The following is a 227827-nucleotide window of genomic DNA, read 5'->3' on the forward strand; positions in this document are numbered from 1 at the left end:
GTCAGCTGCTGTTCATTTTCGGGATGCCGCAGTCCTTGGCCAGCCCGCTGGCTTGTGGGAACCGGAGCCAAAGCAAACGCCCGAAATGCCGCAACATGTGGATGGGCGTGCAGTAACAATCGTAAGCGCTTAGGCAGCAGTTTTCATGCCTAGATCTCGGAGTGTTTTTGCAGTCTCTGTTTCGCTGATGTGAAAAGCGGGTCACAGAGCCTTAAAGGGATTTGCCCAAGGTGTCACAGGAGGCACAGCCAGGAATAGAAGCCAGCTCTCTTAATTCCCACTGGACCATGCTGTCTTTTAAATCGAGACTGATATAATGCATTGGCTTTATGTCTTTTCTTGCCCCTTTTGGCCCAAGCAGTTAGCCAATATTCTGAGTCTTGCAGGTTGTCTCCATTAGGGGAAGAAATTGATGGTGGAAACAGACGTTTCTTTGGTGCAATCCTGTCTATTTTCTGTACAAAGGCCTGTTTCCCTGAACGCAGTAAGAACAAACAGCAACAGATAGTTTCCAGCCCCACGGTTCCATGCATCTTTCCAACCCGCACTCTGCCCAAAAGAAGCTCTGTCTCTTGGCTTCCTCTCAAGGCCATGTTACCAGTGCTTCTCTGGATGTCTCCTGGCTTTCTGGCCACTTTTCTGCTTCTCTCAGGGATGGTCTGCACTACAAAGTTCTGCTGACATTGCCAGGTCATCTAGGGGTGGGGAAAAGCCCTCAGCGTAGCTATACCCACAGGGGAGTGCTTTTGGCAGCATATCTAATGTCGTTTGGGGAGGGGGTGTAGCTGGGCCCGCAGAACTCCTTTCACTGGCCTAAACTGCATCTCCAATAGGGGGCTTTGCTGGCCGAGCTGTACCGGCAAAGGCTCTGTAGACAGGCCCCACGCACAGCTGCCGTGTTTGCCCTGAACACCCAGGGAAACACCTCTGCCCACATAGCTCAGCTTCTGACTGGCCTTGCACGTAGCCTCGCCCCTTGGGCAGTGTTTTCTATTGTGTTAGCTATGTTGCTCCACCAAGGCGCTTAATTGCTTCTTACTGTCCCGGGGTGCACCACTCGTGGCTTGTCTGGCACCTCCTCCTGGTCACTCTGGGGATTAGCTCTCAAGGTCGACGACCCTTCCGTGGTCACATGCCATCACACCACGTCTCCAGCTCTTCTCTTGTTCCAGGCACCGCAGTGTCCTCTTTGTGACTCAGCCCTCCGGCCGGGGCACTCAGTCTCCCCCTTGTGGGGTACAGTCCTTCAATTCTCTGCCCCTCCCACAGCGACCCAGGCAGTCTTCCCATTCACTGCCCCCTGCCTGGTCTATGCCGGTGGCTGGTAGGGGAACCCGGGCTCACCCACTGCTCTGGATTCCAGTCCAGGGGCCCTACACCCAGTAGTCCCGGGCTTTCCTCTCCCAGCCCTCACTGCTCCTTTCCTGGCCTGCGTCCAACAACTCCTGGTTCCCCTCCTTGCTCAAACACTCTTCCCTCTTCCCAGGGAGTGACTGACCCTTTCCCAGCAGCAGCCCATCTATTGCCAGCTTCCTGGCTTGATTGGCCCCGCGTGTTCCTGCCCAGCTGAACCTGCATGCAATCAACTCCCTGCTCCCTGGCTCTGCCTGGGCACCTTAACCCCTTCCGGGCCTGTGTGGGGTGGACACCCCCTCACACTTACATTGATCCTGAGTGAAGGGTGGTTAGATGTGGATCGGCCACAGCAAGGTCTGTGATTGCCAATAATCAAAGACACGGGAGCTGGGAGGCACCAACGCTCTCCAGCATAACCGTAATGGAGACTGCATTGGCTCTCTCCTGCTCTGGTCACTTAATCACAGACACATAATTCCCCTGTTGCTTTAATCTGACAAAGCCTGAGTTACCGGCCTTCAGGTCCTGGGGCTAGGCCCATTTGTTCTGGCTTTTGCCCATCCAAGGTGATGAAGAGCTGCTGAGTTGGCACTGGCCAGTACATGACCGTATTTTAGCTGTTATATTTGTACCCATCAGGTATGTTTTATAAGTTACAAAACAAACATGACAACCTGCCCCCCTTTTTATTTATCATTAAGGGAAAGTCCTATAGAACTTGTAGGGAATGCCAACTCTTCTGTTGGGTTTTCAACTAACCTATATTTTCAGGGCTAAGTAGGAATGCAATGGTAAAGAGGCCTTGCACTTATAAAGGGTGAATGAGGAAATTCCTTCTCATGGGGGTTTCAGGAAGCATTACAGATATTAACACGACCTGTGTTCTTATTCCAGGCTTGGAGCTGGCAAAGAAATTTGAAGAACTTGAACAGGTGAGAGGCGCATGCATTGATGCAGAGCAAATGGGACAAAAGCCATTAGAGTGTCAATAATACCCAGACTGGACTCGTGGGTACGTTGCGATCCCCGGCCTGTTTTCCTCGATTTCAGTGCCCCAGCATGAGAATGGGCCGTCTCCTCAGGAAGAGGAAGAGGAAAGCACAGCAGGGGTTTAAAATACTCACCTGATGGAAGAAATTCATTCATAAATTGCCAGGCCAGAAGGGACCATTATGATCCGCTTGCATAGTACAGGCCCTAGGACTTCCCCAAAGTAACTCCCAGAGCAGATATTTTAGAAAAACATCCAATCGTGATTGAAAAGAGGCCAGTGATGGAGAGTCCACCATCAGCTTTGCATTGGGAGCAAGCTAGCAGAGAACATTGTTTAGGCTGCAACAGTGACCCATCTCGGCCATATTTAAAGGGCCAGCATCTGGAAAGGCACGCTTGGGAAAAAAGTTCCCAGAAGAGGGAAACCCTTCCCAGGGGAGAGGTAGAAGGGACTAGCTACAGAGGCAGGAGCTGCTGCTTTGTCATGTTTAATCCCATCACTGGGTCACACCAAGGAGCTATGGGTGGGGGGACTGGTTCAGATTAGAGACAGGACCACAGCACAAAGTCCTTCTCCTAATCTGAATTTTCCCAGGTCCTTTATGATGATTGTGTCGCAGTAGCACTTCGAGGCCTACGCCAGGAGCATGTCTCCATTTTGCTGGGTGATCCACCCCACTGTGAGCGACAGTCCCTGCACCAGAGAGCGGAGGGTCTAAGCAGACAAGGCTGGTGTAAGCAGGCGCCCTCACCTCTAGGGACATGGCAGTGCAGGGAGCTTGGTCTCTTACCCCTCAGTGGCCAGTTCGGTGGCTGTGGTGGCTAGTCCCAGCCGGTGTCTTCTCCCCTCTCCCTCTCTGTTTTCTGGGCCTCAGCCCTCCGGCCACGTCACATGACAGTTCACTCTCCTTCCAGGGTAACAAAAGAGCCATCCAACTTAAAGTCCAAATCAAATGCCCAGACTAGCAGCTCTTCTGGCCCCCTCGGGCGCCACGGAAATTCTCTGCATCTCCTGACCCTGCAGAACTTCTCTTCTCTTCCTTCTTCCCCAGCAGGACTGCCCCGCTGCTTCCCTTCACCAGGCATGCCAGCAGCTTACCTCTGAGGATCTCCCTGCTCCTTTTAGGCCACATCTCAGGGATCCCCCCCACAGGAACCTACTCTGCTCAATGGGGAAACTCAGCCTGACTTCCTCAGGCTCTCCTGCTTCTTCCTTCCTCCTGGGTCTTCCTCCCTCTGCTGAGTTCCCAGCTTTAACTAGCAATCTCCTGGCTTCACCTCCCCAGCTAATTAAGTCAATTGCAACCAGCTGCCATCACAGATCCACCCTTATGTTTCAAGTTCATTGGTTAGGCTTAGCTGCTAAATCATGGGCACGACTGAGCTCAGCTTGCCTCAAAGGGCCAGCCAGCCTGTGACAGGAGAGAAAGCATGTGAGGGGAAACTGAGGCACAGGGAGTGGAAGTGACTCACCCATGATCACATGGCAGGTCATGGGAGATCTGGGAATAGAACCCAGGTCTCCTGACTCTCAGTCCAACCTGCCTCTGCAATGTGTCACTATATCACACCTAGCTGCGACTGGGATAGAGACAGGCCCCAGCACAGTGCCCTGATTCAGATGGGACCTTTCCCAGAGATCTGGAATATTAGGATCTGGCTTCCTGAGAGCTATGTTGCCAGAGCAGAAGCAGAGTCTCCTTGCCGCGGACGGCCCTCGCCTCTAGAAGAGGGAAAGAATGGCCCTTAACATGGAATCCCTGCCCCAGAGAAACCAGTGCGACAGGGTCACTGCTGCCCGAAGGCAAAGTGAACGGGAGACGAGCATGGAAAATGAGGGGAGGATATCAAAGCCACAGCGGCAAGAGGAATAAGGTGGTAGCACTCTATGCAGTGATAGGTGGGTGGGTGGCTCGCGGGAGAAGGGCTGGGGGTGGGTCAGGAGAGGTTAATCTAACCTTGTGCTTGTTCCAAACAGCTGGAGAAGTTAAAGGAGGAGCTTTTGGCTGGGGAAGGCTCTGAGGAGGCCTACGCCGAGGCAGGCCTGCTGCCATCACACCCTGACAAACGTGGTGGGTTTTGGTTTTAGAGCCGCCTCTGTGAGCCCCTGGGATCTATCTGCCTGTAGCCCTCCTGCCCGCCTGCTCCCTTTAGGGCGTTCTCTCTGCACCCCCGGGGGCGATAGCAGATATGCTGAGAACCCCAAGGCAAACAGAGCTCAGCCATCCATTGTCACCAGCTGGGCATCTACGGGCTTTGCCATTGCTTGCTAATTAATCAGCCTTGTTGACTAGCAGCAGGATCTCCTTCTAGCCTGAGCTGACTGGCACTGCCTGTCCACATTTCCATTTGCTTTTGATAGTTTAAGGGGCTTTGGCAGCATCCTAAAATGGTCCTATTTTGGTCCCTTTTGGTGGAAAATCAGAAGCTTTTAAGAGCTTGTTGGTTCATAAAGGAACTGTGGAGTCCAGGCTGTAAGGAATAGCTCTGTTGAAGGTCCTCAGGTATAAAGGAATTTTAGCAACTGGAACCATTCCAGGGATCTTTTAAGTGCTTCTAAAATCCATTTGGAAACTTCAAGCAGCCTTGCAGCAGACCTCTCTTTTCAGTCAGGAGAGGATTTGGAGTTGTTTGGTACATCCCGGCTCTCAATTCTGCAGAAACCCCTTTTTTTGCAGAGTGAGTCAGCCCACATTACACAAGCTGATAGTGAAAACGTGTCCCCTTTGCCAAGGTCACTGCTCTCCCGTGTCTCCGTGTGGGCAACACAAGGAGCAATTGTTTGTGTGGCTGAGAGACAGTGAGGAAGGACATGGAAATTAACCAAGAATACAATGAATTAGAGGAGGCCAAGATCTAAGATGTCATTCAGTCCATTCCCCCTGCCAAGAATGCAGGACGGCTGCCTACCTCCAGTCGAGTTTTACATAAGCTTGCACCTGCAAGACTGTTTCCTAACATCTCTCTTTCTCTCCTGGCCTCCCTAGCCTGCTTTTGGAAATACTGCGTGTGAAGCCCCGATGGGATAGGAAGAGAGAGAGCAGGCCGGCCCTGAATTGCCTCGCTGTGGTGTCACTGTGTTAACATATCTTCTGTACCTTCATCGTGCTGCTACCTTGGGTGCTTTTCCCAGCGAGGAGCTAGGCAGGGCCGCAGCCAGGATTGACAGGAATTCGGACAAGACCGGGAAGTTCCCACGTTTCACCCCTTCTTCCCTCATATTCCTCTCCCGTTCCATTTTTATAGCATCTGCCTACCCTGTCTCCTTTCAGCGTATCACCGATTTGCTCTTATCCCTCCACTTTTCCTCCACTCCTCTTTTCTCCAGGTCCTCCTAGTGCCTCACCCTCACCTAGCCCCCCTGAGTGTGAGAGGGGAAAGCCCTTTGCGGCTGCTATTCACTGTGGTGTCGGTGGTCCCATTCCCCTTCTAAACCTGGGCCCAGGACAACGGCACCCCCCATCTCCTGTGGCGGTGGCAGGCCTGGAGCTGGGAGGGGAGGTGTTTGCCGTTTAACTGACAAGGCGAATGATAGCAGGCTGAGTGCACTGTACGGATTTGGTTGGCTTGTTGCCACAGCTTTGTAGTGTTGTCTCTATTTGTGTCCTGTCGGCGTGCAGTGTGTGTATCCTCCAGTCTTTACTTTAGGGGAGAAAAGGGCCAGAATTCCGGCTCCTTTAGGATATAAGTCAAATAAAGGTAAAATGCCAATTTATATTTCACAGAGTCCCCTGATGTTTTCTTTCTCCTGCATTAGCATGGCCCAGGTGTCCAGGTCTGTTCTTCCCTCCATACTCGCGCTTGCATACTCGATGCATGTGTTCAATTTCGCACAGAAATGGCCACAGTGGAATAGACCAAGGGTTTATCTAGCCGGGTATTCAACAGTGACAAAAGTAGTAGCTGCTTCCTTTGACCAGTTTTGGGAATCAGTGCACTTCCGTGTCAGAGATGAAGCCGCAGTGCTAAGCCACTGGTCCAACCTCTTTGAGTGCCAACCTACCGAGGGTTGTGACTCACATGGGTGGACTTCACCCAGGCTCTACCCATTCCTGGCTTCACCCTCTGCCCCATAACTATACCCACACGCATAGAATTCACAAAAACATCATACTGCTGCTGCAGGCATTCATCTGAAAGTGGCACTTGTTCAACTAACCAAGGAGGAGAATATTTTTTTAAATTATTTGCAAATGAAATACATCCAGCTCCTGGGCCATATTCCCAAGTGTAAATCCAGGATCACTCTGCTGAAGCCAATAGAGTTAACACTGGATTCCCAATAAGATAAATAAGAACAGAATTTGGCTTTGCAGTATGGATGAGTGAAATGATTTGGGCTATAATTGGACATGTGTCTCCAGGCCTGTCTAGCCATAGTATTTAACTGCAGGTTTCTTGGTACACATTCTTCATAAACACCACTTCCCCACAAAGCATCAGTTATTATCCTACACCAGCTGCCTGGGCTCTGGCAAAAGGTGCATGTTTACACCAACAGCTTGGAGGCTCTTCAAGAACAGGGGAACTACATGTCTTGTTATGATGCCGAACCTGGCACACATCAAATGTCAATGTACTTGGCATATATTAGCAGTTTGCATACATTAGTTCAGTTTGATCACACCCAAAGTACATTATGCTGCGAAAGTTAACTCTTTGGGACTTGAGCCCTGAATCTTACCCCTCTCCTTCTGGTTATGGATACATATTCAGTATCTCTATGTAAACGTGCCTTCATTTGTTGTTCTCTATTATCACAAAAGCCAGGGAGACAGGAATAACCAAAGCCCATTCTTGAGAGCCATAGCTCTCTTAAAACAGTAGTGTAGTCACAATACTTTGGGGACCTGTTCAGGGTTCTAGATTTCTGCCTCTCACTGGCTTTCAGCTCAACTGAGTGCAGGTTCTCCAGTGACGAGCCAGGTTTTCTAACGGCCAGAATAGCAAATGCCAGATGGGTTCTGCAGCCTGGCCGTGTCCACAGCAGCATGAGGAATAGAGAGTCTGCAAAGGGAATCAAATGGTTGTAACTATTACATGGTTGGCGTTTACCCACATGGCAGCATCTGAGGTACCGTGTATTTCCCTGTACTTAGGTAGCGGCAGTGATCAATATGAGATACCGTGGTGTGGTAAATGTTACTAAATTTATAGATTTTTAAGGCCAGAAGGACCCGTTAGGATCATCTACTCTGATTTCCTGCATCATACATGCCGGAGAACCTCTCCCAGTGATTCTTGCATCGAGTTCATTGCTGAACTTTTAATGGCAACCTCTCAAGTTCCCATGGGGCAGGCTATGGGGCTTGGGCGCCAGCTTTCATGGCAGCTGACTAGGGAGGCTGAGGGGCTTGACACGTGTCTTAGCCATCAGATTGAGGCTGTGGTATATAGGAGGCAGCTTGTCCCCCTTCCTATCTCTCTCGAATGAGCAGCTCCATGCCCTGCTGCGTGCAGGCTGCCAGGACAGCATCTTACCACAAGGAACAGTGAGACTGAGTAGGAAAGTATAAACCAACCACCAAGAGCCTTGGGTTAAGTAGAAACAGCCTCCTTGGGCAAGTTAGTCCCTAAGTAAAGTTTCTTGCCCTTTCCTCTGCAACATGGAGAAAAGAAAACTTTATCTCCCTCAGGCGCCACTTGGACAGCCATTTTTTCTCACCATAACCACACTTTGTCCGTGGCAATAATATGAGCTGATTTGTTGCTCTGAGAATCCTGATACTCAGGGACCCCACATAAGAATTTCTAAACATATTTCCACAAGATGTTCTGTTCAGTTGTGTTGATTTATTAGCAGACATCCCACAAAGGCATCTGAATGGTTTTGTGAACAGAGGAAAACGGGTAAAGTTGCTACACAGTACATGTCACAGTATCATCACCTCGTGTTTGCTAACTTCCATGCTATGGACAAAGACCTTGGCCAGCGTGATTTGTCTGTGAGAACAGCAATGGTGCCCAGTCTTACTCTTTCCTCTTCAGTTTTAACACAGATGTTTCATGGGCCTCCTAAGGCTTACTATTTAAGTAGGACTTTTCATCAATGGATTTAAAAAGTGCTTTGCAAACAAATTTAAGCCTCAGAGCACCCTTTCAAGTTAGGCCTTGGTGGATGAACTGAGACAAAGAGAGGCTATGTAATTTGGCCACGGTAAAACATGCAATCCAGTGGCAGTTGGGAATAGAACCCAGGAGTCCTGACTCCCAGTTCCATGCTATTACCAACAAAGAACACTCCTTCCCCATGTTCAATGTTCTCCTCCAAAGTGGAGATATTTCTGTACATGCCTGTAGACCGCACCATTTATCTGTGGTTAGAACAGAGAAAAGGGCTAACGCTGGCCAATAGTTACACAGTACATTTTATTGTAACATAGTTTTAGCATCCCAACATAATGCATTAACTCTGGATCTCTCCAGTCTGAGCCTCCCCAGGTGTGTAACCGGGAGAGAGTCCCCCTCAGACTGCACGTTTAAAGAAATAAGCAGAATTCAACACAAACTTCAGCAGACCCAAGAAAAACGGGAGTAAATGAATGAGGCGACTCATCACGTCTCAGGCATAGCCCTGCTTTCTTTCTGTAACATTGCAGATTTCAGTCTGAGGATGTGATCGTTTGTGACTATGCTACAACATTAGTGGTTAAAAGCTAATAGCTACATTTATATTTAAAAAAAGGCAGAGAACTAACAGCCAAACCCATCGTTTCCTATCTGACAGAGAAAATTGGTGCATGCCATCCCACAATCCATGCAAAGGCAGATACAACAGACAGCAGAGCGCTGGAGCTGTGAAGGTCAAAGTGCCTTGGAGTACAGATTTGTGACAGGCTACAGTTGTGAAATCCTATTAGGCCACAGCTTTGTAACATCGAGAAGTTTTCTAAATGAGAAATGTTGACAAAAATAAAGATTTTTGTGAAAATTCCTTGTTTTCAACCAGCTCCAGTTCCAGTCATGGGGGGCGGGGAGGGGGGGAGGTAGGGTAGGAACTGTCATTAAACATTAGTTTCTTACATCATTGCCCCTCTTGGGGAGCTGGTCGGATTCCTCCCTACTCAGCCAACTTTCTACTAGTGGCCAGTCTCCCTCCTCTGCGTAGTACATGAGATCAGAAGGTGGATGCTTAATTCACTACTCCACATAGGCCACAGCCCACCTGCCTAAAACTGGGTTTTGTGGCACATTGCTGCTTGCTGCCTTGCTTCAGTCACACCTAAGAGAAAGACCCAGGTATGGCCCAGCCTCCTGTGGTCCCCTCCTGACATAGTTCCTTTCCTGGATGACTCTATATGATTATTCCTGACGACAGATTGGTACAAATCACCCTTGGAGTTTGGACCTGATCTGAGCTATCCAGCTGACTCCCCTTTCTTTGTGCTAGACCCAAATTCCAGCACTGAACACCTCCAGCTTCGGGAAAAATTAGATCAGGATGCAAATCCAAACACTGAGACTGAGCCGCATCTCTGCTCCGGTAATGTTTTGCAGGGTGAGAGAAGGAAGAGGGGGTGAAATCTCCTTGTCCTAAACATTTCAGGGAGCTAAAGCCAGGTGCTCTATGAAGACGGCTCAGGGGCTGTATCATCTTCTACATGGAGGGCACCGCCAGTTCATCACATGTTATGCACAAGAAGGAGTGAAAGGAACTAATCAGCTCAGAGGTGTAAAGGAAGTAACAGCCTCACCAAGTTTCAGAGTCTGTCAGATGAAAAGATTCATGACATAGGTACAACAGAGGTAAGGGAAAGATTGCTACAAGTATCAGGCTAAATCCTAAGGTATTTATGTGGGTTTTATTCAGGTAAACTCCTGCTGACATCAGTAAAAGTTTTGCCTGAATAAGGACTGAATAAAAGCTGGATTTGTCCCCTTAAGCAGTAAAACGAATAACCAACCCTCTTGAGTGAAATTTACAAAGCAATTCTGCCTTCCATAGAGTGCTGTTGGTATCTCTAAAAGTTTTATTTTTCTTCAAAAATTCTAATAGTCCTTACGAGGATAAGAAACTTTTATGAGTTAAAAAAAAATGGTTATGCAGTGAAATTATATACACTCATTTTCTGTTCCCTTTTATTGTCAGACCAAAACGTCGCTGTGAGAATGTTCTGATCTGATGGATTGAATCTGTTATTGTTTGTAAAATGCAATGTGAAATAGATTTTGCAGTAGGTCAATTCCTTAAATGTTGAATCATTACTCAATGACAAGACACTCTCTGAAGCGTCTTCCATATTTCTGTGACATTCCCAATACAGCATCAATCATCCAGCGCAGATGCACCTGCAGGAAAAAAAAAAAAGCAGTGAAAGTTACATTGTCCTAGTCAGAAACTCAAAGCCTCAGACAAAGATACTCTAAAAAGGTCTATGAAAGACAAGCAAAGTTAACAAAAAGAAAAGGAGGACTTGTGGCACCTTAGAGACTAACCAATTCATTTGAGCAGAAGCTTTCGTGAGCTCCAGCTCACTTCATCGGATGCATTCAGTGGAAAATACAGTGAGGAGATTTATATACACACAGAACATGAAAAAATGGGTGTTTATCATGCACACTGTAAGGAGAGTGATCACTTAAGATGAGCTATTACCAGCGGGCGGGGGGGGGGGGGGGGAGAAAACCTTTTGTAGTGATAATCAAGGCCATTTCCAGCAGTTAACAAGAACGTCTGAGGAATGGGGGGGGGGGGGGGTGTTGAATAAACAAGGGGAAATAGTTTTACTTTGTGTAATAACTCAACCACTCCCAGTCTCTATTCAAGCCTAAGTTAATTGTATCCAATTTGCAAATTAATTCCAATTCAGCAGTCTCTCGTTGGAGTCTGTTTTTGAAGTCTTTTTGTTGTAATATTGCGACTTTTAGGTCTGTAATCGAGTGACCAGAGAGATTGAAGTGTTCTCCGACTGGTTTATCAATGTTAAAATTCTTGACATCTGATTTGTGTCCATTGATTCTTTTATGTAAAGACTGTAAAGAGGCTCGTTCATCTGCACATCTATCAATGTGATAGATGCCATCATGTGCCAGCAATGCCCCTCTGCCATGTACATTGGCCAAACTGGACAGTATCTATGTAAAAGAATCAATGGACACAAATCAGATGTCAAGAATTTTAACATTCATAAAGCAGTTGGAGAACAATTCAATCTCTCTGGTCACTCGATTTCTGACCTAAATGTGGCTATTCTTCAACAAAAAAACTTCAAAAACAGACTCCAACGAGAGACTGCTGAATTGGAATTAATTTGCAAATTGGATACAATTAACTTAGGCTTGAATAGAGACTGGGAGTGGATGGGTCATTACACAAAGTAAAACTATTCCCCCCCCACACTGTTCCTCAGACGTTCTTGTTAACTGCTGGAAATGGTCCACCTTGATTATCACTACAAAAGGTTTTCTCCCCCACCCCCCACTCTCCTGCTGGTAAGAGCTCATCTTAAGTGATCACTCTCCTTACAGTGTGCATGATAAACACCCATTTTTTCATGTTCTGTGTGTATATAAATCTCCTCACTGTATTTTCCACTGAATGCATCCGATGAAGTGAGCTGTAGCTCACGAAAGCTCATGCTCAAATAAATTCGTTAGTCTCTAAGGTGCCACAAGTACTCCTTTTCTTTTTGCGAAGACAGACTAACACGGCTGCTACTCTGAAACCAAGCAAAGTTAGGTGTATTGGATTTATTGTGGGGGTTGCAAATTCCTAACTTCTTAAGGCATCAAAGCTAAATACACAGAGATAAAGCAATGTTATACAGAATTATAGAAATGTCAGGCTGGAAGGGACCTCAAGAAGTGATCTAGTCCAGCCCCCTGCACTGAGGCATGACCAAGTAAACCTAGACCACCCGTGACAGGTGTTTATTCAACCTATTCTTAAAAACTTCCAATGAGGGGATTCCACAACCTCCTTTTGAAACCTAGTCCAGAGCTTAACTACCCTTAGCGTTAGAAAGTTTTTCCTAATATCCAACCTACATCTCCCTTGCTACCGATTACTTCTTGTCCTATCTCCAGTGGACATGGATAACAATTCATCACAGTTCCCTTTATAACAGACCTTAACGTATTTGAAGACTGTTACCAGGTCCCCTGTCATGATGACATGAAGTCACCTTTCCACAGATCTGACCTTCCAAATCCACTGACATCAACATGAGCTTGCAGGTCTGTAACCGAGAGCCTCATTGGATCCTGCGTGACGTCTGAACATTGCTTTGGTGAACCTGACTTACTTGCACCATCTGCTAACCCCTGGTGCTGGCAAGACGGTTCGTTCCGATTCGGTCCAGAGGAATTCCAAATCGTCGCTTGGGCAACTCCACCACCTTCCTGCACAAAAAAACAGGGCAAAAACTGGTATAGATACTTCACAGGAATAACCAAAAAGTGGTTGCATCTTTGCTTCCTCCATTTCACACCAGTCTTGGCAATGGGGTTTGGTCAGGGCAGCTCTGTTGTTAAAGCTGGAGGCTCTGGACAATTACTCAAAATAAGGTATTTTGCATTTCATAAGCTGCAGCCTCTATAAGAAAAGCTACCCCTGCAGGGAGCAGACAGTTGCAGCTGTTTACAGCAAGGCTGAATTTGGTCCATTATCCCCATTTGGAAGTTGTTCATCTACTATTCAAAGAAGAAGGAAAAGCTTTTTAAAACATGAACGGGAATAGTATTTATGCAAAGTTTAATTCACCCATGGAACTCATTGCTGCAGGATATTATTAAGGCAAATATAAAATATTAAGTTACAAGGGCTGGGAAACCTTATTTTTCCGGCCATAAAGTGGTCATCCTGCCCTCCTCCAAAGTACAATGGGCACAGTCAGGTATTTTGTGGGGGTTTATACCTTCCTTTGAAGCACTCAGCATTGTCCACTGTCAGAGACAAAAACACCAAAGACCATGAACCCTCAGTCTGAGTCACTGCAGCAAATCTGACCTTGCCAATGTGTCACAGCAAAACTGAACAGTTCCTCCAAATGTTGCAAACGGCAGGGAAATATTGAGACGGATAGACTCGTCCCCTAGTTCCAAAGAAGCAACAGGTGTTGTGTGGCAGGTTCCATCCTACACGATGAGGGGTAAGTACACTCCCATTATGCCTTCTTCTCCTCTTCCTCCTCCCACTCCTGATCTGCCCCCTCCCTCCTCTGCCCCAGTGTCCCTTGCATCAGTGGCTGCAGCAAAGGGGCTGGAGAGCTGTCTCTGCACCTGCTATAGTAGACGCACATGCTGGGGTTATTCTGTGGGGAAGGAGGCCCCCCATCTGGCCCCTTTGCACCAGCCTAGGTGGCGCAGAGGGCCTCATGGCAATGCTGAACTGATCCCCCTCTTTTTATGGCGCTCATGAAACAAGCTTGTAAAACGAAACAGATTTCGCTTCCTTGTCTCCAAGTTCCCAGCCCTGCCCCGGCTTCCTCCTGTCTGCTCTGAACTCACTTTCCCTTCCTTCCTTCTTCTTGCCTCTCCCACACCTCCAGCGAACAGTTGCAACTTGTTTCAGAGGAACAGCCGTGTTAGTCTGTATTCGCAAAAAGAAAAGGAGTACTTGTGGCACCTTAGAGACTAACCAATTTATTTGAGCATGAGCTTTCGAAAGCTCATGCTCAAATAAATTGGTTAGTCTCTAAGGTGCCACAAGTTGCAACTTGGTCAGCTTTTCCAGCTGACCCTGAGGGGCCTCTCCTCCCACTGGCAGGCAGCTGGCTGCACACCCACGCCAGCTCTGCTCGCCAGGAGCAGCACTTGCTGGCCTGCGGCGCATGTTGCTCCAACCATCTTTGGCAGCCCCGGGGAATCCACAGGAGCGTCCCCTTGGCTCAGTGGCGAGGCTGAGAATGTGACAGGGCCGGTGTTGCTAAAACATGAGGCCTTTCGAGGAAAGAGGGCTGGATCCGCGGTTACGTTTCAAACCCACAGAGTTCCAGGCCCTTTGAAATCTCCTCAGACTCGTTCTTCCGTCCTCAGCTCAAAGGGCAGCAGCTCAGCTCAGTAGCTTGGTAAGTTTAACTCCAGGGTGGCCTTAGCTCTGAGAGCACCTCCTCCCCGCCGCCAACTTACTTTGTTAGGAATGAAGGGCAGGATCTGAGCCTAAGTCCCCTGCCGTCTGGGGTGGCCAAGCCCAGAAAGGTTATGGGGCGGGACGGATTATGGGTTATGAGGAAAGGTAGCTGTAGGTAGAGCCAAGGCCCTAAAGGGTCTGAAAATCAAGGCCAGAGAGGAATTATTGGGGGAGGCCATAGGGAGGAGAGGGCGGGGGTGTGACTTAGAGGAGTGGGATGGGAAATAGAGGGTGAATCCCAGGAAATCAGCCTTACTGCAAGCCACGTCTATGTGCCAGGGTGAACAAAGGGTTAACTCAAACTCAGCTCCCCACTCCTCTAGAACCAGGGCTCAAGGAGGGCAGGATGCCTTAGGCAAGGGCCGACTCCAAGCTCCAGGGGCCCAGATCCGGGCTGAGCCCCTGCGTGGGCAGGGCTCTACGTGCTGAGTATTGCCAAGTACATTGTGTTTTACTTTCTTGTGATAAACACTAAGGGGCTGATCCTGTCCCCCCGGACAACACGCTGGCAGCACATGGGGCAGGACATGTGCCTCGACAGGCCACAGGTGAATTCCCCAGGTGCAGAAGAAGTTAAGAAGAAGTTGGGTTAATGTATAGGGGGCATGCCAGGGGCAGGAGGGGAGTAGCCATAGAGCTTGGCACAATGATAATTTGGGCTGCCCCGGGGGCTGCTCTAACTTATGCCAGAGGCCATTTCAGCAGCCCAGAAGCTGGGTGGTTCAGCAATGGTCTAAGGTCACTTCTCCCCTCGTCCAGGATGTCCTGGGGCAAAGACTTTCCTGGCTGTGACTTGGTTTTTTAAAATCATTCTGTGTAGTCATTTCACTAGCTTTCAAACGTTAGCTTGTGGGACGCTCTCTGAAATGAAGTGTGTGTGGCGAGGCTGGTCCATTGTTTTGGACATTTAGAACTAGAGTCTGTAAATCATAGAATCATAGAATCATAGAATATCAGGGTTGGAAAGGACCTCAGGAGGTCATCTAGTCCAACCCCCTGCTCAAAGCAGGACCAACCCCAACTAAATCATCCCAGCCAGGGCTTTGTCAAGCCTGACCTTAAGAAAGGAGATTCCACCACCTCCCTAAGTAACCCATTCCAGCACTTCACCACCCTCCTAGTGAAAAAGTTTTCCCTAATATCCAACCTAAACCTCCCCCACTGCAACTTGAGACCATTACTCCTCGTTCCGTCATTGTGGGGAAAGGTACACGGGGGAAGCATCCTGCAGAGGTAGAAAGGATGAAATAGAGGAGACCTAACAGGTGTTTTCCAGTCTCCTTTCTAAAACGGTTGTTTGCAGTGCGACGTTTAGACAACTCAATAGCCACAAACATGAGCATGAGGTTTCAATCATTGGTTTTAAACGAACAAAACCAAAATGCGAGATATTCCTAGCTAAACCTTCCCTTGCGTCTTTATTCATGACCAATACGGCCAGGGGTGCAGGAAAAACGAAACAAGGGAAGAAGGAATATTTCCATTCCTGCTTCCAATGTTTCATGAAAAACTGAGCATGGTTTTTGAGAGTGGAGGAACTTGCATTTCACCCATAAAAGCACGGCCACTTTGCAGTAAAAACCCTGGTGTTTCTGCAAACACCTAGTGAATTCCCACCTGGGGAATAATCCTAACTTTTGTCCTTGGAGAAACTTTACAAAGAGATGGAGGACTGGAAAATGAACTCTCTTCACTCTCTTAGGCCTTGTCTTCACTAGGAAACAAGGCATGTTCTTAACTCAAGTTAGCTAACAGTGTAAAATCCTAGTGAAGATCAAGCAGTCTGGAGTTTTCACAAGAGTTAGTGGATTCAGGTAAACCATAGGATCCCCCAAGGTCTTTAACTCATCCTGCTAAAATGTGTGAAATGTGCCAATTGCCCTGGTCTTCACCAGGGTTTTTACCTCATGTTACCTAACTTGTGTGAAGAAGATACCTTTTTTCCTAATGATGACGCACCACTGCGGGGGAATCAGAGGCATCAGGGCAGCGTGCAGTTCTGCTCTCTGTCTGTGTTTGGTTGGATATAAGGAGGACTTAATTTTTCAGAGCTGTCAGTCTGGTGCCTTTCAGCATTGTGCTTCCATGCCTAAATTCACTGTAAAACTAGAACTTAAAAAAAACCCTGTCACACGGGTCCCAGGCCTGGACTAACCAAGGTGCACTCAGAGCACTTGCAGAGGGACCCATCTCAGAGGAGTCCCCAGACACCAGAAAACCCCCCAAATCGAGCAGAGCTATGACGCTGTGTGCCAGATCACAATGGCACTCACTCAGACTTGGCCCAGCTGCCCCTTCATCATGATGGAGGAGCAGCCAGGCCAAGCCTGCCAGCTTAAGGCCGGGCGATGGGAGCACGCAGACCTGGGTGGCCGGGATAAGGAGGAGCCACTGTCACCTGGAGTGGAGTGCTGAGTTGTGGGGATGTGCCGGTGAGTGGCCAGGAAGGTCCTGGGGGCAGTGGGTGAGGGCTATGGGGCGAGTGCTGGCGGGGCAGTGGGGTTGGGGGATGTTGGCGGTGAGTGGGGGATGCTAGGGGCTGTGGCTGGTGGGGCAGCAGTGTTGGGGCCTGCAGTCAACGGGATGTAAGTCAGGGCTGCTGGGATGTATGTGGGGGATCAGTGGGGGCTGGTGGAGGGTTGTTGGGGTAGATATGAAGTGAGGGGGCATTTAGGGGTCTGTGTGGGGCTGGGTACATAAGGGGCAGTAACAATTTAAGAAATCTGGAGAGCCCCTCCATTTCCATAGCGGTCAGGGCCCCAGAATTCTTTAATTTGGGCCTGATGTTTCCCATCGAAAGCACTGGATCAAAGCTAAGAGGTTTTACAGCTGAGCTGATCCCTCCTGTGGCCATCTGCAGCAATGACAGGGACTTTCAGCCCACCCTGCAGAGCTTCTCTCTGCTGAGCTTCTGTGCATCTTCGCCTGCCGACCAAACAGGGCTTGGCCTTGGGCAGGAAAATCAAAAGGAATTTTGTTTAGAACATTATTTATGCCTCTGTGACGCTCACTGGGGTCTCCTTCGCTTCGAATCTCATCTGAAAGCTTGTCTTCTCTTGCTTTTGTCTATGCTTTCCAAAGCTTCTTAATGTTAAGAGTAGGTGAAATCCGGGATGAAGTGAACGGCCACTTTGCCATTGACTTCTGTGGGGCTAGGCTTTCCCCCAGTCTCTGCGGTAAGTTTCTTTTATGTGAGCGTATATCACAGCACTGTATTAATACAGGGTGTAAAGTCTTTTTCATCATCTGAGAGCTTTTCAAGCCATTATATTCAGGATCTCTAAACCTCCTGGAGCTAAAGGTGTAACAGTAGCAGGCTGTCATCTCATGTGGACCCTCCACTAGAGAAGGCAGAGACTCTGTCATTGGCTTACACTTGCCCTAGTATACAGGCTGAGAAACATTTCTGATTTGGTCCATATGACCGAACAGCATTCCCTTGGTCTATACGCTAGTGTGGTGATTGTATAGAGTGACCCCAGGATGCTGGTGAGAACAGTAGCAGTGTAAAATGTAGCGATCAGAGAACCTCAAATGGCTTCAACATTTGGTTCCTCCAGGAGCGAAAAGCTTGTCTGCTCCTCCAAGCAATAACACTCACGGGTGAACCCGGGGCTGGAAATCTCATGAAAGGCGATATTTGGTGACACTCTGGCACTTCTGAGTTCAGCTAGACCTGGATGAAATTGTTTTTGATTTGAGAAATGTCACGAGAAATATTGGCCCATTTCCCAAACTTCCTCCTCCCCTTCCTCAGGTGTTTTGCTCTCTCTGTAATTTCAATCAAATCTTAATTTTTACATCTAAAATATGAATTTCCACGGGTTTGTGGAAAGACTTTTCTTTTGAAAAAAGGGCTCATTTTTGCTCCCCAAAACAGCCAAATTTTGCTTAAAAACCCCACGCACTTACTGCAGTGATTGGTTTTCTCAGAAATGGGCCCATTTTGAGTTCATAGTGAGCTATAAGGGCAAAAACCCCTGCCTGAGGTTTTAATCATTTACCCCCTACTGGCCAGAGCCTGGAAGTGCAGAGCGAGTATTAAAGCTGGTTAATTGCAAAAATATCTTTGAAAAAAACAATTTTGGAAAACGTTGGCTGGCTCCAGTGAATATTTTTCACTTTCAAATTAAACACAGTCAGCCAAACTTCTACAGGCCTCAGTAAAAATTCTGGTTCCAGGTCTGTGGTGAGTTTTGGGTGAAGGCTTGGATCAGGTTTTATTTGATCAGAACTTTGTTTACCCATCCATACAAAGGCCCTTCTCCAGCAAATCACGTAAAGCGAGTGCCTAACTTTAAGCACGTCACTCAGTGCTTTGCTGGACTGGGGCTGAAAGGTGAGGGAAGATGGTCACCAGCAGCAAATAGCAGGGGAGGGGAAAGAGAGAGATCTCAGCGAATGCTTTCTGTTACAATGAGCAGCAGACACCCTGCAAGTCTTGCCCTGCAGCCACACGCATCTCCTTTGCCATCTTAATTTGCATCTCATTGGCTCTTTCCAACATAAAACCCCATCTCCTCTAAGGTGAACAGTCAAGGTATCAGGCCTGAATATTAACAGGTGCATTGTAGGATAGGCATATTTTGCTCAGGACCCAATCTCAGTGAAACCAATAGACCAGGATCCTGAAGGCCTTACTCAAGATGCCCTTCCTATCATGTACTGTCCATGACTTTTACGCACACTACAGTGTCGGTCAAGATTTGCTGTGTAAGATGCCCTCTCACCAGCCATCTGTTCTTGGAAATATTTAACCTCCCCCCCTTCACTTTTAAACCCCAGACAGTATATATTCCTTGAACAGTTTTACTGCCTAAATAGCCTTTTAAACTGAAGGGCCATGAACATGAATGGGAAAGGGTGCGCTGGAGGAATAAGTTTACCCAGATGTCTCTTGTAGGTTGATTCAGGTTGCAAGGATAAATCAGCTGCAGAGTGCATTACTTATCATAGCTGAAGAGCTATAAATCTTGCAGCAACATTGAGAAGATGAGTAGTCTGCAGTGACTTCAATATGCTGACAAATGAATTACCCACAGCCGACCACAGAACTAGTGAGCTAATGAAAATGAGTAGCTTGCATTTGGAAAGTGTATCTATCAACGTTCTTTATAGCGCGCATCACTGTACCATCCGATCTCTCAGCTTACCTCTGCTTGCCTTTCAGATCTACCGAACTCGCAGAAAGCCTGTCGAGGGGAGACCCAAACCCTGGGAAACTTCTTTTCTTCTTGGTCTCAATCACGTCATTTTCAAGAGATACTAGCTCATCAAGAAGCAGCAGCTTAGCTGCCAGGTCCGTGGCTGACTTCTCTTCGCTGGATGTGGAATGTGCTTCCATGCCTAATACTATGGAAGAGTCAAAGGGCTGCAAAGGAAGAGGGGATGGGTTTGCTTGATGTTTCTGTTTCAGGAAAAGAATTTCAATCAGTACAGTGAGCGGTACAGCCTGTAAATACATTAGAACTGACAAAGACTAAACCTGGAGCAAATTTCATAGAATCATAGAATATCAGGGTTGGAAGAGACCTCAGGAGGTCATCTAGTCCAAGCCCCTGCTCAAAGCAGGACCAATCCCCAATTTTTGCCCCAGATCCCTAAATGGCCCCCTCAAGGATTGAACTCACAACCCTGGGTTTAGCAGGCCAATGCTCAAACCACTGAGCTATCCCTCCTTTTTCAGTGAAAACTGCTCATTTTTGCAAGATGAATTTTTTTAATGTCTGGTTGTTGACATTGTTGAAATTCTTCATTTTTCACAAAAGCTTGCATGACTTTTTAATTGAAAATTTTATCTGAAATGTTATTCAAAATGGTTATCAACATTTTTTATTTACTGAAACCTGGGTTTTTGGTAAACAAAAACTTTCTGTAATCATTTCAATAACATTTTCAATAATGTATTCAATATTTTTTTGAATTTCAATTAAATAATTCTATGAATTTGGCGGGGGGATTAAATATTTATTTTCAAACTCTTTGAAATGAAAACAGCTTAAAAATGTGACATTTTCAGGATAGTGACTTTTGTTTTATGACCAGCTGTAATAAATACCTATATGGTATTTTCCATCCCAAATGACTTTACAAGTCTGGCAAACTGTTATGCAAACAATACATCAAAATCATTTCACCCAGCACTGAAGTGCTACCAATTCCGAGGTAGGACAAGGCATGGCAGCCTTATGCAAGTTTAGGACAGGAAATAAAGAACAGCATATGCTCTTGAAACTTACAGGGAAGTTGGATAGGCAAGATGTTTTTTGAACTTCATTTAGGACACTTGATGATTGCCCTGTTCTGTTCATTCCCTTTGAAACACCTGGCAGTGGGACTGTCGGAAGACAAGATTCTGGGCTGGATGGACCATTTGTCTGACCCAATATGGTTGTTCTTATGTTCTTACGACGTTGAGGTTAACACCCTTACTAGACTAGATTTATGCATATTGGGTAGGTGACAAATACTGACTGGCCTCTGTCAATACCAAAAACATAAAAACAGACAATGAAACAATTTGCTCTGCTTTGTAAGAGGCAAAAAATATGGCTCCATGGTTAGTCTTTTTAAAAGCAGATGTAAAGCTGATGCCCTGACCACTTTTGGTCAAAAAGAGTCCATGGCACGTTTCAGCAGATTAAGGATGTTAGCCTCAGTGGCCTTGCTCAGCGATAATATAGGTGATTATTCTCTGCCTACTTCAAATTCCCCAATCCCTTTCAGTTGGATACAGTCTTCTTCTTCAGTTTCTGATCTAGGCATTGGTTTTATTCAGTTGTGTGAATATGCTCAATTCCATGGGAGGCAGCATTTCAAAGGCAATATATGTCTCCTTCTCAGAGGACAGTACCTTGACACGGTGGGAAGGCTGACAGCTATGCTCGTGGGAACTTCAACTCCTGGTAGGGCCACCCAAGCCATACAGGTCAAAGGATAGGGACCAGAAGAAAAGCTGCCACTGGTCCCCTAGGTTGGGGATTGAGTGATAGGCCAACAACTTGTCCTCGTGAAAGAGTGCAGTCTTGTTCATGGTGCCTGGGATATCATGGTCTGATATCCCAGGAATGATTCAGATTCAGATATAAAGGTAAGATAGTACAAGAATTTCTTCTGGAGTTACTATAAGAATATCCACACCCAGGCCCTATATTTGAAAAAATGCAGATTTTAACCTCCTTCCTTTTGTGCTTCTGCTGTGTGCATTCAGGGAGCCAGTCAGAAATCATTAAAGAAATGGAGTTTATAAACATCTCATTCGGTTGGATGGTCATGGATGGAATGAGGAAATGGATCCCACTGCTAAGGATAGACAGGATGCTTCTGAATCGCTGCATTATACTGCAATATTTGTAAAGTGTGTAATCCGGAACAAATGGGCTTCCCTTGATCTTAACAAGCCATCAGGGAAGATCTACAAGTCCATCTACATGTAGAGCTACGTGAACCGTATGCACTCCACATAGATCACAGGTAGGATGTGTTTATTAGGTTGTTTGAGGGTTTAAGAGTAGTTCATTTCAGGTATTTCGGAAACTCTGTTGCACATGTGAACGCTAGTCTGATGAGACTTTAAGGAAGATTAAAAAACTTTCAAGGAAACTTGAAAGCTTTGACCATTTAAAACCCTTCATATACAACCCACGTTAACAGAAGATCTTGCCAGATATTAAGGCAAAATCCTTAGAAGCTGAGACCTGTTCAAAATTATAAACTCCTGATGGCTTTTAGGGCTGGTTGCAATTTTTCCATCAAAATTGGTTTTTTGAGTCAACAAATTTTGTTATCAAAGGGTCAGCTTTCTGCAGAGAAATTTGACTTTGTCAAAGAAAGGAAATACTCCAAAACAGAACATATTGATTCAGAAATGCTGTTTCAGAGCCTGATGGGAGTTGTTTGGGTGTCTCATGAGCGTATTCTCCTCTGTGCAGGTCTTCCGGCTGGACTGCACCTCCTATGATGCATTACAGTGGCACAGCAACAGGGCAGATCATGGTGCATCATGGGAAATGTAGTCCGGCCAGGGAGTCCAGCCCACAGAAGAGACTGAGAGCAAGAGGCACTCAAACTACAATTCCCCTGAGGCACTGTGGTGCCATGTCTGAATCAACATCTGTTGGGTTTTGGCTCTCATTTTTTCAGTTTTTGATTTCTGAACCAAAAAGTTGATGTTTTCTGTGGAAAATAAAAACATTTTCCTACCAGCCCTAGTGTATTTTAATTCCTCTACTAAAGAGTGCCCAAAGTGTGGCCTCTGGGTCATATGTGCCCCATTCATGTTTTACAGTTTGGCCCACAGAATCCCACAGCTTTAATGGGCAGGTGAAGCATGGCAAGACTATAGGTCTCCATCCGATGCTCCTTCTTGATCCCAGCTGAAGTCCACTCAAATAAATAAACAGGATGATATGTGGCTCTTTGGCCTGCACAGGTTGCACCTGCTAAAGAACAGTGTGATGCAATCCTTGGGCTCCAGGAAAGGTGTCAGGGAATCCATCATTTGAGCAAAGTATTTGCCTGTTTACTCTACTCAGTCTCCATGGAGCTTGGTAAATCATCACAACTTTTGTCTGATGAATTTCACCTGTTTGTCTCTTGACGAACAGATTACCATCTTCCTCCAATATCATACACTTTCATTAGCTGCGCATTGAGATACAACAGTAATCAAGGCCAGAGAGACAGGGCAAATGCATTCTGCTCACCTACATTTACACTGCTATTTCAGTCAGGCACTGTATGTTTTTGTCCTACTCCAAACGGTTCCATTACATTTGCATGCACTGTTAAATATCTAATGTACCCTGTACTGCAGCTGGCTATCATTCACTGGAGGGAAACATGATCCGTATAGATTGAGCGGGTGATCTTAGAAGGGAACTTGGGGCATTCTACAGTAGGAACACTTCCCCCTGGCATTACAGTTACTCACAGGACATAGCATGACAAGCTTCAGCACAGTCAACCCCTTGGTGAGGGCCACCTCATTGTACGTATTTCCTCTGACTGATTTTCTCTTCTCAGAGTCTCAAGTATTGTGGAAAGGGAATGCTGGGTTTCTGGCCTGGTAGGTGCTACATCCTTCACTCAGGTGTGGGTTGGGTAACGTCTCCCAAATGTTACCTTAACGGTGCGGAGGGAACATTGCGGCCTCCAGGGCCTCTGCTGTGTCTCTGGAAGCGCACGTTAGCCATGGTCTGTTGGAGGGGGGTGGGCGAGGAAAGGGAGCTAGTGGTCCAGGGACTGGTTCACACTATGTGCCTGTACTGGGCCTAACGCAATAGGGCTCTGGGGCCTCTAGACACTACTGTAATTCTAATAATAAAGGTGTCCCCCTGTTGATGTCAGTGGTTTTTATAGTCACCGGTTCCTGTTTTTTCACCGTGTTTTCCCTCCCCTGTTGTCGGGCGAAGGGCCCACACAGATAACACCTTTGGGGCAGGGACAGTTGTTTTGTTCCATGTTTGTACAACACCAAGAGGTCCCAGCAAACAACACGGGTCTCTTGACTCCCAGCCGCGTTGCCTCCCTTGACGTTTCAGAGCTGAGCCAACTCCCATTGGACTGGACGGGAATCTTTCCATCGATTTTCATGGGAGTGGGGTTGGAGCTAGGCTTTCATAGCCCTAACTCAGCTGCATGGGGGATTCAGGACCCACCCTTGTTCCCCAGCTCAGATTGGGAGTCAAGGAGGACAGCATCCGATCCTCCCCACGGCGAACAAGGGGTCACGGATGGGGCAGAGAGGGTGCCAGCTTTGCATCCTCCTCCCCAAATCCCTGGCCAGAATAGCTGGTGCACAGAGGGGAGGGGGGAAGTTACTCCATGGGGCGGGATGAAGTACCCGGAGCGAGCGAGTGGCAGGGGAGACATGGTGACTCCGGTTCACACGTCACCCTCTCCTCTGCTCCTGGGGCACCCCTTACACTCGGCACATGGCCCAGTCAGAGTCTAACACCTCCCGTAGAGCCCATCTCACCCCCGTCCCAAGGAGAAACCTGCCTCTCCAGCTGTCCCTGGCTCCGAGCTCCCTAGGAAAGGAAGGTGCCTGCGGAGTGTCAGGAATAGCCTCTTACCTGCGGAGCTGCCTCAGCCAGGACAGCAGTGCCGGCGGGCCCCTGCAGCAGAGTAAGCGCCAGGACAAAGTGCACCACCCCAAACCGAACCTGCAGCATCTGCAAAGCAGAACAACCTATTGAATCACTCCACCCCGACACACACCGAGGAGGAAGGGCACGCGACAAGGGCAGCAGGGACCGGTTACAAGTGGTGATGGAAGTCAAGGATGAGCCAGCCCCAAACAGACCAGACACACGGAGGGGAAATGACTTGCCCGGGGTCACTCAGCAAAGCCAGGAAGAGCCCCTGGCTCATACATAGCTTAGTCGCTTATCCTGCCTTCCTTGATGCTCAGGAGCCAACCCAGCTCACACCGACCTGGCTGGGAATCTTGCCCTTGATTTTCATGGGAGTTGGGTTGGGGCCTCCAGCCCCAGAAGACATCTGCTAATCTGTTTGTTAATCTGTTTCCATGCCCAGCCCCAGAAAGCATAATTCAACCCTCACTCTGCTGCTCTCTGTTGACTCTCCTGCTGGAGCCGGCAGAAATAGAAAGGCTGTGTAAATATATTCTGATGATGTACGAGAGTTGTTTTATCCTCATTTTCGCAGATCTCTCATGAGATCGGGCAGACTATACCCAGCAGAAATGTTTGACTTTGCTCTTGTTTCCCACACTACAAGAGAGATGAAGCAAAGTGCTTGGAATCTTATTTTGAAAGTCAAGCTATACCATGTGTCTTTGTTTCTCTGCTTCTCACATGGGCTTTTCCTTAAGTGATCAGAACAACAAGCCATCTTGCCTATTACCCTTGTACTGATATTTGCTAGTACTGGACTCTGTAGAGGAAGGTATAAAAATGGTGTTATTTTAATTAGTTTTACATGTGCTTCTGTTATCTGGTTTCATACCCTTTTCTTTTGTCCATAAGGTTTAGGAAATGGCTGATATAAACCGGACTAACTCCAGAGGAGTCAAAGGAGAGAGACAAAGGAATGAATAAGGTGAGACTGAAGTGTCCATCCATTTTGAGCAGTGATCCAGAAACTAACAGAGCTACACCAATTTACAGCAGTTGAGGATCTGGCCCGGGTTTCTTCCCCCCACCCCGTTGTGGTGCTTTATAATGTGTATTTTTGTACTTGGCTGTGCACTGAAATAAAAAGTCGCCATCTATCACCTTGCAGATAACCACATCCTGATTATTTGGATACAGGGAAGTAAAAATAAATGGTGAGGTTAAATACACCCGTTTCATATGGCTTAATGTCTGCACTGGTATTCATTCATCCCAAAGACCAAAGAGCTAAAAATGGCATCTGGCATACTAATAAAAATAAACACTATTGCACCTGCATCCCAAAAGACATTTGAATAACTAGCTGGAACTCAACTCCAGCAAAATTAGAAGGAAAGGAAATTGTAGGGACTAAGGTCCTGCTTCTGCTCCCATTGAAGTTAATGGCAAAAGTACGGTATCATTGACTTAAATGGGAGCAAAATCAGGGCCAGCTTGAGACCATATTAACCCCACCACTCCTCAGCCCTTGCTTCTGAACTCTCTATATGAGGACTATGAACCTGCTGCCCCCCTATACGCTGCCCTCTCCTGCAGCAGAGAAGCACATTGTTTCTCCTGAATGTTGGGCCTGCTGAGGTGGGAGATGGAAGCAGGATTTGCCCTTCTGCGAGTGATTTTGCCCTAAATCATTTTTGCCACTGAACGCGAAGGCAAAGCCATTGATGACGGCACCAACTGACCTCATCAAAGTCAGGGGAGTTACATTTGTGTGTGTCAGACATGAATTTGACCCACCACTTTTAACCATATTCGCAGAGTTTAGCTATTTACACTAGTTACTTCTCTTTCTTCTTTTGTTCATCTATTGTATATTCTGATGTTGCCTGAACAATTCTACTCAGTTCCTTTGTCACTTGGATTTTTTAGATGTCTGTTCCCCTTCTACTTGAATCATGACTCGAGCGTAATCTCGGGTAGGTGTTGAACCCCAGTGTTCTACCTCGGCACTCCAGACGAGAAATGTGAAGTTAGATCTGAACTGCTCTGAGTAAATTTATGACAACACAGCTCCTGGCAGGATTTGTCCTCCTTGTTGTGGGCTAGATTCCAATAGCTTTACTCATGCTGAGTAGCACTTACTCGACAAATACTCCCACTGAATTCACTGGGTCTACAAGAGGCGGTAAGGTGCTACTCCATGTGAATGCGCGTCTCAGAATCTGTGTTATCTGAAATAAATAAAATGCTGTCCAGCTTTCAACAGATAAAATCGCATGTCTGAAATTTAGACATATTTATGGGTTTCACCCATATTTTAGCTCAAAACGCAGCAAAGCTTAAATTCCTGGTATAATTCAGCATCTTTGTTGGTGTTCCAATTAAAACAGATAAAAGAAAGAACAGGATAAACAGCACCAACCTTTGTCAGAAATCTGCACGTACCATTCGAAGCGCCTTTCCAAGAAGGAAACAGAAGGCCAAAACAAAGTAGAACGCTTGACCATCTGCAACATGGTAACTCCCTAACATCAGACCCGCGGGATCTGCAGATATGTTTTTCTTTTTTCTTTTTTTCTTATAACAAAAGCGAAATGACATCCCCAAGCCAAGATGGCTGAACCAGACAGTGTAATTCATCACAGAGTTCAAAACCATTGCCTATCAAAAATGTGAACAGCCATCATTGTTCTTTCCAATTCAAATGATCATATTTCACACCACTGTGAAGATTACTCTGAGTATAAATCACAGTGCTTTATTTCTCCTGCTTGACAGTTAGCAACAGAACTGAGGCAAGACGTCATACACTGCACCGCAATCTTTCACTCTCCTGCCATTGTGCATTGATTACTCTCACACGCAAATTTTAATAGCAACATTGTAACATCTCCGCACTCCTCCAGAAATTTAGACCTTACTCTTGCAGTGAACAGGAGCGGGCAGGCCCCTGGAGTCAATGGGGCTTTGCAGGGATGTGCCTGGACGGTGTTCAGAGGCAGGATCAGGACTGCAGACTGTCACCGTGCTGCGCACCATAGACATGAGGTACTTCATGGCAACAACATGAAAACTCAGATCTTCCTGCTCTGGAAGCACAGGCCCCTACTATTAGAGGTAAAGGAGAATCTCCATTACCTGTGAGTCACGCAGGGCCTCTGACATCATTCTCAGCAATTGTAATTCCATCCAGTAGAGGGCAGTGGTGTGCACACTCAGCAAGCTGCTCATTGTACTATTTTGCAATTATTCAGGTGCCATCAAAAGTGGTCTGTTGCTCCCCGTGCTAGTTAAATGTATCGTTTTGTGAGTCTCTCCACTGAGGGTCTAACCCATTGTTCTTAAGATGCAGATGGCAGAGTATTTTATCTGAAACTAGGATATGAGCTACTAACAGATGCACTGGAGGCTCTGGGGAAAATCCTGCTCCCATTGAGGTCAATGGGCAAACTCACACGGATTTCTGTAGAAGCAGGACTGTGCCCTCAAGTGCATTCATTACCATAAAAGCCAAGGTATTCCCATATCAGAAATTTCAGTGATTTCAGAAACTTCTGGGGAGCGTTGCTTAAATGCAAATGGAATTATCAGTAATACTATGAAAATGTACGAGGAAGGGGAAAAATACCACTGCTGAATCCAGCACACAAATAGCTTAGCGTTGCTCTTTTGTTCTCATCCCACAGATGAGATATGACACACTCTGCAGAAAGCAGTCCATTTAAAAAAGACATTGAAGTATGGGACTTACTGGAAAATGCATTCCATAAATTATAAACAGTTAAAGCCAGATAGTCTCTGTTGTTAATAATGCATTTGCTGTTTTGGAAATCCACATCAATTTTTTAATTATATATATGATGCAGTCAGAATTAGCTTTTCTCTATGAGCACTTCAAACTGCCTTTTACTATTAATCTGGTTAGTGCAATGACTGAGACTGTAGGGAAATAGCTCGTGGCAGGCTTCATCTACTTAAATCTGCTAGGATCTTCCAAATCTCGTATTTAAAATTGATGAACTTTTGCCAAGAATCCAAAAGTGATGAGTGACGTTGGGAGTCCATCTGAGGGGCTTGATGTTCAGAGGGTGAGTACTCAGCAATTTCTGAAAATCAGACTCCTTTAAGGTGTCTCAAGGTGAGCACCCAAAGTCATTAATCACTTCTGAAAATCTTGACTTTGACGTATACCTTCACTCTAACAACACAGTTACCAATGCTGTATTCTTATCGCATGTGTTATCTTGCCATCTCGGCAATTCTTTTCCTGCTATTTTGGCCTATGTTAAATTGTGCTTAAATGTTTCCTTGCATTTAAACTTTGGAAAGAAGGAGATGTGGCGAGAACACGTGCATGTAGATGGTTGCTTTGGCTGTCTTTACTCAGGCAAAACTCTCATGGACTTCAGCTGGAAGTCTATCATCATGAGGACTGCAAGACTGGGCCCCTAGGGTACATCTACACTGCAGCTGACCTGAGCCTCTCAGCCCGTGGTAGACGGATGAGCTAGCTCCAGAGAAGCTAGAGCACCCAAAATAGCAACCTGGATTTTGTGCCACCAGCTATCCACCTGAATACAAGCCCTGTTATTTTTAGTGCACTAGTTTGAGTGGAGCTCGCCCGTGTCCGTCTCCCTGGGCTGGAAGGCTCACTTCCAGCTGCACTGCAGACATACCTATAATAGCAACAGGCATTCTCTTTGCTTCTCTTCGCGAGGGGACTTGCCTGTGTCAAAGGCCTGATCTTTCAGTTATACGCACAAGAGAAGCCGCTTTACTTCAGTAGGGCTACTCATGTGAGTAAGGGCTGAATCTCGGAATGTTGAATTCTCAACAGTGCTACAGGATATATACAAAAAATACCCCGGGGTTTTAAGAGGAGACTAGACACACACACACACACACACCCCCGTGAACATCTGAACTCGAACAAGCATAAATCGTGAGTAGCTCAGCTGCGGTCCATGGAGTTACACAGATGCAAAAGCAGTAGGGAGAGGATAATCAGGCATGGTCATTGTTTGCTCATTTGAATATTTTGTACAGTCCAAATAGTCCATGCAGCATATTCTAGGAACGTTTTCCTGGGAATTAGCAGGAGTTACACAATTTGGACAGCTTGCAAAACTAAGAACAATCTGTACCTATCACCCACCACAAACAAACATTTAATAACAGCAAATGAAAAAAACTTTGTCTGAAGGCAATCATGCTTGGACATCAAAATGTATCAATCACAAATGACTCTGACAAAATCCACCTAGAAGGCTAAGGGAAAAGTGCTAGATAAGCAGATTTTTTACAACATACAAGAAAAGAGCCATTAATGAGAAGCACCTATTTCCACCTTTGCTAGGCAAGATCATTGAAAGAACTACAGCATTCTTGGTATGCACTCTGGAAAACAAAACTTTATTAGACTGTTATCCATTGCCAACAAATGCTCAGCTCCTAAATCATTTATATATTTACCAAATAAGCAGGCCAACTTTTCTAAATGTTTCTAATCACTTTTACATTTCCTTTTTAAGACTTTTTTTTGCAAAAGTTTTCTTTGCTCTTCAGGCTAAGAACTAACAGCTCTTCAGTGTCACAGGCTTGTATGTCTTCAGCATTTCAAAATAAAGAAAACAAATCTTTAAAACAATCAGAAAGAGGAAATATACACAGACCTGAAATGTACAGAGATAGATACTAGGTTTTTATTCATACGTGCAGAGCAAATTTCTCTTTTCTTAACAGTGGAGGGACATAAGTGGAAGTTCTGCATACAGATAAGTACAGAATACGTTATTACAGCAGAGAATAGTGCCCATGACGACCAGCTAAAATATACTTCCATAATTATACAGATAAAGCTCTTGAGATCAGCTCTGAAAAAGAGAAGAATGTCATTACAATGGTAAGGTCAATGGCCCAAATATTAGCTGGGATGGATGATAGACACATGTAACCCTTTTGAACAAAGATCAAACCTGGTTATTGGTGAAGAAAAAATGTACAGCTGGGTGAAGATGTATTGTAGGTTGAAATTGTAGGTGATCTATTTCTTTGGGCTAACTCAGAAGCATATAAAGGTGAGTTACAATCATATTACAGGCAAGCTGTAGACAGTTGATGCATGTTGTAAACTGTAATGTTTTGAACCCGCTCAGTAAAATAACAGTCCTAGAACTCAGAGATACACTTAGCAGTTAGACGAAGTTCGAGTTATACAAACCCTGATCCATCTGAAATCAGCAGTGAGTACTGATAAGCACCATTGCTCCGAATAGTAATATTTTGCACTTATAGAATCTCGATAATTTCTTTCACAGTGTTTTTTTTTATCCATAGACTTCAAAGTGCTCTACAAAGAAAGGCCAGCAGGATTATCTCCATCCTATAGATGGGAAATTGAGGTCCAAAGAAGTTAAGTGACGCCCCCCAAGTTCATAATGAATCAGGGTCAGCGTCATGAATAATCCTCCTGATTCTCAACTCTTATGCTCTACCCATTAGAGAGGATGCAGCTTCTAAAGTGAGCAGCCGAGTAAGACTGTAGTGCACGCTCCTGTGTTTTAAGAACTGCAGAGATTTGAACCCCAGTGAACAAAGCCCATGTTGGCTCCCCGAGAAAACTCCCCCTGTTACCTCAGCAGTCTCCAGAGTGCAGACCTGAAAGTCCTTTACATTTACACACTAAGTGACCCCAGTTACGGCAGCTGAGAGAGAGTGAGATTTTGAGCCCTGTATGAAGAAAGCACAATTACAACCACTGGGCCAAACTATGCTTTCAGTTACACCAGTGCAAACCTGAGTTATTCCAAATCTGGCCCATCATTGATATTAGGATGTCCCTTTATCCTTAATGCTCTTCTGTAGACACAGGAGCTTTACAAAAAGAAATGGATAAAGAACTTGCTGGCTAAGAGCTTTCCTGGATCTAATTTCTTCATCTTGTGCCTTAAAACATGTTACAGGTAACAGCCATGTAAACATGTCACTAAAAATACGTTATTTATTAAAGCAAAGCAATCAATCTAGCTATTTAACTAGATTGGCTCTTTAATTCCTTTAGAGCCATAAAATGCATTTGATTTATTCTGAGTAGAACATAACACACAAAAGGGAAAAATCAAGGAAAAACAAGTAAAATACCACTATGATTTAGCATCTAGAGAGCACTTTACATCTTCTAAGCACTGCACAAGCATAAAAGAAAACAGCTTCTTCAATAGGGATGTGTTGTTTGACACTTGTTTAAATGCTAACTCGTTAGCTAACGGAAATATGTCTCTGTCTTCTATTATTAGTTCATTTCCAGTACCCAAATTACTAAGAGATGTGCTTCTTACTGTCAGACCCCAAAATGCAAAGAGGAATTGCACTTTTCCCATCAGACATGTGCCTGTGTGTATTTTGTGCTTGCTTGTTAATTTCAAAATGTTCAATGTTCATATACTTGACAAATAAAGCAAATATTTAAAGGGTTTCTGTAAACAAAGCAAGAGACACACACAAAAATCCCAGACCCCCCCCCACCCGCCCCGTTCGTCGCTTATCTTACCTTGCCTTGGATACAAGCAATCCCAACTTTGATGGATGTTGCTAGGATCTCCCACCCTAACTTATCCCTAACACTCAGCTTTCTTTCAGAGTTTTTATAGTCTCTGCTGTAGTCTCCAAACTCCAATCCCTGCCTTTGCTTTCACTTACATCATTTCTAAAGATTTTCCACTGATCCTTGCCCTAAACCTTTCTCTCCCTCTCACTCACACACACACTCTTGCCTCACATTTGTTATATTTATTGCTCGGATCAAGATGATTAGGTTGTAATTAAAGGTCTAGGGTTTTTTTAAAAAGAATCAGAGACATTCCTGGGAGAGGAATAATCTTTGGTAGCATTACCTTTCCTCTGAGCTCTTAGTATTGCAACCAATAATAGAGAAAACATGATGTCCTGGAATGTCTTTAAACAGCAGTAATTCGTGAGACTACAGGAATGACTGTAGAAGGGCAATATGTACTTTAGAGAGAAAAAATACAAATAGTGCATTTTTATTAGCTGGTTATTCCTGTTGTAAATTAAATGAGGTGTATATAGAAAGGCAGGCTGTTTTGTACATCTGTCCTAGGGACGTCGGTCTTTCAGTGGCATGTATGCTTATCTTAATTATGGACACTGCCACAGAGGGCCGGCTGTGAAAGCAGAGAGCCATTTTTTAATAGGCAAAGCCATGGTGCCCATTTAGTTGCCTGAAATACCAGGAAAATATGAGTCTGTCATCTTCTTTATTGCCTGTCCTTCTTCTTCCATTTGCAAAAGGGTTCGTACAATGCAAAGTACTCTTTGTCCCAATCTTAAAGAAGCATAAAATTCCTGCTTGTGGAAAATTCATGATATGAACATTTGCAGACCCCTTCTTTATTTGACAAAAGAAGGAAAGGGTATTTTTGTCACTGCTACTGCTTTGATTTTGCAATAACCCTCCCAAAACCCAGTAGGGAACGAGAAGAAATTTTATAAGTAGCTTCCTCTTATGTGTTTGGCTTGCAAAACTATTGTGGAAACTTGGTAGCCCCCAGAACTAAATCTACTGGCCCACCATCTACCCTTATGAGGATGGTTATAAAAGAAGAAATGGACAATATTTTAACCAGCTGTGAAAAAAAGTATAACTCCCTCTCCAGGCAAGGAGGACAGCAAAATGTGGCAGAACCGATATAAACCACAACAACAGTAAATGTCTGTTGCAAAATAACTTTCTTCCCATCCATGCCTGTTTCCAAAGCTGCAGCCCTTCCTTTTGGATGTGGAGTGTACCACTCTTATCCCTGCTTTTGTGACCTTACAATTAGGCAATGCAATGTGCTGGACATGGGGCTGCTGCATCTTAAAACCATTCAGAGAGTGAAGCTGGCACAGGACACAGCCACTTGCTTATGGAGAAGAGCATCTTGTTGGGAGCAAGTGACACCTGTGCTCTGGGGTCTGCATTGGTCTCCAGGTGGAATTTAAGGTTTATAAAGCCCTAACTGCTCTGGCACCAGCCTACCTGGGGATCACCTCTCTTGCCCAGGTCACACTACCATGGCCCCAGGCAGCCAGGCAGCTCAAGCTGGATCCCCCATGTTATAAAAGAGGGAGCGGCTGGCAGGGTGTTTTCTCTGTAGGCTTCAGAACTTGCCTCCCACCCCCACTGATCCAACATAGAATCATAGACTATCAGGGTTGGAAGGGACCTCAGGAGGTCATCTAGTCCAGCCCCCTGCTCAAAGCAGGACTAATCCCCAACTAAATCAACCAATCCCCAACTAAAGCCCAAATCTGGTGACTTTCTGGGCATGCTGCAAAAGACACCTATTTGACAGGGCTGCTGGAGAAGGCTGAGGGCATGCTTCCCAGATGATGAAGAGAGTAGGTGACTGGCTGACTGAGCTCCTGTGGAACTGCTGATTTTAATGCTGGTGACCTTTCATCTAATTGTATTACTGTATAATTATGTTAGTGCACCTAGAGCCTTAGACAGGCCTCTTTTATCTTAAATGCAAATAAATAAAATAAATAATTAAATTGAATGCAGCGTTTCTCAACTCAGGGATTGTCAAAGGCAATGGGGGAGAGGAGGTCATGAGATGTTGAAAACTTCATGGCAATCCAAGGAAAAGAAAACCTGGCTGCCCCACTCCCCTCAGGCCCTTACCCTTCAGGATCAAATATTTTCTGTCAAACTTTCCAAACCCACACAAAATAAGTTAGGCAGGCTTGCCATTATCATGGATGCATTTTTTTAACTCTTACTTTTATAGGAAATATAAAGGGGTTGCAGAGCTTTTTGTCTTTGAATAAGTGGCTGCCAACTTGAAATGGTTGAAAGACACTGGTTTGAGCCGTTCTATTTTCTTCTAAAACTTAATGGCAACCAAAAAATTAACCCCTGGAGGTGACTTTTCATCCAGGTGTGTCAAGAATTCATGTTAATGGGGGCCCAAGGGTCCAATCAAAGTTCATTGAAGTCAGAGGGGGTTGGACTGGGCTCTAAATACCACATACAACAACGCGTTGCAAAGTTACCCCATAGTATAAGCATTTATATTCAGCATTGTCCACCATGTGCTACCATTGGAGGTTTGGCCCAGTCTTAAGCCCTCGCTTAGTGCATGCTGCTCAGCATCCCACAAACCTGTTTTCATTTACTAAAAAAGCAGGCCCATCCTGGGTTTTTAAGCCTCCTCAGCTGAACTCAATGATTAAATCTGCTTAAAGATGACTGGCCTTCACCAGCCAGGGCTGTAGGAGAATTTTGTCCCGACGCACACTTGCTCTTATGAGCTATACGTAGGTCGTGTGACATGATCATCTTGGTAGCTGTCGCTTCATGCCTCAGGCACCGCCCCCCTTCCAACTGACCCACTGTCTTCTCCTTGTCCCCAGCACTGTTGGCTCACTGGGCTGTCTCAGCCATCCTGCTAAGACACAAGAGTTCGCCCCTTCCTGACTTAACAAATCAAACTAAAAGGAAACAATAGCTCCTATCCCTCCTTAGACTACATGGCTCTTCCTCTGCTGGCCCAAGCTGCACCCTCACAGGGTCACACAATATATTCTCCCTCGCTGGACTACAGTTTCTCTTCTAGCCCCATCCTGGGCTCAGCAGCCCATTTGCCCTGTTGGCGCAGGGCCACAGAAGGGAGACTCGGTTCTATCCTGGCTGCAAGTCCCCTCCAGGCTCCATAAATAAGTACAAGCATTATCTCCCTTCAACAGCCATCCATACAACTTCCTTCTGGTCCCTCCTTGGGGTCTTTCTCTGTCCAGTCCCTAGAGCCTTTCTCTTTCTTGCTCTGTTCCACCAGCTGTCTTCCCAAGCCTGCTACCATGGGCAGACCAACCTGAGATCACACCCCCACCCTCCCCACTGAACAGCGGGCTGCTAGTTATATAATCATCCTGGCCAATCAACTAACCCCTCCCCCAGTCATATGACCACCAACAATCTCTTCTGGAGACTACATTTCCCAGTCCTCCCCATTCTTAAAGGGCCAATTCTCCAATTATGCCAGGGCTTGCAGGACCTGCTCTTAAAGGGGCTGCCTGATTGTGTTACGGGTACGTTATTATTACTTCAATGTTCCTGTGGAAAGAATAATATTAACTGGAATTCTGCTCATTTGTCTGGAACAAACATGAGCGTGTCAAAGTTTAAGAAGAATTCTAGTCTCTACACACAAAGCACTGGGCTGTGATTTCTAAGAAGATTTACTCACTGATTTAAACTGGCTTCAGTGGGCCTACTCCTGTGAGTAAGTGCTCACCAGTTGACTAAGTGTTACAGAATCAGAATGAGCTGCTGCATGTTAAAAATGGAGCTCTACACTATGATGCATTTGCAGCATTCCTGGCACTCCAGAACAGGCAACTTCATTCAAGCAGCCTTTCTGCTATCACCAGCTTGTGACGTCATGACGGAGTACATCGGTGTGGTTCAGTCCATCACCTGGCAAATTCCAATTATATATTCTCCCGGGGATTCATTCATGTTGATTTATTGTTTGCATTTTAGCAGCAAGCAGAGGCTTCAGTCAGGAGTGGAGTCGCAGGTGTGGTACAATCTCAGAGGAAGACTTCACCCATCATCCCACAGATTGAACTCCACCAAAGTCAATGGGCATTTTGCATAAATCACCATGGAATGACATGGCTCCAAAGCTGTAAAAGTCTGCAGTCTGTATAGTGCCTGCTTTTCATAGATTCATCGATTGCAAGATCAGAAGGGACCAATGTGATCATTCAGTCTGACCCCATGTATAGTACAGGCCAGAGACCTTCCCCAACATACTTCCTAGAGCAGATTGTTTAGAAAAAATATCCAGTCTAGATTTTAAAATGATCAGTGATGGAGAATCCACCACAACCCTTGGTAAATTGTTCCAAGGGTTAATTACTCTCACAGTTTAAAATTTACTCCTTATTTGCAATCTGAATGTATCTAGCTTCAACTTCCAGCCACTAAATTGCGTTAGACTTTTCTCTGCTCGACTGAAGAGACCATTATTAAATATTTGCTCCCCATGTAGATACTTACAGACTGTGATCAAGTCACCCCTTAACCTTCTCTTTTTAAAGCTCAATCGATTGAGCTCCTAGAGTCTGTCACTATATGGCATGTTTTCTAATTCTTTAATCATTCTTTTGGCTCTTCTCTGAACCCTCTCCGATTTGTCAACATCCTTCTTGAATTGTGGACACCAGAACTGGACACAGGATTCCAGCAGAGGTCGCATCACTGCCAAAAACAGAAGTAAAATAACCTCTCTGTTCCTACTTGTGATTCCCCTGTTTATGCATCCCAGGGTTGCATTAGCCTTTTTGGCCACAGCATCACACTGGGAGCTCATGTTCAGCTCATTATCCACAACTCCCAAATCTTTTTCAGAGTCTCTACTTCCCAGCAGTCATAATCATTGTGAAATACTGAATGCATCTGATGAAGTGAGCTGTAGCTCATGAAAGCTTATGCTCAAATAAATTTGTTAGTCTCTAAGGTGCCACAAGTCCTCCTTTTCTTTTTGCGAATACAGACTAACACGGCTGCTACTCTGAAACCTGCCAAAGGTATAGAACATTTTCTCAGATTGAGCCATATGCTGTCAATTCTTACTCAATGGAAATGTTACTTGAGTAAGGATGGAGTAAGAACACCAGGATTTAGTTCACTGTGGTTGTTAGAGCTGGCCACAATGTTTGCTAAAACATCTGCCATCAAAAATAGGGGTTTCCAGTGGAAAAAAAGTGGGGGAAATGTTAAAAGGTAGAGAAAGTGGGATTTTTCCCACCAAAATGATCTGAATTTTTTTTGGTGAAAACTGAAATTGTTCACAAAAAATCCCAATGAAAGCAAAATTTCTTTGTTTTTCTCTAAAATGTTCATGAAAAACAAAAGCTCCATTTCAAGCAGGTCTGATAATTATTATACTTGATGCCAAAGAACTAAACACCTCAGGCCAGATCCTCAGCAGGCATCAGTCATTGTAGCTCTGCAGACGTTAATGGCACTGCACTGATTTACATCCGCTGAGAGCCTAGCAGGTAGCTCTTTTACCTCAGAAGTCAGTTGGCCAGATTCTGATCTCAGTTATAACAACGTAAAACCAGAGCAATGTCAGTGGAATCACACCAGATTTACATAAATGTATCTAAGAACAGAATCCAGCCCAGCATTGTATGATGCTATTATTGCTGGGGAGGAATGTCCAATATTGTTTTTCTTACTCCTTTGTCTGCTGTGTCAGCCATCTTGAATTGTTTAAAGTATGGTGCCTTCTTCAGTTTAGTAAAACATAGTGTTTTACCCATTGTAATGTGTCTTTTTTAAAGCTCCAAAGCCAAGTGACCACATCATGAACTCATGACCAGAGAAGCTGCAGTATTTTAATATAGTCACTATGGTTTTCACTTACAAAAGTGCAAGTAAGTATGGCTGGGTTATATCAAACCTCGAAAAAGCAAGTTGGAAGAATGGAAACACTTTCAGATCCTGAACTGGTATGGAATGGGACTAATCACTTAATTCACCTTTTTTGTGTGTGTGTGTATATATTGCCAGAGAGCAGATGACTATAAGAATGTCTCTTTACACACACACACACACACACACTCACACAATGAAAGCCAAAAAGATGTAATGCATACACTGTGCATTAACAATGTGCACACATGTTTTCTGAATAAAGATAAATTTTGCTTCAGAAGGAAAGAATCATCCTAGGATCTCTATTATTAAACCTGCACACTGTCAAAAGTAGCCTTTTGTTGTGTCACTTCCATTTAAGATGACTCCTTGCAGCTACATAGATTATGAAAGGGCAAAACCCACAAAGTGAAGTTAATTTACAAAATCAAAGTCTATAACATTTTGGAGGAATGTTAGACTTTTTATTAATAGTTTCCAATGTCTAAAATGCCATTTGGGTCTGAATTAAGTACTTGTGGGAGAAACCAAATCACAGGCATCCTGGAGGACCATAATAATAATAATAAATAGTCCAGGAAAGTTGATTGCAGGGCAGGCTTTCCTCACACCTCCCCAACTATGAGGGGAAAGGACATGTCTTGGAGTGAAAAATACTGTCTATCCTCCATGCCCAAGTCCGTGGCCCCACTGCCAAGACTATAAAGAGCTTTACCAATTGCGATGGTAAATAAACTGATATGGACAGTTTTCCTCTAGGGCCTGGACAGACAGCACCATCTCATTTCAAACAGACCACCAAAAAAACCCATCAGATGGTGGCAATTTTTAGTCTCTACCGACCTGGTGTGGAGTCAAACTGGCAACCTAGAAACGCAGAGCTGTAGAGCCTATTCCCTGTCCACGGAGCCATGTAACTGTGAATTGGTGTCTTACTAAATATAAGATGACATCTATTGAGCCAGCTTAGTCTTCCAGGTTTAGGTAAGGAAAAAAACAAGGGCTTTCAATTTTTTTACACTGATTCTTTTGTCCAGTGTAGCCATTTGTGCTGATGTGGTTCATTACCTGAAATAAACTCTTTTCGATCCATCCAGCCAAACGTTTTTAAGGAGCCACTGACCCGCCAAAGTGTAGCAAAGTATATGCCTTTGCAATGGAACACATACTTTACTCTTAAAGCTAATTACAAATGTGGCTATAGAAGCATGACATTGAATGCAAGGTTAGAGTTTAGCATTGTGGCACGGAACTGCCAAAATGAAAGATATGTGGTTACGTGAAAAAATCATCAGTGCTCCATACTGAGCTCCCAGCTTTTGCAGTTCCAGGCAGTACCTTTCCCCACAGGGCTGGGCTCTCAACCTCTTCTGCACCACTCACAGCTTTTTATTCACATCCCCGGAATTCGGAAAGTGGAATTCACCGACAGCAAGGGGGAAATCGAAGAATTATAAATGATGATGAGGCTTAGTGTGATGGCAAAGGTCTGGCGAAAAAGGGCGGGGGCACATGATAACCCTTAGTCACCCTACTCTGGGCTCTGATGCCATCATTACCAATAAAGGGAGTCCAGATGGGCCTGGATGGGAGTCTCCAAACAATGCTCGGTGCTGGAGGAAATGGAACCAGAGACCATCTTTTTGTTATAAATGTATGTATAGCGCCTAGCACAACAGAGCCCTGTCCCTTGATTGGTGGCCTCTAGACACTACTACCATAATAGTAATAAATAATAATAATGAGTAGGCCACATTCTTCCCTCTTAGTCAATATTGAACCAATCCTCAGTATGGTGCTGGTGAGCTGGGGCTGCTGGGACTGATTCTGATCTTATTTATGTTGATTTTGCTCTGGTAGAAATGCCCTGACTTCAGCAGAGTTACTCCCCAATTTACTCCATATAAGTTACTTCAAAATCACACCTGCTGTCTTATAGCTGAGATGTAAAGCTGAAGCCTTTGGCCACTTGTGATTATTAAAGATCCCATGACACTTACTACGTTTGCCCTGGTATTCTGGCCAAATTCCAAATTCCTGTTACTTCAAATGGACACCAACATTTTCACCATAGATTCATAGATTTGAAGGCCAGGAGGGACCACTGTGATCATCTAGTCTGACCTCCTGTATAGCACAGGCCAGAGAATGTCCCCAACATAATTCCTAGAATAGAGCTTTTAGAAAAACATCCAATCTTGATTTTAAAATTGTCAGTGATGGAGAATCTGCCATGACCCTTGGTAAGCTGTTCCAATGGTTAATTACTCTCACCTGTAAAAATGTACACCTAATTTCCAGTCTGAGTTTGTCTAGCTTCCACTTCCAGCCATTGGATCATTTTAGACCTTTCTCTGCTAGACTGAAGGGCCCATTACTAAATATTGTTCCCCATGTAGATTCTTATAGACTGTGATCAAGTCACCCCTTAATCTTCTCTTTATTAAGTGAAATAGATTCAGCTCTTTAAGTTTGTCACTGTAAGGCAAGTTTTCAAATCCTTTAATCATTCTCATGGCTCTTCTCTGAACCCTCTGCAATTTATCAACCTCCTTCTTGAACTGTGGACACCAGAACTGGACACAGGATTCCAGCAGCGGTTGCACAAGTGTCAGATACAAAGGTAAAATAACCTCTCTGCTCGTACTCAAGTTTCCCCTGTTCATGCCTCCAAGGATCGCATTAGCCTTTTTGGCCATAGCGGAAGCTCATGTTCAGCTGATTATCTATTCCCTTTTTCAGTAGTTTTCAGAGTCACTGCTTCCCAGGGTAGAGTCTCCCGTTGTGTAAGTATGGTCTACATTCTTTGGTCCTAGATGTATTATACATTTACATTTAGCCATATTAAAATGTCTATTATTTTTTTGTGCCCAGTTTACCAAGTGATCCAGAGAGCCTTGCATCAATGACCTGTTCTCTTCATTATTTACCACTCCAATTTTCGTGTCATCCACAAACCTTTTCAGTAAGGATTTTATTTTTTCTTCCAGGGCACTAATAAAATTCTCCAATAGCGTAGGGCCAAGAACATATTCCCACGGGACCCCTCTAGAAACACACCCATTCAGTGATGATGCCCCATCATAATTAAATCATTGTGTCGTGATGCTGTAATCTGCTAAACAGCTGCTGCATTATAACAAAGAGCAACAACAGAAATGATAAATTGCATAGTGCTCTTCATCTTCAATTATCTTTGCAAACATTAATCAGCCAAGAGGTGGCTGCATCTCATCTAGTGCCAGTTGGATTCTTCATTACAAGTTAAATTATCTGATGAACTGAGACCTTTCATCTTCAGCATTGGAACATTATGAATTTATTTGCTCCTTACAGTTGTTGATTGTTTCTGTTATGTGATTAGACACCTCAGATACAAGCCTGGTCTACACTTAAAAGTTTAGCTGGCATCACTATATCCGTTAGGGGTGGTGTGTTTTATTTGTTTGTTTTCATTTGGGTTTTGGTTGGTGTTTTTTTCCTGACACAGCAGTGCCAGGAAAAGCCCTAGCGAAGATGCACTTATCGCTTATTTCTCTCCGCTGCACTGGCATGAGCTATACCGGCAAAAGGACCTTTTTGGCAGTACGAGCTGCCTCTGCATTAGAAGGGTTTGTTGGTATAGCTATACGGGAAGAGCAATGCTGGCAACATTTTAAGTGTATCCCATGCTGTGTAAGATTCTTTCTTTTCACTGGTTGCATAGCCCAGAGGTTTAAAGAGAAGTCTAAAGAATGAGGAATGACAAGTAACCAATAGCAAATAACTGATCCTGTGGTTTATGCAGGAATACCTGCTTTGCATGCATAGCTTGGTATTTGTACATCATGAACCTCATCCCTGTGCCACGGTTCAGCACAAGGACTTGTAGGGCTCAAGTGGGACGGAAATTTCACATAGGCCTTAGGCTGGCTCTTTGCATAGGTGTGAATTTCACCCACAAAGAACAATCATTCTCCAAACAAAAATCCTATTGTCATGGATGTTCACAAATAGTAAATAGAAAGGGGACGCAACATGACTGACCTGAACCCCAATGAGTGGTCATTGTGAACACTGTCTCTACTGTATCTGTACCTAATTTCAGCAATGGACGGTACCTTATATCCCTTAATGGGCCGATCCTTCTCCTGCCAAGGTCAAGGCTAATCTTTACTTTTTGAGTTCTGTGGGACCAGGATCAGGCTATAGTCTGCAAAGTGCTTTGTGATGAAAGCTGCTCTGCACATAATGACCTACAAAAAAGTTGCATTAAAAGAATACTAAAGTTTCATAGTCAAACTCTCAAAAGTAGGAAAAATGCCGGAATTAAGGGCTGCCCGTCCATCTGTAATACAGCCCCTTGTGCGCATACATTATGGTACAATCGTCAGTTACATGATCACCCAGTATTTTTTCCAGAGATCCCTGGCCTCTTTCGGTGCACAGGATGGCCTGTACTAACTACTCATAGTTAGCTATAAAATATTTATTTGCTCCTTACAATTGTTCATTGTTTCTGTTATGTGATTAGACACCTAATATTTATTTTTATCCTCATCATATAAAGCGTGGCCCCAGGCTTTATTTATTGCACACTATTCAAACTCTGCTCTGAAGAGAGAATTATTAATTTCCTCATGAGCTTGTCTCTGGTGCTAATTGCTATAGTATCTGAGTGATTCCTAAACACTAATGAATTTCTTGTAACACGCTTGTGAGGTGAGGAGGTGGTATAATCCCCATGGTCCTAAAGGGGAGGCAGAGAGAGACTAAGGTAAAAAGTCTCTTCTAACTTGGGGTGCCCAATCTGAGACACCTACGGCCTGATGTTTCAGAGTAATTAGCATTATAGCACTTTATTTGCTCAGAGCACAGCTCTCATTGACATCAGTTGCTGCTGTGAGCGCTCTGCACTTCTGCAAATCAGACCTTGGGTCTCAAGTCAGGCACCTGGAAAATGAGGAACACACAGTTAGTGACCACCTGTGAACATTTTGGGTTAAGTGATTTGCCCAGCGACACACAGGAACTCTATGGTAGAGGCAGGGATAGAATCCAATTTTCCAGGGCACCAGTCAACTAAAAAACAGCAAATTCTCTTCCAGCAATCCCCTATCTCATTGCCTACAAACCTTCCTGCATCAGCAACAAATGAGACTGGGTCCTATGGACAACCGTCCTTCTCTGCATAACCCTGATTCATCCCCAGAGCAGGTCCATTCTGTGCACTGAGGGAGGCAGGGGTGATGTGAAAAAAACAGGATGTGATCATTGTAATTACAGCCTGGGTCATAAAGCAAAGTCACAAAGGGATGCAGACAACCTTAACATTGGCATTTCCTAATTTTTGAATGCTTGACTTTGCAACGTTAAAAATGTTCTTTCAATGCAGGCTTATTGGGTGCCATTTCCAAGGGTTTTTTGGGAAAAATGCTGAGAATAAAATTTGGAATCATGTGGAACCATAGTGAGCTGCACACGGGACATCGGCAAGGTTGGCACCTTTAGATCCAGAGCACAGACTCTGCTACTTGAAGAGAAAATACTCTAGTGGTTATAAACTCTTCTTCCCCGTCAGCCCCCTTCTGCCCTTGCCCCTTGCAGAGAGTCAAAGATTTTTAGGCCAGACAGGACCATTAGATCATCTAGCCCAGGGGTGGCCAACCTGTGGCTCCGGAGCCCCATGTGGCTCCTCAGAGGTTAATCTGCGGCTTCTTGTCTAGGCACCGACTCTGGGGCTGGAGCTACAGGAGCCAACTTTCCAATGGGCTGGGGGATGCTCACTGCTCAACCCTTGGCTCTGCCCCAGGCCCCAGCCCCACTCCACTCCTTCCCTCAAGGGCCCTGCCCCTTCCCCTGAGTCTGCCGCGCCCTTGCTCCTCCCACCCCCCAAGCCTCCTGCACACCACAAAACAGCTGATTGCGGCAGGTAGGAGGTGCAGGGATGGAGGGTTAGGTGCTGATCAGCGGTGCTGCAGGAGGGTGGGAGACACTTGAGCGGGGTGGGGAGCTGATGCGGGGCTGCTGACTTATTACTGTGGCTCTTTGGCAATGCACAGTGGTAAATTCTGGCTCCTTCTCTGGCTCAGGTTGGCCATCCCTGATCTAGTCGAACCTTCTGCATAACACAAGCCACAGAATTTCGTTCATTACTTGTGTATTGAGCTCACTGTCTTTCTTCAACTAAAACAGCAAGGCTCCTAAGCCTCAAAGTCTGTCCCCATTCTCCCTCTGTCCCTGTTCCTCCCCCACTGCAGAAGTACGACTCTTCTACTCCACTGCCCCTAGTCCTCCCTATCTCTGCCATTCTCCCACCACCTGGGCTCTTCCCCCTGCTCCTCACCCCTTTGCATTGCAGCCAGGAGGTTTGCTCTTTCTCCTCCACACTTCCTGAGCACCAGGACAGCAAAGGAGAGCCAGACACCCTGCTCTGAGTTTCTGTGCCCACCATCACTGCAGCGCACCAGAAGACTGGGAGACCGGGGTGAAAAGCTTGCTCAGTCCTCACGGTCCCAGAATGGCGCATACTCGGTGCAAATGGAGTCTTTGGAGAATTTGGCTGGCCAATCCTAACAAGTCTCTGCTAAGCCTGTGTGAACTGAGATTTTCGGTAGCTCATAAATTAGCCAGATTTGGTGGATTTTCCTGGGGAAGGCAAAAGGCACACCCTTGATCCCAGGGTGGCCCCCTTGCCAAACATCAAGCCCCCTGCTCCAAAAGACCTGGCTTGCTAAAGTTTCTCAGTGAAAATCTTGCAGAATTTTTTTCATGACAGGGAGAAAACATATTTACCCCTAACCTTGTTCGGCGAAATGGTGGAGCCAGTTTTGCTGAAACTTTCAAAACAAAGAAACTCAGCCTGAGGCAGACACCTGGCATAAAAAACTTCAGCCCAGACTGTTAAAGTTTAGCAAAGTTACAAACCACTGACAACATGGCCCTATGATGAGACGCGTTAGGCAATCTTACCTGTAGGTGTTGCTACTATCTCCGCCTACATAAAATACAGCAGCTAGAATACTACAGAGCTGAAGAAGTAATTAATAATCAGCACCGGGAATGTAATCCTTGGGGCATCAGCTACTCAGGCCAAGCTGTGGTACATGAAAGACCATATAACATCATCTTTAAAATTCAACAGATACCTTCCCTCGCTTAAACCCTGTAATGCTTCCATGAAGACACAGACATCTCGGGGTTCAGTATTCACACTGTCTGTGCCTTTACCTGTCCTGCTCTCATTCATCACATCAGCTCACTTCCTTACGTAGGAACGCACATTTCACACAAAGCCCTCAAAGCTTACACCTCTTCCTTCCATGCTCCTGGCCCAAGTTATCCCAGGTGTGAGTCAACTGGATTACACCAGGGAGGAATCTGGCCCTCGATCTGCATTATCCATCAGGGCAGATGTACTGGCGTTGTGCTTACTTGACAATTAGGCTTGGAACCCAGACGCAAAAATGTAATGGAGTTTCTCATGTAACCATATATTTATTTTGGTTACGTGCGGCTTCAAGACAAATCTAAAATGGTGCTGGACAGCTCTGCTGCCCTCAAAAGAAGTTTGTCAGCAGAGTAACAATAATGTTCTGCTGCTGAAAATGATGTGCTGGGCTTTATGGTCAGCTTTTAGGTTTCAAAGTGCTTTTTTCCCCCTTTGATATTTGAGCCCTCCCCGAGCAGCAAATCCTCTGGGTGTGTACATGGCTCTCCAAGCAATGGTCACAGGAAGACCTAGACAAGCGCAAAAAAATACGCTGACGGCATCTGAAAATGATTTGTAATGTTTGAGCCGCATGACCTCAGTCGCATTAACATAGTGATTTAAATACTGCGGACGGCTTGTCTGATCTTCTTTTAGAAAGTTCTTATTGGAATTATTAGGCATCCAAGATATATTTAAAACCAACCATCCACCATTGGAATGAAATAGAGAGCAGATAATGCTGACTAAGCATTGTGTACCCAATCTTGCAGCCCTTATTCAAGCAAGTTGCCGTCAAGGGAACAATTCATGTAAGTAAAGAATCCACATATCAGGAAGAACTGCAGGGCCAGGCCCTTAAATTGCACCTTGTCATGCAATACGGTAGTGTAGATGCTACCTGACATATGGCCCCTTATGGACTCAATGCAGGAATCTTAACAGAAGTAGAACCTTGCTATATTAGAGCAAAGCTGCCGTCAGAAAAATGACTGTAAAAATAATATTGTGAGGTCCACTTCTTATTCTCTGTCAGTGACTTCCAAGAAGATGATGGATTTTCCTAACCAACAGTTTTGCAAATGCAAAATGGGAAGCTGGGATGTGGAAATACAGCTATGGGTTTAGGATTCTCTCCACCCCATCTTAGATACAACTGCACCCAGATTCAGTTCGATGGATGTCACAGAAGTACCTACATGATCGATCAAGCCATACCAGTAAATACTTCAAATGTAAGCTGCGTGGGGCAGGGACCTCCTTGTTGTTCTTGTTTGTACAGCGCCTAGCACACAGGGGTCCTGCTCCACAACTGGGGCTCTTAGGTGCTTCACAATACAGATAGATAGATAGATAGATAGATAGATAGATAGATAGATAGATAGATAGATGGGGTGTATGGGGATAGATAGATAGATAGATAGATAGATAGATAGATAGATAGATAGATAGATGGGGTGTATGGGGATAGACAGATAGATAGATAGATATTCATCCAAAAGAACTTAGCTGACAACACTACCACCGGTGCACAAGGCAGAACAGAATCCAGCTCTCGCTTCCATAGCTAAATAAGCTCTGCAGGACTGACAGGAGTGAAACCTTGCTTCGGTCTGTAAAGTGAGTGGACCCTCGAAGGCCCAGGGGAAGCAGGCATGCTGAGCAAGAAGGGGCCATTTGCACATAGGCACTTCTCTGACATGCTTTAATATTCCTAATTTATGGCCAATTTCTGCAAAGTGCTGAGCACCCTGAGATACTGCTGGGAGCAACAAGCACTCACCATACTGCAGGGGGCATTCGGCAGCTCACAGGATCAAGCAGAGAGCTAGCGGCTGGGAAATATGTACACAGACCGGGCAGTCTCTTTCCTCCTGCTCACAATATACTCACAGGACCAAATCTGTTTGGAGTTACTTGGGAGTAAAGCTGAAGTAAATCAATGGGTTTCATACACTTACACTGGTTTTACATTGGTGTCACTTCACTGACTACAGTGGAGTTACTCCTAATTTACACTAGTCTGAATGAGATCAGAATCAGGCTCAATAGACCTTACACTGGAGTAATAGAGAGCAGAATCTGTCCCATGTTTCCCCTGGGCAGATACACCATCACACAAAACTGCTGTAATTGGCATTAGTGGTAGCTTGACCATTGATTTCAGTGGGAGTAAGCACCCAGCTGGATACAATCTGGAGCCCAGGGGGGCTGGTTAGATAGGCAATCAGGTCTGAAAAAAATAAGGCCCCCAAATGTCATCCTAAACTTAACTGAACCACAAACAAACTCCTCTGGAGATTTAAAAACGCTCTGTTATTTATCTCCCCCTCATTCTTTTTATATTCTCGCCCCTGTGATCCAGGTTGAAGCAGGGATCAAAACTGGAGCCTGGTTCTTCACTCATGCTGATTTCCAGCTGAGTAACCCTGCTTACTTCAGGGGTGCCACTCCTGATTTACACCTCTCTAATCAAGGCACCCCCAGCTGCATGGAAGGATAGTCCTGGGTGAAGGCCCTGGACAAAGATTCAGGGAAGCTGGGTTCAGTTACGCACTCTGCTATGCATTCCCTGGGTGGGGTTGGGCAAGTCTCTTAATTTCTTCCTGCCTCATTTCCGCATCTCTAAATTGAGGATAATATGCCTTCCTTTCTTCCCCTTTTCCCATCTTGCCTGTTCAGACTGTAAACTCTTCAGAGCGGTGGCTGTCTCTCGCTATCTGTATGTCCAGCGCCTAACGCCAGCCTCAGTGGGGTCTTCTCGGCACTACGGTAATGCAAACAATATGGTAGAGATACTACCACCCCTAGGGGGCTGATCTCCCCGTTTCATGGGTTTAAACACAAACCTCTCTCTTACAATATAATCTGCAAAGGCTCACACAGCTTTAAGCAGGCAAGTGCTGTAGCTAATGACCCCGTGAGTTATTCTTTCGGGCTATGTGAAATATTCAGTGTCAGAGAAAAGATTTCAAGCTGCACAGACAGCTTCATAGTTAGAAAGCAAAGAAACCTCAGCAACGGGAACTGACAGTGACTTATTGCTGGAGGTGCGGGGAGCGCTCGCTGCTCCTCCTGTTACCAAAATGTCAGGGTTTGAAAGTGATGTTTTTTATTAAAGCACCGCAGGAGTGCAAAGATCTGTGTAAACTGAGAGGATAATCGCCACGCCGGCAGAGCATGAACGGCTTGACTGTGTTGAAATTATGTTATTTGGTGTCCCTCTAATTTGTCACATGACTGGATGCTTAAAAAGCCCCACGGCATGTTTTTTTAATCTGGGTCTATGACAATTGCTTTTCCTGCAGCGGACGATGATTTGTAAAGTGATTTTTCTTATTCCCAAACCACCCAAAATTTTGTAAATTGGTTTCCACGAATTACAAGTGGTTTCGAAGTAACCCCTGGCTCAGGGCGTTGCTCTGCTTTGGGGCTTTCGCTGCCATGAGATCTAGTCCAGGGAAGATGGTTATTTCTGAATTATTCTATTTTTACATTGACATTTCTTTTGCAGCAAGACTGCAGGAGACTCAACATTGTCCCCGCTCTCTTCATTATTCTTATTCCCAAGCAGGATTTCTTCCCAGCAGCAGAAACTCTCTGCTGGTTGCAGTTCCACCACACGTTTCTTCCTCTGCCCAGGAATGTGTGCCGCAGGGCCAGATCAGAGCTGCCTGCTGCCATGGGCCCCCACCCCAGCACCAGCTAGAGCGGTATATTGCCGGGGAGTATGATCAACTTCCCACTGAAACTGGACTGGGATCTCCATCTGATCTTCCAGAAGACACCAACTAGCTATCCAATGGTAATGACTTTTGGTCACTGTTGGCTGAGGATAGACTTGAACCAGCAGCCTAGATGAGAAAGGCGCAAGGCCTGATTGTAAACACTCACCAATGCGAATCAGGAGTGACTCCACTGACATCAGTGGATGCTGAAAGCGCCAAACATTTCAAAGAGGGAGTTCAGCACCTCACAGGATCAGTCCCTAATGTCACCCTAGAGCAGAGGTGGCAGCTAGAGAGACAGCAATGATATATAATCCATCCCAGTTCCAGGAACTGTGGCTGTAGTACGTAGATCCTGGGTATGCACCTCTTGGCCTGGGAATCATTGGCAATCAGCGCTATTGCAGCAGTGATAGAGAGCGGGAGAGATGGAACAACATTCTGCGAGGCCCCCTCTTGCAGCGGAAGCCCTAGAAGATTGGCATATTTTTATGGCCATGATACTTATGCACTAATGACCAGATAGAATTATTTTGAAAACCATTCTCCTAGCAGCAAAGGATCCAGACTTGGTGTTTGCTAGCTGCCTTGAGGATCTGATAAGTATCTTGGTCTCACAGGTGTCTGATCTTGTCTCTTCCCAGCTAGGGAAGCCAAATGGGCAAAGTTAATTTTATTTGGGTGTTTTAAATATTTCTTCAGACATGATTTAATGACCTACCTGAAAAAAGTAATGCTTATCAGGGAAAGAGGGTTCTAACAACTGACCAGGAGGAGGAGGAAGAGGGGAAGAGAAAGGATAAACAAATGAATACGGACACAAGATCTAGCTGTATTCCAAGCACAAACAGTGGAAAATACAGTCTGGTGCCAGGGACTGCTTGAATCCAAATTCTCTTTCTATGTATCAGCCTCTCCTGAGGAAAAAAAAAGAATGTAAAGGAGCAGAAATAATCATCAGACAAACTCTGGAAGCAAGAACTGCTTGTTCAGGTGAATTGCCATGAAAAATCCCCCTCTGGTTCCAGAGATATTAACACATTCCCTTCGCCCTCTGAACTAACAGCATCCACACACATAGGAAAAGGAGAGAGAGAGAGATCTCTTTGCAGAACAACTCACAGCCAGTCTGTGATTACAGCCGGGCAGTAAAAGATCATGGCAAACATGGACTGTAAGAGGAGAGGTGGAGGTTCCGTGTGACGTATGGAATAATGCCCAGGCAGGAGATATGTAGTGGACACTGGTAGCTTGCTGGATGCATGCACCTGTGAAGCACTCGTATCTCCTTCACTTGCTATGGATGGTTGTACTAGCGATAACATGGCCATCCAAAGTCAGGCCGATGGGGCAGAAACTGAGCGAGGCCACAGCTTAGGAAATGCACCCAGCAGCCAGGGGTAAGAAAAAGCACACCAGATGCTCATCTTCAATCGCTTCACTGGAGCTATGTTGATTTGCACCAGTGATCTCACAATGGTGAGAATCTATCATAACTCCAGGTACTGGAGTAACACTAGTGTAAATGAGATTCTGCCTCAGACACATACACTTTCTATACCCCCCAGTGAATACCATTTTCTGGTACACCACCTCCTGGCTCATTGGCATGGAAGTTACAGGCATTTTGCACATCCACCAAATGTCAGGTATGACTGACACACATTTTCTGTCCTTGCTTACACCAGGTCCTAATTTGGCCACTTCGGCATTGTCCATGTGGACCCTGTAGCCCTCAGAATTGTGAACAATGGGCCAAAACGTCATAAGCACTGATGAAAATCCAGAACAACTCCACTGAAATCAATGGCGTTATTCCAGGTCAGAGCAGAATCTTGCTCAACAGCGTTAACATGCAAGCAGGTTACAAGTGCAGATATTGTCATGAACAGTTAAATTAACCTGGTATGTACTATTAACATGTCCTTTGGTGACTATGCAAAATCATTGGCTTTGTGACCTTGACTCCTGAGTCTGATCTCACAGTCACTGGGCCAGATCTGCTGACTTCACTATAACTATGCTGATTTACACCATTGGAAGAGCTAGGCCATTATTTTTACCCATTATAACGCCGTTGGGCCAGCCCTCAACTGGTATAACCACCCGAGTCAATGGAGCACCAATGATTCACACCTGCTGCAGATGTGGTCTATTGACGTCAAAGGCATGATTTTGGATTTACAACGGTGTGACTAAGTACAGAATCAAGACATCTAGCCAAAAAGCAGGATGTAGAAGAGGAGCAAGACCTTAATCTGGCTTTTCATGGGAAGGATGGCAAATTGGTCCACCATCATTGCAAGGTGAAGGTATATCTCCTCCAGCTTTCCCTTTTCCATCACTTTGCTAAACGCTTTCCAAAGCAATGCAATTCTTCTGCTTCAGCACTAATGTGTTCTGGATGTTGCACATCAGGGAAACTCCATGTACAGAAAGTAGATAGTATGGCTGAGCAAAAGGAGCCATTATAAGCTATGTCACTGAAATATTACACCTGCAGCAGATCACTTTCATGGCTGGTATGCAACACTATGAATGGGAACAAGACTATGAATGTGCTGAGACTGGCTGGAAAGGCCACTCCACAGCTAAGTGCTTCAATAGCCACATTAGACTAATTCAGGAGCCTTTGGCATTCACTATGCACAGCTGTCAATGAAGGGACACGGTGCAAGGCAAGGAAAATCAAAAGCTATGGCTTCACAATGTACACTGTTTAATAAAACAGACCTGCTTACCTGTGGCTGATGAAGTCATCTGGGGACTGTGGGAGGGGCAAACATGAGGAGCAAATAGTAAATACAGGGACTTGATTCTGATTGCACACCGGTTTGTAGCAACTTCACAGACTTCAGTGGAATTCACTCTGGATTTACATGAGGTAGCTGAGATCAGAGACTGATTCAACAGAGCAACAACAGGATAAGACTGGTATAAGTTAGAAGAGAATCAGGTTCCCTGGGCAAATTCTGAACTGGTGTAAACTACTGTAATTCCATTGAAATTAATGGTCCATTGACTTCAATGGAGCTCGGCCAATGAACACCAGCTGTGGATCTGGTCCCTTAGCTTTAACAGAGCTATGCCCTAAACTGTGTCCTATGGAACACTGTTCTGGAGTTTTAACTCTTTAAGTCAGGGCTCTGATGGGAGCTCAGTTGACGTGGCCAGGTAAATTGCTTGTAGGATTGAGTTTGAATTCAAGCCAGCATCTCTAAATAGAAAGCAGAGTTTTGGCTGCAGCCCCAGAAGAAGAGAGACATAGCGGAGGTCGAATCCCTTTAACCATTGGTTTGCTCCTGACAAGTGTGCACATATCTAACATCACCTCAGGGAATAAACATCTGTGCTTCATCGAATGACTCCACTCCGATTCATCTACAAGAACATTAATCTGGAAACAAAATAAATAAATGACCGGTCTTAGGGGAAAAAAACTAAGGCATTCTGGCTAGTTCCCTTAATTTAATAGGTGCTGTGTGAATAAACATCAGAGATTGCAATACTATAGCAATTTAACAAAGTGCTGCAAACCCTCGTAAAATGTTTATGAGGTGCAAATACATATATAAAAAGACAAACTACGTCTCATTTTCGCTGAAAAGCTAACAGAAATTGTAAAAGGTGAGAAGCCCCATAAACTAAATAACGTTTATTATTATATGAGAAGATGTTAATTAAAAACCTGTGTTTCTAAGCCACATGTAATCAAGATGGAAAGGCTGCTTGGGTTCTGGATGATGTCCCGAGAACTTCAGGGGGTTGTTTAATATTCACTGTCAAGTTTTTGATAAGCTGGTTCACATTCCTAACATGTCATGCACAAGTGGAGTTATTTTAGGGTACTGATTTAGGGAGGCATATCACACTTGTGCATGTTCCTGATGGGCGGGGGCAGATTTTAAACATTTCAGTGTGAGATGTGCATCACTGTACTTTCCGAACACCCTGGTGTAAAAAGATACCATTACTTGAGATGGCAGCTCTGAGCGAGTGTGGTTGAAAAGATTTTAGCACTTGATTTTGCTGCCATTTAAACTGGTGTAAATCAGAAATAATTTCACTGAAGTCAAAGAACTTAGTCTGGTGTAAAACCAGGATGAGATTAGAATCCAGCCACATAAATCGTTGTCCAAAGACAGGAGTAGGATGCTCCATAGATCGACATAGCTGAATGCTGGGAAATGTGAACATTTCTGAGAAACTAATACTCCGAAGCCAGGTGCTTGCATCACAAAGCCAATGGCACAACGTGCAGCCTGGCAGAGGATGGACCCTAGAGACAATGATCCTCAAAAGAGAGGTGGGATCTACGCAGCTCTGGGGATACCCTAAGAACTCGTTGGCTTAGCTCAGCCAATCACCTTCCCTGTCTGTGAAAGTTGCTTCATTTGTCACTCACATGTCACGTATGTACCTGGAGAAGGGCTCTGCCTGGCTCGAAAGCGTGTCTCTCTCACCAACAGAAGCTGGTCCAATGAAAGCGACCCCCTCCCCCACCTTGCCTCTGCAATGACTATTATGACATTAATTTTAAAATATGGGGGGGGGGGGGAATGAGAAGGTGAAAAGAAAGGATATGAGCCAGTTTCACAGACAGAGGAGCTGGGGGAGGATGGGATGAAGCCATCTGTCTTCTAGAGCCATGGAGGGAAGATGGAAAAATATGATGGATTCCTCAGGAGTGTCTCCGAGCTTATTTTCACTGTCCCTTTCGGATCCCGGTCTCTCTGGCTCTTTTTAGACAGTGTAAACAACACTCATAAAATCCATCTAATATAGCAGGTGTTGACACTAATTAATTCCCATCAAAGCTGCCTGTGTAAGTACTTGGAGAGACATGATGGGGGAGGGAATATCTTTTACCGGACCATCTTCTGTTGGTGAGAGACAGAGAAGCTTTCGAGCTTACAGAGAACTCTTCTTCAGGTCATGCTCATGAAAGTTGCCAGCACTGGAAATTGCTGTCCTCTGACCATTCAGTAGGTCCAGTGGCTATGCAAGGTTCTGCATGCTGCATTGCTAAGGCACCTTGGTCCTCTTCTGCGGGGATGTTCTTGTGGAGCCATGTGGCTGGTGACCCTCAATGAGTGTGTTGTAGGACAGGGGAGGGAAGAAGGTCAAAGAAGCCTCTTCATCCACCTAGTCCTCCTGCTCAAGGGGTAGCCATAATGAAGTTGCCTGCACATCTGGAGCACTACAAGGGGGTGCAGTGCTCAGGCATCCCAGAGAGGGAACATCTGGGTGGAATGGGGTTGGTGTGTTAAACTCCTTGCCACCTTCCCCACATGATCTTCTGGTTGGAGGGTCCCTATGCTCCAGGCGTTCTGACCACCAGCAGTCACTGCTCCCATTGTGTATTTCACTCCCCACATCCCTAAGAGCCCTAACCGAGCCCTGGAGCCGGGGCCTTTCCACTGAGATTGCCCCCTGTATTGAATCCCCCGTCCCCACCACGTGGACACTGCGTGTGAACCCATGGTCCGTGAATGCTGGTGTTGCTATTCATGGCGTCTGGTGCCAGCAGCATGTTCACACTGTGGTAGTGTTCGCCGCCCCTGCAAAATGCATTATCTGCTGGTACGGTGGAGGGTGCACGCCTACAGGCCGTCCCTTTTGGGGGCATGCTGCAGGAAAACAGACCATCATTCAGCTTTCCTCTGCTTTTGTGGAGTGTTTGGAACCAGCCACACAGCCTGAATGGGCATCCAGGGAATGAGTCAGAAGGGTGACTCATCTGGGGGACATTGGTGTGCTGCGGCCCTGTGCCATACTGTCCCGTAGAGAGGACACACCGTACTTTCTGTAGGAAAGCCAGGCACTGACATGGCTCAGTCCTACTCTCCACCCCGCTGGAAAATAGATTAGAATGGGGCAGATGGCTGCCCCACCAAGATGGAAGTCCTGGAGTCTTTGCTCAGGTTATTTAGGGGCTGGTGCATTTGTAGATGTTCAGAGGGCCAGATTCACTCCCAATTGTACCTCCCTATCTCAGCGAGGCTCACTCTGCTCCAGGGAAGTCCCCACTACTGCCTAACCTTGGGAGAGATGCCAGGACAGGCCAGCTGTAGCTTCTAGTGGAGGACGTCCTGTAGAAGGGGGCTGGATTGCATCCCCCAGCCATGCAAAGCAAATCCCTTCCACGGCAGTGACACCCACTTTTTGGGTTCTGCTGCTGACCCCCAGGAGGATGGTGGGTTGCAGCCTGTTTGTGCCATGACCACGTCTCCCCGCAGTGGTGGGATTACACTGCCGGGGTTCCATGCACTCCAGTTTGGGTTTTTATATCCAGCCCATCATTGTGATATCTGAGTCCCTGATACCACCAAAAGCCAGTGTAATCCAAGGACGAATGCGGCCCAGAAAGCATAGAGCAATATCACTCTCCAACCCCATTTTCAATAACTGGTGTTCTCCTCGAGCCCAATCCATCCTTCCATTAGATCCCAGCATAGGGAAGCAGGTATCAACTCCACTTGGTCAGGATGTGCCTAATCAAGGAAGCTACCAAATTCAGATACCTTCAAGGGAAATGCATTGGACGTAATGGATGTAAATGATAATGACTGATGCTTAATCTAGATGGGATTAGCAAGAATTCCACTTAACGGGGATGTGGCCTGCCAGTAGTAAGAGCACAAGTAGTTTGCTCAGGTAATAAATAGGGGAGAAATTCTGAGCACTGGTCATTTAATACTAAATTGATCAAACCAAGATATAAAGAACGAAAAATAAGCCTTATTGAAATGAACAGGATTTTGTTTATTTACACAAGGAGCTGAAATTAGGACTACAATAAAGATTACATGCAGGGAGTGTTGCTTCTATTCTTGTTGGCCAAACAAAGCAAAGTCTTACGCTCTTCTCTGTGGCATTTCTGTGTTTGTCTGATCACTTTTGAACACTGCATGCGATCAGTTCCACAATTTCAGGTCATGTTCTAGGCAGCAATGGACAGAACCCTATTGCTTTTGGTGCAAATCGGAACACCGGAAGGGACAAAGGAGGGATGACCAGACCCCCCTTCCATCTGGATATCAGACCCAGCCCTTTAACTACCTCTGTAATTGTCTATGGATCAAAGACTATGGTTGATGGCAGCAATTAACACCTTCCAGCTAACAACACCCCCACATCTGAGCTCTGCCTGTCTTCCCAATAGACTTTAAAATGCTGGCACTCTGAATGATTTATCTCGCAGACCTGGGAAGAGGGAGGAATAAGGGGAATAGGAATAGAAGGTCATTGAGGGGAAGGGGGAAATGGGGGACATGTGGAATTGGGAATGGAGGGGAATGAAATGGGGCTTACTGATACAGGGAGAGGGACATGGGGGAAAAAAGAGCCCCTGGTATGGAGGAGAAAGGGGGGGGCATACAGAGACTTTGGGAGAGGAGGAGAGAATGGAGGACCATCACACAGGGGGAAGGAGGGAGCACACAGAGCCTCTGGCACGGTGAAAGTGGAGGGGCAGGGAGCCCCTGAAATAGAGGGGGATAGAAGAGTTGGGGAGAATGGAAGATGCATGGAGCCGTTCGGGCAAGCACTGCACTCAGCCTACAGAAGCAACACAGTGTGCGACAGTCTAGTACTGTTCTCCTGTGTAATATTTTAGTGCATTTTAAGTGTTTCTGATTTTATTAACCAGACTCTTCCCTAATGGCTGGATCGTGCGCCCTTTACTCACACTGGGAAGTAACCACTCACATCAGCAACCCAGCTGAAGCAAATAGCACTATGTGTGCAACTGCTCCCCACCTACCAGGGCAGCCCAGGGCTGACGAATCTGGCACATGACATCTGCGTGTCTAATTTAGATGCACGTCTGCTCCCTGATGTCAATTCAGTTGGGGCTTTGACACGGGGTTGGGACCTAGCAGGCTGATCACTCTGGCACTAATTCGCTTCCCTAAAGAGGTCTGATTGGGGAACGGAATGGAATTAGCTCACCAGCCTGGGTGAGCTAAAGGATTCCTGAGCCCATCAGTTGAAGATGGATAAAAAGGCACAGGAAGGAAGTGCAGGAGAGAGGAGCGAGGCTGACTGAGATCTCAGCGAAGAGAGACCTCTTCTCCTCTCCAGCCCTGGGGAAAGGGCTAATGTTACAAGAGATACTGTAAAGATGTTAGTGGAGGGATCCGAACTAAACTGCGCCCAACCGGTGGAGTCTGATCAGTGTCTGTGGCGCTAGAAAGCAGGAGAAGAGCATGCCCTGATATAGGAGCGTAGGTGTCTATAGAGAGTTGGATGGCTTCTGTTGCTCTTTGTTTCCCTTCTCACAATACACATTTGTCTTTCTCCACCTAACCCTCACCGCCTGAATGATCTGTCTCCAGAAGGTTGTGAAATCTGAAATAAGTATCTTATTAATAATTAATCACCCTCAAAGCTGAAATTTGGAAGAACGTCTTCACTGCTATGTCCATTGTGTTGGACAGGAGATCCTGTGTGATGCAGCAGATGAGCGATGTTCTGGTGTCTTACGCAGTGTTGTTGTCGCCACGTTGGTCCCAGGATATTAATGAGACAAGGTGGGTGAGGTAACATCTTTTACTGGATCAACTTCTGTGGGTGAGATAGCTCCAAAGTCTTATCAGTCACTTGAATGTGCAAAGCATGCCCTGATCTTACTGCAGCTTGTACTTGCAGTTAGCTCCTACTCACTGGAGTAGTTTCATTAAAGTTATTTATGTGAGTAGGGATTGTAGGATCTGGCCCCACAATTCCAATGAGCTGTTGCCTTGGACAAGTTTCTGCCATGGTATAGCTGTAATTAAGTCAATGGATTTAGGCCAGGAATAAATTTGGTTCTTTGTGTTTGTGTTTGTGTTAATTTGCATATTAGTAAAATACATGTTGTTTTGAAGTTGTCCAAGAGTTTTAGTGGCTATCTGAAATTAATAATGCTGTCAGCATTAAGAGTTATCTTCCCAAAGATTCACAAACTAGTCTATCAATCAATATGTAACACATAGATGGGGAATTTGCCAATATAAATTAAGCTGGCCTTGCCACACCCCTGGAAGAGAGAGATATTTCTGTTAAATATACAGAAAAACCTTGGGTCAAAATTGGCTGAAAAACAATCAGGTGACGAACCTCACAATAAAATACTGAGGGATAGAACAATATTACCCAGTCAGATCATATGCACATCAGCTCACTCTGACTATGTGCAGATGAGCAGGTAGTAAATACCCTGTTTTCTGGATTTCTAGGTCCTTTCTCCTCTTTAAATGTTATTCCCCTTCATTCCAAAAAAGTTAGATTTAATAACCAAAAGAGGGAGAGAAATTTCTGAGATTGCTTATAGGTATGTCTACATTGCAATGAAAGCCTAAGATTAGTGGAACTCAGATCGGCAGACCCTGGGCTAGAGAACCCATGGCTTGAGCATCTACATACACTGATTGTCAACCAGAGGTTAAGAATTTTCTAACTTCCTGGCATCTTCCCAAAAGGTGGCTGCTCTAGCCCTTTGTTCATGGTGCGGCGTGGGAAAACTTGACTGTCCGCCAAACTTGACTGTCCAGAGGATAAAAAAAGTCAACTCATGGGATTGTGGGATACTTTTGGCAGACTCCAATCACATGAGTCCAGTGGGGCTGCACTCTACACTGCAAAGCAAGAGAGCTTGAACCCTGGGTCCCTGCTTGACTCAGGCTTGGACCCTCCACTGCCCCTTCCCATGGCTTGACTGAAGCTTTCTGACATCCCCCACAGTCTTTCCCAGTCATGACTAACAGAAATACATGTAACCAAAATCTGCAGATTTTGCAACCTTCCCATTCACCCCCTCGTCCAGATAATTAATAAATATGTGGAAAAACCCTGGTCCTAGCACAGAACCTCGGGGCTCCCACTGTTATTCTTTAGCTGTATTGAAAATTGATTCTGCCTATTAGTCAGTACTTATGTCTCAGCCATGACCACTTAGTATCTTTAATAACCCCTTGTAAGGGACTCTGTCACGAGATGAATGAAAGACCAAGCAAATTATATCAGCCAGGCCTCCTTTCTCCGCTATTTTGTCAACCAAGGAGAACAAACTGACATCATTAGAGAGGAAAAGGGAAAGAAACATTTTCCCTGGGATCTTTCTTCTCTACTTTCAGAGTAACAGCCGTGTTAGTCTGTATTCGCAAGAAGAAAAGGAGTACTTGTGGCACCTTAGAGACTAACCAATTTATTTGAGCATAAGCTTTCGTGAGCTTCATCGGATGCATCCGATGAAGTGAGCTGTAGTTCACGAAAGCTTATGCTCAAATAAATCGGTTAGTCTCTAAGGTGCCACAAGTACTCCTTTTCTTCTCTACTTTGCGAGTCTGGTTCTCCATTGTCTTGTAGCTCATGAAGACACTGACCCAAGTACAAAGTGAGGCAAATCAGAATGGTGGAATTTGACACCCTCTTTTCCCTCTGTCTCCGTATTCTTCAAAGTAACACTGTACATTCTCTAAAACTCAGGTGGTGAGGGGTGGTGGTTGTATAGACAGCATTTCCCTTAGCCCCATTTATTTGTATAATTTCACTCATAAATGCACACATACGCTAAAAAGAAAACCAAATGAATGCACACAATTGCATCTAGATCTTACTGTGGACACACCAGGAGAGACATAGATGCCATTTAGCATGTCTCCCTTCTGTACCCCAGCCCAGTGACTCACCATGCTTCATATCAGTACTGGGCTGCTGTCTTCAGGTTCTACCTTTTTGTCCCATACAAGGTTAGTTTGCTGTCTAACCCCTTTTCAGCTGTGCTTCATTGGAATTCATAATCTTACTCCATCCCTGAAGAATGTAAGAGAGACAGCTCTGAGAATAGAGGACTAAACAGATGAAAGAGAGAAAAATAGCATATTCAAGTGGGAAACAATAGTTACAGAGTCTGTATATAAATTACAGTGACACATGGGGCAGATTTCATTTCTTTTCTACTAACTGGACTCTTTTCCACTTTTGCATATTTTTTTTAAATGTTGGAAAACACATTATCAAGGAACAATATCTTCAGTCTGACTAAAATCATTTCCTTCCTAAGGCAGACTGGGATTCAAAAAGGAACCAAACAAAGGGAGGTTTGTGCCTAAACCCCATTGAAATTCACTGACAGTTGGGCACCTAAATCCTTAGGTTCTTTTGAAAATTCCAGCTACAGCAGAGATAGCCAATCTTTTTGTGACTGGAAAGGTTAATTTGACTGAGCAAAGGAACCATAATTCTAGGTAACCGATCCAACCCTTACTGAAGTAAATGGGACTCTTTTCATGAGAGCTGGTTGGAACATGGAATTTAATTCCAAAAAGCCAAAATTTCAAAATTGCTTGTGGAATGGAAATTCCCCAAAGATTGATCTGGAAACATCAGAATGTTTCATTTCAATAATGCTGACATTTTTTTTTCTTTCAACAAGGTAGAAACCCAATCTGTCCCAAAGTCTTCAATAGAGGAGGGTCTCCCTGCTGTAAAGAAGTCCCACCAAGACCCAGTCATTAAAAGGAGGACGTTTTCAAGGCTGTATCACACATGAATGAAAAACGACATTGCTGGTTCCCTAATAACGATGGGAAATCATTCCATTACGCCAGCTTAAGTTCCAGTTTCACATGAATGGATGTCATTTTATGCTGATGATGTCATGGAACACTTGATGGTTGCTAAGGAGGGTTAAGTAATATACCTCTATTAAAACCTTTTAGTTAGTTAATGGTAGGGAACATGCACATTTCTATTCTAAAATGCCAGATATCTTACAACCTTGATATAATATAGTGTGAATTCTGGCCATGTGTCTTCATTTTTGTGTGCTTCAGAAAAGCAGACTTTGACTCCCCCTGGAAACTGATGGGCAGGATCCCTGGGAGGCTACTATGAGGTGGGAAAGGAGTCCAGGAGAGCGGGCTGTATTTCAAAGAAACCTTATTGGGGGTGCAGGAACAAACCATCCCAATGTGCAGAAAGAATAGCAAATATGGCAGGCGACCAGCTTGGCTTAACAGAGAAATCTTTGGTGAGCTTAAACACAAAAAGGAAGCTTACAAGAAGTGGAAACTTGGACAGATGACTAGGGAGGAGTATAAAGATATTGCTCAAGCATGCAAGGGTGTAATTAGGAAGGCCAAAGCACAATTGGAGTTGCAGCTAGCAAGGGATGTGAAGGGTAACAAGAAGGGTTTCTACAGGTATGTTAGCAACAAGAAGAAGGTCAGGGAAAGTGTGGGACCCTTACTGAACGTGGGAGGCAACCCAATGGCAGAGGATATGGAAAAATGTTAAGTACTCAATGCTTTTTTTGTCTCAGTCTTCACAGACAAGGTCAGCTCCCAGACTGCTGCATTGGGCAGCACAGTATGGGGAGGAGGTGAGCAGCCCTCAGTGGTGAAAGAACAGGTTAAGGACTATTTAGAAAAGCTGGACATGCACGTGTCCATGGAGCTGGATCTAATGAATCCGAGGATGCTGAGGGAGTTGGCTGACGTGATTGCAGAGCCATTGGCCATTATCTTTGAAAACTCATGGCAATCGGGGGAAGTCCTGGACAATTGGAAAAAGGCTAATATAGTGCCCATCTTTAAAAAAGGGAAGAAGGAGAATCTGGGGAACTACAGACCGGTCAGCCTCACATCTGTCCCTGGAAAAATCATGGAGCAGGTCCTCAAGGAATCCATTTTGAAGCACTTGGAGGAGAGGAAGGTGATCAGGAACAGTCAATATGGATTCACCAAGGGCAAGTCATGCCTGACCAACCTGATTGCCTTCTATGATGGGATAAATGGCTCTCTGGATATGGGGAAAGTGGTGGATGTGATATATCTTGACTTTTGCAAAGCTTTTGATATGGTCTCCCACAGTATTCTTCTTTAACTTGTCCATTAGTTAAAGAAGTATGGATTGGATGAATGAACTACAAGGTGGATAGAAAGCTGGCTAGATGATCGGGCTCAACGGGTAGTGATCAATGGCTCCATGTCTAATTGGCAGCCGGTATCAAGTTGAGTGCTCCAGGGGTCAGTCCTGGGGCTGGTTTTGTTCAACATCTTTATTAATGATCTGGAGGATGGGATGGATTGCACCCTCAGCAAGTTCGTGTATGACACTAAGCTGGGGGGAGAGGTAGATAAGCTGGAGGGTAGGGATAGGGTCCAGAGTGACCTAGACAAATTGGAGGATTGGGCCAAAAGAAATCTGATGAGGTTCAGCAAGGACAAGTTCAGGGTCCTGCACTTAAGAAGGAAGAATCCCATGCTCCGCTACAGGCTGGGGACCGACTGGCTAAGCGGCAGTTCTGCAGCAAAGGACCTGGGGATTACAATGGACGAGAAGCTGGATATGAGTCAGCAGTGTGCCCTTGTTGCCAAGAAGGCCAATGGCATTTTGGGATGTATAAGTAGGAGCATTGACAGCAGATCGAGGGAAGTGATTATTTCCCTCTATTTGGCACTGGTGAGGCCACACCTGGAGTATTGCATCCAGTTTTGGACCCCCCACTACAGAAGGGATGTGGACAAATTGGAGAGAGTCCAGCGGAGGGCAACGAAAATGATTAGGGGGCTGGGGCACGTGACTTACGAGGAGAGGCTGAGGGAACTGGGCTTATTTAGTCTGCAGAAGAGAAGAGTGAGGGGGGATTTGATAGCAGCCTTCAACTACCTGAAGGGGGGTTCCAAAGAGGATGGAGCTCGGCTGTTCTCAGTGGTAGCAGATGACAGAACAAGGAGTAAAGGTCTCAAGTTGCAGTGGGGGAGGTTTAGGTTGGACATTAGGAAACACTATTTCACTAAGAGGGTGGTGAAGCACTGGAATGGGTTCCCTAGGGCGGTGGTGGAATCTCTATCCTTTGAGGTTTTTAAGGCCCGGCTTGACAAAGCCCTGGCTGGGATGATTTAGTTGGGCTTGGTCCTGCTTTGAGCAGGGGATTGGACTAGTTGACCTCCTGAGGTCTCCCCAACTCTAATCTTCTATGATTCTATGTTTTTTTGTGTGTGTTGATTCTTTTTCAGATCCATCATAAATCTATATGAAAATAGAATGGAATATAGAACAAACACCATGGAAACGTGTTGCTGTAAGGTTCTTTCATAAGAAGATAAGAACGGCCATACAAGGTCAGACCAAAGGTCCATCTAGGCCAGTTCCTGTCTTCTGACAGTGGCCAATGCCAGGTGCTTCAGAGGGAATGAACGGAACAGGTAATCATCAAGTGATCCCAGTTAATTAAACCATCTTAGCCTCTGTCCATTGCTTTGACAATTTTCATTTTTGGATTCTGACTCAGGTGGGAAAAGCCTATTTCCTCTGTTGTAAGGAAGTAATACAATAGCATGTGATAATGAGTGAATGAGCACATCAGAGATGGGATGCTTCCAGACAAAATGAAATTGGGTTCATAAGACAGAAAGCACGCTTCCCCTTGGGGCCTTGGTACACAAAAGCTAGAGCCTGATCTCTGGGTCTGGCTCACCTGTACTCAGTTCAGGATCTAGTGTGTTGGCAAGGGAAAAGGCTAAGCCACCTTTCTGTTCCTCTGATACTCAGCCTAATCAGGAGTTGAACTGGCCTACTCATAACATAGAGCATCTTAAGGGCTGCTCCAAGCTATGCTGGCCATGGCAGACCTCTAATAACTGGGGTGCTGGCTGGGGATTGCCGGAGCACGGTGTACTCTGGCTTTACCTGCTCATGGCCTGGCTACACCTCAGACCTGTGTAGCTATACCTCCTACACCTATGGGGGTGAGGGAGAGCAGGTGGCCCGAGCACACTATGTCAGCTTTATACCACCTGGGAATTCTCCTTACATCAGAGAATCCCTGGCTGCCCTGTAAGGATTTTTCAAAAGCCGATATTTTGGCCACATTTTCACAGGGGTGGCAAAGGGCACATCCCTGACACAAAGCCCATCTCCTGCCAAATCTCATGTCCCCGTTGCAAAGGGGGGGGGGGGGCAGAGCTTTTCAAAGAAAAGATTACCAGAATTCTTTTTAACATGGGCAAAACGATGTATTTTTCCTCAGTTCTGGAAATGGATGGACCCTTTCGGTTGAAATTCCCCCCATGCATGATCCCCTCCCCCCACAAAAATCACCCTGCAGCAGACAAACTGAATGGAAAATTTCAGCCAAATGGTGGAAGTTTGACAAAGTTATAAGCAAATAAAAACAGAGTCTTATAATAGGACGTGTCAGGCAATCTTAATGATAGGCAGTGCTACCAGCCACCCTTATAGTTCCTAGAGAAAAATTACATTAAAATGGAGTTCAGTTTGAGAGTATATATCAGAAATTTAGGGTGAATATACATCACAGGGATACTGCAGTTATTCCCCAAACAGGAAATTCAAAGTTAACTTTAAAGTTCAAAGACATCAAAACATGCTATGGTATTGAGATATATATATATTATACACACAGATACAGTATATAAAACAGAAAAGCATGTGTTTTTATTTTATAGAATATACAAGTACATGTAATATGTAAATATACGTTATGTGTGTGTATATATATGTGTGTGTATACACGCAGACACAGATACACAGAGATACACCCATTATTGTACAATAGAACCTCTGAGTTATGAACACCAGAGTTACGAACTGAACAGTCAACCACACACCTCATTTGGAACCGGAAGTACACAATCAAGCAGCACTAGAGGCCAAAAATAGAAGAAGAAGGAGAAGAAGAAGAAGAAGAAGAAGAAGAAGCAAATACAGAACAGTACTGTGTTAAATGTAAACTACTAAAAAAAAGGGGGGGGGAGCAGCATTTTTCTTCTGCACAGTAAAGTTTCAAAGCTGTATTAAGTCAATGTTCAGTTGTTAACTTTTGAAAGAACAACCAGAATGTTTTATTCAGAGTTTTGTACATTTCAGAGTTATGCACAGGGCTTGTCTGCACTGTGGCGTTGTCGACAAAACTTTTGTCTTTCACGGGTACTTTAAAAAGCCCCCCCTGCGAAAGACAAAGGTTTTGCCAACGCAAGTGGCAGTGTGAACTAATGCCGGTTGCGGGGCTGGAAGTATTTTGTCGGCAAAAGTGCCGACACAGCCTTGTTGCTAAAAGCTGCATAGCGTAGACAAGCCCACAACCTCCATTCCTGAGGTGTTCGTAACTCTGAGGTTTTACTGTAATGCTTAAAATGTTTCTTGGCTTTTTAAAGATTCTGCTGGTTTGAGAGAGATAAGTTGTACTTAAAATAGGGAATACCAGTACATTTAGTAATATTTCTCAAAGTGGTAGGAACTTCTTAATTGCACTCACTCATTTATAGATATATACACCCTCCCAAAACATGTATATATGTCAGGTTTCAGAGTAGCAGCCGTGTTAGTCTGTATTTGCAAAAAGAAAAGGAGGACTTGTGGCACCTTTAGAGACTAACAAATTTATTTGAGCATAAGCTTTCGTGAGCTACAGAAATCATAGAAATCATTTTCTATGATTAGGATACTTGTGAGCTGTAGCTCACGAAAGCTTATGCTCAAATAAATTTGTTAGTCTCTAAGGTGCCACAAGTCCTCCTTTTCTTTTTATGTATATATGTGTATGTATGTGTATACACACACACACACACACACACACATATATATATTTAAATTTGTTTAGACAGAATGGCTTCTATTAAATTTAATTACTTCCCCTGTGGCTTTAAATCAAGGGTGGATACTAAACTAATAAACTACTATATATATATGTTTGTTTATGTCACCCTTGATTAGTATCCGCCCTTGTTTAGCTGTTGCACTTTTTCCATGCAGAGTTGACTAGATCCTATCCTTGTTCCATAGCCACACCTTTACCATGAAAGCAGCAGGAGAAAGTAATTACATTCAATAGAAGCCAACCCTGTTTAGCGGAGTGTAAATATAGGGGTGCTAATCACTAGACTTGGCACACAAGGAAGGTTATTGAACTAAATACCTACAGCCCAGTGAAACAACAGCTAAGTGTGGAAGAGGAGCCTGATAACCTTGGGCAAATAGTGAAGCAGTGGAAACGCCAGGGATAGAAGAGAATTGCTGAGGGTGGCACCTGATCCTATAACTAAGAGTAATGGGTTGAAACGAGCAAAGGAAAAATGAGGTTGGGAAAATGTCCTAGTGTTGATAGCATGTGGAGTAATCTCCCAAGGGACATGGTGGAAGTCCTTTAGAATGAGTCACTTCTTGCTGGACTGGGCAAACTATTAAAAACATACCCAAGGGAATAATCCTGCACTGGCAAGAAGGAAGGCTATCAGGTCTTTACCATCATGAATTATAAGGAATTCTCAAGCTTGCCATGAATAGCCTTTTTTAAAAGCCTATCAAACCACCTCTGATGACGTGAAAAAAGAATCAATTCATGCATTTCCTCCCCTCTCTTTTCGCACAGCGACTATCTTTATATGTATATTTACGGCTTCTCCCTTAATTGTATTTCCAGACCCGAGTTTTCCCCTTGTGCATTCCCAGAACTGCACTTGTTTGTTTCCTTTGTGCAGCTGACACTGTGCTACAAGAAAGGATGTGCTTTTATCGGAAAGTTGTCATAAGTAGGCTTTTGCAAAGTATGGAGGGTTTAACATGATGCCTTATAAAAGAAAAGAATGAAAAGGATGGACAATGAAAGTCGAGGGATGTGCAATTTCTCTGTCCATCTCTCTCCATGTATTGACCTTTTCCTTCTGGATACACCATTAGCTACCTGTATTACAGCATAGGGTGATAGACAATCACTCAGGTCTCCTATTTAAATCACTGAGGATGTTATCCACTCTGCAGGCAAGTGATTTCATTATATTAAAGCATGTTACTTGACATTTCATGTTGCAAAATCTCATTGATATTTTTAACAGCTCCCTAATTGGTTTCCATGTAGTTACTGATGGAGGGGTTTTCAACAGCCTCAGAGGGACGTTAAGATCCCTGAGGACAAATACCCAGGTGACATAAATAACCATGCAGCTTCTCCACTGATGAGCCTATATGTGAGTACAAGTTGGGGTGAGTGTGTAGATGTGCGGGTCAATGCAGAGAGAAGGCGTTCGGCATTTGACAAAGGAGCACAGAACACAGGACTGGAAGGGATCTGGGTCACTGAGTTCAGTCCCCTGCTATTGCTGGCAGCCCAGTCATATAGGCCTGTTCATAAAGTTATCAAGCTCCACCACAAAACTAGTTAGGTGGTTTGCCTTATTGGGAGGCTGTTCCAGAACTTTTCTCCTCTGATGCTTAGAAACCTTCTCCTAATTTCCACCTTACATTCATTCATGGCCAGTTCATACCCATTTTCTTACAGCCCTCCCTTTGGCTGGTTTTCTTGCTACAACCCATAGCCCATAAACTTCCAACCCATAGCATATAAATTCAGCCCAAGTTGTAATGTTCCAGTTGTACATGCGTATGTCAAATCACCTTTTGGTGTTGCCACAACGTGAGAACAAGAGACCTACAGGACAAATGGTGGAGCCTTGTCTCTTTTCAAACACAGAAGGAGCAAGGTTCTGACCCTGGCTTCCCCTGGGCGTGCCATTTATCTGTTTGTTGGGGGTGGACAGATTTTTATCTTAGTTATACCAATGTAAATCCAAATCCTACACCAGAATTACCCCAGTGGAAATGAGATCAGAATTTGATTGCGTGTCTGTTGTCTGTAGCACATGGATTCATTGCACGCTACGTTAAGTCCTGGGTCCATTGCTGTCAAGGGGAGTTTTGCCATTCACAGCAATGAGAGCAACGTTTGGTAAAGTGAGTTTCACCGACCTATATCTCCCACGCTGACTATTGATATTTGTATTGCGCTACCCTCTTGGAGCCCAGTCAGTGAGCAGGGGTCCTGTTGCACTAGGTGTCACACATACACATAACAATCAGATGGTCCCTGACCCAAGGAGCTTTCTATCTAAGTAAGTAAGAAATCCATCTTAACATCGCCTCTGATTTGGCCTCCTGGCCACAGGTCTAAAAGAAAGAATATTGAAAATTACTCAGAAATTGTCCGGGCTTTTACCACTTACTGCAGTGGGACCAAGTTCAGGCCATTAATTCTGAGCTGCACTGATTTGTGTTGTGAGTTAACTGAGCTACGGCTGTTGCAGGGTTGTGATGCCATAAGCTGAGAGTCAGAACCTGATCAGTGCAGAGGAGACCAGTGCTGAATGGCGTTTAGTGCACTCAGGGGCTTACCCTTCCTGTGGGTCTGAGGATATTCCCTGTTCTAAAAGAGGGAAACACCAGACATGCTACAAGTATTTTAGCTACTCCCTCCCCACATGCACCCCGATGCCAATATCTGGTCTTTTATTGGCAGGTGCCTGGCACACCAGAATAAGGAAGAATTCCAGGCAGAGGAATTAACACTGTATTAATTAAAACTTCATCTGAACAAAGTCTTTCCTCTCCTGAGTTGAGCTGGGGAAATTGAGATGCTATCTCTTCCTCAGCCAAAGGCAGAGTTTAGGGAAGAAACTTTGATCCTGGGCCAAACAGTCAATATTTATGAATTTGCCATTTCTGCAGGGAATTTTCACCAGGATCCCCCTCGCTCGCCCACCTCCCAGCACAAACAATGCTTCTGTGCAACAGACAGAAGTGAAAAGTTCATCCCTCTGAGCCCGGGTGTTCTGAGAGCATGACCGGCCTGCTAGACAAATTGCTTAGGAAGGGATAGACATGGTATTGGGCCTACTCTGCTCTCACTTACACAGTGCCGACAGAGTAACTCCACTGAAGCCAATGGAGTGAAGTTTGACGGGCCTCAAACGGGTGTGAGTAAAGAGAATCGGGCTACCTGCAGCCTGAGGGCCCGACTCACTGACCTTGGCTTAGGAAGGTGTCAGTTACACCTCCCTGAGCCAGCCTGGCCCCATGTGCGGTAGGAGTGGAGAATTCCTCCAAAGTGGGGCGCAGGGCAGTGGTGCTCCATTGCCTGTCGTCCAGCTGAGATTCCACGGGAGAGTGCAGCGTTCGATGCCGACCAGCGTTCTTCAGAGCCAGGACGGCAGAGGGGATACTCTGACTTAGCAATGCATTACCTGCCTCTCTTCCTGACTAGCGCCACGTGCCTTTGAGTCAGCGCTGGCCCCTCAGTGGAGGAGAGATTTCAGCAGGCAGATTTTCCACCTCCGCATCCTGTGCCCACAGCTACGGCTACCCTAGAGAGCTTACAGCAGCACCGGTGTAAACGATCTAGTGTAGATGCTCTAAGCCGACAGGAGAGAGCTTTGCTGTCAGCTTAACTACTCCAGCCCTCGCGAGCTGCAGCAGCTATGTTGGCGGGAGACGCTCTCCTGCTGACAGAGCGCTGTCCCTGCTGGCACTTAAATGGGCATAAAGTAATTCACTCGGAGAGTGGCTAATTCACACCCGAGTGACATAACTTAGGTTGTAACTAAGGACATAACTTAGGGTAGCCATAGCCTGGGTCTATGCCAACAGCAGCTGTGGGGAATTCAGCCCCCTCTACACATGTGCCCGGGGGAGGACATGTATATCGCATACAGGCTCCAAAGGGTTACCGTCAATGCACTGCATCTGGCCCATACAGCTTCGGTGCAGAGCTTTACTTGTTGCACTTCAATTGCCTCGGCTGTGTAATGCCGCCTGTCAGGCTCTCTCTCATTTTAATGTGGCCAGCAGAGCGGAGTCTAAATCCTAGAGCTCTGTGTCCTGATGACCGTTCCATGCAGCTCTTGTTTTCTCATATTGCAGGACCTGGCTGGCTTTGGTCCGTCCTGCCTAACTGCTGCTGAGTGATGAGGAAATATTTGCCGTGAGCCTGAGCACTAAACACCTTCTTTGCGGTTAGAGGAGATGGCGCTTTCTCCATGGTAGGCTGGTGATTAGGATGCATGGTTACCTACTTTTTCCACCTTTGCTGCAGTAATTGCTTTCCCGTCCACCCTTTGCGGAGAAACGAGCTAAGGAAATATTCTGGGAACAGCGAGGCCTTTTGAACATCATGTAATGTGAGCGCGCGGGTAATGTGGAGAATGGCTTGGCTCGGGAGGTAAATGTGAGTGATGAAGTCCGGTATCCTGCCCCAGGCTATGCCCATGGCCCCAGTGCCAGGGATGGCACAGAAATCTCACTACAGAGCTGCCCTCTGGGGGAAAAACCAAGGGCCAGATTTTACTCTGAGGGTATGTCTGCCCTGGGCTGTGATGGCAGCTTGCATGGGGTACCCAGGTTAGCTGCCTGAGTAATTAACTACCCAGGTTTCTGGGCAGGTTTCCACAGCTGGCACTGATGCCCATGCTGCCACAGCTTCACTGCTCCAGCACGCGAGCTGGCTCGGTTCAAGCTAGCTCAGGTATGTCCACACAAGCTGCAATCACACACCATGATTGCAGTGCAGACGTACCCTGAATTACGCCCGTGTAAATCCACCGAACGCAATAGGGGGTGACTCCGGCTGGAAGGGGCAAATCATTTCTCAGAAATTGTGCTGTCCTACAGTGGGGGGGGGGGTTGGGAAGCCCAATGTTAGAGCCCATCCTGCCTACACAATACATAGTAGGGCACAGGAGGGAGAGGGTCATCCATTGGAAGCAGCTTCTGCCCTAGCATGCAGGGCTGTTTGGGGCATAGGGCCCACCAGCCAGCCCCCTGCCTTAGCACACTGGGTGTGGAATGGAGCTGCTTGTGTGTCTGTATGTCTCTGTGTGCGTATGTACATGTCTGCATGTGCCCTCCTTCTCTGGGTGATGCCTGCAGTGCCATCACCAGTGAGGCAAGCAGCCCCCCGGGGCGAGGCTTGTGTGACTCACACAGCCCAGGGTAATTGGGAGCAGCTCCCAGCACTGCTGGAGAATTTTATTATCATGACTTTCTGAGCACCCTATAATTATTGTAACTGACTGAGCGTGGAAAGGGAGGAGATGGAGCAATGAAACAGCCACGGGGAGCTCTCGTTCCTGCCCGTTTAACGGCCCTTAATGGCAAGCCATTTCTTACTGCGTATCCCACGGCTGGTCACTATGGTCCAAATCCTTACAACAGGAGAACAGGTCAGTAACCCTCGAGCTGCTGCCACTCTCCTGACTTGTCCCCGCCAGCAGGGGAGCGGATCCCGGAACCACAGCGATGCAGCCCTCTGTGCCCTCCAGAGGGAGAACGGCAAAGCACTCTGCACTATGCGGCACGCAAAGGCCTTTCAGCAGCATCGGCTGGTGCAGACTGCAGTGGCCCAGGAGTGATGCTGCGCTCTCTGTGGGGGGAAGAATTGCACTTGTGCTCCAGAGTCTGCCCAGCCTACGAGCTGGTTACGGGGTGCAGCTGGCTGGCCTCTCCAGGGGTGTTACTAAAGAGAGTTACGGCACCCGAGCTAAGGCCGGTACCCAATGCCACCACTTGGGCACCCTTTCTCCTTCTTCCTGCACCTCATCTGGGGCTGTTCCGCTGCCCGCACTGATCGAGTGCTCCTCTCTACTCCAGTGGGTATCGGGTGAGGGCCTCTTTCCCTGGACCCGTTCCTTCCCACTTGCACTGGTTGTGGTGAGAGTTGACAAAGCATATGACGGGTTCCCCAGTGGCTTCTTCAGCTCTGGAGGGAAGGCCATTATGGCGGGTAAGTGCTCAGAGTAAGGCATTTGTGCCAGAGTGTCAGGCGATTAGATAGATAGATAGAAGAGGTGTGTGGGGATGGATAGATAGATAGATAGATAGATAGATAATTTGTATTGTGGTAGAGCCTAGAAGCCCCAGCCATGGACCAGGTCCCCCATTGTGCTAGGTGCTGTACAAACACAGAACAAACAGATGATCCCCTTCCCCAAAGAGTGTACAATCCATGTAGATAAACAGACAGATGCGGGAGGGGGTAAGACACACAGATGATATGTGTATAAAAGAGAGACCACTCCCCCGCCCCATTACAGCAAGAAGCCAGGGAAATGGTGGACACCGGCACTTTGGCTGCCATCTCCTTCCGAAGCAGGTACTGAAAGCATGACTCCTGCTGGTTCACTGTAGCACAGGCCCAGTCAATTCCAGGGCCTAGCTCCAGGGTGAGAGGTCAATGTGGTGACTCCTTTTCTGCCTGGCAAAGGACGCTGTTTCCTCACTGATGCTGATGGAGAAGTGCTTGGACAGTGGAGAACAGGAAGGAAACCTCATATCCCCTTCCTAAGGGACCGAAGCAGCCAGTTTGCATGACTCAAGGTTGGATCCAAAAGGAATTGCCTGGCATTTGACATAGGCAAGAGCTAGGCTAATGCCAAACCTGTCTCTCCAAGTAACAGTGCCCAGTTAAGTCTGACCCATTGAAATCTGGCCAGTTTCACCTTTGTAATAGAAGGCAGGTACTTCACCCACTTTGGAACCTGCTGCAGAAGATCATACTTCGTTTCTGAGTTAAGACAACAGCTAAAGGGGGTAGCTAGATATTCTAGTATGTGAAACCCCCTCATGCACATGTGTATGGCACCTTTCATTGGGATAGACATCAAAGGATTTTTAATCAAAATGGTGTTATGCAAAGAAATGCAGCAAAAAGGCTAAATGAGTGCCCATCTTCTTAAAAAAGGGAAGGAGGAGGATCCGGGAAACTACAGGCCAGTCAGCCTCACCTCAGTCCCTGGAAAAATCATGGAGCAGGTCCACAAGGAATCAATTCTGAAGCACTTAGAGGAGAGGAAAGTGATCAGGAACAGTCAGCATGGATTCACCAAGGGCAAGTCATGCCTGACTAACCTAATTGCCTTCTATGACGAAATAACTGGCTCTGTGGATGAGGGGAAAGTAGTGAACGTGTTAGTGCTTGACTTTGGCAAAGCTTTTGACACGGTTTCCCACAGTGTTCTTGCCAGCAAGTTAAAGAAGTATGGGCTGGATGAATGGACTATAAGGTGGATAGATGATCGTCAGGCTCAACGAGTAATGATCAATGGCTTTATGTCTAGCTGGCAGCCGGTATCAAGCAGAGTGCTACAAGGGTCGGTCCTGGGGCCAGTTTTGTTCAATATCTTCATTAATGATCTGGAGGATGGCGTGGATGGCACCCTCAGCAAGTTTGCCAATGACACTAAACTGGGAGGAGAGGTAACTATGCTGAAGGGTAGAAATAGGATACAGAAGGATCTAGACAAATTAGAGGATTGGGCCAAAAGAAATTTGATGAGGTTCAACAAGGACAAGTGCAGAGTCCTGCACTTAGGACAGAAGAATCCCATGTACCACTACAGACTAGGGACCGAATGGCTCGGCAGCAGTTCTGCAGAGAAGGACCTAGGGGTTACAGTGGACGAGAAGCTGGATATGAGTCAACAGTGTGCCCTTGTTGCCAAGAAGGCTCACGGCATTTTGGGTTGTATAATTAGAGGCATTACCAGGAGATCGAGGGACGTGATCGTTCCCCTCTATTCGACATTGGTGCGGCCTCATCTGGAGTACTACGTCCAGTTTTGGGCCCCACACTACAAGAAGGATGTGGAAAAATTGGAAAGCGTCCAGCGGAGGGGAACAAAAATTATTAGGGGGCTGGAGCACATGACTTAAGAGGAGAGGCTGATGGAACTGGGCTTGTTTAGTCTGCAGAAGAGAAGAATAAGGGGGGATTTGATAGCTGCTTTCAACTACCTGAAAAGGGGTTTCAAAGAGGATGGATCTAGACTGTTCTCAGTGGTACCAGATGACAGAACAAGGAGTAATGGTCTCAAGTTGCAGTGGGGGAGATTTAGGTTGGATATTAGGAAAAAGTTTTTCACTAGGAGGGTGGTGAAGCACTGGAATGCGTTACCTAGGGAGGTGGTGGAATCTCCTTCCTTGGAGGTTTTTAAGGTTAGGCTTGACAAAGCCCCGGCTGGGATGATTTAGTTGGGGATTGGTCCAGCTTTGAGCAGGGGGTTGGACTAGATGGCCTCCTGAGGTCCCTTCCAACCCTGACATTCTATGATTCTGTGACTCTCTGGATGAATTGCTCCTGCTGTTTCCCAGTGCTTTGTGACATCGCACAGCAGCTTAGGATATGACACACCAGACAATAGCGGTGAGGCTTAGATATGTACAAAGACAAATACAGAGTGAATGTAAGTGAAGAAATACTTATGCAACTGAGGGGAAACTGGCCAGTTGGAATATAATAAAACTATTTGGAATCTGGCCGTGTCGGTCTGGGGATAACAGCCCAGTGGAAAGTGCTATGGCAGAGGTGGGCAAACTACGGCCCCCGGCCCCGCCCCTGCTGTTCCCCCTCCCCCACAGCCTCAGCACCCTGCACTGCCAGCATGCTGTCCCGCTGCTCCTGCCAGGCAGCACGGTGATGTGGCTGGCTCCAGCACGGTAAGGGGGCGGGGAGCTGGGGGTCCCGAGGGGCAGACAGGGAGCAGAGGGCAGTTGGAGGTTCGGGGGGGAGAGGAGGGAGTCAGGGAAAGTGGAATGTGGGGGGCGGGGGCTGGATAGGGCATGGGAGTCCCGGGGAGCCTGTCAGGGGGCTGAGTGTGGATAGGCGTCGGGGCAGTCTGGGGATAGGGAGTAGGGGGGGTTGGATGGGTCAGGTGTTCTGGGGGGGTAGTCAGAGGATCTGGGGGGGGGAGTCAGGGGACAGGGAGTGGGGCAGTTGGATGGGGTGGAGGTTTTGGGGGGGGTTCAGGGGAGGGGGAACAGTGGGGTGGTTGGATAGGCGTGGGAGTCCCCAGGGGCCTGTCAGGGGACAGGGAGAAGGAGGGGTTTGATCGGTTGGGGATTCTGAGGAGGGCAGTCAAGGTGGGAAGTAGGTGGCAAATAGGGGGCAGGGGCCAGGCTGTTTGGGGAGGCACAGGCTTCCCTACCCAGCCCTCCATATAGCTTTGCAACCCCGATGGCGGCATTTTCTTTGAAGTTTTGATTAAAATTTTTGTTGAAAGTCCAGACAGACAAGAAATAGGGGGTCGGAGGGAATCGCACAAATTTCAAATGTGCCCCCCTCTTTATTGTTAGTTTTTAAAATGGCTACAATTTTTTTAAGTTGAAATTTCAAAAATTTCAAAATTTTACCCAGGTCTAATGGCTGCCCCTGCCAACCCCACTCCTTTGCACGCAGCATGAGAAAGGAAGGGAAACTTTAACACCAAGCCTTTTGTCTATGGAAGATTCACAGAATCCTCTGCTTTGCTTTCCTTAACAAATTGGTTACAATTTATTCCATACAGACAGAAAAATCCTATGACTTTAGCGATCAATAAAACAAGGTAATCAGCTAAGAAGCCAGTCCCCTTCTCAGCCTTCTTTCTAGCAAGTCTCTGTTCAGCAGACCTTCACAACAACCTTTGAAACAGGGATATGACAGAATGTGAGTTGCAATAATGCATCAACTTTGTGTGTTCCCACGCATGCCAATATGAACACAGCAGATATACAGTCTTCATCAAAGCTTAACTACACAACCTCTAAAAACTAAAACAAAACACGCTGCAAAACTCACATAGGTAACATCAGCCGATATTGCTCATTTTAAACTAAGGAAGAGGTACTCATATTGCATCTGCACAAGATTATAGACTTTTTATCAGTTAGGAGTTAATGCCTGTATCATGCCTGTTTTGAAAAGCACAAACAATAGTCAGTTACCCAATTCCCATTAACTTTCAATAAGATTCCAATGCCTCAATGCCATTTGTGCCTTTGAAAATCCCCTCCACCCCAAATAGTTAGATCTTCTAATACAAGTATTTCCTTATAAGAAATACAATTGCATTTTATTGGAATAGAAGAAAAGACATACATGTAAAAACAAACAAACAAACAAACAAAAACCCCCAATCCTCAACGTTTTAAACATATTGTCAAAATTAGAGAAGCAAAAAGCCCCAAACCTAGGTAACATCACGCATCTTTTTTAAGGAAGAGTTCAGGTTTCTTTAAGATTGCTTTGGTCCAGATAACACTGAATCTTCAAGAAATCTCCCAGTGTATTAATGGACTTCAGAGACAAAATATAGCTTAAGATACCAGATGTGTATCATTCCGAATGTCGCCTTCCAGAAGCGAAATGGTTGGGATTCTTATTAGAACTCTGCTGTTGCAAGATCACAGAGTAACATGCTGACAGTCCGAGCCACATTTGAACCCAATATGTATTTTTAAAATGACACACATATATTCCATCTTAAACTGATACTGGACAGAACAAGTCTATCACCACTGTGATTGCACTTGAATTTGCAATGAAAACCTTGGTAGCATGTGGAGTGCTATGAACAAGCCTTTCTGTATCTCAAAGTTTTGTTCTTGTGCCGATCACCTCCCCCTTAATTAGCAAAGCAAGGTCCTTCATGAAATCTTCAGCTTTTCTCCCTTCTCTAGTTATAAAGGGAGGTTCTTCTTTCGTGTAGGGACTGGTGTCATTCTGGTTATGAGGGAAAAGTTTTGTTAAAGAGGAAAGCCCTACCTGATTGTGTTGATATTGGTTATTTACAGTGAAGTAGCACCAAGAGGCTCGGATCAGGGCCCCATTGTGCTTGGTGCTATACAGACATATAATCGAAAGACACACCCTGCCCGAAAGGACTTACAATGTAAGTAATCTTTGCATCCAATTCTGTCTTAGAACCATTGGAACTGCCCAAGGCAATCCCTACTCCTATGTGTAAATTAAGTCAGACAGATATATAGACTGTAAATGCGATGGGGAATGGACCATCTTTTTGTTCTGTGTTTGGACAATGGAGTTCCGGCCCATTACTGAGGCTCCTAGGTGCTATGCAATACCCATGAATAATCAATCCATGTTAGACTGTCCAACCCCTTGTAACATCTGCCCAGAAAATGACAGAAAAAAAGCCAAGCCCCAACCTAAGCCTTTTATTTTGCTACCCACTGTCTTAGCCAATCCACTCTCAAATGACTATTTGTGTTTCTGAATAAATAATACAATTAGTTAAAAATTATTTAAAAGTTGGTTTCCCCGTCTGTTGCATGGAACAATAATACTTTGGGATGAGAGTGCTGTGAAACATAATTAAATAGTGTTTGTAAAGTGCTCTGAGAATTTCTGATGATAGATGCTGTAATGGGGTGTCCACCCCACACAGGAGTGGAAGGGGTTAATGGAGGCCAGATGGGCCAATTAACCTGGTGGACTGAATGCTGAGGGGAAAGCCCTAATTAAAGGAACAGGCTCACCTATGGAGGAACAGGCAGGGCCCGTATAAAGCCAGGTAGCTGGCTGCCAACAAGGGCTGCAAGGAAGTAGGCTGCAGTCTCCCTGAATGGAGGGAGCTGGTGGCTGGCAAACCCCGAGAGTGGGGAAGCCAGATAGGTAGGAAGAAGCCCAGGGAAACAGCAGCAAGGGGTAGGATGGTACAGAGACCTTGGCTGCTTGTTACAGGGACCCTGGGCAGGAACCCAGAGTAGAGGGAGGGTCTGAGTTCTCTTACCAGCCACTGGGAAGGGGAAAGGGCGTTGGAGACACCAGCCAGACAGTGGGGTTGGGAAGACTGAATTTCCTGGAAGGGGAGGACCTTAGTGACTGAGATGGAGGGCTAAGTCACAAAGACGACACTGAGGGTCTTGGAGTGAGAGAGGAGCTGTAGACCAGAGGGAGAGACAGAGCGATGTGCTAACTGCAGAAGGGGGCCTCAACCTCAGGAGTTAATCCCCAGACTGCCCAGGAGGAGGCGCCAGACCAGCAGTGAGTCATGCATCCTGTGACAGGTGCCATTATTGTTATCGTCCAGCAGCACCTAGCAACCCCAGCAAGGGATCAGGGCCCTATTGTGTTGGGCGCTCTACAGACAAGTAACAAAGAAGACAATCCCTGCCCCAAAGAGCTCACAAGCTACAGTTCAGCCAGATCCTTTAGACCCCACAACTCAGATCCTCAGAGGTATTTAGGCACCAAACTCCCACGGATTTCAATGGAAATACCTTTGTAGATCTGGGCCTAAATTCTCTTCTACTGACAGCATAATAGAACTCACTTAAACAAATACCTGTCAAAAGATCAACTGTTTTAATAGAATACACTCCCATCATCAAACAGCAAGACCCCTAAAAATATCCATTTATAAAGATAAAATACTAACGTTCAAGCCCGGAAAAGGTATAAACCTCTCATGGAGCAAAAGAAGAACAATACAACAAATAAATGACCTAAGGAGGAATAGATTTGTCACACGGATAAACGTGGTGAGTTCCAAAAAAACAATCTCATATCTAATAAAACAGCAATATTCTCTTCATGGCCCACCAATGCCTCGTGAGGAACCTTGAAAAACATTCTATGAAGAAACACTTTGGCTGATAATATCATAGGTTTTCTGGGACTTTATTTTATTAAATGTTTTGGTCTTTGGCTTCTTTTTGATGAGAGAGAATGAACACTTGCACCAAAACAAAATCTTGATTGCTTACGAGTCTATTTGCTTCTTATTCCTAGCTTGGTATCAACAGGAGCTGCTGGGCGCTCCTGATGTTTTTGTTTGTTTTTTTTAGCTGAAAATATTGGCCACAGGGTCCAATCCCGGTGTTCTGGTGGAGGAAAAACAACACCTGGAGTCTTGCCTACATCTTGGGGCCAATGGAGTCACACAGATTGTTTTCACTGACTTCAGTGGGCGATGGATCAGGCCTCTGGCTTGTGACCAGAGAGCAAGTGAGGGTGAAAAATCGCGACGGGGGGGGGGGGGAGGTGTTATAGGTGCCAATATAAGAAAAAGCCCTGAATATCGGGACTGTCCCTATAAAATCAGGACATCTGGTCACCCTAGTGACCACCCAGTTGGTTTCCTTGGAGATGGCTATGATGGGGCATCTGAAAGAAAGGGCCTGTGGATGTGGGATGAGCTGGATTCTTGCTCGCCAGGACTACAGATGAGGAACAAGAAGCTGAGGCAGCAGAATTCTGAAGAAACAAAGATTCTGCCTTCAAGCAAATGTCCAAAGAAAGGAAAAGCAAAAGGAAAATTAACAGAAAATAAATGAAACTGGACCAAATTTTGTCGTAAAGGGTGTGATAAGGATCACCATGACATCAATGGTCGCGGTCTGTGCCCAATCCGTGTGCAAAGGGGTTCCTGTGCCACCATCCTGCAAGAGAACAAACTACACTGGGTCCCAAAGTTCCCATGCATGAGGCCTAATCCTATTCAGTCTGATATCAGTGGCAAATCTCACACCGAAATACAAGGTGCCAGACCCAGGTTATAGTCCAAAAAGAAGTTCTTTAAAGAGCCGTCTCTCCCTAGTAACACTCAGCAATTATACTCTATGGAGCGTCCCACTTTACAGACATCATCTGATTAATCCTCACAACAGTTGCCAGGCTGGTTAATTTGCTGGCCCTTTTCGCAATGGGAGAATAGCTGCAGTGTAGGAATGGCCTGGCTAGACACACTTCTGTTCCTAGCCTGTCCTGGAATGCCCCTAACATCCATCCGAAGCTACGGGCTCCTGGAGGATGAGCTGTGGCTCCCAAAGAGACCTCTACCCCACCACCCTTCTCCCCATGCACCAGCAGTAATCCCTCGAGGGTTTTGTAGAAGAACGAAAGTTGCTGTACTCCAACACAATGGCTTCATTAAGTGTTCTTCTTCAGAGGTTCCATTGTGTTCACGAGCGGATTAAAATCAGCAAGAGGAAAAGACACATTCAGAATGTAATGTTGCATCCAAACTTTTTTCCTCCTGCTAGTTTGTTCAACTGCTATTTCTCTGAGACATAGGACCTTACCTGTCAGGTGTCCTGTTTGGTCACAATTACTGTTTTTCCAAACAAGAGGGGCCTGGTCCATTGATAACAAGTGCAATGGAGGAAAACAGTGGAGTCCCCACTTATAACTAGAGGATAAGGGGGTTTGGGGAGGGATTATTTGCACAGAATTCAGCCTGGGTTTTCAAACCAGTATTTATAGGTTTGGGAAGAGCCAAGAACAAAAACTTTAAAATAGTTATTAGGGGTTTTATGGAAACTGGATGAATGGACGATTTCAGTGGGAAGCCAAATATACATTAAAAAAAGGTCATTTTGGATTGGCAGGGAACCTTCGGATTTTGAAATAATAAAACTAAAAAATAAGAAAATAAAGCTCTTGAGAAGCAATGGCAAAGCCTCCGAAGCCCAGAGTGAAGCCTTCAGTCGAAGGCTGTAGATGCTACACTTGAATCAGAGGATAGCAATTGCTAGCATTGCCTTCCAATGATTAATTATTATTAACACAAACAATGCTGCATCATGCAGAGCTGTCTCACCATAGCAACCCGGTGGGGCAACCCACGTACCAGGCTCAAAGATGGCATTTGCAGGAGAAACGGAACAATTCCAAAAATAGCATGAAGGGGTAAGCATACACCCACTGAGTGGCTTCTCCCAATTTGCTTCACCTAACAAGCTATATATATGCTGTAAATTGCTGGGTGGCTGGCAGTGGTGCCTGTGTGAGCCATGGTGTTACTCCTGCAGTGATAGCCCTGTGTTTCTGCTTCGGAGCCACTTTCAGCATGAATGTTACTGTGCGTCAGAGCTGGGCATCGAGGCGCTAGTGGGGACTTTGTCAGCTTGACACCCCCAGAGACCAATTTTGGATTCAGGGGAAAAAGAGAAAGTCTCCCCCGGCCCTATTCCTCTTCTCAGAAGCAGACCTCGTGCTCCTAGCTGCGACTCAGGGCCTCCACATTCCTGGACATCTGCAAAATGCATGGTAGCCACCAGTGTCTGGGTTCCTCACCGCAGCTCATCGGGGATGAGCCGAGAAGGCCAGATCATGAATATCAAGATAGGTCAGAGAGGAGACATCTGTAATCCCTATAATAATAAATGTAATTCACATTTCTGTAGCACCTTTATTCAAGCCCCTCCCAGGTTTTTGCAAACAGCAGGGAACGAAGCTTCACAGAAGCCTGGCAAGGCAGTATCATAATCCCTGTTTTTACTGAAAGGGAAACTGAGGCAGAGCACAGTGATATGAATCTGCCCAAGGGCATCCAGCAGGGCAGTGAGAGAAACAGACCCAGAATTTGTGACTCACACTCCTGTGCTCTAATCACTAACATTTTCTCCCTGAAAATCAAACCCTGGATTCTAGTCTCACTGCCGTCAACAGTAAAGCTCCCCTTGATTTGAACGGGGCAAGGCATGGCCCATTGGTCTGTTCTTTGCCCTTTATAGGCCTGTGCCTTTTGGAGCCTGGGTTTTGTTCTGCTTTGTGCATCAGCCAGCTGGACAGTGCCGTGTATATTTAGGGCACAATGTGAAAAATAAATGATGATTTTAAAAACTCCATATGGAAGGGTTTAGTGCTTTTAATAGCAAAATTATACTTCTTCATTCATTGCACTTCTACAAAGAAAATCAAATGCTTGTCAATGTCAATCCCACCAATAGCTGGACTCTTGTTCTCTTCGTCCTGCTCTAGCTGCCCAGCAGGCTCCTGGGACCGTCAAGGACAATGGATCAGTCCAGTGATCTAGCAACAAGACCCACAGGAAACAGCAGTGTGGTCCGTTAACTCTTCTTTAGTATTCCTGATCCCCCTGATCTTGCCAGCTTCCATGAGCTAAGCAGGGTTTAGGTGCCCGCATCCCGTGGTGATGACTTCCACAACTGCCAGACACAGAGCATGTCTGGTGCAGGAAGCGGAGCTGGAGACACAGTAATTAGCACTATTCCATCAGAGTCAGCTCTGGTGCTAGGGGGCACTGTGCGACTGGAGGAGTTCTCTTCACTGAGATCCAGAGATGAAACCCTGGCCATTTATTGTAATTCAAGATCCCATGACACTTGTAAAAGTAGGGATGTCAATTCTGCCTTAAATACCAAGCTTCATAATTACAGTCTGTCAGTCTAGATCCCCTGAGCAGCATCTTCACTTCCTGCTCTAAATTATTCTGCAGTTAACTAGCTGCTGTGTTCCACCCCAGAGGTGGCTGCATTTCAGTGGTGGGTAATGCTTCAACTTCATTTATACCTCTAAAGCACTAGTTTGCATTGCGGGCAATGCACAGATGCATGTCCCTACCAGGAGCCCCAAGAGGCCAACCTCAGGAACTTGGGGACCACGGCCATATGTGTTCCCCTCGGTAGCGGGACAGCCCTGGTGGTCACTGAAGGGGATGGGGTACTCTGACTCACCCTCCTTCATATTATTCTGGTGCTTGTGCCTGGCAACCAATAGAGAACAAGGAGTGTGACTGGCCAGTCCCTGCCTTGGGAGCCCACAGGAAACCTTCACTCTTACCTCCTGTGCCCTATGCCCACACAGGATCTAGCTGTGCTCTGGCATTTAACGGGTTAAATGTTTAAGACCTTTGGATGAAAGATGCTATTGACAAACAACACTGCTATGATCCTTAAGTATAAAGGATGGGAATCAGAGCTTAAACCCACAGGAGCCAGGGCTTTCATGATCGAATGAACTAATTCCATCCTCAGCTTGCCCTCCAAGGTAGGGAAGAGTAACAATGTACATGACAAAATCGGTCACCCTTGTCAGGGCCTTTTTTCCCTGACAATATGTGGGGCGTGTCAGGCAGTGAAGGACTTAGCTGGAGGTTTAACTGTGAATGGTTTGAGTTTTCAATTAGCTCCTTAATGTTATTTTAATATAAGTATATTATATATATATATATATATATATATATATATATATAAAAATCTATGTGTGTGTGTGCACGAACGCAACAGCCTTGCTTAACTCCTGTCTTAATTAAGAAGAGGTCCATTTCCAGTCCATGGCTGATGACTGTCATGTCATGGAGGAGTCGGGGGATGGCAACAAATTTTGGCAGGCATCCAAATTTAAGGAAAATTCTCCACAGATCCTCATCCCTGATGGACTCGAATGCTTTTGTGAGGTCGATGAAGGCCATGTACAGAGGTCAATGTTGCTCACGGCACTTTTCCTGACGTTGGCGTGCAGCGAAGATCATGTCGGCAATACCTAGAGATGGTCTGAATTCACAGGGTGATTCTTGAAGGATTTTCTCGGCCAAGCGGAGCAGCTGCTTGAGAATTCTGGCAAGAATCTTTCCAGAAGTGGACAACAAGAGTGATTCCTCGATAGTTTCCACAATCTAATTTGTCTCCTTTCTTGAAGATCCTAGCATCCCTAAAATCAGCTGGGATTTCTTCTGAATTCCAAAACTTGAGGATTAAGACGTGAAGCTGGTGAGCCAGTTCTTCTCCTCTTTGAAGATTGCGGCAGGGATTCTATCACGTCCAGATGCCTCATTGTTCTTCATCTGGTTGATAACTTTCTTTACCTTGACAAATGTTGAGGGATTAAGGTGAGGTTCTGAGGTCATCCTTGATTGGATGTTGAGGGATTAAGTCAAAGATGCCTTTGTCAACACTGGAGTCATGATTAAGGCTCCGTGTTTGTCATCGAGGTCACAGATTCCGTGACTTTCCCTGACTTCTGCAGCAGCTGGTGTGCCTGGTCTTGGGGCCGCTTGATCAGCTCGGGCAGCCCCCGGGCCAGGCACAGCAGCTTCTGCTGGAGCAGTCTCGGATCCCCCTCCCTGGGCTGCACCCCCCCCCCCGAGCACCTGTGGTGCACCACCCAGGCCGCACCCCCCCAATCACCCGCAGCGCCCCCCAGGCCGTACCGCCCCAAGCACCCATGGCACTCCGTCCTGGGCCACCACCCAGGCCGCACCCCCCAAGCACCCACGATGCCCCCCCAGGCTGTCCCTGAGGGCCCTCCCCCAAGTTTTAGTCAGGGGTATGTAGTAAAAGTCAGGGACAGGTCAGGGGTCATGAAGTTTTGTTTACTGTCCATGACCTGTGTATGACTTTTACTAAAAATACCCGTGACTAAAACGTAGCCTTAGCCACGATTGAAGAGATCGTCAAAGTATTCCTCCCACTGTGCACTGACCAATTTGTTGTCCCAGAGAAGGTTGGCTCCATCCCTGGATCTGAGGGGATTAAGCCTTTGGTGCTGGGATCATAAAGGGCTTTGGTGGCTCCCTGAGCCATGGCCAATGGATGAGGGGCCGGCAAAAAAAGTGCTTCAAAGACACCCTCAAATTCAACATGAAGAAGTGCAATATTGACATAAACTCATGGAAAACCTAAGCTCTCGACCGACACCAATGGGAAAAGACCTTGTGGTAAGGATCCCAGTATTTCGAGATCCAATGGAGACAACAGAAAATGGAGAAACGGGAAAGGAGGAAAGAAGTGCTACAACCCGACTCAGCAATCCGGATTCACTCCTTCCCTTGGCAAGTGTCTGCCCCAATTGTGAAGTGTTGTGGATCCCGGATTGGTCCAATTAGCCACCTGCAGATCCATCAGTGATGACTATCATTTTATGGAAGACAACTCTTCCTCGAATTCCGAGGGATCGTAGCCAAGGATATATGTGTGTGTATGTAGAGATATACGTATACAGATACTCTCATCTATATAAATGACCCATGGCCTTGAAATGAATTGAATACAAGGTTATGATTCATGTCAGGGGCTCTGCTTTCTTGCCTCATAATTTAGAATTGCAAGAAAGAAAATTAATGACTTGTAGTCACTCCTGGGCTTTCTCCGATTGGCATTAGAGTGTTTGTTTGGAGTAAATGCTGTAGTTAAGGGTGAAAAGCCATTTCCTTTGTAAAACCCTGTTTTGAGATGCTCATTTCTGAAAAATTCTCCTTTGGGGCTGAAATGTTGCATGTTTCGTCTCAGCTCAGAGGTGATTTCTGTCTTTTTTGGAAAGTTGGAGGAAATTCTCAACAGATAGCTTTGAGTTCTTGGAGAATGAATAAAGCACTTATCTTATCCAGCTGTAACAAGTGGCAGTCACACACAGAGCCTGTCCACACTGGAAGAAAAAGTGTATTTTTAAAATGTCTTAGCCAATACATATTAACTAACGTTTTAAATTGACTTTATCCATGTATTATCTGGTTAAAATGAGCCATAGGGGGAGCATACGATGCAACTCATGCAGCTAAATTTCAGGTAAAATTTTCTTGTGCACTTTGACAAAGTCAGAGTTAGCTAAAATGTGTGAGTTAAACCTGACCTAACCTCAGCCACTTTTCCTAATCTAGAAAAAAAAATTACAATATTGGAATGTGAATAACTCAAAAGCAGCAGGACACTGAAATCTGAAATGGGGCCTGAGTCTGCAAACCTTTACTACACAAGCCAACACTCACCCCTGGGCAGAAGCCAGCACAAGATATTGGCACCGTTTAAGCCCACTGTACAGAGGTGAATTTCATCCTACAAGCTTAAATTCATGGTGAACCCATTAAAAACACACATCAAATTTTGCCCTGGAGCAGGCAACAAACTCAGACTTACTTTCAAGATGTGGGATCCAGGACAACTGCTGAAACAGGAGAATCTTATTTCTCTATTTCCTTTGGGGTACGTCAAATGAACCATTGACTAGCACTTATTCAGGCAAATAATCTCGTTAGCTTCAGTGGCACTTTTCTCTGGAGAAAGTGCTACTTGGTATGAGTAAAGGTTGAGAGTTGGCCCCACAGCATGTAGATAGTTCTCAGGGAGGAGCAGTGATTGGTAGGTTTGTTGTAAATCAATGCCGGAGCTGTCTGTGCCTTTGGAACATGAGAGAGGCTACACACTAAAAGCAGAACATCCATTGTTGTTTTTTTTTAATTTGACTTTGTGTGCCCAGCCCTAAACTCTAGTTGTTGCACACACTTAATAGCCTCTGCACATCTGATTCTCCTCTCCCTTATCCATGGGTGAACCCAGGAGCTAATCCATTGAACTCGATGGAGCATAAAACGGGGAAGAGGAAATCAGACCCTGAGACATCACTTGCTCTCCCAGTGTTGCCAAACTCTTGATATTTTATCATGATTTGTGCTCTATTTGGATTTTATACTTAAAGCTCCAGCTCCTGGAATCATGTTATTATCTGAAACTCTCATCTTTCATTTAAAAAAGTGCCTGCTCCTCCTCATTGCAAGGGAAAGCTTGAAAATCTGTGCTACTCATGACTGAAAAGCCCAAAGGCAAATAAAAAGAACCTAAATGTACTATTTTAAAAATATCGTGAGTCCATGTTTTTGAACACTTGGGGTTGGTAGTACTATAGCCCACCCACCTAAAAGAAGTAAATGGATACCCTTTGACACATGCCTTGATGATCAATAAATATGGGCGTCCATGGAGATCCAGAGCCAAGGACAACGGCAGGGCCGCCCAGAGGATTCAGGGGGCCTGGAGTCTTCAGCAGCGGGGGTCCTTCTGCTCCAGGTCTTTGGAGCACTTTGCTGAAGACATGGAGTGGAAGGACCCCCCGCCACCGAACTGCTGCCGAAAACTCTCGTGGGGGCCCCTGTGGGGCCCAGGGCAAATTTTCCCACTTGCCCCCTCCCCCGGGCAGCCCTGGACAATGGCAATGTCTCACTACCAATTGCGTTTGTTTGAAAGTGGATGGGGGGGGCGGGGAGTTTAGCCTGAGCGCCTCTCAGCTATCCCAAACAGCCACAATGGCACATGAAAGGAGAGACCGCTCTCTAAGGTAGCCAGGACACCAGCCACTGAGAAGTTGATGACATTGGATGGACGACTGCGCTCTACCTGTAGACTCTAGTCCTAATAAATCGGCTTGGGCACATGCAAGTGACCACATCTGAATTGATCATTATGGTCCAAAACTCCCAATGATACCTTAATGTGCTTGTTTTATTAAAACATAAACCCATCACCCTTGCCTCTGGGCTCCTGTATGCAGAATACTTGAGACAATACCCAACAACTGATGGCAAATAAATAACTTCAGAGTTAAGCTGATGTCAACATTCTCCACAATCGCCCTTCCAAATGGCTAGGTAGACCTTATACTGTGTTTTGAAGATCAACACAGCTGGGGTCTGCTGCTGCAAGGGAGGGAAGCAAATTCTAATGTAGGGGCCCTCTGTTTAAAGTGCCCCGCTACCAGCCCCAGACATTCATAGCTTAGGGGCTGTGGGAATGCATCAGCTGAACTCCAGCATTGCAGCAGTTCATAGGGAGGTAGGCGTTTTCAGCCCATAGGTAGCCAGGACCCAAACCATGTAGGGTGTATATGTACAAACACACTCTCACAACACTACCATCCAACTTCTCCCAAACCCAAATGACATCAATATTTTCTTTAATTATTGTATTTTTAAACCCCTGATTTTCTTGTGGCAGGGGCCTCAGAGCTTTTGGAGACCTGGGGGGTGGAAGGCTGCCAAAGACAATTGTGGCCCAGAAATATTTGCCAGCTGGACTGTGAAATTTATTTTTGGTTCTTGATTCTCTCCGCTCCTTCTGGCTCACTACGATCTGCAAATGCCTGGCCATATGGACTGCAGGCCTGGACCTGACCAGTGGTGTCAGACCCTGAAGTGGACAGGGCTCTAGCAACAGCAACTAGCTATTCCAATTACTCTCCATTTCCAATTCAAACTGGACTTTGAGGGCAAGATCCTGCTCTCATTTACACCAGTGATTTTAATAGACTTACTGTGGATTTACACCAACAGAACTTAGTTCAGAATCTAGCCCTGATTCTCTCTTACAAAGTAAGGAAAACTGTTTTTAATCCACATATCTTAAAGGCTGAAGTTCTGTTCTACATTCTTCTTTGCAATGCCGCAGTCTCCTCCTGCCATGTCAGTCTACTTCCAAATTTGAAACGAACTGCTGAGCTGCTGAAATTCAAGCTACACGAATGTGTAGTGCACAAAACCTTCAGGGTGAATTTGCTGGTTACAGTGTCTTTGTGCTTTCCCTGCCTGGATCAATGCTGCTCATTCTTGATGCAGGCAAAACTTTCTTCAGAGTCAATGGGAGTTTGCCTGAATGTGGGTGAAGATGGCAGGATCCAGTCCTGATACGGGTGAGAAAGTCATGGGGCCAGGTCTACAGCTGGTGTAAATCAACAATGGTGCAAACCCAGCTGAAGATCTGGGCACGTGATTTGGAGGGGACTGCACCATCCCATGTGATATACATGAATGAGAGGCAGCATCATTTAGTGATTGGAGCAAAGAACAGGGAGTAAGGAGACCAGTTTAGATAAGCATCAGCATCTACTACAGAGGATGCTCGGGATACACTGGCGCCAGGCAGACAGTAAATACTGGTCAGATAATAGAGGGGTGGCACTGGCAGAGACTGAGATGTCAAAAGAGGCGATGCTAAAGCAAAAGGATAAATTAGACAGACAAAATGCACTGAATGGTCTTCATCCACCCGTGTTTCAGGTGGAAGTGCTGAGCTACTAAGAAAAAAATACGCATTTTCTCACTAAAAGCAGGTACCACCCTCGCTAGAGAACAGTAGTGGCCAGTCTCAGAGATGGGCTACTGGACTACATAGACCAGCGGTATGATCTCCTAGGACAATGCCTCTGTCCCTGCGGTCCTTGCACTTGTAGATGGTCAACAAGTGCCCACTTATTAATAATTAACTATCCTTATATTTACTTAACTCTTTCAATCCTTCCTCAGTCAAACCCTCTAGTGCCCTGAAGAAAAACAGATCCACAAACTGGGTACAGGAGATAGATCTGGAAACAGAGTATAGGACAAGTAACTAGAGCTGGTTGGATATTAAAAAACAGTGACTTGCAAGATCTTTGTAATGAATAAGAACACCAAGCTGCAGTTTCTGATGGGATTGTACTATTCATTGTTCATAATATTCAAACAATGGCCTGGAACTGGGGGACATTTTTGTAGACCCTAAATGTCTTATGACTGATTCTTCACCCAAGAATTGATTCCTGAAAGTTTGCTTTTTGTTAAGCACCACTGGTTATTCTCCCATTTACAACAACATTTCAAAATCCAGTTAGGGAGCAGAGAAAATACCACGTGACTGAGTTGCCCCAATTACTCACCACAAACAACAAATAGCAAACAAAATTAACTTTTCATTATGGGGGGGAGAGACAGGGAACAACCTAAAAACATACTGGTCCAAACTATTTGGCAAATACTTGTGGATAACAGAGAGTGTGGAAGAAAATCAAGATCTGAGAAAAAATAGAGGGCTGAATTCCTAATGAATATTATTTTTAATAAATAATTTGACCAATGCTGTTAGTAACAATGCCATGGGAACATGCTGCTCAAACCACGTCCAAAACAGTTTTCTTTAGGCTTGTCCTTCACATACAGTTTTTGTCAGAGTGGGATTTGTTTTGGCAGATCAGAGGCCATGATTATAACCTACCATTCCATTAGTGAACGCAAAGCTTGCTATTACTGCTGTTTATCTTTTGTGGTGCTTCTTTGTTTTGAACTTTTTTTTTGTATTACATTTCTATCAATATTGAAGGCTTGAATTTGTCACACGACTGTAAAGAATAACAGAACCGAGTAAGAAAAGGCTGATCAAAATACAGCCATGCAACTGCTATAATATTGCACACTCTGTAACTGGTCTGAATTGGTCAGCATATGGATATAGGTACTGCCATATCAGATTGGCCCAATGTATCCATCTAGCCCAGTCTTCTGTCTCCACCGGTGGCCATTACCAGTTGCTTCAGAGGCAAGTGGAAGAGACCCCATTGTAGACAATTACGGAATAAGCAGTCCATAGCAGAGGTTCCTGCCTAACCCCCTGCTGGTTAGTGGGTGGTTAATGCCCTAAAGAATGAGGGCTTACACCCTCTCCATATGGGCTACGTCTACACAGAGTTAGGGGTGCGATTCCCAGTTCCCGTAGACATACTTCCACTAGCTCTGAGCAAGCTAGTGCGCTGGAAATAGGGTCGCTGCAGTAGCATGGGCCATGGCAAGCAGCAGTGCAGGCCAGCTGCCCTGAGTACATACCTAGAGGAGCCAGCCGGGTTTGTTCTTAGGGTGGCTAGTCTGTGACACTGCCCGTTCTACCATGGCTACATGGCTACACTCTCTGGGAGCCAGCGGGAGTACGTCTACACAAGGTGGGAAACACACCCGCAGCCCCGCGTTAGGTGGAGCATTCATTGGCTCAGCAGACCGGGCTGTTTTGCAGAGGTGCTTAGTTCCTTCTGCTCCTAGGACCTCCTCCTGCTCTCACTGAAGTCAAGGGTGCAGGATAGACCACCCTCCCCCCGCCTTTTGATTTCAGTTATCATTTGCATCTGATCATGACCAAGGTGCAAAGCTGGTGTGGGGAGGACAGCCTTCTCTGAGTCCTCTGATGCTACCTGAGGGCTGAGAACCTGAAGAGAGGTGAGCTGCTTTTCCATGCTGAGCTACCTCACTGTTCCTGGTCCATGGACAGAACCAGCTCTGCTCCTTAGCTTTGATTTTTCAATATTTTCTAGCACATCATTTCCTTTATTATTAATTATTATTATTATTTAATATTTGCATTGTGGTAGCACCTAGAAGCACAAGCCAGGGATCAAGGCCCAAGGTGCTGTACATGCACATAATGGTATTCTCACTAACAGGGCTTAAACCTGAATTTATTGAACAGGACTTATCCAGCCAAACTCCTATTGACTTCAATGACTGTACGACTTGGCTCAGAGTTGCACAAAGAGCCATATCGTACTCTCAGATGCTCGAGTACGATCCTAATTTAAAATTGTGGGAGCTGCATGAGAGGATAGAAACTGGCGCATAGTCAAACCAGGGCATAATTCCTTCAAGCCCGGAAAATGGTTTGATAACAACTCGGCACCTCTATTTCAGTCTATTTTCCTGCTAGAGGAGGGCAGACAAAACCAAACCCAACCCAACCCCTACCCAATCTTGGGGAAAATTCATCATCAGCAAATATTCCACCCTGACTACAGCTGGTCGGAACAATTGAGAAGAAACAACGTTTGACTGGAATTTGCTGATCCAGTGAAATTGGAACGTTTCAAAGAGATGGGATGATTTTGCTGGGGTTCTGACGGAACCCAGGAAGGTTTTGAAATGCTGCCGTTTCATGCCAGTTTGCCTGCCCGACTCCTTGGCAGCCCGCCTGATGGGCTCTTGGGGAGCCCAGTCTTACAGGATCAGCAGTTGCATGGCAGGCATCCCTAGGGACTGCTCAGGGGCCAGGGACTCCATGTTCCATGGCAGCTGGCCATGTGGACTGCCATAGAGCCAGGGATCCCATGGCTTCCAGAGCTGGGGTAGCCAGCCAGGTGGACTGTCCCAGGTCTCAGGACTCCATCCTCTTATGCACAGAGAATCTCAAAACTTTTCATTTCCATTTCCTAATCATAACTAAACCAAATTTTGAAATACTGAAAGTGTATTTTCCTTTGTCTGCACAACTCTGCTCCTGACTCCCAGGGAGAGGGGGGAAGCTCTGCCTAAACACAACATTGCTCTCCACTCCTTAAAATCATGACACGTCCCAACATCACCCAGTGAAGGAAAAAAAAGGAAAGAGATGAGCAGAGACTGAGATCAGGTTTATGAAGCCAATAAAATTATCCTCCTCAGCCAGGGAGGTGGTCATGTCACCCCCTCTTTGGAAGCCTTCACCGGCTCAAGTTTTAACGTCTACCCCTCACCTTAAAATTCCTACATCACTCCACTCCACCTCCAATCTCCATCCCTCTCCTCTACTGGTCCCGCCATCCTTAATGCCCTATTCATCATCTCCTTCTATAACCATCTCTTGCTCTCCCCAATACTTGGAACACCTTCCCTATCCCAGTATGCTAAATATCCACCTTCTCTTCATCCAAACTCAGCAAAGATTTGCTGCTTCCATGAGGTCCACAAGGAGCAGGTGAGACAATACAATAACCATTTTGTCTTAAATACATTAATATTACTTGATTTCACCGTCTGTATCTTAATTCCACAAATCCTGCATCTTGCCAGGGGGTTAGACTAGATGACCCTTGCGGTCCCTTCTAATCTTATGATTCTATGATCTAGACTGGCAGCCCAGCCCATCTATGTACTGCTGGCTCTTAGAAATCAAAACCTCCTGAAGTTCTGATCACAAGCAATTTCTTTTTCCTGTGTAGTCTTGAGGTAGGAGGAAGAGAGTTCCAACCTGAAGGTTTCAGAGTAACAGCCGTGTTAGTCTGTATTCGCAAAAAGAAAAGGAGTACTTGTGGCACCTTAGAGACTAACCAATTTATTTGAGCATGAGCTTTCGTGAGCTACAGCTCACTTCATCGGTATGCATCCGATGAAGTGAGCTGTAGCTCACGAAAGCTCATGCTCAAATAAATTGGTTAGTCTCTAAGGTGCCACAAGTACTCCTTTTCTTTTTGCCAACCTGAAGGGGTGCTCCGAGGCAATGCATCAGTTTCTCTTGGTTGGTTGGTTGGTTTTAGTCTATTACACTAATGAGAACTGCAGGTGCCCCTAAACTCAAATGAAAATACCTGTTAATTCTTCAAACAGCAGAGGGAAGTCTGCGTGCACTCCGGGTGGAAAAAAAATATCTGTTTGTGCAATCTCAACTTTCAAGGGGAAATCTGCAGTTGAAAGAGGAGGAGCGATGGGGGAAATTAAATTAAGTAAATGCAGGAAAAATAAGATTAATAACAGCCAGGGAGCTTTACCTCAGGTGCTGGCCAAAGCAGCTTTCAAGATCCTCAGTTGGTGAGAATACTGAGCGCTCAGGAAGCCCAGCAGACAATTTTCAATACGACTATGACGTGGCCCTTCCATATACAGTACATTGTTATTTTCTGTTTCTGGGATATCAATATGATAGAAAAGAAAGTTACCTTTTCCATAACTGGTGTTCTTTGAGATGTGTTGCTCATGTCCATTCCATATTAGGTGTGTGCGCTTGCCACACGCACCGATGCCGGAAGTTTTTCCCTCAACAGTATCCATAGGGGACGGGCTCTGGAGCCCTTTAGAGTGGCACCCGCATGGCACGGTAAAAGGGGCGCCGCCGGATCCCTCCACTCTCAGTTCCCTCTTGCCGGAAACTCTGACAGTGGGAAAGGAGGGTGGGCTGTGTAATGGACATGAGCAACACATCTCGAAGAACACCAGTTACGGAACAGGTAATTGTCTTTTCTTCTTCGAGTGCTTGCTCATGTCCATTCAACTTAGGTGACTCCCAAGCAGCACCCCTGGAGATGGTAGGAGTTCACGGACATGTAGATTGTAACCCAGCTCTGCCGAACCCAGCGTCGTGTCTGGCCTGCTGAGGGATGGCATAATGAGCTGTGAACGTGTGGATAGAGGACGACGTTGCGGCTACACAGATGTCCTGGATAGGGATGTGCGCCAGGAAGGCTGCCGAAGATGCCTGTGCTCTCGTCAAGTGGGCTCTGACAAGCGGTGGCGGCGGGACTCCCACCAGGTCGTAACAGGTCCTTAGGCATGAGGTGATCCAACACGCTTCACTCAATGACTAAACCCCCCAACTCTGTTCTTAAAGGGGCTGCAGCTTTGCAATGGGCACACCTGCATGTGCTTGAAGACACTTTGCACTGCAATCTCATTTCCAGCAAAGTGATCGAGGTTACCATTAGAAAGAAGCATGTATACTAGGAAGAAAATAACCCAGTCCCATTTGGTTATGCCTATTCCAAAACAATTGTACTCAGAACATGTAGAGGTGCTCTGGGATTATCCCCGACAAAGGAGGCTGTTTAATAAGGAGGACGTTTTCTATGAGTTTCACTGTATAGATTTCTAACATGGCTATGTGTTTCTCTCTCTCTTTCAGGGCAGTGATTATAAAACAGACATGAGGCCCAATTAAAACATCACAACTCCAGCACCCTCTGAAGCTGTTGTTTTGCCACCTTGTGTCAGCTGTCCCAACATCCTGTCAACCCCACTCATGCCAATGCCACTGGAGGAGAAAATGCCTCGTTAATTACATTTGATTATTTTACAAAATGGGGAAAGAATATGCTGGAACCTGTAGGCCTTGCTGCACCAGGCAATGAGACAACATTTTATCCAGCATTTACTGTCAGTGAAAGCAGAGAAAAATAGACACCTTAAAAACCATAAGGACAGAGAAAAAATTGACAGCGCAGGAATATTTGTATAGTACTTCCCATACTTTAAGCAGGGGTTTTATAGGCTGTGAAGGATTAAGGGATTCTATGCAAATTTCTTTACTGTGTAGGATTCATTCTGGGGATTGTTCTGCCCACGACTGGCAGCACATCAGGGATGTATAGCACACAGAATGAATTACAATGACACCATAAACAGGAGACCACAGGTAGAATCCTGGCTTCATGGAAATCAATGGGAGTTTTGTCATTGACTGCAATGAGGTCAGGATTTCATTCCAGGGTTCTAGTCCCTAATCTGCCACTCAGCTGCCCTGTGATCTTGGGCAACTCCCTTAACCTCTTTGTGCCTCAGTTTACCCATCTGTATAATCAGGATGACAATACTGACTTTGCTTAATTAAGCATTTGAGATCCACAGATGAAAAGGCCAGTGTATGAACTATTACTATTTATTTGTTTATGGTAGCACACACAATGTGCTCTGCACCTCCCAGGCTGGCAAAGAGTGGTCCCAGTCCTGAGAAGGTCACAGTTTAAGAAAAGCTAACTATCCTCATTTCGTAGGGTGTTTTTTTTTCTTGCTACCCTATGGCACTAAGGTGTAGGATTTACAGGGTAGCCAGAGCATCAAGGATTTAACCCCATTGATCTTGAGTTTCTCTACTGTTCTTTCGGAGTGTGTATTTCATGCCGTATTGTCCGTTCACTCAAGGGCTGACACAAATTTTTAAATTAATAACACTTTTCACCACTATAGAACCTTCCCTCTTAGGAGCTCAAAGATTTTGACAATTAGTGTAGCAACTTCGCAACCCTCCCATGAGTTAGCTATCATCTCCATATTATTGATGGGGAAACTGAGGCACATATAGATAAGTGAGTTGCTCAAGGTCACACAGGAAGGCTGAAGCAGCATCAGGAGCTGTCTTGTCTCACAGACCTGAGCCTTCATCATTCTTCACCAATGGAAATGCCACTTGCAAATTAATAATGGTGGAACCCAGAGATTTCTACAAAAATTAAAAACTTTAAAATTATGTACACAGTGATAACCTTCCTATATGTATTTAGGGCCCTTCTTACTTACCTCTGTTGTGGGGTTACAATTTCCTATAAGATAGTTTAAAAAAACATAGAAAAAATAGCACTTTATGAAATTCCACACAACTTTGCCTTAAGAGTAGCTTCGCAAAAGAGCAATGAAAGTTTACTCTGCAGAAAGTACGTACACTAACTAGAGTAACCATGCAATCACTTGTCCCAGCCCACTATCTCTCCCCTTTGCACATCTTCACTTGCCCATGCTTGGAATGTAATCACTGCAGGGCAATGGCCATGTGTTTTATTTCCTCTGTAAAGCATCTATCACACTGTGGGATGCTCTAAAATAAACAGGTACATTATTATATAATACTAAGATAATAATATTATGATAATAATACTTTGCTCACAAATATGGTGCCTTCCAGCTAAGGATCTCAAAACACTCCAGCAAAGTCCTGCTATTGTGATTCCCATCTGGCAGCTGGGAAAACAGAGACAGAGAGACTAGCCAAAGGTCACTCAGGTAGTCTGCTGCAAGGCTGGGATTGGAACCGAGCTCTCCAGATTTCCAATCCTGGATCTTAACCACAAAATCCTGTTTCACCTCTTGCTCAAAACCATGTTTTCTCTCTTTGTATCTAAGTCCCACTGGAATGGGAAGTTCTAAGGTTCCTCTTGCATAACTGCTGAAAACAAGCCTCACTGGGAGGGATGGGCGTAAACCTGGGTTCAAGTTCAGGGGATTCAGTAGCAGCCGGACTGTTTGTGTTGTTCTCTATTCGTGGTCAGTTTTACAGCTTTCCTGACATTCCACCTGCATTTCAAACTGGACAGGTTCACACCCTCCTGCCAGGTGAGACACAAAGTTTTAAGGCTCACGTGCAGGCTTTTCTGACGTTCCGGTGCCTAGTATCACTAAGGAAAACAAACCTGAGGCTGGCTGGAAATGGTGATCTTTATTCAATGTGTGACTTTCCCAGACGTGATCTCAGCCAACTGAAGTATCACTTAACTCCAGGCCATTCTTTCCAATACAGATACCCAGGCAGTCAGGTTAAACTGAGAGGCCAGCATCGATAACCAGGAGTCTGGTGATTCGTTTATGAACAGACTTAAGGTTCTAGATGCCATGAATAAAGCTGCAGTGACCTCAAATGGCATGCTGCCAAGCCTTTGGAATTAAAATACATGATGCCAACCACAGAGCATTATTGTATGTTAACCAGGATGACGGAATTAGAAATTGCCAGTAACATGTGTTGGATCAGTTATGAACATACAATGCAGATTCACTGTAGCTAATGTTGCAAATACAGTTTCTATTCCACCCCCCATTGCTGCTTGCTCATAACTTTCCAAAGCCTTCACCTTTGGGTCCAAACGCTTGGTGTCTGTCTGAGGACGATGTTTGGTTTTTGTGGACAGGATGAGCTTTAGCTATGGGAAAGTGAAGAAAATAAATAAATAAACAAACAAACAAATAAACAAATAAACCACCACTCCTCTTATTTTATATTACCTGAGGAGTGACTTGGCTTGTCTTCTAGACTGTGAGCCATTCAAGGTAGGGGCTGTCTTTAATCCCACGCTATCTGTATGACCTGCATTACCAGAGCATCTGGCAGTGGTCTTTAACATAGTTATACTTACAACACCCCTGTTTGGGAGGGGAGTATCGTCATTCCCGTTTTATAGATGAGGTAGGGAGTCACAGACAAACTATGTGATTTGCTCAGGGTTGTGCAGATCTGGAGCAGAGCCAGCAACTGAACGCAGGGCTTCCCATCCCAAAGCTAGTGCCCCAACCAATGAACCAGCTTTCCTCTGCTTTGCTCAAGACTAATAAATAACCCTTTGAGACTCTCCTTTAAGCAGCGTTGCAACATTGCTCTAACGTTTGCAACATTTTTTTTGAAAAAGGATCTAGAGTGACCAGATAGCAAGTGTGAACAATCAGCCCGGGAGGTGGGGCCTATATGAGACAAAGCCCCGAATCCCGCAGCTGTCCCTATAAAATCAGGACATCTGGTCACTCTAAAAGGTTCAGACATTTATATGGGTAATGAGTACATCCAGGGTTACGTTAATAAAGAATTTTAGAAAAAAAGAAAGAAAGAAAGTGTGGAAGGGATTTAAACCTTCCTGCATCAGGGACTAAACCAACACCTAACTGACACTGGTCAGGAAGAAACTCCCCTCTGTAGATAAGTTATCCCATAACTGGCCATCAAAGAGTTTTTATACCTTCTCTGAAGCAGGTGATTTCAGCCACTGTTGGACACAGGGTACTTAACTAGATGGACCCCTGATCTCATCAGGCGATTTCTATCTTGCCACTATAGGATATTCTAACTGTATTAAAGTGATTTGAGTATTCACTCATCAGATAAAATACTGCCGAGCTCACGTATTTTGAGCAGCTTTCTGCAATGGAGAGTGCTTACTCTTGCCTAAAACATAGAGCAGCTGGGCATAGAAAAGGGGTTGATACAAACAGACAGCTAAAGATTTCTGCTGACATACAGGTTCATCGTCATGTGCATTTGTTCCATAACGTGCGTTGGTCTAACCAGAGCTAAGATCTACCACCTACATAGAATCACAGAATATCAGGGTTGGAAGGGACCTCAGGAGGTCATCTAGTCCAACCCCCTGCTCAGAGCAGGACCAATCCCCAGCTAAATCATCCCAGCCACGGCTTTGTCAAGCCTGACCTTAAAAACCTCCTAGGAAGGAGATTCCACCACCTCCCTAGGTAACGCATTGCAGTGCTTCACCACCCTCCTAGTGAAAAAGTTTTTCCTAATATCCAACCTAAACCTCCCGCACTGCAACTTGAGATCATTATTCCTTGTTCTGTCATCTGCTACCACTGAGAATAGTCTAGATCCATCCTCTTTGGAACCCCCTTTCAGGTAGTTGAAAGCAGCTATCAAATCCCCCCTCATTCTTCTCTTCTGCAGACTAAACAAGACCAGTTCCCTCAGCCTCTCCTCATAAGTCATGTGTTCCAGTCCCCTAATCATTTTTGTTGCCCTTCGCTGGATGCTTTACAACTTTTCCACATCCTTCTTGTAGTGTGGGGCCCAAAACTGGACACACTACTTCAGATGAGGCCTCACCAATGTTGAATAGAGGGGAACAATCACGTCCCTCGATCTGCTAGCAATGCCCATAATTATAAAGCCCACAATGCCGTTAGCCTTCTTGGCAACAAAGGCACACTGTTGACTCATATCCAGCTTCTCATCCACTGTAACCCCTGGGTCCTTTTCTGCAGAACTGCTGCCGAGCCATTCGGTCTCTAGTCTGTAGCAGTGCATGGGATTCTTCCGTCCTAAGTGCAGGACTCTGCACTTGTCCTTGTTGAACCTCATCAGATTTCTTTTGGCCCAATCCTCTAATTTGTCTAGGTGCCTCTGTATCCTATCCCTACCCTCCAGCGTATCTACCACTTCTCCCAGTTTGGTGTCATCTGCAAACTTGCTGAGGGTGCCGTCCACGCCATCCTCCAGATCATTGATGAAGATATTGAACAAAACCAGCCCCAGGACCAACCCTTGGGGCACTCCGCTTGATACCAGCTGCCAACTAGACATGAAGCCATTGATCATTACCCGTTGAGCCCGATGATCATCTATCCACCTTACAGTCCATTCATCCAGCCCATACTTCTTTAACTTGCTGGCAACAATACTGTGGGAGACCGTGTCAAAAGCTTTGCTAAAGTCAAGGAATAACACATCAGGTACAAGAAGGTTTGTGATTTATGTGCATGGTCAATGGGAAGGAATTTTTTTAAAATTAGATGCTTTCATCATAAGAACGGCCACACTGGGTCAGACCAAAAGTCCATCTAGCCCAGTATCCTGTCTTCCAACAGTGGCCAATGCCAGGTGCCTCAGAGGGAATGAACAGAACAGGGAATCATCAAGTGATGCATCCACTGTCACCTATTCCCAGCTTCTGGCAAACAGAGTCTAGGGACACCATCCCTGCCCATCCTGGCTCATAGCCATTGATGGACCTATCCTCCATGAATTTATCTAGTTCTTTTTTGAATCCTGTTATGGTCTTCAAAACAAAACCTACACTAGGCTCTGAATTGTTCAGCTCCAGTGTAGTCTCTTCATGTTGCACTGGGCCATCTTCCTTGTCAAAAATATTATTTATAATGTTTAATACAGAAGCACCTACAAGCCCCCACTGAGATCAGTGCTAGGTTCTGTACAAACACACAGGATGGGATTTTCAGAAGTGCTCAGCATTGGCCTAATTCTGCCCCCATTGAAGCCAGCGATTAAACTCCCATGGCAAAGGTGCATTCAGAACAGGTTTTTGTAACAATAAAAATAAGCAAGCTGCACCTGAAAGCTTCTGAACAGCTGGCACAAAGGAAGGAACAGGGCAGTTTAGCAGCTGCTCCAGCATCCTATTTGTGGGAATAGCAGATCCAGCGCATACAGAGTGACATCCAGCATCATCTTCCTCTAGGTCTCCCTCCATTCCAACCTATTCAGAACCAGTATAAAGTGCCCTCCAGTGTGCATGGGGTGGGCCTGCTCTGACTGCATAGGTTGAAATGCTTTGCAGCACCTTGTGAAGGCTCGCTGGGTCGGGGTGAATTTCATCCCCAGTGAGACTCCCACATACAGCCTGTGTGTTGTTGAGAAAAGAGCCCTGGAGTTCTCTGTCATTCTTTCTAAAAAGCGTCTGGGATCATTAGCGTTACAAACAAGCACCTAGAACGGGGAGGAGGTGCATTAGTTCAGCAGGGATACAAAGTGAGGTCCACGTAGCCATTCTATTCCGCACAGCCCCTCCCGGGTAGCTGAGCACCTCTGTAAGGAATTACACTGTCACAACCATGAAGATTAGCACGAGGATAACATAACATCTGTGCGCGAGGAGCACTCTGAGCTCAGAGTCCTCGTGCAAAGGAATACACGAGGATTTGTATTTGCCAGATACAAATGATCGGAGACAGCCTTGCAAACCGCAGCAACCCCCAAACTGCTCGAGCACGCTTAGTGGAAGAGCTGACTTTTCCAGTTTCTCCTGTCTGCGAGGAGACTGGTCCACTGCTTTTTCTCCCTTCGCATAGCTTGTGTTGCAGGCCTGGCTCTCCCCAAGCCTCAGAATCACTCTGCATGTGCTGGCAGCCAAGGGAACATACATGTTTTGTTTCTCTCCACTCCTGCAGCCAAGCAGGCACCCTCAGCTACCTTTGATTTCAGTGGTAGCTGAAGGCGCTTTGATACCTGCCAGGAGGTATTAAGTACTTTGCAGGATTGGGTCAACAGCCTGGGCTCGGATCTGGCACAGTGCAAATAATAAATTGAATATCCTCTCGTTACCGCAGCAACATGAAAAACACAATGAAAACAGTGCAGATGCCTGCAGAATTCCTTAGGAGGAGCAGATGTATGCTTTTGAAATAGTGAATCAGAATTACAGTGATGCTCCTGAATCTTAGAATAAATCCTCCTTCATGCAGACATGAATGTCAGAAAGCCAGATGTTGTCTACTGGTAGTGAATTTTTTTATAATCCTCCAAAATCTGTTAGATCTCATGCAAGGAACTGATTGTACCAAAGCTTAAAAACAAGAACTGCACGCAGTTCCGAGATGGGATTGTACAATATTTGATGCCATATTGATCGCGTTTTGTCATTTAAGAGATTTTTTTTTTAAAATTGAGTGTCCTTCATTTCTTCCTTTTGTACAGCACAACCTTCTGTCTCACCAGGCCTGACCAAGGACCACTGAAGTTCATGGAAAGACCCATATTAACTTCAGTGGCCTTTGGATCTGGCTCTTATACTGATATAAAGGTTCACGACCATAAGGTAATTTATGGTCATTTAAGATCTCATACCTCTATGCATACATGTTACTGTTTCTCTTTAATGGTGACATTGGTCTCATTTAATAGATTTATTTTTGGAATAATTTGTACATGTATCAAGGCAAATTTTTGAAACAAACTGAATAAAAACAGGCATTGAGGACCCCTCCTTGCATTTACCATGTGGGAAATATTTTCTTTACAAGGACAAGGCTTCTTAGCAAGCTCTAGTTATTCTTTCCCTTGTGTTTCCTAGTTGCTTAATTTGTTCTTGCAATATGATTCCCTGATTCCTGGAACTCAGCAACACTCAGAAAAAAATATTCATTGTCCAGTTACACATCTCGAACTAAAAAAAAACTAACCAAACAAACAAAAAAACCAACACACCATGGCAGTTTATTATTAATTACTTTCAAAAAAACCTCTTAAAACTGGGGCTATGTTTATTGTTTATTAGTGTTGCTACAGCAGCAGGCTGGGATTTTTTGCATTTCAGGGGTACCACAAGAAGGCAAGTGAAGATTGTAAACAAGAATGGGTTAAGGGCATATACTTTTCCCAGTCTCAGTTTGCGTAAGAGAAAAAGAAAAACCACTTACTTCCTGTTGGGTTGATATTATTATGAAAAGTAAACGAACTCTCCAATGTCTCATTCCTTTCCCTCATTAACATACTGGACTTTGCAGCAAGATAGACTTGGCCTCGTAAGGTAATACTAGGATATGCAGCCAGCTCGGTGTCTTGAGAGAGCAGCTCTGTTGCAGAAAATTGGAGATTAATATGCACTCCAGCAAGCTCACCACAATGATTGCAAAGCAGAAACTATAAACTAAGTCTTGGAGATCAAAAGTGTAATCACAGTTAAAAATACAATGAGAACCAGCCTGCCGATGGTAAGAACCCAAGTGACCATAGATGGTACATGACCCTGTCATTGTGCAATCTTCTCTACAAACTACAGTCCTTCTTAATTATTCTTACTCTGATATCCATATCATCCTGCACAGTCCTGCTGAGAGGTAGCCTTTCCACACAGTCTTCACCCTGTAAAGAGGGCAGCTTTAATTACTCTGTAAAGGTATCAGAGCTGTAGTGAGGAGTGTGGTCTACTCAGATTTTTCCATTGGGACCATCTGCTTCATTTTGTGTCATTGTTCAGAGAAGGCAAACAAGTTCAGTTACAAGAAGAACTGATTCGACCTTATCCAAAACTTGAATCAAAGCTCTGGGAGTTCAAAAAAACCCATCCATTAATATTTTTTAAATTATTGTCATTCTGTCTGCACTTCACTGATTTCAGCAGGACAGGAACGGTACTAATTAGGACTGGGCATGAACCAAAATCCAGGATTTGAACATCCCTAAACTATGAAGAAAATTGGAGCAGTATCTGGATGCAGACTTTGTGGCTCACCCCCAACTCTTGCAAAGGGACAAACATTAACTGGTTATTAAACTATTGACAGCAGATCCCAGAGACCCCCCGTCCTGTTTGAAAGAATACATTTTGGTGCAACACAGTTACTAGTTTATTATTTGTCGCAAACAGTGTCTAGAGACCTCAGGGGCCCAGACTGCCAATTGCTGCACACACAGAGCGAGAGACGGTTCCAGCCTGAAGGGTTTCCAGGAGGGTAACTATCCCTCTGCTACAGGTGTGAAGCCATGGCACAGACTCTGGGATCCACAGAGATACTGAGGTGCCGAGGGCCCATTTTTAGGCACCACTTCCACCCACAACTCTCCCACTTGGTGGCCACCTAACCCTAGAAGTGCCTAAAGTCACCTGGCTCCTAAGTTTTTTCAGTGAAAGTCCCTTAGATGCCTAAGTTTCTGCCTCTGAGCACACACACTGCTGCCTCTCTCTAGGCACCCACAGGCCTTTCTCCCACTTAAGCCCCAGAGCAATTCCTGAACCGGGTTCATCTGCCTCAGTTGGCCTGATCTGCTAGGCGTGCTCCGAGGTCGCCTTGTGCCACACAAGGTGGGAGGGGCAGAGCCCATTGCTGATGTAGGCAGAGGGGGGACTAGAACTAGGGATTTTCCACACCCTGGGTGAGTACCCTAACCACCAGGCTAAGGTTAGCAAGGAGAGCGTCCTCCTGCCCCCACCGACCAGGTGTTTTGTGTAGCACTCGGTGACCTCTGATCGGGGCCCTGCCCATGTAACTTAGGCAGCCAAATGCCCATCTTCCCCTGGTTCATGATGGCACCTCCCTGCAGCCCAGATGTAGGCGCCAAGCTTTGAGAGAGTGGCAGGGCTTAGCACACACTCCTCTCGCCAGCATCTCCCAATAGCTAGCGTCGTAGGCAGCTCCCAGCCTAGCGTGTTGGCTTTGCGGATCATATTATAAGGTACCTGTCTCTTCCCATTCATTGTATAGGAGCCTTGTGATTTTCTAGGCACCAAAAAGGTAGGTTCCATGACACTCAGCTTCACAATGTCTAAGGCCCTTTTGTGGATCTGGGCCAGCCAGATTATGTGAGTGGCCCATAGTCACACAGAAAGTCTGTGGCAGAGCCAGGAAAAAAAAATCCAGAATTCCTGAGTCTTAACCCAATGCCTTAGCCACAAGATTACTCACCCTTTCTCTTAGGTGGCTAAAAGGTGGGTGCTTAACAACTGTAGTGGTATTTCCATGGGGGTGAACTTCAGATCATGAGCGGGTGATGTCAGACTAAGAGGAATGCCACAAATTATTCAGATGGTCTGCCCCCCATTTGAAATATGTTTATCTATCTCCATCCCTCACAGACCTGGGTGTGATGTGACTTTTATCGTCGTCAATTGTTGAGATCTCGCAATGATGAATTGTGAAATCTGATGCCAAAGAAAAGGTTGTTCAGGGTTAAATATTCCTGCCCTGTTATTTTCTTTCTATCCCTCATCTGGAGGTTCATGACTTGGACTCGGCAGGTTGAGATGTACACGGCAGTGATGAAAACCAGCTCTTGCAACAACAACAAAAACCAGCTCTCGTGAAATATGGAACAAGAGATTTGCTATTCATTAAAAATAATAGACATTGATGTTTTACGCAAACTAGCAGGGAAAAAACACTTCCCTTTGTTTGCTCTTGTAACAGCTGAAATTCTTGGTGATGGGAGAACATTCATTCTATCCGGGGTCATAAAAGATTCTAAGTGTTTGACAAATTCCCGGCAAGGCATTTAAGGTTAATAGATGGAAAGTACTTAGAATAAGGCTGTAATTGTTTCAAAGGGTCCTGTTCACATTATAAGCAGTGTGAACACAGATCAAATGCCTTGTAAACAGAAGCCGAACACAAGATTAGCTATGCTGCGGATTCTCACTGCATCTGTATTTGTTGACAATAAAAGTAATATTTATTGCTCTGAGAATTCACATGGTTGGGGGTAGAGGAGAAACACTAGGTAGCTAGGAATAACATGGGGGAGGAATTAATAAAACTCCAACAGGCGTCTGACAAAAGAGGCCAGGATCCCATCCATCTGGGGCCAAAGGGCAGGGTTCATGGTTGGTTGTTCTGCGGGTTGAGTATGGGGGGGTAGGGACACATTGTAAGAAGGGCATAAATAACAGCTAGTAACTTTCAGACAGCTCGTGCCTTTATGGGGAAATACCCATGCAGGGGTCAGGAAGTGCCACAAGAGGCATGTGATAGGACTTTCCTCTCCTTCGTGGGGAGAAGGGCATGTCAGGGTTTAACCCCACCTCCCTGCTCCTGTCCATTTGCGTGGCAGAAAGTAGGGCCCCTCCTCCCAGCCCTGCAGATCCCCTCAGATCTCAAGGAGCACTGAGTCACCCCTGCAGAGGTGCTGTCCTTCCACATCCGCCGTAGCCCCGCCCTGGCTCTGCACCAGCTCCCCACTGCAATCTCCTGCACCTCCTGACAGCAGGTGGGGGAGTTCTCACTGCACCGTCCGTGGCTCCTCCGAGGCTGGGAGAGGAAGGGGAGCGATTAGCGATGAGCAGAAGAGGAGGAGTTGTGCTCTGGCTCCCCTCCCCGTGCCTGGGCCTACGGCTCAGCTGCAGCCGCACTGGCAGGGCCTTCCCACTGGTGACTAGCCAGGGACTCTGGGTATGGGTGTGCCCCACTGTGAGGAGGGGCCACAGCAAAGGCCTAAATTCCTGAGCACATGCTGCTTCTCCTGGGGACACAGTGGAAACCCTTCCCCTGCCTGCCTTTCCGCTCACACCTGCCCCCTTTGCAGCTGCCCGAACTCTTGAGCCTGTAGGAAAGAGGCCTGGTGCCCCAGCCCTGGCTGACCACTCCCTCTTTCACATGAGGAGCAGGAGATTTGCGTGCTGAGAGGCCCCTTGCTTGCAGACCCTACGGGCACGTTCTAACCTTATTACTACTATTTGCATCGCTATCAGCACCTGGTGGCCCCACCTGAGATAGGTCCCCACTGTGGCCAGACACAGAGTGAGACCGTCCCTGCCTTCCAGAGGTTACAACCCATGTAAACCGAAAGGGTTCTGATTGCCACTTCACACATGGCAAACGCAGGCGCAAAGAGCTCAAGTGACTAAACCCATGTCACATGGGGCAGGGCTGTGAAATGAACTCAACTCTCAAGTGCTCGTTTAGCACCATAACCACAAAACCTTCCTTCCTCTCATCCTTTGTTAATACCCTGGCGTTGTCGACCCTGTAAGTACAGCGTGAGCGAAGGCTCAGACAGCGTCTGGTTATTTTTGTCTGTCAGCGTAGCATAGCTAGACCTCCCAGGCACTGCAGCTGGAAGGAGACAAAGAACAGGTTCTCTCTTCGGACAGCAGCTTCCCTTTCCTGTGTCTTCAGTGTGGGGACGGTGGCTCTGAGCGGGCAATAGCTCTAATCTATTTGTAATCTGCAATGAATGAAGATGTGCCTCTTCCTCACCAGACTCAAGCTAGATTTATTGTGACTAGCTCCACAGCATGAGCACTCACTGATTGTTCATAATGCTCATACGGCATTTCCTGCCTCGGTGGCCTCTAAGGAAAAAAAAAGCCCCCCAATGCGGTGTGTTATGAGCAAATATGCATCAAAACTGTATTCTACTGAGTGGAGCTGGTGACTCTTCAGGGCAAAAACAGATACAATAGTTATAAACTAAGTTATAAACTATGGGGGCAGGGACTGTCTTCTATGCTATGTCTAATTAGTTAATCCAATTTATGGGGATGAAAATGAATGAATGAACTAAATAAGCCAGTGCCAAAATCTACATTTGATGAGTTAAGGCTTAGAGTACAGATCTGTGATTTAGGGTAGCATATAATCACACAGGGATGCTGTAATTATCCCCAAACCAAATGTTATACAACAGGTAATTCAGAGTTAAGGATAAACTTAAAAGCAGTACAAACATGTTGATATATGGAAATGCACACTTAGGGCACCCAGATGATCTGAACTCTGCCTTGCAGTGACATCGTGCAATAACCATACCATGAAGGCACGTAGTGCTGGTGGTCCCCAGATTAGGCTGAGCTGATTTTAAAGACACATTAGATTTCCCAACCCTGCCCCTCATGATGTTACTACTGAAACGGCCTTCTAGATGGAATGTGAAACTGAGTAGTCATCTTTTAGGACCCAAACTGAGTAGCGGTCAATAGACAGCATAGATTGACTTTTCCCATGAGATTTTAAACATTTTGTTTGGCTCAAGACTCTAAGGGATTATTTAGTAATACAAGTTAGGCAAGTTTGTGTTTTTATATATATGCACATGCATAGCAAATATAATCTTAAAACAGATGCTGTCAAGATAAAAATTATGTGTATATAATGATTTTTGTCTTGACGGCATATTTATAGATATGCAACATTTATATGCTGTCAACAAAAATCATTATACACATACATATGTATATATATTATACATAATGATTTTTATCTTGACAACATCTGTTTAAAGATGATTTCCTTGGCTGTGTCTCCAAGATTTGGAGAAGTGTTACTTGGCCCAGTAAGTCATTATTATGGAAACAAACCACAATCTCTTGGGTAGCTCAGTCTACACATGACAGTGTGGATGCCATTTTTACAAGGCTGACTCTGTCCTTCTAATTAACTCCGCTCTCTCCAATGCTAGAAACCTAGCTGCCTCCTGCCAGTACCAGATTGCCCATATTTATGTCAAATCTGTCACAGAGCTCATGTTAGCGGGCAGTGAGTAGCCACCTCATCTCCTCCTGTATGTCCAAAAAGAAAAGGAGTATTTATGGCACCTTAGAGACTAACAAATTTATTTGAGCATAAGTATGTCCAAAGTGTTTCTTTCCCCAGCCCTTCCCCACAGATTAAGACGAAAAAGAGAACACTGAGCTGCCTAAATCACTGTGATCTAACGAGGAGATGTCACCTTTTGTCCCAAGAGCAATCACAGACATAATGAGCAATGTCAATCATTCAGTGTAAGGGTGACTCTTTTCAAAAATATTTTCTTTAGCTGATTTTTCCATTAGACTCTTGAGCTCTTTGGCATATTTGTTTTCTGACTTAAATTAAATGTGAAATTCACTGTTTCTTGGGGGAAAAAAATCTTTATATATATAACAACACACAAAGGATAGTGTGATGAACTGAGTGTATGTGAGAGAGAGAATGTGTGTGCAGCATTGCCATCTACTGGATAGAATCAGGAATATTCAGTTGTATGTCCTAGTCCCTATACTGTTACCAGCAAAGAGAAATGCACAAAGAGCCAGGGAAGTTGCACACACACACACACACACACACACACACACACACAACACTACCTTTTGGAATATGGGTTCTCAATCTAGGGGTTGCAACTCCTGGGGTGGGGTGACAAACACATTAAAGGGGGTCATGACCACTCTTCTTTTCTTCACGACTAAGTGAGTGGGACACCTTCAAACCATGGGGGAGAGGAGCCTTCTACTGTTGGGGAAAAAAAGGGCTCGTGGTATGGAAGATGTTGAGAACCACTGCCTCTGAGGAATAGGCGTAAATAACTTAACTTTATGCTTTCCACTCAGGAGAATAGCAATTGCCAGGTCAAACCAGTGGCCCAGCTAGACTAGTATGTCTCCAGCAGTGGCCAGGCAGAAGGTACAAGAACCCCACAGTGGACAGTCGTGGAATAGCCAGCCAGTAGGAGTTGTTTCCTTCCAACACGATTAGTTAGAGATTGGCCTGAAGCAGGAGGGTTTCTATCCCTTCTGTTTTCATTTTCTATTTGCTTTTATCCTTGCAAAAAATTATTAGACATCTAGCATGTCTATAAGGAAGTATAGGTTTGTTTGCATGTATATTAACTGTATCAAAGTCAATAAAGATAACAAGCTTGAAGTCAAACAGATCTTTTTGCCACTCCAGGGGAAGTTCTGTGTCATTGGAAAAACAGGTTTCAACTCCTAGCAGATCAGGAAGAGGTCAGGTCCTACATTCCCAAGTTGTATACCGTTACAACGTACCAACAAAACCTCTGCCAGGATTCACTCCTACTAGGTGACCTGCTGTTTTAAGAGATTGCCTCAATGTATCTCCAAATGTAGCAAGTACCGTTCTCCTCCACTGGCAGTGGAAGGCTGTCTCCATTATTATCAAACCACCAGTTTTTGTGGGTCACTTCAGACAGGTTTCCCTGCCTGTCTATATTCATACACAACAGAATTAAGAAAATTCTGCTCTTTTAAAATGGCCTGTATGGGCCAGCTCATATGTCTCATTACAGCCCAATGTCTTGCCACCCAGATGATCTACAGCCCAGACTAGAGGTTGGTCTTTCTTGGTCTATGACTCGTTTTCATCTCCAGAATTTCTATTCCTTCATCACTCACAAGCCTAAATAATATGGCAGTTCACATTAAGCTGCCTTTATGGACCCGTGCTGGAGCCGTTTGTCAGCCGGCTGCAACTCCCTTTGTTCAGCAGCTTCTGAATGAGTTTCAGGAATGGCTTTGTGATCTTTGAAAACACATCAGTTTGAAGCCCCCAACATTGAGCAAACCAGTTTTTACTTTTTAAAGAGATTATTCTGCTTTGTTGGATACAAAACGTCATGCAGCAGGGTCATCTAAGAAGCTGTTGCAGATACAGGGGAGTTTGGCACACGAACACTTCAATGCTGTCTGAAAGGAGCACCTGATAAGCATGGAGGATGGTATAAGAACTATACCGAATGTTGCCTAAGCTCCGGGCATGGTGTGACACCGGCTGCCTTTCCTGTTAATTCCAGTCACTAGGGAAGATGGGATGTGTACTAAAGGATTACAGAATCTCCCAAGGTTCAACGTGTATCATGTTGGGAGACAGGTGATTGGGTACAGAACATTCTGCTCTAGGGTCCTCGTTAACATCCATCCCAGCTCATTAGTGACCAACGGTGAAATCCTGGCCCCACTCAGCAAAATTCCTGCTGAGTTCAAAGGGGCCAGGACTTCAGCCAAAATGTTTCTGCAATGTGATAACAGCTCTGTAACCAGCATAGGTGGTTCTCAGTCCAGTTTGCAGCAGCAAACTCCAGCAAACACACATCTGACATAATTACCACCCTTGGTGGCTGTTGCAGGTGAGAGGCGAAAAGTCAATGGGCCATGGAGGTCCTGCCTACGAAGGTATCCGTTGGATGCCAGTGGATAGGCATAGGCAGGGTATGGAGACACATGGATAGCAGTCTCTAGTGCTGTCAACCCAATACAAGGTAACATCCTGATGCCCTTATTAGGGCAAAACTCTCAGTGAAGTCCCGGGCCCGATTGTGCTCTGTCTACAGGGATAACGGAGGTTTTACTTGTGCAGTCCAGCAACATGAGAGGAGAATCAGGCCATTGGCAGATTGGTCTGAGCAGGGACTTTAGGATTTGGCCAAAAAGACAGAAAACTTTCATCAAAGTATAACTCCGTGAACTCCATGTACTGGGGAAAACTGATATCCAAACATCTCCCTGGTAACCGCATAACTTTCAGCTGCCCTCTCTTCCCAGCAACCTTCCAGCTGTTGGAGCTACCTTTCCTTCCCAGTCCACACCAAGCTGCTGTGGACTCACTTTGCTTGCTGTTAAGTAGTTGCAGGAGGAATGCTGACACAGGATACCCATGCTGGAGGCCATGGTATTTATGCTAAAGAAACAAGCCCCACATCACTCTAAGCTGCCCTCTGCTGCCATTTCTCTTCTGTTCCCCTGGGGGCAGTTAGCCAGGCATGCCAAGAGCTGCCTGGTCCCTGGCCAGCCAACGATAGATTGTGCCAAAATATCCACGTGTTAAATGTCTTTGGAGTTTTTATTGTCAGCCCAACAAACATCAGAACAGAAATAAAATTGACTTGCGCAAGTTCCCCTTCTCACTGGGGTGAGTAACACTAATTCCCCTTTGGAACTGCGATGTGAGCTCCTAAGCCTCTTAGGCACCTTTGGAAAATTGTACACAGTCATTCTGTGCCTCAGTTTCCCCATCTGTAAAACAGAGATAATCACGTCCCGCTCTCCTTTGTAAAGACCTTTGAGATCTAACCTTTGGCTCAAAAGTACTGTGCAACTTCATCATACTGCCCCCACTAAGCACATGCTCCAGCACCACTGGAATAAAAACCTCTCTGACAAGCAGAATATAATTATTGTAACAGAAATCAGTACGTGCAAGTGATGCCTTGCATTCATCAGCTCAGCATACAAAATAAACCATCTGTGCACAGTTCCCAAGCTCAGGCACCATGGTTCGTTTGTGCTGGATGAAGACAACCCCTTAATTTGCCAGCTAGATGAGAACAGTAGGATTGCAGATGCCTAGCTGATTGGGAGAGCATTATGCTTTGTGCTAATGAAACAGATAGGATCCACACGTATTATAACAGAGAAAAGCCCAACACGTAAGGTCAGCTGTCGGTACCTTTCCATCTGGGAGCAGGCAGCCGGATGCCACAGTAGCAGAGAAAAGTAAAGGGCTTGGCATTTAACTGGCCCATAATAAAGCATTTACAATACACAGTCCCTTATACAAGTAACTGGACTCTGTATTTTAGGGATAAAATTATGGTGAGCTGAGTGCAGGGCTGAGCACAAAGAACGCCCAAGTCTCTACCCTGATTCTAACACAGTCTGCCTTTGAGGCTGTAGGCAAGTCATAGTGCATCTCTGCCTCAGTTTCCCTCGCTGTGTGATGGTAAATAAAGATAAAGCACTTTCAAGATGAAAAGGACCATCTGAGTGACAGGTATTGTTATTACTTGACATTTGTGCCGTATTTAATTTCGGGAATGAATAACTGCCACATCTGGAGTCGTTCCAGAGTAAACCAATGCATGAACATTTTACATGATTCTCCCCTGCCTAGAGGCTTGTGTCATCATTTGTATTTCTGTAAAATGAGTGCAAGATGGGTGTAAGATGCCATCATATCTTTGCACACCTCTGCAACGTGGATGCAAAATGATACTGTTCTCCTACGTTAAGGTTTGATATGCACTTTGCACAGATGTAAGTGATAACAAGTTGCAAGGGAATAGAAAATTGGGCTGATTCATGCATCCCATTCAAGAAACTGCTACTAAACAGCACATAACGTCCTCGCCCAGGTTCAAACATCAATCTACTCCCCTATATCAGATCTGTCATAGATAAAGCCACGTGTGTATTCCTGAAAGCTTTCAGAAGACAGAGGAGCATTGAAAGTATCCTCAAATCCTCCCATGCACACACCCTTCACCAAAGGATTGCAGAGCCAGTTTCAGCCCCTGGATTTCCACTTTCAAAGTTTTAATCTGAGATCTCGTTAGAAAAATATACAGAGGAACTAAAGCCCCACTCAGTGGGCTATTCCATGAATATCCTTTTCCTGAGGGCTTCCTGGGAAGTAACTGAAACCCTAGCATAACGCCGAGCCTTGCACAGTCACACGAGGGTACTCTGTGCTTTCGGTATCATGGCACAAGGACCCACCATCTGGAGTATGGCAAACTCTGACCTTTGGGTTCCTCCAGTGAGCACTTGAATCTGAATTTCTGCCCAGTCTGTTTGATGGTGACACAGTCTCTGTGGCCTCTTCTGGCCTTTTGTTGATGTTGTTGTTTTGCTCTTGGGGGCCTGGCTTCACAATGCAACTTGATTCCCAAATGCAATTACCGGAGGGTGTGGTGGGGCAGGATCATGTTAAACTCACCCTTAAGAATAAGGATCAAATGCTTACAGAAATGTGGTGAGTGCTTTTGTGCAGTCCATCTAGTTCGTTCTCAGTTTGGGGATTTTCTTCGATCTGTTGGTGCTTCTGGATTCTTAGGTAGCTGTGGTGACCCATTTAAAAAAAAATGATTAGTGGTGATTAAAAAGGAAAGGCAAAAGTTGTCATTGTGCTTGAGTGCTTGATGCAGGACATGGTGAAGACCAGTGAAATCATAATGGAATTTTAAACAAGGCTGGAGCAATTAGGCTTGCTGTTTCCAAATGAATGCAGGCACACTGTGAAACACTTATTCACTGGTTTATTTTCTGCACTACTGCATACAACAGTTGCTTTTGTTTTTCTCTGCAGTGTCCCTTTGAAGATGCTCAAGTTGGCAAAACTGTAATGAGTCCACTAGTGTTCACATGTGGCTTTTCAGTCATTCCTGACAGTACTTAATGAGCCTGCATCAGAGGAATTGCTTCCAAGCAACATGTTTCTTTCTTTCTCTCTGAGTCTCTCCAGGATTTGGAGATGCCTCCCCAGGAACAAAGAAACCTGAACTGTGGGGAAATTCAGAAGCAGATCTGATTCTGGGTCCAAGCTTCACCAACTGGCCCTATCCCCGTAGAGGGTTGAACTAAAAACCTGGATCAGAATTCCCTTGGGATTTTGAAAACGTTCCAGTCCAGAGCCACTTCTGAGCTTGTGGCTAGAGCTCCCCTCACCAGAGGCTCTTTTGAAATAAGGCATTATTATGAATTGCTTTTATTACCATAGCATGGTATGGAGCCCTAGTCATGAACCAGGACCGAGCTGGCCATGTGCTGTACAAACACAGAATAAAAAGATGGACCCTGCCTGAAAGAGTTTATAAACGAAGGTATATAGTTTCCCTCCACAGCACTTGTTCCTTCATTCACAAAGATTTCAGAGAGAAGGTGGTGAGGCTGGAGGGCAGGGATCATCACTAAAGGCCATTTGACATTTTGGACATATTTGTTTCAATGGTATAAAAGACATTCCCTCAGCCTGCAGGACAGGTGGGAATTCAGAATGCAGGACTGGACCTCCTCTGTGGGTAGAGGGGCTTCTCCCTCTGGAACTGCCCAGCTGGTGTGATTCACCAGGACTCAATTCTTGTTAGAGGTTTTTAAGAGAACATGATGTGTCTCATGGGATGCACACTTAGAAAGAACCCGTGTGTCTGTAGCACAAGGCGCACAGCCTGCAAAAGTAGTCGTGCAACTCACGAGTAATTGCAAAGCTTACATTTCTGGGCACGTACAGGTTGCACCACAAGATGGAGCCCTCACTACAATAATAACGTATTTCAGGGTAGCAGCCGTGTTAGTCTGTATCTGCAAAAAGAACAGGAGGACTTGTGGCACTTTAGAGACTAACCAATTTATTTGAGCATAAGCTTTGGTGAGCTACAGCTCACTTCATCGGATGCATGCAGTGGAAAATACAGTGGGGAGATTTTATATACACAGAGAACATGAAACAATGGGTGTTACCATACACACTGTAAGGAGAGTGATTACTTAAGATGAGCGATTACCAGCAGGAAGGGCGGGGGGGAAGGAGGAGAAAAAAACCCTTCTGTAGTGATAATTAAGGTGGGCCATTTCCAGCAGTTGACAAGAACGTGTGAGGAACAGTGGGGGGGGGGGAGGGGGTATAAACATGAGGAAATAGTTTTACTTTGTGTAATGACACATCCACTCCCAGTCTTTATTCAAGCCTAAGTTAATGGTGTCCAGTTTGCAAATTAATTCCAATTCAGCAGTCTCTTGTTGGAGTCTGTTTTTGAAGTTTTTTTGTTGAAGAATTGCCACTTTTAGGTCTGTAATCGAGTGACCAAAAAGATTGAAGTGTTCTCCGACTGGTTTGTGAATGTTATAATTCTTGACGTCTGATTTGTGTCCATTGATTCTTTTACGTAGAGATTGTCCAGTTTGGCCAATGTACATGGCAGAGGGGCATTGCTGGCACATGATGGCATCTATCACATTGGTAGATGTGCAGGTGAACGAGCCTCTGATAGTGTGGCTGATGTGATTGGGCCCTATGATGGTGTCCCCTGAATAGATATGTGGACACAGTTGGCAACGGGCTTTGTTGCAAGGATAGGTTCCTGGGTTAGTGTTTTTGTTGTGTGGTGTGTGCTTGCTGGTGAGTATTTGCTTCAGGTTGGGGGGCTGTCTGTAAGCAAGGACTGGCCTGTCTCCCAAGATCTGTGAGAGTGATGGGTCATCCTTCAGGATAGGTTGTAGATCCTTGATGATGCGTTGGAGAGGTTTTAGCTGGGGGCTAAAGGTGATGGCTAGTGGCATTCTGTTATTTTCTTTGTTGGGCCTGTCCTGTAATAGGTAACTTCTGGGTACTCTTCTGGCTCTGTCAATCTGTTTCTTCACTTAAGCAGGTGGGTACTGTAGTTGTAAGAATGCTTGATAGAGATCTTGTAGGTGTTGGTCTCTGCCTGAGGGGTTGGAGCAAATATGGTTGTATAGTAGAGCTTGGCTGTAGACAATAGATTGTGTGGTGTGGTCTGGATGAAAGCTGGAGGCATGTAGGTAAGCATTGCGGTCAGTAGGTTTCCGGTATAGGGTGGTGTTTATGTGACCATCCCTTATTAGCACCATAGAGTCCAGGAAGTGGATCTCTTGTGTGGACTGGTCCAGGCTGAGGTTCATGGTGGGATAGAAATTGTTGAAATCATGGCGGAATTCCTCAAGGGCTTCTGTTCCATGGGTCCAGATGATGAAGATGTCATCAATATAGCGCAAGTAGAGTAGGGGCGTTAGGGGACGAGAGCTGAGGAAGCGTTGTTCTAAGTCAGCCATAAAAATGTTGGCATACTGTAGGGCCACGCGGGTACCCATAGCAGTGCCGCTGATTTGAAGGTATACATTGTCCCCAAATATGAAGTAGTTATGGGTGAGGACAAAGTCACAAAGTTCAGCCACCAGGTTTGCCGTGACATTATCGGGGATACTGTTCCTGACGGCTTGTAGTCCATCTTTGAGTGGAATGTTGGTGTAGAGGGCTTCTACATCCATAGTGGCCAGGATGGTGTTTTCAGGAAGATCACCGATGGATTGTAGTTTCCTCAGGAAGTCAGTGGTGTCTCGAAGATAGCTGGGAGTGCTGGTAGCGTAGGGCCTGAGGAGGGAGTCTACATAGCCAGACAATCCTGCTGTCACAGTGCCAATGCCTGAGATGATGGGACGCCCAGGATTTCCAGGTTTATGGATCTTGGGTAGCAGATAGAATACCCCAGGTCGGGGTTCCAGGGGTGTGTCTGTGAGGATTTGTTCTTTTGCTTTTTCAGGGAGTTTCTTGAGCAGATGGTGTAGTTTCTTTTGGTAACCCTCAGTGGGATCAGAGGGTAATGGCTTGTAGAAAGTGGTGTTGGAGAGCTGCCGAGCAGCCTCTTGTTCATATTCTGACCTATTCATGATGACAACAGCACCTCCTTTGTCAGCCTTTTTGATTATGATGTCAGAGTTGTTTCTGAGGCTGTGGATGGCATTGTGTTCTGCAAAACTGAGGTTATGGGGCAAGTGATGCTGCTTTTCCACAATTTCAGCCCGTGCACGTCGGCGGAAGCACTCTATGTAGAAGTCCAGTCTGCTGTTTTGACCTTCAGGAGGAGTCCACCTAGAATCCTTCTTTTTGTAATGTTGGTAGGAAGGTCTCTGTGGGTTAGTATGTTGTTCAGAGGTGTGTTGGAAATATTCCTTGAGTCGGAGACGTCGAAAATAGGATTCTAGGTCACCACAGAACTGTATCATGTTTGTGGGGGTGGAGGGGCAGAAGGAGAGGCCCCGAGTTAGGACAGATTCTTCTGCTGGGCTAAGAGTATAGTTGGGTAGATTAACAATATTGCTGGGTGGGTTCAGGGAACCACTGTTGTGGCCCCTTGTGGCATGTAGTAGTTTAGACAGTTTAGTGTCCTTTTTCTTTTGTAAAGAAGCAAACTGTGTGTTGTAAATGGCTTGTCTAGTTTTTGTAAAGTCCAGCCACGAGGAAGTTGGTGTGGAAGATTGTTTTTTTATGAGAGTATCCAGCTTTGAGAGCTCAAAGACGCAGTCATGCAGAAGCAGTTCTGCAACAGATGGGTACTTCGGTAGGCTCCAATGAGAACTGGATAAGCACTGGTATAAGTACTGAGATAGGGAGATAGCTCTATGCAAATATTAGGGTGCTGCAAAGGTTCAAGTACTTTGATCTTTCTGTTAAACTAAAGTTACTAACTGCTGTGTGTTCCCTACTCCAGCTGTTTCCACTGACTGGTACATAGAACCCGCCACTTAAGGATCCTTTAAAAAAAAAAAAAAACTTTTTACAGACTATAAATTATGCCTAAGCTCAGGCCTCCTCCCAGATCACATTTACACCAGTGAAACTTCACTTATGTCCATGGAGTGTCTGTGGATTTGCTCCACTGTCGGTCAGATCGGGGCACGCTTTGGAGGGAGCTTGAAGTAGAAAGTCTGGGGAGAAGTACAAGCCTAGAGGAACAGAGCCTTGGAAAAAAGGCACAAGATGAAGAATAAGGGACCCTGGGGCTGGGAAACTTTGGGAAATGCTACCAAAAAGTGTGTCCCCTGGGGCGTTGCTCACAGGTTTTTTTCTGGGATACCCTGAGGCAGGCTGGAGGAGGTGGATTTAATGGTAAGCAGCCCTCGGGCAAAGTACAGCAGGGTAAGTGGTTCCACTCTTGGACACAGCACCCCTGGTGTCAAAGTGTGCATTACCAGGGTTGTCCTGTTGACCTCTTCTTTGACCCTGTGAGGCCCTGTCTCTGTTCAGTTCTTCAGTGGCCTAGCTCTCCAGCCAGGTCACCTTTTACCTTCAGTCCCCTTCCAGGATAAGGAAAGTGCAACCAGAAATCCAAATAAGCATCCAAACAAACCATACTTCAACCCCGCTTGGGCAAGGCTGAAGTTCCCTGGTCTTTACCCCTAACTCTGGGGTCCTGCAGAGTTCTTCAATGCCTCAGACTGAGCACTGCCTCCCAGGGCCTTCTCCCTGGAGTCTCTTTGGGGAAGATATTGCAATCTCATGCCATACCTTGGGGGGCCATATTGTATTAAGTTTATGTAACACTATGGGCTGGAATTGTATGCAACTCCAGTGGGGAGGGTTACCACAGCTCCTCCAGAACCAAAGACTCTGTGTGTGTGTGTGTGGGGGGGGGGGGGTAATCAAGGTGAATCACTCAGCCTGAAAACCCCTCCCAAGAGGTACCACCCTGGGCTGGTTTGCACAGAATGTTTCAAACTGTGTTTTCCAGAGACCAACAGGCCAAGAAAGGGCTTTTGGCCTAAAAAGGCTGTGTTCAAATTGACTCGGGGCCTTCTTTCTGACCCAGCTTAGAAAGAGCTGCAGGCTCATGTGTAGCCGGCAATGTACTGTTCAGACCCAAGCACAGAGAGAAAGCAAAGCCCAGGGACTGGCCTGTAGGGAGCCTGGCTGGCTGCGGAGATCACAGTGTGAGGCACGGGGCTAGGACACTCCCGGTCAGAAGGCCCTGCCCAGAGACCGGTGGTGGTTGGAGATCTGAGGCCTTACTGGGGCACTCCTGGAGTGGCTCATGGAGGGGGAAGAGGCAAAGGGGGTGGGGAAGAGATACAAATGCAATTATCCTGAAACCTCAACACTCTTTTCCTCCTGACGCATTTCCCGCTGCCTCCCCTCCCCAGAGCATCTAGCAGCTTCTCCCAGGCACCTCACCTTCTCTCTGTAGGTTCTCCTCAGCCTCCCTTCACTAGGCCCTTCCCAGCGAGCAGGAGCACCCTACCTCAGCTCCCCGCTCTCCCGGTGTATGCCTCCCTGAGTCTCTCACAGCTGGGATCCCTAGCTGTAATTAACTCCCAGATCAAGACGAGCTGGAGTATTACTGCTACACTAAAGCAAGGCTGAACCTGACTCCCCGCACAGGACCAGTCAGTGACACTGGGACTATCTGAGATCAGAGGAGATGCCTGCTTTATTGTCTAGGGCCCCTTGGTTAGCACTTGCAGCAGATGGAAGGCCAAGGTCCCTTACCTCCGCAGAGAAGCTACTTAGTGTTCTATATCCCTTCAGTTATGGTGGTGAACTGCTGAGGGAACGGGAGAAAGTCAAACAGTCCCTGGAGCGAGAGCTTTGGCCCAGAGAGGACTTTGTGAACCCTTGCTCCAGGCCCTAGAGAGAGGCTGAGGCCCAGAGAGGATGAGACAGGGCTCAGGGCTCTATCTGCTGAAGACTTTTTGTTTCATGTGGACTTTCATTTATCCCAGAAGAGGTGGAGTTTTCAGTTTGTCTGAAGGGTTAAACTACCCTCCCAGAACAAGGGAGGCTGTGCCTGGCGAGGGAAGAGGCAAGCTGCTATTATAAGGAGAAGCAGGCAGGAAGCATTGTTTCTTCTGCTCTGGCTGAAATAGCCTCTGAATAGTTTGCAGTGGTGGTTTTGCAATGATCTAATCTGCAGGTAACAGGGGCCTGAGCAAGGGTACTGAGGCCCGCAGCTGCAAGGGAAGGAGTGCAGTGTAAGGGCTGTGCAGAGACGTACCTCATCAGCGAGCATTTCTTGCCAGCTAACCACTTCCCCATCAGAACTTCACAGCCAGCCAGCCAGCTAAATAACAATTGTAAAGCTAAAAACTGGTTTGTCTGCCCCTCCCCCCCGTTATAGCTCACAAGCCAAGTTTGTGGCCCCAGCTGGTATAATAAGGGATCTCTCCCCCATTTGATGGGAGGAAGAAAGGATCACAAGTGGTTCTTTCTCAGCCTGGCAGAGGGCAATACACCCTTGAGGGCACTGTACTGCCATTATTAGTTTATTTCAAAGCCATTGCCTGTCTAGGGCTCTCTTCAATCCTTGGGTAGCTGGCATGCTGCCATCTCACCTCCAAGAGCCCTGAGCCACAGTAAGAAACTTCCTGGCAGTGAGAGCTTTCTTAGAATGGGGAACGGTCTCCTGAGGAAGCCGTGGATGCCTCGTGGCATTTAACACGAGACTGGATAAAGAACCCCCAAAATGTACGGGAGGGGGTAGAGATGGGCTCATGGTGCAAAAGTAGCCTCTAGATCTGGATTTCTAATGTCACAAAGTAGGGGGAAGTTTGGATCTAGCGGTTTGGTTTGGCTTATCATAAAGGCCAGGACTGCTCGCAAAATTTGGAACTGGACCTGGGTTTGGATTTCAGATTTCCCCAAAGTGCAGGTGTATTCAGACCTGGGAGGGTTGGTTGGTTCCCATCCATCTCTAGTGGGGAACTGTGATGGTTTGTGGTTCCCCCAGGCAAGCAAGGGGTTCAGTCACCATCTGCCTTGTAAGCCCAGGGGGGCTGTGGTTATGGCAGCTGTGGTCCAGAGCTCTGATGCCCAGAAACCTCACCCTGGCTTTGCCCAACCTGGTTACTCCTGGCACAGTGACCTAAGTACCCTTCCAGCCGGGGCGGGGGGGGGCTTCCCCCTCTATGGCCCTGCCCCTGTCCCCCCTCTTCCCTCCTGGCCCTGCCCCTAGCCAAATCAGAAGCTGGAGCTAGACCAGGGAGCTGTGGACCTGCCACCTCTCTGGGTTGTGGGGGCCCAAGAGCAGCCCTCAGCCCATGTCCCCGGCCACCAGACCCTCCATCCAGGGCAAGTGGAGAGTCCGTGGCTCTCTACAGCTGCTGGCCTGGCTGGGGGACGGGGTCTCAGGGACCTGTGGCAAAAAGTGGATGGGTCAGGTCTGTCCACTTTCAAAAAGTGGGAGGGCCTTGGCCCCATCTGTTCCAGCGCTCCTGCTTCCAGCCCTGAATTCACCCCCAAATCATCCTACTGTAGAGACTAGGCCCCGTCACTGGACCCTCACAGCTAAGGTGTCAAGTTCACTTCCTCTATAGGGACAGTAGAACACTCCGACCTGTCAGCTTTCTAGAAGCACACGGGTCACTGAACTTACACAACGCTGATGATTTATAATGAAAGCAAACCCAGCTGATTAACAGAACAACACCGATTAAGTGACACCAAGTAAAAGCGATACAGGTAGAATGGTTACAAGCCAATAAAAGTGAAAATGCCCATCTAAAAGACTGGAGCTTAATTTAGCAAGATACCATCTTTGTTCAAGATGGTTTCTCTTGTCCCCAGTCACCTTTCCAGCTTTCATTGGCCAGGATCCATCCCAGAGATCAAATTGCTTGGTTTCTGGGTCTCCTCAAGTGAAGGATTAAGAAAGAATCTGTGTTCCGTATATCTCCAAAGGGATTGTCTTTGTCTCACAAGTCAGGAAGGGCGTCTGAGGATTCAGTCTCCTGGGGCTCTCTGGGGTGCAGGAGCCATGTTAATTCTGTGTCTCTCGAGTTCAGGATCAGGATAACCCCATGGCTTTGTTTAAAGCCAATATGTAAATTGAGATAAACTCACATTCCTTTGTCGAGGACAGAGCTGCTTATCACTTTTATCTAGGCTAGGTTGTCTGGTCTTAACCATGGATTAGTAACATCCTCCCGAGGGAATTCAGAACTGCACATAGAACATTAACGTGTGTTTTTTACAATATTAATCACCAACGTGGTAACCTGACACAATACCTTTGGGATAAATTCCCTGATGACAGAGTGTTGTGTATAGTGAGTCGGTTGGGTCTGATGAGAAACAGCATACGCAATGGTATGCCATTGGGCATGAAGGGCTCTTTGGGTCACAGGACTAAACCTGTCCTGACAGGGAGAAGGACTAGATGACCTAATGGGTCTTTCCCATCTCCACATTTCAGGATTCTGTGCCGTAAACCTGCTCAGTGAATTTCCTTTCGTAATCTCAGTGTTCCCATAGCCATGGAGGAGCAGGCAGGTGCTGAGGGGCTGCAGCGTGACGAGGGCTGGGGTGGAGATTGAGGCAGAAGTCCTGCAGAAAGCCAGAGACATCTGCAAAAGAAGGGCCTGTGGCCCTAGGAGGGAGACAGTTTTGCCTCCTGCATTGAGATTCGGCTCATAGGTGCCTCCCAGGGGGTCAGGAGAGAGAGTTGCCCAGGGTGCTCCCTGGCTTTGGCAGCGCCATTAGCCTATCCGCGGATGAATGGGGCCCTTAGAAAAGGCGAGCAATATTTTTTTCCCCTTCCTGCACATATTCAGAGATGCAGATTTTTTCCCTCTCTTTGGGCTTCTTTCATTTGTGATTTCTAATCATCATTCTGCTCTCCTTTCCCCCCTTTTCTTCCCTTCTCATTTGTGAGCCGCCCCCAGGGCTTGGCATCACTCCAGACCCAATGAACTCTAGAAGGGTTTTTTTTCCCATTTTTTTCCTTCCTTCTTCTCCTCTCTATTCAAGCTGAACTTGTGGACAAACTAAACCCTGGCACTAGGTTATTGTGTCCCACCCCCACTTCCCATCGGAGGATTGTGAGAGAGGATTAAACTAATCGTGTATACTGGCTCGCTCCCTCATCAATGCTCTTGTCTTGTCCTGGACTCTGGTCATGCCACAAAATGGTATGGAAGTGTAACGCACCACCAGCATGTTACTGCAGTCACTGCCTTTACACATTAATTCAGCAGAAGCAGCCGGACATGGAGGGCTGGTTCTGTATTGTTCAATGTCGACAGATTCACCAAAAGCAATCCTTGTTAAAAAAAAAATGATCTAGATTTGTAGTTTACTGTTATAGGGAGTGGGACAAGTGTGCCAGTAGCCGGTCGTTTAAGTGGTTGTGGATTGGCTTATTTGTTAATTAACACTTAAGCAAAGAGAATCGGAAGCTGTGCAGTGAGGGGAGGGAGTTGCAGAGAGCGGGAATACTGTGAATTTAACATCAGCATCTGGGAGTTCATTTGATTCCTTTCCAGGACCCAATCCATACTGACAATAAGCAGCAGCAGTCACCTGCTGGGCATAATCACTCTGCTGCTGGAAGCAATAATAACCTGTACTCCTCACACAGAGTTTTGCATCAACAGGTATCAGAGCGCTCCTCAAAGGAAGACAAGCATTGTTGTTGCCATTTTACAGCTGGGGAAATTGAGGTGCAGGAAGTGATTTGTCCCAGCTCACACCAGGAAGCAAATGGATGTGCTGGGAATAGAGCCCAGATCTTCTGACTAATACTTTGGTGCTCCGGCCATTGAAAATACTGGCTCCCTGCTACTGACCATGGTTACCAGACAGCTCTGAAGGGATGATTCAAAGACTTTTGATGGGTTCTCCATCACTGCCCATTTGTAAATCAAGACTGGATATTTTCCTAGAAGAGAGGTTCCAGTTCACACAGGAATTATTCTGGGGATGTTCTGTGGCCTATGTTATGCAGGGGGAGGTCAGGCTAGATGATCACAGGAGTCCTTGATTCTAGAACCATTCTCATTAAAGAAAGCTGTGTGTAGACCAGCACCACGTTTCACTGACTGGCACAGAGCACCTTCCATTCAAGGGTCTCAGAATGCTCAGCAGACACCAAGGCTCCCAATTCACCAAAGCACTTAAGCATGTGGTCAAGACATGACTTCAGTGAAACTTAAGCATGTGAGAGCTTGTTTGCGTAGGGGCCTAACTGATTAAATTTCCCAACCTCCCTGTGAGGTAGGTGAGAATTAAACAGAGAATTGCACAGAGGGCAGAGAGGAATAAAATTATGTAAATGTGGATCGGGGGTGTGTGGAATTTTTAAGCACTCCCCTTTCTGGAGGATTAAGGCACAGGACTATGGGTCATGAGGTGCAGATACTATTCCCAGCTCTGCCAAAAACTTCCTCTGGGACAAGCCACTTAGCCTCTCTCTGCCTCAGTTTCTAATCTTTGTGTATATATTTCCTGTTCAAGCCAGATAGCGATATGACACAGACCATCAACACAGTGGCTTACCATGCTGAACCTGGGGTTCTGATCAGAGCTTCTGCACACAATACGTTATCTAAGATGTGTCTTCTAAATACAACCACTGGTGTGAGTACCTGAGGAAAGAGGAAAACATGCTGGATGAAGTTAGCTGATTTGGAGGGGGGAAAACATAGGGGAACTTCTCTCTGAGCTGTCACAGGTGAGACGCTCAGAGGGAACTCATTGCAATTCACACCTCATAATCTCAGTTCAAGACCCTTTTGCTGAACACTGATGGTGAGAGGAGAGATCCAGTTCTACTGATATTGTCTGGGGCAGCAAGGTTCTGCATGGAAGGAGTAAGACAAGTGAACAAAAATGGTATATCTAGGGAACACACTCACATACACACACACACACACACAAATTGTCTAGGTGGTTTGTCAATGAGCAATTAAATACTCGCCTGAATGGAAACATCAAAAATGAACCTCATTGTGGCTTTAAATAGCCTCTTATGTGAGAGATCGGTCTTCACTGCCAGATCTAGCTTGGGTAAACTCTGCCACAGCCAGGATTCTCTGAATGTCCATCAGCCAGTTGCATCACACTCTGAATAGCTTGGCATTACCTCATGCCTTCAGGGAAAGGCTGCACTAAATGAACTAGCAGCCTGTTCTCTCGGTGCATTTATTTATTTATTTAGGTGAGAGGAGTTTTATTTTGTTTTGTCTCGCTTCCCCCCCAGCTGCGGGTAACGAGAGTGCATGGTAATGGAAAAAGGTGGCGGAGAGAATGCTTTGGGACGTCTGAGTGGGGCTTGGGAACAGGGGTGAAGGGGAAACGTGAGTCAAAAGACTAAGTCCAAGTTTGAGTCTGGGAGTCTTTAACGGAGACGGAATACTGACTAGTTGAGCAAATTGAGCTCTTTCAGTGGGATTTGGGCAAGTGACTGGTTTGCATCCAAGCAGAAAATGTCATTCTTTCCAGTCGGTACCAGTGAAAATTAGAGATGAGAGATAATTATAAAATTAGAGATGAGAGCTGGCCCCGTGAAACCTTGAAGGGGGATGAGGGGAAACCAGGACAAGCAAGCAATTAAAAGGGAATTGCAGTCTCCTTTAAAAAAAAATGAAGGCAGAAAAAATTGATTAGGGGAACTCAAAGAGGAAGGACTCCAGGGCAGAGTGATAAGCAGAGCTGTGCAGAACTCCACTAGGGTGCATGCAAACCTACACTGCAATGACGGGGCTGTCTACGGAGCTAGACAGAGAGAGAGAACATGTTGATTCATCTCCTGTTCTGCCTGTATATTCCCCCTGCTCCTGAATGTTGCTTTGAGTTTTTGGTTCCACTGAATAAACCCCAAAATTGAAGCAAATAAAACAGTTTCAACTATTTTCACAGCAAAACTGTATGAAGTTATGCGCTTCCTGTAACTGTGATTGAAAATCCACAAATCAGCTAAAATATGGGCCTAGGGCCACTCACAGGTTTATTTCCTTATACTTTAGATTCCTCCCCAATCTGCCTTCTCAGATATTGCTGCTAATTCCATTGTCCTGGGAACTTTGCCAGTCACAATATTATTCACTCATCTGACAGTCTATGTGAAGAGGGTAGATATTATTTATATGAATATTTACATCTTGAGAAGATCTGAGTTGATAAAAAGATACAAATTTGTTTGCTCTCAAGTGTGAATATGTCCTTTTTCACACAAATATTTTGGTTCATAACTGGTAGGAGTAGTTAAATTGTCATCATAAATCCAAGTCTCTTTCTCAGATGACATGTAACTTCAGGAGATTCATGGTTTTCATATTGTTTCAGCCCATGGATGGTAGAGATCAGCTACTTTTCATGGTCATTCTACCCTGGAACCAAAATAGCATAAACACATCTGGTCACATGAAATTTCAACACAACAGAATTACAATAGAGGTAAGTAAGTAAGGATTAGATTTGTCCATTTCACCATATACACATAAATGGATGAAAAAATATTCCATGTATAATAATAGAAATTTACAGATAGCCTAAGTAAGAATAACGCTGTTTGAGAAATTATTAGAGTTTGATTTAAGGATATTTACTTCTCATATATTTTGACATGTGATGTGGACAATTTGTGGTTTGATGGTAATAAAGCTTTAACTTTTTGAATCTCATTAAATAATTATTGATTTACACCCCACCCCCCCATAATTTCCCAGAACTAGGAAAATTTCAATCAATCAAAACTGAAAAAATGCTTAAAAATAAACATTGATATTATCTGTCAAGAATATTAAAAATACAAACCAAATTCTGCCAATCCCAAGTATAGGGCTGTAAAAGGAAAGTCTCACGGGTGCTATCCATTATAATATGGATAAATAATAACAATTCCATAACCATGTGGAACTTCATAGTGATAGAGAAGATAGTTTCTAGGATCTTGTATTCCAAAAATACAGCCCCCTACCACTTGAAGTATTGGGAAATTACCACCATTAACATTTAGCAGAATAAACCCTATAATACACAGCTGAGTTTATTCCATCCAAAAGAAGGTAGTGGTCTCCTGGAACATGGCGCACCTCCATGCCTGTCTTCTTGCCCCACAGGAACTGGGCAAACTCCATTAGTTGTGCATTCACGGAGCCCTTTATTTTGAGTTCTTTCCAAAAAGACCACTACCATCCTACCAGCCTGATTATTGAATTACCCCAATCAGCTACCTCTGGGAACTAACTGGCTTCTGAGTGATCAGGTTGCAGGCTCATCCGTTACCTCCCTGCACTCTGCTACACACCCATGTACACTAGTCATCTCCATACAATATAATACTGGTATAAATATCGGACGCTTTACCTGAGAGTCTGGGAGCCCTGCCTAGCCATTCATTAAGCCGTACAGCCTATGGTATAACAGGTACTTACATGGTATGTAGGTACCCATCACCACTACATTTGAGCACCATTGACAGCTGTGTAACATGTTCACAGTGACACAGTCAGAAACCATACAAACATGTACTGGCCTTCATGACAAGCTTGAAATTCAGGCCAAGTTAGTCTAAAGATTTGCTAAGCATCACCAAATTTTCAAGCAAACTTGGGGTTAGTTTATAGCTTTACATCAAAATACCAGCACTGCAATATTCAAGCTTTCATCTGACTGTGATGCAAAAGAAGGAGAGATTTGACATGTTTGGCTGAGCTCCACTTTCAGATTTTGCATTCATTTGAATCCAAAATGTAATTGAAAAATTCAGTATGAGAATCCCATTGAAACCAAAGGAAATGGCCACATGACTCCCTGAAAAGTGCAAGGAATGTGTTTCCCACATCTCTACTTGCAATAACACCTGTGAGGCATAAATCATATCATATAACTATTTTACAAATGTTTCATCTGAGGCACAGAGACATTAAATAACTTTGCTAAGGCCACAAAGTGAGTCAGTGACACAGCTGCAACAAAACCCAGGAGTACTGCTTTCCAGTCTTTCACTAGCCATCTTACCACATTCTCTCTCTACATTCACACACTCATTGAGAGGGTGAGAGATGGATTCTTGGAAATTAACCTGTGGAAGTCACAGCCACAAGATATTGAGGCCAAGAATTTGGCAGGATTCAGAAAAAGGTTACACATTTATATGAGTAATAAGAAAACTCAAAGTTCTATTAGACAGAATAAGGATCAATATTTTCGAGGGATATAAACCCTTATAGGTCCGGGCACAAGCTAAGCCCCAGTTGCCTGAGGTTAGAAAGAAACCTCCTCTATTATCAGGTTATTCCATAACTGGGAATTTCTTGTTCTTTCTTCTGAAGTATTTGCTACTAGTCTCTGTTGTCTACTTGGATCACTTGTCTTATGCACTACAGCAATTCCTATGAGATGTCCATATAATTAATTTATTTTGTGTACATCAACTTATCTTTGGAATCAAGTTGTGGTGATGTGGGTGAAGGCTTGTGTTTGCTGCCGTGAGCTGAACAGTTTCCCCTATTCCTGGATATTCCTCAATATATGACATGAAATAGTATTAGTGAAATACTACAAAGGATTGGTCGAGCACATACCGCTGAAGACAACAGACACTAAGATCATATGGTAACTATTTCTGCTGGATAGATCACGGGAAAGGCAGGGGTACTGGGTGCTTATTTTCATCTTGTTCATCTGGCTTTTCCTTTCAGATGGTGAGTTTCAGGTTTTAGCTCCCTGTAGGACCCAGAACAACTGTTCATTAATCATATATCCCGGGGTCTGCGTGATGCTATGGCAACTGCCAAGCCTGGCTGGGATATTTTCCTTACAGTTTCAAAGCCTGAAAACAAACAAATTTGTGCAACTGACACAAACAGCCTTTTCTACTCAGTTTTAATGGTTCGGGAAGACCAGAGCCTCAAGTGTCTGCTCTGTTCTCAACAATTTGCTAATGATAATTAAAGACGCCCAATATTTGCCAATTATTTCAGCACCTGATTCAGCCAAAGGAGATATAAGCTCAGGAGAAAAGTGAATACAGTGAACTTCATCCAGACACGAGGCGTTCCTACCATGAAGTGGCCAAGGGCTTTAAAGAGAACAAAGGCAGCAGAGTAAAATGTTCGCTCAACTGCAGATCAGAGATGGACACAGAGATGGTGCCAAAAGCCGGAACAGAGATTTCAAAAGCTGGAGAGTGGATTGCTTTAAACTTCTCCACACAATTCCATCCAGAAGAAGTTGCTTAGACAACTGTAACCCCACTGGACTTCCATCAGGGCAATACAACTCCATGCGGGAGAGATTCTGGAAGGTCAGAATCTGGTTTCTGCTAAGTTGGGAAGGCCAACAAAGGGGATGGTGCTTTGAAGGCAGTGCCCCTTGAAATAAGGACCACTCCCTCTCCATGTTCCATGTGGTGCTAAGCATGCTGCCAGCATCCAGCAAGCACAGGGATGGACAAAAGAAGGAGAAGATAGCTCTGAAGTGGAACCTTGAGACTTAGCACCCGCAGCCCGGGTTGGGCAAGGCTACGAAGGTTTGCTGTATTCGAGAAGTACTGCAAGCGAAGTCAGTGGGGATTGAGATGGTTTACCATCACTCAGGACCTTTCAGGATTGGGCTCTGTTGAGTCTGCTATAATTCCCATCACAGTAGTATCCTCTCAGAGCTTCCCAGGTAAATTAGTTCCCTTGTGGATTCCAGATAATACAGTGATGGATACAGTATAAGAACCTGAATAGAATAGTCTTCTGCACTTGCCCTTCTGGGTTGCAGGAAGCCGTGCTTGGGGTATTTCTTAAAAATAAGATTACAGTTATGGTGAGGATGCCATATCAAAGAGGAAGTCTTGCATCATGCCCTAAATGTGTAGGAGATGGCTTTTCTCTCTTCATCCCTGCCCAGTACTCAGTGCCCTCAACTTTCATGTACTGCCCAGCACCCTGCAGGATCAAGCCTCAGGATCAAGCCTCAGAGGTATGAACATGCCATCTCTGTGAGGGAAAGAGGAACCAATCCATTAACAGGAAATTGGCCTACCTGCCAATCTAACTGAGTGGAACATGTTCTATTCTCGCACAGGCTTATCACTCCCTGTGAATGGCAAGGATCAGCCAAACACCTTGTTAAGTTTGCAAAATGCATGGAAAAATAAAAATAGCAACCAAGCAAAAAGTTCAGGGCTGTTATTAAAGCAGTGACCATTCAAGAGGCACTGCTCACATGAACAATGGATTCTTTTGCTCTGGTTTAAACCGGGGATTTCTTGTCACATACTGCACTTGCACATGAGCCCATGGTTACATCATGTCTGCTTGCCCAGGAATGGGACAGAAGCCAGAACAAAATCAGATTTAGAATGCTGTGCATGTGTTTGTACCTGTGTTCTTGAGAACGCTTGAGAATTGAAACAAAAAGAGACGCATTCTTGTGAGTTCTGCACTAGGGGGAAAAAGGAAGGGAAATTGCTCCAGAAAGAAGGCATCCCTGGAACATTGTCTTTTTAGAAACGCTCACCAATTCCACGTCAGATTAGACTGGTGATGGACGTCTACCTCAGGTGGCTATCGGACAGGCTTGGAACAGGAAAGTGGCATGTCTACTGCTAACATAGTATTTCCCTTTTATAGGGACTGATCCAAAGCCTGTTGAAGTCAGTCAGAGCTTTTCCAATCACTTCAGTGAATACTGGATGGACCCACAGAGGACTTTTCATCCACAGATCTCAAAGCACTTTTCAAAGGAATGAAATAGTCTGGGTTTGTCAGTGAAATACTATAAGAGTTTGTTCCAGTAAATGCCATTGAAGAAAACAGATGCAAAGATGACATGTCATCTGTGTTACTACTGGATAGGTTTGGGAAGAGGCAGGGGTATCAGATGATTGTTTTCCATTTCCCTATTAAAATAGGGAGATCTTATTACCAATCCTGTGATTGTCCGGATGTCTATAGTAGTCTAAATGCAGATTTTGCAATGGAAATCCAGCGTGGATCAAAAAGGGGAATTACATCATAATGACTTTTTATTCTATGGGAAAAACGGATTCTTGTCAGAAAATTACAGTGTTGCCTACTCTTATGATTTGATCAAAAATCTCATGATATTTGGTGTTTTTCTTAATGCCCTAACTCCTGGAGTCACATAATTATGTGAAAATCTTAGCTTTCATGAAATAAGGGTAAGTTTCTAGCCCACATGGTTTGGGAGAAGAAAATGAAAATGACCCCAGTGTGATCAGAAAGCAAATCAAAAGAACCAAGAACTTACATTTTTTTGAATCTCACAATATTTTTGGAGCCTGATTTAGGATTTTTGAACGATTGGTGTCAGCAGTACTAAGGTTATTAAGATGAGTCTCCTTTTTATAATTTTAATTTTAAATCCAGCTAATTGTAATGTTCAGTTGGAGCTCAATGTCTGGTCCAAACATTTCAACTGATCAAAGGAAAGACCTTTGTTGAATTTGGAGAGGAAAAATATTGAAATAGCAGTTTTAAACTTGTGAAGAATAAGTCAAAGTGTGCATGATATAAATGCTAAGCATCAGCCAAAGTAGTTGTAGGAAGCTTTATAAATGGCACCATATATAAAGTTCCAATACAGTTCATTTTTAGTATGATTAGTTTCAAATCTTTTTAAGATCTTTATTTAAGTTTTCAAACAATTTCAAAAGTTCTACACTGTGTTTAAACTCTTCTGCAACTGTGGCCTTTATCTACTTTATCTATCTTTATGTACCTGGATAACCAGCACCTGGAATAATCAGCTGAATCATAGAATCATAGAATATCAGGGTTGGAAGGTACCCCTGAAGGTCATCTAGTCCAACCCCCTGCTCGAAGCAGGACCAATTCCCAGTTAAATCATCCCAGCCAGGGCTTTGTCAAGCCTGACCTTAAAAACCTCTAAGGAAGGGGATTCTACCACCTCCCTAGGTAACGCATTCCAGTGTTTCACCACCCTCTTAGTGAAAAAGTTTTTCCTAATATCCAATCTAAACCTCCCCCACTGCAACTTGAGACCATTACTCCTCGTTCTGTCATCTGCTACCATTGAGAACAGTCTAGAGCCATCCTCTTTGGAACCCCCTTTCAGGTAGTTGAAAGCAGCTATCAAATCCCCCCTCATTCTTCTCTTCTGCAGGCTAAACAATCCCAGCTCCCTCAGCCTCTTCTCATAAGTCATGTGTTCTAGACCCCTAATCATTTTTGTTGCTCTTCGCTGGACTCTCTCCAATTTATCCACATCCTTCTTGTAGTGTGGGGCCCAAAACTGGACACAGTACTCCAGATGAGGCCTCTGTTGTTCAACCAATGTTGAATAGAGGGGAACGATCACGTCCCTCGATCTGCTCGCTATGCCCCTACTTATACATCCCAAAATGCCATTGGCCTTCTTGGCAACAAGGGCACACTGCTGACTCATATCCAGCTTCTCGTCCACTGTACTATTACATCATTCTAAGATCTGGAATATTTATTTTGCAGGCTTCAATGTTAGCACACTGGGGCTGATACTCTCTTATCTTGCACTTTGTGCAGTCATTTCTACTTGGGCAAAGTGTGTGGAAAATGCATCCAAATCGGTATGGTAGCATTTTACATGCACTTTGCACTCACTTTGCCCACATGGAAATGACTGTGCAAAGCAGGGGAAAAGCAGGCCAACCAATCTTTGCTGGCAGTACATTTAACCTGAAACTACACAAGATGCTGAAGTGATCAGAAAAGCCATAAGGTGGCATTATTCCCCCTATTAACTATCCGCAGAACGAAGACATTCTTCAAACTCTATATGGCAATACTGCTATTACAGCACAGCAGATGGGCTATTTTGTTTTCCAGAAGGAAAAAAAAAACAGAAAAGGAAATCAGCTATGTAATAGCAAGATGCATACAGAGTATAATATAGGGCCAGATTAGACAGATTAGTTCTCAATTTAGACAGAGTTCTCATTGAATACAGTGGTTCTGCCTGTATAGAGTATTGACTCCGTAAAGACATCAAGACATAGGCTTATGCTGCATAAATTGTACAGAACATGCAAACTAGTCCTTTGGGTCTCTGCTGTCCAGCTACATCCCCGATTCAGAGATATAATAGAATCATGAAATGCATGGACATAGGAGTGACAAGAAAGCCTCAAACGATTTGGAGGTTCAGGTTGGATGCTCATCTGCTTTCAATTCACGTGTTCTGGAAAACTTTTTTGTTTGTTTGTTTGTTTGTTTTGTCACAGATGGTCCCAAGCTGCGCATTTCAGATCCAGCTTTGAAATTTTCCCATTTGGCCACCTGTAGAGTAGGGAGCCAGCTGCAATATTCCAATCTCCACCTGAATTTGCCCAAAGTGGTTTTGGTTCTGGTCCATCTTTACTTTCGAGCGTGATATCACACTCATTGGGATTTTTATTAAGAGTCAGTTCAGTTCAAATCCAATATGGCACCCAGAGCTCATGGTGATAAGCATGGGATGGATGCAAAGGGCAAAGGCAAATTTCACTAAGCTGTAGGAATTACATATTGGGTTTTCAAGTTTAATTCACCTGCCTTGTGACCTACTATCATAAATTTACCTACCTACATGGGAGGGTTCTACATGGATCAGTACTAGGCCCGATGGTATTCAATATTTTTATCCAGGATCTGGTTGTAAATATAAAATCGCTGCTGATTAAATTTGCAGATGACACCAAGACTGGTGGCGTACTAAATAGTGACGGGCACATGCAGTAATACACAGTGATCTGGATCACTTCCTAAGCTGGGCCCATTCAAATAAAATTGATCTTAATACAGCCAAATACAGGTCCTACACCTAGGAACAAAGAATGCAGGCCAGGCCTACAGAGGTGGGGGCTGTCTCCTGGACAGCAGCACCTTTAGGGGTCATAATGGATCAGCAACTCAACAAGAGCTTCCCGTGCGATGCTGTGGCAGAAAGGGCTAATGGGATCCTGGGATGTAGAAATAGGGGAGGGGTGAGTAGGAGAAGGCAGGTGAGTTTATCTCTTTCGAGGGGCTTGGAGAGACTGACACTAGAAAACTGCCTCCGGTTCTGGTGTTCACATTCTAAAAAGGATATCGAACAATTGGAAAGAAACGAGCCACAGAAAAAGAGCAACAAAGAAAGAAGACCTGAAGAAAAGCTCTGTGTAGTTCAAAAGTTTGTCCCTCTCACCAACAGAAGCTGGTCGAATAAAAGATATTACCTCCCAACCTTGTCTCACAAAAAAGAGTCACAAACTCCTGTGTCTACACTGGAGCTTAACTGTATCTCTCGGGGGAGTTAATTTTTCACACCCCTGAGCAATGTAGCTAGGATGACCTGACTTCATAGTGTAGACCAGTCAGCTCTTACAATGAGAGATGTAAAGAGCTCAGAAATTGAAAGGTGACTTAATTACAGTGTCTAAATGCCGTCACTAACAGGCTCTTTAAACTAGCAGAGAAAGGCATAAGATTTTGACATGGTTTCCCACAGTATTCTTGCCAGTAAGTTAAAGAAGTATGGGCTGCATGAATGCATGATAAGGTGGATAGAAAGCTGGCTAGATTGTCGGGCTCAACGGATAATGATCAATGGTTCCATGTCTAGTTGGCAGCCGGTATCAAGTGGAATGCCCCAAGGGTCGGTCCTCAGGCCAGTTTTGTTCAATATCTTCATTAATGATCTGGAGGATGGAGTGGATTGCACCCTCAGCAAGTTTGCAGATGACACAAAACTGGGAGGAGAGGTAGATACACTGGAGGGTAGGGATAGAATACAGAGGGACCTAGACAAATTAGAGGATTGGACCAAAAGAAACCTGATGAAGGTCAACAAGGACAAGTGCAGAGACCTGCACTTAGGACGGAAGAATCCCATGTACCGCTACAGACTAGGGACTGAATGCCTAGGCAGCAGTTCTGCAGAAAAGGACCTAGGGGTTACAGTGGACGAGAAGCGGGATATGAGTCAACAGTGTGCCCTTGTTGCCAAGAAGGCCAATGGCATTTTGGGATGTATAAGTAGGGGCATTGCCAGCAGATCGAGGGATGTGATCGTTCCCCTCTATTCGACATTGGTGAGGCCTCATCTGGAGTCCTGTGTCCAGTTTTTGGGCCCCACACTACAAGAAGGATGTGGAAAAATTGGAAAACGTCCAGTGGAGGGCAACAAAAATGATTAGGGGACTAGAACACATGACTTAGGAGGAGACGCTGAGGGAACTGGGATTGTTTAGTCTGCGGAAGAGAAGAATAAGGGGGGATTTGATAGCTGCTTTCAACTACCTTAAAGGGGGTTCCAAAGAGGATGGATCTAGATTGTTCTCAGTGGTAGCAGATGACAGAACGAGGTGTAATGGTCTCAAGTTGCAGTGGGGGAGGTTTAGGTTGGATATTAGGAAAAACCTTTTCACGAGGACAGTGGTGAAACACTGGAATGCGTTACCTAGGGAGGTGGTGGAATCTCCTTCCTTTGAAGTTTTTAAGGTCAGGCTTGATAACGTCCTGGCTGGGATGATTTATTTGCGGATCGGTCCTGCTTTGAGCAGGGGGTTGGACTAGATGACCTCCTGAGGTCCCTTCCAACCCTGATATTCTATGATTCTATGATATAAAGAACTAATAACTATAAGTTAAAACCTGACAAATTCAAATTAGAAATAATGCACACATATTGAATAGTGAGGGTTATTAGCCATTGGAACAAACTCCTAAGGGAAGAGGTGGGTTCTCTATCTCTTGAAGTCTCCAAATCAAGACTAGAAGCTCTTCTGGAAGAGCTGTTTCAGTCAAACACAAATTATAGGACTCAAGACAGGAATAAGTGCATACAATTCTCTGGCCTGTTGTGGTGTTTAGATGTTGCTTGTAATTATTAGAACTGGGAGCACTGGCTGTTGGGAGTCTGAAGGGACAGGAAACAGGAAGGAGGGGGGAGGAGTTGAGAGGCTGGGAGAAAGCTACAGGGGTGCAGCAGCACCTTGGTAAAGAGGTTTCCACTTTGAAAGTAAAGTCCGGTTGAAACTTGTTAGTACCTTGCCTGGTTGATACAACATTTTGGCGACGAGGATGGATCTTCTGCCTCTGAACCCACCTGCACCCTTTCTGCAAAGCCCAGGTGAGCCTCCAATTGCTTTTACTGCCTGGATCCATATGTTTGAGACTTACCTGCTTGCAATCAGCGCTACAGAGATTTCTGAAGTAAGAAAGCGTGCTCTGCTAATCCACTGCCTTGGAGCAGAAGGGCAGCATATATTTTACACTTTTCCCCTTGCAGGTGATAAATATGAGACTGCACTCACTGCATTAAAATTTTTTTTTGTGCCAAAAGTGAATGTAGTAGCTAACCACTACAGATTTTGCCAGCGTGAACAGAAACCAGGGGAAATTATAATGCAGTATATTGCTTCCCTGAGGAGTTTGATTGTAATTTGTGACTTTGGGAATATGGCAGATGAGATGATTAGAGACAAGCTCATTGAGAAAAACAGTTGAACAGCACCAAGCAAAGTCTAAGGCTTTCACAGACAAGCGGCGGGGTGCTAAAGAACCAAAGTTTGAGTGTGGTTCCTTCGTTAGAATACGAAAACCTGGAATTTTACGCAAAAGGGACCATAAATTCACAGCTCCTCTTAAAATCATAGAGAAGAAGGGACCTTACACCTATCGACTTTCTGATGGGCGGGTATGGAATGCTTCTTATCTTGCACCTGCCTATGCACCAAGAGGAGATTATGCCAACACCCAGTCTGCATTGGATGACTTCACCGTAGTACCAACACAAGACGACATTGCACTGGAACCGGGGATTGAGAGACGGCCTGTCAGACCCAGATAACCACCTGTCTGGACTAGACACTATGTTATGTAGTATCTGCAGGGTTTTCAGTGTAATATTTCTGCCAACAGTATAGTATCTTGTTTCATATTTGTTCCTGTGGTTAGAACAATAATGTTTATTTTAATTGGGAGAGTTTCTTAAGAGAGGAGGGAATGTGGTGTTTAGATGTTGCTTGTAATTATTAGAATTGGGAGCCCTGGTTGTTGGGAGTCTGAAAGGACAGGAAACAGGAAGGAGGGGGAAGGAGTTGAGAGGCTGGGAGAGAGCTACAGAGGGTGCAGCAGCACCTTGGTAAAGAGGTTTCCACTTTGAAAATAAAGTCCTGTTGAAGCTTGTTAGTACCTTGCCTGGTTGATACAACACTTGTGTTATATACAAGGTCATACTGGATGATCTAATGGTCCCCTTTGGCCTTAGAATCTATGAATCTACAAAGCACAAAACATGTTCTAATATTCACACATCTCCAGAGACAGCCACTCACACTTTTCCAATGCAATGTTTTCAGGCTTAAACATTGGGGGGAGGGGGAGATTGCATTAAACTTGCCTTATCACAGATGTGAGCCCCAAATCTGCACGGTTTCAGATTTAACCGGGAAAAGTTTGCACAGCTTTAATACAAACTGTCCAGACCTCTGGCCTGTAAACCTTGCAGCACTGGAACACATCTGCTTGGGACCCCAGGTGGAACCAGGGAGTACAGAAGTGGGCAAAAATGATAAATATTTTGTATAAAGTGTACTAAACTCTTAAAGTTTAGTTTGGGCTTGACTGAAGTTGTGGTGGAAGGCTTGGGTCAGTTCTTATTTTATCTGACCCTCTTCGCCCATTCACTGAAGGAGGACTGATGACAGCTGAGGGTGGAGATGCCAAATACGCTTGAGATGCAAAAATAAAGGCAAATCTAATAAACACCCGTTTTCGGGTCCCTTAATCATTGGCTCCTGACAACTGGTGTAACTAAGAACCGGACAAGGCTCGTTTATCAAATCAATTCCCATCCTGGTGCCCGTGCCACTGTGCACATAAACCACCCTGCAAGCGACTGGCCCAGTGTCAGCTGGGATTGATCTAATTTCATTCCACTGCTCAGGGTCCCCTGACAGAGTTATTAATCACTCCCTCACTGACAGGGCACTGAACTGTCTAGAGATGAAGCTTCACATTCCCTTCTTGGACTCCCCAGGTAGGACATGGAATTTGTTTCATTTTGGAGTAATCAAGAAATGGAGCATGTTAGGGGGAGCGAATTAACCCCAACTTCAGGTTTATAAAGGTGTCCCTGCTCTGTTTAATTAAATCTGTCTTAAAACCTCCTTAATCCCAAACTAAAGACTTAATAATGTTCAGGAACCTCTTTTTCCTTACAATATATTGCTATAATCTGCTGACGGCTTAATATTTAAATAAACATGCTGGTTCTCTACCTGACCCGGCCGGTACGCAGACCAAAGGCCACATGCTTTGGACAAGCTTCCACCCAGAGGGCAAATGTATAACATACTAAGTGAGTTGTGTCCCTTTCTGGTGGCTGCTTTACACAGAGGATAAAAGCCTATTAGTGTTACCAGATAAGGGCCAGAGTCTGCCACTTGTATTCAGAAATTAATGGTGGTGGCAGCATTTGGGCCCATGGATGGCTCCTTTAGCTGATGTTGTAAAGGCCTGTGCTCTGTGTGTGTGTGTGTGTGTGCACATGCGCTGAAAATCCCTGGTTCAGTCCCAACTACCATCCCATGGAGATGGGGACATTATGCACACCTTCTTGAAGGATGGACCTAAGCCACAGAGTACAAGTTCAGATCTGTGTTTCAGACTCACCATAGTTTAGGCCTGTTCAGATCCAGGTGCTTGGTTCAGCCCATTATAAAGATAGGGAAAATTCCAGTCTGGATCCAGATTGACTTCCTAACTCTTTCAAATCTGGAGTATGCCCAGGTGCAAAGTTTGGATTCAGACCATTATGGGCAAACTGCAAAATTCAGAGCTGGACATAAGTTCCCTCCCCTGCATTACGTTGAGGGGAGGGAGTCAGATATGGGGATTAAGTTCAGTTGTACTTTTCTGGATTTGTTAAATCCTGAAAAATTAATCTCAGGAACCCCTGAGTCATTGTGAGAGGAATCTCATTGTGCAGTGTGTCAAGCAGAGCAGTGGGCCGACGTGCATGGGAGGGAGGAGGACTCTGGTGGAGAGGGGTTGGAGGGGACTGGAGCAGGAGAGAGTAAGTGGGAGACAGCACTTAGTTTGAGGAAGCCAGCAGCAGGTGGGAGTGGGTCAGAGATTGGCACTGAGGATGGGGAAGGAAGCAGGCAGCATGTAAAACAGTAAGGAATATACTGAGCCATGCTCAAAGCGACTCCTCTTACATGGCCAGGCTGGTTTCTGGGCCTTGCTTTGCAAATGAGCTCTATCTGAACACCCACATCCATGTACAAACAGAATCTGGATTGGAGGGGCTAATCCTTTGGGTACCAGGCCTTTCCAAACGCCTCCTGGAAGTACTTCTATGATCTCCACATCGCACATAAAGAGAGGGGGCGTCTGGGAGAGATGCACAAGAATCAGATACAACAACAGCTCCGTCCAAACAGAATATGAAGTAGATGGAAATGCTTTCTGTGATTTCTTTTCTAAGAGGATTATTTCAACGGGGCCTGGCTGGCGTCTGCACCAGCGGTAAGCGCCAGCGACCATGCCGGCCAGCCTTACCCTCCTGTCAAAGGGTTTCATTAAGAGTTAGGTTCCCCGTTGCTTTTGTGGTGGCCTGCACGTGCTTGCTAAATACCCTACATCCACTCGGACGGTATGTGCTGATATAGAAATCTCCCCCGCCTTCCCCCACACACATCCCTTAAGGATCTGGGCCCACCGTGCAGGCCACCATCCTGCTGGGAAAATTTCATTATGCTGTTTATAGGACCCAGGACTCAAGCTGAACCTGTATTAGAGGCGAGGCAAGACCCTCAGGAAGTCGTGATCACCCCTAATACTAATGGCCGGAGTTCTCTCCTGACTACGGGCAGACTGCCAATGTGCCATGCAAGGCAACACAAGTAATGATGGGCCTCTGCTCCCCAGATACATCCACCGTAGGGGGACTCAAGGGACACAGCGGCGTGCCGAATCCTGGTGCTGCTGAGGTCGGTAGCACTGGCTTACCACTCACTGTGCGGATGGGGCCACTGCCTCAATTTCTCTCCTTACTGAAGAGGTGGTTTCGGCCTCTGGCTAAACCAAACACACCCTCCACCCCTTCTAGGGAGGCCAAGAAGCACCAGTCCAAATTAAAGTTCAAAGAGCTTGGGTGACAGGTCCTCTGTCAAAGGCCAGGGCCCAGCAGCAATGTACCCAGAGGCATAAGGGAGCTCACACCCTCCCTGTCCTGGGACCTCCAGTCCTGGGGCCTGCGAAGCGCATCTGGTCTGACTCCAAACGGTCTCTGCTTCTCTTTTCCTCAGGGCTCCTTCCTGCGCTGTGCCCCAGCAGGGACTCCGGTAACCTGCTCTGCCCCTAACCCCCAGCTCGGTCTGCCTGCGGGGCCTGTGCCACAGTGACACCGGCTGACCCCTCTTGCACCCCTCCCAAGCACACCCTGCCCAGGTGGGCTCAACAGGGGGACCCTCGGTTGCCCTGCCCAGTCTCTCTCTCAGGCCGAAGAGACGCACAGCCTGGTTTCCCCAAAACGCCCTCATGCTCCCTGCTTATATCCTTGCCTACTTTCCCTGCATGCTTTGCTCTCAGGCCCCAGGATCTACCATCCCCGGAATGCCTCTGTCTAGACATAAGGGGGCCCTTTGCCAAGGGGAGGTGGTCAGGGAGTGGCAACCAGCTCTGTGAGCAGAGAGCTGTCGGGGCCACTGCTGTGTCTCTCCTGCAGCAGCCGTTCAGCATCCCCCTCCTGGACGGCTGCCTGGAGCCAGGAGAGGCGCTGTGGCTATGTACCGCAGAGAGAGCCCCAGGGGAGCAGGAGAGGTGCCCTGCCTCTGTGAGCCTCGAGGAGGGCACAGCCCAACACAGGAGGGCTCCACTCACTTCCCAGGGCAGGCATGGGAACCCCACCTTCCTCGGGCAGTGAGGAGAAAGGGCCTGGCTGGGAAGGGAATCCATTTTCCCAGGAGGGGGAAGAGCCAGAGCGCCTCAGCCCCGCCCCAGTGTACATTTTAAAATGGTTTCAACTGAATTTAAAAAAAAAAGGAAGAAAGAGGGAAACTTCCTGGAAACAAGTCCATGGGACTTCTGTCCCTGGGAGCAGGGTAAGGCTCTGGTTTCCTAGGCATTGCTGGCCAAGTCCCTCACACCTCTTGGGCTTTAGCTGTCCCATTGACATGGGCCCCAGGAACAGAGGGTCGGAGCATTTCCCAAGTGTGGAGCCTCGCCACAGGCAGGGGAGGAAGGCTAGTAACATCCCCTTAGCGCAGGGGAGATCCAGGGAGGCTAACTGAAGTCTGCGGCAGAACCCGGAATGACTCCATAGTGCCTGAGTGCCAGTTCACGCCTGTAACCACAACACCATCCTTCCTCTGCCAGAGGCTGGCCCACAACCAGGAGGAAAATGTTGTTCTGACTGTACCGTTTGTTAACAGGCAGTGACATAATGAAACAAAGCATCAAAGCCAGAATTGCCACCATGATGCCTGGCTCTTTGGGTGCACAGTACTTCTACAACCTCACACTTGCCTTGAAGCAACACGCCTCCGTCTGTGTATTCATGTGACTACTCTGTGTAGTGTGAGCTGAAACACAGCAGATTCCATAAGCTTTAGCAGAGAACTAGAGACTTCCTTCTTACCTGGAAGTTCTGAACTGTATTGTTCCTCCTATCACATATCCTAATTCCCAGCCCTATCTGAGGACAGGAGGGTCAAGAACTTTGAGTCCAATCCAGCTCCACACTGTCTCCCAAAAATCATCGCCCTATTCATCAGTTTAATAACAATCAAATCATTTCATTAAAAAAAAAATTTTTTTCCAAAATAATCTCCGTGACATTTTGAAAACCAAAAATACTTTGGTTTTGTTTTTTCTCCCTTTCCCTTTTTCCCCATTCTCCTTCCCCCACACCCGAACTTCATTTTGCCACTGATTTTTTTTTTTTATTTTTTTTATTTTGGGAAGGAGGGGAGGGTTTTTTTCAAATTGGAAAATTTTGAAAACAGAACAATTATCTTGCAAAAAAGTTCCATTTTTTTAAAAATGCCATTTTCATCCAACAATAGTGCTTTGCACTTCTTCAGCGTCATTCAATATGAGGAAACAAAGTACTTTACAAACATTAGTGAAGACTCATAACCACGGGTAGGTGAATATTGCAAAAAAAACCCAAACACACATTTATTAATCTTAATTCTAATAAAAATTATTTCAATGGTATTTACACCTTTTATTTGCAGCCTCTGAATTCCTTCAATTTTTTGTTTGTAAGAATGTTCAGAGAAAGAAAAGGGCAGTACGTACTTGTATTCACACAACTGTTCATGCTGGAATTTTCATGAGTACTCATGTCAATAAGTGTTTGCACTCCAGATGATTAATTCAAGGCCTCCTCCTGTTTATAAACCATTCTGCCATCCATACAAGAATCAGAAACCGTTCCATGCTGGTGAGGTGACCAATCAGACCGAACAAACAGCAAATGAAGGGCTTGAGCCAAAGGCCAGTGAAGTCAATGGAAGTCATTCCATTGACTTCAATGGGTTTTGGAACCAATTCTTAGCAGAATAAATATTCAAAGCAATAGTTGTAGCAAATAATTTGTGAGGAACCCATGGGATAAAATTTGCTTGCATAAAATATTCAGTGAAATAAGTCTAAGTGAATCTTTTAAAATCTAAATAGATGGGAGAAGGTTCTTGTGGTTAAGACATGAGATTGGAACTCAGGAGATTTGGATGCATTCCTCACTCTGCAACCGACTTCCTGGGTGACCCTGGACACGTCACAAAGAGTGACACCAAATGCAGGCTAAATTACTATTCTGTCCATATAGCCGACTTGCTTCCAGCCTAACTCCTTCTGTTTTTTCCTTTCCACTGGAGTCCTCTCAGTAACAGTCCCATCAGGAAACATGGGCATTTTGACTCCAGTTCTACCAATCTCCTAAGAGATTTAGGAACACAAGTTCCATTGGACTCATGTTCCTTGGGTGCTTTTGAAAATCTCCCCTGCAATCTCTCTGCACCTTGGCTCCCCATCTCTAAAACAGGGGTAATGATATTTCTTTTGCAGGTCTTCTCTTCTTAGATTGTCAACTCCTTGGGGAAGACAGTGCCTAGCACCTGGAGGCCCTGATCTCAGTTGGAACCTGTGCACAACACCAAAAATAATGTAACATACACCTTATTCCAGCTCCCCCAGCACGTATGTTGCATCAACACAGATTCCCTTATACTCACTTTGATTTTCTTGGACTCACGCTCACATCCCACTCACCAAATGTGTAATTTACACCCCTTGACAGATCACCTCTAAAACTGGACTGCTAGATTTAACAGAGTTAAAAGGGGTGTAACTTGCATTCTAAGGAACCAAGAGAGAGGGGTGTAGCAGGAAAAGCCGCTAACAGGAGTGTGAAAACAGGTGCAAGTCAAAGAAGTCCATCCTCTTAACAGAGATATTGTTGGGAATATACTTACACATGGTTATGTGTATCACAAATATGTATGCATTCACATATATGTCTAATTATATATTGATTTAATGTATAATATAAACACCCATCCATAGAAATCTACATATACTGTAGAATTTGATTAGTAAAGGGAAAGTCATTGATGATGTTAACCCTCATTGCACAGAACACAGCAATCTGCTTTATGTGCACAAGTAGCTGCATAAAAGCAGATGGAGGTGCCAGTTGTTCTAAGGGCAGGTGATTATAGCACAGACTGAACACCACCAGGTTTGACGTTTTTCCCCTTTACCACCAAACTGTCCGTTAACTCTCCTAAGAGCAGAAAGCAAACGGAGAGGAATTTGTGAAGTCAGTAGTCCATATGGCTGGTAGTGAGTTAATCTGCGTCTAAGCAGCAGGTAGCATGAGCCAGGCTGTCTGTTGGGGTTGTTCGTAACCTAGGGGCAGATCATGGAACAGCAGGGAAGAGGATAAACTCAGACGGCAAATACAGTCAGGAATGTGGCAGGAAATTATTTTTGAAAACACTCTCTGGAGCATAATAGCAACAATCAGGCTATATGTATGGAATCTATCTGGACTCAGGATATACAGTCTGTGTGTGTATTATTAATTCAAGGCCTCCTCCTGTTTTATATATATACATACATATATATATATATATATATATATATATATATATATATTTGGTTTGTCAAGTAATTAATTGTGATTAATTGCATGATTAACAAAATTAATCATGATTAATCGTGTGATTAATCGCGGGATTAATTGCCCTGTTAAACAATAATAGAATACCATTTATTTAAATATTTTTGGATGTTTTCTACATTTTCAAATGTACTGATTTCAGTTACAACACAAAATACAAAGTGTACAGTGCTCACTTTATATTTAGTTTTGATTACAAATATTTGCACTGTAAACACCAAAAGAAATAGTATTTTTCAATTCACCTCATACAACTACAGTAGTGTAATCTCTTTATCATGAAAGTTGAACTTACAAATGTAGAATTATGTACAAAAAAACCCCCGCATTCAAATATAAAACAATGTAAAATTTTAGAGCCTACAAGTCCAATCAGTCCTACTTCTTGTTCAGCCAATCACTAAGGCCTGGGCTACACTGGGGTGGGGGGGTTCGAACTAAGATATGCAACTTCAGCTACGCTATTCGCGTAGCTGAAGTCGAAGTATCTTAGTTCGACTTACCTGGCCGTCCTCCTGGTGGCGAGTCGACTGCAGCGGCTCCCCCGTCGACTCCGCTTACTCCTCCTGCCAAGGTGGAGTACAGGTGTCAATTCGGGGATCAATTTATCGTGTCTAGACAAGATGCGATAAATCAATCCCCAATAGATCGATCACTACCCGCTGATCTGGCGGATAGTGAAAACATAGACTTAGACAAACAAGTTTGTTTACATTTGCAGAAGATAATGCTGTCTGCTTCTTGTTTACAATGTCACCTGAAAGTGAGAACAGGTGTTTGCATGGCACTTTCGTAGCCGGTGTCACAAGATATTTACATGCCAGATGCGCTGAAGATTCATATGCCCCTTGACGTTTCAGCCACCATTCCAGAGAACATGTGTACGTGCTGATGATGGGTTCTACCTGATCACGATCCAAACCACTGCAGACCAATGCATGTTCATTTTCATTATCTGAGTCAGATGCCACCACCAGAAGACTGATTTTCTTTTTTGGTGGATTGAGTTCTGTAGTTTCTGCATTAGAGTGTTGCTCTTTTAAGGCTTCTGAAAGCACGCTCCATACCTCGTCCCTCTCAGATTTTGGAAGGCACTTCAGATCCTTAAATGTTGGATTGAGTGCTGCAGCTATCTTTAGAAATTTCACATTGGTACCTTCTTTGCATTTTGTCAAAATTTGCTGTGAAAGTGTTCTTAAAACGAACATGTGCGGGGTCATCATCTGAGACTGCTATAACATAAAATATTTGGCAGAATGTGGGTAAAACAGAGCAGGAAAAATACAATTCTCCTCCAAGGAGTTCAGTCACAAATTTAATTAAGACTTTTTTTTAACCAGCGTCATCAGCATGGAAGCATGTCCTCTGGAACGATGGCCGAAGCATTATGAGGCATATGAATCTTTAGCACATCTGGCACGTAAATATTTTGCAATGCTGGCTACAACAGTGCCATGCGAACACCTGTTTTCACTTTCAGGTGACATTGTAATTAAGAAGCAGGCAACATTATCGCCCATAAATGTAAACAAACGTGTTTGTCTTAGCAATTGGCTAAACAAGAAGTAGGACAGAGTGAACTTGTAGGCTCTAAAGTTTTACATTCTTTTGTTTTTGAGTGCAGTTATATAACAAAAAAACCCTATATTTGTAAGTTGCACTTTTATGATAAAGAGATTGCACTACAGTACTTGTATGAGGTGAATTGAAAAATACTATTTCTTTTGGTTTTTACAGTGCAAATATTTGTAATGAAAAATGATATAAAGTGAGCACCGTACACTTTGTATTCTGTGTTGTGATTGAAATTGATATATTTGAAAATGTAGAAAAACATCCAAAAATATTTAATAAATTTCAGTTGGTATTCCATTATTTAACAGTGTGATTAATCGTGATTAATATTTTTGAGTTAATCACTTGAGTTAACTGCGATTAATCGACAGCCCTAATATATATATATATATATATATATATATATATATACACATATACACACGCACACACAATGATATATTTCTATTAGCTCAATACCAATATGCTCCATAAGCATATCCATGGAATATACACACACAGATAAATTATACATTATGAGACAAATTTATTTGTAAAGTGTATTTCACACAAATTATCTATCAAATAGCTTTATAGAGTTAATAAATAAGCATTAGAGGAACAATAAAGAACAGAAGGGAGATGACAGAAATTAAGAGGTAGAGACAACAACAGAGAAAATGTTAATTTATCAGATGAGATCTGGAAAACAGATGGAGAGTCAATGAGGAAGAGAGATAAAGATGCCAAGAGGTACAGAGGAGAAGTCTCTTGCGCCAGAACTCATAAGACTGGGAAGGGACAGACCGGAATCCATGATAAACAAGTGGAGGAGAGTAGAGAGAGCCAAGATACCTGAGGAGCACATTTGTGGAAGATTTTATAACAAATGGTGAGCATAGGACAATTCTGAACTGAAATTATTCAAAACTCTTCACTCAGCAAAAAAATTGATATTTTCACTTTATATCTTATTTCAGGATGAAAACAAACACTGGAATGCTGGGATTTCTCATGGGACAGAAATTCTGGGTTTTTATCAGCTCTAAAAATCACACACAGACCAACCATGGATCATGTAATCCAACCACTGAAATGCAACTACCCCGCTGTGAAAAACTGCAACTGTTTAACAACTCACAGCAATACTATATCAGCAAAGTTGGGTTAATAATTCCACCTATCACATGGGTGTTATGAGAGTTAGACTGTGTGAGTTGCTCAGATACTGCAGTGATGTAGGCCACAGAATTACATTGCTGGGACCTCAGCTTTACATCTCAACCAAAGAGCAGAACTTCCATCTGCATACAATACCCTTTAGCACTACTTGAGGCATTGTTTCAGTATAACTTAAAGGGAGATAATTTAATATAATAACCAACAGTCCACTTTGGGGGTGTCCCTGCATCTAAATATAGAGCCAGGAATGAGCAACGGTTAAAAAATTTTCATTGAAACTTCCATGGAAAATTGGGTTTCTGATTACGTCAATATTTTTTGTGGAAAGTCAGAGAATCATAGACTTTAAGGTCAGAAGGGACCATTATGATCATCTAGTCTGACCTCCTGCATAGCGCAGGCCACCGAATCTCACCCACCCACTCCTGTAACAAACCTCTAACCTATGTCTGAGCATAAGTCCTCAAATCGTGGTTTAAAGACTTCGAGGTGCAGAGAATCCTCCAGCAAGTGAGCCATGCCCCACGCTGCAGAGGAAGGCGAAAAAACCCCAGGGCCTCCGCCAATCTGCCCTGGGGGAAAATTCCTTCCAGACCCCAAATATGGCGATCAGCTAAACCCTGAGCATGTGGGAAAGACTCACCAGCCAGACACCCAGGAAAGAATTCTCTGTAGTAACTTAGATCCCACCCCATCTAACATCCCATCACAGGCCATTGGGTATATTTACTGCTCATAGTCAAAGATCAATGAATTGCCAAAATTAGGCTATCCCATCATACCATCCCCTCCATAAACTTATCAAGCTTTGTCTTGAAGCCAGATATGTCTTTTGCCCCCACTGCTCCCCTTGGAAGGCTTTTCCAGAACTTCCAGACACTGTTTGCTTTCTTCTTCTTCTTCTTCTTCTTCTGTTTTTTGGGGTGGGGGATGGGGGAGGAGTACTTTTTCTTGGTTTGGTTTGGTTTTTTTTTTATCAGAAAACCCAAAATCTGACACTGAAAATTTTTGGCGAGAAACTGAAAAATGCTAGGGTTTTGAGTTTTCGGTTTTTCAAGAAAAGTTGGGATTTTCTGCAAAACTAGTTCTGCCAACTAGTTGTTCTGGGAAAAGAACCCCAATCTCATCACTGACAACCAAGTAGACATTCTATTAGACCCAAACCACCAGGGTGACCAGACAGCAAGTGTGAAAAATCAGAATAAGGTATGTGGGGGGGGGGCATGTAATAAGCGCCTATATAAGATAAAGCCCTGAATATTGGGACGGTCCCTAATAAATCGGGACCTCTGGTCACCCTAACAACAGCTCAACCCTGGTTGACTAGTCAGAACTGACAGTGTTACAGAAGATGAGGGTATGGATTCAAATAATGGTGCACTGTCAGAAAAATGGACCACACACAGGGGAAGGCAAGCAAGCTTTGCTTCTCTGCATGTCTACTGAAGAGTTAAAAAAATACAATGCTGAGAATGCTTAGAATGTTTAGAAAATACGCATAATGGATTGGAATAGGATCCTAATTTTATCTGATTCTCCTATGAATCTATGATCCCCATTGATCACTCATGGTTTCCTTCCTGTCTCAAGTGACATAGAACTAACTGCTCCTCCCCTCACTCTGGAACCAGAATGAACCAAATATGACAGATGCAAGTCCCATTGTTTAATGAACTACCGGGAGGTGCTCCGACAATGCAGTGATGAGGGCACTGTAAGAATCTATAGGAAATAGAAGCAATCCAATGAAGATGAAATCCCCGAACAAAATGCTACACTCCCCTACACTCCCCGGCCCCAACCACTGGTTAACGTTTTAGTACGTTGCATGATTGTGGACCACTGCTATAGAAGAATTGCAGCCGTTTTGAATAGGGACTGTGGCATCCCGCTGCCAGCCATGAAGTGTGGAGGCTGGAGAAAGAAGGTTTGCCATTGCGTTCCAGGGCAGATCTAAATCTAAATATGAAGATATCTATCAAACAGAAAGGGAGTTTTTTACCCTAAACACACAATGTTTAAATAACTCTGGTTGAGGCTGAAGCCTCTCCCGATGGCTGCCTAGAGAATGACGCTGGGTGATTGCTAGCTGGAGAAGCAGAGACTCGGGAGAGCCCACCGCCGAAGACAGTTTAGTGTTCTCAATGGAGATGGACAGATGAAGCAGTGTTTGGATGCACATTAGGTTTAGGCTGAGTCCTGGTGTTCAGTATTTAAAGGAAACTCAGGTCCAGCAACAGGGGATGGGGGAATCCTGCAAGCTTTTCTCATGTGATTTTGACTGAAAAAGGTGGACCTCTTGCAAAATCAGTTATTCCCATGAGATCTCCACCTGACAGGGACCGGACAGTAGATCCAGTGGTTTGGCACAAGTATCATGTGGGTGACCTGAGTCTGGTTGCTAAGCTAGGTCTCCATAGGATTTGGAGGTGCCTGTCCTTGGGAGCTTGAAGGGTGCCCCCTGTCACTGTCCAGTGATCCCAACTGGCCAGTGCACTGACAGATTCCAAGAGAAGCCCTGCCCAATGCCCCTCCATTGGGAGGGCAGTTGCTGTGGACTGGGAATTAACATGGAAAATAAAGATACTGAGGATTTCAATGTAGATGGCGAGGGGACCAGAAATTGAATTCATCAGTGGAGCTTCCTCAGGGTAAGCGGACAGTCTTTGGTCTCATACCGCAGATCTTCATCTGTTGTTGCCAACAGCCCTGAATATGCCTCTCTCAGTCACAGGTCAGTACCCACGTCCAGTTCTATGCCACTCACCCCAGAGTTTCTTACCCCTTCTCCTGGAGAAAAATCCTGAGGGTCTGTTGCATTGGTGCCACAATAATTCTGAATCAGCTGATGAGCTCCTAGGTAGCTGATTAATTAGTGCTACTGGACACTGTTTTGGCTGGAGGTGAACACTGATCTTCGTTCTCACTCTTCAACCTCTGACATTCTTTCACTCATACTGCTCGCCCTCTCTTTGACTGACCCATCCCCCAGTACGTACATGCTGTTAAACTACACATGAACTCCAAGCTGCATCTGGGACTCAACATAAAAAAGCCACCACTTCACACTGTGAACCCAGTAAAGGGGTTTGGTTGATCCGCACATATCATTCCTGTCCTGCGGTTTGAGTTCTGTCGCTCTGCACAGACCCATTCTTTCATATTACTGCTCCAGCTTGTTCTTTAGCATTTGCATTATGGTTCTGTTCCCAGCTGCGTCACTGATCTACTGTGGGACACCTGCGTTGCCAACTCTCGCAGTTGTATCACAAATATCGCAATATTTGGTGTCAAATTAAAATCAGTGCTTTTTCTTAAAGCCCCAGCTCTTGTGAATACATGAGAATCTCTTTTCTTTCTCTTTCTTTCTTTCTTTCTTTCTTTCTTTCTTTCTTTCTTTCTTTCTTTCTTTCTTTCTTTCTCACTGAGTTTCTAGACTTCATTGAGGAAAAACATGAAAATGTGACCCCTAAAGTCTCAAATCCAGAACACAAATGTCCACCGCACATTTATTATTTTTTAAAAAGCTCATGATTTTTAAGCCAATCTTGTGATTTTGAGGGGCTGACTCGTGATTTTTGCAGGCTGTGGGCTAGCAATACTGATCACCTTGGGCAAAGTCAGTTCACTCCTGTTTCCCCTCCAGGCCTTGGTCTAGGCTGTGCATGTTACACATTTCAGGGTAGGGACTGTCTCTTACAGTGGATTTGTACAGCATCTACCCTGCCGAATCTATCATCTCAACCAATACCACAGACAGAGGCTGTAAGGAAAAGCAGAGCTGAGGTCACCTAGCAGGTCAGATTCTCACCTGCACAGAGATCTGCTTGCCGCAAGAGAGCACGAGGTGGGACCAGAGGTTCCTTAAGTAATTGCTGACCACTCCCTGATTTTGTGGGCCAATCTGTGCCAACCCCAGCATCAGAAAGAGCAGTATAGGGTAGGGATGGGGGTTGGCACAGGAGCCAGCAGGGTGCCCCATGGCATGGAATTTCAGCTGACCAGTTTACACAGCTTGAGCTGGTTCAGGGAGAGAATCTGGCACTACCTCCTAGATAAGAGAAAGTAAGGTCTGCTGTTGTATTTGTAAAAAGAAAAGGAGTACTTGTGGCACCTTAGAGACTAACCAATTTATTTGAGCATGAGCTTTCGTGAGCTACAGCTCACTTCATCAGATGTTTACCGTGGAAACTGCAGCAGACTTTATATACACACAGAGAATATGAAACAATACCTCCTCCCACCCCACTGTCCTGCTGTCCTGTCTCTGTGTGTATATAAAGTCTGCTGCAGTTTCCACGGTAAACATCTGATGAAGTGAGCTGTAGCTCACGAAAGCTCATGCTCAAATAAATTGGTTTGTCTCTAAGGTGCCACAAGTCCTCCTTTTCTTTTTGCGAATACAGACTAACACGGCTGTTCCTCTGAAACCTGTTGTATTTGTATTGACCAAGCTACAGTAACGCCACATAGAATGTGCCCCTGACTGGGGCCTAGTGAGGACTGACTCACTGCTCTGCTCTTAAAAAGGAAAATGAGGAACTGTCAAATTAACAGTAGTGACTTTTTGTGTGTGTGCTAATTATAGAACACAAACGCCTGTTGTCTGTGCCCAAGGCCGGGTCAACCTCTGTTGTTACAAAGCTTTTGTAACTCTGCTAATGCTTTTAATATAAGCTCCTATTAATTGTACATTCAACTTAAATCCAGAGCTCAATGCTGCTGGATTGCACTAATCAGATGGCTGACTGTAATTATAATGTGCTTAACCTGCATTTATAAAGCACATTACTTCTTATGATTCTTTTTTTAATTTTGTGCAGGATTGACAGCCCTTGATTTTATCCATGGAACAGATACAGCATGGGCACAGCCCTGCCAATGTGATTCAACACTATTCTGGAGGGACCCCTGTGGCACTGGCAGACAGGTGCCAGCTCATGGCAAAGCCCCAGATCAATTCACTTGTGTATTAGTATAGATCAAAGTAATTGTTAAATGTTGAAGAGTGTGTTTGGTGTTTTAGCTTCATGAAAACTAATAGGATGTTACATGCATTGGTTTTACTTCTCTGTATCCTGTCATGATGGAATAGCAAACATTGACATTGAAAATACCCCTGTAACTAAACAACCCATCAAAGGAGGAAGAAGCCTTGTGGAAGGCAAATGAAGAACTTTAACAGAAAAGTGCTAATTTCAAAGCAGGTGGTCATTGTGTGTTATGATCGGAGGTCAGAGACTCTAAATGCATTCCTTACTCGCTGTCATCAAAGGAAAAGCCCACGTGAGTAGTGACACTGTCAGCTTGTTTTCTATGAGAAGAAGCTACAGGTATGGATTCAGGAAAAGATCCTGCATCTCTGGACTCTTTGGATTCTAACAGGGTGGATTAAGTGAACGAGAAGATGGAGATCCCCAGAGTGATTCTGGGTAGCCCTGAGAGACTTTTGGGAAACTGGCCGATTACTCCATCTCTGCTGCCATTTGGAATTACAAACTGTGACTCACCTGTGCATATATTTTAACTGCTTTTACCTCTCAAAAATTCTCACTTACTATGAGTTATCATTCCTAATGCAAAGTGAAAACAAAAGATTTGAGGGGAAGGATCCCAATGATGCATCCTGGCTCATATCCCAGCCTTCCTGAATAACAAAATTCTTAAGGCAACCAATGGTTTCTTGGACAAATTATATATTAGCATCAAGACCCATATCCCAGGAAACTAATGTTTTTTGTCACACCAACGTTATGTTCCACCATTGCATTGTAATGAAGCACCATCCCATCTCAGCAAAACCTCACAGTGTGATAACTAGAGATGGGTGAACCTGAGGGCTTAATTTGGATAAGTATCCAGCAGTTTGGATGCCTGTCTTGAAGCTTTTCCAGAATAGCCATGCCTCCTGAGTCTCCATAAACTGGGCAGGAAATTTCATAATACCAGATGACCTACCAATATTTCATCACTCACAACTGTGGTCCCAGATAGCCAATTCCACCTGGAAACTAGAAGTGGGAAAAACACTTGCCTGGATATTTCAAAACCCTAAATGTTAGTTGGGATTGGAGGGGACATTTTACCCAGACTGAATAACCCACTCCTAGGGATAACTATGTGCTGATCCTCAAATATAGTTTCGGGTACTTTCTTTCCATACCTATTTTCAAAGTGTATAAGGCCAGAAGGGAACATTGTGACCATCTAGTCTGACCTTCTGTATAGCACAGTCCATAAAAAGGCCATATTGAAGTACCCAGAGAAGACCTGGTTAAATCAGGACTGTCTTGAATAAACCTGGACAGGCATCCATCTCAGTCCACACCAGCTCCCATTTTTTAATGCACTAAAGCCATTGAGGTCTCCAGATGCAGAGCCCCCATTCTGGGGTAGGATGTAGGGTACAGCCTCCCACGTGCCATGCAGGGCAGCACAAAGGTGGTGGATAAACTAGCACACAGCCAGCTCAAGAAGACATTATGCCCGACAGTGGGTCATGCAGTCACCAAGGGAGCCAGGTGAAGTCTCAAAGCAGGAGCCGTAGCAGCACAATGCTCAATACTCACAGGAGATGGGGGGATGGGTGCCTGGTACTCATGGGGGGCAGAAGCCTGCCTGGTACTCATGGGGGGAGGTACTTAGCACGTAGCAGTGGAGGAAGCCTTCCACTTCCTGCAGCAGTCGGGCAGTCTCAGCCGCTGGGACCCGGCTCCCTGCCCCTTCTCACCCCCCCCCCCCCCCCTCCACCCTCAACACAGAGAAAGCTAACCGGGCTGCACTGATGGGCCGGGGATCAGGAGTGGAGCCAACATCTGCACCCCATGCATACTGGCCTCCCACTGGACAGACCTCCTGGCCCCACCAGCCCTTCAGCGCAGCCCTGATCGGTTCCTCTGCAAAAAAATTCCAGGTCTCCAAAAAAACCACACTGGGGTGAAAATTTATCAAACTTGAATATATGCTTTTTCAAAACCCTGGGAATTTTAAGGGGAAAATCAGTAAATACCAGTAATGAAAGGCCTTAGTAATGTTTCCAAATAATTAGATACACTCTTCTTATAAGACCTATATCAGTGTCTAACCTTTCTTTTTTCCTTCCACTTGCTCCCTCTTTGTATATATTTACAGTATGTAGGAATACTAGATATGGCCAAGATTTCCCATCAGAATGGTTTTTGACAGAAAATGGCTTTTCTACAAAATGGACATTTTCCCAGAAAAGGTTTTTTGTTTAATTTTTTTGCGTTTTCAATGAAAACCTGAAAATTTGCAAAGAAAATGTTCACCAAAAATGCAAAATAATTATTTTTTGTCTAAATTTTTCCAGGAGAAAACAATATGTTCCCAGCCTGCTCTGATCAACATAGGAAGAAGTAGAGAGATTCACTGGAAGTAGCTGGCTGATGGTTTCCTCTTGTTGTTAGTTTTCCTCCGTTCTTGTTACTGAACTTTCCTTCAAGAAGTCATTTTCTTTTTTTTTTAAGGGTGAGTATGCATTTTCCAGAAAACCGCAAAGATGACAAATATGCACATTCACCGAAAATGAAGTATACGGACCAATTTATTATTAAGCCAATGCATGTGCATACGCACACCAGTGATTGTTCATCATCTTTATAGATTCATAACCTCGGTTTAATCTCTGTTTAACTAAATCCAAACAGGGAAACCCTCTGTCCCCAAATGCTGCTCCCTCTTTATCCTGACAGGCAGGCTCCAGGCTTTTCTATACATGCAGTTATTGCTGTACAAATCTTTGCCTTTCTCTCAGAGCCATTCTCTTTATACGGGATGGCTCATTAGGCTTTATTCCCGGCAGGGAGCTGACATCCAATTAACTAGCTGACAGTCTTCTCGTGTCTCCCGCTAGTCCAATAAGGCTCTGTTTACAAACACAGGCTGTTGCACCCATAAGGGAGGGGAGGTGACGGTGCTCCTGCCAGGCCAGTTTGTTCAAAATCATAAGAGGGCTTTAAACAATGTCTTTGTATGTTAACGAGCAGACATATTGCTTGCAGTAGGATGCAATTCATCCTAATGGTTGGGGTCATATTTGGCGGGAAAGGGACCAGCGGGCCTTGCACTGCCTGGTACAAAAGCCAGAGAGTCAGACACAGTGGCTGCTCTGATTTCATTGTGGATCGGAACTGACGATTCCAAGTAAATCAGAAATAAGGGATGCTCAAGATAAACTCAGCAGCTCAGATGCTTTATCCAAAGTGATCTGAGTTTCTTTGGGCTAAAGCAAAGGGGCTGGGAGTTTTAGGAGTGTCAGATCATGGGATCGAGATCCCTGTGTTGCCTGCTTGGAACTCATCAGTTTGACTGTGCGAGGGTTTGTGAGGCTATTTTCTTTGGTTTTGATTTTTGTGTGTTCATCCCACCCCCCATGCCAAGTTTTGCTTTGATTTTTCATTTGACTGACCCCAAAGACTCAAAGTGAAGCTCACTCCTATCAGACAGGCACCAGCTTTCTGTCTGAAATCATATAAACCACCAATTGTTTATGATTTTGATGAGAGATGGCCCTAAACTGCAACACTGGACCCAAACTGCATCCTCAAATTTTAGCAAGAACAGCTCTGCTAACCTTAGCAGTGGTTGGTTTCTTGTGGTGGGTCTGAACCAGAACCCCAATTCTGCCCGGAAATTTCAGAACATTTCAGACCAGAAACTGAACTGCCCAAACTCAAACTCCTTGCTGAATTAGGTGCCAAACTACTAACTGACCCAGCCTCCTTCAAAACTGGGCCCAGATTTTCTGGAAGCTTCACAAACCCAATCTGGTCTTCTGGATGATGCTGGCCTGAGCACGGACTTCTTAACTAAATGTGAGAGCAGGTGGATTTCCCAGTGAGGAACGCTAGTGCTTCGTTGATAAGGTTTACATTGGCCAATGCTACTTTTTTGGGAAAATAAGGGAAGGGAAATGTGTTGTGAGGAAATTCTGGAAACACTCAAGGCCTTTAGGTCACTTTGCACCACTCCAACAGTGTAAACGAGCCTTAGAAAGGGTTTAAATTACATTAGCACTCACTTTAGGGCCTCTTTACAATGCCAGAGTGATGTAAAGGGGCCTTAGTATAAATGAAAATCAGGCCCTTGAAATTCATGGACTTTCACTATTTTAAACAAGTCTGTGGCTCACACAAAGCTTCGGACACTGGAGTTCCTACCTCAGTTCCCAGCTTCCATTGTCTGATGAGAGTCACAAAAGAGATGCTGATACTGAGTAATTCATTATTAATTATTAATTAATTAATTATTATTATTATTATTATTTTATTTCAGTAGCACACAAATTCCTCAGGTAGGATTGGGTTCCCATTGTGCTAGGTGCTGTACAAACACACAGTAAGGCATGGTCCCTGCCCAGAAGAGCCCACAGTCTAATCTGAATCAAGATTTAATGAGTGAGTCTGACAAACAGAGAAGGGATGTAGCGGAGGTAAGTTCCTGTTAGTTACTGAGGTTCATTATTATTATAGATGAGTCCATAGCACTTGAAAGGGGTTTTTAAAAAATATAATAAATACATAGAATCTGCTCTCCCTGGTTTCTGCACAACATGGCTAGCATTCGTTGGCCGATGTCTCGTAGACATTGCAACAGAGGTGAGTCCTGAAGAGAGACTGGAAGGAGAAAACACAATGAGCCTTACAGATCAGATCAGAGTCAAGCAAAGAGGCATCCCCAGCCATAGGTCTGGCTATACATACAGGTATGAATTACAGAAAAGGTATTAGTCCCTTCCCTCAGTAGACTCTGCAGTCATAGCACCTGGGCAAAAGGGAACTGCACACTTAAATGTGCTGCACCGCGCAGGGCTTTCCCATACAGAATCAGATCACTTGTCCATCTAACCTGGCATCCTGCCTCTGACAACAGCCAATAGTGGATAACTCTCTGGAAAGTTTCAATACACAGAGTCCCACCTAAACAGTTGTGTCATTCTGTAGATGGGGGAAAAGAAACTTCCTTTTAGATCGCCTCAGAAATCAGCTCATCTCCTGACAGTCACATCCCAGCCTTGTGGTGGGCTGGGATTTTCCATAAAGGCAGGAGGTGAGCTGCAGAACCTCAGTGATTACTACCACGGCTCCAGCAGTCCACAGTGGCAAAATACAAACTTCCCCCTTTCTCCCCTGGATCTTTCCCCCCAGAATGAATTCCTGAACAGACTCATCCAGAATCAGCCACCTCACACTGCTCTGGTCAGTCGCTTTGCTCTGATTTCCTTCCCGTGCCCCTGCTGAAACTGACATCATCACACTCTGCAGAGAAGAGTTTTTCCAGGCTACTACACGTGATTAATTTCCCGCTGCATTCCCCTTGCATATAACACTGGAGAATAGCTCTTTCATCTCTAACATTCCCTGGGGAGGTACTTATGCTCCAGCGATTAAAACAAATGCTGATGGGAGACATACCGGGCTCTGGGTAGTTCTGAAACTACCTATAGCTGGTATCTGCATTAATTTCTTCTGGTACAAAATGTAGAAGTGGGAGAAAATGAGAATTCTGGTCCTGTAGAATAGATGGAGTGAAAGTGACTAACCCCAAAATTTTGGCTCTCTCTCTCTCTGTTAAGGTTTTCTATGGCTCCATGTTATCCAAGCATTGTTGAACCAGCCCCTTTTCTAATTTTACTTGGTCCTCACACAGACACGATCATACAACTACATCCATCAGTCCTTGGGCAACACCTGAGCCAGGTGATTATGATGTTAATTATAGGGCAAAGGGAGGTTCCTGAGAGATTCTGTTTATATAATTATCTATATAATGAGATTCCAGGATTGTCACTCTGTCTATGTGTCACTCTAAAGCCCAGAGTGAAGTGATGAAAACAGCTACAAGTGTGGGTAATAAACTAGGGTTTTTTTAGAATATCACCAGGTCCAGTCATTACCAATTCACAATCTGTTACCATCCAATTTTTTAAGTTCTCAGCCATTTTTACTTTATGAATTACATCCGTGCAGTGTACAACCATAGTAAGGCATGTATCTATGCCATATCCAGAGTCCTCCACCATTGTGATATCAGAGGTAACTCAGCCAATCAACACCTTTATTCCACAACTAATTTGCAGGCAGCAATTTCATTGACTTTGCACATTGATGATCTATTACAATTTATGTAGGCAGTGCTGTTGTAGCCATGTTGGTCCAAGGATATTAGAGAGACAAGATGGGTGAGGTCATATCTTTTGTTGGACTAACTTTTGTTGGTGAGAGAGACAAAGCTCTTCTTCATCTCACTCACCTTGTCTCTCTAATATTCCAATTTATTACTATTATTCTGGGTATTGAGGTAGCACATATGGGCCCCAGTCCTGGACCAGGCCCCACTGTGTGTGAGGTGCTGTACAAATGTGTGACAAAAACATAGTCCTTATTGCTTTGGTTTCCTCACTTGGGTTCAGCTCCAATTGCAGTTTGGTCGCACCCAACAATCTAGCTCCTAATCTAAATAGCAGGTCAGGTTGGTGTCAAGATGTGCATGCATGAATGCACCCATGTTTATAGCACAGTATCATCTACCCCAAGTTTTCAAAAATCATGAGCTAGGCCTCCCAAAGTTATGAGATTGGCTTAAAATCATGGGGGTTTTAAATAATAATCAACGGTGAGGGTTTCTTTATTGGCCTTCTGGTCTTTGAGCTTTTTAGGTTTCATATTTCCAAACTTTTCCCCAGACAAATTCAAATTAGAAATTAGGCACACGTTTTTAACACAGAGGGTGACTAACCATTCTCCTTCTCTTGCTGTCTTCCAATTCAGAATGGCTACCTTTCTGAAAGAGATGCTTGGTCAAACCCAACTTAGTGGGCTTAATACAGGGGTAACTGGGTGAAATTCTCTGGCCTGTGCTGTACAGGAGGTCAGACTAGATGATCCAGTAGTCCCGTCTGGCCTTAAACTCTATGAATCAGTGACTACAATCATGAGAACTGGTAACCCTGTGACAAGGCTTAGGGTGGCCCTAGGCGGTGTGGGCATGGCCAAAACAATTAGCAAGTTCTGATGTGGGTGGTGGAGAGGCAGCAAAACGCTTCCCAAAGGGCAACCCTCGGAATATATAACACTGACCGTTCCTACCTTGCAGGGGCGTGGGGGGATGGTGTGTCTGAAAGTTTCTGATCTTTTCAAGATACACTGCTGCTAGCAATGATGCTGTAACGCACATCCAAGACACAAAGTAATAAGTTGGTCAGTCTTTATTCGGACTTCTCAGTCCTGCCGTTCAAGGTCAGATGTCAGTGTCAGATGCTGCTTTATCTCCGCTCTGGGCCCATTGTGCTTTGCTTCTAACTGGGCTGAGAGCATCCCTCCATTGAAACAGCCATACCATTCCCCCCTGATGTTCACTCGGTTCCCATGGTCCAGTATTAAAACCCAACAGCCAGCCCTGCTCCGAGACGCAACTGCATTGCCAGGGTAAACAAACTGCATAAGCTATCAAAGAGTGTTTCAAAACGAATTACATTCCAGGCCACGACAGCCCCAGGCTTCCTTGAGACCACTGATGGTCAGAATGAAATCAGTATCAAAAGACAGCCTACTTCAAATAACACACCACGCCAAGACACTGCAGCAATTTGTGCATGATAGCTAGACAGATAGACAGGGCAGACACGCATCCCACTAGCTGATATGCCCCCCCAAAAGGCTTTCCTATATTCATTCGATTCCTGCCAACTCCTCAGTACAGACACAGCTGAAGTCTTGCCTGACCTGTTTCCTAATAAATTCTAAACTTCCCTCTAATTAATTCTACATTAAGCCGTGAAAATCCGCAGATCCCCTCAGAGGCCCCCTGCCCCTTTCCCCATGGACACTCCGGCAGCCCCTTGTGGTAAGCACACTGCTACGGGGTGACATCTGTGCCACAGCTTGCAGGGTGCAATTTCAGGTAGACCATGTGTTGCACCTTGAACTACCGTCTCATTTCAGTTCCCACCATCGAGACCAATTAAGCCAAGGAGCCGGCTGAGTGTCGCGTGCTGATCGTAACCACAAGGACTTACAGGCCGCAAATCTCTGTTATTACCAAGCTGTTCCTGGCAGCAGCATGCTGCTGCCTAACAAAAAGAATAGATTAGGATCAATCAAGTCTCCCTTAGGCTTGTCGGTGGGATTCGAACCACACCTTCTACCCAAAACTTTGCCCTTCACTCCTCCAGAACACCTAGCCGGCTCCTAGCTAACAAGGTGTCTGCTGAGTCGAGCGCTGCTGAACCATATGTTCGTAATTAGTTAACTTCTTGCTTTGTCGCTAGAGGCACCGCCAGTGAATCAGCAACAGCCCTTAAGGGTGTTAGGGGATCCAATAAGCATCCCCGGCCAGTACCGGCCCCTCCCCTCCACATAGGCGACCAGCCATATTTAATTCCAGCTGTGGCATTGTTAGGTGAATTAACTTTATCCTCAATTTAAAAAGCCAGCGTGAAATCAAAAGAGACTCGAGGAGAAAAAAAATAAAGAAAATAAAGAGGAAGGAGAGGGGGGAGGGAGAAAAGCTAGCAGGTCAACTCAAGGAGTCTGGTGAATGAAAGTCTATTGGGATGGCCCTCCTTAACCAATTGCTGCGAGTCTGGTTGCTGGGAGAGTGTTAACTTCTAACATAATTCTGCCTTTGATTCCCCAGTTCTGTGATTTAAGGTCTCTTGTTACACCCTGAAGAGGGACCTGATTATATCACTGATTATGAGCCAGTCAAACACAAAGTAGTCGTAAAGCTACCAAGCAATGAGAAATTAATACATAAAGCATCAGTGTGCTATGCAGAGTGGAAAGCACCATTGCAAGGTAAGCTCGCTGAATATAACCTGAACTGTTTTACATTCATGTTCTGGTTTATATACTAGCAAGCGTCAGAACGAGTGGGCTAAATCATGCAAACAGCTCAATTTCTAGGCGGTTGTACACTGAGAAAAGCAAAGCTCACTGCTCAAGATCCAAAGCATAAGAGCGTCTGTCAGAATATTTTTGCCTATCAGTGAGTCCTGGAAGAAGTTTTACCAAATGTTTTCTCTGAAGGAAAAATGTATCTTCAGCTCTTTTTAACTGAGCAAAAGTAGCAAGTCAGAAGATGCTTAATGATAGTCCAGATTTAGGTAGGTCACTCACAGAGTAACTCCTTTGATTTCCATGGAATTCCATTTGATTTTCACCAATGTAATGAAGGCCAGACTCTGGCCAATTGTGGCTAGAATTTTTCATTCAACCTGAAACAATTTTGTGTTTATTTGTTTTTTGTTTTATTTTGGGTCATTTTCGGGTGTTTTTCAACTTTTTTTTTTTTTACTTAGTTAAAATTTTTGTGGGGGGGGAGGGGGAAGGAACCCAATTTGGAATGAAAACCTGAAACGTTTCATTCCCAAACGGCCAAAACAAACCAGTTTGACTTTTTAAAAAGATAGTTTCCAGCCAGAACTATTCATTGAACTCGACCCGAATTTGCAAATAGTTTTGATGCCCCGAAAAATGCATTTTTCGGCAAATTTGCTATTCCCTGAAAAAATATTGCCCTGATCTCGCTGAATTCCCTTCTTGCTGTGAATGGGTAAAGAGGCAGTGTACTTCAGTGGGTAGGGTCCTAGCCTGACAGGGGGGTTCTACCCCTAATTCCACAACCAATTTGATGGGTGACTCTGCGCAAGCCACTTTGCCACATCCGCTCCCATCACAGAGCACCTCACAACACCCCATGAGATAGGGCAGGACTGTTATCTCCATGGTACAGAGGGGGAGCTGAGCCACACAGAAGCTAAATGATTTCCCCATAGTCACAGGGGAAATCTGTGGCAGAGCAGGAATTAAACCTGGGTCATCATGGCTGAGGCTAGGTCCCTAACCACTGGACTATCCTTTCTGTTGCTGCTACCTCACCCACTCTTTCTCTGCTTTGCCTATTCAGGCTGGAAGTTCTACCACACAGTGACTGTCTGACTAAGGCCTTGTCTACTCTGGCAAGTTTCTGCGCAGTAAAGCAGCTTTCTGCATTGTAACTCCCAAGCCACTTAGTGCACAGCCACTTAGCCACTGCCAAGCCACTTAGTGCGCAGAAATTGCGCAGTTGCTGACACACACCGAGCTTTGTACACAGCAGATGCTGCGGCAGTGGCTCAAGCCAGGCTTCGTGCTGTCACAGGGGGGCTGCATCTTGCCAGAGCCCACGGCCCTCCTGCAGCCCCTCGCCACTCCTGGCTCACCACGAGCATTTGGACAGGAAGTATCAAGCAGTAATAACAACAATAATACAAGTGTGAGTGCGTGACACAGTGTGTAAGTGTGTGAGAGAGAGAGAGCCAGTGCATGTGAGAGAGACAGAGAGAGCCTCTGTGTGTGTGAGACTGTGTGTTGGCGAAGTGCAAACAGGAGAGGAGGCCCCTGGTACGTGGCTTTGATTTTGGGAATCACTGAAGCGAGTTGTTGGGGGCAGGAGGGTTGCAGAAAGCAGGCTTGTGTCCGTATGATGCACGTACCACCACATGCCTAGTCTGAGCAGCAGAACAGGGTGTTGATTGACTCCTTCACTTCACGGGAATCTGCCTCAGAGATCTCCAGGAAACTCTCATGGAGATATTGGGCAATCCGCTGCCGCAGGTTCTTTGTCAGAGCTGCTTTGTTTCTTGCCCCATTAAGGGTAACTTTCCCGCACCACTCTGCCATCATTGGGGGAGGGGAGGGACCATTGCAGCACATAGGTGAGCCGCGTAAGGGCCAGGGCGGAAGCTGCAGTCATGGAGAAGACCCTCCCTTGATTCCCTGCACACCCTCAGCAGCAAGATATCTTCCATAATGAACACAGCCTGTGGAAAGTATGGGGACAGGAATGATTATGTGAATAGTGGCTGTGTTTTAAATCAGTGGTCTGTGTGTTGCAAACAATATTGCTTGGGTAAAATGTTGCATTTTGGCTTCACGGATGTGACCTTGGGAGCCCAGCCTCCCTCTTTGTTATTGCCAGCTGAATGGCTGGGCAGAATTAGAAAGCGACCACGAAGAACTAAAGAGGACTTTCTGCGTGAGGTCATGAGGCACTCCGCGGACAAAAAAACAAGAATTGAAGGAGTGGCAGGACAGCGAGACGAGGGACCAGAGGGAGAGCACGGCTCACCAGAATGAAGCCACAGAGCGGCTCTTAAACTTTATGGAGCACCAAACGGACATGCTCCAGGTGCTACCAGCACTGCAAACCGAGCAGCTCTGTGCCCGCCCTCCCCTGAAGCCACTGTCGCAAAACTCTTTCCCATTCACCCCCCAGACACCTCCAACACACTCTTATCAACCTCCTGGCTCCAGTCTGTACCCACGGCATTCCACTCCTGCCCCATCCCTGTCCTGCCCTGCAGACTCCCAGTACCCACTGCACTCAACACCCGTCCCTCTGAAGTTTAACCATGCAGAAGTACAGTACCTGCTGCACTGTACTCCAGAGGACAAAGTTGTATATGAAACCTAGACATACACAAATCTTTAACCACCCTGGAACTCCACCTCCTCCTCCTGGGACCCTCCCTTCCCCCATCCCCCTCAGGGCTGATGTGGTTTTTTGTTTGTCTCCATCCTCCGGTTGTTGTTTCCTAATGAAAAAATTGTTTTGGGTTGAAAGCAATCTTTATTCCATTAATTGAAAGCAAACAGAGCCCTGCAAAGTAACAGGCAATTTTCTTACACCTTAATAGTGCATCGTCTGCACCAATCACAATCACCTCCTAGCATTACAAGCACTGCACTCCCGAGCATAGTAACAAATATTAGTGGCTTTCAGCTTCAAATTGCTGCCTCAAGGCATCCCTGAACCTTATGGCCCTGTGCTGCAGCTCTCTAATAGCCCTGGTCTCTGGCTGCTCAAATTCAGCCTCCAGGCGCTAAGCCTCAGCAGTCCAGCCCTGAGTGAAGCTTTCACCCTTCCCTCCACAAATATTATGGAGCGTCCAGCATGCAGCTATAAGCATAGGAATATTGTACATTGGCCAGGTCCAGCTTCCCATATAGGCAGCGCCAGCGGGCCTTTAAATAGCCAAAAGCACACTCAACAGTTATTCTGCACCTACTCAGTCTGTTGTTGAACTACTTTTTGCTGCTGTCAAGGTGCCCCATGTATGGCTTCATAAGCCACAGCATTAAGGGGTAGGCGGGGTCTCCCAGGATCACAATGGGCATTTCGACTTCCCCTACGGTGATCTTCTGGTCCGGGAAGAAAATCCCTGCTTGCAGCTTCCTAAACAGGCCAGTGTTCCGAAAGATGCATGTGTCACGCACCTTTCCGCACCAGCCTGCGTTAATGTCCATGAAATGCTCATGGTGATCCACAAGCGCCTGGAGTACGACAGAAAAATACCCCTTGCGATTAATGTACTCGGTGGCTAGGTGGTCTGGTGCCAGAATTGGAATATGTGTGCCATCTATCGCCACCCCACAGTTAGGGAAGCCCATTTGTGCAAAGCCATCCACAATGTCATGCACGTTGCCCAGAGTCATGGTCTTTTGGAGCAGGATGCGATTATTGGTCCTGCACACTTCCGTCAACACGAGTCCAACAGTCGACTTTCCCCTCCAAACTGATTAGCAACCAATCTGTAGCAGTCTGGAGTAGCCAGCTTCACAGTGCAATAGCCACCCGCTTCTCCAATGACAGGGCAGCTCTCATTCTCATGTCCTTGCACTGCAGGGCTGGGGTGAACTCATCACACACAGTCCCATGAATGTGTCTTTCCTTATCCGAAAGTTCTGCAGCCACTGCTTGTCATCCCAGATGTGCACGACGACGTGATCCCACCACTCAGTGCTTGTTTCCCAAGCCCAAAAGCGGCGATCCACTGTGTTCAGCACCTCCGCAAATGCCACAAGCAATCTATGTCATAGCTACTACACGTGACGAGATCAACGTCACTCTCCTCTTGCCTTTGTAGTTTAGGGAATAACTCCACTGCCACTTGTGACGTGTTGGTCAGTGAGAGCAGCTTCTGGTCAACAGTGCAGGATCCATTCCTGTAGACTGAAGAGGCAGGACGCGCAGTACACAAACCTTTGAAAGATGGCTCCAAATGCAGACGGAAGCCCAGGGATTGCTGGGGTGTGAAGCAACGCATCACGGCGCATTGGGACAGGAGCCAGGATGCCCCGCGACCCCCTCCGCCTTCCCACAAGTCTTAGCGGCAGAAGAGGAAGAGATGCTCTGTGGGATAGCTGCCCAGAGCGCACCGCTCTGAATACTGCTGCAAGAGCCACAAACGTGAACACGCTATTGCGTAGGCAGCTGACAGTGTGACACGCACCAGCCGTTTCCCCCAGCGCTCTCTGAGCGGTGCGGTAACTGCCGGTGCTGTCACTCTGCCAGCGTAGACCTACCCTCAGTGTTTGCACAGAGCTCAGCACAACAGGGCTGTGATCTCAGGCGGGGCCTCTAGGAGCTGGTGCAATCCAAACAATAACAGTAGTAACTGGCACAGTCACTGCTGGCTTGCCGACAAGGCTGCATTTTTAAAACTCTGCTGATGTCTGCTACTTACTTTTAGCGAAAGCTGGATAGGATTTTCCAGATTTAGATTTTCTGACCAATATTTTCATTGAAATTTCAAATTTCAACAACAACAAAAAATGGTGTGGGGGGGAACTGTCCACAAAATCTTACCAATTTTAACTACTTTGTTTTTTTCTCTCAAGACTTAGCAAATAAAGGAGCCAGTCCTGCAAACTCTTAAGCGCATATTTCACCTTTTAAGCCTGCGAGTAGTCTTATTGACTTCAGTGGAATGACTCAGGTGTTAAAAGGGAAGGATGGGTTTAAGGGTTCTGAGCACTGGGGTCTAAACTAGAACAATAGGGCCTTGGATTTTAACCAAGCCACATCTAATATTTTGTATTTGTGCTCAAAATGGAATTTTTCTTTGGGACAAACCATTCCCATTTTTCAAAAAGGTGTCAGTGGAGATTTTTAACAACAACAGCAAAATTATTTTAGTTATTCTTTGGATTATTTATTTATTTGTTGTGGTCCCCTCAGTCACACTGCCAATTCTTTTCTATCAGAGTGAACCATTTAATTTTCAAACACTTTTGAGTTCAAAAGAGAAAAAAAATCCACTCTTGGAAATGTCCAGTTTCAAAGATTTTTTTTAAAAAATTTAAAAAAAAATCTGTGGAAAATTCAGAAAATGAATAATCAGACAGTTACAAAATACAGGAGCATAAAAAATTGTTTTGATTTTGCCAAAATTCCTTCGATTACTTTCTACGGTTTGACTTGCTCAAGCAGACAGTACCTTTCCCGGTCAGGTTTCAGAGTAGCCGCCGTGTTAGTCTGTAGTCGCAAAAAGAAAAGGAGGACTTGTGGCACCTTAGAGACTAACCTATTTATTTATTTATTTATTTGAGTTATCCTTCTTTCTAAGGAGATACAAAACCAAACTCCTGATCACGCTGTCACGCTGTGAAAGACGAAAGGTGCTAGCCCTGGTGTCTCAGCCAAATTCTCCTGCTCAAGTAATTACGTTCTGCCAACTTAAATTCCCCTTTGGAGACCAGTACAATATGATACTTTACTGCACATCCTGTCCTACACTGTTGTATAGTGCTGTTGTCCACTGAAAAATGACTGCCTCATTCCTCCCTAGAGGAAGCTACATTTCTAGTGGCAGGTGAGATGATTTCTGTCCTTAGAGTTTGAAAAGCACTTTGGCATGAAAAGGTGGTATACAAATGGGATATTGGTATCTTAACAAATATATGCTAAAGGACAAAAATAGATTAATGCTAATTAATTTACATCCCTATAGAATTGATGGCTTTACATCTCCCTCCTGTCAGATTTGGAGGAAAGCTCAGTGTATATCTGTGAGCACAACTAAAGGAAAATATAATACAATCAGACATATTAAGAGACTATGAATACTGTGCACACCAGGAACATTAGAGTTCATGCTGACTGCAGAGCTTCAGAAAACAATGTTTAAATGGGAGCTGAGATCCTGAAATGAAACCACAAAAGTCTAACAGGGAGGTTTTTCTGGTCACACTTTTAAAGGCAATGTTAGATTGATACTGCTCCTAGCAACTGTTGGGAATTAAGGAGGAGATTCAATGGAAAATCACGCTAAGGTCAAGTTTTTCCAAAATGGGTGCCTAAAGTGAGGCTCATAGTTCCTTAATTTGCTACTTAAATCAGGGTTTGGGAGCCTAACTTTAGGCACTTATTTCTGGTAAATCTGGTGTGAAAACTGCGCTAAAACAGTGTTATACTGGAGAGATTGGCTGGGAGGAAATTTGCACTAAGTATGAGTTTCCAGTGCTGCTAATTATCCCAATTTTATCACCACTCTTGCAATGTTAGGTACTTTTCTTAAAGTTTCCACCCTTGGAGTCAGGAGATTACACAAGAACCTCAGTTTTCATTTTTAATGAAAGTAAGTTTCTACCACTTATGGTTGCAAAGAAAACCTTGAAACCAAGACCCCTTAAAGGCTCAGTTCTAAAGGGCAGATAAATTCATTCTTTTAAAAAAAAACAAAAAACCCCTCATAATTTAAAATCAATCTCTTTATTTTTAGGGCCTGACTCATGATTTTTGACTCCTGGAGCTGACAATACTGGTTTTCACACCAGAAATCAGAGTCTAGAATTATGTTGTTCCAATCAGGGAACAGGGTCTCTATCATGTGATGAGTGTCCAATCCAAACAAACCAACACTATTCAAATTTTGAATTTGTTGGTGGGAGAGGATCCTCAATATCCTGTTCATGAACGAGCCACATAAGAACGTCAGAACAGCCAGGCTGGGTCAGAGCAAAGGTCCATCTAGCCCAGTGTCCTGTCTGCCGACAGGGACCAGTGCCAGGTGCCCCAGAGGGAATGAACAGAACAGGGAACCGTCAAGTGATCCATCCTCTGTCACCCATTCCCAGGTTCTGGCACACAGAGGCTAGGGACACCATCCCTGCCCATCCTGCTAATCGCCATTGATGGACATACAGACCAAGAGTTATCCACAGAAATGATTTGGTGAATAGTTTTGCACACTGAATAGATTGAAGAGAATTGTCCGCTGCTCTCGGGCAATTCTCAAATAGAAAAAGAGGCAGGAGTCATCACATAAGTTCTTCTCCCAGTTCTAATGTTCAAGAGAATCATACACAAGCACCCTCACCCTGTTGAAAGGAAGCTTAACCTAGTCTTAGACTGTCTTGGTATGATTGAATGTACTAATGTCTATTTCTACTCCCACATCAAATTTAATCCTGATTTAAAAATCTGAGAGCAATATCGCCCTGATTTACTCAGACAAGCTGCTTTCTCAACTTGTGTGTTTGAGGCTATTGGGAGTGATTTCAGGAAGCCCTCTAGTGTTCAAATACTTCATGATCCTATCAAACATACTGACATCCAGTAAAGCCCTGAAGGCCAACCCAAAATTTCAGTACAGTACCACGTTGCTCCTCCAAAACACATCACTAACCATACACTTGGTGAAAAAGGAACTTTCATATTCAGTGCTATTCAGTTGAGATTGGTTGATCTGAAAAAGACGTCAGAAGAGAAAGAACTATGAGGTTTTTTCACAAAGTAGTGATATATCTCCACCACTTTAAAGATTGCTTCTTTTAGGGACACAGATTTCCACTGAACATAAAAGTGTAAATCAAATCCAATGAATTTACCACCATCCTTCCACATACATATTTATATCTCCTAAACCACCCTAGAGATTAAAGATAGAACGAAGCTACAGCACTGAATACAAACTCCCTTGAACTCTGGGGAAATTTGGATTGAAATCTGGAGCCAATTTTTGCAACTAAGATTTATCTCAGATCCAGACCAGAACTTCAAACAAAGAGCTCCTCACACTTCAGTGACCTAGATCCAAATCCAGCTTTTGCAATATAGATGTGTCTCACATTGTGATCCCCTTTAGACCTGAAGGATCAGAAAGGGATTTACAAAACAGATGGATTATATAGACAGCAGGTGAACAGGCCACTGCAGGTGAAACTGCTTTGAGAACTAGAATTTAGCTAAGCAACCAAAACCCAGTGAGCTTCACAAATCACCCTGGAATCAGATCAATACATGGGTGTTAACTATAGCTGGGGATGGGTTTTATTTGCATTTGGTTTTTTTATAAAGAGGAAGATGAAACAAAAGCCACTGGAGTGCATGGATCAGTGGTTCTCAACCAGGGTATGCATATGCCTGGAGGTATGCATCAGTCTTCCAGGAAGTACATCAACACAGTTAGATATTTACCTAGTTTAACAACAGGCTACATAGAAAGCACTAATGAAGTCAGGACAAACTAAAATTTCATACAGACAATGACTTTGTTTATATGGCTCTACATACTGTCCACTGAAATGGAAGTACAATATGTGTATTCCAATTGATTTATTTTATAATTATATGGTAAAAATGAGAAAGTCAGCAATTTGTCAGTGACAGTGTGCTGGGACACTATTTTTGATTTTTTATTTTGTAAGCAAGTAGTTTTTAAGTGAGGTGAAATTTGGGGCTACAGACGAATCAGACTACTGAAAGGGGTACAGTCGTCTGGAAAGGTTGAGAGCCACTGGCGTGGATAACTCATCCTGGACCCTGGCAATACCAGGGTATTAGTTTTTGTCAGTCTGGTGACTGGTGCCAAGAAGTAAAGTCAAGTCTCTTCCCAGCACTCGTCAAAATGCAGTTCCACCAAAATTGAAATTCTCTGAGAAATCACATCAATTTTGCTAAAATTTCATTTTGGAATGAAAAAAGTTCTAACAATGTCAGAACATCCCATTTCAACATTTTCGGAACAAAACATTCTGAGTTTGTTTTGAAATGACTTGTTATTTTGACTTTTCAAATTTGGTAGAATAGAATAGAATAGAATAGAATAGTCAAAACTGAAATAAAACATTTAAATGAATCCAAAATGATTATTTTTTCAGAATTTTGCTTTGTGGAGAATTTTTAAAATTTCAGATTTCGTTACAGTTACAAACGAAGCCAGACTTTGAAATCTCGAAATCCTTTGCGATATGGAATACTCGTTTGCCAGCCAGCTCTATTGTAAAGCCTGAAATTAGCTGCCATTCTTGTATTTGAATTACTGACAAAGTTATTCCCTTTCATCACAAGTTCCTCCAACACTAGTTCCAGGAACCAGAACTGAATGGTTCATGGATATGGTCCGATTTGTTTTCCAAAGTGCTTCCCGAAGTACTGCTTTAGCTAAACATCTGAATGGCACATATAAAAACTCTAATCTATTTCTCTGCTCATGACAACAGTATCCTTCACCTCCCTATCCCTGACACACTTTTAACCCATCCTTGTACTCTTCCATTCTTTATTGATTAGTAAAGACAACTGCTGCACCGTTCAGCAATGAAGCGATGCCCTCGCATGTATTTACTCAGTTCCGCAAAGTCTGCCAAGTGATCCGACTGCCGGCCAAGAATGGAAGTGCCCAGCTTCTGCGCCCAAGGAGAGGTGGAGAAGTGCCAATCAAACTGCCAGCTCCAGAGAGCCAGCCAAAAGGGAGAACAGTATTAACGAGGTGTAGCCCTAATAACAAAGCTCCTCTGGCTGATTCTCCTTTCAGAATGGCTTGGATTCAGTGGAAAACATCATAGGGGAAAATATAGATTTTAGGGGAATTTTCTCTTTCCATAGATTCATAGATTTTGCAGCCAGAAGGCGCTGCTATGGTCATCTAGTCTGACCTCCTCCATAACACAGCCCAGAGAATTTTGCCTTTGATCAACACAGACTATCCAAATCATCTACCACTTAGAATATCTGCCACAAGGCTGCTTACATCAAGTTGCCCATGCTGGAGAGCCAGTGTATTGCAATGGAGATTTCAACTTCTCTGCTGCAGCAAAGCAACGCATTTAAACAGCTTTAGGGGTGCATCTATAGTGAATACAGAAGAATGTCTTTAGAATGGGTCTTGATCCGGATTGCTGGGTCTTGATTCGGATTGCGAATAGGCTGTGCTTCCAAAACCTAATCAAGGTTAGTGTTCAACCTCAGATTCAACAGTCCCAAAATCTTGTGAAGTGAGATTTCTGTCCAAAATTATTATTATGGAGCCCAGAGGCCACAACCAAGATCAGGACCCAACTGTGCTTGGTGCTGTAAATACACATAGTAAGCGAGAGTCCCTGCCCCAAAGAATTTAACATCTGCAAAGACAACACAGATCATAAATGGGACACAGGAAGTATTATTCCCAATTTACTGGTGGGGAACTGAATTCCTGAGAGATGGAGGGATGTGTCCAAGGTCACACAAGGCAGTGGCAGAGTTGGGAACTGACCCCTGATCTCCTGGACGCCAGTCCAGCACCCTAACCACAAACCACAGTCAAAACAGTGAGACACCAGCTGCTCTCCTGAGCGTTCCGTCACTTTGGACTGCAATCTCAGAACATCTGTTCTCGCAAAATTTTGCAGAACCAGAGGTGGAAAATATGCCTGCCAGTCACCAGTCAAATCTGGAACAGAAGGGGCAGGTACACATCTGCAGAAAACTAAAGGGGTACAAATCACAGGTCTGTTTTCTGAGTGCTCTCTGAGAGTGGCACGTACCAGCTACTTCAAAGAGTTACAAGAAACCTGCAGTAGGGAGTTATGCAAAAACTTCTCATAGGAAATGTTTATTCCTGATCATGAATTATTAGAAGTTGGCCTAAATCTTAACGTAGGAGGGGCTATCTCCCCTGCAAAACTCTCGGGTTTTCTTTCAGATGTTCTCTTTACCCATACAACTGTCCAAATCATTTTTGAATCCTACCATGCTCTTCCCCTCACTGGTATCTTGTGGCAGTGAGTTCTACAGACTAATTGTTTGCTCTGTGTGAAAAGGTTTTTCCTTTAATCAGTTTTAAATTTGCTGACTTTCAATTCCACCAAATACTCCCCTTGTTCTTGTATTCTACGACAGGCTGGGTTGTCATTATACCATTACTCATTATTTAAATTATAAACCCCTCTAGCTGGGCAACAAGGCTTCTTTAAGAATGTAAGAATGGCCATACTGGGTCAATCTAATGACCCATCTACCCCACAATCCTATCTTCCGACTGTGGCTGGAGCCAGATGCCTCAGAGGGAGTGAACAGAACAGGACAATTCATAGGTGCTGGAACTAGGGATGCTGGGGGTGCTGTTGCATCCCCTAGCTTGAAGTGGTTTCCATTATACACAGGATTTACAGTTTGGTTCAACGGCTCTCAGAACCCCTGTTATACAAACTGTTCCAGTGCCCCAGAACAATTTATTGAGCGATCCATCCCCTGTCAGCCAGCCTCAGCTTCTGGCAGTCAGAGGCTTAGGGACACCCAGAGCATGGGGTTGCATCCCTGATCATCATGGCTAATAGCCATTGTTGGACCTGTGTTCCATGGACTTATCTAATTCCTTTCTGAACCCAGTTGTACATCTGGCCTGCACAATATCCCCTGGCAATGAGTTCCACACGTTGACTGCACCTTGTGTGAAGTACTTCCTTATGTTTGTTTTAAACCAGCTGCCTATTAATTTCATTTGGTGACCCCTAGTTCTTGTGTTATGTGAGGGAGTAAATAACGCCTCCCTATTCACTTTCCACATAATTCCTGATTTTATAGACCTCTATCATACCCCCCACCCCCTTAGTCGTCTCTTTTCCAAGCTAAACAGTCTCACTCCTTTTAGTCCCGCCTCATATGGAAGATGTTCCATACCACTCATCATTTTTGTTGCCTTTCTCTGTACTTTTTCCAATTCCGATATATCTTTTTTGAGATGGGGTGACCACATCTGCAAGCAGTATTCAAGATGTCAATGTGCCATAGATTTATCTAGAGGCAATATGATATTTTCTATCTTATTATCTATCCCTTTCTTAATGATTCCCAACATTCTGTTTGCTTTTTTGACGGCCGCTGCACACTGAGTGGATGTTTTCAGAGAACAACCCATGATGACTCCAAGATCTCTTTCTTGAGTGGTAAGAGCTAATTTAGACCCCATCATTGTGTATGTATATTTGGGATTGTGTTTTCCAATGTGCATTACCTTGCATTTATTAACAGTGAATTTCCTCTGACATTTATTTGCCCAGTCATCCAGTTTTGTGTCTTGTGCAACACCAAGCACAGCACATATATATTAGTGTAGGGAGAGAGCTCAAAACTTCCAGTGCCCAAAGTCACAATTACAAACTCCTGACACCTGAACTGTGGGAGCGCTCATTAATAATTAGCTGTTAGCAGTAAGGGATCTATGACACACTGGTGAGCAGGTCCCATTCCACCCAGTAGAGGGCAGTGGTGCATACGCATATGAGTCAATGTGTTTTATCTATATAGATATCATTCACATATAGTATCATAAATCCAATATTTTAGGTTAAATCTGAGACTTTGCTGCTAGTTTAGGGAATACTATCTTTATAATGAAAACATTACGTGATTTTCAGCTTCCAAATGAATGAAGTTCCCATAAATCGAGAAATCACACTTTAGTCTGGTTGTATATGGAGATGATGATTCTCTCATGCTCTCATTGTCAAAAGTTACACATCTGAAAAATTATTTTAAATCAAGGGGAAAATAACTTTCCAAAAACGCACCATATGGCAGGGGTTTCAACCTTTTTCTTTCTGAGTTCCCCCCAACACGTTATAAAAACTCCACGGCCCACATGTGCCACAACTGTTTATCTGCATGTAAAAGCCAGGCTGGCTTTAGGGGGTAGCAAGCAGGGCAACTGTCCAGGGCCCCACGCCACAGGGGGCCCCGTGAAGCTAAGCTGCTCAGGCTTCAGCTTGAGGCCCAGTTGGCGGGCTTGGGGCAGAGGGGCTTTGGCTTTCTGTCCTGGGCCATAGTGAGTCTATTGCTGGCCCTGCTTGGTGGACCCCCTGAAACCTGCTCTCGGCCCCACAAGGGGCCTCGGACCCCTGGTTGAGAACTGCTGCCATATGTCACCACCTTCCGAACAGTGTTGGGAGAAGTCCAAGTAATTCAAAGTTCATTCAAAATCCCCAGATGTTATTTCAAATATTCGTTATTCTTATTTCTTTTGATTTATAAAAAACATTTTTAAAGAGCCCACCCTACCCTGCAGGTAACAAAAAGTGACATAACATAGCTCCCATACAAATCCAACAAATAACAACCACTACATACAACAAATTAACCAACCGATCAACCAACAAAAAACACCATCTTCCCCAAACATACCAACCCTCAGCCAAGCGTACCAACCCACTGCTGATAAATCAACATAATGCCAAACTCATTCCTGGAGTTAAGCCGGGGATGAATTTGACCCATCGTGAACTGAACAGGTATGGAAACACAGACAAAATCACAACACAGCCTCATATCTAAATAGTATGCTTGACTGGAGGCTGGTGTGCTTGGAGAAGATGGTGTATTTTTACATTAATTTTGGTTGGTCTCTTGGTTGATTTATTGGGTGTAGTGGGTGTTATTTGCTGGATTTCTATGTGGGACATGTTATGTTTTGTCACCTGCAGGGTAGGATGAGCACTTAAAAAAAAAGTTATTTATTTATTTACATCATGTCTTAATTTCAAGAGTGGAGCTGACATTTAGGGGATTACATGGAATTTCCTCTGGTAAGTAGATTTGAAGGGCCCAATCCTACTCATGCTGAAATTAAGGAAAGTGCCGTGCTCAGAGGACTTGCTGGTAAGGCCACAAATAGATACAATTTCACATTTTTGCATTTTAATCTTTTTGCCTCCAAATATCTGATAAACAGCCAAATCGCTGCTTCACATGGGAAAGGGAAAGCCGGGTCATGGAAGCACTGAAAGCATGGCTTGGCTAGGAGCATTTTATCAATAAAAATAAATAAAATATGTTTATTGTGAACTGCCAGAAATCGCTAAATATGTCCTTCGGATTTCATGGACCCGTGAGTGAGTGGCTATGGTTCATGCCATAGCAGGTTCAGATAATAATGAGGACAACATATCACAGATTTATCAAGGTACACCTTTGCCTCACTCCAATCAGTGGAGCTCCAAGTAAGTGTCAGGGTCTGCCTGTGTGGATCTGATCCCGGGTTTGCACATGTAACACAATCCATTCCCTCACCACTGAAATACAGGCACATCGGAGGTGGAACACGACAGCTTTTTAACAGCAACACTAAAGCGCGGTTTAGAAGGATTAGTGAAGATGAGAATTTTAGGCATGGCAGGATGCAATAACCTAGACCAGAATTCGGCCTGGAAAGCAATGCACTTACACTGGGGTCAAACCAGAGCAACTGATGAATTAGACCCCTTCTGTTTATTTTCATTTTTGTGCGCAATGGAGCCCTTTCAACATGCTGTGCATTGTGCTGCTATTTCACTGTGTTTTCCCCAGAATACCGACACCGCTGACATTCCTTCTGGGAGTCAGTTCACAACAGACTGAGAGCAGCCTTAGGGAGGCCAGGATCATTATCCCCATTTTATAAATGGGGAAACTGAGGCAGAGTCATTAGCTAATTTGCCCAAGACCACCCAGCAGGTCAGCAGTAGAGTGAAGACTAGAACCCAGCTCTCCTGAGTCCCAGTCCTCTGACCTATCCACCAGTTTACCTGAGAATAATGGAACAGTAGGAACAATGCATAGGAATTTTGCAAATAAGCCTGTGCCAGAAATGCACTTACAATCTGGGAGTTGAGCACTTATGAAATTTAAGGTGAAATCCTGGCCCCAGTGAAGTCAGTGGGAGTTTTGTCCTTGACTTCAGTGGGGTCAGAATTTCACCCTTGAACTTTAATTCTAATAAGAAAAAGACTTAGCACTGACTTCGCGGGTTCATAAAAGTTCTGCCAATCAAGCATTCCTGTATTTTTATTTCCTTAGATCATAATAAAATAATTTGTTAGCAGGGATGATCTTTCTTTTCTTTCATTTTTACTGCTTGTAATGTTGCTCTGGAGCTGCTCATGGAACCTGGAGCTTTTCAGACAACTTTATTCATAAAATCAATACATCATTTTGTGAGACTAACTTTTCTCTCTGAGGCTCAAATTAAAAACCAAACAATACTTGCTTTTTGGTGACCTAAAATCCCGAGGCTGACATCTCAGAAAACAGTCTGGAACTTGTAATAATACCCAGTGCTTATACAGGGCTTTTCACTCTTGCAGCTCAAAACCCTTTATAAAGAAAAGTATTATCCTCAATGTACAAGCGCGGAAACTGGGGCCCAGAGAGGTAAAGTGACTTGGCTCAGTTCAGTCCGTGACAGAATGCAGGAGTCCTGTCTCCCAGTTCTGTGCTCTGCCGACTGGGCCCCACCCTGATAAGACTGTGGGATTTGTCTTTACTTTCTTATGTGAGGACAAAACCCCAAAAGCAACAGGGGAAAATGCTGCCTGAAGCCTGAATTTGGAAAAATTGAGGTTTTCATTAATTATTATTATTACTGCCCACTGTTCTGGAGTGCGGCTCCTTTTTCCCCCTAATTACACAAAGGATTAAATCCTTCCTCACAGGCACACATAAAACCTTAAAACTCCTACCTTTGCTTGTATTGTGCAGGGTGTGGAAGTGCTTGCCCAGACTCGCTCCTTAGGGTCAAGATGTAAGGCCTAGGACGAAACCCATAGAGGGCAGTATATTTTGGGTACCTCATCTCCTTCCTCCTCAGACAGTGATTTCCAGAGGGTTAGCCTCTGTTTTTCTGTTGCCTGCTGCTCTTTGAACAGCTTGGGGCTGAGTGTACTGGGAGTGGAGGGGAAAGCGGTAAAGAAGTAGGGAGATAGCAAAAAACTATTGCTCTCTTTTCCTGCTGCCCTTTTGACAAACAGGTGGCTCCCTTGTGCCTCTGCCTTTCTATTAAAAGGACCAGTGTATGTGCACATCGTGCCAGGAGAAAGCTGGATACAAACAAGCAGCTTGGCAGGACGATGCAGGGATCGGAAGAGATAGAATCATAGAATCATAGAATATCAGGGTTGGAAGGGACCCCTGAAGGTCATCTAGTCCAACCCCCTGCTCGAAGCAGGACCAATTCCCAGTTAATGGGTGGCTCTGTGTGTAGAAGACCCATGTCACGTTCATATCAATAACCCACCCCCAACATGTGTTCCCATGTGAGGATTTCCTCATATTTCTGGCTGAGCGAAAGAGCACGGACACCCTGCCCGGCCTCTTTCCCAGCCAGCCCTGGGGACGGGGCAGCGCCCAGCGGACTCGGTGGCGTGTCCGAACACGTGCTGTGCGTCAGCTGAACCTGCAGCAGATGCAGGTGTAGGCACAGGACCAGCGAGAGCCCTGCAGATACGGCCGGGCAGCATTACCTCGCCTCTGCCTGGGGTGACACCGTGATCCCCCCCCCCCACCGGCCCAAGATTCGGGCCTTTGTCTTATATTTGCAACTATCCTCCCCATACACACACACAAAAAAAGTCCTGATTTTTCACACTTGCTACCTGGTCCCCCTACCTCTGCCCCCCAGCTCTGAGCCCCCTGTGCACGGGGGGGCTGGGCACCAGGGGTGACCCCCTTGCACTGCAGGCTGAGCCCCCTGTGCACAGGGGGGCTGGGCACCAGGGGTGCCCCCTTTGCACTGCAGACTGAGCCCCCTGTGCACGGGGGGGCTGGGCACCAGGGGTGACCCCCTTGCACTGCAGGCTGAGCCCCCTGTGCACGGGGGGGCTGGGCACCAGGGGTGCCCCCTTTGCACTGCAGACTGAGCCCCCTGTGCACGGGGGGGCGGGGCACCAGGGGTGCCCCCCTTGCACTGCAGGCTGAGCCCCCTTTGCACGGGGGGGCTGGGCACCAGGGGTGCCCCCCTTGCACTGCAGGCTGAGCCCCCTGTGCACGGGGGGGCGGGGCACCAGGGGTGCCCCCCTTGCACTGCAGGCTGAGCCCCCTGTGCACGGGGGGGCGGGGCACCAGGGGTGCCCCCTTTGCACTGCAGACTGAGCCCCCTGTGCACGGGGGGGCGGGGCACCAGGGGTGCCCCCCTTGCACTGCAGGCTGAGCCCCCTTTGCACGGGGGGGTGGGCACCAGGGGTGCCCCCCTTGCACTGCAGGCTGAGCCCCCTGTGCACGGGGGGGCTGGGCACCAGGGGTGACCCCCTTGCACTGCAGGCTGAGCCCCCTGTGCACGGGGGGGGCGGGGCACCAGGGGTGCCCCCCTTGCACTGCAGGCTGAGCCCCCTGTGCACGGGGGGGCTGGGCACCAGGGGTGACCCCCTTGCACTGCAGGCTGAGCCCCCTGTGCACGGGGGGGGGCGGGGCACCAGGGGTGCCCCCCTTGCACTGCAGGCTGAGCCCCCTGTGCACGGGGGGGCGGGGCACCAGGGGTGCCCCCCTTGCACTGCAGGCTGAGCCCCCTTTGCACGGGGGGGCTGGGCACCAGGGGTGCCCCCCTTGCACTGCAGGCTGAGCCCCCTTTGCACGGGGGGGCGGGGCACCAGGGGTGCCCCCCTTGCACTGCAGGCTGAGCCCCCTGTGCACGGGGGGGCTGGGCACCAGGGGTGCCCCCCTTGCACTGCAGGCTGAGCCCCCTGTGCACGGGGGGGCGGGGCACCAGGGGTGCCCCCCTTGCACTGCAGGCTGGGCGGGGGGGGGCTGGAGCGGCCCGGCCCCGCCCGGGGGAAGGAAGGGGAGGGGCAGGGCACCAGCTGCTGCGGCAGGCGGGGGGAGGGGCGGTGCCAGGACTCTCCCCCCCCCCCCGGAGCTGGGCGCACGGTGATGACGTCAACGTGACCTTTCAACTCCCCCGTGTGTGGGGTTTTTTTGTTTTTTTTTTTGGGAGGCCCAACATGGCCGCTGTCTCGAGCGGCCTCGGGCCCGGCCTGGGCGGCTCGGCGGGGGCTGGCAGGCTCGCCCGGCTCGGCTCGGCCTGGCCCGGCCCGGCAGGCCGCTGCCGCCCCGCAGCAGCAGGCCCCGGCGCGGCTGGGGGCCGAGCGCTGTCCCGGCGCGGGGGCCCAGGGCGGCCGGCTGGGTGCGGGCCCTGCCCGGGGCTGGGCTGGCCGCCGAGGGGCTGCGCGCAGCGCCGAGCACACGCGGCTGGGGGCCGGGCCGCCCCCCTGGGCCAAGGATCCGCACAAACAGCCCCCACCCCCGCCCCGCCCGGGGCTGTCCCGGGGCCACGCTGGGGTCCTGCCCTTGGCCCGGCCCCCCCAGGGACACGCCAGGATCAGGCCCGGGATAAGCGAGGGTCTGCAGTCCGTTGCCCCAGTGAGACCCCTGGGGGGGGGGGGGGATTAGCAGGCCTCCTTCGCCGTGAGCCGCCCTGCGGAATTGGGGGCAGGGGGATGGGATGGCGGACCCCAGCCCTTTTTATCCTGGTTATTTCACCCCGAAAGGGGCTGTGATGAGGCATTTCTCCTGAGCTGGCAGCTCGGCTAGAGGAGCGATCTGGGGAAATATGTCGGTCACAAGAGCCTGGGAGGCAAATCGCCCTCCTGGGTGTTCAGTGTCACCGAGCCTGGCTAATGGGCTAGGGGCACCAAGCATCCTCCAGGGGGGAAATGGAAGAACATCCCATATGCCAGCCTGCTCCTACCTCCCCCTTTGGTGGCTGCAGATTGTGTGCCCGGGCAGGTCAGGTTACCCACCTTTTTCATAGATCTTGCCATGGCAGGAGGCAGGATCTTGATCGAACAACTGCTCTGCTATTAGCTATTAACTCATTTCACACCAACCCCTTATCCTATACAAAGACAGACCCAGGCGTGAAGGTTTTTTTTTTGTTCCAGAAGACAAGCCTGTTTAGGGATTGTAATCACCATGGAAATTGGATTTCATTTATATTTGTTTATACCCACACGTATGTCTTCGACACTGATACCTATCTACTGTGCAAACCTTTCTGATACACCGGTAAACCTTTCAGTCCCTACCTCGTTTATTTAATACCCAGATTTGTTTCTGGAAGCCCCGGGTCTGGTAGCAGAGCAATTCCCAATAAAATAAGTCATGTAGAAGCTTGACATCACAGCCTCTTCTGTTCTGCAAACCAGGCTTTGCCCCTTGGAGATGTGGATAAAACTGCCTTGAGTCGCCATTGCTGGACCCATAATGAGTAAATCCAATGAGCGTTCTCTTCCCAACCCTGACAAGTTGGATGAGTTGCCCCTGGGTCTTTCTGCTGGGCTTTACAATTGCTAAATAGGGTTAAAAAATAAAACAATACACATCATCAGCTACCTCACCTCTGCTGTGTGTGTGATGCCTTCGTAAACCTGTGTTGTTTTCTTGGAATGACTCTCAGACCCACCAGCTCTGTGTAGCCTATCCATTTCTTTTTCTTTCTTTTCTTCCTCCTTCCTTGTGATGATTTGTGAGACCAGAATGACTTTGATTTCAGCAAGTTTGCTGTTTATTCACGTCACAAGTTTGACAGCTTTACACCAAATCAGATTGCTGGGATTCAAGAAAGCTCTCAGGCGTCACTGGAAGCTCCTTTAGATTAGAACTCGCCTCCCCTGTCTTTTCCCCCTTCAGAGCCAATTAAAGCTCGCTGGGGCTTTAAGAGGAAACGTGCTCCCAAGCCCTGCATCTCCTTCTGCCACTAAAATGGTAAGTGCTCTTTGGATCTCTCTCGACCTGAAGTCAGAGGGAGAAAGCTGGTATTTTGTCTTGAGGGTTTGCAATGTATTTTGTGCCCTGTATAAGATTGGTAGTGAGGAAGCTTACCCTGTACCTGGAAACCCATAGCTGTGGGGGCTCATTTTTGAGGATCTAAGCTTTGTCATTGCCTTGCAAAGACTTCTCACTTGCAGCAGGTTTGGCTTATCTGGGGGAGAGCCACACATTTCCAGAAACGAACCCAGACTTTTCCTGATCAGTGGGACCATTGCAAATTTGCAGAGACTGGGCACCGACTGGATGTGATTCTCCTAACTTTGTAAAAAGAAAAGGAGGACTTGTGGCACCTTAGAGACTAACCAATTTATTTGAGCATAAGCTTTCGTGAGCTACAGCTCATCCGATGAAGTGAGCTGTAGCCCACAAAAGCTCATGCTCAAATAAACTGGTCAGTCTCTAAGGTGCCACAAGTCCTCCTTTTCTTTTTGCGAATACAGACTAACACGGCTGTTACTCTGAATCCTAACTTTGTGTAGACGGTTGGAAGACTTTAATAGCCAATGACTCTCAAGATAGGTCTGGATCGCTTGTTCCTTTTAAACAAACTAGTGTTTCCAAGCGAATTGAAGCGAATGAGTGTCGCTCTCTCACATACCTTTGCTTGGTGCCTTGATGCTGGAGCAGGTGTGTGCTAGAACTGAGGAGGTGGTGACTCACCGCGAGGTACTTCGAGGTAGCAGCCTAAGGCTGTTTAAAGCCCAGGAGGGAGTGCATTCGCTCTGATTTCTTCAGAGGTGACCCTGCGTGTTAATATGCTGGAGGAAGGGATCGATGGGCGGACAGGGAATCACTCGGCGAACTGGAGGCGAAGCTGTGGATGGGAATATACGTGTAGGCTAGTAGGATCGCAGCATCTAGTGACGGTGGTTTGGGCTACACGGCTGGGTCGCACTCCCTCTGCATCCGCAGCAGGCTGCCTGGCGGCTGTGGGCGAACCTTCGCCGTTGGCTGCAGCGTGGGTCTTCCCAAGTGTCAGAGCCCGGGCCCCTTTGAGCCTGGGATATCTGGGGGAGAATCACCCTGGAGGATCAGCGGCTCGGGTGGGAGGAGAGAGCAGAGGGAGACACCCCAGGGCACGGCCAGCCGCCGTCGCTGCAGTGTCTGGGGAGCTGTGGGTTGGGCGGAGAGGTGGGACGGAGGTTTGACCGAGCTCAGGAGCACAGCAGGGAGCTGGGGGAACAGGTTTGAGGCGCTGACTAAAGATGCTCGCAGCTCATGGTTTTGCCACCTCTAAGCACCTCTCTCCTATCGGGGCCTGGTGGCTGCGACACTGTTTAATCGGAAACCCCCGGCAGTGGGACCCGGAAAACCCTTCCTCCACCTGGGAAAGGTCTCCTGCCTTTGAGAAGCCAGCGCGTGGCTGAGCCTCTGGCCTCCCTCCTGGTTTAAAACTCGGTTTGACTGCCGGGGATGACCCCAGTGGGACAGGGGGATCGAGCCCCAGCCCAGACAGCGGGCTGCTCAGCACTTGGTTTTACACACGCCTCTAATTTCTCCTGTCTCTGCCTTTCCCCCTCCCCGCGCCCTTGTGTTCACTTCACAGAGCACCATTCTCTCTTGCCAAGATCCGTACTTTGTAGGGGGCCCGGGCCACGATTGCCCCTATTCCGACTCAACGTCAGCAGCCAGTGTTGATGTTTCCAAGGAGACTTGGGTTTCTTTCTGGGCTTCTGGTCTCCTGGACGACACCAGCGAGAACCAACAAGAAGGACAGGCCCCGGGTAGGTTCTGCTGCTCCTTGGCCGCCGGGAGCTTGCAGCCGAAGATGCCGGGGTGAATGAATGCGCCAGCCGGAGCGGAGCGGATAACGCTTTCGCTTCTGCGCTGCTGGGGAAGGAAGGGCAGGTCCCCACCTTTGAGCGCTCCCTGGATCGTGCGCCTGGAGGGAGGGGACATGAAGTGCGAGCTGGAGACCGTGCCCCGGCCCGTGCGTAGCGCTCCCGGCTCCGCCGCCCAGAGCCGGGGGCTTTGACTCAGGAGCACCCTGGAGAGGGGGCGCTGAGCCGCTCCTCCGTGCTCTCCTCCGAGCTCGTTCCCGGAGCCCAGTCGCTTTGCAGCGTTGGGGCAGCGTTCACATGGGCCGCCCTGGGGCCCGGCCGATCCCCTTCCGCGGGCTGCCCCCTCCCAGCGCGCGGGTGGCGACTCCAGCGCCCTGTCTACACGGCAGCTTCCCCTGGCGCAGCGGGGAAGAGCCGGTCCGGCTTTTGCTGGGGAGCTGCAGCCCCGCGGGGTGGCTAGCGGGGCTGACTCTGCGGGCGGAGCCGGCGGGGACACGGGCCCTCACGGCTACTTCGCAGGCAGCTCCCGGGGGATGTTCTCAAGGTCTCCGCGCAGAACCAGCTTCTGTTTGTCTTTTCCGGAGAGACAGGATCCCCCCAGGTGACGGCACTGGAGGGGGACTCGGGAGATTTCAGTTCCCAGGTCTGCCAGAGACTCCCTGTAAGGCCTGGGGCACGTCACTGAGTCTCTGGGACCCACATCCTCAAAGGCAGTTCAGTGCCTAACTCCCATGGGAATAATGGGAATTAGGCACCTAAGAGCCTTTGAGGATTTGGGCATCTGTGCCTCCGTTTATGCATCTGTAAAATGGGGATTGCAATCCTTCCTTTCCCCCACCCTTTGTCTGTCTGGGTTAGTTAAGCTGCAAGCTCTGTGAGGCAGAGACTGTCTCTCACTCTGTTTTTATACAGCACCTAGCACACTGTGACCCTGATCTCATCTGAGGCCCATGGATGCTACCATAATAAAACCCAGTACTACTAATCATTATAATAATTATACACTCTGGGCCATAGTTTTGATTTTAGCAGAGTTGTACAACAAAGGAGGGATTATATGACCATGCTTCCTGCAGACAGGCTTGGGTACTGCACTGCAGTTTTCCCCTGGGGAGGGGGTGAGATAAAGAACAAACCCCAGGTGAGGTTATGATAGTCATGTTGCCTACTGTCCACACCACTGGAAAGCTCTCAGAGCCTACAGTGTTGGGGTGCCGCATGACCCTGTGTAGAATAGAAAGTTCAGTCCGTAGCGCATCAGGCTTTCAATCAGAGAGGTCCTGGTTCGAGGCCCTGCAGTCCCCTCCGTGGCAGGAAGGTTAGCTCGTTTCATCTCTAGCTTCCATGATTACCCATGATCTGAAATGGTGTTGGGAACTCACCTCTTGTACCTAGCACTTTGTATCCATAGATCTCATAGCCCCTTTTGAAGATGAGGGGAAACTGAGATAGAGAGTGAAGTGACTTGCCCAGGTCACAGCAGAGCCCAGAATGGAACCCAGGCGTCCTGAGTCCTAGTACAATGCCCTGGCCACTGGCCTAGGTTTCCTCACAAATAACTTTCCCAAGCTTTGGTTCCTCTTGTAAAGAAGAAGAATTTTAAACAAAGAATAAAGAGCACAAGGAAAAATACCCGCCAGATGCCAAAGGTGTCTTATAACAAACTCGGATGATTTACTAATTTATTATCCGTTTTTAAAGGACCACTCTTTGCTGCTTATCAAGCGGTACAATTTTTCCTTGATTCAAATGAAGTAAACAAGAGGGATTAAAATAAACATGATTGTAATTTTACGCTTGGTTTGGAAAATGTGGTTTTCGGTTTAATCACTTTGATGTCTGTTTTTGTCCAGACCAGTTCTGTGGCTTGGGTTTTACTATTCCAGATGACACGTGGCAAGGAGATCAGCTGTCCTCCCAGCTCTACAGAAACAAACAGGTAACATATCAAACAACTCACACACTGGAGAATGGAACCTTGATTTACAGCTTTAAAATGTTCTTCCACCCAGCATCCCTAGAATTTCATTTTACAGTTAGCTAAAGCTCTGGGTCAGTAGATTGTGTTCATAAATCTGTTTCTCTGTGCAGTGAGTATGGAAAACATTGGCAGCCTGAAATCTTTTATTTTTTCTCCTTCCTTATGTTGATTTATGAAACTAGAATTACTTCAGTTAGCAGCAGCGTTGCTGTCTGCCCATGTCACAAGTCCAGCAGCTTCATACCTGATCAGATTGCTGGCTTCCACCAAAAAAGCAGAGGCATCACTGGGAACTGCTTTAGGGTCTGAGGCTGCAAAGACTTACACTCGCGCGTAAGGTTGCTCACGTGACTAGTTCTGTTGACTGCAGTGGGGGGACCCACTTGAGCAAAGTTAGTCACATGCATGAGTCTTCGCAGGCTCAAGCACCAAGATTAGATGTCCTCTCTAGAGCTCTTTTCCCTTTTCCATGAGTGCTAATAAGCAGCAGGAGAGCCAGTGAACTCTCCAAGCTAAGCAGTTCCCATTGTAGCTGCTTGTACCTAGCTCAATATTTAGATCACAACAGAGTGACCCTGAACCAAAACACTTGGGGTGACATCTTGGCCCCACTGAAGTCAATGGAAGTTTGGCCATTGACTTCAATGCAGCCAGGATTTCACCCTAGGTCCAAATAGCCAAAAACTTCCTTTTCTTGCCCATTATCTGTCTTGTCTATTTAGAACATAATCTCTTTTGGGGAGAGATGTCTGCCACTGTATATATGTCCTGGACATGGCACAGTGGGGCTCCAACTTCATTTGAGACTTGTAGGGTATGCCTGTTTTGCAGCAGGGAGCGAGCCTCCAGCTCTCCTTGGCCTAGATTCATGCCAGCTCTCCTTGGCCTAGCACGCTAAAATTAGCAGTGTGAACTGTTGCATCATGGGCAGCAGTGAAGAACATAAGAACAGCCACACGGGATCAGACCAAAGGACCATCCTGATCAGTGGGCTGGGGCACATGACTTACGAAGAGAGGCTGAGGGAACTGGGGTTATTTAGTCTGCAGAAGAGAAGAGTGAGGGGGGTTTTGATAGCAGCCTTCAACTACCTGAAGTGGGGTTACAAAGAGGATGGAGCTCGGCTGTTCTCAGTGGTGGCAGATGACAGAACAAGGAGCAATGGTCTCAAGTTGCAGCAGGGGAGGTCTAGGTTGGACACTAGGATTCACTGTTTCACGAGGAGGATGGTGAAGCACTGGAACAGGTTCCCTAGGAGGTGGTGGAATCTCCTTCCTTAGAAGTTTTTAAGATCAGGCTTGACAAAGCCCTGGCTGGGATGATTTAGTTAGTGTTGGTCCTGCTTTGAGCAGGGGATTGGACTAGATGACCTCCTGAAGTCTCTTCCAACTCTAAGATTCTATGATCTTTCCCAATATCCTGTCTTCCGACAGTGGCCAATGCCAGGTGCCCCAGAGGGAATGAACAGAACAGGTAATCATCAAGTGATCCATATCCCTGTTGCTCATTCCCAACTTCTGGCAAACAGGCTAAGGACACCATCGCTGTCCATCCTGGCTAATAGCCATTGATGGACCTATCCTCCATGAACTTATCTAGTTCTTTTTTGAACCCTGTTATAGTCTTGGCCTTCACAACATTCTCTGGCAAGGAGTTCCACAGGTTGTGTAAAGAAATACTCCCTTTTATTTGTTTTAAACCTGCTGCCTTTTAATTTGGTGACCCCTAGTTCTTGTGTTATGAGAAGGAGTAAAGAACACTTCCTTATTTACTTTCTCCACACCAGTCACGATTTTATAGACCTCTATCATATCCCCCCCATATCCTAGCTGAAAAATCCCAATTTTATTAATCTCTCCTCATACGGAAGCTGTTCCATACCCCTAATCATTTTTGTTGCCCTTTTCTGAACCTTTTCCAATTCCAATAGATCTTTTTTGAGATGGGGTGATCATATCTGCACGCAGTATTCAAGATGTGAGCGTGCCATGGATTTATATACAGCTCAATCCTCTAATTTAAATAATGACACCTGGATTTAAATTTTTCAGCCTGCACCCATGTCTAGTTTATAATCTGCTCTCTCGCCCCTCCTTTTCTCTCTAGCCACGTCTAGGTTAGTGAGCAAGGGATCCAGAGGGAAGCTTAAGTGCTCTTTGAAACGTAGAAGGAAGAAAACTGACAGCATTGTGAGTGAGAAAATCTCTGTGTATTTAAAGGGCTGTTTGCAGTTCATTTCCCTGCAGACCTCTATTATTCCTCTGCGGTTACAATTTTTCAAAATAATCTCTTCAAACATTTGCTAAAGAATAGGAGAAGTCAAATTTGAGACGTGAACAGTCATGCCACTTATCTTTACAGGGACAAGGGGTTCTTGAGGATTGAATTCACAAAGCAAACACCAAAATCATCACATCCCGCCAGGCCATAGAGCAGGGAATTTATCAGGTTACAGAGTCAAGAGAGCTAAGAAACGTCTATTCATCGATATCTGTATTTCACAGCTTCAAGACACCTTGCTACAGAAGGAAGAGGAACTTGCCAGGTTACATGAAGAAAATAACAACCTCCGACAATACCTGAATTCTGCCGTGGTTCAGTGTTTGGAAGACAAGGCAAAGGTACCGTGTTCAAACCTGCCATGAAAAAGTGTGTCTGTGAGAGAGAAGAGAGTGAAGCATTTAGGTGAAATGCCTAAAACGCAAATGCAAATAAACAGGTGTAAAAGGCCACATTGTGGGGAGGTAGCGTGCAAGAGGAAAGGCCCCTCTAACGCTCACCAGATTGGTGACTATGCACTAACCGATAGTGTGTGTCGTCGTGGTCGGCCTTGCCTATGTAGACAGGGTTAAGCCATGTGACAGCCCTGATCTTTAGCATTTATAGCTGATTTGATTGATGATGCTTTGAGAGAGAGGTTTATAAGAAGCAATGGACTAACCCTAATCCCCTCAAACCGATGACCAGAACTCATTACACTGAAAGGATACCAAAAAGTAAGGCATTTAGCATTTATCAGCTTCGGAGTCAATAAAGCAGCTGTTCAGAGAGCAGAAGCACAAACCTGGGATTGGGTAACGGGGGGCATTCTGTTCTCAGCTCTGCTGCTGACTTGCCCTTGTCCTTGGGCAAGTCACTTAGCCTTTGGTGCCTCGGCCCCACCAGTTGCAGAATGAGAATGCTAATAGCTTAGCGGCCACCCTGGGGCCATCGGGGGGGTTAATAAATATTTGTCAGGCTCTTTGGGATGCTGAGATTGACGGTGCTATGGAGGGGCTGAGCACTGTCGCTAAGGATGGGCTCACTCCTTACTCAGGCAAAGTAAGTGGTACCACAGGGCATGTGGCATGAGTGAAAACTGAGATCCTTGACAGAGGATGTCAAAAGGATAAGTGCAGAGGGAGTCTCTGAGATGCTCTCCTCACCTGAATTGCCCTAAGGGTGTGAGGGCTTGCCCCTTCAACCCATCCCCCTCCCCACTTGCCCCCACACACAGTGGATCCCAGGGCTATCTGCGCCGAGGCTCGCTCTGTGCTCCCCAGCCCACCTCCTACTCACTGGGAACCATGGGAGGCATATGCATGTTCCCCTCCCACCCAGCCCTGGATCTCTGGAATCAGCATATCATGGGAGGTGACTGAGCCCCCGGGGCCAGATCAGATCCTGCTGGCAGCGTCGGTGTTGAGGACGGCTATACAGTGCAGGAGCTTTCATTTCATGGCTTACTGAGAGAAAAAGCAAACAAAGCTCCGGCTATGTTGACACTGTCGTATTCTTATCTCGTAGGAGTTTGGGCTGTTTCCAGAGACTGTACAGCACAAAATAATTAGTGCCATCCGCGTTTGCTAACTGAAAATGAGCTCCGGGTAAACTGTGTGCTTTATAAGAACGATGTTAGGCACCTGTTCAGATAAAGTCTGTGGCCAGAAACATGTTGCTTCTGGGGCTCTGGAGGATCAGCTTTTAATCTGCATGCTATTCCCTGTTCTCTTGTGTAGAAACTACTGCTGCACAGTGGCCAGAAGAAACATGCAATTCTCAAAAGTGGCAAGAGGAAATTTAAAGAGGACAGTTATCTGGCCCCTCGAGAGACTCCTAACCCCTCAAAAGCCAGGAGGAACCTACTCAGTGATTTTACTGCCTGCGAAGAACAAGCTACTCCGCCCGTGGATACCTGGGTACTGCAAACCCTGGGACTAAAAGATATCAACACTATCGATGAGTCTTTATCAGCTAACTACAGTGCCCTGTCCTCTGAGCTTGGAAAAAGCTCATGCTGCCAGAGCCATGGAGAGGCAATGGACTACTGTAATGATGAGGACCCAATAGCTGCTTATGGCTGTGATCAGATGACTCCTATAACCAGCACTGCCAGCCCTGGGAAGCAGGATTTACCCTACATCCAGCCACTTTCTTCAGCACCATATGCTTCCTTGACCCTGCCCAGCGATGCCCCTTTCCCACCTTACGGATTGCCTTACTTCGCCAATGACGTGTCACCAAACAAAACCGATGTGGCCTTTACAACCTCTCTGAGCCCCCACCGCAACGTCAAAACACACACCTTCCACCAGGGACAGGTCTTCGTGCGCCGAGAGGAGGACGGAGGCTGGAAATTCACCTGGGTCCCCAAGCAATCCGAGTGACTCCCCCTTGCCCCCACTTCTGAGCACTGCCATCAGTGACATGTTTACAAACACTTACAACTGCAGAAACCTTTCTTGCACTTAAGATTGATGCTGAGAACAGAAGCAACATCCCCTACAGGCTGTTATCTCATGTTCTCTGAAATGCTACATTATATCATCCACCCATTCACCTCCGGACGCTCCTAATTCTTGCAGGAATGGCTCCAGATTGCCTTTGGAAATGTATCCGCGCAGGGCCAGATGTAAAACTAGCCCCCCATTCATTTCAGCTCTCTCCACATCTGTGAGACCACCTACCACCACTTATTCACAACCCCTCCGCCACCAGCCAGCTTCTGCCATCTTGTACCTTCCTGGCTGAAATGTACCCAACCATTCCTGTTTCTGACACTCTGGTGACCACCCCTACCTGGACTGGGAAGCCAGGAGCTGGAGCAAGGTTTTTGGGAGACAGTTAAGGAGCAGCATCTCTGCCACAGCCCTTTTGTGCCGGCATCCTAGGGGACCACAGCCAGAGAATGAAGGCTGGTTCTCTGGCTGTTAGATCAGTGATGTTCTGGAGAGTTGAGCCCCCAGTGGCTGCATAAATTGCATAGGAGGAAAGCAATTGCTGATCTGTTGTCCTTTAATGTAATGCTTGGTTGGTTTACATACAGTCACTTACGGCTGTCGTTTTTTGAGGCGTCCTCAAAATGAGCAGGATTTGCTCCTATTGCCTGCAGGTTGCCTTGTAAGTGCCAAGCAACACGTCAACTCTAATGGGTTTTCTGCGCTAACCAAGCAGCCAGCACATTTACCGCATGATGCTTTTCAAAGCTATTTCCCTGGTGAGACAGCTGTAGCTGGACATGCGTTTGTGCTATCTCTGGAAATACAGACGATGAGTCAAGCCCTCAGCAGCTGTCAATTGGTGTAACTCCACTGACGTCACCAACGGAGGGTCCGGCCCAATATATTGGCAGGAGAAGTTTTATATAGTGTGGAAAAAAATATGTTTGGTGCCTTACTAGCCACCACGAAAGATACATTCTCTTCCACTCACAATATTGTCTTGGCCCCACCACTGGTTCACGTGCTGTCTGGTACTGAGTCACTTCCAGGGACATTCCTTGGGTTGTCTTCAATATTGTGCTATGGGCTAGGGGAAACTCTTACTCATGAGAGCAGCCCTTATCACACTCAGTTTCTGTGGCTTTCACAGGGCTACTGTGGACAGTAAAAGCCACTCTTGTGAAGTCTGGCAGTTGCTTTCCATTCCAGAAAATGCCATGTAGACCGTTCAGTTCTGGTTTCCTTTGAGGGTGTGCGGGGATCCAACTTTACACAAGAGCAACACTGGCCAGAATGTTGGTTTACAGAAATTGCTGTTGGTAATGACAGAATTGGGCTTTTCTAGTACACTTGCTCTGCGGAATGTATCCCTCAATTAAGGGGTAGTATCATTGAGTGATTAAAGCAGTTGATTGCAAACCACGTCCCATTCGAGGTTCTACCACTCACATATCTCCCAGGGTTGTGAGGCTAAATACATCACTTTCTTGAAAGCGCATTCAAACCCTTGGGTTCAGTGTCCTAGTCAACTGCACCATGCTTTTATTAAACTAAAACAAAATGAAGTCAACGTACAGGAAGTCAACTTACCAACCACACATTTTATGTGACCCTTATTTGCTAATTTACCCCCCTTTGACTTTTTGATACTTAAATATTGGTAGCATTGAAAACCAAGGGACCAGTCTGGCAATCCTGGCTCTCATTATTTGTCCTATTGACCTCAGTGCAACTGTTGTCCTTGTGTGAGTAAAGGTCCTCCAGTTGCTTATTTTAATATAAAATTTAGATACAACTTGATTCTATTTTGATGAGGATTAAAATCCATTTTCTATTCAAAATATTCGCTTGTGCCTTAGAATCTCAGTATTTTAGCTTTTGATTCAGGAGCTAAACTAATTCCTCCCATGGTATTTAAATCAACAAGCAAATCTCTATTTGTTCGTAACTTATTTTAAAATAATAAGGCAGGCTTTCCGTGCATAGAATCAACAGTTTAAATGCTTGCATTGGAGGGAACATAAATTAATTAATGTTTAACCCAGTGCAATAATTCTCACGAATTAAACCCCAGGAGTTTGATGCTGTTTCCATTGAAGCCACTGGAGGTTTTGCCAGGTTCAGCAAGAGCAGGATCCAGGCTACTGTTGTTCCGTAGCAATGTAATTTGCTGCTTAGGTATATTTTAAATAAAAGCAGAAAAGTTGTTCCTGGTAAAAATAAGTCCTCCTTTCTTTTCTTTTCTTTTTTTTTTTTTTATAAGCAAACCATTAGCCAGCTCTAGCCCAAACTGTATAGGATGATGTTGAAGAAAAGTACAGATAGGGTGATGTTTTGTACAGTTAAGGTTACTGTTGTACAGAGTGTAGACAATTCATTGCTTAATTCCCTTTCCTTAACATGAAATGTTTTTGTGTGTGTGTTTGCTGAATACCATGCTCAAAATAATTAGACAATGTGACCATAGGATTAATCCTCAAGCTAGCTGAACATTTCTTATATATTTCAAAGCAACTACACAATGTGAGTACAGAGTGCAATTCTATTGCATGACTTTTAGTGCTGTAGAATTGAGTGCCTTTTACAACATTAAAAAACCAAGAGCTTTTTAATCCTAAAATTGATTTTTAACCCTAATGAATTAAAAATGAGCGATTAAGTCATCCTCTCTGTTTAATATCTTTCGTTGATATTTATAGATCACATGCTTCTTGGAGCAAAAGCCTTATTTTCCTCTGTTATTTACTATACACCACTGGGGTGGAATTCACCCCCTTTAGAGTTCTAGCAGGAAGTCTATGCAGCACTTAAGTCCCAACTAAACCCTCAAAATAGAGTTTAAATGAAACTTAATTGGTGCCTAGACCTTTGCCAGCCCTCTGATCAGGGATGAATTTCACCCTTCTCATTTAACAAATAAATTATAGAGCTGAGTGAATAATTCAGAATGAATAATTTATCCAGTTTATCCAATTTTTCCTGCAGTTTTGTCAGTTTTATTCCGCACAATGTTTTAACTCTATGGTTTCCCACAGATTGTTCTTTAAGTATTTACTGTTTGAGGTCACTTTCAGTAGCTGGGACTGGCCAGATTAAGTCACAAGGCATTGCTTCTGTTCCATGATTGGTGAAAATACATGCACGTGCAAATTTAAGAGTATGCTTTGGGCAAATGTTGCAGCATGTGACTTTGAAATTTGCTCTTTGCAACCACTTACGCTAATTAAATTTAATGACACGAATGTTCACATATAGCAAACACAAAATGATGATAAGAATTTAAGATAATATTCCTGAAATATTTTTATTTGCAATATTCATTTAGTTCTCACACAAAAACAGATGACATTTCCTCTAGAAACTGCATCAGCAGTTGAGTTTGGATTTACCATGACACCAAGAGCACTAATTAAAAAAAGAAGTCTTTCTTCCTTAGTTGGCTTACTACTTTTCCACTGTAAGAAAGTTAATCATGATGCCAAACTTAAGGAACATCTGTCTTTTACTGTTCCTTTCAAAAATTATATATTCCCCAAGGGCCCAATCCTGCTCTCATTGGCTTAATCAAGAACAGGTTCAATATTAAAGTGTGATTTTTGGTTACACATTGTTCCTATTGTGATAAAATTGATGGTTTATGGTGGTCTAGTAAATAGGGGCCTGGACTGGGATTACTCAAGAGATTTGGGTTCAGTCTCTGGCTGACCTATATGCTTACTATGTGACCTTGGGCAAGTCATTTAATCTACCCCATTCCTCCATTCCCCATCTGTAAAATGGGGCTAGTCTTTCCCTAACACACTAGGTTGTGAGTTTCAAAAGCAAATCAAGCAGTTAGTGCAAGGGAGTAGGAATTGGAAGTTCTGGATTCTGGCTTTGAGTCACTTACCCTTGTGCCTCTGCTATTACTGGTCCCAATTTAAAGGGACCAGTTCTTATCAAACTGAATAGAAATTGGGACACTAGCTGCTGTACACTACGGGGGAAATTTGCTGTAATGCTAACTGCCAAGGGCCAGCAGGCCCAGATACCACTTAAATTCTGGTTCAGCCCTTGAAATGGGGTTTGGTTAAGTGAGACTTAACTGGTCCAGAAGCACTGGCTGCTGGCCCTTTGTGTAGGGGTGAATTTTACCCACTGTAAATATCCATCTTGTATTAACATATTTGTTTTATTTTTTTATCCGAAGGCGGGTTTTTTTCATTATGTGAATGTAACCGATGCCAGCTGCACATTTTAAACCCAATCTGTGTCTTTAGAAATGTGTGATAATATAAACGGCAATTAATTTAACACTTAATATTTAGATGTTTATGATTTGTGTGTATGTGTGTGATTGAAAAGAGGTTCTAATTATATGTAAGAGTCAATTTTATTCGCATCAATAAGTTATGTCTAATAAAACCTGAAATAACCCTTGGGTGCTGTAAATCTCTCTCCTCCCAGTTCCCCATGAACCATCATTTATATACTGTAGGTTAAAATTCACCCCTGTGACAGAACAGTGACTATGCACTTAAGGCCAATTTAAGTGGCACAGAAGCCTCATGCTGGCCCACAGTAAGTGCTGACTCACAGTCAGTGAATTTGTGCTCCTGCACAATATGTGCACAAAAAATTGTGCTCACCCACAAGAATTGTGACAATTATAAGTACACTTATTTAAGATCTAGCTCTGCAACCTTCCATTGACATTATTATAATAAAAATAGAGATCTCTGTGTAAGAAAACCACCAGGCGAAGGGATTATTGAAAGACTCTCCTGATATACTTCAGCTACATAAGGATATGGTGTTCGTTGATATCATGTTTATGGTCCACACCTACAGCACCCAACCTCCAGATACAGCTCCCACTGAAGTAAGCGGGAGTTTTGCCATCACCTTGGGTGAAAACAGAATCAGGCCTTTCACTATGAATTTTGGGTGATCAGTGAATGCAAGATTGGGCCACAGATCTAGGCTGGAGAAAGGTTCCACATTGCATCAGTGTGAATTGGCATGGTCTCTGCCCAGTTCCCACTGGGAAAGCATCCACTTTACGAAGCTATGGCTACTCCCACAGGTACCTTTGCTGGCAGTCTGATAAGATAGGCCAACGATTGACTGGTTCATAGTGGCTAAACTAGTCTCATAGTCCTTGGAGAGCTGTGCTCAGATGCATCATTTGAACAATGTACTGCCTATCCCATGCTGCACCTGCCTTAAGAGAGGACATCAGCCTCTAGCAACCTTCAAGCCAGTATTTTCCAGGACATTCTCTAAAATGACTTCACTTCATTTTTAATCCAGATAATTTATTTCCATGGAGACAAAATTCCTCATTCTACGCAGAGAGATACATCCTCATTATTTTCAATCTTTACATTGATCACAAAATGATGGATCACAAATGGAATTAAGGTATCATTTACGGGGCTGGAGCTGAGAGATAGAAAGCTTGAGTCAAAAATGCAAATCTTATGTAAGTCAATTATATTTGACACCAGAAGTAGAGCGGTGTCACTTATTAACTCCTTCATCTGGCACTGCACTGGTTTATCAGTAACCATGCACCTGCTGGGACCAAAGAGAGATTCACTTTTCACTGGAATGTGAACTTCTTTATTGTTCATCAAGAAGATACATATTGAGCCCTCAGCTTTAACCCCTCGTGCCTTCTAGAAGTCACATTTGAGTTTTAAACAGATATCTCAGACAAATCTTGGACTGCAGCCAGATACATATCCTCCAGCCATAGGCCTTGAACAGCTTAGGAATCATTTATAGGATGAGGTGTGATTCACCTAAGACTCCATCCCCCAAGTCATTCATCTGGTTTGTTCGCTGTGCATAATTTAACTATGTCATTAATAAACATTTCAATGCAGTGTTTGCAACCCCAACATATCAGCATTGTGCCAGGGCATGAGAACCAGAGTATAAGATTAAATAGGGAATGAATTTCCATGGGATTTAGGCTTCTTTGAAAATCCCACTTGTAGACAATAAAAGGGCTGTTTAATAAGAGCAACAGAGATTCCAACAGCCGCTTTTGAACTGAGCATCAGGTGAAAAACACACTGGCTAGTACCATTCACTTAGTAAGAGTGATATTTTCTGTGTGTATAGCACCTTCCCTGTGATGATTGCTAAATGATCTCTGAACTTTAATGAATTTAGATTCACAACACCTGTGTGAAAATAGGTCAGTACATCATCTCCATTTTAATGATAGGGAAACTGAGGCACAGAGGGATCATGACTTGCCCATGGTCACTCAGTGGGCTCATCAGCAGAAATAGGAATCCAACCCAGGCCTCATGACTTCCAGTTATGTGGCTTAAAGAAAAGGCCATCCTTCCACCCCATTTCCTGAGTGACTTTGGAGCCCTCCTTCCCCTTATTTAAAAACATGCTGATTTGAAGTAGATAGCTCATTGCTCTGGCCAAGGTGCTGAAACCAGAAGCTGGCTTGATCATTAAACACTCCTGCACATTGGAAACTTTGGTGTCGGGAGGAGCCTCACTGCAGTTGTTAGGAATCACAGTTTCAAATGCACTTTAAAACATAGATTCATAGATTCATAGATACTAAGGTCAGAAGGGCCCATTATGATCATCTAATCCGACCTCCTGCACAACGCAGGCCACAGAATCTCACCCACCCACTCCTGCGAAAAACCTCTCACCTATGTCTGAGCTATTGAAGTCCTCAAATTGTGGTTTAAAGACTTCAAAGAGCAGAGAATCCTCCAGCAAGTGACCTGTGCCCCATGCTATAGAGGAAGGCGAAAAAGGCCATTGGGGCTATTTACCATGAATATTTAAAGAACATCATCACAGCACTTCATCATTTGGCTTCGGCTAGTTAGCATATTGCTGGGAAACAGAAGGGGATGCAGCGAGACAAGCAAATAGGCACCAGCCAATTCCAAGCAGCCTAGATGTTTTCTCTTAAAATTTCCTACTGCTGCTGCCACAAATGCAGCAGGATCAGTGGGCGCCCTAGCATAGATCAGCGCCCGGTGCTTTAACCACCATGTCACCTGGAGCGTCTCTGAGCACCGTTACATGGCAGGGAGAGAGCGCCCTGTCTACACCAGCTCTGCCAGAGCTGCACTAGTGGGGGCTTTGTTGTGTCACTCTAAGGAAAAGAATGTCTAGTGTTGGTACAATCAATACGCCTTAGCCCAGCAGTCCTTAATTCCCACTAGTGTGTCTTGAGCCTGGCCTCCCGGGAACAGAGGGTCAGTGTCCAGGCCAAGGGCACATCATTTGTGGGAGGGTTCGTTGTCCTCTCCCAGAGCCTGACCTAGAGTGCACTGAAGTCAATGGAAAGGCTCCCACAAGCTGCAGTGCTCTTAGGCTCAGACCCATCTAACCAGCCCATGGCCGGTCCTCTGTGACTGATGTGGCAGTGGGCATTACCCCTGCTAAACCCTGAGGGTCACTCCGCAAGCAATGGCAGTATTTACTGGAAAGCGACTCTCCTCAGTGCTACCATCCCCTAGGTTATCCTGTGAGCAAAGAGCTAGTCTCTATTGCCTGCCAGGAGAGGCCAGCCTGGGAAATCCCTGTGATCTGTGAAGCATTTTAGATCTTTGATTTCACAGCCCCCATTTATCTTATCAGGCATGGACTCCACAGGACACAATCACGTCATTGATACCAGTGACTTATTGCGCTGTTATTCATTATTTGTCTGAGGGCAGCACCCAGAACGTCCAGCCAGGGCCCCATTGTACTAGGCCTGATACACACATAACGAAAGAGGGTCCCTGCCCCCAAAGAGCTTACAATCTACTAAGGACTGGCAAACCCTCGAAAGGTTTGGCTGGTTCATGGTTAGATTCTGTTCACAGTTGCACCAGTAAGAATCTGGAGAAACCAGTTGGCTACAGCAGAGTCCCTCCAGAGTGACAGTGGTGGAAACGAGATCAGAATCTTGAGCTCAGTTTGAATGATGCTTTGAGGCGTCACTGCGCAGTATCCGATTCCCTGGACCTGGAATCACAGGAGAACCAGCCTACTCATGAGATTTCCAGCAGTACTAATAGGATGGAAATACGGCGAGAATAGCCTTTCTGCTGGTATCTTAGTCCTCTTCCTCTCAGCCCACTTGATACCCAGCATTGCAAGGATACCTGAAAATTAAGCCTAACTTTTATGAGTCTTCCAAAAGTTCTCCACATTCATTCTGCATTTCAAGCAAAGGCTCCTGTTGCTTCTTTTCCCATCTATGCTGACCTGCTTTACCATGGGATGTGCATAATCCCAGCTGAGGTGTAACTCTGCACAGATATCCACATACACAGCCAACCGTCCCTGAGTCAGATTCTGAGCCAACTGACCATGGTGCAAATCCAGAGTTGCTCCCCTTCGTTGTAGCCAGTGAAGTTACTCTGGACTAACACCGCTGTCAATCTGATCAGAATTTGGCCCAAAGAGACTTGTGCATATGTACTTGTGTGTAGGGTTACGCCTTGCTGTGATGGGGTGTATACCAACACACCCCACGAGAAGAGGCAGACCTCCCAGGGCCACAGCAGCTGTCGCAAGGGGCTCCAGATCTGGGACAGCCAGCCATGCCCTGCTCTGCCATGAGGAGGCACCAGCAGTGAGTTCACCCTTCTACTCTCACTTAGTCAGAATTAGAATGAACTCTGGTCGGGCAAGTCAGAGTGAAGTGGTCCCTCCTTGCACCAAAGAGGAGCATGAATCATTAAGCCTTCCCATGGTCATTTAATATCCCGGTTAATCCCTGGGTCCTGGCCTAATTCTATTATGGATAGTTCTGTTCTGCCTCCCTAAATGCCCCTGGACACTTCAGATTGATAATCTGCATGACACAACACTTTACTCAACAGACGCCTTACTCTTCTGTGGAACAGTTGCAATGTTCCTCCACAGAGAGGGTTGCATTTCTGTGGTAGTGAATTAATGTATTTAAAGGGACAGATTTTGCTCTCAGTTACCCTGGCACAAGCCCACTGAGCTTAATGGGATTTAGCACCACAACTGAGAGCAGAATTGTGCACAAATTGCTTTGGGATCCTTTTGAGGGACATGAAATCCTTTTTATTACCTTTGTGGCCCATTATAGTCACTTCAGAGGAGCGTGAACATTTGCTGCCTATCTGTTAGCCATTTAATTACCAAGCTCTTGCTATTATGTAAATATTTAACTACAATGGAGGAGAGTAAATCAGTGTAAAGTGATCCTGTTCCATTCCACTGGGAACAGTAAATCACATGCTGTCCAGACTGCTGGGCTACACTGGCAGAGCAGATCGACGGGAAACCAGTGGTGGCAAACTTCTAATGTTAGGATCTGTGCTGATACCATGCTAACGGCAGTGCCTGGTCGGTACCATTAGGCAAGATGTTTAGCTGGAAAGCTACTGCCAGGGCACCTCAGACATCTGCGGAGGGCGGGTAGCAGTGATGGAGTCTACCAGCAATCCAGCTAGCTTGGCTCAGGCAGGCAAAAGCTTTTTGTGCTAGATCTACAGGGTGCCTGACCAGAGCAGGTACAAGCCCCAGAGAACAGATGCTGTTTGGGTCTCAGTAAATTACAACACCCAGCTGCCATCGATGCATAGGAGGAAGAGCAAAGGAGTGGCTGGTGGTGGGTGGATTCTGTTCTCATTCATTTGCTGGTATGGGCAAGTCCTTACAAATCATAATGTGTATTGCTTACATAGCATGTCTCCTCGGTAGATCTCAATGTGTTTCACACTCTTTGTTTAACCCTGTGTTATTATTTCCTTTCTACAGATGGGGAATTGAGGCACAGAGCAGATAAGTGACTTCCAAAGGTCACACAGGGCATCCGTGGCACAGCAGGGAATCCAACCCAGTCCCCACCTCCTAAACCAGTTCCCTAACTGTGGATAATCCTTCCCCTCCGGGGCAGCATATCCCAATCTATTGTGAGGCAGTACCACTGTGGGGCCTGTAGCTATGGCAATGAGGAGGCCGGGTAGCAGGGGAGGGGTCTACCACAGATCCAGCTCAGTTTACATGGTTATGTTCGTGTCATGGGTCTGTGTACTGCACCTTTCATTTTCTAGGAATCTCGCAAGGGTGAGATTTTGTGCTGCATGTTACAGAGAGAGGCGCATGCTATGCTCTCTCTCTCATGGAGACTTGACATTTGTTCTGTCGTCTTTTGATGTGTCCCTTAATCTACAGTAAATTGACAGTGTGTCCAACTGAAGGTAAAGGACTGCTCTTTGGTTATCGAAAACAACAATAATAAATCTGTGGTTCATATGTGTCCTGAAACCAGAGCCACATGCAGTGGGTGAATAGAAATCAGGGCCTTTGGCTCCAAAACCTCACATCTCTGTGAGTTGAGTGAAGGGGAATCTCCGTGTGGTGGCCTTGTCAGTAGTATTCGGGCTTCCAATGCATCCTCTTCTGAAAAACCACTTCAGCAGGTGTGGCTCCATCCCCAATGGGGCACATAGCACCAGACGGTGTGTTTCAGGAGACACTCCCATTTTCCAGGGGCTCTCGGATGATTTGCTAGTGCTGTCTCAACAGGTGTGCTCCCCTTCTCAGGAATTATCCGTCCTCCTCAGATGCCCTCCAGAACCCCTTGCGTGGATGTCCCTGGTATCATCTGATCTCAAAGCACTTCAGAAGGAGGACCCACGAGAATCAGTGCAATAGTTTGTAGGGCTTTGCTGGTATCAGAGAGACACAGGGGCTAGAGAGGAGTGTGCTTCAGCAGAACTGCAGAGACTGGGAACCAAGGCAGGCTTGCAACTCCTCTCTTGCTCCAGACAACAGCATGCCAACAGTTTGCTGGTCACTATTTCCAGGCCTTGAGGGGTTCACACAATGCCACCAGGCCTGGAACTTTGCCTCTGTTCCCCATAGACTCAGGGATCCATCCTTGGGAGCAGAGGGAAAAGCAGAAGGAGCCCTGAAGGAGGATATGGGCCTGTCTAGCATGCTGTTCTCTTTATTTTGTGGGACAAATTATCTTGGGAGAGCCACTTGGAGAGCCCATGTGCTTGCTTAGCTTCTAAGACAACTGCCATTGGACAGTGGGTCGGATGGAGAAGCCTACATGCCTTTAAACACGTAGCTTCACTGCAAGGAAATACAAATGCAGAATGGCTCTATTAATAGAAAGACATCAACCCCCTCCTTTGCCCTGATTGATCTGTTCCTTGTAATTAACGTCAGCCTGCACAGCCTCACCTGGCACTGCCCACAGCTGATGTTAATCTTGCCTTCGCCAGGGTTGATTGCTCTCTCCCTCCACCCCTCCATTCATTTTCCACTTGGCCCATGTGCTGGCACTAGCTGAGTGAGTGACTGCAAGCCCCAGTGGATACAAACAAGCCCACGTAGCATCAAGTTTCAATCCCTTCTGCCTCCCACATGGCCTCCCCTGGCTAAAGTCAAAGAAATGCTGAAGAATCCAAGTAAATGAGACTATCAACGTTTCTCACCAGCTTTAAAATGCGCTCATTGGTGCCAGAAAAAACGAGGCTTCTCTGCAGAATCAGCCCTACAGGATGAGTTTCGTTGAAGGCCATTTCTCCTTGACTTGCTGCTTCTCACGATCCTTGTGGCCGGGGGACACATTGAGCCAGGTTCTCCAAAAGAGCTGCCTACGTTGCACACACAGAATATTCGCCTGTTTGTCAACAGGCCAGTGGATGGGCAGCATGTGTGCAAAGGGGTGTCTGTGCTTGCCAGCCTCCGTCACAACCCAGCCCAGCTGTAGACTACTGCACAAGGCAACCACCGTCGCCCGGTCTCCTGTGTAGACCCAACCCCCTCCTCCAGTGAATTTGGGCTGATGCCCAGGTTCCGGGAAAGGGGTATTGGCACAGCTTCACGGAGTTGGAAGCACCAACCCCCTTGTTCTTCCTTGCTGAGGGGAATCTAAGCCAGGCGGCCAGGATCAGCTGCCGGACGCTGTGACCCTGTGACTCACAGACGGATGAGTTGTACCATAATTGTTCACTAGTAGTGATGCCCAGACAATTGATTCAAGAGCCAGACTTGCCTGTGTGATGGCCGCCATCTTGGCCAAGGCCAGAGATTGAACTGGGGACGTCTAGAGCTTCAAACTACAGCTTGAGCTAAAGAGCCAGGCTCCCCAGCTGAGAGTTGTAACAGACCCATCTCCTCTGTGGTTCGGGCAAACACGGGTCCCATGCAATGGAAAAACAGGCAACTGCTTCCAAGATGGAATTCTAAATATCTGGGGCTGCAGTATAGCCCCTTGTACAACAAATAATCCCAGGCATACAGAACAGGAAACTGATACACCCTGCTCCCAATAGTCCAGGAGACGAGGGAGGGAGGGAGAGTGCGATTTTGCAGTGATGTGAAGGACAAGCGTGGGAAGAGGCCAACATTAACGTTGAACCTTGTTTGCAGAAATGATTTGACCAGGTCTCTTCTCCCTGGTGAAGACCATGGGAGCTGAGGGAGCCCATCCTGCCAGGGGAAAGGCTCAGCACCCTGCTTAGGACTGAGCCAACAGTATCAGATCACAGCTCTTTCCAGGAGTGTGCAATCTAAACAAGATGAAACCAGCCTTGCTTTGGCCAGTGCTTGAGTCCAGCTGCAACGGCTGACCTGTTTGCAAAGGGGTGGTGCAGAGGGACGGTGCCCCTGTGCCCCAGGAAGCGATATTTATTTATTCACATCTTTTTTATTTGATCTCCAAGCTGCCACGGATCCCTTTGGAAGGGGCTGTTCAGTGCAGCCTGGCCGCCCTCAGCAGTTTGTGGCAGGCTGCACTGTTTTGCTCCACCGGCTGCGTTGTGCTTGCCAGCTTGCGTTGAGCAATAACAGGAGGTCACCCATGGTGTCAGAACACAAATAAATAAATAAATGCCTCTGGCATGGTGTATAGAACAAGGCATTGTGTTCATGGCGATGAATTCAGACCAACTGAGGGTAGGATTAATGAAATCCGTGGCTGGCACTCTCTGCAGCCTGGCGGAGGCTACAATGAACAAAGCAAATGGACTGGCCACTGGCCTGCCGGATCGGCAAACCCTGCTTGTCCAAAGCAGCTGGAAGCCCATGGCCTTGCCCTGTGGGCTCCTTTGTGGGGAAGGGAATTACAGTGCCAGCTTGAGCTCTTTCCTCCAAGGGATACCAGGGAACGAACAACCGAGGCAACCAATGCCAGTCAGCGGAGGTGGCCATGGAAGGACAATGAGCAGTGAGGGGAGTTTCCTAATTATTTTCCTTTCGCTCTGTTGATTGCTTTGCCTCTCTTGTGATCCACCTCCAATCCAACAGTTCCCTCTCACTCCTGCAGCCGAGTCCCCCGCCATCACCAACACCAACTCATCTCCTGAGTAACAGCATCCTCTCAGCCCTCTGTGGGCTCCTGCTTCTGTTCCTTCACCCCTCAACTCATGGCCACTGTAACCCATGCAGTTGCCTTGGGACCTTTCCTTGTCACAAACGAAGCTGCAGTGCTGAGCTAAGGAAACCATCACTTGACCCACTTCATACACCTTGCTATCTAGTGCCCAATATCTCTTGTCTTGCCCAGACCCCGAACAAACTGAGCCTGTCTCCAATCTACCCAGAGTCTTCAGCAGAGGTTTCTCAGGCATTGTTTGGCTTTTGGCTCATCTGCAGGACAGATGACCATCTCCAGGTGTTTCCTGGCCCGCTCCTCACATCTGACAATGGCAGAACTGGCTGGAAACTGGTTTCCTTTGCAATGGAAAATTTTGGCTTTTTGTTGATAAACCAAATTCCTTTCAGTTTCTGAGACCTGAAAACCACCTGAAAACAAACCAAAAAAATTGTTTATCCATTTTCTGATGCAAAATCAAAAAATGTCAAGGAAACCAGACACTGTCCACACATTTTCGTTTAATTGAAAATTCAATTTTCTGTCAAAAATAGTTTTAACAGGACGTTATTGGCCAACACCATCTTTTCTCATCCTACGGGTTCTCAGAGCAGCTTTCAATACTGTTGATTCCTCACCTTCTGAGCACCTCAGGTAGAAGTTGGTCCTTTCCTGGCATGATCCTACCTCTCTAATCCCTCTTTTATTTCCACTGAAGGCTTCGCATATTTTCCTTTAATCCTTTCTGATATGCAATACCTCCAGCCCCTAACCTTGGTCCTTTTTTAGCCTTTCTCTTCCTTCTATTTTTCAACCAGCTCTCCTTTCTGAGACATCTCATTGCTTCAGCCGTGGACACACAATCTAGAGAACACAATCAAGCCACATCTACCCAACCCTCTGTCTGGTTCCTCTGTGTACTATCTACTTGTCTACCGTGGCACATCCACCTCTAGTCTATGCCAAATTTCTTGCTATCAAATGCATTATAAAGTAAAGCCCAAATTCTTGGAAAGTCCTCCCTGTCTCCTGTATGTCACCCTACATTATCCTTCTTAACTCCAACTAGATCCAGCAATGGAACCCAGAAATTTCAGCTCTCCAGCTTCCAGCTCGAACCATTTCAAAACACTCCATAAAGTGTCATTCATTTCAGGTGGTTTCTGTATTAACCTTGGCTGTTTGTTCCTTCCCTTTCAAAAGGATGATTTGATCCCTACTGTTGTTTAAAATATAACTGAGTGCACCAAGCTAGTCACAAGCTGGGGGGTTCAGTCCTGCAAAATAAACACCAGAGATCAAAAAACCCTAATGAATTCCTCTCCTCTAAGATGTTTAAATGGGGATTCCTTCATGTTTAATGTTTAATATGACTGGATAGAATTGGTTATCTCCTGTTACAGTGTAGTACCCCAGATGATAGAAGCTAACTGCTCAGATGTATCCTAATTGGCATCATGATGGTAAATGTTCCCCGCCAGTAGTCCCATTGCTGGAAAGAAGCCACTCTTCGTGAACTGATTTTAAGAGGGCCATTAGCTAAACATTAAGTTAAAGTTTGAAATGAGCCTTTGGCCAAGTGTTGATCTCTTACTGAAACTGTAACCCCTTGGTTCACTGGCATCCCAGTGTTAGGGTCTGATCCTTTTATTTCTATTGGCATATGAACATAAGAAAGCAGGGCAGGACCTTGCCCCACTCCAGCAAGGGAGCAGGGTCAGGGGCTTGCCCCGCTCCAGTGCTCCAGCCGGGGAGTGGGGTCAGGGGCTTGTGCGGCTCCATGCGTGCTGTGACTCTGCACAGCTCCCGAAAGCAGTGGCATGTACCCCCTCTGGCTCCAACATGTAGGGGCAGCCAGGGGGCTCCACACGCTGACCCCGCCCCAAGCGCCGGCTCTGCAGCTCCCATTGGCTGGGAACCATGGCCACTGGGAGCTGCAGGGGCAGTGCCTGTGGACGGGACAGCATGGAGAGCTGCCTGGCCGGTGCCACTCCTCCCTTTAGGAGACAGAGGGAGGATATGCTGCTGCTTCCAGGAGCTGAGGGGCAGCGCCTGTGGACGGGGCAGCGCACAGAGCCACCTGGCTGCGCCTCTGGGTAGGAGCTGGAGGAGGGACATGGAGCTGCTTGAGGTAAGCACCACCGGATATGTGCACCCCGACCTCCTTCCGTGCCCCAACCACCCCCAACCCTGATCCCCCTCTTGCCCTCTGAACCCATTGATCCCAGCCCAGAGCCACCTCCTGCACCCCAAACCCCTCATCCCCAGCACCCACACCCCCAGCCGGAGCCCTCACCCCCTCCCACATCTCAACCCCCTTCCCCAGGCCGGAGCCCCCTCCTTCACCCTGAACCCCTCATTTCTGGCTCCACCCCAGAGCTTGCACCCCCAGCCGGAGCCCGCACCCCCCACACCCCAATGTCATGAGCATTCGTGGCCTGCCATACAATTTCCATACCCATAGTGGCTCTCAGGCCAAAAAGTTTGCCCACCGCTGCTTTACAGCCTTTTTACTGTACCATTATAAATCATAGTATTATAGAAATGTAGGGGTGGAAGAGGCCCCAAAAGAAAATCTAATCCAGCCCCCTGCCCTGAGACAGGACCAAGTATGTCTACCCCATCCCCGACAGGTTTGTCTAAACCTGTTCTTAAAAACTTCCAGCGATGGGGATTCCACAACTTCCCTTGGAAGCCTGGTCCAGAGCTCAACAACCCTGAGAGTTAGAAAGTTTTCCCTAATACCTCACCTACATCTTTCTTGCTGCAGATTAAATCCATTACTTCTATTCCAACCTTCAGTGGACACGGAGAACAATTAATCAGAGTCCTCTTTAGAACAGCCCTCCACAGATTTGAAGACGGTTATCAGGTCCCCCCTCAATCTTGCCTTCTCAAGACTAAACATGGCCAGTCTTTTTAACCTTTTCTCGTAGGTCGGGATTTCTAAACCTCTTGTCATTTTTGTTGCTCTCCTCTGGACTCTGTCCAGTTTCTCTCTTAAAGTGTGGTGCCCAGACCTGGACACAGTACTCCAACTGAGGCCTCCCCAGTGATGAGTACACAGAACAATTACTTCCTGTGTCTTCAGTGTGACACTCTTCTCAATGCACCCCAGAATGATGTTAGTCTTTTAGCACATTGTTGGCTCATATTCAATTTGTGATCCACTATAACCCCTAGATCATTTTCTGCAGTACTACTGCCTAGCTAGTTATTCCACATTTTGGATTTGTGCATTTGATTTTTCCTTCTTAAGTGTAGTACTTTGCACTTGTATTTAATTAATTTCATCTTGCTGAATTTAGGCCAGTTCTCCAATTATGCCAGGTCATTTTGAATTCGAATCCTCCCTCTTTGGCATCCTATGAAAATTGGTTCTATCAAAAATTTTGCAACCAACTGTTCTCAGCCTTTAATGGATAGAGAGGGGTAATGTGTTCCGAAGGGAGATACCCTTCCACTGAGAATGCCCTGCCTCCTACCCCAAAGAAGATCCACCTGCCTATAAGTGACACAGATGTCTTAGTGAAGCTTATCACTCAGGATGGGACACAGAGAAGGGGAATGTCTGTTAAATAACCAGTTTTCAAGCTATGTGGGACTTTTGCCTACGCTACATTGAAGGACGTAGACAGGGTGTTGATGCTGACTAATTATTTGTTGGTATTCCGCAGTTCCTTCGTAACCATCCCCTGTCCATGAGAAACACTGATCATCAGCTCCAGAGGATCCATCTGTCTTGTGCAAATAAACTAAACAAGATAGAACAAATGCTCTGGCCATAGGGTCACCACACCCTTTTGAAGAAGAAGGAGGAGGCCGTGATAGGTGCAGATAGGGCCAGCAAACTCAGGGCCAGGGGCTTTTGTTTTCTTTGCTGTGATCCTGAAGAGAGGAGTATGCCCAAGCCTGCACAGAACGTTCCCACTGAACAATGTCAGACACACGCCAAACTGGAGGAGGGCCAGCCCGCTGCCACCTCGCTGCACTCAGACTTGGAAGGCAGCAGGAACGCACAAAGACCGGACCTAGGTTATCGCAGTCTTCCCAGTGAAGGCCAAAGCAGCTATTTGTCATCATTAAGGTAATGCACTATTCTTATTTCTGTGCACACTTGAAAGTCTAGAAACTCTTACTGAGGAATTAAAATGAATGAAAGGACAACCTGAATCCCTTAGGCCAGCTAACTTGATGGAGAAGGTGATGGACGGCCATCATCCCTGACATGTCTCCAGTGTGCCCTTCATGAGCATAGCACTGTCCGCTGCCTGAACTGCAGTAAAGGTTCCATTTTCAAACTACCATGGAGACAAATGGTTTGGATCACATGGTGTTTGTCAATCGCCCTCCGCTAAAAAAGAAAGCCAAGGTAAATTCATCATGTTGCTGTAAGGTCCATAGTGACATTCCGAATGCTGCACCCAGCTTCTGAGCACACGCAAGCCCTGACCCAGTAAAGCACGCTAGCAGATGCTTAGCTTTATGCACGGGAGTTGTCCCAGTGGGTGCCTATTATTATTTCTTTCTTAGTGGGTTGATTTTTCAGGCCCCTCTCCTGCATTCTTAGCACCCCCTAAACTCCCATCAGAGCCACTGCAGGGAGTGCCCAAGAAAAGCAGGACTGGATCTGGAGTGAAGCTCTCCTCAGGCTGCTTTCCCCAAGTTTTCCTATGAGAGGTTTAACTTCTGCAAACTTTCCATAAAGGAACCTGGCTGGACTTGACGAGATCAAGTGGTGGAGACAATGACATGCTAGGACCTCTCCATTCCGGCAGACCCTAAAACAACACAGACTTGGGACCTCCCGCCTCACACTGGCACTGTACAAGGTGATGAGAAATGAAAATACCAGGGTTAATGGGAAACCAAGAGAAAGTCAAACAGAACAGGTGAGGGGCACTTGTGGAGACTCGCTCATTAACTTTGCCATCTAAGATTTGATCATTTACAGTAATAGGCTTTGATTAGCTGCTTCCATGTTGACATTAGGCCTGGGTGAATGGTTCAGAGAATACCAGAGACCATTTGAATTGTCTTCATTCACACCAGCTGAGCTGAACTCAAACAGGGCGGGTAGGCATGGGTGAGCTGATTCAGAAAAGAAATCAGAGTTACCCTCTGTCATGGACCAGGGTGTGGGTAGCCAGGCCTAGTGATCGGAGCTGTAGTCAGCAGCCAGGACCAGCGCTGGGGGTCAGAGCTGGAGTGAGGAACCAGGAGTCAGAGCCAAGAGTTGGGCCTGGAGTCAGGACCCTGAGCTGGGGAGAAAGACTGGAGCAAGGCAGGAGAAAGGCCAGGAACAAGGCAGACACAATCACAGCTGCAGGTGTAAGCACTGAGTGGCTGCTGGCCTGGTGTTGCTGCTGGGCTTAAGAGCAGTCAGGGGGTCAGGCGATGAGGAGGTCTGGTCCATCAGGGTGTTCAGTTGTAGGTCGACATGCTAGTTCCAGGCTCGGCTGTAAGCCCTGATTCCTGCCAGTCGCACACACAAACTTGCCACCCCACCGCCCCGGCCTGTGATATAAGTGTTCAGTCAACATCCCTGTTTCATTAGCTTCACTTCCTCGCTTAGCGGCACGCCCTGGTGGAAACCCAGCAAGTTCCATTAAGATCCATCACCTGCTCGCTAATAGTTTCTAGAGCCCTCTGCTGGTTTCATTTGAAGAACCAGTGGCCCCCAAGACCAGCCTCGCCAGGGAGAGAGAGACCAATAGAGCCACTGCTCCATGCCGAAAGCTGGAAGGTCCATTGGGGTGAGTAGGAAGCAGTGACCATTATTAACAGGAAGTTCCAGGAGGGCTCCTAGGTTCCTTGAGCAGAGGCACCTGAATATCTGCTTTTATGGAGTCTTTGGATTGACAAGAGGCAGGAAGTCCAAGAGCTCTTACAAAGAACCCTGTCTCGGGTTGTTCCGCAGCTCCATTTTTTGGCTCCAAGGGGTTTGGATAGGTCAGAGTAGAATCCAGACCTTTGCATGCTTATCCTGTCTGAATATGAGGCTTGGCACAGCTAAAGGGCTGAACCCCAGGTGGTGTAAATCCTTTGAAGTCCAGGGAGTTGACTTATGGGTGGGGGGAGGGTGATTCCAACACAGGGTGGGGTACAGACGAAGGTACAGAGGGTATGTTTGCATGAGGATGGTGGCCCAGCAAAACCTTTCTTCTTGGGAGTCAGTCCCAGAAGGGCCAGCCCTTTCCTTCTACCCTTGCTCCAGGGATCGTCACCACACCACATGAGCATGGCACAACATAAACACCTTCAGGTTTGTGTTGGATTCACCTCGTTTTGAGCAGGGCGGCTGGACTCCCCATCAATAGGACATCAAGTAATGCCTCCTTTTTTTCCGACATCTCCCAGTGCGATGGAGCTAAGCAAAGGAAATGCACTAGCCCCATGTCGAGGAAGAGGATAAGGGAGCTGTTCAAGTTAGCCAAGATAAAAGAAAAGACTTAATTATTTGGTGAACAGCTAACTTGTGGAACTCACAGCCAAAAGAAATCATCAGCAATTTAGAGGAAACAATGTGGTCAGGAGATAGGGCATTGGGTCAGAGCCAGGAAAGGTGTGTTCAATTCCAAGCTCTGCCACTAAATTACCATTTGCCCTTGGGCAAGTAATTTCTCCCCTGTTGCCCCTTCCACTGGCTGTTTGGAATGTAAGCTCTTTGGGGCTGTCTCTTCCTATGCACTTGTGCAGCACCTGGCACCATGGCACCCAGTCTTGGTTGTGGTTTCTAGACGCTGCTCTAATATGCACAATAAAGGTGACTTTTTTTGAGATCTAAAAAACAGAGTTAACTGCCCCCTCCCATCTTTCAGTACCCCTTCACTTCCCAATTCCGCGGGGACTGGACGAGTCAAAAAGAACCACGGGGAAGGGTTGAAATTTCAGGAGGAAGTTTGCAGATCAAAGAAGTTCAGATAATTTGGATAGGAGTCAGCTAAAAAGATTCATGGCCTAATTTTCTCCTGGTCCCCATTATTGCAATCTGTGATGTGCACAGAGCCCCCCACTTCCATGTCAGCATGCAGATGACAAACAGGATGAATCGTTCTTCTCTTATGCCTGTTTTACACAGGTGCAGTGTCACTGAATTCCGCGAAGTTGTCGCCAAAATACCCTGATGTTAGGTGGGAGGAAGACTGTGCAAGAGTTATAAAAAAGGAAGCTCCAGAAATGATATTACTGAAAGTACCAGAATGGAGTCCTGGCTTCCCAAAACACATCAGAATGGCAGTCTGGCACGACTCCAGCCATGGGGGAAGGTCAGACCCAGAGAGCCTGGGGCACCCAGATGTGGGTAACTGCAAGGGTACTAATGGCAGTTGGGTGGAAGTTTGGCTCCCATATTTTGGGGGAGCTTATTCAAACTGCCAAAACTTGGGAGGGGCAGGGGTGCCTCTCACTAAACTGCTGACCTGGCCATTGAAATTGGGCAGAAATGGATTATACCGCATCTCTTTTGAACAAAAGTGCAACCCAGCTGCGAAAGGATCTTCATAGGAAAATTGGCCTTAAACAGTCTCTTGGCTTTCCTTCTGCAGGCCGTGCCCACGTGCCACTAGCACCCCTCGAGATATGTGCTTCTGCTTTTTCTTCTTTGAAACAACTGCCCAAGAGAAGCTCTGGAGCTAACGCTGTGACCAAACCAAAGCACCCGAAGTGCTTTCAGAATACACTGAGCTGACAGCTTGGTTTTGAAAACCTCATTTCTCATTGCCATCTTCTGGCCAAAAGCATGAACTGAACATCCTCACTCAACCGATGGACAAGGTAGGAGAGAGATACTGGCCCAAAAGTGTGACATCTGACTGGCTAGAGGCTTCCTCTGGTGATTATGGCAGGGGACTGGGGGTCAGGAGTTTTCCCCGTCCCCCAAATTTGTATCCAAACATTATTAAAATGGTTATCAAAGGTTTTTTCATTGACCAACCCCTCCTAAAAATAAACACCCTCCCCCCAAAAGCACCACTTGGTGTCTGTTTCATGCTGCAACAGCGTCTTCATGCAAACCTCAAGGCTAGATAAAGGGATATAGCTGAGCTAAGACCATATTCCATGCATGATCCTTGTGTCCAGGCATCATGAACTCGTGAGCCGTACCCAAAGCAGGAGGTTAGGGATGTATGGACTGCACTTGCTGAGACTTGAGAGATAGCAGCCACCCCCATTTTTTGAATGCCCGTTTGTGATGGTAGCCGTGTAGGAAGCTGTGGCCCGACAAGCACTGCCATGCCAACTCTCAACTCAACTCTGCCTCAACTCTGCCCTCTAGGAGTCAGAGGGTAATTCAATCGCCACGGCCCATTCCGTCTTTGGCCTTGTCTGGGCAAAGTTTGGTCTTCTGTGCTCTAGGTAAAAGAGGCTGTAATTGCTTCTTTCTCCTCTGCAGGGGATCCCTGGCCATGTGCAGAAAGACCATGGGCACAGAGTTGGCTTTCTTGACTTCCCAGGATCTTTTTCTTTGTACACGATTGTAGCAACTAAATCACGGAAACCTTTCCATCGACTTGAATCAGGCCCTAAAGGTTTCTCCTGGGTCTCCCTCCAGGTTCAATGAAGTATTTCAAGTATAACATTCTGTTGGGGGGAGACTTTGTGTAATATTTGCCTAGGTGTTACTCAGATGCACCTGCTCAGCCGCTGTGATTCACATGTACAATGGAGAAACCTGTTTAGTATTTACACATTTCACACCTCTTTAAATCCTTCTTAATTTGGGCAATTTTTGGCCAGTTCCCAAGCTCTGCTCCCTTTATCCTTTAGTTAAACAAGCTGGCGGGTTTAGTTTGGAAAGCTAAAAAGAGTACTGAATGCTATTAGAGGTCTAAGCGAAGAGGAATAAAAGGGAATCGAATTAAAGGAGGAAAGAGATAAGTGTCATCTTGATAATAAAGGCCGTTTTAGCTACCCAGGAGACAGCATGCAAGGTGGCCCCCACTCTTCAGGCCTGATGCAAGGGTTGGGGACTATTCCATTATCTGAGCCCCTGGGAGTGCAGCGGCTATTCCTCTCGGGCTGCCCCTAGTGGAACACATCACCAAAATCGGTAGGGAGGAGATAGCGTCACGTCTTCCTATCCCTGCACCCTGCTCTGCCAGCTGGTTAGCTGCAAATGGTGTGCACGCTGCACCAGCCGAAGAGATGAAGCAGCTTATCCTTGGACAGGGGTTCAACGGAGAGAGTATGCCCTTCTAAAAAGCACATACCATACAGGGTTTATGCTCATTCAGACAGAGCCTCAGCCCCTTATTGGGAACTTCCCTGCCAAGCAAAGCACACTCTGCTTCACTAAAGCAGAAGCCAGCTCCATTGCAGCTTGAGGACTTTTCTTCACCTGTTACCCAGAGGGAATGGTGCTTTTTGTTTAAAACCAGGATTACAAGGACTTTTACCCTGAAGGGTTTTTTCTAAGACTTGGGGCCTAGTTGAGTGATCTCCAGTTGTTCCTGCCTGTTCTATAAACAGCCAAGTTACAGAGTCAATCCATGCTGGGCTCTTTTCTTTTTCGTTTATATACAGCTGTGACACTAAGCACCCCTGTATTCATACCCTACAAACGATTGTAATACTATTCGTACAAAATATGCCTTGTGAGGTATCATTTAAAAATGAAGACCGCATTGATCATTAATATTCTTGTGTGATGTATGTGCAGGGTGGGTATGAAGAGTTATGAATATATGCTGGAATTACAGCTGAACTGTGTGAACCAGATTTGTCAGGGGGAGTTATTAAACAGGTCTATCCTAAACAGAGGAATGGGTGTTTACCTCAGTTTACATATAAGCAGTAAACAGGACCATTAAGACACCGGGGCGGAGATGGCAGAAAACAGAACAATCGATATTTCAGCAAATACAAGTGGAAGAAGAAAGAGCATAGAGCTTCTTTCACCACTTGATGACATATCACCTTCCTGACAGCTTGAATAAACTTTACTTTGAGGCATAGGCGCTGGCTTGTGTTTTTGCTGGTGGGTGCTTTTCAAGAGGTGTGTGTGTTTGTGGGGGGCTCTGCCAGTTTTGGGGGTAGGCTATTTTGGGCATATTTATACACTTCTTTCATCTTTTAGTTATTGAATATGTGTCTGTCATTGATATCTTTAGTGTTTTAATCATGATTAAATTGTTATGAATGTCAAGGTTCCTCCCCCACTCTGAACGCTAGGGTACAGATGTGGGGACCTGCATGAAAACCTCCTAAGCTTATCTTTACCAGCTTAGGTCAAAACTTCCCCAAGGTACAAAATATTCCACCCTTTGTCCTTGGATTGGCCGCTACCACTCCCAAACAAATACTGGTTACTGGGGAAGAGCTGTTTGGAAACGTCTTTCCCCCCAAATACTTCCCAAAACCTTGCACCCCACTTCCTGGACAAGGTTTGGTAAAAAGCCTCACCAATTTGCCTAGGTGACTACAGACCCTTGGATCTTAAGAACAATGAACAATCCTCCCAACACTTGCACCCCCCCTTTCCTGGGAAATGTTGGATAAAAAGCCTCACCAATTTGCATAGGTGACCACAGACCCAAACCCTTGGATCTGAGAACAATGAAAAAGCATTCAGTTTTCTTACAAGAAGACTTTTAATAGAAATAGGAGTAAATAGAAGTAAAGAAATCCCCTCTGTAAAATCAGGATGGTAGATACCTTACAGGGTAATTAGATTCAAAACATAGAGAATCCCTCTAGGCAAAACCTTAAGTTACAAAAAAGATACACAGACAGAAATAGTTATTCTATTCAGCACAATTCTTTTCTCTGCCATTTAAAGAAATCATAATCTAACACATACCTAGCTAGATTACTTACTAAAAGTTCTAAGACTCCATTCCTGGTCTATCCCCGACAAAAGCAGCATATAGACAGACACGGACCCTTTGTTTCTCTCCCTCCTTCCAGCTTTTGAAAGTATCTTGTCTCCTCATTGGTCATTTTGGTCAGGTGCCAGCGAGGTTACCTTTAGCTTCTTAATCCTTTACAGGTGAGAGGAGCTTTCCCCTGGCCAGGAGGGATTTTAAAGGGGTTTACCCTTCCCTTTATATTTATGACAATGAACTACATAATTGTGTTATCATGAATTGCAGTATATTAAAATAATTGCAATCACCTACAAGCTGTCTTTGCTGATGTCCCAGTTTAAAGACATTACGTCACACTGTAGCTTTCTGCGTGAAACTGTTGGCAATCTTATTTACATCTAGTTCCTGGTATGGTCTTGATGCAAGTTAAGGACAGCTACACTATTCAGTTGTGTCTGTCCCATTGATGACTGGAGATCATTTTTAATTCTTCTGAAGCTGGAGAATGAGTGTTTTGCAGTTCAGGATGATACAGGCACAGTGAGAAGGATTCTTTTAAATTTGCAGTACTCTGTCCTTCCAGAATACTGCCAAGGACTCCAAGATCTCTTTCTTGATGGGTAACAGCTAATTTAGACACCATCATTTTGTGTGTATAGTTGGGATTATATTTTGTTATGTGCATTACTGCCTTGGACTTAACTATCTTGAGCAGTTTTGTATCGTCCTCAACTTTGCCACCTACCTGTTTACCCCTTTTTCTGGATCATTTATGAATATGTGGAATAGGACTGGGCCCAGTACAGACCCCTGGGGGACACCACTATTTACATCTCTCCATTCTGAAAACTGACCATTTATTCCTACCCTTTGTTTCCTATCTTTTAACTAGTTACTGATACAGGAGAGGACCTTCCTTCTTAGCCCATGACCGCTTGCTTTGCTTAAGAGCCTTTGGTGAGGGACCTTGTCAAAGGCTTTCTGAAAATCTAAGTTCACTATATCCACTGGATCCCCTTGGTCCACAAGCTTGTTGACCCCCTCAAAGAATTCTAGTAGATTGGTGAGGCATGATTTCCCTTTACAAAAACCATTTGGACTCTTCCCCAACAAATCTTGTTCATCTATGTGTCTGATCATTCTGTTCTTTACTATAGTTTCAACCAGTTTGCCCGGTACTGAAGTCAGGCTTACCGGCCTGTCGTTGCCGGGATCACCTCTGGAGCCTTTTTTAAAAATTGGTGTCACATTAGCTCTCCTCCAGTCATCTGGTACAGAAGATGATTTAAATGATAGGTTACATACCATAGTTAGTAGTTCTGCAATTTCACATTCGAGTTCCTTCAGAACTCTTGGGTGAATCCCATCTGGTCCCGGTGACTTATTACTGTTTAGTTTATCAATTTGTTCTAAAACCTTCTCTAATGACACCTCAGTCTTGGATGGTTCCTCAGATTTGTCACCTAAAAAGAATGGCTCGGGGTTGGGAATCTCCCTCACATCCTCAGCTGTGAAGACTGATGCAAGGAATTCATGTAGTTTCTCTGCAATGGCCTTGAGTGCTCCTTTAGCATCTTGATTGTCCAGCGGCCCCACTGGTTGTTTAGTGGCTTCCTGCTTCTGATGGACTTAAAAAAGAATGCTGTTACTTTTTGAGGCTTTGGCGAGCTGTTCCTCACATTGTTTTTTGGCCTGTCTAATTATATTTTTATGCTTCATTTGCCAGAGTTTATGCTCCTTTCTATTTTCCTCACTAGGATTTAACTTCCACTTTTTAAAGGATGCCTTTTTGCCTCTCGCTGCTTCTTTTACTTCATTGTTTAACCACGGTGGCACTTTTTGGTCTTCATACTGTGCTTTTTAATGTGGGGTATACATTTAATTTGAGATTCTATTATGGTGCCTTTAAAGAGTGTCCATGTAGTTTGCAGGGATTTCACTTTTGGCCCTGTACCTTTTATGTGATGCATCTGCCAGTGAGCACTGCACCAATACTCAACAATAACTGAACATTTAGTAATGACACAAAGGCCATGTTCCCCCTGGATCTTTGTGCAACCCTCCCACTAGCATCAGGGAGTGTCCACTGTGCATGGCTGGGAGCACAGGACCCTGACTTTGTATCTGGGCCCTAATTAAAGACAGAATTCTGACTTCTCCTCTGAAGGCATTTGACACCCCATCGTGTTTCCACATTCAAAACCCACTCAGAACTGCAGCGTCTGGATTTAGAACACAGCTCAAAACCACTAAGATTCAGGTTCCTATTGGCGAACAGAGAATGTGCGGTCTGGGTCATCGATGTAGGGCAAGAATGGCTCTGTACTGTTTGCACAGTACAGGCTTCTCTTTCTTTGGAAATACAATCGGTCAGCGAAAATGAACTTTCCCTTGAAATAGTGATTTAAATTATGGAACGAAATACGCGTTGACACTGAATCAAGTTTGCAAACCCCAAAGCTTTCCCAGTAAGGCCCAGGAGTCTTGCGAAATGTCACAGATCTGAGCCAGCACCCTTTCCTGGCCATTCACTAGGACTGCTGGGAGGGGAACTCAAGCCTCTGTGATTCACATCCCCAGTGTGTTTGAAGCCCCTGGAACCTGACTGGAGTCCAGCCACTGCCCCGTTCTTGGCACCCAGGGCACAGACCTGGTATCTGGCACCTATCTCTGAGTATCAGAATCCACTGTTCAGCAGCTTAGCCCCTCTGGAGTCACCATACTTTCACACACACACACACACACACACACACACACACACACACACACACACAATGTGCCTCATAAGCTTACCCTTCCCTTGGGGGATCCCCTGTGTTCAGTCAGTCAGTGTTTTTCACCCCACTCCCTGCCGTGCCCTGGCAGCAGCCTCCCTCATCTTGATTCAGGGCAGAATGGCTCTCCCCTCCGTGAGTCCCTTTACAGACTCCTGCTGGGGTCACCTGCTTCTTTTGTTCTGCTTGTTGGTAATTTTCTGCTGCTCTCAATCCCCGCTCCCTTCAGACAAGATGAGGAAGTGTCCTCTCCCAGCTAGAGCAAACCCATTGTCCCAAGGTGTTCTACTTTGATCCTTGAGTGCTGATCACTCTCCATTGTCTCTGGCCCGGCAGAGACATGACACAGCCCTGCTAGCTCATGGGGGATCCACGCATATATAAGCTTTCCATGACACAGTCATTTCATAAAGCCGTCCACAAGTCAGGAGTGGTACATACAGAACCCCCAATTCATCACACCAAAATCCAAGCCACCTTTGGGCTCTCCCAGGCCTGCCCAAAGGACCTGGTTTCGCGCTGGAATTGACATTTAATAACTTGGCCCACATGAGTAAGGTAGAACCTCAGAGTTAATGAACACCTTGGGAATGGAGGTTGTTCGTCACTCTGAACAAAACATTCTGGTTGTTCTTTCAAAAGTTTGCAACTGAACATAGACTTAGTACAGCTTTGAAACTTTACTACGCAGAAGAAAAATGCTGCTTTTAACCATCTCAATTTAAATGAAACAAGTACAGAAACAGTTCCCTTAGCTTGTCAAATCTTTTTTTGTTTAAACTTTCCCTTTATTTTTTAGTAGTTTACATTTAACACAGTACTGTACCATATTTGCTTTGTGTGTGTGTGTGCTGCTGCCTGACTCCGTAATTCTGGTTCCAAATGCGGCGTCTGGTTGACCAGTCAGTTCGTAACTCTGAGGTTCTACTGTGCGTGAAAGCTTTGCAGAGCAAATCCTGCGGCTGCCTCCCCAGCCCCTAGCAGCGGAACAGCTGCTGTTCCACTGTGCAAGGCAGGGAAAGGAATTGGGGAGATTACCAAGGGAGGTTGCAACTCCAAGAGTGACATAGAGCCTGCCTCCAATGGTGTTACCCACTGGTGAGTGTGTATTACAGGACACCCTCCATGCCACTCTACAGAGGACAGGAGCTGTTTCAGCCTGCAGCTGCAGAGCCTTGGTAGGGCTACAGAGCCTTGCTCAAGCTGTAGCAGGGCCGCTAGCACCTTTAGCTCTGGAGGTCCCCAGTTGACTCTGCAGGGTGTCAGCCAAGAGGGTGGGCATCATACTGGGGTTTCCTGAGGGCTGTTGGCTTGGGATGGTTTGGAGCTGGAGCCGACAGGGCTACGCAGCAGGGTCTAGTGCTGCGTGAATCCTCCAGACCCAGCTCCAAAGAGGGTAAGGAGTAAGGAACCCCGCCAGCCAGCTGGAATAGGTCACCTTGGGACAGCCCACGTCTACTCCCCATACACCCTGGGTTCATGATCCCTCTGTTCTGGCACGTGAGTTATTTAGAGTGGGCACTGGTAGCAGAAATTTGTATTTTATATAGTACCTGATCCTGCAAACACTTGGGTGTCCAGTGCCACTGGCTGCAATGGGCCAACTCATGTGAATAAGGGTTTGCAGGGTAATTTACTGTGGTTTTATAAACAACTTCTATTCTATTGCAAAGTCAAACAGAGATCTGATGGCACGTATGTAAATATACTAGGGAGTCCCTTTCATATCCTGCTAAGTAGATCACTGTGTAAATAACACAGGGTGCTGTCCAGCACTGCATCACTCCAAAAGCCAATCATTAACACTCCTTTCCACCTGTGTTCAATTCAGATGCGGTCAGGGCACTTTTCATGTACTGGGACTTCAGGTACAATTCACCTGTTCTGAGTGCAGATGCCAGGGTCATACAGAGATTGGTACATTTTCAGTGAGAGGCATCGTGTTATCAAAGCTAAAGAAGCCTCCCAAAAGCCTGCCTGCCAATTTGAAAGTTTAGAGAGAAATTGTGTAAAAAGCAGGTGGAAGGTGAAAACAGAAATTCTTTCTTCCAAAGGCAACAAACAGGTGTTGTCAGGTTAGGTCTGAGCTGAAAATAAAAGCAAGTCAGAAACAGGCAGAGTACTTTGGGCAGGAATTAATTTCCTGCCCTCAAGGGTTAAGAACATAAAAACATAAGAATGGCCAGACTGGGTCAGACCAAAGGTCCATCCAGCCCAGTCTCCTGTCTACCGACAGTGGCCAGTGCCAGGTGCCCCAGAGGGAGTGAACCTAACAGGTAATGATCAGTGATCTCTCTCCTGCCATCCATCTCCACCCTCTGACAACAGAGGCTAGGGGCACCATTCAACAGCTCTGTTCAACAGCTACTGTCTTCCAGCTCAAAGGTGGCTGCATTTTAGTGCTGGGTGAAGTGATCTCTCTCACGCGTGTAATAATAATGAATAATAATAGTAGAATATTAGTTGCGTTGTGGTCATATCTGTAGGATCGGGACCAGTTCGTGCTAAGTACAGTACTGTACAAACACTTCACAAAAAATGGCTCCTGCCCCAGGGAACTTAGAATCAGCCGTTTGTTTGTAAAGCATTTGGGGCTCCTGTAGGGATGAAACAGAGAAGAAACCAGATGACTCAGGCTGGCGACTGTTTTATGGCTTGGGACACATGTTTTCCCTCCAAATAGGCCCCAGCACAGAACAGTGGCAATCTTGAGAGTCCCCGACTTAGCCCAGGCTGTGGGTGTTGCCTCAGCGTAGGGGTACCTGTCTACCTACCTACAAGAGGGGCTCAGGCGGGGTCCATTTGATCTAGTTTCTCAAGTGCTTTGCAAACATAAAGTGCTCTGTCCGTCCTGTGTGCCATCATCAGTATTAATCCTTTCCACTTGCTTTTCCCCTGATTTTCCTGCTGGGGATTTCTTCAGTCTCACAAACACGCTCCCATAGCACCGGAGTGAAACACATGGATTCCAAAAACCTATCAAGCAGTCTGACCTGTGACCATTATTAATGATCTCTGCCTATCCAGGGACAAAGAGCTCGATTTAAAAATAATAATAAAGGGGGGGCGGGAAACAGGTTCCTCATAACTTTCTGAACTAATGAATAGATCTAAATGTTTTCAATAAGCAGGTTGTGTACTTACTGTGTGTTAAACAGCTCTCAGGGCATTCAGGGAAGCAATTAAAGATATTTATTCCCAGGGCAGACATGCCTTTTCGCTGCCAAAATACCTCGCCCACCTTTATACACTATAACTGTAGAATTCTCTCTCTTTCTCTGCTTCAGACTCTCTGAAGTTAGCACTGTTTTTAGACTACTCTGGGCTGTTGATTCTGGTTCCCATTCCTTTCCCCCTTGTGAAATGTATTGCACTGACAGATCTGGGGCCTAATCATTCGTATTCTTTATATTGTGATAGCACCGAGGAGTCGGACCAGGACCCAGTCGCAATAGATGTGGCACAAGTACAGAACAAAAAGACTATCCCTGCCCCCAAAGAGCTTATAGTCTTGTAACATTGCAGGAGCAGGGTAACTGCCATCAATCGACTGGAGGACTTCTCCAGGGTGTACAGTCAGACCACTTGCCTTGCCAAAAGGGAAGGGGAGGCTTGACCTCCCTTTCCAGGAGGTGATGTCCAATGACTTTAGAGGTATGTCTTTGATATCCATGTCCATGCCCAGATTCAGACCCCATGATCTGCTAACCAGATGAGTCAGAAGACAATGCAGGATGATTCCATGAGTCCCATGGCAGAGGAAAGATCCCCAGCTAGTGTACTTCTGTCTGGGAGTTCAGCACACCTCGGAGAATGGATCTTGAGACTCTCGTGCCATGCTTCGCATCAGCTCCATTAGCTCCAGGAAGGAACCTCGGGGTGCTCAAGAGACATGAGAATTCCCATGTTCTCATGCAACACGTAGATGCATTCACCCTACAGGGTGGGGCCTCTTCTGCGTGTCTGGCTACAGCAAATAAAATGCTCCTGTTTCCTCTGTGGGCCTATCCCAAAGCTCAATGAAGCCAATTGAAAGACTGGGCCTTGGATCCTCCCCTCCCCGTGTAGACATTAACGATGCAATAGCATGTTCCATAAAAGTAAGAGTTTGTCCCAGTGTCCTTGATCAAACATTTCCAATTGCTCATGTGCATACTGTGTTTCCCTCTTGCTGTGGCATTCCACTCCATTTCAGTATCTCTGCATGCATACCATTTGTGAAGAACTGTGATCCTTTGGAATGAAAGGCACGATTACTTTATTAAATATTAATTATCATTACTATTACTAATAATAATAGCATGGAACTCTCTGATCCCTCTGTTGACAAGAAGAGGAAAAGACAGCTGTGGTCAGGTTTTTTTCCATGTTATTTACCCATAATTCCAGCTGCCATGTTAGTTGGTTTGGGTTGGATTTTGTTTATGTTTTAAGAGTAAAATGTACTAAGAAATAATTATCCAGATGGTACTCAAGAAAGGACATCAAATTTGTGTCAAATATAGTCTGGATGAGAGGTCACCCTGACTGAGCAAGAACTGGACTTTGGTTGGGTAGTGAAGCTGGAGCTCTGAGAAAGAAGAGAAGGGGGAGCTGATTTCTGGGGGTGGGGTGCTTGATTCCAAACAGCAAGGACTGTGTTCAATAGTTCTTTGTGGTGTTTAGCTCCTGAGCTGAAGCTTCTGCAGCTTGAGGAAGGAATCTACATGAATAGACCAGTGGTATGCAGGAGACTTCACTGAGAGCTGCCCGGTAGAGGTGAGTGATCCCATAATGCCCTTGGCTATCACAGACTAACTCAACAGGTAAGTGGGGTTTATATTGAGACAGATTCTGGATCTCCAGCAGCTGGACACTTACCGAGATGTGGGGGTGGATAACCAAACTCCTGGTATATTGAAAAATCATCTGGGCAGGTGACCCAGGGAAGTTTTAGTTTATGTCCCAGAGCCTGACTTAGGAGTATGGGTCCAGGAGGGGGCATGAGCCAGTGTTTTGTTTATTTTTTCAGGGACTCCTAGACATTTTGAACCTGCCCTCGGTGCTTCCGCTGACTCCTGGCAGAAGAGTTATTATTGTATATTTATAGGATGAGGATGATTCATCAACTTTTTGAAAGCCACAAGGGACTATGATGATCAGCTAGCCTGACCTCCTTTAATCATGTCAGGACCCTGTTGTGCAAGGTGCTGTACAGACATATAGAAAATGACAGCCCCTGCTCCAGGGCACTTAGTTTAAAAGACAAGACATAACAAGTGAATAAAACAAAGAAATGACCCAGGGGAGGAGAGGCAAGAGGACAGGAGTGACAAAGGAGAAGGAGATGTCCTCATGTCTTTCATTTATGTATAGTAGTGTCCAGACCCAGAAGCCCCAATCAGGACCAAAGCCCCATTGGGCCAGGTACTGTACATGCACAAAGTAAAGGGCCCTCCCACCCCAGAGTTTACAAGATAGTCTGAGACAAGGTGTGGCTCATGATGGTGGTGGGGCTGCGGTGGAGAGGGGAAGTGGTGCTATCAGGAAGAGTTTCAGAGTAGCAGCCGTGTTCGTCTGTATCTGCAAAAAGAAAAGGAGGACTTGTGGCACCTTAGAGACGACAGCTCACTTCATCGGAAGAGGAGCCCATGAGGCATAGAATCACCTTTCAGAAACAACTCTTCTTTTATTCATTGCCTTACATTTAGGCCAGGCTATTTTTATCTCCAGCTCCACAGGTGTCTGGCTCAGTGCACGGGCAGCCCACTTGGTAATTTTTAACTTCTGGCTCTAATTGAGCTGTTCTTGAAGCTGATAAATTAGGACTGGAATCAGCCTGAGACAATGCAATTGTCATGTGCTCTCCGCCCTCTCCACCCAGTCACTGCTCTCCAGCCGCTTACAAAATTTGGGGCTGGATGGGCTCTCCCACTCCTGGCCAGCTCCCAGTTACTTGATTCCATTGGAATGTGCCACCCCTCAGATTTATACACCTATCCCATCCCCTAGTATAGGAACTGCCAGATTGGATCAGAGGTCCATCTAGCCAAATGTCCTGCCTCTGACAGTGGCCAGCACTAGATACTTCAGAGAAAGGTGGAAAAAACCCAAAGTAGCAGTTGTGGGGAAATCTGATCCCCACATTACGTCTGCCTTCTGCTCTCTAATATTTAGAGATCGGATTAAGCTCTAAAGCATGAGGTTTAGTACCCCTGCTATTTTTTTTGTTATCATTAGTTATGGGCTCAAGGGCTTCCTGTGGCAGTGAATTCCACAGTCTAATCACACGTTGTGTGGAAAAGTGTTTCCTCGTATTGCTTTTGAATTTGCACTGAATATCTTTTGTTCTTATGGGGTTATCCTCTGCTTCCTTCCCCTGAGGAAGTGGACAATGTGAATCCTAAGGCAAAGATCCCCTGCTCAGAGACACATTAGCCACTTGTTCCATGCCAGAGCGTGCTAGCTAATATGTGTTAATGGATCAATTTGATGCTACGCTTCTCTTTGCACAGGGTTGTGACTCATGGAGGCTACAGATCCCAGCATAAAAGTCACTATCTGCTCCGCTGGAATGCAGCTGGCACCAGGCTGGGTGCCCGCTTGCTTGAGACAATTGTGCAGCATTTACACTGCTTAAGGCAACAAGGCTGTGATTTCAGTCATGTACTCTTCCAAAGCTTAGGATTTGCTAGTCACCGGCTCTCTCATTAAGTAAGTGGCTTCAGTTGAACCAGAGAAGGTTGTACGTTGGGCAGCACAGATGTATTGGACAAGATGGAGTCTTGGATGTTGGCACCGGTAGTCTCTGCAGGCCACACTGTGGTACTGGAAGATGAAAGGGGCTGCGTACCACGGATCACCCCTGGCCACACCTCCACAATTATACACCTACTGTAACAAGAGTTTGAGGGGAAAAGATTGCAGGGTGGGCCAGACAAGTTTAAGGCCCAGATCAGTCAGAAATCTATGGCTCTGACACTGTTCTTGGTTAAAAGATGTTGAATAGCTCGGCTGTAGCTACAGAAATGCTCTCTACAACTCTCAAGAAAGCCACATCTCCTCCATGCTCAAAGCAGGGCTTCAGTGGGACTTGAGGGTTGCTTAGCCCTTGTGTAGGTTCTCCACACAGGGGTGAATTTTCCCCAGTCTGAAGAAGGCTGGCAGAATTGGGCCCTCCGTGCCTCTTCAGTCCTCACACAAGCCAAACTCCATTTGTTCAGGTTATCACGATTTTGCCCAGGGGGGTCCTTCAAAGCTTTAGTCACTGCGCTCTGCAGAGGTGGGGGCATTCCCCAATTCCTGAAGATTTAGAAGTGGGCCAGCAAAAACCAGTCAAAAATGAACTTAGCTTAACACAAGGTTGAATACCCTGGGTCTGTCTACACAGCATTTTGGAGTGAGCCAAATGGAGTGAGCCATTTGGGGTTAGCGGGGCTCATGCTAGGGAGCTAAACTCTGCTGTGTAGGTGGTGTGGCTTGGGCTGTGAAGCCTAGGGAGAGGATGGGCTTCAGCGTCCAACTTGCAACGTCAAAGCTCTGTCTACACAGCTTGTGCAAGCCCCACTCACCCAAATCTGTCAACCCAAGCTGGGAGGCTCACTCCAAAATGCTGTGTAGACAGACCCCAAGAATCCAAACCTTCTGATCAATTCCTGTCTTTCAGGTACCTCTGACAAGCTGAATGAGCAGGGCACAGATTCAAAGAGCATCTCTGTGGCTGGACAGAAGCCGTTCGCTTAGCAATAGAGAGCTGGTGATTAGCAACTGCAAAGCTTTGGACAATACGTGATTGGAGTTACTTCATCCTATAACTGTGCAAATGCTGCTTAATTGTCTCCAGTGAGCGGGGCCCCAGGCTGGCATTTGCTCAGCTTGTGCATTATTTTCAAAAGTAGGCGTAAAACACTTAACGAATCGGACCGAAACACAAACAGGAGTGGGTCGATAGCTATTGACAATAGACTTAGTGTTCTCTTGTATATGATAGCTCAGTTTATCCAGAAGAATACACGTGTTACAATGGCAGTTCACCGATCCGTAGGCAAAGTCATCAGCACGGTAACGAGTCTGACAGGCATAGGCACCTGTGACTGAACAAAGAGAAACGAGAAAAACAAAATTATCAAGGGAGTTCAGTCCTGCCCATTTATTTGAGCTGCTCCACCTCCTTGCTGCAGTGCAGACTTCCTCAGCAAACAGGAGACACACAAGCCATGCTAATCCTCCCTGGTTTGCCTTGGGGCATTAGATTAGTTTCAGTTGCACAGGTCAGAGACTGAGGCTTGGGCTACACTACCCTCTTCTGTCGGTGTAAGTACGTCACTCCCCATGCCTGAGCGACACAGTTATCCCGGCCTAGCCCCTGATGTAGACAGTGCTATGGGATGGAAGGGCTTCTCCCGTTGCTGCCGCTCGGGGAAGTGGAGTATCTAGGCCAGGGGTTGGCAACCTGCGGCTTGCAAGCCGATTTTTACTGGCACGCTGCTGCCAGCCAGGGTCCCGGCCGCCGGCCCCGCTCAGCCCGCTGCCAGCCAGGGTTTTCATTCACCCAGGCCGGCAGCAGCCTGAGCAAAGCCGGCGGCCGAGACCCCGGTTGTCAGGACCCGGCAGACGGAACTGCAGACAGCCCGCTGCCGGTCTGGGGTTCTGTTCGCCGGCCCGCTCAGCCCGCTGACGGTCTGGAGTTCTGGCCGCCGGCCCCTTGCCAGCCGGGGTCCTGGCCCCCGGCCCCATTCAGCCACTGCTGGCCTGGGTGAACGGAACCCCAGGCTGGCAGCGGGGTGAGCGGGGCCCACGCCCGGGACCCCGCTGGCAGGAGCTGGCGGAACCTCAGATCAGCAGCGGGTGAGCCCCTGCCCGTCTGGGGTTCTGTCTGCCACCCAGCTCAGCCCACTGATGGTCTGGGGTTCTGGCCCCTTGCCAGCTGGGTAGCAAGCAAGGCAATTGCCCTGGACCCCACCCCACAGGGGCCCTCCGCAAAGCTAAATTGCTCAGGCTTTGGCTTCAGCCCCACATGATGGGGCTTCTGCTGTGGACCCCAGTGAGTCTAATGCCAGCCCTGCATGAAATCCGCTCACACTTACTTTTAAAATATCTTGGAACTGGAAAAAAAGAATTGCCACGGTTGGGTAACGGAGCATGAATTTTCTGCTGTTTGCTTTTTCTGCGCTAGAAAATCATTCCAACAGAGTGAAGGGTTTGTTTGCGAGTTCATCCCACCTGTTGTGATGATGTTTCGCTCTCATGCTGCTTTATGAACTGGCTTGTTTGCCAAGTATAGAATTTATCAGGTCCCATTACTTCCTCTTCGATGGAGCAGGATATGGATGGACGGGGGCCCTGGCCCCACCACTATTAAAAGAGAGAGAGCTATGTCCTCCCACTTTTTACTAGCCGTAAGGGCAAGCGACGGGGGACGGGGCGGAGAAGAGCGAATTCGGGCAGGGCCTTGGGGGAAGAGGTGGCGCAAGGGGGGAGCCTTGGGGGAGGGGCATTGCGGGGGGTGGGGCAGGGCCCCAGTTCGGGCACCAGTGACCCCTCCATTTTTAGCAAGCTTCCTCCACTCCTGCCCGCGCGACTCTTAGACCAACCCAGCTCCAGCTCCTGGCCTGGCCTGGGGGCAGGGCCTCGGAGCCGCAGCCTGGCCATGGTCAGAGCCACCCGGGCAGCTTCTGGGAGCCGCGGACACTCCCCCCGGCCTGAGTGGGGGGCCTGGGGGCAAAGGCCGGGGGCTGCTCTCAGGCCCCCATACCCCAGGCAGGTGGAGGGTCCATGGCTTCCCACAGCTGCCCAGGCTCCCGGGCTGGGCTCCAGCTGTTGACCTGGCTGGGAGGCAGTGCCTTGGGAGGAAGAGGAGGGGCAGGGGGCTGGACCTGTGGTTAAAAGTGGACGGGCCAGGCCTGGCTACTTTCAAAAAGTGGGAGGGCCATGCCCCGTGGCTCCCCCGTCCCAGCGCCCCTGCACACGGGCAGCTACGGGGAGCTGCAGGGGGCAGGGACATAGGCCGAGAACAGCCCCTGGCCCCCTCCCACCCCAGGCAGGTGGAGGGGCCTGGGCTCCCCAACCTGGTTCCAGCTTCTGGCTTGGCTGGGGGGGCCCTCGGGGGGAAGAGGAGGGGCAGGGCCATGGGGAGGGGCCAGGGCCCCCGGTCCCCCACTTTTGGGAAGGCTTTGTTGCCCCTGCAGTGCATCTAACCCTGCTCAGAGCATGATGCAGCAATTGAAATGCCCAAGGCCTATCTACGTGCTCAGTGTCCCCATCGAGTCTCCTGGTGGGCACTGGTGTTTGAGTCCCAAATTTGCCTCAGTGTTTGCAGCCAAGATGGGGACTCCATACAGATTGCACAGACTCAAGTAAGCTCCCTGCTGGGAGCCAAAAGAACATGATCATCTAAGTCTTCTGTGTGCTTTTCGGTGTCTTAAAATAACATGCTGAAGGGTTTAGGACTTATTCATGATTTGGATAAGAAAAGGACCCATTAAAAGGTATCAGTGCCTCTTTGTCTGCCTGATCTGGGCTGTCATCAGAACAGCTGATGGTTATCTGCTCTCAAATGCATCCACACCTTTGAAGCGATAATAAAGCCTTTGTTTCCTGCCAGACTCTCCGGAATTCCTCTACCAGCTGGGGCAGAGAGCAGAATTTATGCCTGGGGTGTCCCAGTTCCTCCCTTTGCAGTGAGCTGTGGTTGCAATATTGCCCTGAGGCTGAGCTTTGGGAGACCTACTCTTGCATCTCTACTATGATTATTTATAATTAGGGGGCCCAGCTGAGACTGGGGCTCTGTCTACATAATAACAAACAGTCCCTGCCCCCAAAGAGCTTGAAATCGAAATAGACGTGGAAGTCAGGGTGGAAGGATTCGTAATAGTCACTGTGCCAGAGATGGCAATTTCCTGCAATATCTTTGGAAAACCGTATTGAATTATGTTTAAGTAACTCTGGAGCGCATTGTCTTAAATGCAAAGGTTCTGTATTATTGTGGGCTTGGATGATCCAAGGTCTACACTGAACAATGTGTCAGACAAGAACGGTCTTTGCGGACAATGTGTGTGAAGTGGATTTCCTGGGAAATCATAGAATATCAGGGTTGGAAGGGACCTCAGGAGGTCATCTAGTCCAACCCCCTGCTCAAAGCAGGACCAATCCCCAATTTTTGCCCCAGATCCCTAAATGGCCCCCTCAAGGATTGAACTCACAACCCTGGGTTTAGCAGGCCAATGCTCAAACCACTGAGCTATCCCTCCCCCGCAAATATCCAGAGGGAGGTGAATGCAAAATTCCCACCCCTGTTCATGCAAAACCCAGCCTTTGGTAGCTATGCCTGGAGGAGTGGGCCTCTGACTGCTGATCATCTGTTAGGTGAGGCCAAGATCCAAGGCCCAAGCATCATAAAGGAGAGACTGAACTCTTCCTGGGTGTGCTGCTCTGACCTACAACTGGTATGAACTTGTCACCACAGAAAAACCCTGTGGTGGGGTTTGAAGGACTGACTCCTAACAGAGCCTTTACTGGAATTGGGGCAGGGGCACCGGAACAGGGAGGCTGGGGGGCCATGGCCCCGTCACTTTTTACTGGCAGTAAGGGCAAGCGATGGGGGCAGGGGGAAGAAAGGAATGAGCAGGGGCAAGGCATTGGGGGAAGGGCTGGCAAGGGGGGGCAGGGCCATGGTTAGGGTGCTGGTGGCCCCCTGACTTTGAGGGAGCTCCTGAGTTGGGGGGTGATCTCCGGTAAGCTGTAGCATGCCTAGAGGTTCTTTTATTGTTTTTATATGTTATCTCTAATGCTTTCACCTTAATCCTAGAGCCATAGCATTAGACGGGACCACAAGGGTCATCTAGTAAAACCCTGTCAAGATGCAGGAATTGTTGCATCTAAACCACCCAAGGCAGATGGTTCCAGATTCCTTCTGAAAACCTCCAGTGAAGGACTTTCTACAACCTCCCTGGGCGTCTGCTCCATTGTCCTGCTGGTCTTACAGGTAGGAAGTTTTTCCTGAGATTTAATCTAAATCTGCTATGCTGTAGTTTGAACCCATCGCCTCTGGTCCTGCCCTGTGTGGCAAGAAAGAACAACTTTTCTCCATCTTTTTTATGGCAGCCTTTCAAGTATCTGAAGACCCCTATCATATCCCACTTAATGTCCTCTTTTCCAAACTAAACATACCCAGTTCCTTCAGCCTTTGCTCATGCATTCCATCCCTTTGAGCATCTTTGTCTCTCACCTCTGGACCCTTTCCAGTTTCTCTACATCCTTTCTATACAGAAGTGACCAAAATTTTGTTGTATTATACCCCAGTTCTCCAATTTATCAAGATCCCTCAGAATTTTAGCTCTATCCTCCAAAGCGTTTGCAACCCCCCTAGCTTTGTGTCATCTGCAAACTTGATCAGTGTGCTCGCTATTCCTACATCCAGGTCATTAATAAAGATGTTAAACAACACTGGACCCAGAACAGATCTCCGTGGAACCCCACTTGAAACATCTTTCCAATCCGACATCATTTCATTAATAGCTATTCTTTGTTTGGGATTGTTTAACCAATCATGTATCCATTTAATGGTAGTTTTATTGAGCTTGCATTTCTCCAGCTTACTTATCAGAATATAACATAAGAATGGCCATATGGGTCAGACCAAAGGTCCATCTAGCCCAGTGTCCTGTCTTCCAACAGTGGCCAGTACCAGGTACCCCAGAGGGAATGAACAGAACAGGTAATCATCGAGTGATCCATCCCCTGTCACTCATTCCCAGCTTCTGGCAAACAGAGGCTAGGGACACCATCCCTGTCCATCCTGGCTAACAGCCATTAATGGACCGATCCTCCATGTACTTATCTAGTTCCTTTTTTGAACGCAGTCTTGGCCTTCACAACATCCTCCGGCAAAGAATTCCACAGGTTGACTGTGCGCTGTGTAAAAAAAAAAACAAAAAAAAACAAAACACTTCCTTTTGTTTGTTTTAAACCTGCTGCCTATTAATTTCATTTGGTGACCCCTAGTTCTTGTGTTATGAGAACGAGTAAAGAACACTTCCTTATTTCCTTTCTTCACACCAGTAGTCATGATTTTATAGACCTCAATCATATCCCCCCTTAGTCGTCTCTTTTCCAAGGTGAAAAGTCTCAGTCTTATTAATCTCTCCTCATATGGAAGCCGTTCCATACCCCTCATCATTTTTGTTGCCCTTTTCTGAACCTATTCCAATAGATCTTTTTTGAGATGGGGCGACCACATCTGCACGCAGTATTCAAGGTGTGGGCGTACCGTGGATTTATCTAGAGGCAATATGATATTTTCTGTCTTATCATCTATCCCTTTCTTAATCATTCCCAACATTCTGTTAGCTTTTTTGCCGGCCGCTGCACACTGAGTGGATGTTTTCAGAGAACTATCCACAATGACTCCAAGATCTCTTTCTTGAGTGGAAACAGCTCATTTAGACCCCATCATTTTATATGTATAGTTGGGATTATGTTTTCCAACGTGCATTACTTTACATTTATCAACATTGAATTTCATCTGCCATTTTGTTGCCCAGCCACCCAGTTTTGAGAGATCCCTTTGTAGCTCTTCGCAGTCTGCTTGGGACTTAACTATCCTGAGTAGTTTTATATCATCTGCAAATTTTGCCACCTCACTGTTTACCCCTTTTTCCAGATCATTTATGAATATGTTGAATAGGACTGGGCCCAGTACGTACCCCTGGGGGACACCACTATTTACTTCTCTCCATTCTGAAAACTGACCATTTACTCCTATCCTTTGTTTCCTATCTTTTAACCAGTTATTAATCCATGAGAGGACCGTCTTCCCTCTTATCCCATGACAGCTTACCATGCTTAAGAGCCTTTGGTGAGGAACCTTGTCAAAGGCTTTCTGAAAATATGAGTAGACTATATCCTCTGGGTCCCCCTTCTCCACGTGCTCGTTGACCCCCCTCAAAGAATTCTAGGAGATTGGTGAGGCAT

The 227827-nt window shown here is 45.9% G+C and overlaps 3 protein-coding genes across 16 annotated transcripts in view; 2 read left to right on the top strand and 1 right to left on the bottom strand.

Moving 5' to 3' along the window:
• UTS2B (urotensin 2B) overlaps positions 1-6064 on the top strand; it is a 10358-nt gene extending 4294 nt beyond the window's left edge. The window contains exons 3-5 of the mRNA XM_048864313.2: positions 2251-2288; positions 4328-4421; positions 5337-6064. Coding sequence (XP_048720270.1) covers positions 2251-2288; positions 4328-4421; positions 5337-5362 — 158 coding nt within the window. The 3' untranslated portion in view covers positions 5363-6064. The remainder of the gene's footprint in view (positions 1-2250; positions 2289-4327; positions 4422-5336) is intronic.
• A 2635-nt stretch (positions 6065-8699) lies between these two features.
• Positions 8700-180182, bottom strand: OSTN (osteocrin). 13 transcript variants are annotated; one of them, XM_075132035.1, is made up of 10 exons: positions 180077-180182; positions 179099-179314; positions 124125-124355; positions 122735-122824; positions 122524-122612; positions 101176-101331; positions 24496-24594; positions 19573-19826; positions 12594-12690; positions 8700-10638 (listed from the first exon to the last, which is right to left on the bottom strand). In XM_075132035.1, exons 6-9 carry the CDS (start codon positions 101227-101229, stop codon positions 12606-12608), a joined length of 492 nt encoding a protein of 163 aa, XP_074988136.1. In that variant the 5' UTR covers positions 101230-101331; positions 122524-122612; positions 122735-122824; positions 124125-124355; positions 179099-179314; positions 180077-180182; the 3' UTR covers positions 8700-10638; positions 12594-12605. The 13 variants fall into 13 exon arrangements, with proteins under 13 accessions (XP_074988136.1, XP_074988137.1, XP_074988133.1 ...); XM_075132036.1 differs by lacking the exons at positions 179099-179314; positions 180077-180182 and adding exons at positions 142647-142709; positions 178068-178153; XM_075132032.1 differs by lacking the exon at positions 180077-180182 and having other exon boundaries at positions 179099-179759.
• On the top strand, positions 178275-191377 carry GMNC (geminin coiled-coil domain containing). Of its 2 annotated transcripts, XM_048864232.2 has the most exons (5): positions 178275-178434; positions 180047-180224; positions 182135-182220; positions 184767-184883; positions 186261-191377. In XM_048864232.2, exons 1-5 carry the CDS (start codon positions 178432-178434, stop codon positions 186906-186908), a joined length of 1032 nt encoding a protein of 343 aa, XP_048720189.1. In that variant the 5' UTR covers positions 178275-178431; the 3' UTR covers positions 186909-191377. The 2 variants fall into 2 exon arrangements, with proteins under 2 accessions (XP_048720189.1, XP_074988132.1); XM_075132031.1 differs by lacking the exon at positions 178275-178434 and having other exon boundaries at positions 180138-180224; positions 182140-182220.
• Positions 191378-227827: the final 36450 nt, after the last annotated feature.

This window comes from Caretta caretta, chromosome 9, assembly GCF_965140235.1.
Source record: "Caretta caretta isolate rCarCar2 chromosome 9, rCarCar1.hap1, whole genome shotgun sequence".
NCBI lineage: Eukaryota > Metazoa > Chordata > Testudines > Cheloniidae > Caretta > Caretta caretta.

Excerpts from the sequence above, each read along its gene's own strand:
- OSTN (XM_048864233.2), bottom strand. The coding sequence starts at position 178,154 with ATGGATAGGCTACACAGAGCTGGTGGGTCTGAGAGTCATTCCAAGAAA. Across the intron at positions 24,595-178,067 it reads GCATCACACACACAGCAGAG|ATGCTGCAGGTTCGGTTTGG; the intron begins GTGAGGTAGCTG and ends TCTGCTTTGCAG. Across the intron at positions 19,827-24,495 it reads TGGCTGAGGCAGCTCCGCAG|AAACATCAAGCAAACCCATC; the intron begins GTAAGAGGCTAT and ends TTCCTGAAACAG.
- GMNC (XM_048864232.2), top strand. Across the intron at positions 180,225-182,134 it reads ACAAGAAGGACAGGCCCCGG|ACCAGTTCTGTGGCTTGGGT; the intron begins GTAGGTTCTGCT and ends GTTTTTGTCCAG. Across the intron at positions 184,884-186,260 it reads GTTTGGAAGACAAGGCAAAG|AAACTACTGCTGCACAGTGG; the intron begins GTACCGTGTTCA and ends TCTCTTGTGTAG.